Source organism: Rhipicephalus microplus, chromosome 5 (genome assembly GCF_043290135.1).
Source record: "Rhipicephalus microplus isolate Deutch F79 chromosome 5, USDA_Rmic, whole genome shotgun sequence".
Classification (NCBI taxonomy): Eukaryota; Metazoa; Arthropoda; class Arachnida; order Ixodida; family Ixodidae; genus Rhipicephalus; species Rhipicephalus microplus.
In genome coordinates this window covers 143,177,042-143,420,127 of record NC_134704.1, presented here as the reverse complement: position 1 = coordinate 143,420,127, position 243,086 = coordinate 143,177,042, and the positions used below count along the sequence as shown (strand labels likewise).

Here is a 243,086-nt window from a genome sequence, read left to right as displayed (position 1 = left end):
ATCTCCCTCATTACCGCAGATGTCCATCAATCTCTGCAAATCTTCCTTGTTGTCGGCCATTAGTACTATATCATCTGCGTACATTAATGCTGGTAGTACCCGATCAATGAGTTTTCCTTGTTTGACTAAAGAGAGGTTGAACCCAAGTCCGCTTCCCTCTAATTTGGCCTCTAATTCTTGTAGGTACATCATGAATAACAAGGGTGACAGTGGACACCCCTGCCTAAGTCCCCGCTTCACCTCTGTGGGCTTGGATACCTGTTTTTTTTTTCCATTTTATAACTACCTTGTTACTTTTATAGATTTTTTTTTTAAAAGATTAGTGACTCCATCTTCCACACCAAGTGTGTCTAGTATTCCCCACAAGTTATCTTGAACCACGCTTTCGTACGCTTCCTTGATATTCAAAAATCCTAGCCACAGGGGCCTGAGTTCCTTTTGTGCTAGTTCGATGCACTGCGTCAGTGAGAACAGATTGTCTTCCAATCTCCTGTGTTTCCGAAACCCATTCTGCAGTTCCCGCGGTGGCGCTCACCGCGCGTTTTTCAAAGCACTGGGATTTAGGCACAGTGAGGGCAAAACATACTTTAGGCGGGTAGAATTAACTAGAAGGAGGTTATCTGATTGGTGGCTAAAGTCAAGGCATAAGTGAAAATTAAACCCTTCACTGCAAAGTACGAATCCTCGACCTCACTATTTAAGGAAAACAAAATAAATCTAGTTTTTGGCTCATTAAGTATTACGGCTGAGTGGCGCTAGCCACCACCCAATCTAAAGGGTACAACCATATTCATCCATCCATCTATCGCCACCGCGCATCCTTTTTGATCAATGAAAATATTAGAAGTTAGGGAGCTCAGTGGCTGGCAGAATTACATAAAAAAGATAGAAATGCAGTTGCGAAATTTTGGAACCATCTAAACTCCCTAAGAAATGAGACAAGCCTAGAACAGAGGTATATAACTACAGCTCAAGTTGATAGGCTAGAAGGGGACGAAGCTATTGAATATATTAGAACAAGGGTGACAGAAAAATTTCAACAAAGAAGTGCTTTATGCACCACAATAGACAAGGACGAATCAAGTGGTGCAATGGCTCCATTTTCACAACAAGAGTGGGAAAGGGCTGAGAAAAGGGTTCCTAGTAGTACATCAACAGGCCCAGATGGCATTCCAATTAGGCTGATAAAGACATTAGGTCCGAAGTCTAAGCAGGCTTTGAGAGAGGCAGCGAGCAAAATAATAATCGGTGGTGAAGTTCCCGATGGATGGAAACTTGGCAGGATGAGCATTATCTATAAAGAAAAGGGGGACAAAGCTGACATAAACAACTACCGTCCTATAACAGTGACATCAGTGGTCTACAGGCTGGCGATGCAGATTATAAAGGAAAGACTGCAGGCATGGATAGAGGATGAGGGGGTGCTAGGGGAACTGCGGAATGGGTTTCGGAAACACAAGAGGTTGGAAGACAATCTGTTCTCACTGAAGCAGTGCATCGAAATAGCACAAAAAGGAACACAGGCACTTGTGGCTAGCATTTTGGATATCAAGGTAGCGTACGTTAGCGTACGTTCAAGAGGAATTGTGGAGAATACTGAACACACTAGGCGTGGAAGATGTAATCACTAATCTTTTAGAGGATATCTATAAAGGTAACAAGGTAGTTAAAAAATGGGAAAAATAGGTATCCAAGCCTGCAGAGGTAAAACAGGGGCTTAGGCAGGGGTGTACCCTCTCACCGTTATTCTTCATGATGTACCTACAAGGATTAGAGGCCAACTTAGAGGGAATAGGAATCTGCTTCAACCTCTCATTCGTCAAATAAGGAAAACTCATAGAACAGGCGCTATCAGCATTGATGTACGCAGATGATATAGTGCTAATGTCCGACAACAAGGAAGATTTGCAGAGATCGGTGGACATCTGCGGTAATGAGGGAGGTATTAGATTTGAGAATCAGTAAGCAAAAATCAGCGGTCATGATTTTTAATGACAACGAAGGTAGTGAGCTTAGAATACAGGAGGTCACGCTAGAGATAACAGATAAATACAAATATCTGGGCGTATGGATAAGCAATGGGACCGAGTACCTAAGGGAACACGAAATATACGTGACGACTAAAAGTAACAGGATTGCAGCGGTAATGAAAAACATGGCACTGTGGAATTACAATAGGTATGATGTTGTGAGAGGAATATTGAAAGGGGTCATGGTTTCTGGTCTGACGTTCGGCAATGCGGTCTAATGCATGAGATCAGAAGTTGAAGCAAGATTTGAAATTAAGCAACGTGGAATAGGTAGGCTTGCCTTAGGAGCTCACGGGAATACACCAAATCATGGAGTACAAGGTGATGTGGGATGGAAGTCACTTGAGGGCAAGGAAGCTAGCAGCAAGATAAAATTTGAGAAGCGATTGAGAGAAATGGGGGGGGGGGGGGAGCGTTAGGATAGGAAAGTATTCAGCTACTTGTACATGAAGAATGTCGATACAAAATGGAGGAATCGAACCAGAAAATTGACTGGTAAATACTTAGAAAACAGCAGGGGGCCAATCCAAACAGAATTATCGGTTAAGAAGAAGGTGAAGGAAGCTGAGACCGATATGTGGAGAATTGGCATGATTAAGAAGTTCGTACTAGAGATCTATCGAACTTTTAAGCAGGAAATTGACAAGGAAACGATCTATAATACTCGGGGTAGTTCTCTACTGTTTGAGGCCAGGACGGGAGAATTGAGAAAGAAGACATATAGGGCCAAATACGAAGGAGTAGACACGGTATGCAGTGCGTGTAGAGAGGAAGAAGAAGCTGCCGAACACTTGATAATGTTTTGTAAAGGGCTGCACCCTTCACCTGTTCAGGATGATGGCGCAGAGTTTTTCAAAGCACTGGGGTTTAGGGACAGGGAGGGCAAAATAGACTTTAAGCAAGTAGAATTAACTAGAAGGAGGTTATCTGATTGGTGGCTAAATTCAAGACACAAGTGAAAATTGAACCCTTCACTGCAAAGTATGAATCCTCAACCTCACTATTTAAAGGGAAAAAATAAATCTAGTTTTTAATTCATTAGGTATTGCGGCTTGGTGGTACTAGCCACCGCCCGATTTAAAGAATACGGCCATATTCATGCATCCATCAATCCGCCCACTTGAATAACAAGGGTGTCCTTTGTCACCCTTGTTATTCATGACGTGCCTACAAGGATTAGAGGCCAAATTAGAGGGAAGTGGACTTGGCTTCATCCTCTCTTTCGTCAAGCAAGGAAAACTCATTGAACAAGCACTACCAGCATTGATGCACGCAGATGATATATTCTTAATGGCCGACAACAAGGAAGATTTACAGAGATTGATGAGCATCTGCAAAAATGAGGGAGGTTTTAGATTTCAGAATCAGTAAGGAAAAATCAGCAGTTATGATATTTAATGATAACGAAGGTATAGTGAGCTTATAATACAGGAGGTCACGCTAGAGATGACAGATAAATAGAAATATTTGGGCGTGAGATAAGCAATGGGACCTAGTACCTAAGAGAAGACGAAATATACGTGACGACTAAAGGTAACAGAATTAGCGGTGATGAAAAACAGGGCACTGTGGAATTACAATAGGCATGTTGTTGTGAGAGGAATATGGAAAGAGGTCGTGGTTCCTGGTCTGACGTTCGGCAATGCGGTCTTGTGCATGAGATCAGAAGTTCAAGCAAGATTAGAAATTAAGCAACGTGGAATAGGTAGGCTTGCCTTAGGAGCTCACGGGACTACACCAAATCAGGGAGTACAAGGTGATGTGGGATGGACATCGTTTGAGGGCAGGGAAGCTAGCAGCAAGATAAAATTTGAGAAGCGATTGAGAGAAATGGGGGAGGAGCGTTGGGCTAGGAAGGTATTCAGCTACTTGTACGTGAAGAATGTCGATACAAAATGAAGGAATCGAACCAGGAAATTGACTGTTAAATACTTGGAAAACAGCAGGGGGCCAAACCAAAAAGAATTATCGGTTAAGAAGAAGGTGAAGGAAGCTGGGACCAATATGTGGAGAATCAACATGATTAAGAAGTCGGCACTAGAAATCTATCGAACTTTTAAGCAGGAAATTGACAAAGAAAGTATCAGAAGAAAATAGTCAGGGTAGTTCTCTGCTGTTTGAGGCCAGGACAGGAGTACTGCGAACCAAGACATATCGGGCCAAATACGAAGGGGTAGACACAGTATGCAGTGCGTGTGGAGAGGAAGAAGAAACTGCCGAACACTAGATATTGTTCTGTGAAGGGCTTCACCCTATAGTTCAGAATGATGGCGCAGAGTTTTTCAAAGCACTGGGGTTTAGGGACAGGGAGGGCAAAATAGACTTTAAGCGGCTAGAATTAACTAGAACAATGTTATCTGATTAGTGGCTAAAGTCAGGGCACTAGTGAAAATTCAACCCTTCACTGCAAAGTACCAGTCCTCAACCTCACTATTTAAAGGGAAAAATATAGTTTTTGGTTCGCTAAGTACTACGGCTTGGTGGCATTAGCCACCGCCCGATCTAGAGGGTACAGCCACATCAATCCATCCATCCAGGGGACAAAGCAGCCGGCGTCACAGGTGCAAGTAACCCCCAGGTGCAGGATGCTCGAACTGAAAAGTCACAGCATGTGATAATCACCGGGGACTCTGCACAGAAGCAATCAAAGAGAGGGTAAGAGGTGACAGAGGGTTGCAGTATGGGACGTTGCCAGGACGCAAGCTGGAAGCAGTCATGAGACAAGCGAGCGCAAAACTTCAGCTGATAGACGAAACCTCGTGTAAATTCCAGGCGGTTTAAAGGATGTCTTAAATGAAGGTACAGAAGGACTAGCAACCAAACTGGCGAAAGGGGTCGATGACATGCGCGTCACTTCTTCTCAGGTACAAGTAGTGATATGCACGATTCCGGAGGTACCGGTGCGTTACGGCAACCAGCAAAGAGCGGTTGTACACGCAAACCAAGAGATATGACGAATTAGTCGAGAGAAAGGCTTTGAGGTGGTGGAAATAAACAGAGAGGTGCATAGGTGGGGTGGTTTTCAACGAGACAGAATTGACTTCGACGGGCGGCTAGGTCATGAGGTGGGTTGGCAACTTTCAGAACGCACAGTAGCTTTTTTTTTTTTTTGGGGGGGGGGGGGTACGCGGGCTCTTTGGTAGAGTGTATCAGAAGTGTTGAGTGGCCTGACTGTGCCTCGCTGCCTGATGCCTTCCGTGTTGAACGTAGCGGCAGTGCTGCAGTCGAATAGTACTGAAAGAGCTGTGCGCAGGAACTGCTAAGCGCTCCGGCTTCTCCGGTGCGCTTTTTTGATGCAGATTTAAATCGTACCTGCCCATCCTTCATGTCTAGCAAATGATGTCATAACCCTTCAACTATTACACGCCAATGTACTGAATTTGAACTCCATAAAGTCCTTGTGAGTGATCGAAAATTGTTTAGAAAGGACGTCTCATATTCTGATTTTTTTCTCAACTCTTTCTTTGTTGAGCAGGATTGGAAGTTAGCTGCGCTCAGAAAGCTGTGGGATGAAAAAAAAATATACCGTGGGGTGATTCCACGAGAGATGGACACGGGTCCAAAAGTTGATAGTTTATATTTCATTGAGTATATTATATTTCGTGCACCTCTCACCATGCAGGTAGCCCGAAAGTCAACTTCGTTTTATGATTAACGGCTTAACTTACGAGAAAAAACATCAAACTTCACCAACATGGAGGCACCAATTTCGTCACCTGTCATTTTCGAAAATTGCAGATGCTATAAAAAGACAAATATTTTTGTTTCAAGGAAGATATTTTTTACCTCAAATGCATGTCTAATGAAGAATGAATTCATACGGTTTCAAGCTTGTAGACCTTAAGAAAATAACTTTTAAAAATGTCTAATTTTGCGCCAGTTTAATATAAGTTATGTATTCCCGATTTTTTTTTCTCCGAAAGTAATGCAAGCAGCGTTTTCAAACGACACGTTTTAAGGATATAGTGTGTTCTTTAGGTACATAAATTATTGCTGCCGTAAGACAAATGTAAATATTTATATATTGCCTCAAAGTTCTCATATTGGCAAAAGTGTACTCCACTGAAATTTGAATAATAGAAAAACCCTATCTTCAATTTTTCTTAAAATCTCGTAAATAGACAACCGAAGGCCATCATACAGTAATACAGAAAACATGTTGCATTATTTTGTTTTTAGCGACAATATTCGTGGTACAAATCAGAGCTTTTCGAGAATATGCTGATAAGTTGAGAATCTAGAAATCCGAACGGAAAAGCGGCAATGAGCTTCAAACGCGAGTAAACGTGACCGCATTTGGTGAAGAAAGGCTGTTTTAGCACTGTGACAAATACGTACCCATGAAGGCGCATTTATGCTTCTGATAACACAGCTCAAATGGAGGAAATCTTCGACACTGTAACTCAGTTGCAAAACATGTGTCTATATTTGCAGATAAACTCAAACATGAAAATGTTCCAACGCAAGTGTTGGGCCTCGCTAGAAAAAAGCATGTGCGCTTGAAATACCCTCATTGGTATTTTGGTGGTGACTGCGTGAAACCAGAGATGCGCTCAAAATGGCTGCATCTTTTGCAGATCACATTTAGCGGTACGTGACGCTAACAAAACACGACCACGATCAGTGCCCTCAGATGTGCTTAGCCAAACATGCCAAGAACGTATGCCTGGAACACGTGGCAACGATTTCCACTGGCTCTTCTTTAACAGACGCATTGTTTCTAGCTCCTCTGCATTTGCACACAGCAGCTTGACATTCTTGAGCTTCGCGCTCATTTGCGCCACCATTTGGGATGCTGACATAATCACAGCTGAGCTTGCCGCTCTGAGGTTGTAGAGCGTAGCCTGATGCTTTAGTAGGCCACCAACGCCGTCACAAGAGTTCTTGCCATGTCCGGTGGCCTGAAAAATCCACTTTGTTGATATATGATCTTTCTGACATAACTCGAACAACTGGTACTTCTTTTTTAAGTGACTGCATGCACCATCAGAAACATAAGTAACATGCGTGTCAGGCTTAAGTTGTTCCTTCATACAGTTGTGGATTATTTGTAGAGCAAAACAGGCATGTGCAGCATCGTGGCATGTGTCATCACTGATGACGGCAAAACTTTGAATTGATTGCTTCTTGTGACGACACACTTGAATATAGACACCTGGGTTTCGTGCCAGTGATACGACTGTACCTCATTCGGTGAAATGGCTGTCCAATTTTCGGCAAAATCAAAGTGAAAATGCAAGATTATTTTCTTGGTTCTCTTTCGCCTGGCGTATTGCTGATTCTTGAATGTATCTTATGTAATCATGGGTAATCCACTTCACGAACCATAGACTTAGCTCTCGCAGAAAAGCACTTGCCTGGGCTTTGTTTTTTTACTAGATCGCCATTTTCCCATACTGCATAGGCTACCTCAATATCTTCAGGGATTCCTAAACTTGTGGCTGTCAGAGCGTCCTCCTTAGCACAATAGTCACAATGGCCTAAAAAACAATCACTTGTAGGGGAGCTGTAAAGACATAGTTCTTTCAAGAAGTCCGCCGTGGTCACCATCGGTGACGTCTTGTAGGGCAGAAACACACTCCGTGGCATTAGCACAGTATATACAAAGGCACATTTCTTGGTGTGGTGCAATAAGAACCCACTTTGGCCTCAGTGAATAAAACTTTGAGAGCCCAATAGACGTGTTCGGATTAGCTTCTCTAAAGAGACGGTAAGCCTCTCGCACCGAACGGGTCATAAACCTTTTCGAAACAAGCTCCTTTTTTCCGTCAATGATAACAGATACTACATCATTTTTGTTGTGACTCTGCCGAGAGCAACTATACTCCTCTTTTGAGTAGAAAGCCATAGCTGCCTGGACGTCCATTGGGTTCAGCCGTGTCCTTTTTACCGCATCTCGTGCTAACCATATCCCGTAGTTTGCGCGGCAGCATCGGGATCTGTATATCATGTAAGCTGACAAGTTTGGTATAAGCGCTTGGAGTTTTCGGCGCTCTATATCGCTCGGCAACAGTGTCAACAAACGCATGCGCTCTTGATACGAAGAACACGCTTCATAGGCTTGCTTGAAGTTCTTGAACCACTGGGTACACACACTGCATTTTAGATCGTATGGTTGAAAGCGGTGGTTACACACGTTACGGTGGCATTTCACGGTTACTGTAGAATTGCTGCTAAGTTGTCTTGGCTCTGCATGAACTTTGCTATTTTGCGCATGCAGCTTCTCCAGTCGCATATGTGACAATGATTCAGGCGTGTTTACGCAACGCTCTTGACTTCTGCCTTTTTCTTCTTCCGGCAAAAACTCATCAGCTGTTTTAGCTGAGAAGCCATTAGACGAAGACAGCATATCACTGAGGCGTCTGAAGCAGTTCTGGCAGGCGTAGTCATTGTTATGTGCAAGTTCTGGAGGGCAAACAGGCCGATGTCTTCGACCTTGCGGAAGCTTCTTTGATTAGGTATTTTCTTTTTATGCAACATGAGGTAATCTGAACAAAAAACTCTATCCCGGCTGAAGTGGTCAGCCATCGCCACGCTCTTTGAGGCTCAAATTACTGGCAATGCAACTATACGTGAAACCAGCAGCACTAAAGTGATCTATCTGCCGTCTGTTCCTATGTCTCTCACCTTTAATGAGAGCAGACGTAAAACAGCGTGCGCAAGTATTCGGAGTGCGAATGCAAAACTGAAGTATAGTACGTTAAAATGAATTTCACAATGTTTTTGTCGATAAGATTACGGGAGGCGTAATCTTTGTCCCTACTTTGAACCCTATGATTTAAAGCATTGCCTCCGAGATGCGGCGCACAGCAATTCATATAGAGCAGACGACGGATGACAACCTGCCCTAAAGCGTGTTCTTCAGTCTAATGCGGCAGTCTTTCTGCCCCAAATGATAAAAATATGTTATGAATCGTTTATGAACTCATTCAACATTCAATTCTCTTAGCCAACGTGTTGCAAACACATTGCCGTCACAGCAGCTCCATCTGTGTGTCAGTAATGGAGAGGCACCACATATTATAAGTCTCAGTGCTCTACGTATAAGAGTGAATTCAGATACTGTAGAATATCATGTTCGAAATAGTTACTCCTATCTGCTAAAACAGCCTTTCTTCACCAAATGCGGTCATGTTTACTCGTGTTTGAAGTTCATTGCCACTTTTCCGTTCCGATTTCTAGATTTCTCAACTTATCAGCGCATTCTCGAAAAAGCTCTTATTTGTACCACGAATATTGTCGCTAAAAACAAAATAATGCAACATGTTTTTCTATATTACTGTATGACGGCCTTCGGTTGTCTATTTACGAGATTTTAGGAAAAATCGAAGATGGGTTTTTTTTTATTATTCAAATTTCAGTGGAGTACACTTTTGCCAATATGAGAACTTTGAGGCAATATATAAATATTTACATTTGCCCTACGGCAGCAATAATTTATGTACCTAAGGAACACATGCACTATATCAATAAAACGTGTCAGGTTTGAAAACGCTGCTTGCATTACTTTCGGAGAAAAAAAAAATGGGGAATACGTAACCTATTTTAAACTGTCGCAAAATTAGACATTTTTAAAAGCTATTTCTTTTTCTTAAAGTCTGCAAACTTGAAACCGTATGAATTCATTCTTAATTAGACATACATTTCAGGTAAAAAATATCTTCCTTGAAACAAAAATATTTGTCTTTTTATAGCATCTGCAATTTTCGAAAATGATAGCTAGGTGACGAAATTGGTGCCTCCGTGTTGGTGAAGTTTGATTTTTTTTTCTCGTAAGTTATGCCGTTAATCATAAAACGAAGTTGACTTTCGGGCTACCTGGTGAGAGGTGCACGAAGTATAAAATACTCAATGAAATCTAAAATATCAACTTTTGGACCGTGTCGATCTCTCGTGGAATCACCCCGTGTCAGACGCACGCAGACCAGGAGGCCGTAAGTAGAGGGGCGAGGAAGGAAATCTGAAGCCCCTACACCACGAAAAGTTTTCGTAATTTAACTTTTCAGGGTATACTAAAATATCTACACGCATTCACAGCGACCACCAATTGCCAAAATTATTCGTTCTGCGTCAATAACCCGCCCCTCCCAATTAAAAAAAAATTCCTGGGTAGCCCTGCGCCGAACGTTTATATATATATATATATATATATATATATATATATATATATATATATATATATATATATATATATATATATATATATATATATATATATATATATATATATATATATATATATATATATATATATAGTATACATAGCCCATCTGTTACTCTGCTTAAATTCACTGTAACCTGTTCTCATTTTGTATCGACAGCTTAAATTGTACTGCTTTCTTAATATTATATTGGCGTAATGCCGTTGTGAGCGAGAAAATTTATGCAATGTTTAGTATTATAGGTGTAGTTCTTTTATTAAGTGTCATAAGTGTAGGCCGGCGTGGTGCATTTTGTTTTGAGAAATATAACTTGTATATGTACACAATAAACACACACTCTTGCTCGGCTCCCTGGCTCGGTATCCTGGAGCGCTTGCATAAAATAAGCAAAGTGAGCGCGAAAGCACGCGGTTAAAACAAGAAATCCTGTCAGAAAGCATTAATTATTATCTTCGGCAAAACTGGGATGATAAAACTAAGCCGTAACAGATATAAATGTGGTGACAACATTACTTATAATAGTGTTTCTCATGAAACAATCGAGGTCGTGCGGGCTTATATGATAAATTAAGAGTGCTGTGGATGTAGAAATGGCCAACAAAACGAGCGTATGATTTATTCGCGGTTTTGATACTTCCCTTTTTGTAGCTCGCCAGTAGCCACTTATGTTGTAGTGCCACTCAAAGCACTGCTTGAGTGAAAAGCTAGGCGGACCCGTGCAAATTCTGATTGTACTACATGTTTTCTTTATTTTTGTCGGCAGGCTCTTGAAACAGTGAATGTCCCGACGCAATATCTGCGTGTCTGCATATTTACTCTTGCACTATTGCGCTTATCAGGTGTGCATACACCGATAAAGGCTCTAAAACGCATTAAACGTGCTAAAAACAAGCAAAAGCACGCTTTCGCGGGCTACTCGCGCGCGCTCCCAACTGAGATCTTCAGTACCATGCGACTCCAGCACCGCGTATTGTCACCCACCGGAGAATCAGCCGAGATTCGGCGCGGCCGCCTCGTTCACTCCACTGCCCCCTTCAAGTACACTGTACCTTCTGGGTGCAGGATAGCTAGTAATAAGGAAAACAACCACGGAGACTCTTTGACAGGCAGTATGGACAGATACGATTCCAAAGTGGCACCAATATCTAAGATAGGTAGAGTCCGGGGCAGAAATAGGCGTAGCCATGAAGGCCGAGCCTATTCAGACATATTATGAAGTCTTGGTTGTCTTGATTGCGACAGCGTTTAATTGAGGAAAGACCTCACAAAACGAACGGGCAGAGCTAGTACACAGACGATGACGATGATGATGACCCAGAGTGGCAATGAGGACAAAGATACAAGCGGATGATAATGATTGTGAACATGCAGGGATGAGGACGATGTAAGTAACAAATGCCCATACTAATTCCCCCACTTTGAAGTGGACACCCTGGCCGCCGTAAGTCAAAGTGACGGGGAACGTCGCGTGAAAGGTTTCATGCGACAAACGTGGACAATCTCTGTGCTGCGGTAGCGGCGGTCTGTTGGGGCGACGAGTGATGTCTCACGATAATTAAGCGAAGTCTATTCTAAAACAATGTATGACCCGATGAAGCGTGGTTGGAATCTGTCACAGAGACCAGGAGTGCGAATAGGTGTCAAAAGCAGCACCTCGTCACCAGGTTGGAAAGACACAACGCGGTGGGATGCGTCATAGATGATCTTCCGCTCGTGCTGTCTCGTTGCAGTATTGGTGCGAGCCTGATGACGAGACTGGGCCAGGCGGGAAATGTATTCTTCGCTAGAAGACTGACATGAATTCCCATGGCTGCTAAAGAAGAAGTCGTCGAGAAAGGTAGTCGGGGTGCGTCCGTACACGAGGTAAAACGGTGAGTAGCAAGTTGTTCGCTGAATGGCGGTGTTGTAAGCGAATGTCAGGAATGGTAAAAGAGTATGCCAGTTTTTGTGGTCGGGTTGGACGTAAACGGCTATCATGTCTGCAAGTGTTCGGTAAAATCTTTCTGTGAGACCATTCGTCTGAGGGTGGTAGCTTGAAGCTGTCTTGTGAGTAGTTCCAGAAGCGCGCAGTACTTTATTTACCATTTGTGACAGGAACATTTTGCCGCGATCACTAATCAGTACACGAGGAGCCCCATGACGCAGGATTATGGCGTGAAGAATAAAGTCTGAAACTTCCACAGCTGAGCCTGTAATAACAGAGGAAGTCTCAGTGTAGCGTGTCAGGTGGTCCACGGCGGTCACTATCCATCACTTGCCAGCAGATGTGACGGGGAGAGGCCCGTGAAGGTCAACACCTACAACCTCGAAAGGCATTGAAGGGCACGGAAGTGGCTGTAGAGGTCCAGCAGGTGCAGACGTGGGGAGTTTACGACGCTGGCATGGGTAGCAGGAACCGACGTACCGCGCTACACTAGAAGAAAGGCCAGGCCAGTAATAACGACATCGAATGCGGTCAAGAGTTTTTTTTAAAACCAAGATGACCAGCAGTCAAGTCGTCGTGGAAGGCTTCGAGCACCTGAAGTCGAAGAGAGCGTGGCAGTACAGGAACCCAGCGCTGACCGTCAGGGTGGTAGACGTGGCGGTAGAGAACCCCATTGTCCAGCTTAAAGTGCAGGAGTTGACGACGGAGTCGCGCGTTTGGTGGATGAGAAACTTCCGAAAGGTGGTCCATCATGCGTCTGCAGTATGAATCGGACCGCTGGTGGGAGATAAATGTTGCCTGGTCGTCCGAAAAGGGTTGCGTTATTGATGCGAGCGTATGAACTTTGGTAGATGTGGCGGTTGAGTTCTCACCAACGCTGATATGGGTAGTTGGAAGCGGGCAACGAGATAAAGCATCGGCGTCTTGATGTTTTCTGCCTGACTTGTAGGTTATGTCAAAGTCGTACTCCTGCAAGCGTAGTATCTACCGACCCAAGCGTCCGGACAAGCTCTTCAGTGTAGATAGCCAGCATAAGGCATGGTGGTCCGTAACGATTGTGAAGCGACGGCCGTGGAGATAGGGACGGAACTTCTGGACCGACCGAACCACAGCCAAACACTCTTGCTCAGCTATAGTGTAGTTCTTTTCAGCAGGGGTGAGTACGTGACTGGCATATGCAACAACTTTCTCCGGGGAAGACTTGTCACGTTGTAGAAGAACGGCTCCTATACCAAGGCCGCTAGCGTCGGTATGAAGGATAGTCGGTGCGGCTTCGTCAAAGTGGCAGAGCAGAGGTTAAGACGTGAGTGCCCGCTTCAACAGCTCGAATGCCGTTTGACATTCTTGAGATCACAGAAAGGGGACGTTCGAAGTGAGTAGTTGGTGTAATGGAGCAGCAATAGAAGCGAAGTTCTGTATAAACCGGCGAAAATAGGAGGCGAGGCCAAGAAAACTGCGAAGCTTCTTTGGTTTTTCGGGACGCGGAAAGTGAATGACTGCAGAAATCTCGTCAGGGTCGGGCCGGATGCCGTCTTTGCTAACGACATGTCCTAAGACCTTGATCGATTTGCTAGCGAAAGAGCATTTCTTAGTGTTTATTTGAAGCCCGGTGCTGGCAAGGCACGTCAGAACTTGATCCAGTCGTTCTAGGTGCTCAGGAAACGTTGACGAAAAGATAATAATGTCGTCCAGGTAGCAAAGGAAACTTTTCCATTTCGGGCCGCGCAGCACGGTATCTATCATGCGCTCAAAAGTCGCGAGTGCGTTGCAGAGCCCGAAAGGCATCACGTTGAATTCATATAGCCCGTAGGGGGTTGCAAACGCCGTTTTCTCCTTATCGTCTACATGCATGGGGATCTGCCAGTACCCAGAACGCAAGTCAATGCTTGAAAAAAATTCCGCGCCATGTAGGGAATCAAGGGCGTCGTCAATGCGTGGCATAGGGTACACGTCCTTGCGTGTGATCTTATTGAGCGCCTGGTAGTCCACGAAAAAATGCACAGAGCCATCCTTTTTGCGGACCAAAACAATAGGAGACGACCAAGGGCTAGATGAAGGACGGATGACTTCCCGCTTAAGCATGTCCGCAACGTTTTCTTCTGTAATTTTTCTTTCAGCTAGAGACACGCGGTAGGGTCGGCGGTGTACGATAGATGTTCCAACAGTTTGAATTCGATGTGCTGTAGTATTAGTGCGGCCCAGCTTAGACGAGCAAATATCGAAAGAATTTGCATGTTTGTGTAACAATGCGAGCAGCTGCTGCCTCTGTGAATATGTCAATTCGCTGCTGATAGCGGTGGTAAAGGCGGAGGAAGAAACAGGCTCACCGAGGCAAGGTTCTTTGGATGCGATGGCCTGAAGTGGCGTGACAAATACAGGCTCGAAGTCGGCAACACGGGCCACAGTAGTGCCCTGTGGCAGTAAGATCTTCTCCGGTGTAGAGTTGACAGTGGTGACAAGTGCAGAGCCATTGCAAAAACGAACGACACCGGACGGAAGAACTATACCTTTACGAACGCAAAGTGGTGACGGTGAGACCAATACATCACCGTGATAGTTGTCATTGGACGTAATGCTGACAGTTTGCTCTTGTACTCTTGTAGTGGCGGCAGTTCGATGTCTTTCGCAGCAACCAGACGAAGTGGCTTCTGATTGTCGTCGTCAAGCATGTAGTCGGTGTCAGTGAGGTGAACGACGCGCTGTCCACAACAAATCGCCGCGGAAGCAGATGATAGAAAATCCCACCCTAAAATTAGTTGGTGAGAGCAGCGAGACAGGACAGCAAACTGGACATGATGGCGGATGCCGTCGATGAAAACACGCACAGTACAAAACGCGGAAGGGCGAATGATGTTCCCCTGGGCAGCAACTAACGTGAGGCCATCGTAAGGCGTCATTACTTTCCTTAAATGTTCATACAAATCAGCTCGTATCACGGACAATATCGCAGCTCTGTCCACCAAAGCATCGACTCGTACTCCTTCCACTTCCACAGAAAGCGTGTTACACGGGCCTGATGGAGGAATTTTAGTTCTAATTGCGAATGCAGTTTTTCCTCCACAAACTGCATCACTTAGTTTCCCGAATGAATATCAGATGAGAATGAGGTGGGCCGAAGTGGAGAAGTGGAACGGCGGTAGGGCGAAGGCGAGCGGCGTCTCGTGTTTCGGCTGTTTCGTGGTGCAGTCGATGCCGGAGGAGATGGAGACCGGTGCGGGGGAGACGAATAACGCCGACCTTGATAAGACGCCCCAGTGTACGAATCCCGTTCGCGCACGTCGTTCCGACGCTCATCTTGCTGGTGCTTTCGGCAGAAACGAGATATGTGGCCGCGATAGCCACAGTATAGTAGCATACAGGGCGAGACGAGTGCCACGGTGGGGAATAGGAGGCATTCGGGACACCTGGAGATAGCGCGGTCAGGTGGGCCGAAGGGTCAGGGAGCACGGAATGGTAGTTTACCGGGGGAGCGGCAGCAACTGATGCGTAGGATGGACGCAGCAATGTCGCGTGGGCGTCGCTGGGAGGCACGGCAGCAACTTCAGGGTACGTGGGTATGGGGTGAAAAGCAGGTGGCTGTACGGGCGCAAAGCCGGTCAGCGATGTAAGTTCCTCCCTGACGATGTCACGCAAGGACACTGCTGAAGACTGTGTAGGACGCGGTGTAGGAGGTGTGAAGCCCATAGACCGCAATTCTTCAGGTATAATGTCCCGGATGAGGTCACGCAGGTGGCCATGAGACGTAGAGTGGTGGTCGTCAATGTGCGGTTGGAGGCAAACAGAGTCAAGCGTATCAAGGCGCTGGCATGTCGTCACGACATCAGCGGTGGTAGCTGGGTTTTGCACAGCAAGTGCATTAAAGGCAACAGGCCCAATGCCTTTCAATATGTGGCGCACTTTGTCCGATTCCGGCATGGATTTATTGACACGCCGGCACAGTGTGAGGACATCCTCGATGTATGAAGTGTACGATTCACCGGGATGTTGTCGGCGAATATCAAGTGTCCTCTTCGCGACGGCGGATCGAATGTCCGGGGTCTCAAAAACGTGTCGCAGCTGCTGCTGGAAGGTAGCCCAGTCGAATAAGTCATTGACGTGGTTAAAATACCATGTCTTTGCGACTACAGTCAGATAAAAAGGGACGTAACGCAGTTTGGCGGACTCGTCCCACCGATTAGCGACACTTACGCGGTTATAGTCGTCGTGCCAGTCTTCTACGTCTTCTCCGCGAAGACCAGCGAAGAGCGGGGGTCCCCGCTGATGTCCGTGTGTGTAAATAGGAGGGGCAGCTTGCGTCGGTGCGTGGTTGATGACATCAGCGCCGGTAGGCTCGGTCTGGGACATGCTGTCTGACAGTGGGCGCAATCGGCGGCCTGAACGAAGCTCCTGTGGATAGAGCGGGCTGCGGGAGGTAAGAGGACCGAAAATCCACTTCCACCACGTATGAAGTCTTGGTAGTCTTGGTTGCGACAGCGTTTAATTGAGGAAAGACCTCGCAAAACGAACGGGCAGAGCCAGTACACAGACGATGACGATGATGATGACCCAGAGTGGCAATGAGGACAAAGAGACAAGCAGATGATGGTGATTGTGAACATGCAGGGATGAGGACGATGTAAGTAACAAATGCCCACAATATATGCAGGGAGGCAGGAACAGGCTGAAGTGGGAAGAGATAGAAGAACAGCTAAAAGAGGAGAGGCCGATGGTATACTGTTTTGTAGAAACACATCTTACGGACATGGAACGACCTCCTAACAATCCGGACCACGTGTGGGCATATTGTAATAGAACAGAAGGCAGCATAAAGGGGGGGGGGGGGGTATTGGGACATTCATTCATAAAAGTACAGACTGGCAAAGGCTCAAGCAAAAGTGCAAGGAACATTTATGGCTAAAAGGGAAAGTGATTTTGATTGATTTGTGGGGTTTAACGTCCCAAAACCACCATTTGATTATGAGAGACGCCGTAGTCTCCGGAAATTTTGACCACCTGGGGTTCTTTAACGTGCACCCAAATCTGAGGACACGGGCCTACAACATTTCCGCCTCCATCGGAAATGCAGCCGCCGCAGCCGGGAATCGAACCCGCGACCTGCGGGTCAGCAGGCGAGTGCCTTAGCCACTAGACCACCGCGGTGGGGCAAAAGGGAAAGTGGCAGGACAAATGACACTCCTTGGTTTGGTGTACTTGAGGATGGGAGCAAAGGTTAGAGAAGAAAACCAGGCAATGGTGGAGTGTATAGCAAAGGACATTGAGAAATCAGGAGGAGAGTGTGACATAATTATACTAGGAGATATGAATGCGCACATAGAAGATATAGATGGGTTTACCGACTCAACAGGCAAAATGATCCAGGATATGTGTGAAAGGCATGATCATTAGCAACAGTACTGAGAAGTGTGAAGGGCAAAAATTGGTCCCGTATCTGCATTTAATCTGCGAATGTCGTCGAAAGACGAAAGTCTTGCATGTGGAGAGAGTGAACAAAACATTTATTTGATAGTCCACTCAAGAAAAACGGTGAATGGTATTCTGGAGGCGCTGTGTTAAAGTGCCTCGAGCGTGCAGCGGAGGCGAACGAGCACATCAAGCACGTCACACGTGAGACATGAGTGCCATCGGGCAGTCTTTTTTTTTTCAAAAACAACGCGCGTGGCCCTGAGACGGGTGTGTTCTCCCGCCTCAGAGGTGATAAGGTGTAGAACGCAAGGCGACGGGTAGGTGCCACCACCGTCTCGTTTTAGCAAAGCGTTGGAAACACTCGCCTTTCCATGCAAGCGTTGTATGCTCAGCCAGCGTGATAAATGCTACGGTTCTTAAAATTACTTATGCATGCCTTTTCTAGTAAAAGGCGCATATAAAGAATGAATATATATATATATATATATATATATATATATATATATAGCATCGAATGCGTTATTCGAAGGTCGTAGGTTCGATTCCGGCTCACGGCTGGTTATTTTTTCAGCCACTTTTCATTCTTCCTATTTATATTCCATTGGTTCTAATAACTTCCCGTGTACATTCCTTGGCATTACTGTCTGTTATATCTCATTAATATTGTGTTAAAACACGGAAAAACGAGCCCTTAGGTATACACTTCTTTCCCATATATATATATATATATATATATATATATATATATATATATATATATATATATATATATATATATATATATACGTGTTATGGTGCCCCAGACACTCGCAATAATTGCTTTTTAATCGACCATTGCATAAGTATAAACGCTGAACCTTGAGCAACATAGGTGGGCGCTGTGTATGGGGTCGGCCGTTTCAAATACCCGATGCTGTTAAGAATGGACAAACAGACAAACGTACAGACAGACAGACCAAAATTTTTGCGTCGAAGGTATCCAAGTTAGGCTATCGTCTTTAATATTATGGGAGGTGGGAAGGCTGCAGTCGACGGTAGATTACGCACTGATGTTACATATGATGTATGATAAGCTCAGGGGAATGCACATAGATGAATGTGGCTCCAGAAGTCTGGGTAGTGATCACAAACGTATCAACCTAAGTTTTGGAAGAGCAGTGAGGAGGAGACAAGATGAGCAACTACAGGAAAATTTTTATTCAGAAAGGCAAATATAAATAGCTACAAAACAAATTGAGAAAGTAATTACTGATGATAGTAAAACAGTGTGGACATACACGAATCTAATGAGACTGTTTGAGCGCGAGCTTGCTAAGGCACGTGACAAGTCACCCCTAAAAAGAAGACACAAACCCAAGAGTAGGTGGGATGAGCAAGTTAAGAGAGCCATAGCAAAACGTCAGGAAGCCTCTAGGGAACACAGACACGCTAAGCGGTGGGGTGAACCGGCAGATGATGTTGAAAAAAAATGAGACATCTTTCTAAGCTGCAGAAGGGAAGCATTCCTTCTGATCAATGAAAATATTAGAATAAAGTGGGCTCAGTGGCTGGCAAAAGTACGTAAAAAGGATAGAAAGGCAGCTGCGAAATTTTTCAACCAGAGCAGAGGTTTATAACTACATATCAAGGTGCTAGGCTAGAATGGGACGAAGCTATTGAATATATAAGAACAAGGGTGACAGAAAAATTTCAACAAATAGGTGCCTTATGCACCACAATAGACAAGGATAGATGAAGTGGTGCAATGGCTCCATTTTCACAACGAGAGTGGGAAAGGGTTGAGAAGAGCGTTCCTAGTAGTACATCAACAGGCCCAGATGGCATTCCAATATTGCTGATAAAAACATTGGGTCCGAAGTCTAAGCAGACTTTGAGAGAGGCAGTGAGCAAAATAATATTGGATGGTGAGGTACCCGATGGATGGAAACTTAGCAGGATGAGCATGATCTATGAATGAAAGGGGGGACAAAGCTGACATAAACAACTACCGTCCTATAACAGTGATATCAGGGGTCTACAGGCTGGCGATGCAGATTATAAAGGAAAGACTGCAGGCATGGATAGAGGATGAGGGTGTGCTGGGGGGACTGCAGAATGGGTTTCGGAAACACACGAGGTTGGAGGACAATCTGTTCTCACTGACGCAGTGCATTGAAATAGCAGAAAAAAAACACAGGCCCCTGTGCCCCTGTGGCTAGCATATTTGGATATCAAGGGAACGTACGATAGCGTGATTCAAGAGGACTTGTTGGGAATACTGGACACACTAGGCGTGGAAGATGGAGTCACTAGTCTTTTAGAGGAATATCTATAAAGGTAACGAGGCATTTATAAAGTGCGAAAAACAGGTATTCAAGCTCACATAGGTAAAACGGGGGCTTAGGCATGGGTGTCCTCTGTCACCCTTGTTATTCATGATGTACATACAAGGATTAGAGGCCAAATTAGAGAAAAGTAGACTTGGCTTCATCCTCTATTTCGTCAAGCAAGGAAAACTCATTGAACAGGCACTACCAGCATTGATGTACGCAGATGATATATTCCTAATGGCCGACAACAAGGAAGCCTTACAGAGATTGATGGACATCTGGAAAAATGAGGGAGGTTTTAGATTTCAGAATCAGTAAGGAAAAATCAGCAGTTATGATATTTATTAATAAATAAGGTAGTGAGCTTTGAATACAGGAGGTCACGCTAGAGATAACAGATAAATAGAAACATCTGGGCGTATAAATAAGCAATTGGACCGAGTACCTAAGGGAACACGAAATATACGTGACGACTAAACGTAACAGGATTGCAGCGGTAATAAAAAACACGGCACTGTGGAATTACAATCGGTATGATGTTGTGAGAGGAATATGGAAAGGGGTCGTGGTTCCTAATGTGACGTTCGGCAATGCGGTCTTTTGCATGAGATCAGAAGTTCAAGCAAGATTAGAAATTAAGCACGTGGAATACGTAGGCTTGCCTTATAGGAGCTCACGGGAATACACCAAATCAGGGAGTACAAGGTGATTTGGGATGGACATCATTTGAGGGCAGGGAAGCTAGCAGCAAGATAAAACTTGAGAAGCGATTGAGAGAAATCGGGGAGGAGCGTTGGGCTGGGGCGGTATTCAGCTACTTGTACATGAAGAATGTCGATACAAAATGGAGGAAGCGAAGCAGGAAATTGACTGGTAAATACTTAGAAAACAGCATGTGGCCAAACCAAAAAAAACTATCGGTTAAGAAGAAAGGAAAGGAAACGGAGACTGACATGTGGAGAATTGGCATGATTAAGAAGTTCGCACTAGAGATCTATCGAACTTTTAAGCAGGAAATTTCCAAGGAAAGGATCTATAAAGGATCTACTGTTTGAGGCCAGGACGGCAGTATTGCGAACCTAGCCATATCGGGCCAAATACGAAGGGGTAGACACGGTATGCAGTAGAGCCCTTCTTCGAACAGCGGCTACGATTGAGGACAATGTCGCCTTCGTTGACGCAGTGCAATACGCAGCTTCCAATCACTTTGTTTAAGCAGCTACGTCGTTACGGGGAGAGCTGCTGACATCACTTACGCTCAAAAATTCGGATGCCGACAAAGCCGAACATGTGGCAGTGGCAATCGCCATGGCCACAACGAACCGTTCTACTATATACACGGACTCGCGAGCCGCCACTAGAGCATTTATGAAAGGCTCAGTGTGCAAAGAAGCTGCGTGCGTTCTCTCTGCTGCATCTTGTACAGGTAAAAAGCATATAATTTGGTTTCCTGGTCATGTGGGCAGTGGTGCTCACGAAACCATCCCAAACGCCAACGAACTTGCACACTCCCAGGCGCGAGGTCTCACACACCGCGCCGGAAGTGGGCACTCGGAGGCTGAGGGAGGGCAGTGGCAAAGGGACCCTCTTCTCACTTTCGACGAGGTCTGTAAGCACTATCAGCTAGGGCGTAGGAAGTTTCCGCTTCCACACCCACATCTAAACAGACCACAGTGTAGTGCAGCATACGCACTAACGCGTATGCGCCTTCCAAAGAGAACGAAAAACCCCGTGCTCTGATTGCACGAGAACCTGGGCCGCCTTTGCCAGACTTGTCGTACGGCCATTTTTCGTTGCGACATCGTTGCGACTTTTTTGGTTCAATAAACGTAATTACATTTGGTGGAGGCTGCTGAGATCCCCAAGCAGACCTGGAGCTCCGCTCTCGCAAGTTGCCCGAGAGACCACCACGAAACATGACTGACGCAGTCGCCAACGAGGCCATCCCATCCCAGCCAGCACCACCGGCTGTCCCGTCTACCTGCCCCGGCGCTACTCGCCAACGGGACCCACCAATCTTCAGCGGCAGTGGTGAGCGAGACGTAGAGGACTGGCTCTCCTTGTACGAACGCGTAAGCGCCAGCAACAAGTGGGACAACGACTCTAAGCTCGCCTACGTTATCTTTTACTTGGCAGACGTAGCTAAGCTTTGGTTTACCAACCGCGAAACCGCCATCGCCAACTGGTCCTCCTTTAAGACACTTGTGACTGAAGCGTTTGGCCGACCAGAGGTCCGCAAGCTCCGCGCTGACCAGCGCCTGCGCCACCGAGCCCAGCAGCCTGGCTAGACGTTTACTAGTTACATAGAGGACGTGCTCGACCTCTGCAGGCGTGTGAATCCATCTATGCCCGAAGAATAGAAAATTCGGTAGATTCTCAAGGGCATCGAGGATGGCGCATTCCAGATGTTGCTAGCGAAAAGCCCGACCACGGTGGCAATCCTCGTAAGCCTCTGCCAGAGCTTTGACGAATTGCGCCGTCAGCGTTCCATCGCCCGACAGAGTGTCCCACCGCCGGACTCGATCTCGGCCGTCGCACTCACAAATGTCAACGTTCGCCAAGAAAGTCTGTCCAACCAGATCAAAGACTTCATCAGGGAGGAAGTCGCCCGACAGCTCTCCCTGCTGCTGCATAGCGACGCGCCCACCGCAAACCTGCCTTCGGCACTGCAGCAGGCCATACGCACTGAAATTTGCGATATCCTCCCTACAGTGCAGGCCCCTTACCCATGCACTTCAGTAGCACCTAATCTCTCAGCTGTCGGCTACGCACCACCTGCACCACCTTCACCTCTCAGCTACGCAGCTGTGGTAGCGCGGCCCCCACCGCATCCAGTCGCCTTATCGGCTCCACCTCCTCCGGCCTCGCCTCCAGTTTACAGGCCCTCACCTCGCTTTTTCCGTCGATCTAATGAGTGACGCACCCGAGACAATCGTCCTATCTGCTTCGCCTGTGGCATCGCTGGCCACATTGCACGCTTCTGCCGCCGTCGCCCCACACCTGTAAACGTATACTTCGGAACTCCTACCTACGCGCCGCAGCAAGCCACCGCGTCTGCATATGAACAGAGGCACTCAGACTCGGATCACCGCCCATCGACTACTCGTTTCCCATCCCCTCGTCGCCGATCACCATCGCCTATGCGTCGTCGACCACCTTCTGAGGAGGGAAACTAATCAGTGCAGTTCCGGAGGCAAGAACTGCAACTTGTGCGCAATTCCCAAGGCCTCCGTTTTCGGCGCAAAATGTTGTTGATGTCGATGTTGAGGGAGTCGCCACATTGGCGTTAATTGATACCGGGGCCGCCGTTTCTGTGATGAACGCCAAATTTTGTCGGAAACTGAAGAAAGTGGCCAGATCTCTCTGTGGCATGGTGCTGTCCACGGCTAGCGCGCAACGCATTCATATCTCTCGGCTGTGTGTACGGCGCGCGTCGTCATCCAAGACGTTTTGTACATCATACATTTTTTTGTTCTGTCATCTTGCTCTCATGACCTTATCCTCGGTTGGAATTTCTTATCACGTCATGAAGCTATCATCGATTGTTCTCGTGCCGAAGTGTCTCTTGTGCCAACATATGAATTTCCACCACCCGACCGGTCTCCTCGGCTCTGCAAACTCATCGCTGACGACGACATCACCTTGCCTCCGGAAGCTTCGGTCCCTATAAGTCTTTCATGTGTGGCGCAACCTGACGCCACGGTGGTGTTTACGCCATCTCCGGTTTTTACTGAACGCAAGGGCATCGTTCTCCCATTTGCCGTTCTTACAATTGCGTCTGGTTTAACCGTAATGCTGATCACCAACCACTGCAACTACCCCATTGGCTTACTTCGTGGTGAAACGTTGGGATGTGTGCAACCTGTCGACCATATCGATGATACTATTCTTCCCGACGAAATGCCATGTCACATTGCCGCAATAACTCATGCGTCTGAGCCATCAAGTTTGTCAGCCTTCGAAATGCTATTGACGCAGACCTTCCCCTCTCGCATCGCCGCCAACTTGTTGCTCTGCTTAACAAGTTTCGCTCTTCTTTCGACTTTCAAGAACCTGCTTTGGGCCGCACCACGACTATCGCTCATACTATTGACACCGGCTCACATTCGCCTCTGCGACAGCGTCCTTACCGCGTTTCCGCCGAAGAGCGCCGCGTCATTACGGAGCAAGTAGACGACATGCTTAAACGTGGAGTCATACAGCCTTCTCAAAGCGCTTGGTCATCACCTGTGGTTCTGGTAAAGAAAAAAGATGGCACCGTTCGATTTTGCGTGGACTATCGCCGCTTAAACAAGATTACGAAGAAAGATGTCTACCCGCTACCACGAATAGACCATGCTCTTGACTGTTTACAAGGCGCCGAGTATTTTACATCCTTGGATCTGCGTTCTGGGTATTGGCAGGGGCCAATGGCTGAATGTGATCGCCCTAAAACAGCCTTTGTAACGCCAGATAGCCTATATGAGTTCAAAGTGATGCCATTTGGGCTCTGCAACGCACCTGCCACATTTGAGCGCATGATCGATACCATCTTGCGTGCCCATAAGTGGAAAACTTGCTTGTGTTACCTGGACGACATCGTAGTCTTTTCATCTGATTTCCCGACACATCTTGTTCGCCTCCACGAGATTTTGACGTGTCTAACTTCTGCAGGCCTACAACTTAACTCCAAGAAGTGCCACTTCGCAGCATGAAAACTAACCATCTTGGGACATGTCATCACAAGAGACGGTGTTCTTCCAGATCCCGATAAGCTTCGAGCTGTCGCTGACTTCCCGTTGCCCACATCACTGAAAGCCCTACGATGTTTCGTCGGTTTCTGCTCCTACTTTCGTCTCTTCGTGTGCAACTTCGCGTCCATCATCGCACCTCTCACGAGTCTGCTTTCCAACAGCAAAAGTATATCTGCATGGTCACCTGCATGTGACGACGCATTTCGCCAGCTGCGCCGCCTGCAGACCTCACCACCTATTTTTCGTCACTACGACCCCGCTGCTGCCACAGAAATTCACACCGATGCAAGTGGCATCGGTCTTGGTGCAGTTTTGGCACAACAGAAAGGCACCCAAGCCGAATTCGTAGTCGCCTATGCAAGTCGCGCTCTCAAGAAGGCTGAATTGAATTACTCCGGGACAGAGAAGGAGTGTTTGGCCATAATCTGGGCCTTGACGAAGTTTCGCCCGTACCTTTACGGCCGTCCTTTCGACGTGGTCACAGACCACCACGCTCTATGTTGGCTGTCCACATTGAAAGACCCGTCCGGACGCCTGGGACGTTGAAAACTTTGATTGCAAGAATACGACATCCGTGTAGTATATCGTTCCGGTCACAAGCATGCGGATGCCGATGAACTTTCGCGGTCGCCATTAACCCCAGATGTGGCTTCTCTTCTACTCAGTGATACTCAGTGGCTTCTACTCAGTGGCTTCTACTCAGTGATAGGGGTCGAGTGTTCCTGTCGGAGGTCATCCAAGCTATTCTCGCTGAATGCAACATCGTGCACCAGAAATCTACCGCATACCATCCACAGACGAATGGTCTCACTGAACGGTTCAACCGCACACTTGGCGACATGCTGAGGATGTACACCTCCTCCGGCCACACTAACTGGGACGCTGTCTTACCTTTTGTTACCTTCGCTTACAACACCGCGACGCAAGCGACTACCGGTTTTTCCCCGTTCTTTCTGTTGTACGACCGCGAACCATCCCACCCACTCGACACCATACTCCCGTACCGCCCTGATGCATCGGAGTGCTCCCCGCTTTCGGAAGTCGCCAGATACGCTGAAGATCGCCGTCAGTTGGCTTGGTCTATGACAAGTGAAGCTCAAGGTCTACGAAAAACCCGACATGACGACGCTCATCACATAGCGCCTACGTTTCGTACTGGCTCCCTCGTGTGGCTTTGGGTGCCCCCGCACGTTCCTGGCCTGTCTTCTGAACTTCTGGCCCGGTACCATGGTCCATACCGTGTCATTGACTCAACCTCGCCGGTGAATTACATCATCGAGCCCCTAACACAATCGCCAGATTTGCGCCGTCGAGGACGCGAGACCGTACACGTCGACCGTCTCAAGCCCTACTACGACCCCCTCATTGTGCCTACTCCCTGAGTCGCCAGGATGGCAACTCTTCACTCCGGGGGTATTGTAGTGGAGCATACGCACTAACGCGTATGCGCCTTCCAAAGAGAACGAAAAACCCCGTGCTCTGATTGAACGAGAACCTGGGCCGCCTTTTCGTACGGCCATTTTTCGTTGCGACATCGTTGCGACTTCTCCGGTTCAATAAACGTCATCACAACAGGCAATCACCCTGCGAATGTTACAAACACGTATCCATGTACGTTTATTTGGTCAAAATTCGTAGACGGTATAGACCCACGCTGCCCGCGTTGTGGTCATCCAAGGTGCACCCTCCAGAACATGCTGTGGCAGTGTCACGACTTGCACGGGGGCTCAGGGTCTCTCTCCACTGAGGAAGACTGGCTCCAGCTTATCACCAGCTCCGCAAAGGACCAGCAGCTAAGGGCTATCCAGAAAGCCCGCGAAGTCGCCGAAAGCTTTAAACTCCCGGTGCCATCGTGGGCGGGGCCCCCACACGGTACAGGTGTTCTGTGGTACCCCCTGACGGGGGCATTCTCGTCTTCTCAGGACCAAATAAAGTTGTTTGACTGGTAGTGGTTAGAAGATGAGAAAAGGCACCTAATTTCTGCAACCCGGTCGGGAGCACGGCCCAGTGCCTGCGGGGAAGGGAAAAGGGAGAAAAGTGGAAAGAAGAGGAAAGATTAATTGAGCAGTGGAACGGTCGTCATCAACAGAAGCAGCAGTCCAGAAGCAAGGGTAGAGTGACAAGGGCCCCATCCTCAGCGGTATGCCACGATTCCCGTCTCGTCCAGGAACTCCACCAGGCTCCGGAGTGCTGGTGAATTGGGACGAGATGGGAACAGTAGGTGCTCTAGGGTATGGCAGGAAGGCCATGTCTCCGGTAGGCTGCGGTGACCCTCGAGCGTTCCTGGGCCAAGGCAGGGCAGGCACAGAGGAAGTGCTCGAGGCTCTCGGGGTCGCCGCATCGGCTGCAGGCTGGGGAGGCGCTGCATCCCTTGACGTAACGGCGGGCCGCAGTCCACACGCATCCGGTCCACAGCCGCAGCAGGTTGGCTCGTTCTCTTCTGGTTAGGCGTGCCTCAGGAAGACGCCTGGGTCCCCGCCCATTGGCCACCCTCTGGTCTGGGTGGACTGAGGCGAGGAGCTTTTTGATACGGGCCTGCGAGTAGTCTCTCACCGCTACGGCTTGGGTGATGGGGGTTCCCAGCTGATGTGCTGCCTTGGCCAGCGTGTCCGCCTCCTCGTTGCCAGCTATGCCCACGTGAGAGGTGTTACGGGTGGCTCTTGACCGCCGCCGTCAGCAGGTTGTGCTCGTAACTTGCATCAGGACCGACAAGAAAAGTACCGGCGAGACGGCGCAGAACAGCAAATCAAAAGAGTTTAATACTACATAGTTAGACCAAAGTGGACATTCAAGTTTACAAACAAAGGTAAGAAGCCGAGGAGCAGAGTTCCGGCAGAGTCTCAATCCAGACTGCTTCACCCAGTCTCTCCCTGCGCGTTTTTAAAGGGTTCCAGACGCTTGTGTGACGTCAGGCGCCTCCAGACATGACCAAATATGGAACACCTTGTATTCGCACCACCTACCACGCCACTGGTCACGCCACTGATCACGCGACTGATCGCGCCACGGATCACACCACCGGCGTTCCCACACTCAAGAGCCAGGTGCGAATGAGCCACGAGCTCACCGCGTTCTCGCGCGCAGCACATGACGACCTTCGCGGCAGCAGCGTCTCAGGTTCCTCGGCGTCTGGGCATACACTTCTGCGCCTCTACCCCCGATACGTTTACAGGCCCGGGAGCGTTCGCACGCTGTCCGTGGTCTTGCATTTGGGCCCAAAGGGGTTCGCGTAAAATGAAGCGTAACAGACTGCCCCCTCGCGGATGGAAATCCCGAATGGCAGGGGACAGCATCCACTGTCAACAGGGATCAGTCGTCGAAGCTCGTAGCCTTCTTAACCTGGAGCACGGTACGTGATACCTGGCTCTAGGCCCTGTTCCGTTTCGTAAGGTAGTTCCGCCAGATTTCCCTGATGTTGTCGAGGTTCGCCGGAGGCTGGAGGCGAACCATACAATGGAATCCAGCAAATGGCGACAGTCAAAAGTGGCCAAAGACAATGGTATGAGCTCCTTTCCGGGGCGACCCCGCAGGGGCTCGTCGGTGGGGCTGGTCGCCAGGCAGCTCCGGGTGGTGAGATCATCACACGCCACCGCTTCAGGTCTTTCATCAGCAAGAAGGGAAACAACAGGTTCTTCCGGCGTTCCTGCCAAGAGTTTGGAACCGACGTGGTGTCCGAAGAGATGCCAGATGACAACGAAGTCCTCTCTCTGGGAGAGCAAGATCCTCGCCATGGTAGAGCCGGTCGACTGAACAAACAATCCACGGGAAAACACAGGATAACAAAGCCACTGAAGAAGCAAGCGCGAGACACGTATCCACTGAGCCCCGCCAGGCTTACCTTAAACACAAAAGTCTCAATCTTATTACTCGTACAAAGTACTAAACACACCCCTAATTTCGTTGCCCACCTAACGACGCACAGGTCTTCCAAAACTATGGAAGAAATAATAACACAAAAACCTATGTCAGGAAGAAAAACAATCGAGGCCAATTCATGACCTAGGGGTTTCGGCTTAAGCCATCGGCATTGCCATTGAGACTCCCCTTTTTGTACCGTATTTCGTATGAATACTGCTGCAAAACGAGGCTCCAGCGCCGGAGGCGACTATTTTTGGAAGAAGTGGACTGCAGCCATCTGAGAGGACAGTGGTCTGTCTCTATTATGAACCTCCAGCCTGCAAGGTAGCACGACAACTTTTGCACTGCCCATACGAGACACGCACATTCTTTCTCGGTTGCGCTATACGCTTGTTCTCGCACAGTCAGCTTACGACTGGCATAAAGAACTGGGTGTTCACCGTCCTCTCCTCGTTGGCACAACACTACTCCCATGCCTCGCTCACTAGCATCACACTGAACTATGAACTCTTTCGAATAATCAGGTGATTTCAGCACAGGTTGACCTGTTAAGGCGTCTTTTAATGCTTTGAAAGCCTCCTCTTTACGGTCATCCCAGATGACAGTTTGTGGCTCAGTTTTCCGGAGTGCGTCAGTTAAAGCACTAGCTAATTCCGAATATCTCGGGATGTAACGTTGATAGTAACCTGCAACCCCCAGAAATGAGCGGATATCTGTCTTTGAGCGTGGTTGCGGGAAATCGCGTATGGCAGCCACCTTGAGCTCAGAAGGTCGGAGGCGTCCTTGTCCGATTATATGACCTAGGTAGATCACCTCAGCTTGAGCGAGTTGGCATTTAGGTGCCTTCATAGTCAGTCCCGCTTCACGCAAACGCGTTAGAACCACTCGCAGATGTTGCATGTGTTCCGACCAAGAGGACGAATATATCGCCACATCGTCTAAGTAGGGTAAAGCGAATTCCCCTAGTCCTCGTAACACCTTGTCCATAAGGCTTGAAAAACAGTATGGTGCATTTTTCAAACCGAAGCTTAATACCTTAGGGCGGAACGTTCCCAACGGCGATATGAACGCTGCATATATGCTAGCCCTTTCGGTGAGAGGAACCTGCCAGTAGCCTCGAACGAGATCCAGCGTGGAAATATATCGAGCTCCACTAACCCTCTCAATGCGCTCTTCAATGTTTGGTATCGGGTAAATCTGATCTTTGGTGATCGAGTTTAGCTTGCGATAATCCACGCAAGGGCGTGGATCTTTTCCCGGCACCTCAACTAAGATTAAGGGCGAAGAGTAATCGCTCTCACAAGGCTCGATCACGCCTAATTCCAACATCTTCTTCACCTTGGAATCCATAATCTCTCGTTGGCACGGTGACACTCGGTAAGCTTTGCTACGCACGGGTTCTGAGGATGTCAGCTCGATGTCATGAGTAACAACCGAGGTTCTTCCAGGCCTATCTACAAATAAGTCCTGAAATTCTGTCAGAAGATCCTGGAGCTCGATCTTTTGCTCCGGCTCTAACTGCGCTTTCGATATTAATTCTTTGATTAGTGGTTCACCATCCTCACCGTTTATGACTGATGCAAGCCCTGGAAGTTCAACTGGAATCTCCTCGGGGATGTTCACCATCATGCATACCACTGCCTCCCGTTCTCGGTATGGCTTGAGCAGATTGCAATGATACACTTGCTGTATCTTTCGCTTTCAGGGCAGGAGTATCACGTAGTTTGTGTCAGAAAGCTTTTCAACTACGTTGGCGGGACCTTCCCACTGCACTTCTAACTTGTTTTTCTGCGACGGTCGCAGTATCATTACTTTGTCCCCGACATCGAATCGACTGGTTCTGGCTGTGCGGTCATAGTACACCTTTGACCTATGTTGCGCTTTAGCCATGGCTTGCTCTGATAGCCGTTGAGCGCTTCTTAAACGCTCCAGTAGCTTCAAAACGTACTCGACCACTACTGGGTCTTCGGCTCGGCCTTCCCACGATTCTCGAAGCAAGCGAAGAGGAGATCGCAACGAGCGGCCGTACACGAGCTCGGCTGGTGAAAACCCCGTTGCTTCATGCGGGGCAGTCCTTAACGCGAACATGGTAGCCGGCAAACATAGCTCCCAGTCCGTCTTCCTTTCGTAGCATAACGCCCTCAACACTCGCTTCAGAACGGAGTGGAGCTTCTCCACGGAGTTAGACTGAGGGTGGTAGACTGAACTCAAGGAGGTTATACTAAATCTTCTGGAGTGGCGGTCCCGCATACCCGCCCATGTCTCGAAGTGAAGCCGCGGCGGCCATATTGCTCAGGGCAGAAGGAGGCGGCGCCTGTTTTGAAGCGCCGTGATGCTTGCCGTGCGTTTCGTTATTGCTACAAAAGCACCTGTTTGATATTTTTAGTAGGCGAACGAACGTAGAAAGGGCTTTAATGCACACCTGCTTTAATTTTTCTTGGACATTTGGCGTTTCAAGCGTGTAAAAAAAAAAAGAACACGCCAGACCTGCAAGGAACGCGCAGAACAGTCACAGCGAAAGCTGGGAGAGTGGTCTTTCAAAGCCTTCTCTAAAAACTCTTTGGGATGCTACAAGAGCATTGCTGGGTACCCACAGTGCCATAAATAATCATAAATTTTCTGTAGTAGGCCAGCATTCACTATGCTATCCTTCGTCATTCATTGGAGAATCGTACGCGGTATTCGCTACACACTTGTTTGAAGTTTAGTGCATCTTTTTATGCAGTGGCTGATGACGATGAAGAAATATGCGTGAAGTGGTTATGCACCACAGTTAATAGGTGATCAAGAACAAGTTTTTTAGGATGGGAGCGTTGGACGACCAAGTCGTCACGAAATTCGCATTGTGTGATGCCTCGCTGTTTCTTGATGGTCTAAAACGCTTTATTACTCATATTAATGCGACTCGTTTCCAGACATCAAGCCTGCCTAAAACCAGTTTAGAAACAATTTTCAGCGCTGGCGCGGCTCAGTGGTAGAATGCTGGGTTGGCACGCAGAGGAAACAATTTTCAGCGCTGGCGCGGCTCAGTGGTAGAATGCTGGGTTGGCACGCAGCGGACCCGGATTGGACTCTCATTGTGTCATTGATATTTTTAACTTACCGAGTTTTTTTTTTGTTCGATACTAATTACGAGTGGCGGTGGCGGTGGACCCGGCCCTACGCACGACCCCTGTTCTGATCTCGTAACACCTTTCACTATAAAAAGAAAAAAAAACGTACTCAGGGATATCACACACACACACACACACACACACACACACACACACATATATATATATATATATATATATATATATATATATATATATATATATATATATATATATATATATATATATATATATATATATATATATATATATATAGCCTACAAACATTACTACAAAAACATAGAGCCTGCAAAAAATTATTCTTACTGTCATTGTGCCCCCGGATGCCAAAAGAAAATTTATGGATGCAGTCGCATAGTCGCTAAAATATGGAATGGGCGAAGCATGCCTACTTAAACATTGAAAGCTGAGCCCAGTGTCCACCTCACACGATTCGTGCAGCCAAATGCTACCCAAGAGCCCAACATCGTCGTCTCAAAATGTGATCACAGACGTGTTCAGAAGCGTCTTTTTCAATTAGAGGCACGATACGCAACATTACTAGCACTAAATCAACACGAAAGCCACGCACGCTAAAATGCGCCCATCCGTTTTCTGCCCTGATCAATATGGCGGTGTCGGCTTCAGCTGCGGAGCCTCTCCGCCACTCCAGAAGTTTTAATATAACCTCCTTGACTGAACTATGAATTAGTTTTACTCCGCACCTTTCCAAAAACGTAGTGGTAAGAGCACTAGTAAACACAGAGCCTTGATCCGACTGTATTTCGGCGGGAAAGCCAACTCGTGCGAATATGGAAAGGAGCGCGTTAACTATTTCCACAGAGCTAAGTTCTTTAAGTGGAACCGCTTCGGGGAACTTAGTCGCTGGGCATATCGCGGTCAGCACGTGGCGGTACCCCGACGATGTCGCCGGCAGTGGGCCTACTGTGTCCACTACGAGCCGCCGAAACGGCTCTGTGATGATAGGCACCAGCTTCATCGGCGCCCTCGACTTGTCACCCGGCTTACCTACACGCTGACACGTGTCGCATGTCCTTACAAATCGCTCTGCGTCGCGGAAACAGCCTGGCCAATAATACTCCTGCAACAACCGTCCCTTCGTTTTCTTGACGCCTAAATGACCTGCCCAAGAACTTCCATGCGACAAGCGCAGTAAATCCTCTCGATAAGCTTGAGGCACGACCAGCTGATCAAACATTACACCCCTTTTGTCAACATACTTTCTGTACAGTATGCCATCCTTCTCATAATAACTTATGTTTTTCGGGGCTATCTTTTCATGTACCCTGCTCTGGATGTTTCGCAAGCTCGGGTCTTTATCTTGTTGATTCCTCAAGGCCATGCTGTCTACCATTAACAGTCGCTGTAAGCTTTCCGACGTAGGCGCTACAAGTAAATCTCTGGAATGCTCTTCCAATATTTCTGATGGTGCCCGTGCCGTAGCTTCATCCTCCACGGATGGGACCCCCTGCTGTTGTAACGCTGGCGTAAGTTCGACCTCTGCTGGGGAGTCCTGCGTCAGGCCGATTTCAGCTAAAGGGGACTCGGCAATTGCCTTCGCAGCGAGTTCCCGTGCTTTCGAACGCGTTAGCGCTATCACATTTGCCTCCCCAAACAGCTGCCCTCTCTCGCGCAGCATCTTGTCAGATCTATTCGAAAACAGGTAAGGGTATTGCGGAGGGAGTGCCGGCGACACGGCAGCTTCCGTCTCGAGCGTGCCGAAAGGGCCTTTGATAGTTACCTTTGCGACGGGAAGGCATGCACTACACGACTCTACAGCCTGCTTGATCCAAGCACACTCACCCGTGAACATTTGTGGTTCAACGTACGAGCTGTGAACTACGTCCATCGTAGCCGCAGAATCGCGCAGTACGCGGCATGGCTTCCCGTTCACTTCAAGGTCGCGCATGTAAGGTTCGAGAAGCTCGATATTCTCGTCCCTACCACTGATGGATAGAAACACAACTTTTGGTTTCTTACAGTGCGCCGCAATGTGACCGGGTTTATGGCAGTTATAGCAAAGGAACGGTTTCCTCGCTTCTAGCTTCCTTTGCTGTTCTAACGCAGGTTCGGTGTACCGTTCCGGCTCCGACGTATTTACGGTTCGGGCATTCCCAATTTCAGGCTCTTCCTTCGTTTTCACCGGCCCTCTCTTTGGCTTGAACCCAAAATCGGGACCCCCTTTTCGACCACTGTCACAGGGACGGCGCCAGGATGTTTTTACTGGGGGGGCAACCACGAAAAGTGAGTTCCTCCGGGGGGGCAAGCTAGCTCTGCTCCTACTAGGTTTTCAATATATGCTTCCGGGCACTTGGGTGGGCATAGGGGGGGGGGGGGCAGGCGAGAATTTTGGGGGGGCTCCAGCCCACCCTTGCCCCCCCCCCTGGCGCCGCCCCTGCACTGTCACTGCCTTCGCGAGCCCGACGTGTGACGAATTCCTCTGCTAGCTCTGCGGCTCTGGCTACAGAGCTAACATCTGGCCTGTCTTGCACCCAATGCCTAATGTTCTCTGGTAACCGGTTGTAGAATTGCTCTAGTAAAAAACACTCAATAACCTTTGCGTGGTCACCGAAGGCCTTCTCCTCCTTTAGCCATTCCACCATGTTTGACTTCAGTTTATAGGCAAATTCAGTGTATGACTCACTCCTTCCTTTCTCCAATTCACGGAATTTCCGCCGGAATGCCTCCGCGGACAGCCTGTACTTCCTAAGCAAACTGGATTTTACTTTATCGTAATCGTCGACCTCCTCAGTGGATAAACGAGCGATTACTTCTGCTGCCTCGCCAGGTAAGAGTGTGAGCAAGCGCTGTGGCCACGACTCACGAGAGAACCCCTGCTTCTCACACGTCCGCTGAAAGTTCACCAAGAACATCCCAATGTCCTCTCCGAGTTTATAAGGGCGAATTAGTTCTGTCATTTTGAGCGATATGTGCACCCCTGCACTGTTTGCCTCGCTTCTCTGCCCTGCCGTTCGCACGCGCTCTATTTCAACCTCGAGTCGCTTTAACTCGAGCGCGTGATCGCGTTCCTCGCGCTCTCTCGAACGTTGAAACTCGAGTCGTTTCAATTCGAGCTCCCTTTCCTCACGCTCTTCCTCTTGCTGTTCTCTACGCTCCTCTGCCTGTCTCTTTGCGGCTTCCCTTTCTCGAATTATCTCAAGGCATTCCGTCAGCTCATCTTCCTCAGCCTCCAGAGCACTAATAGCCTCGATCAATTCTGGTTTCCGGAGTGCGTCAGAAACATCCAAACGCAACTCCTTTGCAAGCTGTAATAACTCCGCTTTACGCAGCAACTTCAAATTCATGGCTGTGTTCAGTGCGACCTTTCCTACTGTACACAACTATCTTGCCGCAGCCCACTTTGGCGACAACAATAGTTCGAATTACCAGTTACGCTTCCCCACTGAAAAAGCCTGGCAAAACTCAGCAGACAAAGCCCCGCACTCACCACTCAACAGCCAAGAATTCCGCGTAGACCCTCGCAAACACTGCATCTGGTTGCGGCCTGGCAGACGAGACGGCTCGTGGATCCGTGTCGCAGCTCAGCCCTCGAGTCGTCGAAATGACTGCAGCATCCCACCGCTGCCACCAGTTGTTAAGGGTGTCTCTTGACCGCCGCCGTCAGCAGGTTGTGCTCGTAACTTGCATCAGGACCGACAAGAAGGGAAGTACCGGCGAGACGGCGCAGAACAGCAAATCAAAAGAGTTTAATACTACATAGTTAGACCAAAGTGGACATTCAAGTTTACAAACAAAGGTAAGAAGCCGAGGAGCAGAGTTCCGGCAGAGTCTCAATCCCGACTGCTTCACCCAGTCTCTCCCTGCGCGTTTTTAAAGGGTTCCAGACGCTTGTGTGATGTCAGGCGCCTCCAGACATGACCAAATATGAAACACCTTGTGTTCGCACCACCTACCGCGCCACTGGTCACGCCACCGATCACGCGACTGATCGCGCCACGGATCACACCACCGGCGTTCCCACACTCAAGAGCCAGGTGCGAATGAGCCATGAGCTCACCGCGTTCTCGCGCACAGCACATGACGACCTTCGCGGCAGCAGCGTCTCAGGTTCCTCGGCGTCTGGGCATACACTTCTGCGCCTCTACCCCCGATACGTTTACAGGCCCGGGAGCGTTCGCACGCTGTCCGTGGTCTTGCATTTGGGCCCAAAGGGGTTCGCGTAAAATGAAGCGTAACAGAGGGCAGCCAGTGGAAGGAGATGGACGTCCCGGCTGCTGCTAGGGCCCGGTACTTGGTTGCCAGGAGACTCCCCGTGAGCCCGGCACGGCGATGGTTGGCCAGTGTCTGCAGGGCTGCCTTGCTGTCACACAGGACTGCGACCGGTTGAGCGGGAACGTCCTCGGCCAGCAGGTCCGCCACCAGGTGTAGCCCTGCCAGCTCCGCAGCCGTCGAGCTCGCCAGGAAGGCAGTTGGCACTGCCTGCTGATGGCCCGGGGTGGGATGACGCAGGCGGCCGCCGCTGAACCGTCTGGCATGACGTATCCGTCGGTAAAGACCTGAAGCCGCCCTGCCAGTTGCTGCTGGAGCTTGGAGACGGCGGCCTGTTGCAGTGCTGCAGCAGGTGTTCGGCACTTGGTTACCCCGTCCAGGTGCAGGTGGACCTCAGGCGGCTGGTGGTGGGGTGGTGGAGGGGCCACCGGGACTGGCGGGTCCGGGACCATCTGGTGGTAGAGTGCACAGAGATCACCCCTCCGTGACCTCGGCTGGCTGCGAAGTCGCTCCAGGAGGGTTCTGCCGTCGGCAGCACGGTGTAGGCGGTCTATGTGCCCCAGAGCACGCTGGAGCATGTGCAGAGACAGGGGCCACTCTCCAGCCTCGGCCAGGGTCGCTGCCACGGGGGATTACCTGGGGAGCCCCAGGATGGCCCTCACTGCTCTCCTGTGATGTCCCTCCAGGTCCAGTCTCCTGGCAGGCGTCAGGTTCACCAGTGGAAAGGCGTATAGCAGGACTGAGGACGCTGAAGCCTGGTTGAGTCGAAGCGCCAGCTTGGTTGAGCAGCCGTGTCCACGCTGCTGCAGCTTGCTGATGGCTCCCTGGACTCGCCGTACTTGTGTGCAGGCGACCTTGGCAGCTGGGACCCAGGTGAGACGGTGGTCGATGGTGAGCCCCAGGTATTTCACTGTCAGCTTCCAAGGCAGGTTGCGGTTGCCCACTCTCAGCTGCTTCACGTAGCGTCGTGCTGCCGCCAGCGGGTGGATCAGCAGGGCCTCGGTCTTGGTTGCGGAGACGTTGAGTCCGATGCCACTCAGGTAGGCGGACACCACATCCAGGGCCGCCTGCAGTGACGTCCTGATTGCTGGAATGGACCGCCTCGGTCCCCGGGCCCAGAGTGCCACGTCGTCGGCGTAGACAGAGCAGCGGGCCGCGAACCTGGTGCCTGTCGGAAGAGAAGCGGGGAGCCCTGCCATCGCCAGGTTGAACAGGAAGGGGCTCAGCACGGAGCCCTGTGGTACACCTGCGGTGATGTCTCTGGGTTTGCTGGTCTCCTTGCCAACTCGAACCCGGAAGGTCCTGCCGGTCAGGAAGGCAGTCACGAAGCTGCGGAGGTACCCGTGAACGCCAAGTCGGTCCAGAGACGTCTCGACGACCTCGTGTGGGAGACTGTCAAAGGCACTCTCCACGTCCAGCAGGAGCAGCATGGCCACGTCACCACAGCTCTTGGCATCCTCAAGGGTGGCAACGACGTCGGAAATGGAATCAGCTGTGCACCGGTGGCGCCTGAAGCCAGTCAGTTGTTCCGGGAAGAACTCGAGTTGGCCAGCAATCCACTCAAGTCGCTCCAAGGCCACCTTCTCCAGCACCTTGCAGGGTGCCGAGGTGAGGGAGACTGGCCTGTACGAGGAGAGGGCCATGGCTTTCTTCCGGGGCTTCAGGATCGGGGCGACGACCGCAGTGCGCCATTACTCCGGTAGGACCCCACTGCTCCAGACGTCGTTGTAGTACTCGAGCAGGTGCTGGCGGCCAGCTCCGTCCAGGTTACGGAGCATCTGGAAGGTGACACCATCAGCTCCCGGGGCACTTCGTCTTTTCGATCCTGCAAGGGCAGCCTCCAACTCGTGTTTCCTGATGGGTTCGCATCACAGCTCTTGTACTTCTGCAGCTGTCCACCCAGGATGGTGGCAAGTGTCAGGATACTGCAGCGCAGCAAGGGGAGGTGCAGCAGGCAGCTGGGCAATATCCCTCGCAGAAAACTGGTCGGCCAGCTGTTCTGCCAGATCCGCTGCCTGGATGGAAAAGTGGACGGCCAGGGACATCACTTGGTTGAACGGCCGTGGCACCATCAGCAGGCACTTCAGCAGGCGCCAGGCCTTGGTGCCATCGGTCGATGGAGGCGCAGACGCCCACCCAGTCCTGCTTCCTGCGCGCTCGGGCGTGGCGTCTGCAGGCAGCGTCGACCTTCCGGAACACTGTCCAGAGCTCTGGTTGTCCCTTCTTCAGAGCCTGGCGTTCTGCCCGCCTCCGTGCTGCTCTCAAGGCTAGGTGCCGGATGTCTGGAACAGGCTGCCCTTGCTGCGCCTTAACAGCGACGGTTGCAGCCCGGGCACTGTCAGCCACCAGCTGCATGAGGTCCTTGTCACCGGTGGCCTGCCTGAGCAGCTGCCGGTATACCCGCCAGTCTACCACACGGTACTCTCGATCCCTGGGGGCCTTGCCTTGGTAAGGGGTGAGAAGGATGGGCAGGTGGTCCGAACCCCAGGTGTCCGGGAACGGTGTCCAGGCGTACCGGCAACCCTCCGTAGCCACGCTGAGGTCTATGGCTGTGGTGGTACTGTTGGCTCCGCGACGCAGGAAGGTGACGGCCCCTGTGCTCAGGATCACCAGGCCCAGCTGTAAGAGGACATCTCGCACCTCTCGCCCTCGTACATCGGTCCTGTGGCCGCCCCAAGCTGGATGGTGAGCGTTAACGTCTCCACACAGCAGGAAGTCCTTCCCCAGTTGGTGTGCAAGCTGCCGAAGACACCCGGGGTCCCATGGTTCCTTGGGTCTGATGTAGACGCATGCCACCGCGGTGTCAACACCGTCGAGGCGGACCCGGACGGCGCAGCACTCGAAGGGCCCTCCGGCCAGGTCGGCCACGAATACCTCCGCCTGCAGCAGGTCCCGCTTGACGTAGATGGCACAGCGAGAAGGTCCTTGTGGGTGGTTGTCGTCCAGGCAAGGGGCAGCACTGCAGTCGGTCAGGGTGCAGCTGGTCCGGCTGCTGTAGCCGACGTAGCCTGGAAGTCGGAGCTGCTCTGCCTGGGCGTAGACCTCCTGGAGTGCAAGGACGTCATAGTCGTTGTGGAGCAGGTGTTGTGCGAGGTCGTCTCTCCGTGGTCCCAGCCAGTGGGCGTTCCACTGGAGGACGCTCGGGCGTCGGGGCTGACTGACTGACTAACACGGTATGCAGTGCACGTGGAGAGGAGGCGGAAACTGTCGAACACTTGATAATGTTCTTTAAAGGGCTTCACCCTATAGTTCAGGAAGATATTGCAGAGTTTTTCAAAGCACTGGGGTTTAGGGACAGGGAGGGCAACTAGACTTTAAGCGGGTAAAATTAACTAGAAGAAGGTTATCTGATTAGTGGCTAAAGTCAAGGCACTAGTGAAAATAAACCCTTCACTGCATAGTACCAGTCCTCAACTTCACCATTTAAAGGAAAAAAAAAAGATATATCGAGTTGTTGGTTCACTAAGTATAACGGCTAGGTGGCATTAGCCGCCGCCCGACCAAAAGAGTACAGCCACATTCATCTATCCATTTATCCGATGTGCCCCCACCTTCTGTGCCCCCACTGTTTTGCCTTGTTGCGCCAGTCACCACATGCGTTTTCGATACATCGTTTCGTTTCGTGGTACACCTCACCGTTCCCGAGCCAAGTACGACTGTGCTGCGTGCTCCATCGCGTAACGAAACCGAGGGCGTCGGCGCTGTAGATCCGAACATCTTGGCACGGCGTAAAAACGCAGGTAAGGATGCATGTGCGAAGCACGTTTCTCTCAGGTTCGCTCTCTGGACTTTCGGCAAAGTTGTGCAGCGTATAGCAAAAAATTCTCCAGCGTGAACGGATGCAAAATGCTGGCCCACGTCGATCGGTGTCAAGCGTGCGCTGTCCAACCCGGATTTTTCTCAAATAGCCCGAAATTCCGCTTTCGTGACGACGGAGATCTGGCCGCACACTTAATCTCCGTACAGCGAACGTGCTTTCAGAAAGTTTCTCTTGGATATAGCGAAAGTTTGTAAACGGGTGCTGGAAGCTAAGCGAACTGCTTGTCAACTCTGCGCGCTTTAGCTTCTCATTTTTGACAGGAAAGTAGCGATCAGCTGCCGAACAGAGAAAGTTTGAACGTCTTCTAAACTAAATTATGATCGTCTTAAAACGTGCATTGCTTCACTCTTAAGGTTTAAATCTCGACAGACTCGTACGGACCAGCCGGGCTGTCGCCCTTGTCTAATCACAGAGGACAAATGATACGCTTTTATTTTATTGACTGCGATTTTAAGGTACCCAGGCATACCTTTTTTTTTTTTTTCGCGCTTGCCATGCGCGCTGCGGTGCGCTTTCTGACGTATTGCAAACAAAGCCGGTAACCTTGCGCAGGTGCTCACCTTAGACAGCTTGTGTTCTGCATTCTAAATACAGATGGGCAGATGTCTGCATAGTACTGGAAACCTGCTTCACAGCAAGTCGTGTATGTGTGTGTAGATTAGTATGAAAAAGTGCATGCAGTAGTCACTGTATGAAGGCAGGGAAGAACACATACCAATTGTGCTGTTCATTCGCCCTTGTCCTATCTCTCTCTGGCAGTTCTATGTTTTGAATCACAATCTCATTCACTATCATACTCTCCGTGAAAAGAGAACCAAGTCTTGTTGTAAAGATTTCTCTGTACGAATGCAGTGTATGCCTACTCGGCGAGCACAATGCACATATGTCTAGAAACCACTGCAGTAATACCAGTAAAAAACAAAATGTGCTGTACTTTGGTAGCATACATAGTGTACTTAGAGTGCTCTTTCTCAGTTGTAATACAACCAACATTGCCATATGCACTGTCTGCATCCTGATCAGACAGCAAGCTGTGCCTTGTTCTGGTGTAGTACTGAGAGCCTTGTTAAAACATCAGAGAACGACGAGACAATTGTTAGGCGTCAAAACATATCTAAGGCTGTCTTAGATAAAGGTTACAGGAAGACTGCCTCGCTGAACTCATGGAGGGTGACAAGATTGGCCGCTTCTAAACCGCTTGGCTTCAACCGACGCGATCGAACCAGTGAAGTGCCGTGTAATCCTTGTCTTTTATTTAATTCTGCTGTTCTCATTGATGCACATTAAAAGGCTAGAATTATTTGGGGTGCTGACATCGGACCTGTGTCTAGAACACTCATACATTGTATTTTCAAAAGTGGAGTGATATTACAGGGAATGTATCGCTATAGTGTCATGAATTAACGCAATGTGGATGTGACTGTTCATGGACATTGCTTCTCAAGTCACACAGCATAGAGGCCTGTTACAGCATTAAAGGTATGGCTTTTATCATTCCTTCTTCCTCCTCAACGTCAGTTTGTGAAAGTCCTTTTTGGATACATTATGGCCAAATGCACGTCTGATATAGAAGGTGCAAAAGAGCCAGCCTTACTGCACTCTTGATTCTGTAGTAATATGAAAGTTGTGTACCGTGCTGACTCGTCAAGTTTGGTTGTTGGAATCTGAATAAAACGAATGCTGCCATCACTGTTGTTATCTTTGCACTTGATTTTCATGCACGCGGCGTGCCCTGGTCCCAGCATGTTTGCCCAGGTGCTGACGCGATGCCTACAGACGTGTGCCTCGCTCCGAGCTGTGGAGAAAACGGCCCTCATGGAACTGCGCAAGAAGACGGGCTACACCTTCTCCAACTGCAAGAAAGCACTTGAGGCCACTGAAAATGACATCAAAAAGGTGATCAAAAGAGAGTTTTATTTCTAAGAAAATAAGAATAGAATATGTTGCGCCCCTGTCGTTTGCTTGGTCGTGCTAGTGAGGTAAAATGAAATTATGGTTAAGAAATTACTCATGATTAGGAGGAGCTGTGTAGTAGAAGAAGAATGTAAAAAAAAAAAAATCACACACACACAAAAGAAACTTGAAAAACACACTCTGTAGTTTTTGGTTGACACTTTGCGGTTTTTTTTTTTTAAGGGAGCAAAAAAAAAAACATTTTTGTTTAAGTAAGGCAAACAACTTGAGCTAGGTCACTGTTCGGTAGCAGTTCCTGTGCTATGCCTTGGAGTTAATGTCTACCTTGCATGAGAAGTATTATCATTAAGTAAAATGGTGTGTGTTGTCATGCATTTGGTGTGCATCTGTCAAAAAAAAGAAAGGTAGCTATGTTATCACATTCAAATCGCATGTCAGTCTTCACCACAGTGATTTAAATTCGTCATGACAAAAAAAAAAAAGGCATACAGGCTCAATATATTGACCATGTAAGCCACACAAGGCTCACAGACTATGCTCCAAGATCCCTGTATGATCCTGAAAGTGAAGTGTGTTCAAGAATGCAAACACTGTGCTGTTTTTGTTACCACATCTAAAGTGTCCAGCATGCTAACATAGGTGGCATAGAGTTTTATACAATAATACCTAGAGGGGAATCTGGTGCTAGTGTCTCTGCGGGCTCCTTTGGTGGTGCTTGTATTTGGTGGTACCCTCATTGGAATTAAGGGAAGTACAGGCTTCATATGGATTACGTTCTTGAGATTCGCGACGCTTTGGCTGTGTTCCAATTCTAAAACAGCATCATAGACAGTCTACGGAAAAAGCTTAGAAAAACAGCATCAAACCCATGTTGTCTGAGAAACGGAACACCTCTGGATGGCTTGTACGCGATGACACGCCACCTTGTGTCAAGAAGAGGAAGTTGAGATAAGCAAACGTAACTGTTATTTTTTTAGCTTATTTCGTGGTAAAATCTAAGAAAAATTGAATGTTACTCACATTAAGTGTCTGTAGAAGTGTCTGTCTGTGTGCAAACGACTATTCCAGCCAGATCCAAGAGATTCGCTGAGTCACCATCTTGTTTGGACTGCAAGGTAGCCTGCATCGTATTTGTCTACAGTGCCATATTCTCGAAGCTGTCTATTTTGCCGGCTATGTGAGAATTAGAGTGGGACTTACAATGGCCGTTGTCTATTTAGCCGTCTACAGTGAGTATTAGAACACACCCTTGTTTACTGTGTGCAACACATAAACAAAATTATATAAAGTTATATCTAATGAAACTTGCTTAATTTTTTGTACCCAACCATTATTGCAAAAGCTTTTTGTGACTATGAGGTAGGAGGGAAACTGAAGACAAATTTAATTACCGGGACATGCATTGCTCAGCCATTGCTTTCCAGATTTGGCATCAAAATATTGTGAATTATTCTTTACAACAGTTGAAAACAAACATGGTTGTTCCTCTCTTGAAAGTATGTCTTATCTATTTATAGTGTAGCGAAGCCTCCGAACTATGAAATGGGTCGAACACTTCAGTACCTTCTAGTGGGGCCACCCAACAAGGACGCCGCTCGCGCTGAGAGCCCGTGCTTGACTCCGGGGTAATTGTAGCGAAGCCTCCGAACTATGAAATGGGTCGAACACTTCAGTACCTTCTAGTGGGACCATGCAGCAAGACGCCGCCCAGCAAACGCTTCCTCTTGCGCCGACGCCATGTTCCGGTGTCCCCCGCATCCGCGACCCACCTGTCTTCACCGGCGCGGATGGCACCGACGTCGAGGACTGGCTCGCCATGTACGAACGCGTCAGCGTCCCCAACCATTGGGACGAGGCAGGTAAACTCGGCAACCTGGTTTTCTACCTCGCGGGTGTGGCCGGCATGTGGTATAACAACCACGCGTCTGATTTCGCAACCTGGTCCGATTTTAAGACCGCTATCACCAACGTTTTTGGCCGCCCTGCCGTTCGTAAGCTGCAAGCCGAGCAGCGCTTACGCGAACGCGCTCAGCAGGCCGGTGAATCATTCACCAGTTACATTGAAGACGTCCTAGACCTATGCAAGAAATCCAACGACAGCATGTCCGAATCAGACAAGATCCGGAACGTCATGAAGGGCATTGCCGATGATGCCTTCACGATGCTGCTTGCCAAAAACCCAGGCACAGTAGCTGAGGTCATCACGCTGTGCCAGAGCTACGAGGAGCTCCGCCGGCAGCGTTCGATGACCCGTCGCTCCACACCACGAGATGCAGGGCTTGCAGGCTTGGAGGCGAGCTGTGACCAGGTGGCACTGCTGGCAGACCTCAAGTCCTTCATACGGGAGGAAATCGCACGGCAGTTCTCTCTCCTGCCCTTTGCCCACCCACCGGCTGCTCAACAATCGGCAACTACCATTTTCCCCCCCATCCGCCGAGCGATTGAGCAGGAAATAGCGGAGGTCATGCCTGCGTACCACCCACAACAGCTTCCGGCTCCTGTACCCCCAAGTTACGCCCAAGTGGTCGCCAGGCCGCCTCCAGTCGTTCAAGCGCCCGCCCCACTGACTTACGCCGAAGCTGCCGCACGACCTCCATCCTTTGCAGCGGGTATGCCGGCTACGTATGTTGACGTGACCTCTCAGACTCAGCTCCAGCACCCCCTGCAGCCTTTCCAGCCACCGTTCCGTCCATCGGCTCTTGCGTCATGGACAAGACCTACCCCGGCGAACCGATGGCGCACATCCGACAACCGGCCCATTTGCTTTGCCTGCGGTTACGCCGGCCACGTAGCACGTTATTGCACTCGCGTACAGACGCCCCATATCTCGTCGCCTGTTGCTGGCCAGATCAGGCGTACCTATCACGAGGAAACGCCGTCTATGCCACAGCCAACTCGCCTAGCTTCATCTTCTCGTAGGTCACCGTCTCCACGACGTCGTTCCCCGTCCCCCATGCGGCCAAGTTCAGCTGCTCACGAGCGGGAAAACTAGTCGTCGCAGTCCCCGAGGCAAGGACTGCGATGCTATCGCATTGTGAAAGCCCTCAGAGCCGCCCATCTAATGTCATTGACGTGCTTGTGGACGGTGTTCACGCATCTGCTCTTATTGACACAGGAGCTGCAGTATCCGTTATAGACGAAAAATTTTGCCGCTTGCTTCGTAAAGTGACGACGCCAATTTCTGGATTGTCCCTTCGTACCGCCGGTTTGCATCGTATCCATCCTACAGCAGGGTGCACAGCTCGCGTTGTCGTTCAGGACGTTCTGTATGTCGCCCAATTCATCATCATTCCCGCATGCTCTCATGACGTCATCCTGGGGTGGGATTTTCTCTCCCGCAACGACGCCATCATCCATTGTGCCGCCGCCGAAATTGAACTCTCCCCCTTCTCGCATTTGACGCTGGAAGACAGTTCTTCGAAAGTGAGCAAGATTCTCGTGAAAGACGATACCATAGTGCCTCCAAGCTCCACGATGGGTGTATCTGTCTACTGCGCTGGACTCTCCGACACAATTGCACTCGTTTCGCCATCCGACCGTGCTTGCCGAAGGAAAGGGTTGCTAGTACCTTTCGCGACCGTGCAAATCACCCAGGGCAACGCCTCTATTTTCGTGACCAACCCATCTCCGTACACTGTTACCTTGGTTCGAGGGGAATGTCTCGGCAGAGCGGAACCAGTGGATAACGCACAAGTCCTGGACGTACCTGATGACTCGCGTTGTCCCAATTTGCGTACCATCAGTGCTGTTTCCACTTCTGATTCATCATCTCCTGATGTATTTGGCCCTTACATTGATGACAACCTCACGTCGGTACAGCGTTCCCAGCTTCTGAACCTGTTGCGAGAATATCGTTCTTCTTTCGATGTCGGGCGAAGTTCTCTCGGTCGTGCGTCCGCTGTTACGCATCGTATCGACACTGGTGCCCATCCACCATTACGGCAACGTCCCTACCGCGTGTCGCCTGCTGAACGTCGGGAAATTAACGAGCAGGTTGATGATATGCTCAGACGCGACGTTATTCGGCCCTCGGACAGTCCATGGGCGTCTCCTGTTGTTCTTGTTGCGAAGAAAGATGGTTCTGCGCGGTTCTGTGTGGACTACAGACGGCTCAATAAAATCACTCGCAAGGATGTTTACCCACTGCCGCGCATCGATGACGCAATTGACAGCCTTCACGGAGCCGAATTTTTTTCTTCTCTCGATCTGCGCTCGGGGTACTGGCAAGTACCCATGGCTGATGACGCTCGACCGAAGACTGCGTTCATCACACCCGACGGCTTGTACGAATTCAACGTCATGCCGTTTGGTCTATGTAATGCACCTGCGACCTTTGAGCGCATGATGGACACCGTGCTGCGCAACTTGAAATGGCACACGTGCTTGTGTTACCTCGATGACGTTGTTGTGTTCGCTCCAGATTTCTCTACGCAACTCCAACGTCTGAAAGAAGTTTTTGCACGTGTCAGCAATGCCGGCTTGCAACTAAATCTGAAGAAGTGCCGCTTTGCAGCACGGCAACTCACCATCCTTGGGTACGTCGTGTCCAAGGATGGCATCCTTCCTGACCCAGCCAAGCTTCGGGCCGTGGCCGAATTCCCCAAACCTGCGTCCGTCAAAGAACTGCGTAGTTTCGTGGGCCTGTGCTCATACTTCCGACGCTTCATAAGAAACTTTGCCACGATCATATCACCGCTGACTAAGCTCCTTGGAAGTAACGGGTCCCTCAATTCGTGGTCGTCTGAGTGCGACGACGCGTTCGCGAAGCTCCGCCATGTGTTGACGTCTCCTCCCATTCTACGCCACTACGACCCTACGGCACCGACGGAGGTGCACACAGACGCCAGCGGTGTAGGCCTCGGCGCTGTCCTGGCGCAGCGCAAACCCGGATTCCCTGAATATGTCGTAGCATATGCAAGCCGTACGCTCACGAGAGCTGAGACAAACTACACCGTCACGGAGAAAGAGTGCCTGGCGATCGTCTGGGCTCTTACAAAGTTTCGACCGTATTTGTATGGTCGCCCATTCGATGTCGTCACCGACCATCATGCACTATGCTGGCTTTCATCATTGAAGGATCCCTCAGGCGTCTCGCCCGTTGGGCTCTTCGTTTACAAGACTACGACATCCGCGTGCTGTACCGCAACGGACGCCAGCATGCTGACGCCGACGCCCTCTCGCGCTCCCCTCTGCCTGAAGGTGATGTGCTCTGCTCAGTATCCTCGGCTGCTGTTTCTGCCGTTGACGTTGACATAATCGCTACCGAACAGCGAAAGGATAATTGGATCGGCCCACTGATCGACTTGCTCTCTGATCCATCCGCAACGCCATCCACGCGTGCATTGCGTCGTCAAGCTCGCCATTTCGCCATTCGTGACGGCCTTCTACACCGACGCAATTACGACGCCGACGGCCGGCAGTGGTTACTCGTGATACCCCGCAGTCTGCGGTCAGAGATATGTGAATCCTTCCATTCTGATCCGCAATGCGCGCACTCTGGGGTATTCAAAACCTACCATCGCATTCGACAACGCTACTTCTGGCGCGGGATGTACCGCTATGTGCAGCAGTTCGTTCGCTCTTGCCTCACTTGCCAACGCCGTAAACCGTCAGCTCACATGTCGCACGCCAGTCTACAACCGTTACCTTGCCCTGACCGTCCCTTTGGGCGCGTAGGTATCGATTTGTATGGACCACTTCCTCTGACGTCGGCTGGTAACCGCTGGGCCATCGTTGCCGTTGACCATTTAACGCGATACGCCGAAACCGCCGCTCTCCCTGCGGCTGCTGCGCGCGATGTTGCGTCCTTCCTGCTGCATCGATTTATACTGCGCCACGGACCACCCCAAGAGCTTCTCAGCGATCGAGGCCGTGTCTTCTTGTCGGAAGTCATCGAAGCCATTCTGACGGAGTGCCATTCTGTCCACCGCAAAACTACTGCTTACCACCCACAGACGAATGGCCTCACCGAACGCTTTAACCGCACCCTCGGCGACATGCTTTCTATGTACGTCGCTGCCAACCACACTAATTGGGATAATATACTGCCCTTCGTCACCTACGCCTACAACACCGCCCCTCAGAGCACGACTGGTTTTTCACCTTTCTACTTGCTGTACGGAAGGCACCCGTCGCACACCATGGACACGATACTCCCGTACACGCCGGATCCATCTGAGTGTACACCTATTTCCGAGACAGCCAGGCTTGCTGAAGAGTGTCGCGAGCTTGCCAAGACTTTTACGACGCAAGAGCAAGAGCGGCAGAAGAGTATCCGTGATGGCTCCACCACTTCTGAGCCCACGTTCCTTCCTGGTGCGCTTGTATGGCTCTCGATCCCGACCTCTGCCGCTGGCCTCTCTTCCAAACTACGTCCCAAATACGAAGGCCCCTACCGTGTCATCGAGCGCACCTCACCCGTCAACTATCTGATCGAACCCGTTGAACAATCTTCGGACATGCGCCGCCGTGGGCGAGACATCGTCAACGTGGAGCGCCTGAAGGCTTATTATGACCCGCTTATAATTACAAGCTGTTAGGTCGCCAGGCGGCTCCCTCTTCGACCCCGGGGTAATTGTAGCGAAGCCTCCGAACTATGAAATGGGTCGAACACTTCAGTACCTTCTAGTGGGGCCACCCAACAAGGACGCCGCTTGCGCTGAGAGCCCGTGCTTGGCCGTTCCGTTACTGTCGCCATTGTGCTTGCTCGCTGTGGGCCGGCTAATAAACGCCTTAACAATAGAAATAACAGTACAGTAATAAGTGAGAAACACGCTAACGTTTCGTCTGCCGTGATGCAAGGTGCAGCTCACCGAGTGGTCTGCCCCCGACTCATCTCTCGTTTCGTTGTAAAGTCATCGTTTGCAGTCGACTTGAACGAGTTTTGACAGGAAGCAATTATGGAAAAACGTCAGCTCGATGCAATATCTTGCAATAGCATGGGACGCTGCATCTATATGCAGCGGTGAGTGGACAACCCTTTGACTAAACTGCGAAATACAACTTGTAAAGCTCCAACGTCGCAGCAAATAAAAAAATCTAGTGGTCTTCAGCCTATTTGAATAATAAAGGCGCTGCTTCAGTGCTTTCCACTTCATCCCACGCTGTGCAAAAAACGAAACTGAAACTGTAGAAAAAGGTTTGGGTGCAGTTCGGGAGTTAACGCAATCTAATCTGAAGCCTGTACTTCCCGTAATTTCCTATGGGGGTACATGATCATAGCACCAGATTGCCCTCTGGGTATTATTGTATGAAACTCTATGGTAGGTGGTATAGCTGAGACAGCATCATAGAGAGCTCGCAGTTGATTTTATGAAAAGAGCCCTATCATATTGCTCACACTACTTTATGCTCCTGTACATATATTGCTCGATGAAATAAAGCTGACCATTTTTTTTGTTTTAGTCCTTTGAAATGCTTCATTTAAAGACTGATAATTTCTTTTCCTCCAGGGAACAAAGTTGTAAAATTAATGTGCTAAAGTGTTGATACATGATTACATCCTCTGTTCTGCCACCATAGCAGATTTTCTATTTTTGTGCATTGCTGCGCGTTTCCTTTTGTGTTTGTGAGCTTTGTAGCAGATGTAGGTGTCTTGGTAAGTCTCTTTAAACCAAGCATTAAGTCACTATAACTCTATTTGTTTTGATACAGTAGGAATGCACGGAGCCAATACGTGATGATCTTGAAGTTTTCCAGCTTATAAGAAAGCTTATCTTGAGAAAAATTGTCTAAAGGTCAAGCTCGAACCCTTACAGGTTCGAGCTTGTAAACCTTTTTTCATGTGTGTACATTGTGACTGTAGCACCTGCTGTTTTTTTACCATCATAATTTCATCACTTATCTGAACAGCAGAGGGCTGTTTTGAGGCATGTGCTATTCTCACCAGGTGTGTTATTCTCAAAGTGTGAAACATGCCGATAGTAAAAGCATGCGTTTCCACAGTTAGCAGTACGCCTAAAACAAGCATTGCTTTTCCCAGACTGCTGATAACAAGGTTAAAAACCAAGCAAGGGTCACTGGAGGCAGCTTGTTTATGTTAAAAAGAAAAAAAGAAAGTATGGATGAGCTCAGGGTTTGTAGTCTTCGGTAGTTCACCATAACCGTTTATTTGCAGCCCCAATGTTCCTCTCTGTAATGCTAACTCTCGTGCGTAGAATCATTCAACCTAGATTGTATTGAGATGGTGTTTACATGTGCTTGTGCAAAAAGCTCCCAGATAGAGTGCAGAGCTCTTTAAAGAAACCTTGAATCAACCCATAATACTAATGGTTGGAGAAATATTACTATGTGTCAGTTTTACTGTGAAAATCTTGTTGCTCACAATTAAGAACTTGGAGGATTTGCACTTTTGTTACTGCCTCAATTTTTTTCACCTTTGTGGTAGTGTTATATTTATCATGGGTTTTTATATAATATTTTATTCTGTTTTCATTTCTTATCATCTGGCACAGCTTTAGTGTCAGGTCACGAAGCAGGCATTTCTACTGAAAAATACGCAGTCACATGACTCTTTTCATGAAAGCCAAAGCACAAAAGGAGTTGTATATTTTTTATTTCTTTCAGTTCTGTTTATATTTTGCGGTATTTAGTAAGGTCATCATGGTTTTGGCTTCAGATGGTCCTTTAATACTGTCAATGTCAGAGACAGTAAGGGTGTCTTGACACTGCACAATACTATGTGCAAGAGGAACCTCAAATGTCTGCTTTTGACCCGACTTGCATGCCATGCTGGCACATGTCGATTGCACTGTGCACTTACTACCCTCACAAGCTCTAAGACTGCGCAGAATTAAGTACCATCTCTTTACATAATGTCTGTTAAAAAAAAAAAACGGAAATTGTGAAGCACATGCTTCGTGTTTCAACTGCTGTTCCTTAACTGTGTGTTGCAGTGCTCCACGGGAAGTTATTTGAACTTTCTTTTTCTTTAATATTTTGTCTTGGGCAAGTGTGATGATGCACTAACCTTGCGCAAAGGCTATGCTATCCTTGAGCAAGTTTATGCAGAAATTGAATGAGTCACCCTAGAATAACGTGGTATACACAAAAACCTGATAGCTAGTAGGTTTTCATGTGTTGCTCACGTACAAGTTGCACTTCATATATCTCAAGAATCGTAGCATTATTGATCGACTAACTTAAGTGAGTAGCAGTTGTAACTTCACAGACTAACAAAACACAAAACTAGGGTGGATAATGCTGAACCTGCATTAGGAGAAGTAGTGATTGTTTGAACAAGATAGGCAGCTGAAGTGAAATATAGATAAATGATGGAAAGACAAAAAGCCCTACCTTTTGAAGTAGTGATACCTTGACATGTGAGCTTTTGTTATTTAACAATTGCTGAGCAAATGGAAAATTAGTGACTGAGTAGGCATCAGTACAATCTTTCATTGAGATGCTCTGATCATGCATCACGTAAATGACCCACATTGATACCATATTGCTTGTTGCTCATCATCATCAGAAGGTTCTAAATCACCTGAAAGAAATTAAGAGATGTTTACAAATGTCTGTGTCATGTGGGAAATTATATTGCGAGGAACATCCTTGTTTTTGTTTGTATAGTTGAGAGAAAAGAAGGTGTGCTCACACACGAATATAATATTCTTCACTGTAAGTCCTTATGCTTCATGCTTAACTCTTTCATTACCACGCCTATTCAAATCGATCTCCGGTGATGGACGCTTTCAATCGTCAATTTTGGCATGTTGAATATGTTTCTAGTGCACCCAGCACTTTATAGTAGTTGGTTTAGCCACTCAGCCTTAAGAATCAATTTGAATTGGCCCATTTTGGCAACATAGTGATTTCTGACTGACCTTTGTGCGAACCAATGTGTGTGTGTGTTGTGCGGGAGATGTATTTGGCTGCTAACTTGACAGAAGTGCGTGTCCGTTATGGTTATGCATAACATCAAGGTTCTCTAATCATTACAGCTTTTTAAAGTCAAATATCAAATTGAGTGTCAGTTTTGCAGTGTGACAGTGTTGAACAGTAATAATTGCCAGAAATTTATGCCAGTTATTCGATAGAGAGCTGTTGCTAGGAGTCGGGTAAAATTTATTTCACAAAAAATATTCTTGAAGGTCCACTGCATGTCTCAAGTGTAAAGGGGGCCTTCTCAGTCAGTTTTCAGCAGCTTTGGTTTTGCTTGTATTGTTATATCGGACACAAGGGTGCCGCAGCTAGTGCCACTAGTCGGTTCTATGTCATCGTCACACACGCATGAGTGCATATCTGCACTGAAAAAAACATGCACCGCTCAAAACTGTCTTGCAATCACACCTGAATTCAGTGAAGACGAGCTTAGAATTCGATGATGACAGCACCTCAGCTTCAAGTTTGATGGCGACGATGTTTTGTGTCAGCCTGAGACATTGAGGTTTGTTTTATTTACGGCTTCAAGTTGTCTCCTCCGCCGCAAGTGTGTAGCTGCTGACCTTTGTGCACAATCTTATGGCTACTGTGTTTACATATGAGGCCCACACCTAGAGAGGGTGCGATGTGCTGGCGCCGGCTGCAGAGGTTTTCATCTCGACAAGAAGGCCACCAGAGAACACCTTGGCCCGTAATGCGAAGCAGCACGAAATGTTTTAGAACTGCTTGTGATGTTGTTTTTTGTTTAATACGATGTGAAAAATGCAAAGAAATTTGATTGGATGCATATATTGGAGGAGGAGGAGGAGGAATAAATGAGGAAGGACAGGCAGCAATTGGAATGCCAACTTATGCCAAGGGAGGTGGCTCATGGAGAGAGGGGACGTTAGACGAAATAGAGAAATTTAGTGGACGTCTGGTGTATAGAGGGATTATTCACTTCACGGCATCCATCCCATAATGGAACATCTTTAGGCTCCTATCGCAAAAAGAAAACAAATTTACTGAGAAAAGTGTACGAGTTCACTTGTGTCGCACTAAAAACCATGCATTGTTTCACCGCATGACACAAGCAATGAAGCAGCACTTCGATTCCGATTTTCTTTGTCTATGTGAATAGAAGCATTTTCTACATAAGTTATTTTTTATACTGTTCCTGGGTGATTTGTCTTCAAAAGGTGTATTTTGAATTCTCTTTACTTTCAATATTTTTGCATCTAAAGTGTCTTTTATTGCACGGTTTACCAGCTGGCTTTATTATGTTGGTTTTTATTGGCGCAAGGGCCATGTTTGGCAAAAAAGCACCAATTTTTTACCAGCTGGCGACCAGAAATCATGCACTTTTCACGTTTTTATTAGTTTCAAAATATTTTTTTGCTCTACAACATATATTTTTTTGGAAACGGCATTATATTGTGCAAAATTTGGTATGCTGCACTGCGTTCTAGAGTACTTTTCAAACTGGCAAAAACTGCATTCCTGAGACATATGAACAATAGCCATTTTCGCATGGTAACGAAAGAATTAAGTTATACAGACTGCTATGTGGTATGAAGGGGTAGGCACATGTAGCAAATACCTTTTTCCTATTGCACATAGGCTCGTTTCATCAGCATTCATAATTGTCTTTCGTTGTGATTTTGCGGTGTTACTTCGGGTTTGTGTATCAGACACAACCACAACAGTATTGGTCAATGAACTGCAGAGTTGGACTGTCATGCTTGGCAGGGAACTATTTGCAATCGCATTTCCCTCCATTGATGCTTACCAGCCCTGCTCCATTATGGTGCACCTTCCTTTTTTGCAAAAACTATTCTCCTTTTAAATTCTGCAGACCATGTTTCACTTAGTAATGGCAAAAGATTGCCCACACATATTCTCAGAATCTTGTTCTTGAAACAATGCGTAATAAAGCTACTGCTAAAGAGAGGCGCATGTGTTTGTGCCATTACATTCTTTGTGGTCATAGTGCATATGGTGAAATCGACTGTGAAGCTCTGGGGTGTGACGCAGGCAGAGAAGTGGCTGACCGACGAGGCCAAGAAGCACGGATGGGCTAAGTCAGAGCAGATGCAAGGCCGCCAGACCAAGCAGGGACTCATTGCCATAAATGTGGACGGGCCCTTTGCAGCCTTGGCCGAGGTAATTAGTTCCATCCGCTCTGCGCTTGACCATCGCTTCAACGTAACCATTCTAGTAGCCTGTTAAACCAAAAAGTTCACATTTTTATGTCGAAGTGTTCGCAAGAAAGGCCACAGAAAACGATGAAGAGAAATTTGGAAAGCACTTTGCATACTCTGGCTACACCATTGTGTATTTTGATCTCAGCTGTGGCAGCAGCGCCTTGATGGAAGAAAAATGCTAGTGACATGTGTACTGTGCCATGTCAGTGAATACTAAAGAACCCAACTGGTCTGAATCCAGAGCTTTCTGCAAGATGCTGTTCAGGTTCACATGATGCTAAATTGGCCAAACTGGCCAATGTTAGTAGAATAACCTGCCGAGAGAGTATGCATACTCACTAGAAGGCACTGCTGCCTGTCGTCAAGCCTAGCACTGCAAAGAGAAATGTGGTTGTTGCCTTCTCTTTGCTGAGTGCAGTGCATTTGGTTAATTCGCATAGAAACCTCCGCACGTCCTGTCTCCCTACAAAGCTGTGATATTAGCTGTTTCTGAGGAAGCATGACAGCCTGTGCAATGACTCATGTTATGTGGTGATTTCAGTGAGAGTCCTATCTCTGAGCTGTTAACTTGTCTTTTGTTTTTATTTTCTGCTGAACGAGCGTTTCGTGTATATTGCATTCCCCACCATAAACCAGTGGTTGCCAGTTCAGCACTTTGTCTGTCATGCTCTCTTCGTTCTTTCTCAAGTGCCGTTTGTTCCTGTCCTAACAATGTAACGACCAGCTCAGTTTGGCACACCCCCGTCGTTTATTTTAGCATTTAGGTGTCACACCTAGCATCATAGTGATTGAGTGGTTTATATGTTTAGTGCAGTTTCTTGTGCTGAAAGAGGGTGTGAAAGTGCCGCCATTTTTTGTCCCTCTCACAGCAACACTTGCGTGACCTCTGTTTGTGCAGGTGAACTGCGAGACGGACTTTGTGGCTCGGACTCCAGAATTCCAGAAGTTTGTGGAACAGCTGGTGCGGTCGTGTACCAGCCATGCCAAGAAGTTGCCTTCTCTGGAGACTGCTATCATGAAAGTGAGTGGCTTGGATAACTTCAGTGTATCGCTACTTCTAAACAGAAAGGCGGTATACCAATCAATTGTAGCAAATTCAACACGTAGGGCATATGGCGATGTGTCACTGTATATAAAATTTAGAATAAAAGGGGATGGCATGCCAGTATTTGAGCAATTATTAATGCAGACACGCAAGTTCAAACCGCGACTTATTAATGCAAACAAATATGCAATTAGTTTTTAGCTGTAACTTCCAGATTTTAAAATATTGACTGTTCCATAAACTTACATTCTGCCCACAGTTTAGACAGCTTTCTCATAAAAGATTGCTGCAAGTAAGATATGGCAGTGTTCTGTAAAGAACAGAGGGTGCAAGGAAACTATAATTTTATTTTTAGCTTCATTGGTTCAAGAGTTATGGGCTTAACAAGTAGACTCATCATAAATCTGAAACTGCAGCTTAAATATGTGGGGCCTCGATTTGGCGAGCGAACCGTCACGCCACGCTCTTGGAGTGAACGGACACAGCAGACGCGGTCGGTACAAACCAAAGAACAGTACACATTTATTTATCTAATTTCGGAACCACGATATTGTCCGCCGAATCGATACATCAATCGTTATCAACACGCTACCATACAAACAACATAACACAATAACACGACAAACACATCATAACATGACAAAACACAATAACACACCCGAGGCGGCATTGCCAACGCATGACTTACCACGAGGGCCCCCTACGCGCGGACCGCAGTACCACGCGCCGAGGACCCACGCTAGAGACAATCGTTCGCGGCAACCGCCATGCGTCGAAGAGACTCGCTCAACTCTCGCCCACCACCAATGCTTGCTTTCCGCCAGGGGTCACCGCCGGCGCTACCACTGTAACAGCCATGATGATAGTGGTGCTCAACGCAAACACAATGCCGTCTATCGGCTGGTGGTTGTAACCAGAAACGCAGCTTTTGGGCGAGACACGTGCGCCACGCGGCACAAACGCTTTTACAGGTGGTGTCAGCACCCCCTCAAATATATCACTAAGGAAATCACTGTTTTTAATGAAATGATCATAATGTTTTGGTCTTGTTGCACTCATCAATGTATAAGCTTTCAAATGCTGCAGGAGTTATCAAAATCCAACCTCTAGATCAAAAGACACCGTGGGCAATGGCCTCGGCCTTGACGAAAAATGTTGTTTTGAGGAAACGAGAAAAGAAGTTTAGAGGCAGGGTGAGCATGTATATTCAACAGGTAAGGGTTTAAATCAGTGCAGTAATGATGCTAGAAGCCACCAGGAGTGTAGTCATCATTCTTTGAGCGCTTTCTTTTCATTGCATGCCAGATGTTTCCATAGTTCAGATCGACATACAGCGTTCTGACGGGGCTTGCGCAGTCATCTGTAACATGCGCGGCAGCCTTCTACGAAACAGAAATTATTCCCACTTTCAAGTAATCTTTATATCTCTTTGCATCTCCGTGAAACATTCAGGGTGAAAGTAAAAATGCAATTCAACGCAGTTTGTTCGTTTGCTGTGCCGCGCGAATCGCGCACACGCTAATATCGAACAGGCCGCACCCTGCTGTCCCCCCCTCTCCTCTCCTTAGCTCTCGGCGACCTCCGTACAAGTTTCAGTTCCCCGCACTGATCACACATCAGCACAAGTTTCGTGGCGATGCCATATATGCGATCTTTATCGGAAATGCTACCAGGCCCGCCACACACACCACACTTCATACACTGAAGCAGCTTATGAAGGTGAACGGCGTTCCAGTAGTCGCGGTTGCTTCCAAGTCTCAAAAAACAGACCGCTCACGTCGTGAGGCTGACGTCAACAAAACATCCCCTTGAATTTCACTCGCACGACACGCAAGGGCCACTTTTTCAGCGTCAAAAACCAGGGGAGTGCCAATGCGCAGATCTTGCGTGTGATCATTGGCCCCGGCTATCGCGCACGTGATTGCAAGAGCCGCGTTCGTGATAGCGTTGGCACAGCCAGCCTTTTCCATGTTCTCGGCGGCGGAGGGTTTTGCTGATAAGACGCTGCATGCTCTCGGACGCCGTTTTCACTTATTTCCGAACACATGAGCAGTATGGAACTTTCGATGACTGTCTGCCATCGCACCGGTCGCACAGCCGTCGCGTAGGCCTCGTCACAAAATGGCAGATTTCACACCTCTATCTTGCAGACGAATCCCTTGACATCCAATAGGGAACCAGAAACTGCCCCACGTGATAGAAATGCACCAATGATGTGCGAGTATTTCGGTTTTTTTTTTTGTGTGTGATAGCAGCGTTGTTGCTAGATGAAAAGCGTTCTTCCACCTGGAACAGACAAAAGAATGCAGTTATCAAATGAAACTAAAATGACCGGGCTACTAAGCGTGGTTCTCAGGTGTCACGGCGTCGAAAATGACTGTTTTTGAGGTGGTTTGCGAGGGAAAATGGTCACGAAACTGACTTTGAGACCGAATTACTCGACAAATACGCATTACATGGCGATAGCATTTTAGAAACACCTTCTTCAGGACCTATAGATTATTTTAAAAAATACTTCAAAATATCGATTTTTCTGAAATCTTTAGGCCTTCAAGACCCATGTCTTCTTTTAACAGTAACTGACTGGATTCCCAGAGAAGGCAAAAAGGTTAGGGGGAAACAGAAAGTTAGGTGGGCAGATGAGATTAGGAAGTCTGCGGGTATAAAGTGGCAGGAGCAAGCACAGGATCCAGTTGACTGGCGAAATATGGAAGAGGCCGTTGTGCTGCAGTGGACGTAGTCAGGCTGATGATGACGATGACTACGAGCCATCCATTACTGTAATCAGTTTCCTGCTGACATTGCAGGTATTACTAATCAGAACGAATTTCTAAACCGTCTGAAGTGTCCCTAACTAAAGGGGTACTGACACAAAATTTTGCAGCCGAGATAGCCAGCGGGATCGATTCCCATGAACACGCGTATATCATCTGCAAAATATTAACAGCAAATATAGCTTGGAAGGTATTTTAAATTAATTTTGAAGTTTGCGTGAGTGATCGACTTCATCACGCTATTGACACCCTTCAAAGGGACCCTTGGGGACCCCCCACTTCCTCACGTAACCTTGCTGCGGCAAGTTATGATGACGTCATAGCCGCCACTTTTTTTTTGGCTGCGGGTTGCTCCAGCTGACCATTACTCGGCAGCTGCTTGCGAGTCCGTGGCCACAGCACAAGGGTTTAAAGTTTTGAGCTTTATGACATTTAAGTCCCGTTTTCTGTTCGAAAAAATTCTTGATACTGAACCTCGTGGAAGTGCATCGCAAGTGAATCACGCTGTGTTATCCATAGTTCTGTCCCCCCATGTAATGCCTTCGGGCCTTTAGTGTAGTTGAATAAATAAATTAAATTTGTTTGCCAAAAAACAATATAATAAGCACCCGCGACGACGCCAGTGCTCTATGCGGTGTTGAGCAGCTTGCGAGAAACAATTGCAGACACAATATCGTTGCAATTTGGTGGTTTCTACTGCTTCTCACAGATGGCGCTACGATTAGCAGGTCCTTGCAAAATTGTCTTATGGCAGGCAAATGAGTTCTGCGGATATTCGCAAGGTGGCTGAAGGGTTAAGAAAGGGAAACTAGACAACCACACGTTTGTGGCTAGAAGCCACAAGGAAAAGGAAATCCATTTTGATTTCTCGTAAAAAAAAGCCTCTTAGTCGTCGAAAAATTCATCTTGATCTGGGTATCACACCTGCCAACGCCTTTCCGGGAGCAGTCAGATATATGGATTTCGGAACACAGTTTTTCAACTTATATGATTGAAAAACTAGGGAAATCTGCAATGTGTACATGTGGTTTTGTTACAAGGCATGTTGCGTGTCACCAGGTGAGGCTGGGCACCAAGGAGCTGGAGAAGCTGCGGATCAAAGATGGCCACACGGTCGAGGAAGCTCGGGCACTGGCCGTAGGCAAGCTGGGCGAGCAGCTGGCCGTTCGACGAGCCCTGTGTCTTCGAGGCGAGGCGGGAACCACGCTACTCGCAGGCTACTGCCACCCACAGAACAACAACGTTGGCGAATCAAAGAAGTACCCATGCTTTGGTGAGCCACGCAGTAAAATCCTGTCAAACGGACTGGGAAAATAGATTTGGTTTGACAGGAGTTCTGTCGACTGAAAAAGGTGTACAGTTGTCAGTAAACTTAGCGCAAACACGGGAGCAAATGCCGCACTGTGGTTTCAGCTATGCCAGCTTATACCTACACGAAGCACCGCACATGCACAGTTCATTCACAGTATGGTTATTTCACTACCGAGCGTCGCGACTCCGGTGTGCACTTTTGACAAAGGCACTCACCATTGGTGTGATGTGCTGGATAGTAATATTGAGTTGAAACTTGTTAAGGTTAGCTTGATGACCAGCTGTTAAAATGGGGCTGGGGCAACTTTCTTTGGTAAATCAGTTTTTTGGAATCTTGGAAAATGCAAAAAGGGCTATAAAGTTAGAAATTGAGAACCACCTTTTTGTAGCACAAAGCTTCAAGGGGAAAGAAAAGATTAGTCGACACGTGCTTCGTCCCGGTCAGGGTTTAAGCACTGGACCTGGTGTTAATGGAGTGGCTGTCTTTTCTCTTTACCAGCTGAGCTAACTTGGACTCTAACAATCTACATTGCAAAAGCAAACCAAACAACAATTTGGAGCATGTGGACACTTAATATGGTGATAGTGAAAGTCTACGGGACTGTTTGATTGTTGTTGATGATGTTTTGATGCATACTTCTGCGGTACTTGCAGGTCGGTACGGTGCCCTTGTGGCGTACCGGGACCTCGGTGACAGTCCGCTAAGCGAAGAGGAGATAGAGGAACTGGGGCGCAAGCTGTGCCAGCAGGTAGTAGCACTGAACCCAAAGTCTATTGGCTTGCTGGACGACTACCTGTTGTTCGAGAGGGAGGAGGAGAAGAGGATGAAGGAAAAGGAAGCCAAGCAGGAGGAGGACGACAAGAAAGAGTTGGAAGGGAAGCCAGAAGCCAGCCAGGCAGCCGAAGACGACGCGGCAGCACCCGAGGAGAAACAGGAAGAACAGGTGAGTTGACGAAAGACCTTCTGCTTGCCGATTTTGCTTTGGCTTTTCTAGAGTATGCAAGGCAACACCATTGACTCAAGGGCAAAATCACCACTGCTTCGTGTAGAGTTTTAAACACTTTTTCAGTTAAAAGTGAGCATTTTCAAACACTGTCTACAAGTAGTTTGAAAGTGCACCTAAGTTCACAGCCTGTTTGCGCAGACATACTTGAAGTACTACACTACAAAAAAACCCAGGATAAATCACTTTGCCTGTCAAAATCTTAGGTCATTTTGTGCATCAGCAAACACTGCTGACCCTGCAGTGATGAAAAGTGCTCAAAGGACTAGTTAGTTTTTGGTGATTAAATGAAAAAAAACAACATAAGAAAGCTAAAGTTTTGCCTGAGTGGAATGCAATAGTGCCTCAACCATAGCACGAGTGTAGGAACGTCTGTGGGTGTGACACTGGCCAATGTAAACACTCCTAGGGCACCTACTGCAAGTACTGTTGCGAAGTAACCCCAGCGCTACAAGTTTTTATAGTACAGTCGAACCCTTTTATAAGAGACACTGATGTAAGAGACAAATTGGTAAAAGAGACACCAGCATGCCTAGAGTAAAATACTCATTGATAAGCAAATGCATATTAGGTACCCTGCCTATAAGAGACATCTCATACAGTCGAGCCCACATATAACGGCCCCACTTAAAACAAACTTTCGCTTACAACGAACGATATCCGTGTAACCGTCAAAATATACATTGGTTCAATGGCACAAAATCGCACTTACAACGAACGTCTCCGAGCGCCGCTGATCGGTTACAACGAACGGAGTCAGCTGCCTGCCGACTTCCCGGGAAACCGATTTCGACCACCGATCAGGCATCAACGAAGTGCCCATACATTCTTATTGTTAAACGCCGACCCTGCCTCCGCGACCCTCTAGTTGCCGCTCTCCCCAACCCATGGAAGAGAGAAAGCTGTTTCCTTCCTCCATGCCCCGACTGCTTTTTGTTAGGCACCCCTCCGTCCTTTGTCCCCCCCGCTACTCAGAACACGCACCCCGCATCGCCAGACGAGGCCCGTGTTTTCACATTGCCCCCCATCTTTCGAAGACCGGTCGGCCATCTACCCTGTTTTTGATCGCTGGCACTGTCGGCGTTGCCGGCCTGGAGTGACCAGACGATTTACCAACTACGTCGGCCACCGACTGTATTCGATATTCGGCGTCTAGTGCACGCGCGTACGCTACTTCACCAACTCTGATAATTTGCAATTCGTTTCGTGCTTAGGACTTGTTCTCGCTCACTTCGCCTTCAACTCAGCATGCCTTCCGCGCACGTGCAGAAGCGCGAAATTGGCTGTTAATTTGCGTGGAACGAATCGCGAAATATCTAAGTTCGGGAGGCCATGCCAATCCAACGGCGCAACAAAACAATTTTTCACCACGGCCGCCGATTCTTTGAACACCGCCGCGCGCAGGCACTCTTTTCAAGTTTTTTTTTACGTGCGAGTTTCGCGGACCTTTCAAGCAAGCTACCCAACGTGCCTCCTTCCCGTGCGTGTTGGTTTTCAAGGTCACCCTCCCGCCGCATCCTCCCCCCTCTTTATCGCAACTCCTTGCCCTTCTCTCGCAAGTCTGCTTTTCTTTCTTGACCACAACCCCTTCGCCTGTCTCCACCACTCCGCGACGCCCGCCACGCTGGCTCGAATTAGTTTCGTTTGCTGACTGGAAACGGGCTCAGAGCTGTTCTACGCATTTTGGCATCTGTGTCGCGTGTGCGCAACTTGCTTGCTCTTGGTGTGCGTGTGTGGTCACGGTGGCCGACAGGAAAACTAGCACGCTTTTTTCTGCCGCTCAACAAAACGTCGAAAGTGTGACCGCTTGGCTTGAGCATAATCCGCGCGTTAGGTGCCGCGTTGCGGAGCGCTTGCTCATAGCTATTGACCACCTGGCAGCCAACTTGCCGCTTTGGGCGTCCCGGTATTCAGCTGAGTGTGGAGATGGTGAATATTTCGTGGGCGGCGGTGACGGCTACATGCGCGCGAAACTGTTTTCGCAAGGCCGACTTCGTCGACGTCGGGTCCGATGCCGAGCCAGAAGCTTCCGAACTGCGGCGGCGATTTGTGGCAGCGCGTCAGCGACTCCGACCTGAGAGAGCGAGTGGGACATCCGTTGTGGTGGTTTAATTACGGCCGACGATGAGGCCGACACTGCGAAACCGTGCACGGATTGGGGCATTTTGAATGAAGTACGTGGCGAGAGCAATGCGGAGGAACCGGATAGCGAGAACGACGAAACTTTGGAGCCAGTGCCTCATGCAGCTTGTGCCATGGGCCTCGGCGAACGAGCACCCTGCCGTTTTAATTGAACTCGAGACCACCCTTATTGCTTCTTCTCTTCGAAACACGTGCATCATGGGCTTTTTGGGGAAAGAAAAGTTTGCGTTTTCACTCACAACTTCTTTAAAAGCTGTGCTTAATTTACTACGAACGTCGGGATACAGCGAACGGATGCCGCGTCACGCTCAAGTTCGTTATAAGTGGGCTCGACTGTATAAGGGACAAGAATTGCTGCCCCAAGCATGCCTCTTACAAAGGGGTTTAACTGTATTGCAAGGTGGCTTACTCCACAGCATGCATTTGTAAGGCAATGCATGCACCTGCTAGTCATTTTTCAGCTTGTTATACGTACCTATGTATATATTGAAAGATGACCTGCATAGAGCGCACAAGTGAGAACAAAGTATACTTTGTATACATAGTAGTAAGCACAGTGTTAGCAGTTCAATTCATCTCCAGTGATGTGTGTGATCATAAATTGCTTGATTTCACTGACACTATTGATTCTGTAACTGCATATTAGTGTTTTTACTCTATTTATTGATTCTAAGTCTAGCGGGACCGCACACACGATCCTCGTGAGAACATTCCATTTTCGAGCTCCAAAGGATGCAGTTGCACTATTTGTGCAAATAACAGAGTTCGCTTCGGTTCAAATTTAAATCATTGGCAATTTCGTAATATGCAACCACCCCCCTTCTATAAAGGTGGTTTCACTGCAGTGGGCCCCGTCACGGTGGTCTAGTGGCTAAGGTACTCGGCTGCTGACCCGCAGGTCACGGGATCAAATCCCGGCTGCGGGGGCTGCATTTCCGATGGAGGCGGAAATGTTGTAGGCCCGTTCTGAGATTTGGGTGCACGTTCAAGAACCCCAGGTAGTTGAAATTTCCGGAGCCCTCCTCTACGGCACCTCTCATAATCATATGGTGGTTTTGGGATGTTAAACCCCACATATCAACCAATCAATCACTGCAATAGAGGGGTGCTGTGTTGTGAATACAGAAGGAAACTCTGCATTGCCACAAAGTCCAACTTCAAGGTTAATGTATGATCCTCACAATGATTCATCATTTTCTAAGTTTGAAAGCTTGTGATACCAGTTTAGATATCTAAGTATAATCAATTTTATTGCTTGCATTCAACCAAAGTTGCTTCTACTTCATTTGAATAAAATAAAAGAACATATTTTCACATGCCTTACTTCAGTTTTAAGCAACTGCCACAATGGTTAGCTTGACCATGATCCAACTAACTTTCATGAGCATATTTGTCATGACAAATGTGCTCTTTTTTTTTTACAATGTGTGATATGTCTTACTTGAATTCGATATGAAATGATTAGACGAAATCACTGTTCACTTGAAACGTAAAATTTACTGTACAAACCTAGTGCAGAGGGACGTAAAATATTTCCGAGCACCTTTCTTCAAGGTTTGTTATCGCCATGTTACACTATGTTCAGCGCAAACTATGTCTGCGTTGTTAGAGAAGCTTCAAGGCTAATCGTTTTGTTAAGATTATGCCCACTTCGTGAATCTTTCAGATTATTTTAGAAACAACGTCACTGCTAGCGATAACACTAGAATGTTCGATGGCAAGTGTATAAATGCTGACACGCTTCGCTACTTGTCAGTTGATCGACGGCCGACGTTCCGTTCGCCGCTATCAGTCCAAAACTGCTACTGCAGTCCGGCTTTCCGTTTACTGGGCACAGGTTCACCCAAATAAACAAATTATTATTCGACTCGCATTGTGCTCTATTTGTCCACGTCACGACCCCGTGACAATATTGATCATCATGTAATGATGGCGTCCCATGACAGGATGATGACGTGATCATGGCATCATAAGTTGCCAAAATTTGTAAAGCAATGACTGCATCACTTGACATTGTCAATTGGCCCCAAAAGTGGGCTGATTTGAAGGCAGCGCAAAATCACGAGTGCAGGCAGCTTTTAAGGAAGGGTTGTGGAGGTTGAATACATCGACTGGGGCGAAGGCGGCTTTTGCCTACGAGTCATTGAGTAATAAGCGTAAGGAACCATAGACTTTTTTTGACAACTGCAGTGTTCAAAGTTTGGTGCACAATTACACAGTACAGTGCTCATAGATTGAAATGCAACATCAAGTCTTTTAGTACAATTACTTGCATGTGCGATTTATCGTAATAACCCACATCATATTGCGATGAATCTATACTCTAATGGTGGCTCTGATCTAGTCATTCGAGTCAAAATTGTGCCGACATAAAGCGAACCGAATATGGTGGAAAAAAAAGTACCGTACTTGCTCACATATTAGGCACATTTTTTTTCTAGAAAATCCGGCGCTAAGTTTGGGATTACGCGGGGTGAAATTTCCAAAAAACTTATTTCCGGCTCCGGCATAGACAGCTGATAGCATAAATTATCAGCTGTCTACCTTGCCTGTTTCGTTTTATCATGACTGGAATTCAGTGCACTAAACGGTAGCGAATATACATTTCATGGCCTCGCTCCCCATATCCGAAAACGTTGCAATAGAATCTCGAACCGCCATTCGGATGTTACAAGCGCCATCCATGCCCTCTTTTTTTCAACTAAAGCCACCGCGAAGACTTATGTTGATTTCGTACAAAAAGGGAACTCTAATTGCCCACAAGCGCTACCGAAAAGCAGCAAATGCCGATTATGCTTAATCTAGGGTTCAGCATGTTGTTGCAGGAAGTTTGTACAAGACTACGTGAAAATTGGGTGTCGAAGTGATTCTACTCAAGCACTGGTGTTAGAGCAGCACACGTGATGCGATGTTTAGGTTCGCGGCCGAAAAATCATCAGTGACAAAAGTCCACCAAGCCCGTGCAAGCTCGCGTAGTGGCAGCAAAGGCGAAAGCTAGCATCAGAAAGGAGAAAAACTGAAATTTGCGGACACGGTAGCAAACACGATAGCGACAACGCTTTGCCCGATAGGAAACTCAAAGTGCACTTGATGAGGACGCGATCAAACGTTCTAAGCGGGGCGCGCGCGGCCGTAGCCATGCCGGCACCTATGCAAAGGTTATTCCGACTGCCCTTTCTCACTCCGCGAGCCCGTGCAGCGCTGCCGCAGTCTTTTTTTTTTTTTTTCCCTCGCTTCAGTTTAGTAAGGAGGCATCGGTTTGCAACCACGCAAATACAGCACAGAGGTACTGATTATGGCCAAGTTCGAGGTGCGCCTGCTATCTGCTGATATAAATGAAACCTGATTTGTCGCTACCAATTAATGGGTGCACCAATTAAGAGAGTGCACCCATTATGCAAGAAAATACGGTGTGTGCCCTACTTAGCCCTAAATCATCCCATTTCAATACATGGCTACTGTACATATAGACCAAGCAAGATTTAGTGTTTTTTGCTTGTTTGTTTGTTTTTAATTTTGTGGCTTGCGGATCACTCGGGCTTTGATTCACTCTGGGTCATCCATAGTGTTCTAGCAGCTGGAGATGACGTTCAACGTGTCCGATTTCACGCAGCCACCTGTGGAAGAAGAGGACGAAAGCCGGCTACTCTTCCAGGACTACGTGTGCGACCCCAACGTCAAGGTTGGCCGATTGGTCGCCGATAGCCGCATCGATATCATGGACTTCGAACGCTTTGTCTGTGGCGAAAGCACCGAGAAGAACGAGTGACCCAGGCCATCCAGCACCGGCACACAGTGACCATCTCAGTCTCTCCACGAGCTCGCCTCTGAGCTCACCTCTGAGCACAAGCTCGCCTCTGTGCAGGCCCTCACTCAGCGGCTGCGTCGAATGACGTCCAGAGTCTAGAGCTTTTAGTAGACATTAATTAGTGCCTTCTCCCTTCTACAATGCTTATGACATCGACAGCAACAGCAAGGCTGGTATGCGGGGTAGTATGTCAGCGGTTACCACCAGGGCGCTTCTCAAAGTGTGCTCAGATTGGGTCGCTACAGATCGCCTCCCGCTGCTGCAACAAGACGCAGAATTCGCGGCAGCTTTGGGAACACGGGTACTTTTGTGTACCACAAGCCCTGCAGCGGTACTTCAAGTAGCGAGGTTTCTTAAGGACATCGACTGGAGCCACCTGGTGACCGATGACTGAACTGATGGAACGGGAGCCACGTTGTTCTGCAACTGTGGAGCAGCAGCGTTTTGTTGCGAATTCAATTGGGTTACTTACTCTTTGGAAGCAGTGTTTTGGAAACATCGTACGAAGTTAATGCAGTGCTGCGGAATATAATTGCGGTACCGTCTTATGGTTAGTGAAAAAATTTGAAGTGTGAGCAATTGCAGCATTAACATTGGTGTATTGCATTTGTGAATGGCAGTGCAACGTATTGTGCAAGTTTCTTGCTCTGTTCTGACGACTTTAAAATTTTGAGAGTTACTTCGCCAGCCAGCTCCCCAATGCATTCTGGGCTGTGCTTTCCGCAATCACAGCGTGTTGGCAGCAGTCAGTGAGTAGTAGCTAGCGTAGAACTTTCGCTGACCACACCACAATACTATGTTGCTCGAGTTTGTATAATTCATCTCTTTTATAAATCGCTCGCATGAGTACTTTGCGCACATCTGTTGTAGCACATTCAGCATATTTTTTTTTTGCATGTAAAGCTTTGCTATGCACGTTTTCGACGCCTGTGACCATTGCAGTAGTGTTTCTGGCTTTAATCTATCATGCCTTGACACTAGCATCTGTGTTTTTCGGTTATTTTTGTTGTATCTACGATTGCTTCGATGTAGGGTTTTTCTAACGTGTAAATTAAATGCTCTCTTATTTGAGCATAAGCAATGCACATTACGTGTAAAATGGTATATACGTTCACATTGCGGGCCCATAATATGTGCATGCTGTATTATGTCGAGTAATAAATGATATTGCAGTCTGTTATTTGTGTCTGGACAGCATGTGTGAAGAAAAATTCTTGCATCTCCGCAAAGTGAATCGTGGTGTGAGCGAAGTACTGGGAATTAAATCACCTGCCCACACTCGCATGTACATGAGGGAAAACGCGTGTGTACAGCATATACAATGTTATTATTGGTCATAACTCAGACATTCTGTCGAGTTCCCTTTGCTTTTGCCTTCATTACTATTGCTTTGGGGTTCATAGAATGTAGAGTCAATGGTTCTTCGATGGGATATATCGTGAAGTTGGCTAAGACAAGGTCTGTGCATGCTTTCCTGGTGCACGTCAAACACTCTACCTTTGATTCTGTACTGCTCGTTGCCGTGCATTAAATGCCTGATGCTCATGAATGGGAGCTGCGCAGCGATTAATCTCTCTACGGGTTTCAACGTGGGCAGGTGCTCTGGTTGGAGCAGGCAGCAGTTGCCGTACATTATACTCGTTGCAGGGACCTTGCCAGCTACCAAGGAACCTTTGCACTTCGAGTAAACCATGTACTCGCTGTAATCACCACCAGTAAACTCTTGCTGCCGCACTGGAATGGCATTGGCTCGCAACTTCGTTTCGTATGTTCGTGATTTTGGTCAACGTGTTATTAAACTACTGGAAATCGCACACTTTGCAGCTATGTCCGAAGATCCAGTCGAGAAAATCGCACTTCAACAACGCATCAGTGCCTGCCATCTCCGTTAGGCAACGCTTCTGGAATTTAGCCGCCGCTTTCCAAGCTTTCGCCTGTGGGGTAGCAGCTGTTGTTGCTTCTATTTTCATCCATCTATGGCAGAAAGTGACTGTGTGGTCTGGAGCGCACTTATTCTTCATCGTCATCTACTACAGTGCAAACAAAGTTCACATAATGCCTTACAAATGTGTAGCAGGTGGCTCGTTTATCAGCAGAATGACGCATGGTGTAGTGGGTGCTTCCCTACTTCATGGAAGTTGCGGTGAGGGTATAGCGGGTACCTTGCATGTGCTGTGCTGTGACGGGCACACAGACAGACAAGGGGCAAGCGCAGATATTAAGGTGCTCCGCCCAGAAAATCTAGTGTATTGGCACACAGACAACGGGCAAGCCCAGATACTAAAGTGCTCCGCCCAGAAAATCTAGTGTATTGGCATCTCTTCCACGCTTTTCTCATGAGCCACATCAATTACGTAGCTGTAGCTCACCCCTGGACTAAAAGAGATGAAAACAAGCTTAATCTGATCATTTTCTTAGAAAGAGCATCAAACAGGTACTTGGGCTCCCCATGCAAACCAACACACAGAAACTTATGGCGCTAGGCCTTCATAACACTTTCAGTGAGATTGTTGAGGCCCAGAAGCTAGCCCAGATCGCTCGACTCTCCTCGACTGAGGCGGGATGTCAGCTCCTAGTGTATCTCAAAGTAAGCTCTCCAATCATCAACCAAAGAGAGTGCACGCTGCCGTCAGAGCTTCACGAGCGCCTCATCGTTTCCCCGCTCCCACGTAACATGCATCTGCAATACAACCCCGGCCGATGTAAGACTAGATAGAGCAGCCACCCTCGTCAAAACGGCTGCAGCAATGCCCGATTCATTAGCTTTCGTGGACGCCACTTAATACATTAATTTCAAGCACTTCGTAGCAGTCGTTACGTCGCTACAAGCTGAACACCTCACTTCTCTAACAATCCCCAACACGGATGCAGACCGTGCGGAACAGGTAGCTATAGCATTAGCTTTGGCAACCACGGATTGCACAACAGTCTATAGAGACTTCAAAGCCGCAGCTAAAGCCTTTCGCGCCGGCTCGGTTTGTAAAGAGGCAGCCCGCGTGCAACGTGGACCAATACTAAACACTTGGTCTGGTTCCCCGGCCACATGGGGCAAGATGCTCACCCCCTCATTCCAAACGCCAACGAGCTGGCTCACTCCCAGGCGCGAGACCTTACTCGGCGCGCCAGGAGAGAGGGCGGCCCAAGGCCCAAGAGCGAGCCATGGCAGCGGGACCCGCTCCTAACGTACAACGAAATTTGTCAGCACTACCGCCTTGAGCGCAGAAAGTTTCCTCTACCTCATCCTCATCTAACGAGACCACAAACTCTCACTTTACGTCTGTTACAAACAGGTGCTTACCCTTCACCTATCTCTTATTCCCGTTTTATTAGTGAAATACAGCCGGGCTGCCTTCGATGTGGGCTCCCGAGATGCAATTTGCAACATATGCTGTGGCAATGCCCCATGCTGCGCGTGGCTGCAGGGTCTCCAGCCACGGAGGAAAAGTAGACCGCTCTCCTCACAAGTTCGAAAGAGGAAGATCAACTTCAGTCTGTTCAGAGAGCCCACGACCTGGCCGTCGAGTTCCACCTCCCAATCCCGTCGTGGACGCGGCCCGCGGACGAGCCCCCTTAGGGGGACTTGTCTTCTCAGGACAAAATAATGTTCACTTCAGTCAGTCATTGGTGCTTCTGTTCAGAGCTTGTTTCAACAGAGGCGACACGTGCGCACATTGACATCTTGAAAGCAGAGAGTAGACTGAAGTGTAAATGCAAGTAAAAAGAGCTCTCATCTAGTGCGGCAAAAGAGACATGTAACACTCCCCAACATTGGTTTTTTTAAATAAATGTATATGAAGTAATTGCCTCATCACCAAGGAAGTGAAATTAGGGTTGATGTACAAAATATTTGGCCCTGTGAACAGGAAAACTGGTTTGCCGGAAAACCGGTACCATTTTCCCGTAAATTGCAAAATCTGTGTGTGTCTGTGGTGTTCATAGCGACGACTGCTCAACTTTTGGGGGGAAAAAGTAATGGATGGGCGGCGACTATGTAAGCAAGTGTGGGTGTTGAAATTTTCACTTTACCAGGAACCTTTAGCCACGCTATTAATAGTACACTCTAATCAGACAAGTGTATCCTGCCAAATTGCATACAACTGCTCAGTGGAGACACTAGTGCAAATGTTACAATGTACTGTACATGCCCTGGTCTACGTATTTAATAGGAACTATAGAATCGCTGGTGCATGGGAGTTGCGTCGGGAGCTCACATGATCTCCAGATGATGCATAATCCTTGTGTAATCCTCGATTGCTAAAAAGGGTTGAAATGCAGGCGCTTGCAGGTCAGTACAGCCCAGTGGGTGAGCACTCGCGAGTGATCACTCTTGGGAATATGGTCTCTTGTGTCTGTGCCCGCATGCCCCCCCCCCCCCCCCTACCTTTTTCTTTTCTATTCCCATACCGGTGTCCTTCAATGACTATGCTCATAATCTCGCCGCACTTGGACACCACTGTCGTAGTTCACTCCTGTGATTTTGGAAAAGTGCACTGGTAGAAAGTCTGGTATTGGTGAGCCCTTGGACCACATTTTCATAGTAAACGGTGGTTGCCTTCTGGTAAATTATAAAGACATCGCGAGGCCAAAGGGCTTACGTGGTAGGCAGCTGCTTCTGCTGTGACAGGGATGATACTCATGTTCGCATGTGGTTCAATGGGCATTAAGCACAGTTGGACACTATTACAAAGTTGCCACATCTTGCTGGCATACAAGTTATTGTCATATGTAATATCCATTACATGTAAATATTGGTGACAAACATGCTTTGTTTGTTGACTTGTGCAAATATTTGAATGACTAGTACAGTATTTGAATTCGATTCGAATTAAGGTAAGCGAAAATGTCGAATAAGTCGAAATGACCAAATAGGTATTAGTTCACATGTAACTGTAAAGATGGTTTCACTGCAACAAAGTGGTCTTTGTTGCGGTGAAATCTTTCACCTCCAGCGTGCTCCCTTGCTAGGGTGTGACTGTGATTCCTAACGAAAGTTCATTCTCGAAGCAATGCAGCCCTAACAATGCTATTGCATTACAGGGGCCAAGGCGCAGCATATGACCTTGATGTCCATCAGCACATTAATATGGCCATGTAGAATAAATCGGGGCAGGTGTACAATTAGTGAAGCAATTGAGAGAAGTGGTGGAGGAGAGTTGGGCTAGGAAGGTGTTCAGTTAATTGTACATGAGGAATGTCGATACAAAATGGAGGAAGTGAACCAGAAATCTGACGAATAATCACCAAGTGATTACTAATTGATCACTAATTGTGCAGGATAATTTGACAATATTTGGAGGGTGGGATCTCACTTGCTAAAGGATTAAAATTGAGATTACGGTGGAAAAGTCTATAAGAATAAGGAATGCACACTCTTGGTTTCAATTAGATGCTTTATTGAATTCACTTTTTTTTTTTTTCATTTGCTCTCGTTTGGTGGAATAAAAACAGTGAGAATGGTAGGAGCGGAGAAGAGGCTGCACATTTCAACTTTCCCGAAGGAGAGAGGGAGAGCTTGCTCGAAACAATACACTAGCAAAGTATGCTCGTACACAACACAGAATTTTTGTGTAGTAAAACAATTCAAGAAAGCTTCACTCACTAGTGCATTGTAGTATGTGCTGCTATTTATTTCCTTGGGTCGCATGGCTGAAGTTTTTGAACAGCTTTCTGGATGCATTCATAAGTCTGTGAGGCATAAAACTCCCACCATTTATTGTAATTACTACATGCGAAATACAACCAATGTGCAGATGGTGCACTAAAATAAAGGGATGGAAGAGAGAAGTATTGCGTATGTTTCTAAATTGTTTCGTTTAATCTGTATTTCAGTAATGCTGTACTGCTAAATAACTGCACTACAGTGTAGATTAACTAAGAAAAGGGTTTCTTTGAACCACCCTGTTGTGGCCAAACTTCTGCTAAGCTGAACAGCTGGGGCCCCCATCACTCATGCGTAATAAGCACAGTCATGCTCTGCAGTCACTTCCACTTCATCGGAGTCTACATCTGCAAACAGCAGAGCTCATATAAGAGGGCGCTACTAAGTTTAGCATCGCAGACTGACAGCTTGTTGGGTAGACCACGGCTTCAGTATTGCATGCGCTTTTACACCATTGTACAGTACTCACAGATTGAAATGGCACAAATTAGAGCTGAATAAAGCACATACTTTCGCTTCCACAGTCTTCAGTTCAGGTCGTATCGGAGCATTTTCGACTTGGAACGAGTATGTTAGTGCCAACATTATCTTTAAAAACGAGATTTATCACAATGTGACATGTTTATCTCGAACCGCCACATACCAGTCGTTACAAAAAAAATAAATGCCAGACCTGTGGGAACACGCAGCGCAGTCACAGCGAAAGCTGGAAGAGTGGCCTTTCAGAGCCTTTTCTGAACAGCACACTTCCTTGGCACCCACTACGCCACAAATAATTAATTTTTGTGTAGTAGGCCAGCATTCACTATGCAATCCTTCGTCATTTTCCGGAGAAGCGTGGTATGTGCGGCACGCTTGCTAGGATGTTTGCCCAATTTTTTTGCCTGAAGTGAATATGCACCACAGTTAATAGGGGATCAAGAACAAGCTTTTGTAATGGGTTGGAGCAGTGGACAACCCACTTGTTATGCAATTTGCATGGCGCGATGCCTGGTTGTCCCTTTCATGTTATAAAATGCTTTATTACTCATAAATACGCGATTCTTTTCCCGACATCAAGCATGCCTAAGGCAAGTTTGGAAACGAGTTCCAAGCGCTGGCGTAGCTCAGTAGTAGAATAGTGGGCTGGCACGCAGCGGACCCGGGTTTAAATCCGATTGTGTCCTTGGTGATTTAGAGGCAAAGTTCCTCTTAGCCTCACCTTGTCCTGTGTCAGGCATACCCGACAGAAGAATAAAACGAGAAAGAAAGGCAGGCAGTATCTCCCGAACAGTATGATAGATGGCGCTGTCTCATAGAAGTAGATAGTTCAGTTTATAGTTCAGTAGGAGTTCAGTTCAGGCTGTCACGGTGGATGGACGTGTTTTTTGAGCGCTCCGGATCAACTGCGCAGATAAGTGCTTTTGCATGTTTTGAGCTTGTCTTTATAATTATAAGGCAGCGGTTGAAATCTACGTAGCACTTATTTTATGGTACGGCTTTTTCGGGGGCCAGTCACCAGGTTTTTATTAGTCAGTGTGGGTGTGTGTGTTTGAATTTTTTGTTTTTTTTTTCTTTTGCCACCCCGTGGGGGAGGTGCGCGTACATTGAACACGCAAATTTTTGTAGTGGAGCTTAGACTTTCTTTTTTTTCGTAGTGCAGGGCTAGGAGTTTAGTAATTATCGAGTATAGGGACAATTGGTGTCAGAAAGACATGGTTAAAAAGACTGTAAAGTGTTCAGGATGTGGAGTGGGTTTTAAGGTGAACCCAAGCGTAGAAGGGGATGGAGAAGAGGCTGACGCGAAGTGTAGGCAATGTGAGGTCGAGGCGAAAAAATGGAGAAAATGATGGTTGCCCAGAGTGAACTGCTGATGAGAATCGCCGAACTTGAGACTGTGTTGGCGACAGAGCAAGAGAAAACGAGGGCAATGGGAGAAAGACTGAAGTCCGCCGAGGAAGCACTAGCGAAGCTGAACAAAGAAGCAGCCTACGGAGAGAACAATAGAGAACCGGCAACCAGAACGGTGGAGAAGGAAGAGCAGGCAAGTTTGGAAAAAACAGGTTCAGCCGGTTCAATTGTCGCAAGGCCCAGCTTCAGCGAGGTAGTGGTGGGGCTGGGAGGGGACAAAGCAGCTGGCGTCACAGGTGCGAGTAGCCCCCAGGTGTAGGACGCTCCAGCTGAAAAGTCACAGCATGTGATAATCGCCGGGGACTCGAATTTAAATCGATGCACAGAAGCCATCAAAGAGAGGGTAAGAGGTGACAAGAGGGTTGCAGTAGGGGCGTTCCCAGGACGCAAGCTTGAATCAGTCATGAGGCAAGTGAGCGCAAAACTCAAAACAACAGCTGGTAGACGAAACCTCGTGATAATTTCAGGCGGTTTAGACGATGTCTTAAATGAAGATACAGCAGGACTAGCAACCACACTGGCGAAAGGCGTCGATGACATGCGCGCCACTTCTCCTAAGGTACAGGTAGTGATATGCACGATACCGGAGGTATTGGTGCGTGATAGCAACCTGCAAAGAGCAGTTGTCAACGCAAACCAAGAGATATGGCGGATGAGTCGAGAGAAAGGCTTTGAGGTGGTGGAAATAAACAGAGAGGTGCATAGGTGGGGTGGTTTTCAACGAGACAGAATTCCCTTCGATGGGCGGCTAGGTCATGAGGTGGGTTGGCGACTTACAGGACGCGCAGTAGCTTTTTTGGGGGGAAAGCGAGCCCTTCGGGGTGCAGAATAGCTAGTAACGAGGAAAACAACCAGGGAGACTTTTCGACAGGTGGTAGCGACAGATACGATTCCAAAGTGGCACCAATATCTAAGATAGGTAGAGTCTGGGGCATAAATAGACGTAGCCACGAGCGCCGAGCCAATTCAGACATAGGGTATATTAACATGCAGGGTGGTAGGAGCAGGCTGAAGTGGGAAGAGATAGAAGAACAGCTAAGAGAAGAGAGGCCGATGGTGTACGGTTTTGTAGAAACACATCTCAGGGACATGGAACAACCTCCGAACAATCCGGACTACGCGTGGGAATATTGTAATAGAACAGAAGGCAGCAGAAAGGGGGATAGTATTGGGGCATTCATTCATAAAAGTACAGACTAACAAAGGGTCAAGCAGGAGTGCAAGGAACATTTATGGCTAAAAGGGAAAGTGGCAGGTCAAATCACACTCCTTGGTTTCGTGTACTTGTGGACGGGAGCAAAGGCCAGAGAGGAAAACCAGGCAATGGTAGAGTGTATATCAAAGGACATTCAGAAGTTAGGAAGAGAGTGCGAGATAATTATACTAGGAGACATGAATGCGCACATAGAAGATATAGATGGGTATACCGACCCGACAGGCAAAATGATCATGGATATGTGTGAAAGGCTTGATTTGATCATTTGCAACAGTACCGAGAAGTGTGAAGGGCAAATAACAAGGGAGGTAGGAAGGCTGCAGTCGACGATACATTATGCACTGATGTCACATAGGATGTATGATAAGCTCAGGGGAATGCACATAGATGAAGGTGGCTCCAGAAGTCTGGGTAGTGATCACAAACGTATCAAGCTAAGTTTTGAAAGAGAAGTGAAAGTGGGAAGGAGACAAGATGAGCAGCTACAGGAAAATTTTTATCCAGAAAGGCAAATTGGAATAGCCACTAAACAAATTGAGAAAGTAATCATGGAGAATAATGAGACAGTGGGGACATACACGAATCTAATTAGACTCTTTGAGCTAGAGCTTGCTAAGACGCGTGACAGGTCACCCTGGAAAAGAAGACACAAACCCCAAAGTTGGTGGGATGAGGAAATTATGAGAGCCATAGCAAAACGTCAGGAAGCCTCTAGGGAACACATGCTAAGTAGCGGGGTGAACCGACAGATGTTGAAAGAAAATGGGAAACCTTTCTAAGCTGTAGAAGGGATGCATCCCTTCTGATCCATGAAAAGATTAGAAAAAAGGGAGCTCAGTGGCTGGCAGAAGTACATAAAAAAGATAGAAAGGCAGCTGCGAAATTTTGGAACCATCTAAACTCCCTAAGAAACGAGACGAGCCTAGAACAGAGGTATGTAACTACAGCTCAAGTTGATAGGCTAGAAGGGGACGAAGCTATTGAATATATTAGAACAAGGGTGACAGAAAAATTTCAACAAAGAAGTGCTTTATGCACCACAATAGACAAGGACGAATCAAGTGGTGCAATGGCTCCATTTTCACAACAAGAGTGGGAAAGGGCTGAGAAAAGGGTTCCTAGTAGTACATCAACAGGCCCAGATGGCATTCCAATTAGGCTGATAAAGACATTAGGTCCGAAGTCTAAGCAGGCTTTGAGAGAGGCAGCGAGCAAAATAATAATCGGTGGTGAAGTTCCCGATGGATGGAAACTTGGCAGGATGAGCATTATCTATAAAGAAAAGGGGGACAAAGCTGACATAAACAACTACCGTCCTATAACAGTGACATCAGTGGTCTACAGGCTGGCGATGCAGATCATAAAGGAAAGACTGCAGGCATGGATAGAGGATGAGGGGGTGCTAGGGGAACTGCGGAATGGGTTTCGGAAACACAAGAGGTTGGAAGACAATCTGTTCTCACTGAAGCAGTGCATCGAAATAGCACAAAAAGGAACACAGGCACTTGTGGCTAGCATTTTGGATATCAAGGTAGCGTACGTTAGCGTACGTTCAAGAGGAATTGTGGAGAATACTGAACACACTAGGCGTGGAAGATGTAATCACTAATCTTTTAGAGGATATCTATAAAGGTAACAAGGTAGTTAAAAAATGGGAAAAATAGGTATCCAAGCCTGCAGAGGTAAAACAGGGGCTTAGGCAGGGGTGTACCCTCTCACCGTTATTCTTCATGATGTACCTACAAGGATTAGAGGCCAACTTAGAGGGAATAGGAATCTGCTTCAACCTCTCATTCGTCAAATAAGGAAAACTCATTGAACAGGCGCTATCAGCATTGATGTACGCAGATGATATAGTGCTAATGTCCGACAACAAGGAAGATTTGCAGAGATTGATGGACATCTGCAATAATGAGGGAGATAGGTTAGATTTTAGATTCAGTAAGGAAAAATCAGCAGTCATGATTTTCAATGACAACGAAGGTAGTGAGTTTAGAATACAGGACGTCACACTAGAGATGACAGATAAATACAAATATCTGGGCGTACAGATAAGCAATGGGACCGAATACCTAAGGGAACACGAAATGTATGTAAGGACTAAAGGTAACTGGAATGCAGTGGTGATGAAAAATAGGGCACTGTGGAATTACAATAGGTATGATGCTGTGAGAGGAATTTAGAAAGGGGTCATGGTTCCTGGTCTGACATTCGACAATGCGGTCTTGTGCATGAGATAAGAAGTCCAAGCAAGATTAGAAATTAAACAACGTGGAAAAGGTAGGCTTGCATTAGGAGCTCATGGGAATACACCGAATCAAGGAGTAAAAGGTGATATTGGATGGGCATCATTCGAGGGCAAGGAAGCTAGCAGCAAGATAAAATTTGAGAAGCAATAGAGAGAAATAGGAGAGGAGCGTTGGGATAGGAAGGTGTTCAGCTATTTGTACATGAGGAATGTCGATACAAAATGAAGGAATCGAACCAGAAAATTGACGAGTTAATAATTAGAAAACAACAGGGGGCCAAACCAAAAAGAACTATCGGTTAAGAAGAAGGTGAAGGAAACGGAGACTGACAAGTGGAGAATTGGCATGATTAAGAGGTTGGCACTAGAGATCTATCGAACTTTTAAAAAGGCAGACTGGTCTTTGGAACCAAAAAGCGACAAAAAAATTGACATATTTGGTTTTTGCAAAAATTTTTCTCTCTCTCTACAAAAAAAAATTACCACTTACTGGTGTGTGAAAATTTGCAATGTCATTCTAGCTGTCCAGATTCTTGGTGCTGTTAGCATGCAGAACCTGCAAAAAAAAAAATGGGTAACTAACTTTCAGGCTTCTTTATAATTTGCCAGCATCTGTGTTAGAACCTCTGCTATGAATTTATGAGCACCTTTATGAGGATTGCAAAACATGCGCACCTTGATTGTTGCTTTTTGAAGAAGCTGTGTGTTTCCAGTTTTTTTCATTTTTCCCAAAAAGTAAATTTACGACTGTTCAACTTTGAGACATATCTCTGCAGCTAGGGCAGGTAGAACAATAATTCTTTTTGCAATAGAAACCTGCATGTGTGTGCGATACAAGTATGGGAGAAGAATTTAGAGCACAAGCCTTTTTAAATAATTAATCATTAAAATTATAACACAATTCCAACTGCTTTTGACAATGAATAGTTCATTTTGCTATAAATTAACCAGAAAAGGCCTAATAACAAAAGCTCTTGCATACTTTCAATCTATATATATTCATTAGCCTATGTTGGTATATCTTGAATATCACTTTTAATTAAGCACTTCTTTTTCTATGGCAGCCTTAAACAATAGGAAGTCAACTTGAGTTATCTTAAGAACAAGACGAGTTACAAGAAAACTAATTAAATATTTAAAACTGGCAAAAAAACTGCATAATCCTGTGCAGTTTTATTAAGGTCACTGAAGAAATAAACAAAAAGATGTCTAAGACCAGTCTGCCCCCTTAAGCAGGTAATTGCCAAGAAAAGGATCTACGATAATACTCAGGGTAGTTCTCTACTGTTTGAGGTGAGGACGGGAGTATTGCGAACCAAGACATATCGGGCCAAATACAAAGGGGTTGACACGGTACGCAGTGAGTGTGGAGAGGAGGAGGAAACTGCCAAACACTTGATAACGTTCTGTAAAGGGCTTCACTTTATAGTTCAGGATGATGGCACAGATTTTTTCAAAGCACTGGGGTTTAGGGAAAGGGAGGGCAAAATAGACTTGAGATTATCTGATTGGTGGCTACAATCAAGGCACGAGTGAAAATTAAATCCTTCGCAGCAATGTACCAGTCCTTGACTTCATTATTTAAAGGAGGGGAAAAAAAAAGATAAATGTAGTTATTGGTTCACTAAGTATTATGGCTAGCTGGTGTTAGCCGCCACCCAATTTAAAGGGTACAGACATATCAATTCATCCATCCATCCGATTGGCTGCTGCGCTGGCGGTGCCTGTGTGCACAGAGAATGAGCGTCTCTCTCAGTCTCCTGGATCGTCGCCGTGCGTATGTGGCGGATCGTTGGTGGAGAATAGACGAAGCAGAGCGTGCGGCGACTTGTGCTCGTTGTTTCGTTGGTTGGGCATGATCAAAGCGGAGTGGAGGGCTGCGGCGGCTCGTGCTCATCGCCAGACAGACAGAAATACAGACAGACGGATGGACGGACAGACGCATGCACAGACAGACGACTGGACAAACGAACGCATAGACAGGCAGATGGATACACGGACAAACAGATGCATGCACGGATGAATGGATTCTTTGCCCCACTCATCATCATTTACTCCATAGATATGCTGTGATTTTTTTATTTAGCGAGGTTTTTTTTTCTTATTTCTTGCGATACTAGTTACGGACACCGGCGGCAGCAGCAGTGGGCAACTACGGCGCCACACTCAACCAGTGTTCTGATCTCATCACAGCTTCTGCTGCAATAAGCAATCTGAGGTAGCATTTGAATTTGTGAGCACTGTACACCCAAAAATTGCTCAATCTTCAAATAAACACCATAATTCCTGTAGGCTCAAAAGATCTACACTCTTCGCAAGCAGAATGACACTGTGGGCAATGTTGCTGCTACGTCTATTGCGGTCATGCACGTTCACATCCCACGCTCCCACTGATTCAGCCATCAAGAAACAACATTCGAGCTTTGGTTGTATCAACTACAACGTTTTAAGCTCCTGCAAAAATATGGCAATTAATAGGGTTGTATAATTTCTTACTCGGACATGTACACTGTTATGATGATACTTAAAGCATGAGTACTACATGTACAGAAGTACGTTTGAGCGATTATTGCATTATGCTAAAACCAGGCAGGTAACGCTATTTATCAGTGGATGCATTTTCGATAGGTTATCAACGGCTTATAAGGAATGCGTTTCATCACGTAGAGTTTGCACTCACAGAAGTGTGTACAGCTGACTTTCAGCTAGAGCTTGACTAGAAGCTTGATGCAGCACTTTTTGACACCACCTGGACAAAAGCTACCACTCATTAATGTACTATACTGCACTGTACTGCACGATTACTACTTCACAAAACACAGAGAAACTAGTGATGGTTTAGGTGCATCACAAGACTAGCTTGCATGCAAAAACGAGCTGACTGAGCGTGACTGTCAAGCACACAAGGTGTCTTATGGATCCCAGCTCAAAAAATGAAGAACAAGAAAGTGATCTTTGCTTAGCCAGAACAACGGCCCCTTATGCAATAATCATAAATCTAATTTCAATTTCGCGTTTTCGAAGTTTTTCACATGGTTTAACTAGTGAACGTTGAAAATCTCTAGCACGGTACATATTTCGTGTACACTCGAACCTCGAAAAAACGAACCTAGATATAAGGACATATGTTATAATGAAGTAAATTAATTGTCTTCCAATAGATATAATATTCCAAACATATCTAATAACAAATTTTTGTGTGTAATAACAAACTTATTTTTGTGTAAAATGCAACTTTGTTAAAATGAGGCATGCATGTACTTCCAATTCTTTTTTCTCAGTACTTGCAATAAATACTGTGAATCATTTCTAATTAGGGACTTTCTAAAGGCTTCAAATAAACTTTGGTTAAAAAACTTCAGGAAGCGTCTCCGAAAATATTTGGTTTAATTACCTTGAAAAGTCAAATGAATGAGACCAATACACCCTGAAATGATTTATTAACTAACAAATGCACAGATGCACCACTGCACATAAACCAATCAATGCGCTGAAATAATCAGTGCATCAATGCACCGAAACTAAGCCCACTTCCTACTGTATGGAAAGAGCTAACGTTTACGACCGACGAATGAAATCACGTGCTCACTAAGCTTGAGCTGCCACTAGAAACATGGGCCACCTTTTGTTTCCATTGGGCAACAAAAAAACAAACACCATTCGGACGGCGTACTTTTATTCGTGGAGAAAAATAACATATGCATTAGACTTTTGATCATAGATAACAACATTCTCGCACTTTGGTATCGACAGCGATTGATGTGCTCACCTTTAATGAGTTGGAACACACAACACATGCACACAGCAAACCCGTGAAAAATGCCCACTGGTCTGCTCTTGATCACGCCGAAGACAACAAGCACGAGGCCTTCCAAAAAACAAAATGAATACGATGACTGCGATGCAAACAGTGGTCCAACTCGTGCAATGGCAGATGAAATCATCTCACTTAGACACTATCAGGTCATTAATTTACATAAATGCCACTACTAGCACTTTGCACACGTATGTTTTGAATACATTTGCGGAAGCGGTGGATGCCGTTGTGTAATTTAAATCATAGCGTTTCCCATAAATAGACTACATGGAACACTAGCACTAGTGCCAAGCCAGCGTGGGAATGATGGGCAGTACACGTGTTTGTATGAGCTTCGTTCTTTGAGCTCCCTTTGGCTCCGTGTGGCCTGAACCCACTTTGCCGAAAGAAGAAGTTCAGCAAAGATTAAGCAGCTAACCTTCACCACTTCGACCTTTTTAGTCTCACCAGTTCCAATCTGCTCACGAAGTCCACAACATTCCGTTCTTTCATTTGGAACAAAACCAAAACACAACAACAAACAAAGCCTCAAGTGAACGCAAAACCCGCAAGCACGAAGACCAGGCAAATCCGCGTGGTACTACCCATTATTCCCATGGGGACCGAACGATCCCAGAGTTCCTTTTAGTTAATTCGATTAAACTCAATAATTTAAATGGCAGGGTGTCTTATTTCCCAATAGTATCTTGGCGGTTTGCAAACTCAATATGTGACTATGACGAAAACTGTCACGCCCTAAAACCGAGCACTACATAGACAATCTTTCTTCGTACCACTTTGGTATTCTGTGAATTTCGTGTCATTTATTGCACAAAATTAGCCCGGAAGAAGCCTCTTTAATTATCTAGACGTTTGTAGCGAGCTTGAGCATGCTGCAGTGAACTCAGTATAGTTTCCACAAGCATGACAATACACAAAAGTACAGCAGTAGTTGTACTGTGTGCAGGAGTTAAGTGCAGTACCACGCATTTCTTTCTAAATACTTGACAGCAAGAAAAAATGCATGCTGGCGAATTTCTGTGCATATCGACCTCTATCTGCACACTATGCGATCATTGCAGACAACTTGCTCCTCCTTTTGGTACTTTTAACATCCTGTCTGAGTATTCGCACATGATCGACAAGGCAGTGAACAGATCCCAACACGTCTACAGTCGTTAGGATGCCGTGGCAAATGCTAACCGCAACATATCATGCACTTGTCAAATTATGTGGTTCATTCGTCCACACATAAGCAAAGCCTCCTAGTCAAGCTAATCGTCCCATAAGTCGTGGCAAAATATAGACAACCAGATTTAGGAGGTGTAAGCGCGATATGTTATAAACTTACGCATCCATCTTGTTGTGGAATGCATGGTGACAGCATCTTTGATTGGTCATTTCCATGAGCATTGTTCCGGGCCTACACTGCCACGTAAAATAACATCAAAGCTCTGCTACTACAAAACTAAGCTACATTCGACAGTGATAGCTACATTTTAACGTTTATTCTGGAACCACCTTCTCTCTTGTAAAAAGCATGGTTGCTTATTTTCATCCGGTCTTTGAAGTTAGGTGACTAATCAAAGGCACTGGAAACAGGCCACAAGGTGAGGAAATTGCAAGCTCACTCCTTGGGGTCAAGCCTCGCATAAAATAGGTGAACCACAATGAAACAATGAGGTCAGCAGTGTCGGTTTAATCCGAAGGATGATAGCAGGCTGTGCACTTAAGCAGTGTTTGGACAGCACGCAAAAACCACAACGGTACCTTTTAGATGAAACAAGCTAGCTACAGCAGAAACTTCCGTGGCTGAGACAAGGCAGTGGGAAGTATGAAAAGGGCTAAGCAGAGTACCTTGATGCAACTAAGTTGCTACGTGTCACAGTGTAAATTTAATTTCGCACTGCAGAAAGGTTTGCGCATATAGTGGTGCCAGTGGGTCTAAACAGGTACTTCTCAACAAAATTGCACGATTAGATGGGCTGAACAACATCCACTGGCAAAAAGATAAAGTGCGAGTATACTGTGCCAACTGTCTGTCAACTATTTTGACACAAAGGCTTGAAGCTTTAGACTTTTGTTAATGATAACCTAGATCAGCCAACTAGGATGTAGGATTGAAAGTCCGTAAATCATGTGAAAAGTGAGAAAGGCTATGCTAAAACTGATGCTGAAGTGTATGCTGTGCGTATGCAGTTTCCCCTCACAACCATTGTCTCAACTCCACATTGATCCCAGGTATTTCAATTGTAAGTTGCAATTGTGAATTGCAATGACTACCATTAAAAAGATCTACATTAAATCACTAAATACAACAGTGTGTAGGCAGTTTCAAAGCCGGAAAAAAAAAAAGAAAAATTCTGGCCACATTTATCCACACTATATCAATTATGGACCACTTTTGTAGCATTCACAATAAGGAAACCAAACACACAAGTATTTGCACATACACTCTTCATACTAAGGGGAGCCCTGTTCACTCCTTAGATGGGAATAACTCATTTTCTTAAACTCCCTCACTCTCAGCTCTCAAGTCGAAAACGAATGTTCACTGCAAAGTCTGAGAGCTCTTGGAATTGCATTCGAAAAGCATCACCCTCTCTTTCATTCTTAAAGTGTGCTTAATGGCACATCATGCTAGAACGAACAGCAGACTGAATGCGAGAACCTGCACTGTACACCTTTAAGGGTGTAACTATGCAAGAGGATGCTCGTACACTAAAAAAAAAAAAAAAAAAACGAGGGATACACCAGTCATTCCTACAGGTCTAAAAGCCTGCCTTCCAACTATTCTGCTATTTCTTATGCTGTGGTTGAATGCATTGCACTGAATAAGAAAGCTCAAGAGAAACGCTAAAAACCCTAGTGTTTTCAGACTGTACATACAAGCTTATGGCACTGCGACCCCCAAGAGCTGTCAAAATTGGCACCACGTATTAACACCCTTGAAAGCTGCACACTCTTTGTGGTTTCATTTTTCAAATCAACGACAATTAACGTCAATTTTGGTTGCTTTTCATTTGCCACTGCACATCAGGCAGTTTCCTGTCAGAAGCACTCTAACAGCCCAATTGCAATTTCAATGCGATTGCACGTAAAATTCACAATTGATGGTTATTGCTGTCTAGGAATATTGCTTCTTAAAAGTTGTACATATTTTAAGGGCACACTGCACAGCTAGAAGGCATTTTTTCATTACACTCAAACCTCAATATAACAAATGTGGATATAACGAAATATCAGTTGTAACAAAGTAAATAAAAAATAGTCTTCCAATAGAAAGAGAGTTAGGAATACACCTTTATAGCGCATTTTCGGTTATTAATAACTTATTTTCATGTAAGATGCAATTTTGTTATAATGAGGTTTGAGTGTATATCAGTAGAGATGACGAGGCCAAGTCCTGCTTACCTCATCTAAATAATGGTGAGCCGAGTGCAACAGGTGAGCATTTATTGTCTGCCGACTCCGCCCTACAATCACAATCGCAGACTGAATCCAAGACAGGTGAGCTTGACATTTTTGCTAACTGTCGCACATTTAACATGACATACTCGTTACGCAGTGCAAGCCAGTGCCAAGCCTAAAAATGGACAACATAGGAAAACCACCGCTTACTCTCCGTGAGTGGGATTGCCTATGAAAAGATTCTGCTGCCGTTTCGCTCAGGCGCCACGTCAAGTAAGCTAGTACACATTTAACGCATTCACCCTTGACAACCACCAAAAGAAAATGCCATCGTAAAAACATTCACGGACAACACATTTACGAACACAGTAAACAGTAAATGAATTTGTGAACAGTCAGAATGTGCCTAACAACACTTCTTAGTTCAAAATGCCCAGCTTGGAGGTTTCTCGCTTTTTTTTTAAATTCTAGCAAATGCCATCATTTTCCCAGGATGCATACCATAAATCTCAGTTTATAATACTAACCAAAATGTAATACAGGCAAAATTCTTGGGTTAAAAATGTAGGAAGAAAACCCTTTCATAATAAGACTTCAAGGAATCTGGTATTCAACGATGCAAGACTGGAAAACACACCATAAAAGATGTGTGGTCCCAAGGAGCAGACCCGGGTTGTGGACTTGTGTGCACTCTTTAAGGGAATGTTCATTGCCCCCGCATAAGGGTCACGTGACTGACCCCATTCGTGACCTTTACGTGAGCCTTGAACAATCCCGAGTGGCGAGGAACAACGCTGTAACATAACGCATACAAGATCATACCTTTGAAGTGCCCAACTCAAATGTTACATAAAGAGCTACGTGGTGTTCTCCAGGGAACACGCTGCAAGAAGTCTTGGCCATATTATATACACACCCTGTCAGTCCATAACTGTAGAATCACAAATTGCACCTGCCAAAACTGTCAGCCCTATCACCACAAAGTGAAATTCTAGCGAAGCATCACTCTGTTTTCACGCTTCACTGTTCACTTGCAGACCTTTAATCAGACGAACACCATGTTTTACACGACGTCACACCAATTGCCCATCACTCAGTGATTCGGGAGACTGCCATGACTGCAAGACAAACAATCGTCGAAAGATTTTCTTTCACCCAGGAAGGCAGGTACCGTCACCAATGTCACAGCTTGTCACTAGCCGCCCCGTGCCAACATGGTCATGTGAGACAGGAAGCACTTGAACAGTAAATATTATCAGACATCAATCTCAAAGTTTATATCGGCATTCTGAGCACACAGGACAGCCCACTTAGTCTTTTCGTCTGCTTTTATCACAGAAGAGCAGGCGAAACAACAGAGACACAAACTAATGATGTCACCGGTAATCGCATTGCTCCTTCGTCTTGGATGCTCGCGGTGTCACTTCACTTGGCATACTGGACGTAGAAGGCCAGCTTGATGCGTTCCAGCAGCTGGCAAAACTGGATGGCACGACCTGGCTGAAGTTCGAAGAACTCTTGGACCAAGGGAAGAGTCAGCAGAAGAAGAGCCTGTCCATCAATCTCCTGTGCAGACAAAAGCAAGAACAAAGTTCATGATTAAACGGAGTTATAAAATAATGCTGTTACACACACAAGTAAGTTGGTGAACATAACAGCCATACGTGTTTTTCCCTCATTTCCGGCTTGCAAAGAGGAAAAAACAGCAGCAAAGGGGCATGCCATGGTTCTACTATAAAAAAGAACACTTTGTCACAAAGGGCAACTTTTCTGGGTCCCTGGAGTGAGTTTTACACTAATTAAAAAGGACACAACCAGCACATTGCTCGAGCAATATGGCATACATCCTACTACCACCTGCTATGTGCTGAAATTTCTCTTTCTTGGTTCAATTATTTTCCATTCAACAGCCAGACATCATTCATCCCTTTGTTGCCACTACAAGTATCACTGAACTTTCTGTCACTATGCCTTTATAATCACTGCCATGCTCCCACACTGACTCATTGACACAGTGCCACTGAGCTGTATACATGCCATAGTGTCCGCGGTGTTTTTAGAACAGCCGGTTACAAGGGGTCCCTGAAGCATCTGTTGTGACGAGGTTTTCCAGGACTTTTATATTGGATCCATGAAACTTGTGCACGCATGGCATTCGAATCAGTACATTGACTTGTAAATTTTCCTCCTTATTATTACATTTTCTGCGAAAAGGGGAGGAGAAAGTCCTGCATGTTGACGACGAGACTCACCTGTTCCTGCAGGGCACGAACGAGGTACGCGCAATTGGTGCCAGAGACAAAACGAGCCACATCTCCAACACTCCACTCGATCGGGTTGGAGTCCAGGAGGAGTTGGGGAATGTGGTGCCTCGGTTGCTGCGACTGCTGTGTGCTTGATACCGACTGCAACGACCGAGAAGACGCCTCTTGCACTGACAGTATAACCAAGATGAAGGACTCTCTTTCTTCTTTTTTTATTTTATTTGGTGATTAATCAGACAACTCCAAATGGAACACGAGCTGGAGTGATCCACTCGATGCCTATGTCTAAAGGCAGTGGTTTAATTTGCTGTCTATAAACATGAACATCAATAAAATTTTACATCAAAAGCACGATACACAAAATTTCAAGTTGAAGAATCTCCCGCATAAAAATATTACTTGATGCACAACGAGAAACATTTTTTATGCATGCAGGTGCGCTGAACCTATACGAGTTGTAGGAAATGTAGAGCAGTGATTTGCCTGCCCTTCGACAATGCTGTCGTTCAGAGAAAAGCGCTTGCCGGTGTTTCATAAACATGAAGTCTGTTCAACGTTTACAGTAGGAGAGTAAAACTTCATTTGTATTCACAAATGCAAGCATGGTGATATTGGTATCATGAAAGAGTAGTGTAATAATCTGAAAAAAAAAAAATCTTCTTCTTAGTGCCCAATTAAAAATGCTAATGCTGACATGAGAAAAGCTCGTGCTGCATGAATACTGGCTCTTAACGGAAAGACGACCTAACCACCATCTACTCACCTCTGTAGTGCCTTCGGAGGAGAGGGAGTCCGGAGTGTCGGATCGGGAAGCCTGCTGCTGCTGCTGCTGCTGCTGCTCCTGCTGCTGCTCTTGCTTCTTGTTGGAAACCAGACGCGCCCGCAGTGGCTTCTGCCACCGCAGGTCCAAGTTGAGGGTCTTGAAGTCGGGCAGGCGCGCACCTCGCGTACGCACTCCAGGTCGATCTTCTGGCGGACGTGCAGGCGGTGGCTCAACAGGAGGAGGCCTAATGGAAGAAAGCGTCGTTAGAGCATGAGGTACTCAGAAACAGCAGTGCACTCAAACCACATTATAACAAGTTTCATCTTTCAAGAAAAAAAAAAAACCACCAGGCCTGCACAGAATGCGCAGCACTGTCACAGCGAAAGCTGGAAGAGCGGCCTTTCAGAGCCTTCTTTTAACACTCTGCTGCACTCCCCTACTGCCTCTGACAAAAAAATGGCTGCCTACCCAGAGTGCGTAGCGTCGGCACCGTCCATGCTAGCTCCCTATATTATCGAAGGGACAGTGCTGTGCCATGATAGCAGCTTCCCCATCCTAATTTTCTGAGAATAGTGGCAGTTTGGGCTAGTTGGTATGACATGACGATGGTTATAGTGCGAGAACAGAACAGCGACGTCCTTCGTGTTCTTCTTGTCTCTTTGTCATTGTTCTGTTCTCGCGCTATAACTATCGTCATCTCATTTTCTGGTTGCGTGCTGGGTTTTGGGCTAATGCTAGTGGTGGCTCACATGCCCCCATTGACAAACCCATGCAGTGACGCTGCCAACATCTGCAGTAATACAAAACAAAACAAAAACAAAAGCAAAGTAAGTGGTAGCTGCATCAAATTTTTTTCTTCTAGCATCGTTTGTACGCCCTGTCCATGGTATGCATGTAAGAGGACATTGATCAAGCAAACAACCGTGGCAGCATAGCACATGTGGTGTCGTGCGGCTATTCCCGAGGGCGAGTGAAATTTAAAAAAAAAAGAGCGGGTGAAATATAAAAGAAAAACACCCGTGAAACAAGATATATGTGCACATTCGAGAACCCCAAGCGGTCACAATTTTGATACACACACTACAGTGTACCTCAAATGATCTTGTTTGGCACATGAAACACTAGCAATTGTCGATGTTAAACAGACACCTTCATTTTAGGCCGACACCGGCAAGCGGAAAAACTGAAACTGTGTGTTAGGCGAACTAAACAAAGAGTAATAATCGAAGGCATTTGATACTTCTCTAGCAAGGCATAAATTCTGATGTTACTTAGCCATGGCATCCAGTGAGAAAAACGCATACCACATCCCGTGACTCCAGAGAGCTAAGCTTCAAGCAGTCCGCTGCTTTGTTCGTAACAAGAACCCTGTTTTTTTGCACTGAGGCATCTCAGCATCGAGTATTCAGCGCAGGAGTATCTTTTATAACAGCTCAAAAGCATAGGTGAACGTGACCCCCACAAGTCTTGTGGACACGATAGCTTTTCTTTACACGCAACTGTTTACAAAAAAAAAAAAAAAAGACTACCTGCCTATCGTATCATTCACTTCACATGGTGGCATCAGATGGAGTTTGGTGGTGGTGGTCAGACGGATGAACACATGGAAACTTTGTTAGACCTGAAGTGTACAACTCGAAGCTCAGCGTGCCAAATAAACAAAAAAGTTTCCATATGTCGTATGTTGCATAATATGCTCATTTCATTTCTGGCAAAACCCCCTTTAAACTCGACTGTTTGGCCCTGGTTTTCACTAATGGCTCTCTTCACTACTGAATAACTATAGCAGACACGCGCCATTCGATTTAGAAACGAGTCTGACAGCACTAGACAGGAGAGCGAGAACAGAATTTTGCTCGCCTGACCGCTTAGATGCAACGCCGCCTCTTCTTTCTACGTCCTCATTTTCCTCTATACGTCCTCCCTTCTTTTATATATTGTTACACTTGAATGCGTAGCAGTATTGCCAGCGCCCTTTGGTTTTGTTACGGAGATGCGCACACGCACCGCCTCTACCAGCCGCCACTTTCGTCTGCGGGAGCAGCTGAGAAGTGCGCGCTGTCACCGCCAGAGTGGTTGTGCGAACTCCAGCGCTGGTTCCCTATCGGCCCGTGTCATGTTGAATGCACTATTCCGTATTACTACTAAAGTCAAGCGACACAGTACTTGCTCACAAATACCTGAAAATTGAGATCAGGAAACACAAGGAGACAGTTAATTCCCTCACTTTGTCGAATACCAAATACATGAGTGTTCAGGGTTTTCAAATCAAATATTGTTTGTTCGATACCGTATTTACTCGATTCTACCGCGTCCTCGATTGTAACGCGCACCCGATTTCCACAGCGAAAAAAAACAAAACGCAAGACATCGGTTGCAACGCGCACCCATTTTTCTGGCTGGCCCGCACGATCACACCACTTGAGAAAACGACTTCTTTCGGGAGCGTCTTCCATTTAAATATGACGTACGGGCGAAGCCTCTGCCCATCTGACGTGTAACAGAGCATTGCCGTCACTGTAGTTTTACCATGGACCGATGTCAGCACGCGAACTTGCTTCGCCTCCTTCTTCTCGGCGGTTGTGGTGCCAGGCATGTCGAAGTAAAGAGGCGTCTGATCGGCATTCCCGATTTGCCCAAGCAGGTAGCCGTTGTTGCGCCGCAAGTTTAGGACGAACCTCTGAAAACTGTGAAGCTTTTCATCGTACTACTCCGCAAAACTTTTCGCATATGCATGTTCCCCTTCGGAGGGAAAAGCCTTTCCTCTTCATAAAGTTAGTTAGCCAGCACCTGCTCGCTTTAAACTGGCTCCGCATTAGACCTTTTTCTAAGACTAATTGCATAGCCCGCACTTGGAACAGTTCTGTCGTCACGGGCCGCTGTGCCGCCTGCTGCTCAAGCACATACTCGCCGAGCAGCTCTTTAATTTGCGGAAACCGACCCTGCTGTGGTCCACTGAAGCCTTTGCGTGAAGCTTTGCTGTCGACAATCTTCTGCTTTTGTTTCCGCCGGTCCTGCACGCACGTTTCGGGAACTCCGAACAACCGCGATGCGGCCCGATTTCCGTCCGTTTCTGCACACGCGAAGACTTTTTTTTTTAAAGCGGCATCGTGGTGCACTCGAGTTTTTGGAGTCGGCCCTTCTACGCCGTCGATGCTGATGCACTACTAGATGACGAACTCCTCAGCACACGTACGAAGTGCCGCACATGGGAAATACATAGGCAGAAATGGCCGACGCGCCATGCCAATGCACGTAGGGGGCGGCCATTTGGGATTTGCCGATGGCAATAGATTGACCGTAATTTTTTTGTTCGTACTCGATTCTAACGCGCATGCGATTTATGAACTCGCTTAACCGGAAAAAAGGTGCGCGTTAGATTCGAGTAATTACGGTAATTCTTTGTTTCTTATTCTTTTACTGCAATGTTTTTTCCATTTCAATTTCACTTTGGCCTCTTTTTAAAAAAAAATGAGACTAGTAAACATGCTTTAAAGATAGGCTGTCAACTTGTTAGCCAATTAGCAAAAAAAAAAAAAAGAAGTGAACGAAGGGTCTTAAATTTTTTTTTATAGGTGTGAAACTTCCCTACCTCTAATTACACATACAATTAATGTCTTCAGTTTAGAAGATATTGCGCCTTCCTCAGTAAGGTCAACTCTGCAGCTCAGGCCTGCACATTTGCAGTTACTATACACAAATATACAAGAAAGCCTTAAACAAAAGCACAGCCATAGTGCCAAGAAAGGGGAAATACACAACAACCCGTTTGTAGCACGAAGCCACAAGAAAATCCGTGTGGATTTCCGTATGGATTTCTCAGAAAGGAAAGACTCTTAGTTGCTGAAAAATTCATATTGATCAGAGATTCAAACCTGGGACAAATGCTTTTCTGGGGCGGTAGCTTTCCCAGTTGAGCTAACCAGGAAGCTAGCAATAGGAAGTACAAGGGCAAATTCATTGAGAACTCGAACCAAATGGACAAAACTAATGTAAATAAGTTCTGTGGAATTCCGCAAGCTAGTGGAAGGGTGAAGAAAGGAAAAATAGACAACCACCTATTGTAACACGAAACCACAAGAAAATCCGTACATATTCCTAAAGAAAAGAGCGTCTTAGTTACCAAAAAAACCGTCAGATTAGGACACATTTTTCGACAGCTAGGACGCTTTCTTTTTTGAGAAATCCGTAAAGATTTCCTTGCAGCCTCATGCTACGAATAGGTGGTTGTTCTTTTTCCTTTTTTAACCCTTCCACCACCTTGCAAAATTCCACAGAACTTATTTGCATTAGTTGTGTCCATTTGGTTCGAGTTGTTGATGAATTCGCCCTTGCACTTCCAATTGCTAGCTTCCTGGTTAGCTCAACTGGTAAAGTTACCACCCTGGAGAAGCATTGGTTCCAGGTGTGAATCTTGGATCAATATGAATTTTGCAGCAAATAAGTCTTTTCTTTCTGATAAATCCGTACCAATTTCCTAGCGGCTTCATGCTCCAAATAGGTGGCTGTTCTTTCTCCTTTTTTATCCCTTCCACCACCTTGCAAAATTCCACACAACTCATTTGCTTTAGCCATAGCACTAGTTCAGCGGTAGACCACTACAGCTGCCATCCGATAAACGTTAGTGTAATTTTTCGAGCTCTTGTTTCCCCTTTTTTTTATAATCCTTACATTTCAATTACAATCAACCCCTCAAGAATTGCCATAAAAGTGGGACACAATATACTGAAATATCATGCAGCTACTTGAACTGGTGCACTGTAACGTAACTGTGAAGCACACAGATGTTGCTTTACACAAAGGCACAAACATGTTCAAGTGTGTCATCATTATTGTCAGCAAATGGAGTGTGTTCACCATGTCACACGTTCCCCAAGACAAACTTAAAGTCCACAGCAATGTCAAACCCACTCTTTGAACTAAATTCAAAGCTGTGAGCAGCACTGTTGTAGTAACTATTCTTAAAAAAGTCACAGCTTTGCCGCAAAGGCAAAACAATGGACGCAATAGCAACAAATTGGAAAATCGCACACAGAATGGCCAGCAGATCAAAACGTGCCCTGCGTTTCTTCTCACAAATAATGCACACACAAGTAAACATGAGCACAAATAAGCGTCTTAGTTGTTGCTGTGCTGTGTCTGAAAAACACACTCTTTTTGCAAACAGAGACTGTGCAACGACTACAGTGACCTTTGTGAGCCCGTTAACTACAACAGAATCATTCCAGTGAAAGCCAAAGGCCAGCCAAGACGTATGACCCTCCCCACCGCAAGATAGGGACGCACGAGTGAGCATCCGACCACTTCTCTCACTGCGTCACCACTGTGTCGTGACGATGTGGCGACGCGCGCTCATTGCTGCATCTCGCTGGTAATGCTGAAAACACGATAGACCCCCCAGAGATGCCTATCACCAGCGGTAAGCGGTAGATATAAACAACTTGCCATCTGAACGGTGAAGGACTTACTTCTCCGTGGCTCAGTGGTTAATGCCCCGCACTCACGTTTCAGAGGTCCCACGTTCGATTCCACGCACTGAAGTCTTCTTTCGGATTTCTTTTTTTTTTTTTGTTGCGTTTTCATACAAGATACGCATGGATATACAGTGAGTGACGGCGACGCCCACGTCGACGCCGATGCTGGCGGCAAAATCTAGACGAGAGTCTCTATATAATTGCTATCGCAATAGACAGCTCTTGCTAGAGACATCTCCGCACTGGCATTACTAATGCGAGCTGCCATTTCTGTATCACCGGTGCCAGGCTAAACAGACGGCAAAGGCACAATGACTACCGCAAAAACCTAAGTGTAGTCCTAGGCGTATTTCAGGAATAGCAAACCAGGGAAAAATGTTGTCACCCAAATATAGTACGACCAAAATAGAAACCGAAAAAATATACAGTCGAATCTCATTAATTTAAACACGCTTAATTCAAACCTATGGTCAATTCGAACTCGCGCTGTGGTACCGTCAAAGCTATGTGTATTCCGATGGGCGAAAACGCCCTGTAATTCGAACGCGCAAGCACTTGCGATCGTTAATTCGAACATACCGATCTTCGAAAATGCTTTCAGCAACATGCCCCATCTCGCGGCAGTGCCTCCAACATCTGAACGCTACGCGCAAAGAAAAGAAGAAAAGGAAAGAAAGGCTGCAGAACAATGTTGAGTCTCTCTCAAATGCCGATCTGCGACACGCCTGTGCCACGCATCTCCCTTTTCTGTCTCTGCCACGTAGCGACCCTTCTTCTTTCAATGCCACGCACGAAAAGAGAGACAAAAAAAAAACTGTCGCAAAGTGTCAGCTCTTTCTCTAAAGCCGATCTGCAACGCGCCAGTGCCATGCTTGCCCCTTTTCCGTCCCTGCCACGGAGAGACCCATGTTTTTTCAATGCCACGTGCGAAGAGAGAGGGAAAAAAAAGAAAAAGCTGCGGGGAAGTGTTGGTTCTCTCTCAAATGCTAATGTGCTTCTCTTCACGTGGAGACGCTCCTCCTTTATCATCATGTGCTGGCCACGCTCTCGCTGCGGCGCAGAGACGCTGTCGTTGCCGTCGTTTTGAAGACGCTGTCGTTGCCGTCGTTTTCAGAGAGTGTTGGCGCTGGACATTGCTGGGCGCAACTTCTCTTGCCAGGAGAATGCTGAAGTCGAAGTAGAAATGCTTTGCAAACTGCGTGCAATATTGATTGAATCGCTGCAAGGCAAACGTGCGCAGACGCGCATCACCGATTACTTCAATTAATGACGGATGTCGTGTGATTTGTCAATAAATATAAGTCTTGTGAAACTTTCCCCCTTGTGTGTTAGCTCAATGCACATGCGCTACTGCATGGTGAGCCTTCCATTCATTTAGCTTTTATAAAGTCGAACTACTTTTAATTCAAATGAAATTACAGGCGCCTTCGAGTTCGAATTATCAAGATTCGACTGTATATATCACAGCACATACACAAAGTGAATAATGATGATGAGTGGGCGAAGCAGTGGGATTGTTTGGTGTTACCGTAAATCGCCCGTGATGTTGACCACTCATGCATGTAAATGCTTGACAAAGCGGTGTACAGTTATAAACAATGTTTATTGGTCATACCTGGTATGTTGTGTTGAGTTGTGAATTTCGTTTTGCCTTCATTATTACTGCTTCATGGTAGTGGATTTTTTGTTGGTTGTTTCCAGTCATACGAACTGCATCGTAGAGCATATAGAAACGTCATCTGTATACTGCACTAGCCACACATTGTCCACGATCATCATCGTCATCACGTATAGTGGGTACCTTGCATGTCCTGTGCCGTGATGGCAGAAAAATTTGCAGCGTGCCCCAATCACCGCATCGCGCCTCTCGAGCAGCTCATGCCTAGCTTAAGGTGCCAACACAGAACGAAGTCTTGCGCCTGGCGCGCCGGACGCTGGCAGTAGCCGTCACTCTGCTTTAGTCCTGTAGTATAGAGTGGCGAGATACTTCACATTGCTCTGCCTCTTGCTACAAATGTGTTGTCTGGAATTCGCTTGTTCTTCATCATCATCCATGTCATCGTCATAGAGGGATGACGGTGGACATCACTCGACCCGAAGGAGCTTTGCCACTAAAACATTTATTCACACACTTACTCAGCATCGTCCGGCGCACTTTATTCAAAAACTCCGAAGTCACACTTAATCGACGTAGCGCGTTTTAAAACATAGGACAGGGGAAGGGACAGAAGGGAGCGCTTACTTCTAACAAAATTTTATTTCAAAAAGCGTACATATATGCTCATGAAATTCGAAAACAGCAGACAAACAGATGAAAAACCTTCTATTGCCATGCGCTAAAAACTTATGATCTCGAAAACGACAATTCTTTTTCACAATAACCGATAGAAGGATTGCTGACGCAGTTCAGCCCTAAACTACTAATCCTTTCTGCTTCAATAATCTCCCTTTTCACTTTATTTCTGTTTTTTCCTATGATTACCGTACCACGAAAAAGTGGTTTGCAGCCACACGTGCTGCTATGTAGTGCCAAAAAACCATCTGGACCATTTTTTACGTTGCAAGCCTGTTCGCGGAGCCGGTCATTAATACACCTGCCAGTTTGTCCAATGTAGTGTTTACCGCATGAAAGAGGTATCTGATATATTACAAACTGCGCGCATGTGACAAACAGTGTTAAGTGTTTTTTAGAGCATCCCGGTTTTGCATGTGAAACAACTTTCATACACAAGTATGAGAGCTTTTTCGGGGCAGAAAACACCACCTTTACATTGGCCCGCTGTCCAACCTTTTTCAAGTTGTGGGAAATTCCATGCAGATAAGGCACTACGTACGGCCAGATTCTGACGTTTTACTGGCTCAACATGAGGGAGAGCTTGTTGCAAGGACCGAAGCTTCTTGCCTTGGAAATTCGTTGCCTCACAAATCGATTCTTAGTTGTGTAGAGGAGGGCATTGACAAGCTTGGTATCATAGCATTTCGGAATAGTGCTGGTATATCGTCTAGTAACTTTTTAGAACTTTTATCCTTTTATTTGCAATCTACTTTTATTCAATGGAATGGGAAGCCCCACCTTCAAAAGGAGGGCATTTGTATTGGATCATGTATTGCTCCAATCTTAAGTAATTTGTTTTTAGCCAAGCTCGACAGAACCGTTTCCGATGACCTTAGTGACAACCGAATCTTGCGCATCTCTAGATTTGTTGACGACTTCCTTATTCTTGTTGACTGTGACCCCATTTTTTGTGCCCTAGATATCCTCAACCTCATCAAGGAGCGGTTTAGTCCCCTTGTTTTAACCCATGAGTTACCTGTTAATAACACTCTCAGATATTTAGATATCGCTCTCATGTTTCACTTAGACCACATTTGTTGGATGTACAAACCGAGGAGTAACAAACCCTTGCTTCCGTACCATTCCGCTCATACTAAGCTAGTAAAACGAGGCATTGTAAATATTTGCTTTAGTAACGCCTTGCAGAAGTCTTGTCCACATCTGATGGCAGCTAGTTTCAAGGAACAAGCAGAACGACTTCTGGACGCTGGCTACCCCTCTCACGTACAGGTTTCCATCGCGAGAATTCTGGTCAAGAAGCTTCAGTCCTTGCAACAAGCTCTCCCTCATGTTGAGCCAGTAAGAAGTCAGAAGCTGGCCGTAGTGCCTTATCTGCATGAAATTTCCCACAACTTGAAAAAGGTTGGACAGCGGGCCAATGTAAAGGTGGTGTTTTCTGCCCCGAAAAAGCTCTCGTACTTGTGTATGAAAGTTGTTTCACATTCAAAACCGGGGTGCTCTAAAAAGCACTTAACACTGTGTGTCACATGCGCGCAGTTTGTAATCTATCAGATACCTGTTTCATGCGGTAAACACTACATAGGACAAACTGGCAGGTGTATTAATGACCGGCTCCGCGAACACGCTTGCAACATAAAAAATGGTCGAGATGGTTCTTTGGCACTACATTGCAGCACGTGTGGCTGCAAACCACTTTTTCATGGTACGGTAATCATAGGAAAAAACAGAAATAAAGTGACAAGAGAGATTATTGAAGCAGAAAGGATTAGTAGATTAGGGCTGAACTGCGTCAGCAATCCTTCTCTCGGTCTTTGTGAAAAAGAATTGTCATTTTTGAGATCATAAGTTTTTAGCGCATGGCAATAGAGGGTTTTCATCTGTTTGTCTGCTGTTTTCAAATTTCATGAGCATATATATGTACGCTCCTTGAAATAAAACTTTGTTGGAAGTAAGCGCTCCCTCATGTCCCTTCCCCTGTCCTATGTTTTAAAACACGTTACATCGATTAAGTATGTCTTACACCTTTATACTCTAGTCCGAAGTCACAAATATCTTCCCACAGCACCTCCTCTTCAGTGCCATCAAGGCATTTGAAATGGAGCATTTCTTGAAGGCACGACGAGCGAGCACCGCAGGAATGCAGACCCAAGCTTCAGCGATCCATGTGCACAGCAATGCCAAGGAGGCTTCTTGCTGCCATCTGGCAGGAGTGCTGTGGGACCAGCTTCATCTACTCCCTCCCGACCTCCTCCGCTACATATACACGTGCTTTACCTAATCCTGAAACGGTTTATTTAGGCACACAGAAAGCGGCTGCAACCTGGATGAAAACCTGGGGCAACGCGAAGCTCGGCACGCGGAAGTCGTGCAGCATACACATTGCCGAGCATGCAATAAAAGCAATGGAGCCGCAACAATGCTCCATTGCTTCCACACAAAGTCTGTCAGTAACAGATTAACATGGAAAAATGCTCCACTTTTTCAGCCGCCAGAAACTTCTCAGACCGCTGCACACTACGAGGGTTTCCTTCCGTTTGCTTGAACCACAAATTCTTTGCTCGTCTACACCAAACAGCGACCCCACAGAGCAGTTGCCGATAGTTTTGGCAATTTGAAGCCTCTTGCTTTTGAAGGCAGCCAAATACTACTTTTGCGGCCATCACATAACACACAATCATAGCCGTCGTAAAGTACGACCGACACTAGTGTTACTACAGACGTTACCTAATACAGAGGCCTGATAGTGCAATGCGGAAACCGAAACTGCGAATTCTCGGCTGAAGATTCTTACGATCTGCATATAGACCGCAGCCGAAACTTCAAATCATAAAAACTATAAAAAACCTCAAACTATACGCAGGTTCTTACAGTATTTTTCCTGACTTTTTTCAAAACCAGAGTCGTGAATTGAAACCAACAGTAATCGTGGACCACAACTTGTTTTTGCATTGAGGGTAGCACACATGGAGCTGATCAACCATGACCTGTCAATGGTAAGAGTGGTACATGTTCCAGGGACAAGTACAGAGTTCAAGCCTGAGAGCTGAGACAGTTCAGGAGAAAAGAAATAAAAGGGTAAGCCACTGTGGACATCAACGAAACGGAGGCTGAGGTCAAGGAAGCAGGCAACATCAGATCACTCTCGCAGAGGCCACAAAAGAACTTCAAATCGCTGATCATCTAACACCAAAGGCTTGGCATAGCTGTGTTTACCCTACGAGAAAGTAGATCCCGAAGGTTGTCAATCTGAGCCTCCTCACACACACACAAAAAAAAAACATACGAACTCTACTTATGAAATTCTGTGCCTTCTCAGTTTTTTAAGCCTGATGACACCAATACCAGAGATTGTGTAATATGAGGAAAAAGCAACGCACTGCCTGTTGGCAGACTTGGGTGGTCGGCCTGGCGGTCTGCCGGGTGATCTGCCGGCTGGTCTGCCAGGCGGTCTGCCTGGTGGTCTACCAGGTGGTCTGCCAGGTGGTCTGCCAGGTGGTCTGCCAGGTGGTCTGCCAGGTGGTCTGCCAGGCGGCCGATGTCCGATCCGAGTGGCTGGCTGTGGGGCTTGACGATTTGACAGTCGCTCAGACTTCTTCACGGCAGTAGCAGCAACAGCAGAGGTGGCGTTTGTGGCAGGAGGGGAAGTAGTGCTGACTTCCTGGGAAACTGTACTTTGTTCAGGTGCCTGCAGGTGAATTGAACCACTGATTTAAACATAAAATGCAACAAAATTTCACCATGTTGGCTGGTTACAGATCGTCTAAGATATATTCAATCCTGATATGTCACATTCAGATCTATGTTGAACACATTCAGCAAATTTCTTAAGTCTCATACAAAAGTACAGCAATGTATTAAATGTGTTGAACTCCAGTTTAACACATGCGTAAGACATGTGTTGGGCCTTCAGGCGCTTTCGAGCTGCCAACAACCGCTCTTCACTTGAACACCGTCAACATATCGTAACTGTTTTGTTGGAAATGAAGGTCTGAATGACTGACTGATTCATTGATTGAAATACAGATTCTGTACATCACACCCTGCATTAGACTTCACTCCTGCCCTGTCATCCATTCACTCAATGACATAACTGGTACTGTGGACTACAGGGGAATTTACTGATACCGCAGTCGGAAACAAAGCGGAAACAAAGGTCTCACAGCAGAGATTGCTCAGAAATACACCCTCATGTCAATACAATGCTCTGCACAACACATTGTTCGAGTTAGTTACGCTACTCACACAGGTAAAACATTATGCAAAAAATAGGAGGTTTGAAGGTACATACGCTACTCACGGTATTTTAATCACAACACAAAATGGCCCCAGTCGATGCAACTCTGACTGAAGAATGTGAAAGTTCATAGTAGAGCTGTGGGAACACCCAAACTTTGGGTGCGAAGCGAATTCAAATATGGAAGTTTGAGTGAGTGTGGATTGAATAAAATATTTTTTAAACATTTCTCAGACATTTTCTAAATTTTACTTTTCAAAGTATCTAAGCGTACTTTTATGAGACGGCAACACGAAAGCGCCTGTTTTGGCTAAGTTGGTGAAAAGCTGAAGTAGTGTTTCATGGCAGTCTCATCAAGAACTAGGCAATGCAGAAAATGAATTGCCTTTAAGTACAAAATTTGGTGCAACCAAAGTGTCGGCAACAACATGTAAAAGGCAATGATGCTATTTCCTCAGTCTCTCCCACTCTTTCAACTTACGGGGAAGTCCAACCGACAAGGCACGCAACGGCGTGCTTCCTTCGAGTACAGGGTTCCAAATCTGCCTCATAGGCGTCAATATATAAAAACATCTGCAATGAACACTTTGCAATATAGTGAGTGCCCCCTTGCATACACTTCAAAAACACCTGTAAGTTGGCTTTCCCGCAGCAAAATTTTCAACCGGAAGCCTTGTTCCCGGACTACTTTTCCGGCTCTGAAGACGTTCACTTCTCCACATTCAAGTGAAGGTGCAGAAGCACCACAAAGACTTTTCAAAGCACTTTGCAAGAATGTCACGCCTTATTGTATGTTCCCTGTGTGCAACAAGACAAGGAGAAAACGAAATAAAGGAAAAGCAGGGGTATATGGTGAATGGAAAAAGTAGTTTGCAGACTAGCCTGTCGTTGAGGCAACCTGGTTGAAAACAAACTTGCTCGCGCATGTGCAGTAACTATTTTGCAGACTGTCCATTCCAGATACTAAAAAATCTTTGGCATCCAATTTTTCAGACTTTCTGCCCAAATTTCAGGTTCAGAATAGCATCGATTCAGCTCCCCCCTCTGCCGCCTCAATCATCTCCATGTTGTAGTTAGCGTTTTCAGGAGTCATTACATTTGCGACCGTTACAGAGCCTGAAAGGCAGTTTTGCTGCGATAAGAGAGTGTAATGGGGTGAAGCATATTAATGATTTGAAGGGGCTTCTGCTAATTGAGCACTGATTGTATTTGTCATCGGGAAGTTCGAATACTTCGACTAGTACAACTCCAGTGCGAATTTAATGGAATAGCATTTTGAATGTTGAAATATTCACACCCCTAGTTCATAGCTTGAACACTAATAACTAAAGTACCAGCTGTTAACGCTGCCAAACCAGAGCATCACCGCCATACACTCATGCACGTGTCTTGTCAAATTCTCTGCCTCATATACCACAACTAAACCACCTAAACAGCTGAACTAAGGTTTCACATTAAGTAATACAGGAATTATCAATCAACCTTATAAGTGACCACACATTTCAACCACAGAGAGAGTTTGTGCAGTTTTCATGTATGCATGAGCTGCGAAAGGAAAGCTTAGATGCACGGTGTACAGACGCAACACTCAGCTTCATTGGTGCAAAACTGCTTTGACCAAAAGTGGAACAGCGCAAGTCATGGAATTCCGTGACAGTACGAAAAATAATTTCTCAAGTGAAGTATGACAGTACAAAAAATAATTTCTCAAGAGAGGTAATGACCTGGTTGATGGGTGCCTCGTCAACACAATATCAATTGCAAATGCAGCCAAAGGGGAAACAGGTACAGGGGTGCAACAGTGTACATGGCCGTCCACTTTTAGTACGAACACCGCGCCGCGTGGCTGCGCTCTGCGGGGCAACAGTGCACCAGGCCGCGCGTCGAAAGTTATCGACACAGGCACACAAGAGCATGAAGGCGGGGCTTTGTTTAGATGAAAAGCGCGGGAGCGCACCATGCCTGTTTGCCGTGAAGCAAACTCAAAGCACCTAAGAAACCACGAATGTTGCAGGAACGCGGGCTTACCTCAGCACAACGTGTTGTGTAGTTACGGTATTTGAGACGTGGGTGATTCCTGTGTTTTCAGTGCCAGAATACTGGTTTAATGTATACATTGTTGCAAACTCTAGAGTATTGGCCTTGTTTGGTTTGTGGTGCTTTAGTCCGTGAAAGAATTTCGCCAGAGCGGTGCTCTGAGAAGTTTCTACTACCAAAAATAGTTACCGTGGCCTGAAATGACGTGCGCAAGCGTGTTTCTGCTTTTCTGCCGCATTTAAACACGGCACATGCTGCCGCTATCAAGCTTGTAGTTTCTGACTAATTTTAGCTGAGATTTCGATGACTAAGGCTCCGCAGCAGGGCATGCTAACGGCTCTACACTCTCTGCAGGTATCGAGATTCATAAATCTAAAACATTTGTTTTTGCATGCTTTTTCTGAAGCATTGAAATGCTCTACAGTTCAGCGTGTGTAAAGAAGTTTGCAGGCAGTAGGATACCAAGTTGTGTGCTGCGTTTCCCAAAGTTAGCAACTATCAGTAGCTGGTAGGTTCCCCTCCAGCTCCAATAACCGCATTCATTCTATTGGGGAGGCTGCTGTATATGAACGGACAAAGGTTGGTGTTGGCCTTGATTTGCTCCCACTACTCTTGGACAATGGCCCAAAGCGCGTCGACTGAGACAGCACGGAGTTGGTGGGCCAGCGAAGCTACATGTTCCCTCACACATTTTCAATGATGTTTAAGTCAGGTAACTGTGGAGGCCTTTCAAGAACTGCCACGGTGCGACTCTCTAAATACGGAGCAACGTTTTTTTATTTATGTGTGTGGAGCTATCATGCTGCAGAATGAAATCGTTCTCTGGGAATGGTCTCCCAACGAGATATGGGAGCAGCACGCCGTCTAAAGTCCACACTAGGCGTCTGCTGTGAAAAGATTTTCAATTCTGACAAGGGGTCCCAGCCTTTAAGCGGTAACGGCATGATGTTAGGCCAGCCAGTCAAAATACTCTCAGTAAAACAATGTCTTGTGACTTCCGTATAAAGCTTGATCATACAGACCGAGCAGATAGCTTGAGAATCCTGTGCAACCCTGTATCCTTATCACCAGGAGATAAGATTGTGTGATACCCATTCTACAGGAACTGCAATAAACCCGCTCAGGGTGATTTTGGATGGCGAGAGTGACGGCCCAGTGAAACTTTCTGGCCAAGCTTTTTTTTTGCGCATGTACAGACGGACAAGGCAAAAAAAAAAGTGATCCAGACACTGCAGATGCTAGCGCCGCTTCATCAATTTCCCTTTTTGTGTTACATTGTGTGACTTGGGTTTTGGTAGACAGCCAGCTACTTCAGCAGGGGCCCCCAAAAATATTGTAGGATATGGGTCAAAAATATGCTGAGGTTAAACTTATGGCAAAGTCTCGTAAGACAGTCACCAAAAAAGACCCCATATATGCATGCGCTTTCTGTGCCATGTACGCCTTGTCGGCTGAGTGTATGGAAGAATGAAATTAAATCAGAAGTATAGGGTACTTAAGTACAAAGGAGGAGGTGAAGAATGTCAACGCACAGACATAGTACTTGGAATTTTATCACAAATTGAGAACTTATTATTTGTCGCATTCCTTGTTTTTGGCTAAGGGGTAGTAAAGAGAAGACTCTGGAAGATGTGAACCTCAAAAAAAAAGAAGAAGAAGCTGTTTTCCAACGGTCAGGCATTTAAGTAGTGACCACAGCATCTTTATGCGAGCAGGTATATTGCTATACATCATGTGTTTAAGCAGAAGGACACGTACAAGGTTGTGAAAAAGAGTGGGGCCCCTGTTTCCCAATAAAAGGTTAGACGGGTGGAGAATACGAAGCTATTCGTATAACAAGACAGCAGAAAGAAGAGGTTCAATGCAGGTCTGCAGAGAGTAGGGCGATTGCGCCCGAATGCTACTATAAACGCCCCCATGTAACGTGATATCCATACTTTCCAAAAAAAGAAAAATGACCTCAAGACCAACATCACGGGATGGCTATGCAGTTGGTGTTGCTATATTTCTTGGACAGGAAATGAAACAGTGCCAGCACACACATAATTTTAAGTCACAGCAAATATTTCGCAGTAGTAGAAACTTCCCAGACCACCGCTCAGCTGTGAAATTTTTCACAGATTGAAACGCCACAAACCAAACAAGACCAATGCTCTAGAGTTTACAACAATGTATAAATTAAACTGGTATTCTGGTATTGAAACAAGAGGGGTCACCCACGTCAAAAATACCGCGACTATTCAACACCTTGCGCTGAGCTAAGCCCGCTTTTCTGCAATGTTCATGGTTTCTCAGGTGCTTTAAGTTTGCTTCACGGCAAAACAGGCACGGCATGCTCCCGCGCTTTAATCGAAATGAAGCCCCGCCTCCTCGCTCTTGTGTGCCTGTGTCGATAAGCTTCGACATGCGGCTGCACCGCTAGCCCTGGCGCAGTGTTTGTGCTAAGAGTGGACGACTCTGTACATGGGCTCGGGAGCAGATTTAGGAGCAGGGAAAACTGCCTTTTCTAGCAAATTTTCACAATCCTGAAAAACGTTTCGGAGCAGACTTGGAGCGGCCAGAAAGGCTTCTTCGAGCAAGTCGTAGCAGTTAGAATGTTCAGAGCAGATGTCATGCCATTTCACAGCACATGTGAAGCAACATTTGACTAACGCTGCATTTTTTTTTTTTTTTCAAACTGAAGCTAAGTTGTGCAAAGGCCTTATTATTGTGAGAGCAATATAGAACCTCTAAATGGGTTTTGGCTGTCACTGTTGTCATCATGTTCAGTATAAAGTCCGAATTGGTAACATTCACCCGCCTTCGCCCGTGCGCATGTACCTGTGGGTAAACGCATGCAGGTGGGGGCGACGGACATGGCTGAAGAAGAAATATAAAGAGCCGGCCTGTCCCTGTTTCTCGAACAGCGCATGCAATAACATCACCCCGCTCAGGAGGCTTGCCATCGAAGCCGAGAGGAAAAGCTCCGCCCGTCTTGAATGAGCATGAACAGGTGGGTCACTTGGGTAGCAACTGTGAACTCTGCTTCTAAAAGCACAAGCACGCATGCTAGCTCGGCAGGTGGCTGCATTAACGGTAGACTCCCTTCAAGATGAAATCCAAGGAACCATGATCATTTGTTCGTCTTATCAAGAGTTGATCTTGACAAAAGTGCTGCCAAAAACCAAATGCTAACATGCCAAGTACACCCAAATATGTTGCTACAAAATAATGAAGTGTACTTATAATGGGAGAAAAGAATCAAGAAAAAGCATTTATTTGGCTCAGCTAGATAAAAACTATGCATTCAAGTAGAGTATTTAGACTAATGAAACGAGTACTTGATATCGCATGTTCATAATAAATATGCTCATAAATAAATTGCTACCACAAAACTGTAGCACGACCCTATTTTAACGATTAGGAAAAGATAAAAAGGGAGAGACAGGCACAATTATCTTTCAAAAAATGGAAAATTTATTCTTCTGGCTGTTTAGCTTCTGAGGGGCCGTTCTAATGGCTTTGCTATCACTTTATAATATGCTTCCATAGTATACCACTACCTTGACAAAGCCAATATACGCTAAGCTGCTCATAAAAGTTTGCAAGGTTTTTTTTTTTTTTTTTTCAAGGTTCAGATATTTTCTCATTTTCAGCCTGCAGTAACTTTTCCTGAACGACATGCAGCTGAAGATCTCCGTTTATGCTACTCACAATCGCAAGCCTCAGGCACACGAAAAAGACATGACGCAGCTACATTTAGGGCGCAAAATGGCCTTCCTTCGTCATGCACCTTCGTAATGAAAATGGCGCATCACAATTTACTGCATTTATATTAATAGTTTTTATATTAATATTAATATTTGTATTAATATCAATAGTATTTATATTAACATTAATTAAATGTTAATTTATATTTATATTATATCCTGATTTATATTAATAGCATAGTCAATGGTATTACCTCTCACATTAAGTTATTCGCAGATGATTGCGTAGTGTTTAGAGTGATTAAATCGCACAAGGATGCTGAAATTGTGCAGCATGATTTGTACCGAATATCAACGTGGTGCCAAAAATGAAAAATGAGTCTAATTGTCCGTAAATGTTGCTGTGTATCATTCACCAACCGGATTAGTAAACTAGACACAACATACGAAATAAATAATTCAATAATCAGCAATGAATCCTATTATAAGTACCTGGGCGTCTATTTTTTCGATAATTTCAAGTGGAATAAACACATTGACATAACTGTGACCAAGGCAGGCCGGATGCTATACTTCATACGCAGAAATTTTAGGCAAGCTTCACAGACCGTGAAACAAACCCTTTATCTCATGTATGTAAGACCTATTTTAGAGTATGCTTGCGTAATCTGGGATCCCCATCAGCAATACTTGATTGACGCATTGGTAAAAGTTCAAAACCAAGCAGCCAGATTTTTAGCAACAACTATAATTCCTTTGCAAGCATCACAGAAATGAAACGAGCATTGAAATGGGAGACACTGATGGTAAGGAGGCAGAAACTCACGCTAAAATTTCTTCATTGTATATATTATAATGGAAATGCCCTTAGCCCTCTTAATTATCTGCTCACACCAACGTACGTCTCTAATCGTCAAGACAATTCACGAAAAATATTAGAATACCGTTACAAAACCCACTCTTTCGGTAGTTCTTTTTTCGTAAAAACAATACAGGAATGGAACCGTCTACCGGATGATCTCGTCAATGAAACTGATAATGAATCCTTTTTTCTTCATTGTAACAACTCCTACAATATCACTGCCACTAAGAATGGTTTGCTGTCTCGAAGCGACGTTGTTTCACTGTGACGTTGTTTTCACTCACCAATATTTGAGTGTTTTTTTTCTCTTAAAATATTTTGAGTGCTGTTTTATTTGTTGAATCTATTGTTTTGTTTGAAAACTGTGTAGTCAAATTATTATGTGTACCTCCCCTACGTAATGCCTCACAGCGATGTAGGTGAAATGTAAATAAAATAAAAATTTCGCTGGGAACAGATACGACGCATACAGGCCCTATGCAAAATAATACAAACTGACCACACGTGCTCAGGCACCAATGTGTGACGGTGATGACAATGCATTCGACTCCTCTGATGGGAGTGCTAGAGCCACATAAGTTGTTTTGGTTTAATGCTATTATAATGCACAAAAAAACCTTTGTTCCTGTTATCACTTTCATTAGGCTTTTTTCGCCCCCCCCCCCCTTTCTTTTGCATGTTTCTATTAAGCCAAGCTTTTTTGCATTGTTCTATTCTCCACTGTACTCCAGTTTGGGAACTGAAGAACACGAGAAAAATACAAAAGAATAAACACTTTTTGTTGCTGATAAAGCCTGCCCTTTCTCCACCTACAGACTATGGGTGAGGGAGATATCAGCTTTATGCGCTGCCCTTTTCCACTTATCTCGATTTCTCCCTCTATGTTGCAATTCGCTTGATGAATGACAATACACGCGAGTGCTCGGAGCCTTGATGAGATGAGAAATGCTGTATACCTGTCTTTACTACGCTGTTCCAGGAGTAAGACACCACCCTAGTTTTGAGCACTGTTACCATCATCCTTCGTTTCTCTTCTGAATGCTGCCATGAAGTTATAAAAGGAATCAGTTTCACCTTAAGCATTCAGCAATGAATAGGACAGCAATAAATTATAATGTTATACAAAATAATGCTGACAGCTAACTTTTTTTATCTGCTATCGCATGACTCTACCAAACGTCGGTGTAAGAGAATACGGCCGCTTCAGAGAGAGATGCCCTTTCCGTACAGTCTCTTCGCGGCGAAAATGCAGCAGGTCGAAGGGTTTGCAAACTACAGTAAAAGCTGCCTATAGCAAACCTCCATACAATGAATTCCTCGACATTACAAAGTTTTTCTATTCCCCGTCATTACTACATCTAAGCACATGTGCATGCAACTTCTTATGTAATGGAGTTGCAGCTGGAGACACCCTTGATATAACGATTTTTCGCTGCCATCAACCTAGGTATTTTGCCCCGAACATTGTCATTTCGGCTCAACGCATTCAACTTCTGTAGTTGCCCCACCAACGACGAAGCATGAAATGGCAGTCGCACGCACATGGTCCTTAAAGCACCTACTAATGTGAGGCGAGAGCGAGGTCGTGTCGTTGGTGCACAAGGGTGAGCTCAAAGCAAATGCCCACGAGCCAGTGTTGCGGCCATTCATGCCACCATGAGCACATGCACAAATCTGAACTGCACTTCATTAACGTGACACCACAACAAGAAAAAAAAATGTTCTCAAGAGTTATCAGAGTTCATGCCACATATGGAGAGCACCACATTTACGATGCCATACGCGCATGCATAGTTTCACTGCACGCACATGGAGTGGCCCCCAACGATATTCAGATTTGCTTTCTTTCTTTTGTTACAAAGATGATTGTGTCATCACTGTCGAGGAGATGTCAGATTAGGTGCCAGTAAATACTGTCCGAGACCGCGGTGACAACGATGGCTCTTCGGAGGTCGACTCATCATGCAGTTTGCTGTCTTGTGCCCAGCCATGAGTTTGCTAGACCGTGGACTTCAGGGTTGTCTCCGGAAACGCGACGGGCGCGTTGACAGATCCATTCTCGGAGGCCACGGCTACACGATGACACAACAGTGTTGGACTGATGTCCTACGAATGTTCAATAAAGGCAAAAAAATTTTAGATAAGCTTCACCGCACGAGCGATGCAATGAATGCGTTAGAAACAAATGGTAATGTTATATGTACTAAGTGAGGCTGGCAGCTAACTCTTTTGGATCCGTTATCATGTAACTCTACAAAACGCTGGTGGAAAAGAATATGGCTGCTCCAGAGAGAAATACTCCTTCCGCACAGTCCCTTCAGGTTAACAGCACAGTATGTAGAAGGGTATACAAGCTGTGCGCTAATGCTTGCTGGAACAGCGCGTGCACCAGCAATCAAGACCATGGCTTTGTAGTCAAGCTTCACAGTTGGCACTTGAGCGACCTCTCCTCCCGGCATCGTTTCCCACTGGTAAGACAGGTGGCGCATTTCTTTTCTGTTTGAGCATTCGACGACAGGTCTTACACACAGAAGATGTTACCGGGTACATACTCCGAGCAACCGATATGGGCCGGCTCGTTTGATCTCTGCTTTATGCAGCAGCGCTCCTAGCCCCCGCACACGCGCTGTTACTCCCGGGTAGAAGTTACGATGCGAGGGCTGATGTCATCAATTTATACTTTATATAGAACATGATAGCAAAAACTCATTGAGAGTGTCCATATAAATTGCTATAATACAATTTACTAGCGGTGAATAAGTACATTGAGTGAACTCTGCCTTCAGTTCCCCTTTTGTTTAATTCATGCTTTTTTTTTATTTACGAGCTGTAACTGCACAAAACAAAAACCTGTTAAGGATGATTTCGAGGGGTACCGTAATTACTCGAATCTAACGCGCACCTTTTTTCCGGTTAAGCGAGTTCATAAATCGAATGCGCGTTAGAATCGAGTACAAAAAAAAAAATTACGGTCAATCTATTGCCATCGGCAAATCCCAAATGGCCGCCCCCTACGTGCATTGGCATGGCGCGTCGGCCATTTCTGCCTATGTATTTCCCATGTGCGGCACTTCGTACGTGTGCTGAGGAGTTCGTCATCTAGTAGTGCATTAGCATCGACGGCGTGAAAGGGCCGACTCCAAAAACTCGAGTGCACCACGATGCCGCTTTTAAAAGAAAAGTCATCGCGTGTGCAAAAACGGACGGAAATCGGGCCGCATAGCGGTCGTTCGGAGTTCCCGAAACGTGCGTGCGGGACCGGCGGAAACAAAAGCAGAAGATTGTCGACAGCAAAGCTTCACGCAAAGGCTTCAGTGGACCACAGCAGGGTCGGCTTCCGCAAGTTAAAGAGCTGCTCGGCGAGTATGTGCTTGAGCAGCAGGCGGCACAGCGGCCCGTGACGACAGAACTGCTCCAAGTGCAGGCTACGCAATTAGTCTTAGAAAAAGGTCTAATGCGGAGCCAGTTAAAGCGAGCAGGTGCTGGCTAATTAACTTTATGAAGAGGAAAGGCTTTTCCCTCCGAAGGGGAACATGCATATACGAAAAGTTTTTCGGAGGAGTACGATGAAAAGCTTCACAGTTTTCAGAGGTTCGTCCTAAACTTGCGGCGCAACAACGGCTACCTGCTTGGGCAAATCGGGAATGCCGATCAGACGCCTCTTCACTTCGACATGCCTGGCACCACAACCGTCGAGAAGAAGGGGGCGAAGCAAGTTCGCATGCTGACATCGGTCCACGGTAAAACTACAGTGACGGCAATGCTCTGTTACACGTCAGATGGGCACAAGCTTCGCCCGTACCTCATATTTAAATGGAAGACGCTCCCGAAAGGAGTCGTTTTTTTCGAGTGGTGTGATCGTGTGGGCCAGCGAGAAAAATGGGTGCGCGTTGCAATCGATGTCTTACGTTTTTTTTTTTTCGCGGTGGCAATCGGGTGCGTGTTACAATCGAGGGCGCGGTAGAATCGAGTAAATATGGTATTTGTCAATTTCGTTATACCCAGTTTTAACTGTATATACACCCTGATGCCCGTTGAGTTAGCATGCACGCCACCAATAGTGACCGAATCCTTACGATTAAAGTTCACACTTGCTGCTCGAGCGATCACTGCCTTGACAAAACCTAATGTAGAGCCATTTCAATGAAACCAAGAACATGATGTTTTAGCCTCACTCTGTGGCATGGGGCTTGGTGGTTGTCTTATGTTGCAAATGAATTTGAGCGCTGCTGTGCCTTACAGCGGTAATAAGTTTATTGCGACAAGGGTGGTTTTGTGCAGGTAAACTAGTGTGGATACAATGTGCAGCTGTTCCACTGCTGCATATACACAACCATGCATCGTGTCAATAAGGCACAGGGACAACTGCTGTAGCTGATCGGGCGTAACAGAACAAGGAACAATCAACATGCACAAGTTCGTTCCAGCTGTACATCCCAGCCTTGGCTCCTATAAAAATAGTTTATCCCACCTTTGACAACAAGGTGCACACAGTTGTAGTGTGCCTTTCATGAGTAACAGGGCCTCATCGGGTGCTCTGCATCAAAGCTTCCTTATTGTGCATCCTTTCACAAATACTTGCTTGAGTGACAGAAGATGCAGCACATAAACAAATATTTTTTTTCTCAAACAATCAAGCCAAAAGATTTAACAGTGTGGCCTTCGCACAACAATGTGAGGTAGCGAGACGTTAGGGTCCAGAAGGTTAGGTCAAAGTAGGTTTGGTTATGTAAGGCACCAAGAAAGAAATTGTACAGTACTTGGCGATCGAAACTTAACATCCAATTTTTTAGTAATTTGACTCATGCGAGCGATTTCTAAAGACAACCACGTCACATCGCAATAAATATTGTCTCTAAATATAGTGTTGGCTTTAAACTAGACGTTCGAGTCAAAATCACGCCAATATGACTACAATAAAGATGGGTAAAACGCAGGTGCCTGCTTTACTTAGACCTAACTTGTCCTGTTTCAATCTGCGAGTACTGCACACGGCATTAAAGCAGTGTCAAATGAGCTCAGAAAGAATGTTCCCATAGTAAGCTATCACTCAGACGACATATTGCTAAAGTCAACCCACCGTGACATCAAGCCGGCTCTTCTTTGGCTCGGAGGGCTCGCCCGTGGACCCGCTGGACGAGGCATTGGCTCCAGATGCAGGACTCTCGGACCGTGCCTGCTTCGCCTTGCGCATGGCCATCTGCCGCTTGTGTCGCTTGCGCACGAAGTGGTAGGCTGCGCACACAGCAAGCATGACGTGGTGTAGCCTTCAACTTGAGCGAAATCTTCTGTCTCAGCTGTGGTTAGTGGTGACCACAGCTAAACAAGTACTGATATGACATCCAAGACTATTCATATTCCTACATGTAGGCTGCCGCAATGCATATTGTCAATGCGCGTGTGCGCCCAACAAAAATGATGGTCAATTACTGCTCGAGCTCGGAGCCAGACTGGCCAGCGCTGCACCCGCTCTTGCAAATATATTTTGTAAATATATTTGCAATATATTGACTTGTTACTGACGTGCGCCCCCCCATTTCTAAAACTATATCAAGATACCGGATTTCTCACGTAACATACTTGGTGGAGGTGCTGGGTACCTCGTGACAGTACAAATTATCTCATGGTCCGGCTGCACACCAGAAGCATCGACAAGGTGGCCCAACACTGTGATCTGTCGGCGGCCGAAGTGACACTTCGAGGAGTTCAACTAGAGGACCGCATTGCAGAAAACGTTGAGAACGGCCAACAGACGCCCAAGGTGGGTCTCAAATGTGGGTGAAAATACGAGCACGTTGGCTAGGTACACAGGCATGTTGACCATTTGAACCCACGTAGCAGAGAGTCCATCATACATTCGATCGTGGCTGGAGCGTTTCATAGACCAAAGGGCATAACCTTGAATTGGTACATTATACCGGCATAACTTTCATCCAGATGGCCCATCTCTGCTGCTTGCTATACCCAAACACCTCCGCTTGGCTGTACTTCACAAACTTCATGACGTTTGTACTGCCGGTCACCTCGGCGTGTCCCGCACATACGACCGGATTCGCGCCACTTTTATTGCCAGGTCTCGCACGCTCCGTCAGAAGATACATTGCGGCGTGTGAGGAATTTCGGCGCCGCGAAACACTGTTGACGCTTTCGGCTGGGCGACTTCAACCACTCGACATTCCTTCTGAACCTTTCTTTCGCCTCGGCTTGGACTTACCCGGCCCTTTTCACCTGTCTTCTTGTGCTGGCAATAGCTGGATAGCTGTGGCCACTGACTACGCCACACAGTGCGCTGTAGCGGCGCGAAAAGAGAGACGTGAGATGACGTCGAAGGCGGCCACCTGTGATGGCACTACAGCGCCATCACACGCACCCTTCCAACAAGTTGCACCACAGACGTCGATTTTTTTCTACGCGATGGGATCTTGCAACATGGTGCTCCACGCCAGCTGCTCATGGACCAAGGCCGCACATTTATATCGAGCGTCGTAGCGGACAATTCTACGCTCATGTGCAACGTGCCACAAGCTCACTACGTCGTACCATCCGCAAACAAGTGGCCTCATGGAACGTCTGAACCGAACCCTAACTGACATGCTTCCAAAGTGGCCCCCAACGATATTTCAAAGTGGCCCCCAACGGTCTTAGGAAACGAGTATGTTTCCTTAGACCACTCTGACTGGGACCTCGCTTTACCATATGTGACATTTGCATACAATTCTTTGCGCCATGACAAAGCTGGTTACTCCCCATTTTTCCTGTTGTTTGTCCGTGCACCCACATTGCCCCTCGATATAGTCATTCCATTGCCAGCAGCTACAACCACAGAATATGCCTTGGATGCCATCAGCCAGGTCGCCCACGCAGGCGAAGTCGCTCGTGCTCACCTTCTGACCTCCCAAGAAAACCAACAGCATCCGTACGATCAAGGACACCACGATGTGCACTTTTCGCCCGGTTCGTTGGTTCTGCTGTGGTCCCCGACCAGGCACGTTGACCTATCTGACAAACTGCTCTCTCAATACACAGGGCCATACAGAGTGCTTCGTGCAGTGACTCCCGTCCCTTGTGAAATCACTCCTGCTGCCTCGTCATCTTCATGCACCCCTTAGGCCAGCGACATCGTACACGTCACACATCTGAAGCAGTACCACTTGCCCAATGATGTTGACGTCTAGATGCGCCGAGACAACGCCTTTGCCGACGAAAGTTCTGCTACATGTAGGCTGCCGCAATGCATATTGCCAATGCGCATGTGCGTCTGACGAAGAGGATGAAGGTCACTTGCTGCTCGAGCTCGGAGCCAGGCTGGCCAGAGCTGCAACCGCTCTTGCAAATATATTTTGTAAATATATTTGCAATATATTGACTCCTTACTCACGTAACAATATTTTTACAATTAAATCAAGATACCGGATTTCTCTGACAGCAAAGCATGAAGTTGGCAATGGTCTACCTTTCTTTTTTTTCATGAAGAAGTCGAGTGCCTATGCTTGATGCTTTACAGTAGGCTAGCGCTGTGCATTTTTTCATTTTGAGCAAAGTTGAAACAAACAGTAATTAGGAATAAATAATTTTAAAGCAAGTTAAACAGTGGCAGGATTTTAATGCTAGCAATGTAAAGTTATATATAGTAAAATACTTAGTTTTAAGTTTGCCATAAGTTGCTTATATTAACCCATATAACAGATTTCTAAACTTTAAGAAATACTTAATTAGGTTGCAGGTATTACGCATACCGAGACCGAACTATGGCTTTGCAGCACCATGCATTTTCACTGCATACGTAGCTTTATAGCGTGGTGACCTTAAGCTGCAGTAAAACTGCAGCTTAAGGCTTAAGACTTTAAGCCTTTGCAGGCTGGTTACATGGATTAAATTACGTCAATTAATTTGTTTGAAATGCTTTGAAATTGTGGACATGGCAAATTTATGTTAAAGCGAATTTGACACCGCAATGTTCAGTATGATGCCACACAGGTAGAGTGAAAACCCTTTGATTCATGTTAGCTGATGCTGTACATGTACGGCACAAAAACCATCGAAAAGTTAATGGGAACAAAATACTGACCAATAGGAGGCTCTTAGAATAAAAGTGCACAAATAATACAGTGGTACTTCGATAATACATCCCCCGGTTTCATGAAAACCTGCATTTTATGCCTAATTGGTTTGGTCCCAACAACTCTCACAGAAACAATGTATTAAAAACCTTAGTTATACGACGCAGTTTTACGCCGACCTCGCATTTTATGACTACTTTTAGATTTTGTCTGAAAAAAAAACACATTTACTTTAATCAAACGTCGACCAAATAGTCACAAGTGCAAAATGTGAACTTGCATTCTCCTAGGTTGACGATTAGAAAAGTAGAGTGAGACAGGATGTCTTGTTAGAGAGGAAAATTTATTCTCCTGCAAATTCATGAGCTTACACATACGTCTCGATCGCGCGCATATGCTTTCGAGGTCGTCACCTAGTCAAACTTTATCCACACAGAGTAGCTTCAGCCGGCTGAAAAGCAGATATTTTCACGTTTTTTATACGTCAGAACTTTTCCTGGTCGACATACAGCTGATTTCCTGCCTTAGTCGCACTTGCAGTCAGAGAATGATGCACGCATAGGGACTCGACGAAGCTGTTTTCACCATTCAAAATTACTTTTGCTTAATGTAAACATTCATAATAACAGCGGGACATCATTAGATGCCCTTCACAAGCCAACAAAGTACAATGTGCACAGCTCAGTCGCGCACGGAGACATTCTGTGCAAACTCGTGGTTTGTCGCCATTATATGATAATGATGACACTGTCTGACTATTCTGACAGGAGGCTGTTGCCTATGCGGTTTCGGTTTCGTTTGCACAAGCACGCAATTTTTGGACTGAGTTTATTGGTGGAAAGATGCGCGCTGGATTTGACTTTTTTTTTTTAATGAGATTCGCTCCAAGCTCCTCCAACCATGTAATGCTGCCATTAGCTGCCAATGGAAAGAATAGTAGAATCCACCGTCTTTGTGGAGGCACAAGGTCGTGCTGTGGGCTTATTCGGGCAGTCTGTACACTTTTTGTGGCCAAGGCTGAGCGTCGCTGCCTAAAATCTTAGTTTTTCGATTAGACGATGCTCGGATTATACAACGGTAATGTGTGGTCCCCTAAAAGTCGTATAATTCGGGGTTCCAGTGCTCACTGTATTTGGTCTTGGTGAGTCCCGAGCAATTATTGGGACAGGAGTTTTCGCCAAAGCTCGTGGGTCCGAACAGGTTTGGGCAGCACTCGAGCTTCTCGCAGATGCTGCGGCAGAAGGCGCCCACCTCCCCGCTGCTGCGCACCGTCTCCACTGTGGCTCGATATGTCTTCCCTTTGTACCTGCATGGGAAACTCCAGTCAGACGCTCCTCACTGTGGCACAGAACTATCGCATGGAGCTTGGCTGGCAGCAGGGTGTGGCATGCCGCACTGATTTGCCTGTTTCGATTTTTGCGTCATTTATGGCCCCTTTGCAAGAAAACTTCAAAGTGCATAAAATGCTGCAAAACACCATCGCAATTTATTATCATAACCTGAAGGAAGAGTCAAGGTGCGTGCTGCATTACTTCTCTTGATCGAATCACTAATTTTTGCTAGAGGAAATGTTTACACATTATCGAAAAGGCACGCAGGGCACAAACAACAGATACAAAGCATGCAGTACAATGCACTCTCTACCTGCACCGTTATCCCTGACCCTATTTTATCTTTCATGCAAATAATTTTAGCGAAAGCACACACAGTGCAGGGAAGTTCATGAAAGAGAATAAGCATCATTCACTTACTAGTTGCCAAAGCCACAAAAAAGGCCATACTGATTTCTCAGACAAAAGCATCCTAAGTGAAAAAAAAAAAAAACCTGTCCGGCTTTGAGATTCAAATGCAGGGCCGATGCCTTTGCGAAGTGATCGCTCTCGATAAGACACACGTCTTTGCAAGCCCAAAACAAGACTTCCACAAAGAATAGATAGACCTCACACATAGAAAACACGTGACCCACAAACATGAGCACTATGCATTTCTTTCTGTTGATTTCTGGTGTCACACCGTGCATTGCTTGCCACGATTAAGCCTAATCAGGATTTGGTTTATTAATGGTGATGGGTTGCTTTCTGCAGCTTGCAACAAAGGAGCCAATCACGATAAAGAAACCCAAGCTGAATCAGGCCCAATCACAATCTAAAGTGACCACAAGTCTCACCAGTATAAGTCTCTTCCTTGTGCGAGTGTTGCTTTGTGTTTGCTAAAAATGTCCAATACCAGTGTGACACGAGCATTTGGAAGGCCGCTGAAACATTGGTCTATCAACTCAATTGTCAAGTAGGAGCTTTTGAGTTAATGAAGCACTCCACACCTCCTTTGAAACTTCAATGGCTACTGAGCGAATGAAGCGGAAACAGCACGAACCTACCAATGCTGACAAGCGGTGAAAACATGGCCAGTTTTTCTGCTCAACAACTGAAAAACCGAACATGCATTTGCAATTACGTGTAAACAATATAATGAGACGTTTAAGGGGGGACGCGGCCTTTGAAAACCGAAAAATCGAGAAAAAGTCGATTTTTGGCAAACCATATATTCGGGCAGTATGTGTCATAAACTACCTTTTTTGTAAATATCAACGTCTAATTCGTCGCGAAACCATTTGAAATAAAGTTTAGAACATGCCACGGCGGCCCTGGAGCGGCGCGCGAGCGCTCAAAATACCCCAACTTGGCGTGATCGCAGTTTCTCGACCGCTCGACGGAGCGCCGCCATTTTGGTGTTGTTTTGTTTGTGAATTCTTGCTCTTTCTTTCCCCACCACCTGCGTCGCCGGCGGCAGCGCAGGAGAGGAGCAAGCCGCTCATGATTGGAGGGCTCGCGAGAGCTTTCAAGTTTCCCGCGGCTGAGGCGCGCAGCTGGGATCGGGCAAAGCGCGCGCTCCCCAAGGATGCGGGGGAGCCCGCGACTGCCATTGGCTGCTGCGCGCAATGACGTAGCGCTCTTGCGCATAATGCGGCCGATGCGGCCGCTCGTCTGCTGCTTCTCCGTCCGGCGTCTTTGTGTTCCGCTCGCTTCCGTGTATCGTTGCAGCCGTTCGCATACTCTCCACGTTTCAACTGTCTTCGAAACGATTTTCAACCGTCTTTACGAGACTATTTTCAACCGTCTATACGAGACCGTTGTTGTGTTCGCTCAAGATGCGCCCAACGAAAAAGAAGACGCTACAATCGTTCGGTGCAGGGAAGCGAACTATGAAGCTTGTCCGCGCGGCGAGGCTCTCCGCTCGCACGTGCGCCGACGGTGATCGCACCGACGGTACCTGTGGGGCAGCTTCTGCTTCATCTACGCAAGAGAGTGGTCGCATCGACGCGCCTAGCAACGGGACTCCTGCTCCGCCGGTGCAAGAATTTGTCGTTACAAGTGCGCCTGGTGTCTCGTGCTCATCGACAGTGGATTCCGCATCTCCTCTTTCATCGGCCTCGAGTGCGATCGCGTCGTCAACTGTGCATTTGCGAACAAGTTTCCTGACGTGCGAGGAGAAAGAGGCGGCGGATCAACAACGCGCTGCTGTGCAAAGAGAACTTGGCGCTATGCCAGCGACGGAGCGGAAATTTCAGGCAATGGAGCGCGATCATGAAGCTGCCACCGCTACAAGTGAAGGCGAAAAATTTTTCCTTGTGCAAATGGATGCCCTAGACGACCTGCTATCTTGGACCCCGTGCCACCGGTGCACCGCGATTGGGATGAAGGTACGAGGAGGCACCCAACTTGGACTTGCTGCAAAGCTTGAGCTAGTATGCTTGCATTGTGGAGTAGAATCAAGCTCATGGAGTTCATCTCGTCAGGATGACACAAAGGCCTTTGATGTGAATGTAAGAGCCATTATGGCAACAAAACAAATAGGCAAGGGACAAACAGCTCTCAACGACTTTTGGGCAGCGATGAACGTGTCCCATCGTGGCCTCCATCACAAGACCTTTCAGAAGCACCTGAAGAAATTCAGGGAACCGCAGACACAATGCATAGAAAATTTCTATGCAGAATCTGCTTCTGCTGTAAAAGCCACTTAAAAGAAATGGATGAATATTTCACCAGGGATATAACAGTTTGTTATGATGGAACATGGCACAAGCGTGGGCACACATCCCATATTGGAGTCGGGGCAATTATCGAATACCATACGGGCCTTATCTTGGACGCCGTTGTTCTGTCTAATCAGTGCCTAGGTTGCCAAGCAGGGCCAAAGCCTGGAGACGCAGACTATGCATGCTGGCTGGAGAATCATGTGTGCCAGAAAAACACCGACTCTAAATCAGGGAGAATGGAGGTTGAGGCAGCTATCATCCTCTTTTCACGCTCACTGTCGAAGCACAACCTCCGTTACACAACGCTCGTGTCTGATGGAGATAGTGCCACCTTCTCTGCCCTTGTACAAGAAAATGTTTATGGACTGGTCCCCATTTCAAAAGAGGAATGCCTGAACCACGTTCAGAAGAGGATGGGGACTGCACTTCGCAACCTTGTGCAGAAAAGTGACAAGGCTTTGGGAGGGAAGGGCAGGCTGACAAAGGCCCTCATCGACAAGTTGACAGATTATTATGGCTGGGCCCTACGGAACAATTCCGATGATGTGGCCGCAATGCGGCGGGCAGTGATGGCATCGTACCACCATGTGACGTCGACGGATGAGGAGCCGCACCACGACTTGTGCCCAAAGGGTGCAGACTCCTGGTGTCGTCACAATGCCAGCAAGATTACCGGTGTTCCACCTCCGAAGCATTCGTACAAGCTGCCACGCTATGTTGCAGATGCACTTCTACCCATTTATGAGAGGCTCTCACAGGCTTCTCTTCTGCAACGCTGCCTGGGAGCAAAGACGCAGAATGCATCAGAGTCCTTTCACTCTGTGCTGTGGTCCCTCATGCCCAAAGAGCAGCATGCATCACTGATTGCTGTGGAGACAGCACTGCATGATGCAGTGCTAAGATACAATGCTGGCTGCTACAGGGCCACCCAAGAGCTAGCTTCATCAGTGGGGCTAACACCTGGCCACCTGGCCATTCAACGGGCAGCCGAGAAAGATTCTCTGCGCTTGAAAAAGGCTAAGAAGCGATCCCTAGAGAAGATGGAAAGGCGGAAAAGAAAGAGAGTGCCAAAGGACACCTCCAGTTACGCTGCAGGTTCGTTTTAGAACTGCCTATGTGCTCAAAACTTTCAAACGTCGTTTTCTCAAAATGACTTTTTTGGCTAGTGAGGCTGCTTATTCCAGCCATATCTCTGGAACCACTCATTGGATTTCCGTAAGTATTTTTTTATTATGTACATGAATAAATTTCTGAGGGGGTGACAAGCCCATTTTTTCAATATATTGTGTGTGTTATTTATTATATTTAATCAAAATTTGATTGATAATATCCTAATCATGAACACAAAGTTTGATGGTCTGCTAAAACTTTTCAGCAAGGAAATTCAAAAAAAAGGCTCCGTTACCCCCTGGAGTATCAATCTGGGAATCATCATAGTTAATTTCACAGTTCCAGCACCTTTTGAAAGTTCTCCAGGCCTGGAATAAGAGAACCATGTGCACTACCCTGATATTCTGCTGTAACTTGAAAAACAGTGAACGTAACTTGATGAAATTTTGTAGTTCTTCTAATGCTTTTGCTATAAGTCTATCCTGAAAATTTCATTAAGATATCTCAATAAACAAAAAAGTTGGTATCCTATGGTAGCCTCCCCCCTTAAACAAAATTAACAGATGTGGGTGTGCTTTGAAGTGTATTTATATCAACTCAAACCTCATTATAACGAAGCTGCATCTTACAATAAGTTTGTTATACTATTTAAAAATTCATAATAAAGGTACATTCCTAACACTATATCTATTGCAGGAATATTCTCCATTCACTTTCTTATAATCGATATTTCATTATATCATGGTTAGGGTGTATTTCAATTACGATAAAGTTGTCTGGAACTGCAAATCTTTATTTATGTTTTTAATTAAAACGTAAATGAAGATTTGCAGCATCACACAACATTTGCAAAAAACACCCTAACCACTCAACGGCCATTGAAAGCTGCTGTGTAGCAGTGCGACAACTCTAACGGGTCGATGCAGGTGCAGCGTGTGGTTGGCTGTCGACTCTACGGCATAAGTGCCTATGTGGCACAGGTACATGTTTAGTAATTGCCAACTAGCCCCAATTATTATGTTGAGTAGTCTTCTCTCAGCAGCTCATTGAACGTGCTCCACCTTTGGCTTCAGTAGTTGTCCTGAGCGATCTACTCACTTGGCCTTGAGTATCTGCTGGTGCATGCCTGGTGTAGGACTTCCCCGCAGCTGGAGGATGGCAAGCACCCGGCTGGGCTTGTAGGCGACACCGATGAGCTGTGCCAGGACCTCACGCAGCACCAGTGCTACGGGACCCGGCCCCGTCTGACGCGGGAGTTCAGCCAGGCGCCCCTTGGACAGCAGAGGGCCCGAGAAGCACCGGTGGTTCAGGTGCAGCGCAGGGCACCAGCCTACGATGACAGTTCGGTCATTGTAAACTCAACGAGCTGGAACCACTAGCTGCCACGTATTTAAGAGAGCTAACAGACAGTAATGCCAAGGAAAGGATAGTGTATGTTTCTAGAATTGTAAAGTAAATGTGAAGAAAGAAAAGTGGATGTTCAGTAAGACTTGCAGTTAGCCCAGTCAGTGTCCGTCCATCTCACCAGAAATAAAACAAATGAAAGCAAGAGCTCCTCGATATGTGGACGTTCCTGCCAAGTGGGTAGAGAATAGCCTACTTACCTGCTGTGATGAGTGAAGAAAACGACAACGACGGAAGTGCGGGGAAAGGCGCGCGTAATGTGCGCGTGAGTGTCAGCGAATCAGCTGATGACCTGTGGTGGCCCATAGAGGTGGCGTGCCACGAATGGGCCACGTGTGACCATTACGTGGCAGCAAGCTTTGTGGCTGGGGACGAGCCGAAGCAGCGGCAGACGGGAGACAGTGGGCCGTGAGCTCATGAGCTGCAGTGTGCACCCGAGGGTACCTGGCGGTGCCCTGGCCAAGAAGAAGGAACGTGGGAAAAGGAGAGCTCGAGGGTTGAGGCCACGAAGGCAGATGAAGCGGTGCGCCGCTCGAGAGGACGAGTTCCTGGCAGCGTTCCTGAGCCGGACGTGGGACGCGTACGTGTCGGCCGAGTCGAGCTCCGGTGTGTCCGTTCGAGGTCGAGTCCGTCGGCCTGTACAAGGTCCAAGGACGGGGCCTGCAGAACGGCTCCCGCCTGGGTGCAGTGGCCGGGAGCAGGTTCGTGGGCGAGGCCTACCGTGTGTGGTCCTCGTGAGCCGTGGCCTGATCCTGGACCTCAGGAGTTGCGACCCTGACTGCTGGGTTGGCCGCGACGTCCGACTCAACGGCGCTGCACACGGTAGCGTATCCGAGCGCCGTCAGCCGTTCCACCCATGCCATCAAATAAATTGTTCATGTTAATCCTTTCTCGTCCGCTATGAGCAAACATAGTGACGAACATCCTTAACCATCACAATTTCTGGCGTCCGCGACAGGACCGCTCGGCGATCCTCGATTCAGCCAGAACTCCCCTGGCACCTGGATCCTTGGCCACCCTGAACCTCGCCCGACTCCGTGGTCCTCCGAACACACTCCCGCGTCTCGCCCGTCCCTTGCCGATGTGCGACGCTCTGGTGACACCGGCGCTTTATGGCGTGGGTGCGGCTACGGAGCAGTCAGCCCGCATCGGAGACGCGATGCTCCATGCGGGGAATGGCCAGCCCGTCCAGCGAACAGCTTGCGTCGAGACGCGATGCTCGGCGCAACCGTGACCATTAGCCAGGCCACGTTCATCGCTGTGCTGAACGGCTGACCATGGAGACGCCTCGCCGAGATCTGCGATGCCCTCGGCAAGGAAGAGAACAGCAGGCCAGGCCGCGCCCCGAGATGCAGTACTCGTGCCGGCAATGCCACCCCAGCTGGTGGTTGGACGGCAGCAGCGTGGACGGCCGCGTTCCCTGGCCGGAACCTCGATTGCCTGCGTCCGACGCTTCGGCCCGCTGTCTCCCGTCTGCCGCTGCTTCGGCTCGTCCCCAGCCACAAAGCTTACTGCCACGTAATGGTCACACGAGGCCCAATCATGGCACGCCACCTCTATGGGTCACCACAGGTCATCAGCTGATTCGCTGACACTCACGCGCACATTACACGCGCCTTTTCCCGCACTTCCGTCGTTGTCGTTTTCTTCACTCATCACACCTGCCCTCTACACGTTCCTCTCTCAATCATCTCCTCAGCTTCTGACATCAAGGGCAACTTTGACATACAAAAATACCAGTTTAACACTTTCATGACCGCGCCTATCCCCATCGATAGTATGTTGTCGATATTTACAACTTCAACAATTGCCGGCACCATCTGACATGTAGAAGAAGTATTTCATCAGTTTTGTTTTTGTGTTTTCCTTTTTTCAACCACGCGGGGATTTTAAAGCGCCTTGAGCATGTGTGGTTTTATTGATGGCATCGACGTTGCGTGTGTCCATTTCACGAAAACGGCAATTTCGAAGAATTCCCGTGCATCTGGGCTAGAATCTTGAAACGATGACAACAGCACAGGCTCGGAAGACGATATCAACACTTCTAATCTCAGCATGAGTTCAACCGCCCCAGAACATCAGTGGTCGTCCGCTAGTAAGTTCACCCTTGTGCTCGGACGGCGTTATGGCCGGCGTACGTCTGTTTAAGTTGATCAGGTGTGTTGTGAAGGTTGGGGTCCACATCCTTCGAGCCGGACACTTGCCGGCGGCAGCGTAGAGTGTGCAGTTTCGTGCGCTGAGGCAACCCGAAGTGAACCTTGAAACTGTGCTCTGTGGTGCTGCGCGGCACTTCGAGAGCTGTGACTTGGTTTTTTACTGCTCATGTTATTAGACAGAACAGGAAACACAAGTTTTCTGTAAAACATGCGCAGCAAACCTGCCTTCTCCTGCATCGCAAGACTGCTTCGCCCAGTGGCGTGAAAGACACCACATGTATTGTTATTCTATGTACACAAAAATTTTTTATTCACAGCATTTATATTTACAGGATAATTGTGGGTGTCCTTGTGCTTAAAATGTATATTTTGATTTTCTTTTATACTTATCCTGTTCAGAGCAGCATTGATGGTTTTATGAAATTTCTTTGTTTATGTTACAAATTTTCTCGTTTGATTTTTTTTTTTGTACTACAGTTGACGTTTGATTTCCTGGACCCTCAACGTATCGCAAAAACGTCCGGAAAATCGGGCAGTTCAGGGGTTCTAAAAAGAGCCATTTATAATTAAAAAAAAAAACGAAAGAAAGGGGGGAAAAAGCCGATGTGGCCAGCACTACTGCATTTGTAAACACTTAGGCAGGGGGGAGGGACACAAAAGTACCTTATTTTTGTTTGCACGGCATTCCACTCACCATGATGATGTCTGCCTTAATTTTAGCTAACGTCATGCTGTCGCTGTACACCGATAGTGAAGCTCGTGACAGTGTCAGTGCTCGCGTCAACTTTAAAAAAAATTGCTATGTAGGCGCTGCCTTTTCTATCTCGGTGTCAGAGTCATTGGAACTAACTTTAATGATTTCATCATTCAACTCTGGACACAGCTCGAGGTATTCGTCAGCGTCGGCAAAGCTGTCAAAGGTTATCCCTGCTGTAATTGAAATGCCGGCAGCGTGCAGATCCTTGAAGGTGTGAAGAAGAAGATGTGCCTGCAGCGAGCAGCATCGCCAACGCCCGGCTCTCTCAGCTCGTGCTTCTACTCGCTGCTGTGCTTATCTCTGCTGGAAGGTTCTTCACGCTGTCTTGCCGTTGTTATCGACTAATAAGCCTCGTCACATTTGGTGGAGGGTCTGTTTATCCCCGTCGCTACACCCTGGAGCTGCGAAGCAGCACGCTACCGCCCGTCATGACTGACAACGCCAACCCATCGGCATCGTCGCCCCAGTTCAACTGCCCTGGCCATCCTAGGCTACGGGACCCGAAGGTCTTCAGCGGTGCGAATGGGACCGACGTGGAAGACTGGCTTGAGCACTACGAGCTGGTGAGCGCCAATATTAAGTGGGATGAAGCCGACAAGCTCGGCCACGTCATATTTTATCTCACCGGCATCGCAGAATTGTGGTTTAACAACCACAAACACAACATCTCCACATGAAGTGTCTTCAAGACGTCATGTGCTGAAGTGTTTGGTAGGCTGGCTGTCGCAAGCAGCGGGCAGAACAGCGCTTGCGCGTCTGCTCTCAGCAGACTGGCGAAAATTTCACCAGCTATATTGAGGATGTCGTCGACCTTTGTCGATGCACGAATGACACCATGCCCGAGTTGGACAAGGTCAAACACATCCTGAAAGGCATCGATGATGGCACATTTCAAATGCTCTTGGCTAGAAATCCGAGCACAGTTTCTGAAGCCGTCAGCTTGTGTCAGAGCTACGACGAGTTGAAGCAACGCTCTCTGACTCGACAACCTCAGCGTGGTGGTGAGTCACTGTCCAGTTTCGACACCATGCCTGACAATTCATCATTGCTTCAGCAAGTCCGAGCCTTCGTCCGTGAGGATGTCGCCCGCCAACTTCCTCTAGTGCCTTTTACTCACGAGACCACCACTTGTCTACCCGCCCCGCTTCGCACTGCTATATCAGAAGAAGTTGCACAAGCTGTTCCCGTTGCGCACTACGAGCCGCCTTTATCTAGCCGTGTCCACTGCCCGCGTGTCGCACAGCCAGTAGGTGCCCCTGTCGTCTATCCACCAGCGATTCAGCCTGTGGCCGTGCCCCTAACATACGCAGCGCAGGCTGTAGCTCCTCCTGTCGCCTGTTTGCAAGAGATGCAGCCCGTAGCCGCCCCGCTCACATATGCAGACGCTGTGCATAGGCTCCCGCAACCGGCCTACAGCACGCGCTCACAGCCCGTACACCCAGCTGCTTATACTACACTTTGGGCGGCACCACCAGTCGCCAATCCATAGAGGACGCCCGATAACTGACCAATTTGCTACGCCTGCTTCACTCCCGGACACGTTGCCCGCTACTGCTGCCGTCGACCTCAGACGTTCGGCAACTATGCCCGGTCGTCGCAACCCGGCAGCCAACCCTCCGACCAATACAGGCCGGTCTCGTCACCTCGCTATGCCCCTACTGACTACCTTGACTACCAGCCGCAGCGCGCACCGTCTCCTCGTCGGCGATCGCCCTCCCCCATGCGTCGCAGGCCCGGACCCTCCGAACAGGAAAACTAAGCACCGCAGTTCAAGAGGCAAGAACTGCGCCGTTTTCGAACTGTCTAAGCCCTCGCCCCTCTCCTGCTAACGTGGTCGCAGTAATTGTTGAAGGTTGTTGTACTTTCGCCCTTGTGGACACCAGCGCAGCTGTTACTGTTATTGCCGCTAATCTTTGACATTTATTGCGCAAAGTCACGAGGCCGCTTTCAGGACTGTCGCTTCACACCGCAAGCGCACAGCAAGTAACGCCTCTCGCAGCCTGCACTACAAGAGTCTCCATCGAAGGCATTCTTTACATCGTGGAGTTTATTGTTCCTCCTGTCTGTTCGCATGACGTCATCCTCGGGTGGGACTTCCTATCCCGCCATAATGCCGACATCGACTGCGCTCGTGCCGAAGTGGTGTTTTCACCCTTGTGTGATGTACCATTACTTGACGCTCTTCATCAGCCGCCGAAGTTGCTCGTTCATGAGGATACCGATATTCCACCTGAAAATTTCGCCCTTGTTCCCGTTTCATGCAATGCCTACACTGACGCTACATGCCTTTCTATGCCTTCCGATATCTTCAAGAGTCGTCGAGCTCCGCCGCTGCCTTTCGCAACAATTGACCCTGCCGCCGGACGAAGCAATATGTTCGTAAGCAATCTGTTTTTCACACCTGTCACTTTGCTTGCGGGGGAATGTCTCGGCCGCGTGCAGGATCTCGACCCTTCGGCATTGGTTGATGTCCCGGATGACTACTGCGACCACCCAAAAGCACTGTCGGAACTCGAGGAGTTGTCCAATGATACGTTTTCCAGCGCCATCGTCGACACTCTCACTCCCACCGAACATGCCGACCTGCTGGATCTTCTGCAAGAGTTCAGGAGTTCTTTCGACGTGTCGCAGTCTCAACTGGGCCGCACGTCACAAGTCAAACATTATGTTGACACTGGCCTACACCAGCCACTGCGTCAAAGACCATACCGTGTCTCCGCTGAAGAGCGCCGCGTCGTCAACAATCAAGTCGAAGATATGCTTCGTAGAGACGTAATTCGACCATCTCACAGTCCCTGGGCGTCTCCCGTCGTCCTGGTGCATAAGAAAGACGGATCTATCCGATTTAGCGTGGACTATCGTCGTTTGAATGAGATAACCCACAAGGACGTCTGTCCTTTGCCGCGCATTGATGACGCCCTTGACACCCTTCGCGGAGCGGAATTTTTCTCGTCGCTAGATTTGCGGTCTGGCTACTGGCAAGTCCCAATAGCTGAAGCCGATTGCCAAAAAACGGCATTTATTACACCAGACGGACTATACGAGTTTAACGTCATGCCCTTTGGGCATTGTAACGCGCCTGCCACGTTTGAACGTCTTATGGATAATACGCTACGTGGCCTCAAGTGGAATATGTGCCTCTGTTACCTCCATGATGTCGTGGTTTTCTCCCATGATTTTCCTACGCACCTCCTTCGCCTCAGGCATGTTTTGACTTGTCTAACCAACTCTGGCCTGCAGCTTAACCTGAAAAAATGCCGCTTCACTGCACGCGAGCTCGTCATACTAGGCCACATCGTGTCCAAGCACGGCGTATTACCTGACACAGCAAAACTTCGAGCAGTCGCAGAATTTCCCAAGCCGACGACCATGAAAGAACTTCGCAGTTTTGTAGGCCTATGCTCGTATTTCCGGGGCTTTGTTCGCAATTTTGCATATATCATGTCACCAATAACCCAGCTTCTTCGCGGTGACGTGAACCTCTCCTCCTGGTCCCCTGCGTGTGACATTGCCTTCACCCTCGGCGCCGTCTGCTCACCTCCTTACCTATTCTTCGCCACTTCGACCCGACGGCTCCTACCGAAGTGCACACCAACGCCAGCGGCGTCGGGCTAGGCGCTGTCCTCGCTCAACGAAAGCCCGGCTATTCAGAATACGTTGTAGCCCACGCTAGCCACACACTGACAAAAGCCGAAACTAATTACAGCATGACAGAAAAAGAGTGTTTGGCTCTGGTGTGGGCGCTTGGAAAATTCCGGCCATACTTATATGGCCGCCCGTTCGATCTAGTAACGGATCACCACATGCTTTGCTGGCTCACCACTTTGAAAGACCCTTCTGGCCGTCTTACGCGATGGGCACTCCGCATCCAGGAGTACGACATTCGTGTCGTATACCGCTGCGGACGCAAACACTCTGACGCTGATGCCTTGTCCCACTCACCTTTACCACCAGATCCGACGTGCGAAAACACTCGCCCCGAGACCTTGTCATCGCTAAATCTCGACTCGATTGCCACCGAACAACGTCGTGACCCGTGGATCGCATCTCTTATCGAATATCTATCTGGCACGCCCAACCTTCCAGTATCTCGATCCCTCCGACGTCAAGCTTTCCATTTCGCCATCCGCGATCAACTTCTTCATCGATGCAACTACGCTCCCGATGGCCGCCAGTGGCTACTGGTCATTCCACGCACTTTACTATCACAAGCATGTGCCTCTCTTCACGACGATCCGCCATGTGGCCCCGCCGGGGTGTTCAAAACATATGAACACCTTCGCCATCGCTATTACTGGAGCGGCACGTACAATTTTGTACGCAAATTCGTGCGGTGCTGTCCTGACTACCAGCGACGCAAATCAACAGCGCCACGTGCGGCTGGCGCATTGCAGCCACTTCCATGCCCTGCCAAGCCATTTGATCGCGTCGGCGTTTACCTCTACGGCCCCCTTCCATTGACATCAGATGGTTGATTGACATGTGGTGTTTAACGTCCCAAACCCACCATATGATTATGAGAGACGCCGTAGTGGAGGGCTCCGGAAATTTCGACCACCTGGGGTTCTTTAACGTGCATCCAAATCTGAGCACACGGGCCTACAACATTTCCGCCTCCATCGGAAATGCAGCCGCTGCAGCCGAGATTTGAACCCGCGACCTGCGGGTCAGCAGCCGAGTACCTTAGCCACTAGACCACCGCGGCAAGGCGACATCAGAAGGTAATCGTTGGATTATAGTGGCAGTTGACCGCCTGACACGCTACGTCGAAACAGCGGCTTTGCTGAGCGCTACAGCTCAGGATGTCGCCTCTTTCATTTTACGTCACTTTATCCTTCGACATGGTGCACCTCGAGAGCTCCTTAGTGACAGAGGCCGCGCTTTCCTCTCCGAGGTTGTCTAAACTCTGCTTTCAGAATGCCACGTCATTCATCAGAAAATGACAGCATACCACCCGCAGACTAACGGCTAACGAAACGGTTTAACCACATGCTGGGGACGCTATGTGAGCATCTACAGTGCCTCGTAACCAACGAGACGCTATGTGGGCGTCTGCAGTGCCTCGCAACCAACGAGACGCTATGTGGGCGTCTACTGTGTCCCGCGCCTGCTCACGCATCTTGGGCAGAGCAGCTCATGCCTCGGGTGGACGAGCACGAGCCGGGAAGACTGACGGAGGAGTTGTTCAGAAAGGGACACGTAGGCGGAACGCTTTTAGCAGACCCTTGTTTGTGGCATAGCTACTTTTCTGGGCACAAGTTCGCCCTCAATAAATCATTGTGTGCGTTCCCCCTCTTGTATTACGTGACAATATGCTCTCAATGTACGTGGCATCTGATCATAGCAACTGGAACCGTGTTCTCTCATACGTCACATTCGCATATAACACCGCAGTACAAACCACCACGGGATTCTCATCTTTCTTCTTTATGGACGCGAGCCTTCCCATACAATCGACACCCTACTACCCTACCGTCCTGATGCTTCCGAGTGCCCACCTGTCTCCGAAGCTGCTCGAAAAGCTGAAGAGTGCCGCCAGCTCGCCCATGCGTACATCTCGAAAGAGCAACAACGCCAGAAAGAACACCGTAGCACCGCCTTCCGAGTGCCCACCTGTCTCCGATGCTGCTCGACAAGCCGAAGAGTGCCGCCAGCTCACCCGTGCGTTCATCTCGAAAGAGCAGCAACGCCAGAAAGAAGACCGTAGCACCGCCCTTTCAGATCCCAGCTATGCCCCAGGGTCTCTTGTGTGGCTTGCCATTCCACACCAAACAACGAGACTCTCCTCGAAAATTGTCCCCCGGTACGAGCGGCCTTACACCGTTTTGCAGAAAACCTCTCTGGTTAATTTCCTAATTTAGCCAGTTTCCCTATCGGACGACATGCGCCGGCGCGCACGTGACATCGTCCATGTTTCCCGACTGAAACCGTACCATGAGCCTCTGCCTGAAACTTAAGTCGCCAGGATGGCTCCTTTTTCAGCGGGGGCGATTGTGAAGAAGAAGATGTGCCTGCAGCGAGCAGCATCGCCAACACCCGGCTTTCTTGGCTCGTGCTTCAGCTCGCTGCTGTGCTGATCTCTGCTGGACGGTTCTTCACGCTGTCTTGCCGTTGTCGTTATCGACTAATAAACCTCGTCACAAAGGCAATGTCCACGGCTGGAAGTTCATCGCACATGCTGTCCAGTCCAGGCGAGAAGGTCGTCTCGGCGTCCAGAAGGAACCTCGCGTGGCGAAAACAGTTTCGTAGGGTCTGTTGCGTAACCGCCTTCCACGAGTCGGCAAACATGCCGACAGCAGACCATAGATCAACAGCTTAGCTTTTCCCGCTTTCGGAGGACTAAGAGGAGCACAGGCTACACAGCACCATGAGACTTTGGCATGGCTGCAGCCACAGGTTTGACTAAGCTACGGCTTCCAATGGATTGGTGTGCGCTGGATAGCGGCATTTGCGGTTTTGAGGGTACGGCAGCCACGGCGCGGTAGGTTCGAGGGTACAAAAATAATCAAAATGGCGGCGTTGATAGTGATTTCAAGTCTGCGGTTAGCGGTAAAAAGTCCAGAAAATCGGATAGCAAAAGCTATAAACGTCCGGAATATTGGACTTTTTAATGCACTGACTCTATGAGGAACTTGACGAGGCCACAGATGAGTTCAAGCACGTCCGGAATTTTCAGGCGTCCGAGAAATCGGACGTCGACTGTATTGTTAATAAATATGTGGTTTCAAACTGACTTTGTTTGAAGGATAACTCCTTGCTGTACAATTCAATACCATAAATATCAAGACCAGAAACGTTGGGTGGGATAAAAAATAATGTTTCCTGGACTATCCAAAAACGGCCATATGTCTCGCGGTCACGAAAGTGTTAAAGCAGAAAATGCAAGCAACATCTGCACTGTCTACTGACACTACTACTACTACTCTAACGGGCATAAAGCGGTTGAAAAGACTGCAACAAAAAGGAAGATTTTAAAACTACACTCACTCCTCGACATAATGAAGCCAAACTTAACAAAATGTTGGTTAAAATGTAGTAAATGAAAAATAGCCTTGCAATAGATACAGTGTTAGGAATAGACCTTTATAATGAATTTTTATATATAACTAACATATTTTTGTGTAAGATGCACCTTCGTTATAACAAGGTTTGAGCGTACTTTCCCATCTTTCAAAGCACTTCATAGCTGTTGCAATACCATACATTGAAGTTGAGCCTCAACCCTTGCGAAGTTACATACAGTTAAACCTGAATATAACGAAACTGATACATTCCCAAAAAAATTCGTTATAAAGAGGATTTTGTTATATGCAGGTACGGCAGGAAAATTCAAAAAATAAATGCGCAAATTAAACAAAAGGAGGGCTGAAGGCAGAGCTAACCCAAGACACTTAATTTACAGTAAAATCTGCGTTATTATTGCGATAATAATTGTATGGACACTCTTGGCGGGTTTTTGCTGTCGCTGCCATATTCCTTAACAAGTCCAAATTGATAACATGCCCCCGTGCATCGTAACTTTCAAGAGCGGGTAAAACTGCGTGGGCGCTGCTGAAAAAGAGATCAACACAGTCGCTCCATCCCGATCGCCTGATAAGTGCATAAGATAACATCTCCCGCGTGTTATAACTACCATCGAATGCTCAAGCAGAAAGTAAACCACCCGTCTTGAACGAGCATGAAACAACGCGTGGGGGGGGGGGGGGGGGGGGGGGCAAATCTTGAGTAGAAAAAATGCAATCTGGACGAATATCCGTACTGTTTTAACGCGAAAAGACTGTGTGAAAAGAGCACTTCTCCCTTGAGCAGCCGTATTTGCTCACACCAGCGTTTTGTAAGAGTTCCACAATATCGGATCCGAAAAAGTTGGCTGCCAGCCTTTTTATAACATTACAATTTTTAGCTATCGCTTTCATTGCATTGCATTCAATTCACCGTAATGTTGCCGGAACTAATCCGCTGATCGTCAAAGCTACCAGCCTGAGAACTCGCAGTGCGGCGCGAAACGGAAGTGCTTGACGAGCCAACCTCCGAAATACGCCGTCACTGTGGTCTCCGAGAGTTTCCATCAGCGCCTCATCTAACAACCCCGTGGTGGTGAAAACACGCGCCTAATCTGACATCCCCACGGTGGTGAGAACACGGTTATCTGAAATAAAGAAAAGGCCCAGTTTCGCCGCAAGGCTGCAGCAATGAATGTGATAACAACAACTTGGAATGTAATGCTGAGAATGGCAAGCAGATCGAAACGTGCAGTGCGCTACTCACGCAAAAATGATGCACGAAAACAACATGCACAGGACGAGAACGAACTAACGATGTTTACCATTCGACACTTCACGGGCTGGTTAAAAAAAATAAGGCACGAAACATAAGCACAAGTACAGGTATGAGTGCGAACTAACAAGTGTCCCAGTTGTTGCTTTGCTGCATTTGAAAAGCGTACTCTTTTGGCAAACGACGCCTGCCCAGCAAGCGAAGAAATCTTTGTGCACCCGGCAACTAAATGCAATCATCCCGGTCAAAGTCGAAAGTGCGCGATTTTTCCCACCGAAGGAGAAGTGCACTCGCGCAAACGCATCTAACCCCCACCTCCACCCCACCCCCACTAGCGGGGCAAAGTACGCGTGAGAGATAAACGCACGTCGCTGCATAGTGACAAGCTGCAGGGCGCTGAGTGCGGGCGGCTTTTTTTCTTCTTTCTTGATTTTTCGTGTGTGTGTGAGTGCGTGTGTGTTTGTGTGTATGGTGAATGAGGGCGGCAGCGGCACAAAAAAAATTAAGCGGAGATTGTCCATATAACTATCACAACAAAAAAAAACAAAGCTAAACGTCGTGGGAGCACACTATGCACGTGTGGTGAAACAATGCACGTGCGCAAGGCGCCAAAAACGAAAAGCGAACGACACGAACACAGACACCGCAGAAAACTATTTGGTAAAGCGCCCTTTAGAGGTAAAGCGGCCTCGGATATGTGATGCTACCTAAAAGCGTGACACTGCCAACGCGCAGTCATCTTTTTTTTGGTTCGGAGATGGGGGAGGGGGGGCACACTGGCGCACGCGCCCGGGAGAACGGTGGCATTGCCGGCTCGTACGGTGCAGGCCTGCCTGCCCACACCCACGCATTGTGGGTGGTGATAGTGAGAGCATGCGCTCGCTCTAACGTGGTGCCCTGTGCGTGCCGCCGCCGCTTTGCGCTTTGTCGACGGCGGGACCACCGCGGAAGATGCCCGCGCGTACAAAAATGCCGAAATGCAGAGCGAAATTCCTAGATTGTCCGTGGGAAAAACTCGTTATATCAAGGTTGTCTCCCACTGTTACTTTATGCGTGTGCATTCTATGGAGCAATGGCGGGGAATAGAAAAACTTTGTTATATTGAAGAATGCATTATATGGAGGTTCGTTATAAGCAGGTTTAACTGTAGCTGCATAGAATTGTAAGCCTGTGACAGTGGTAAAAGCAAAAATTCAGGAATACTGGGAGGAGAAATTACGCAAGCAAAAGGAGCGCCACATCAAAGGTTGATGCTACTAAGCGAAAGCGACAGAGCCACACGTTTGTGGGTGCTTGAAGGAAGACGGCTTGTAAGGCTAGGATACAGTCCTCTTCAATTCGAGAACTTGCAACATCTTCCGCAGTTAATCTGCCACAGAAAACACGGAGCAATCCTCGGAACCATATTGGTGCACAAGATCTCACCTGACTTGGCCTCCACAGAACCCGACTTCTTGCTGCAGTGAAAGAAAAAAAACAATAAAGGCGTATTACCACTGATCAAACAACTATTCACACACACCAAAAAAATCTATGAGCCATTTCATCCAGTAAAGTTAGGTGACAAGTAGAGTTGTAGCACATCACATGGGGCCAACAAGCGCACACACTATGTGTTAATACAAAAGCGTCACAAGAAGCTAGAAAAAAATTCACCGTCCATCTCACTGAGCATCGGCATTACCTCCCGATAGAAAGACAGCTCACGAGCTGCCGATGTTATCAGATGAGATCAGTGATTACCTCGAGTGACATCATGACGTCACACTGTCAGACTGCACAACCTTTGAGATTTCCCTGCATCTTCAATGTGGCTGCACAGATGTGAGTGCAGACCCACATTTATCTCTCCCCGTACCCTAGCCTTATACTGTCGAATCTCAATAATTCAAACTCGAAGGGGCCCGAAAATTTGTTTGAATTAAAAGAAATTCAAATAATTGAGAGCTAAATAAACAGAGGGCTCTCCATGCAGTGGCACATGTGCATTGAGCCAACACATGAGGGGGAAGTTTCAGAAGACTTACATTTAATCACAAATCACAGGACATCCATTTTTAATCGAAGTAATCTGCACGCGTTTGTCTTGCAGAGAGTCAATTTCGCACGCAGCTAGCAAAGAATTTCTACTTTGGCTTCAGCAGCTTCAGCATTCTCCTGGCAAGAGAAGTTGTGCACGGAAATTTCTAGCATTGACACTTTCTAAAGACGACGACAACGACTGCGTAGCGGAGCCTCTCCGCTACGCAGTGGCAGCATGGCCAGCACGTGACGAGAAAGGAGGAGCGTCTCCACGCGGAGAGAAGCAGATCGGCAATTGAGAGAAAACCAACACTCCACAGCAGCTTTTTTTTTTTTTTTCTCTTCGTGCGCATCGTTGAAAGAAGAAGGATTACGTGGCAGGGACGGGAAAGAGAAAAGCGTGGTACCGGTGCATGAGAGACCCCCCCTCAAGGCGCAGAGCCATGCTCCCGCAAGGGGCAAGGGCTGCAGAAGATAGCGCCTTTTTCATTTCTTTCAAGCACACATTTTTCAATGCAGCCACAGCTTCCTTTTTTTATCCTCTCTTCCTTCCCGCGTGGCGTCGGAAGGAGAGGGGTCTTTACGTGGCAGGGACGGAAAAGGGAGAAGCGTGAAACGGGTGCGTCGCAGATCAGCATTTGGGAGAGAGCAAACATTCCACTGTAGCCTTTTCTTTCCTTTTCATTCCCTCCGCGCGCAGCGTTGAGGTGTCGCAGGTGCCGCCGCGAGATTGGGCAGGGTGCTGAGAGCATTTTCTGAGCATGGTATGTTCGAATTAACCGTAGCAAGTGTTTGCGCATTCGAATTATCGGGCGTTTTCGCCCATTGGAATACACATAGCTTTGACGGGACCTCATCGTAAGTTCAAATTAACCGTAAGTTTGAATTAAGCCTGTTTGAATTAATGAGATTTGGCTGTATAAAACGCTTCTTGTAAACGTGTAAGCGTGAAGCACGACATTACCAACTATTTAGGTTGATAAAATGTAATCTAAACTTCCACAAAAATACTTTTGAGTAGCAAAGAGTTTTAACTAAATTAAGGCATGCCAATATATGTGAAATCGTGCAAATAATAAAATGATATAATAATTCTGAATAGCCTATTCAATAAGTAACCACTATTTAGTAAACCAAAGTTCTATTCAGCACATATTTCTGTAAGTCAACGGCTGCAATTAAACAGGACAATCATGAGACTAATTTCATGCAAGGAGTCAAGGCACATGCATAACAGCACATTACGTAGTGAGTCAAGCTACTTTACTCGTGGAGACCATATGATACTGACTACACAACAATAATTCACACTCTCCAAAGAGTTTAGTGAGTGTGAAGAATCTGCTTATTCGTTACCGTTGCTTCTTTCCTGCATTCAATGTTAAAATTGTGAATACTTGAATATGATCATTTGGTAATAGCTGTAGAAACAATGGTTTTGCATTAAAAAGATATTCAACATTCGATTCAACTAGCTACTGGTACTGTCTGATTGATAGTCGATTAGGTCTCAAAACTTCCTATTCATGCAACCCTAATAAATAGATACCAAAGATGATGAACTAAAGTTACGATGTTTTAGTTACAAGGTTTTACAGGCATAATGCATGTTCTTTTTTTTTTTTTTCATTCATGTGCCCAGGCTATATATGCTACCAACACATACTGCTGAACTACTGGAAGCCTGGTTGAGGCCAGTAGAACCCTGTCTTACCAATTCCCTTCACTTTCTGAAGGGGTAAATACTATGCAAGTCCCACTTTTACGTTCTTCAGTGCCACATTTTTCACGGCTGTAGCATAATTTTCCGCCAGTCCTGGCACAGTTCGGATACGACCCAGTGTAATATGAACCCCCCTGTGAAGTCCCAGCCGCACGACCATTCTAGCATATGTTGCCAAGTGTGCTGTGAGCAGGTCAAGCAGCCCCGTTTGTTTTTTCATGCAGCTTCACCTGGCTTTACCATAAGACTAGCCGCAAGAGTTGCACAATTCGTGACACACATCACATACTTTCAGTTCTTGCAGGTGAAAGCATAGCCGTTGAGTATTATATATTGATGGCGTCTATGATGCAGTGGACTATGAATTTGTTCTTGGCACTCGCGATTCGCAAAAGCAAGTCCTTTGAGATTGGCATGTGTTTATCCCATCGCATTGGCATCGTTTCATCATCATTATTGTTTGCAAAAATAGTACATGATCTTTTTACGGCATCTATGTATTTTTTGAGGTCATCATGGTGGTCGTGCACATGTGCTGTGTCAGCTTAGTTCTTTCAAGTCTTCAACAATTGGTGCTGACATAACCACATACACCAGTGAAATTCATGTGCATGGCACCATTCTCACCTCTGCACTTCTGCCTGTTAATGAAGTTGTGGCTGAATGTACCAACACGTGCACCAGTGATAAAGTTTAGAAAGACGATGGAGCAAAAATTGTTGTCTTGGAAAACCACTTTCGTGAACTTTGATCTATGCAAGAAATTCGGTCATCTACTACAAGCCATGGCAGTTTGACCCTATGCCAAAAGTGTTACATCATTGCTGGCACATCCAGTGACAGTCTTTTGAAGGGGTCCGAAAAAGTGACCATATGCTGTGTTGGCAGCAGTGGCGCTGCATTTATTAAAAAAATATAGCACTACAGGTGCTCAAAAAAATATTTGTGCTAATTGGACATGAGTAAATGTACCAGGCGTCTTACTATTTTTTTTCACGTGTAGACACTGAAAGAGAATTCTAAGCAGTTCATTTTTTTCCTCGTTTTTCAGTTATTGCTTTACTAGATCTTATATTTATTTATATGACCCCCACAAATATAAAAAGTTTTTAATGCAAACGATTAATTGATCGGTAGATTTATTTATTGAACAGGCTTCATGTAATGCCTGGGACATTTACTCCACAGCACCTGTTTGTGTCAGTGGCCGCTGCAGATGATGATGGAGCCACTGCCCCACCACTTCCACGCCTTAATGGTGACGGTGCAGGAGGATGGTGGGGAGGGGCCCAGTCGCGGGGCTTGCGAAGGGGCCATCCGTTTGAACCGCACCATCCGACGGGAAACAGCTGCTGCGAGCGCAGTGGAAGCACCACGCTGGAGCCACCCTCGCTGCCATCCTCTAGGTGGACCCACACCAGTGGAGGGCAGACGCGTTCCACTGTTCCAACACACAGCTGCACATGACGGAGAACAAACAGGGAGATAAAATATCATGTTAAAGACACACACATAAAAGAGACTCTACCCTGAATTCAAAGGGACATTAGAGAAAAGCACCTAATAAGCTTACACTGATATGCTTTCGAAATATTAACTAGAATACAGCATTTTCTTTTTTGCAGTGACAAAAGTGAAAAGGTAAGCTAAATTTTCTTCACTTGAACTTTGTACCGTTCTGTAAGCATTACATCGTGGATTTACAATTCAAGTTCAAGGTTGAATATAACCCAGTTTGGTCAAGGAATAAAATTGGCTGCCGAGACGGCTGAGGTTTTCAAAAATTGCGAAGTTCGATGATTAGGTACTTTACAGTACAAAGTAGTCTGTATTTATAAATAAAATGTTCACAATGCAGCACTGATGGCAACTGCTGCTGAGTGTAAGGAAAACGTTTTGCAAATAAAGAGAGTTAGTACATATGGCTGTTCCAGCTAAAGCATTGGCTTATTTGTGCATTAAGTTTTACACATAGAGGTCTATAAGAAAGTCTATTCAGTACCATGCACCACTAAGCGACAGCACATTTCATTGAGATCTGCTTAAAAGTACATTACCAGTCCAAATAAACGATCATGTAAGAGATACGACACACAAGCACTGAATGACAATTTATTCAATGACAAGAGGACTCCTTTCGTAAATGCCAAACTGAACCATGGGAAAGACTGGATAATGACAAAAAAAGCGATATGGAAAAAAAAAAGGGGGGGGGGGCTAATAGTAAGCCAACAAAGCACAGTACACACATTTAGTAGCACACATCAATAAGTCTGTGTGGTCTGGCTTGAAGGGGTGACAAATCTAGACTAAAACACAGATGATACATTGCGCAACATTTTCAACGACGACGAAACAGTGCTGTTCTTTAAGGCTCTGCTTGACAAGACAATCCCGTTTAAGGGGGACCCGTGCATTGCCGGAAAACAGAGCAAAGAGCGGGTGACAATTCTTCTGGCCGCTGACATAAACGGGACAGAGCAGCTGCCACTGCTGGCGATAGGGAAGGCTATGATGTGAGCGCCCGCATGCGCACTATAGCGTAGCGGCCTATCTAATCGGCAGCGCCACCTGCGGCGCCTTTACTCAGATAAACTCCAAGCCCAAGCGAGGGCCGGGGGACACGTTTTATCAATCTCGCTCCCGCCTCCGGCGCGGTCGGCACGTTTTCATGTTCGAATAAAGCGCATTCTTCTCGTTCACAACGCCTCTCAGCCTTCATGCCTAGCCCGCCCAGCCCTCACAACTGGCGCAGTCGACTCCGAACCATGCCTGGAACGTCGCCTTTTGCCCGCCTCGTGAAGTGATCCGCCGGACTAGCCGCGCGGCGCTCCGTCCTGTGTTTACCGTCCGCCGCCCGATACGCCTTTCGGCCGCTTCGTCCGAGTCATTTCGTGCCTTTGCCTTTTGTTTCGCCGACCGTCGTGCTGACGCCCACCCGCCCGATGAAGTAGCTCGCCTGCAGAGCCGAACCAACTTGACCTGCCCGCCTTTTTCGTCTCTCGTGAGTCTTGTGCTCCTTCTGCTAATTTCTTGTGAACGCCATGCCGCTTGTGAACTGGAACGAGGCTACGCCTGAGGACCTCGCCGGCTTTACAGCAGACTTCCTCCGTGAAGAGTTGGTTCGCCGAAACCTGGACGCTACGGGGCCGAAGGAAGAAGTGATCAATCGTCTCCTCGCCGATATAGCCCAAAACCGCTCAATGACGCCTTTGTCGCCTTCCCCAGATTCCTCAGCGTCCAGCCAGCGCCCGAACACTACGCCGCTTCCTTCGAGCTTCGATGCAGCCCAAAGTACCGAGTTGCTGACGGGTTTACTTCAACAGCTCCTTCAAGTGTCACAACGCGCTGCAGCGCCAGTTCAGGTCACGACCCTTCCAGACCTGTCCGCATCGCTTCCTACATTTAATGGAGACGGCAGCATTTCAGCGTCCCACTGGATTGAAGAGTTGGAACGAACTCGAAACCTAGCTTCGTGGGAGCCTTCAACCGTACTCGCCGTCGCTCTGGGAAAGCTCCGTGGAGCAGCCGCGGATTGGAAAGCAGTCATTGGCCGTCAGTGTCCCACCTGGGACGCCTTCAGGCAAGCTTTCTTGGATCAATTCAGCGCCAAGCAAACCTTACTACAGTGGCAACAAGCTGTTACTTGTCGCGTGCAAGCGCACGGAGAGAACCTGGTCCACTATTCTTTGGCGAAGTTGAAGCTCATTTCGGGATGCCCAGTCACTCTTACCGACACTCAGCGCATAGAGTACGCCCTTCAGGGCATTTCCGACGAGAACCTGGCCACTACTATAGCAGCACAACGGCCAGAAACCGTCGCCGCCTATATGGACATCGTAACGCAGCTTGACCAAACATTGAGCCACTTGTCTCGTCGACTCCCACGCCCAGGGTATTCAAGCACCAAACTAGTAATGCCAAGCCCACAGGTGCCCCACCACAGTGAAGAGGGCACGAATGTTCAGGCGGTACCAGACAAAACAAGACAGCCGCAGCGAATCGCAGCCCTACCACCAGACCAACAAGAGGCTCGGTACCTGACCATCTCTACGAGGCACGGCGCTCCTGCCTACCGTTCTGGCCAGAACTTGGCCGAAGCCGTGTGTTTTCAATGCCGCCAAAAAGGACATCTAGCTTCAAAGTGCCCATCCAGAGCTACTGCCACACAGTCTACAACGCATCCTTCGCCAGCTCTTCACAGCACACTTTCCGAGACCCTTGATGGATCGCTGGTCCAATGCGCCCTTGTAAACGCCACAATTGCTGGAAGCGGCCAAGGGGACGCATTTCCAGACAGTGGTTCCAAGGTGACACTTGTTTCTCGTCACCTTGTCAGATCTTTGCCCCTCCTGCCCTGGACCAGACCCCCTCTAGTTGTCGTTGGAGGAACGACAGTGGCTCCTGCTGGTGCTATCTGCTTGAAGATCTCTGTGGGACCCATCACCGGTTTGGTGGAAGCCGCCGTCCTCGATAACAATGCCATGCCACTTATATTGGGGGAAGACTGGTTTGCTGCCAGTCACGCACAGTTGGTGTTCCAGCCACCCATGCCAACTGAAATTCGTCATCCCACCACAGGAACAAGTGTGCGGTGCTATGAGCGACTGTTGCCCAGGATGTCGAACGCTGTTATGATCCAGGGGTCATCTTTCAATTACCATGTATCTGGACACCACAGCTCAGCAGGCCTCCAGCGAATGCCACTCCCAGGCCCAGATGAACCCCCGTGGTTAGCACTATCTTGTCAATATGAGGTTTCAAACACCAACGGCCCGTCTTCTGAATGCAGGCGAGGTGCTTCTTCAACAATAGAGGTTTGCATTGACCCATCCTTGCCTGCCGCTCAGGTTGGTAGCCATTTGCCAGCACATCAACAACGGGAAATCACGAGCATTCTTTCGAAGCACGCTGAAGTATTCGCTCGTGAAGAGGATGACTTAGGTCTGTACGAGGGTGTTGAACACTCAATCGACCTTCTTCCCGATGCTGTGCCATACAGTCGATCCCCTTACCGTTACTCTGCTGCAGACCGTCGTTTTCTTGAGGCTCAAATAAGCACACTCCTTCGGCAAGGCATCATTCTACCAGCCTTAGGACCTTGGGCATTCCCCGCAGTGGTTGTCAGCCGAGGTAGCAAGAAGCGCCTTTGTGTTAACTATGTGCCCCTAAACAAGATGACTGTGAACGTCGTGCAACCACTTCCACATGCGGATGACATCATGGATGACATTGCTGGGTCACAGTACTTCGCCTGCCTTGACCTAAAGTTTGCTTACTGGCAAGTTCGCGTTCGTAAGGAAGACCAGGCAAAAACTGCTTTTGTGACCCACTATGGCACCTTTATGTGGACCCGCATGCCATTTGGGCTGAAGAACGCACCTGCCACTTTCCAGCGAGCCATGCAGTCAATTTTTGCTAACCTGCAGCCCCATTGCCCAAAGTGCGGTGTGCGGGTGTACTTGGATGATGTTCTGGTTTTTGCGCCAACTTTTGACGAGTTTGCAAGGTTACTCGACGAAGTACTTGGTGCACTCCTTGCCAGTGGATTCAAAGTTTCACTTGACAAGTGTAAGTTTGCTTTGAAGTCTATCAGGTTTCTCGGATTCATTTTGAGCAGGGACGGCAAGCAGCCTGACCCTGCCAAAGTCGAAGCCATCATGAAAATCCCACAGCCTGCAAACAGCAAAGCAGTTTTGTCATGGCTCCAGACAGCAAACTTCTATCGCCGATTTGTGAAGAATTTCTCTCGGATAGCAGCACCGTTGCAGAGTCTCATACGGTCTGAGGAGTTTGCCTGGACCAGCGACTGCAATGAAGCCTTTCAGCGAATTCGCACAGCATTAACAGAGGCACCTGTACTGGGCCATTTTGATCCAGACGCCCAAACCACAGTCACAACAGATGCCTCAGGAACCGCAATTGGTGCTGTGCTCTCTCAGAAACAGTGTGGAAAAGAAACTGTGATCGAATATGCGAGTCGTGCACTCACGGCCGCAGAGAAGAAGTTGCATAGCAACGTTTGGGAGTGTATTGGTGTCCACTGGGCGGTTACGATCAAGTTCCGACACTACTTGCTCGGCAAGAAATTTTGCCTGTTGACTGACAACTGGACCGTTGCATGCTTAACAGCCAACATCAGGCCTTCACGTCGTTTTACGACCATGTTGATGGATCTTACAGAGTTCGACTTCACTGTGCAGCACCATCCAGGCCGTCAAAACGTGGTTGCTGACATGCTGTCACGATTATCTGCAGCAGTCCTCCATCAGACACAGTCTCTCGCAGCTATGCAAGCAGAAGACAAAGAGTGCCAGGACCTTCGTCGCTCTCTGTCATCTTCAGAATCGTGGGACCATGACCTTGCCATAATTGATGACATCCTGTACCATAGTGACGCGACTTCAGGTTCTCAAGCTATTGTAGTGCCAGCAAAGATGCGCCAGGCTGTCCTGGAGGTTGTTCATGACGGTGGAGGCCACATGGATGTAACCCGGACACTGACCAAAGTGAGAGAACGTTACTGGTGGCCAAACCTTACGTCTTCAGTGACCCACTACGTCACAGCATGCCAGATCTGCCAAAGCAACAACCGCCCAATATCTAAAAGTGTTGGCAAAATGGGTCTCATGCCAGTGTCGGATGTTCCTTTTGCCTTAATTGCCATTGATCACATCACAATGCCGGCTGCTTCAGGAAAGAAGTACATTTTGAATGTCATTGACTTTGCCACGCGTTTCATTGTCCCAGCGGCTGTAACTTCAACATCAGCTAAGGAAGTTATAGCACATTTACAGTCGGTGTTCTTCCGCTTTGGTTGTCCTGATGACTGCATGTCTGACCATGGAGCAGCCTTTGAATCTCACCAGTTTAAGCACTTCATGCACATGCACGGTGCTGAGATTCATTATTCAGTGGCATACCGCGCAGCCAGCAATGGTCTTGTAGAGAGAAGCAATGGGACTTTAGTCTCCGTTCTTCGTAAGCTGTGTCCAACGGACCAGACCTCCTGGGCAAGCAAACTCGAAGAAGCTGCTTTTGCCATCAACACAAGCTATAGCGCCAGCAGCTGTTTCTCTCCATTTGAACTACTGTATGGATACGTCCCCAAGCTCCCATATCAACGCCACCGTCCCGCCACAGCCAGGACCCTACAAGACCGTCTCCTAATGCTGTCTCAGAACCGGGCCGTAGCAGCAAGTAATACCGAGGAAGCACAAGGGAAACGGAAGACAGCATATGATCAGTCCCATCGAGACCACTCCTTCCAAGTCGGCCAGTTCGTCTGGGTGCGCCGCCAAGAGCCTGTAGCAGATGGAACTGGAAAGTTGGCACCCAAATTCAAGGGAATATACCAAATCACCAACCAGAAAACACCCGTTACGTTTGTCGTTAGCCGCGTAACTGGTCAAGGTCCTCGTGATCGACTCCAAGACAGGATAGTGCACGTCTCTCAACTCAAGCACTACGTGCCACCTTATGTCGAGCCTTACATTGTGAAAACCCAAGAGTGGCCTTTGTGTGACTTATCTGGCTCTCCCAGTGTTGGCAATGAGTTATCTCAACCACCAGTTTCCCTTGGCCCTGCAGTTTTGCCTCCAGCGGTACCCTCCTCGCGACCTCACCGCCAAAAGCGCCCACCCGAGCGCTTGAAGGACTATTCTCTCTCGCAGTGAAGCCACCAAGTAGTGCTCCTTTCCTAGACCAATGGGACTTGGTCAGACAAGGAGGGGCCGGATGTGAGCGCCCGCATGCGCACTATAGCGTAGCGGCCTATCTAATCGGCAGCGCCACCTGCGGCGCCTTTACTCAGATAAACTCCAAGCCCAAGCGAGGGCCGGGGGACACGTTTTATCAATCTCGCTCCCGCCTCCGGCGCGGTCGGCACGTTTTCATGTTCGAATAAAGCGCATTCTTCTCGTTCACAACGCCTCTCAGCCTTCATGCCTAGCCCGCCCAGCCCTCACAATGAAGCCAAGATGTTTTAAGAATATTAAGCAGCTGCCTGCCGACTACCGGTTTAATAGAAAGGCTTGGATGACTGCCGAACTATTTCAAGCCTGGCTGCGTCAGCTTGAACGCCGCTTTGCGGTCAAGGCTCCGAAGGTGTTGTTCATGCTGGACAACTGTAGTGTGCACATGAAGGTGTTCGGTTTCGAGAAACATTGAGCTGCTATTCCTGCCCCCGAACACAACGGCTTCCCTGCAGCCGATGTACCAGGAATTTTTACAGTTTGTGAAAACCTTGACGAGTCAGCACCTCTTTTTAAATATTGCCGAGTCACACGCACCTTCACACTGAAGAGTGGAGCGTGCTCTGGAGTGAAAAAATGAAAGGACAGGGTCACGGTTCTTTTCAGGGTTGATGCCACAGGTGAAGAGAAGCTGCCGTTACCCATAATTGGCAAAGCTCTTAAGCCTAGGTGCTTTGGAAATGCACGACTGCTGCATAGCGTTATCTGTCGTGTGAATATGGCAGCATGGATGACTGCTACTCTTTTCGAAGAGTACGTTCACGCTATAGATAACAAGATAGCCAACAAAAACAGAAAAGTACTGTTCATTGTCGACAACTGCCCAGGCCACGGCAAAATAGAGAATTTGGAGGCTGTGACAGCCGAGCTTTTTCCTGAAAATAAGACGTCTGTGCAGAAGCTGATCGACCAAGGTGTTTTTCTGTGCTGGATCTAGGCAGTTTTTCTCTGCTGAATACTGAAACGGCAGTGCACCAAAACCAAGCTGGTTAAAGTCTCTTGTATGTTATTTTTTTTTTTTCCTTTTATACCTTCACGAGAAAAAAGATTAGAAACTGCCGCTGAAGAGCCAGTAAGTAGTAGCGATTTTTCTGAACAGCGCTAAATTTTCCCAGCCATTAGCGCAACTTTGCTTATCTCAAACTTTTCCCTGGTTTTATAATGAGGTATTACTGTACCATATTTATTCGCATAATCGGCGCACTCGCATAATAGGCACACGCCTAGTTTAGTCACGAAAAATTTAATTTTTTAAATTCCACGCACAATAGGCACACACCGAACTTGGCCGTGATCAGAAACAATCCTACCCCCCAGCGGTACAGTTAGAGTGCAGTCTCCGTACCCTGAAGAAAAAAAAAAGGCAGATCCAGAAGCAAATAAAAAAATTCGAAGTGCAACGACCTAACCAACGTGTTTGTCGAAATAAAACTTGAAGAAAAAAAACGTCCATGAGCGAAAAAAAAAGAAACGGCTGTTTTATCAATTACCAATACCCCCCCCCCCCCCCTCAAAACGCTGCGCTCCTTAGAGGTCACGTGTACAACACCGGGGGCTCGATCGCCATCACCACCATCAGAGAAAAAAAAAAAGAAGAAGAAAGAAACGCCACTTTGCAAGCGGTGTGTGTATGCTGTGGTCGTGTATTCAACTTTGGTTCCGCCATGGGGAAGTATGCAAGCTACACGGCTGGATTTAAACTGAAGGCAGTGTAGTACGTGCGGGAGCTCAACAATTGGGCTGCAAGCAGGCATTTCGCTGTTGGAGAAACGAGTATTCGGTAACCAGTATTCAGTAAGAAAAGAACTTACGGCAATGAAGAAGACATGACAGGCTTTCCGCGGTGCCAAAACCGGCAGGTATCCGAACGTCAAAGAGCAACTGGTCCGGCATATACGGGAGCTACGACAAGACGGCTGTGCCGTGTCATTGGATATTGTGCAGACTGAGGCGCGCAGAATAGCCCGAGCACAGTGCATCGAAGCAAAAGAGGTTCAAAGCCAGCTCCGGATGGACAATTCATTTCATGCGGGGCCATGGCCTCGCACTGCGAAGGTGGACCACCTTGTGCCAGCGCTTACCTGCAGCATATGAGGACAAAGTGGTGGACTTCCACCATTTCGTTATAAAGCTCCGACAGCAGAAAGACTTCATTTTGTCCCAGATTGGCAACGCTGATCAGACCCCTCTTTTGCTTTGATAAGCCTCAAAACACGACAGTGGAGGAGAAAGGTGCACGAAGCGTCATCGTCAGAACGCCTTGCGCTGATAAACAACGGTGCACCGTAATGCTGGCAGTGACAACGGATGGGCACAAGCTACCGCCTTATGTTATTTTTAAACGTAAAACGCTCCCAAAGGCAAATTTTCCTCAAGACATCTACGTCAGAGTCTAAGAAAAAGGCTGGATGAGCGCAGAACTCATGGTGGATCAGGTGAAAAAAGTCTGAGGTTGGCAGCCGGGTGGTATGTTGTTCTTGTTCATGCTTGCCCTGAACAGTTTTTGTGGGCACCTAGTAGACCACGTACGAGATGAGCTAAAGGATCTGCACACAGATCTGGCAGTGATCCGGGGCGGCCTCACATCGATACTCCAGCCTTTGGTTGTGTCCTTGAATAAGCCTTTCAAGGGCAATGTTCGAAGGCTGTACACCATCTGGTTGGCTGGAGGACACCAGCTGACTACAGGTGGTAAGGCTAAGAGGCCGCCTGTGTAAATGCTGTGCGCTTGGATCACGGAAGCGTGGCAGGCAATCTCCGACGAAATCATCGGGAAAAGCTTCAAGAAGACGGCTATTTCGAACGCACTGGATGCGAGTGAGGATGACATGTTATGGGGTGCGGATGGTTTGGACAGCAAAAACGAGTCCCCGCTCAGCGAGGATGAATGTGTGCTTTCCAACTCGGACTCCGAATAGGGAAAAGAAGGAACACCTACGATTTTTGTGTAAATAAATTTTACGTGTGTGTGTGCAGTTGACGGCTCTCGCTTGTTCATTAAAAGGTACGTAGGTATGTTTGTTTTATGCTGAATTAATTGGTAAACAATAAGGTCACCTTTTACTTGACAGATGTGCAGATTTAAAGTGCAAGAACCGAGTCAGAAATTTTCGAAAATTTCACCTCGCGTAATTGGCACACCCTTAACTTCGAGCCGGATTTTCTGAAAAAAAAAAGTGCGCCTAATATGCAAGTAAACACGGTAACCAGAAAATGCAAGCGTGAGCACACCTCATTGGGATTCTTGCCATTAACCACCTCCAGCTTCTGGTTTGGCTCAAATCCTAGGCTGTCTTCTTCCTGTGCAGTAAAAAGAAAGTGACTCAGGCACAGGAATATAAAAAACCAATACTAGGATGACAATATCCAACAACACTTTCTTCAGAACAACAACCTGCAATGACCTTACAGTGCTAGGGTTGAGGAGAATCGCTACCTGATAAGGCACATCTCAGCTACCTCGGATCTCGTTTTTCTAGAGCCTAACTACAGAATCCCCTCAAAAAATGCACCATAATAAATGTTAAAGAGAAGTGCTTGGTGCAGTAATGAGTGTAAATGTGGTGCAGATTTCACATCATTGAGACCAGTGGCTTTCGAAGCAACTTGAAGCCCATAACCAGGTTGCATCACATTTCGAAATTGCATTAATTAGCACCACGACACAGGCAAGCTCCCAGACAACCCTTGTGCTCCAGAATAAGGCCTACCTTGTTCAACTGGAATTGAGACTTTGGTTTAGGCATACACCAATTATGTTTACGCACGATCTTTCGCTGCATTTCAAGCTGCGTTTCACAACATTCTGGTGACAGAAATAGAATTAAGTCGAGTTAATTTCCTGTGTAGTACATCACGTGAGCAAGCAAATTCTGTGAAGCATAGAAAAAAAAATAAACGCTCAATCAACACCAACCCTCGACATCGGTGTCATCCCAACGGGCAAGAGCCAACTGGTCCATCAGGATTCGGGAGCCTTGGTGCATTCCTTAGCACTCAAGGACACATCGGCGACATCACATTTGGAACGCCAGTGGGCACACTACCTACATCTAGTTCACTGTATTAAGGCACCCCCACAAGAGTGATATAGGGCACCGCACACTGAGCCCTGCCCTGCGATGCACACGAGACGGAACACAGTATAACCCAGCGCACAGATGGTGCAACGAGCAGAGGATGTGGCAAACATGCCGAATTTTCACAGCCCTGTAAGACAAAATATTAATTAGAACTAATAAACAATACATTAGACTCTCGCTCTCATTAAACAAAACCTGAATGGACCAAGAAAATATGCTTCATTTAACACCAGTTTTGTTTACTTAGAGATGAACAAAGGTACGGAGTACAAGGACGAAACCAATCTCGTCAGAATCACTTGCTCCATTCAAGCAGCAGTTCAGTTAGGAGATGTTCGCTTACTGAAAGTACTGTATTGCCAAGGAAAGTACAGGGGATGTTATTAGTAGTAAATGTCATGTAAATGTGAGGAATGAAAAGTGAACGAAAAGAGAGCTTACCATGGGCAGGGACCGAACCCGCGACCGTCAAGTGACACATCCAATATATCTCGCCTCGTCCACTTGTGAATGGAAGGATGCAGCTCAAGCATGCAGTTCAAGCTTTCACGAGACTATCATAACTTTACTCCATCACCGGATAAGGGAATTTTTGCTTTAAACTACTGCGCTGCTGAAGCGAATGTGTCCTCAATCCAATATCATTATCAAGGGAATCATGACATTCATTCATGACACAAACCTCAATATAACCAATCTGGATATAACAAAATATCGGTTATGACGAAGTAAGTAAAAGATAATCTTGCATTAAAAACAGTGTTAGGAATAACCTTTATAGCGAATTTTTGGATATAACAAACTTATTTCCTTGTAAGATGCAACTTTGAGTGTACTAATGATATTTAGAACCTGGTAACAATGTACCACCTCGAATACTGGAGCAAGCAATGTATGCAACCGAAAGTTAAAAACACTTTATAGGCTATAATAACTAGTGAGTAACAAGCTTTGCTTACATATTTGTTGTGTATTTTGTCACTTAAAACTTACGGTATTGCTACTTTGTAAAAGTTGCTCAGTACGTATTTATTTCAAATAAAAAATTTTACAATTCAAGCCCTGTCTCGAAAATGGTTGTCTCGCTATTCACAGATTATTATAATAGCATTGTATTCATACAGTCGAAACTCGATATATCGAACGGCGCGGCGATCGCAAAATAGTTCGATATATCCAGAATTCAATATAAAAAAAAATCCCGAAAAAAATGCGTCAACAGCTTGCTGAAAACAGCCAACGAACCGTTCAAGCGTGGTGCAGTAAATACTCACTTGAAGATTCAAACATAGTATTTATTGTGTTGGTTTGAAGTATTAAAAAAGAGTATCCTGCTTTTTGTTGGCCATGGCATGTTTGACGACTGCGTCCTCAATATAGTACAGGCGATCCATAAGTGATAGGCCGGTGCCTTCAATCGCGCCGCAGTTGCGGCGCACAAGGGCCAAGGCAGCTACGACCTCAGCTGATGTCGGGAGCGGGGCACCATCAGCGCTTGCGGGATCCACCTCGGCAGAGTCTTCATTTGGCTGCTCAGCAGTAGCTTCGGCGACAATCTCCACATCCGTGAGCTCCGCCGTTGTACCAGTGATGTCATCACCTCCAACGAAGTCTTCGATGCACATGCTTTGCGGCTCGGCACCTACAAAGCTCTCCAGCTTGCTGCACGTTTCGGCGAGCTCACTTTCTTCATGCACATGCCAACCCAGCTTCCTCGGATTCTTCCACTGATTCCTCGTCAGTGCGACCACAGCCTGCATGCCGAAGCAGTTGGCTATCGTCGACTGCTTGATGTTTTCCCACGATGCTTTGAGCATTTGGATGGCTCCCAAGAGATTGATCTTCAGATCTTGGCCCATCCGGAGTTTTACGAGCAGAATGTCGATCAGCCGACGCTTGTAGTTAGACTTAAGGGGGGACGCGGCTTTGGCATCGCGAAATTTGGCCAAAAAATCGATTTTCTGAAAATCTCATTTTCCCATTCTGTGACCCCTTTTTTATCTAATTTCGAAGTTTCGTCCCTGAAAACAGCGTAGAAATGACGTAAAAAATTTTTATCGAAGCTAGGGTGGCGATGAATTTCACGGAAATTGCGAAAAAACGGCGTTTTTTTCTAACTGCGATATCTTCGCAACCATGCAACCTAGCGCCGCCATCTTTATCTCTATGGATAGCGCGATTCTTCCGTTTCAAATTTGCCGCCTCGGCCGACTGAACCAGGCAAGAGCAAGCCCACAGCAAGCCAAAGTGTAAAGGTATCACAACAGTTTCCGATTGGCGACGCGCGTCACGTGACTGTACGGCGGCTCCGCATTGGTCGCCCGTGCGGTCGCTTGTAGCAATCGGCGCAAAGTTCGTCTGCTCTACGCACTGACAGCGCTGACGGGCCGCTTACTGCATTTGTTTTCAACTCGTCACGGCGTGGTTTCGTGCGGTCGCTTGTAGCAATCGGCGCAAAGGTCGTCTGCTCTACGCGCTGACAGCGCTGACTGGCCGCTTACTGCATTTGTTTTCAACTCGTCGCGGCGTGGTTTCGAGATCGCATCGCGCTGCGATAAGACCGGCGCTCGTGAAAGGAGAAAAACGTTGTTATCCAGCTCGGCGCATTGCACTTTTGAGATCGGTTCCCGCATGCGATCATGGACCGGCGATCGTTCAAGAAGAAACGCAAGACTGCGCAGCGATTTGGTGCTCGTAAGCCGAAGCCGCCAATCGTGAAAAAGAAATTCAGTCCGGCAACTTCTGCGAGCAGCGACGACGGCGTGCGGCACGACGAGGACTCGCAGCCGAGCACAAGCACGGACAGAGCATCGTCCGGGAGCACCGACGAAACTGTTCATATGCCTGTGGAGCAGTGCTTTGTGCTGTCTGAGGAAACATCCGTTTGCCGTTCCGCGCAGGCTGCAGACATCCTGGATGCCCAGCCTAGCACTTCGCACGAGGATGTATTCATCGCGGATGCCCAGCCTAGCACTTCGCGCGAAGATGTAGACATCGCGGATGCTCAGCCAAGTACTTCGCGCGAGGATGCGAGGCCGTCTACCAGCACCACCAGTAGCACGATTCGGGCCCGATTAGAGCCTCGTTTCGTGTCAGCGGAGGCATCTCGCGAACGCGCCGCGGCTGTTCAGGAGTCCCTAAGAGCAGTGTCTGCGACGGAGCGCAAGATGTCACTGATGGACCAAGGGGACGAGAGCGACATCTAAACGGAAGACGAAGATGATTTTCCTCGTGCAACGCGCGGCCCTGAATGGCCTGTTTGGCAGTGCTCTGTGCCCGCAGTGCAAAGAGCCGGGACTCAAGATGAAGCACGGAACTAAGCACGGGTTAGCGATAAAGATAGTGCTCACCTGCACTGCTTGCAACGCGGACGCGAAAAATGCGTGGTCGTCGCCGCGAATAGAAAACAGTAAGTCATTTGAAGTAAATATTAGGGCTATGCAAGCTATAAAAACTATTGGAAAGGGATCAGCTGCACTCAGTGATTTTTGGTCTGTGATGAATGTATCACATACGGGAATTCACCACAAGACTTCTCAAAGGCATCTCAAGGGGGAATTTCGGCCAGCTGGCGCAGCAGCCGCGGCACATGTGTTTTGCGACGCTGTTGCAGCCGTTCGCAATGTGTACAGCCAAATGGAGGGAACACCCACTAAGAATGTCACGGTGGTGTACGACGGGACGTGGATGACACCGCACTGCAAAGGACACTAAGGACTACCACCCTGGTGCCTATTAGGCATGTAAACCGTGAATCATGACTTTGAACATCGTTTTCTCAATACTGTTTTTCTGGCATGTTGCTCAGCTCGTGGAGCAGATATCTTCGCAACTACTTGACAGATTTTTCATTCTGTTTTTTTTGTAATGCTCCTTGAACTGTGCTTCAGGGGGCTGCGTTCTTATTTTTAAAATTTAGCCTTTTAAAAATTTTTGGTAGGGTTTCTTGTTTGTAGTGCAATTGTGCTCATTGAAGTATCAGTGGAGAAAACATGAATTACAAATTTTAGTGTTGCGAAAAAATTATTTTGAAAACGCAGCCCCCTACAGCATACATTCACCTCTGCACACAGTGTTTACCAACTTTCTATGTCATTTTTTAAACTCTCCAGCCGCTCCACGAGGTCCAGTAATGAAATTATTTGTTTCTCAGAAAGTTTTCATGATATCATCTTGAAATTTTTATGGAAGCATTATGAGGTCATTCTTAGTCTCTGTGCCAATTTTCATCAAGATCTAACCAGAAACAAGAAAGTTCGTTTCGAAAGGCACGTCCCCCCTTAAATGTGCGGATATTACCCTGGTCCAATGATTAGAGCTTCGAAGTAGTGTTAGGCGGCAGGAATACCACTTCGATGTTGCTCAGCTGGGCGTCGGTGTGGTGTGCCGTGCAATTATCGACAATAAGGCATACCTTCCGTCCTTGACGCGCCAGGTCCGAATCCCACGCCTTCAGCCACTTGAGGAAAATATCCCTCATCATCCACGCCTTCTTGTTCCAGGCATAAGTCACCAGAATATTGGGGAAGTTCCGCATGCACCTCGGGGTTTTAAACTTGCCAATTACGAGTGGCCGCAGCTTCGTGCTTCCATCCATATTGGCAGCCAATAGGACCGTCAAGCGGGCCTTGCCTTGCTTGCTTCCGTGGCATTTGTCCCTGCGAGTGTCCAGCGTTTGCCGCGGAAGCATTTGCCAGAATAGGCCCGTCTCGTCAGTATTAAAGATCTGCTTCGGCTCATACTTGGCGAGAACTTTGGGCCACTCGTGATCAAGCCACTTCTAAATTTCTTCGTCATTGGCGTCTTCATTTTCTCCCAACACAGTCTTCCCAAAAATGTTGAAGAGAGCCTTGAAACGTTGCAGCCAATTGCTACTAACACTGAAATTCTCGGCGCCGAGAATGAATGCAAAGTTCTTTGCCTTCTGCTGCAACATCGGTCCTGATACAGGAATACTTCGGGCCCTTGCATCGATGAACCACTTCTGGAGCGATTTCTCAACATCTTCAAAAGCAACTTTGCGTACACGCTGCGCACCCGAGTGCTGGCTCTTCTCGGCCTTGGCCTTTATGTCGCTCTTGTTTTTGAGCAGGGTACTCAATGTGCTCCTTGGTATGCGTAACTCATCAGTGACGCTCGACTTCTTCCCGCCATTCTCGACTCGCTGTATTGCTTACAGTTTTGCAGCAAAAGTCAGGGTCTTCCGTTTCTTCGCGTTTGCAGCCATCACTACACACACCACAGTGCGCGACAGGGCTAACTTTGAACACACGAACCGTTAAGAGCACAACGACCGATGCCTGCCGATGCTACCAGGGAGGAGCTTGCAACAAGTGCGCAGTCTGCCGTTGACAGCATAGAGACTGCAACGACTGCAAGCTGCAAGGCTGCGGCGCAAATACGCCGCTACATTAAAGTGGCGCTCCCGGCGCTATTGATGTGTGCAGCATTCGTAAACGCCCGTTGCTCTACCGCTACTTTCGAGAATTGCGGGAAAGCTCGCCGCCTGTCAATAGAGCGCAGGCGGTTTGGGGTGGCTGAGTTCGATATATCCATTATATGTCAAACTTTGTTTGAAATAAAAAATCAATAATGCATACGAATTCCCTGGTGATATAGGAACCGTTCGATATAGGCAATAATTCGATATATCCGTGTTCGATATATTGAGGTTTGACTATTGAGGTTTGACTGTATTTGTATCCGATTTGGTTCCAAATTTCCCTACTCATACAACGCTACTATTTTGGGACAAAAAGGGGTAGCACAATAGCTGAAGACGGGGGGTAATTGACAACTAGGAAGACACTTGATATTGGGTGGCAACTTAGCCCTGTGCAGCCTGTGTGTCATTGCATTTCCAAACACCCGGAAGACTTCGCATGTTGAAAAAGCAAACATGCATTCGAAAAAAAAAAAGCACTCACGAGATGGAAGCATGACTTTGGCGCCGCTTTAGCACCACACAACGTGAGGTGCTCGTCCCAGCTGAATGTCTCGAACGGGTAGCCTGCAATGTAGAGAAGAAAAATAAAGCATGCAGGGCATTCAAGTGTACAGAACATGAAAAAATCAGCAAAGGTATTACAGTAGAGTTTCACTGAACAATACCTTTGAAACAAAGAAATATGTTGCATTTAGGAGCTTTGTTCACTAAAAGAGACGTACAGGGGTGCAGCATACAAATACAGTCGCCGACCAATAAATCGGACACCAATAATTCGGACATGCTCGGTAATTCGGACAGTCGCCCGGCACCGCCGATGGTCCAATAGAAGTAATGTGTAAAGACGACTAATATTTTGGACAGCTGCCAGATCTACATTCGATAATTCCGACCCTGCCCGACTGTCGCGCACGCCGAATTGGCAGCCATTATCTCCTCCGGCACTCATACCATAAAAGTATGGCCTCAGAGATCAAAACGAAAGCTAATTGATAATCTATGAGGCTTTATTTCGATCACAACTTTATGCCTCAGAGATTTGTACTTGAAACTGCCAATCTTGGAGGCACGGCTCAACTGTGGGGGATCGTATCAACATTGCGATTATCCCACATTCCGGTTCCTGTATACCCTCGCCACCCTCGCTGGGCGGCTATCGCCGCCATTCTGTCACATGTGTGTGCGGTACAGCGTTTTAATGAATTCTGCGCGCGTTCACATTTATTTTGAGACTTGCTTTATTTTACGTTGAGCTGTCTTACAAGATCTGAAGTTAAATGGCACAAACGGTGCCATCACCGCCAGTGCCGAAGGCCGCACCGACGAAACGGGGCAGACATACAACGCTAACCATGGCAAAGGAAGCAGCCATCATTCAGCAAGTGCTCAGTGGTCGTCCGCAAGTCGAAGTTGCTCAAGAGTTCAACATTTCGAAGCAAACCATATCGGACTACATGAAGAATAAGGACAAGATTTTAGACGCGACGGAGACATCATCCGGAAGTGAACAAAAGAGGGTGCGCCAAGGTGTTCATCCGCAGTTGCAAGAAGCGTTGAGCATTTGGCTTAACGCTACCGTCGCTTAACGGGTTCCCGTTTCTGGCCACCTTTTGAAGCAAAAGGCCGAGACATTGGCACTTCGCCTTGGCATTGATGGATTTAAGTTCAGCGATGGCTGGCTCTGGAACTTCAAAAAGTGGTACGACCTCGCTTTCAAAAAAATGTGCGGTGAGAGCGGTGCCGTAAATAGCACACTGGTAGTGAACTACCGCGGTGGAAAGTTGGTGGAGCTGCTTCGGCGCTACTTGGCTGACGACACATTCAACCTCGATTAAACCGGGCTTTTCTATAAGCTACTACTGGAGAAGACACTCAACCGTTCTGGAGAACCTTGCCACGGAGGTAAACTCGGCAAGCAACGAGTCACTGTCATTGTCGGCTGCAACACTTCTGGCATGGAAAAGCTCCCGCTGCTGGTAACTGGGAAATCGAAAAACCCTCGATGTTTTAAAAGGGAAAAAAAATTTGCCTGTCTGGTACTAAGCCAATACGAAGGTGTGGGTCACGCAAAAGCTGTTCGAAGAGTATGTCGGAAAATTGGACCGAAAGTTTGAATTGCTAAAGCGCAAGGTCCTTTTGTTCGTAGATAACTGTACTGCCCATGTGCCGATCAGCTGTCTGAAAGCCATCGAGCTAGAATACCTGCTGCCGAATACGACCAGTATTCTGCAACCTATGGACCAAGGTATCATCAAGAATATGAAGGTGCTGTATCGTTCACGCAGGCTGCAGGGTGTGTTGCTCTGCTTAAAGAGCCATATAATATACAACGTTGATTTGATGTCACCCATGAGCATGCTTGCTGATGCCTGGAAGGCAGTGTCGGCAGGCACGATCAGCAACTGTTTCCGGCATGCAGGATTTACGTTGCGTAGTGAGCCCGACACCGCCGACACTGCAGCCGAAGAACCCGACAATGCAATGCAACTGAAGAGCCGGACCTGCCGCCCAGCGCATCGAGCTCAGGTGCGGACGTTATCGACGAACTGCGAGGCTGCGGTGTGCCGATTCCTGACACTGTTACGTCTGAAGGCTTTGCAAACGTCGACAGTGCAGTGTCGTCGTGTGCCGAATTGAATGACGACGACATAATTGAGCAGGTTCTGCAACCGTCAAACAGCGGTTCTGACTCTGACTATGATGACGCGCCGTGTGCTCCGGAGCCGTCGCATGCAGACCTGTCTCGAGCCCTCGCTGTTCTTTCGTCGTCGTACAGCGATCGTATCACACTGGCGGAGATACAGGCGGACTTGCTTGCATGTAAGCGGAAGTGGGTGCAGCAACGCATTAACGACTTTTTTCGGCCACCGGTAGACTGAAGTGTCAATAAAAGTGTCTTTTTTTTTCTGACGGATTCGTTTTTTCCGACTTTCGATAATTTGGACTTATTTGCATTCCCCGTGGAGTCCCAATTATCGGTCGTCAACTGTACCACGAAAACCAAATAAGTTAGAGGCAGCTCAATGTAGGAACAAATTCTGTTTAGTGAAATTCTATCATAGTTGTCAGCAGCACTTTACTGTAAGCGAGCGCATGATAGTACACCTGTTGCCGATGTAGTCATTCTAATACTTTGCCTAGCGACACTTTTTGAGTGTGGTCAGAAAGCAAAGACGATCCAAATATATTGTAGCACCAAACATGGCAGGCAGCTTACAATCATGTTCCACGGACAACATAAGTTGCTCGCTCTCCTCTCGGCAAATTACATCAATGAGCAACATGACTGAAATCCCACTAAAACCAGATCGTTTTGTTGTGCAGTTTTATTTCCCATTGTCTCATAATTACTTCTGTTCAATTGTAAAATTACAAATAAAACTTCACCTAAACTCTTCTTGGTTTATTATTTGTTGGCTTCATAGGGCTGTGCCCAACAAAAGCAGACCTGTCAAGTGATTTTTCAGTCCTCTAGTCCTAGAAATAGTGCATGCCTTGCACTTTTGCGTATGTCACAATGAATTCAGTGCATTTGGCCACAATATGAACTTCGTAACCTTCTCCAAATACCACCTTTTGGCATGAAGCAATGTCGAAGCAAATGGTAATAAATTCCAAAGCAAATTCAAATGCAGCAGGATTTGAACAGAAGTAAACTGCAAGTTATAGACAGACAAGCTAAGTTCTAAAATTTGACCTTTTTAGCCTGTATAAGCACCTACGACACACTTTCAAGCTTTGAAAAATATCAATAGGCATGCAAGTAATAGGGCACACTTAACCTTTAAATGTGGCTCAGAGGTAGTGTGTAGTATGCAATGCCGTGAAACCCCTGTGTGGTTTCAAAGCACTGCAGTACTAAGCTGCAGAGAAATCACCACTGCAGGCAGGTTACAAGTGTTAAACTGTCTTTTTTTTTTTTCGAGTACTTCGAAATTTCAGAAATTTTAAATCCAAGTTGAAGGCGATTCAAATACTATAACATTTAGCCAAATAGAAGCATTTTAACAATCACACTGACCTACTTGCAATAAATCCGCTTTATGAAATCTCTTTTTTGTCCACTGGCGGCACTTAATTGACTAAAAAGCAAGAGATGCTTAGTTCTATCACCACTCACCAGGAGGCACCAAGAGAATCAGCCCATTTTTTTGGGCCCAGCCGACCGGCAGGAGAGTCTGCGATCGAGCATGGCACCACCTGACCAGAGGAGGTGCTTTCGCCGGATGCCGCAGGTCGTCCACCTAAAAAAATATTCAATGAATCTTATCTTAGAATACGTATGTCATTTTAAGCATAAAACTGCAAGTGTAACTTAAATTATTTCACAACATTAGCAAGAAATTATTTCGTTACGACGTCCACAGTGCCATTAAACGGCCACTGCAGCAGAAATAATATTTCCAAACGTGCTTCTTTTTCTCTTTTATTGTAACCGACCCGCTTCACATTTAATGGTAAATTCTGCGTATTGCACCAAAATGTCAAACATTCCCTATTATTCCCGATGTTCCCGAACACAAGGCAGACTTTACATGTGCAATAACCGTCAAGCTTTGAGGACAATGTGGCACTAAAACACAAATAGATTATGATTTTGTTCACTGTAATACAGAAGTATGCGGTCTTTCAGTACAGGGCTGCATGCCCTTGTGTCAATGCTGCTTTTTTTTCTCTTGGTAAAAGGTGAAAATCAGTGAAAATCAAACTACAGTAAAACCCTGTTAATTCGAACTTCACAGGACCGGAGCAAATGTCCGAATCAACCAAGGGTACGAATTATGGTGAGTACGAGCAAAACACTAGAAAAATGTCTCCTACACCATCAAACTTCTATTTTCAAGTTCCTGCAGGTGGCTTAGTCTACACACACTGTTCGACAATTTGCATATGTTTTCTAAAACGGTCATTGTGTGGCATGGACGCTCGTCTGCATCACTTGGGCTGATTCCCCTTCGCCATTCAAGACTTAGGCAACGATGCCGTTGGTCACTGTGCCGGCCAAGAAAAGATCGCTGTCAATTGCGACGTAATTGCCGAAAGGCACATTAGCTGGCATGGTGATTACATAGCAGCAGTCTTGCTCTTCATCGCATTCCTCGTCGACCTCCACACCCAGGGTCAGCAGCGTCTTGCACAAAGCCACTATGCCTAAAGCAGCTGGCGACTACTTCAGACAGCGCATTTTTCCGCATGTATGTGAGCCTGTGGATTGCACTTCGCAGACTTACTTCGTACTGCTTGCCTGTCTCCATGCAGAGCAACATCCGCTCGAGTATCTGTCGTCATTAACAACTTTTCACAAACTGTATCATTGCCTGGTCCATTGGCTGCAGGGAAGCCGTTGTGTTCAGAGGCAGGAATAGGTGTTCAATGTTCTCATGACTGGACACCTTCGTCTGCGCACTACAATCGCCCAACACAAAGAACACCTTCCGACCGCAAAGTGGCGGTCGAGCTGACGCAGTCGGGCTTGAAAAAGTTTGACAGTCATCCAAGCCTTTCTATTAAATATTAAACTGGTAGTCAACAAGCCGATGCCTAATATTCTTAAAACATCTTGGCTTCGCAGCTTTCCCTATCACCAGTAGCGGCAGCCGCTCTGTGCCAGTCATGTCAGCAGCCAGAAGAATTGTCTCACGCTCTTTACTCGGTTTTTGCCGACACACAGACTCGCCTTGAATGCAATTGTCTTGTCAGGCAGAGCCTTAAAGAACAGTGCTGTCTCATCAGCGCTGAAAATTTTGCATGGCTCAAACATAGAAAGGTGCACGTATAGTCCAGTCTGCCAGTCCGGCACAACACTTCCATCAACGGCACATCTTTCAACACACATGTTGCAGAACCTGTGTTGCTTCTTGAAACGGTTGAACCACCCTTCCAACGCATTGAAAGAGTCAACATTCATGGTCAGTGCGAACTTCTCTGCTTGTGCGTAGAAAAGGGGGCCGGCCGCTCAAAGACAAATGCGCATCGCACGAAACGGCAATCCAGCATAACAGCGCAGCCCAAGCTAAAAGCGCTGTTATCCTGGATTGCCATTTCGTGGGATGCGCATTTAGCTTGGGCTGCGCTGCTGCTCAAAGCCTTTTTCTCTTTTCTCCAAACATGTTCCCGTCATACGCTTGCATATTCTGCTCTTCGTTCTTCACGTAAATTCTCAGCATGCTTTTCTTTATATTTGAGTTCTCCATGACTTTTTTCGAGATGCTCCTGCTTGCAATGACTTCAATACTTTCCCCTTCGCAGCTAAATCCTTAGCTTCGTACTTCGCCCTTTTCGCTGCAGGGGTTGGGGCAGCTGGGGCCGCAGAAGACGCAGGGGAAGCCATACCAGTGTCGCTTGCGCGCTGGTGACATGCATTTGCATGAAGTAGACAACGAACTTGGTGATAAAAAACGGTGAAAGCACAGTGACGAAAACAAAATAGAAAATGCAAACTTTTCAAAACAAGCAAACAATGAGGCTGCAGATGGCACTGATCATGCACAAAGATGGAAAAGGAAAATGGACAAGAAAAAGATCGCACAAAAAAAATGGAGAGGTAGATTCGTCGGTTGCCTGTTGCTTTGTTGCTGATGACAGTCGTGATGCACAACCTTTCATTTTCGTTGTAAACCAGCGCCATATGGATTTTTTTCTTTTGGGGTGCCTCCGAGCTGCAAAGTTAATTCCTACCCATAAAGGAAGTTTCAAATCTCAAAGGTCACAATTTGATCTTCAAGTTCTTTAGGTGCACTATTGATCTGGCTGGCAGAATTCGCTGCTGCTTCCCCGTACGACCACGGTCAAAAGTATACATTAACCAGAGTGCAGACTAATCTGTACGAATTAATTGGAGTTTTCAGTCACGAGACAATGCACATCTTGGATGGGACCCGACGCCGCGGCCACATTAACCGAAATTTCGAATTAACGGGGGGCAAATTAATGAGATTTTATACCTGCTTGTTCGATACAAGTTTTATGCATAAGTGAAAATTTTTCTAAATCAAATGCACCATCATTAATCTTTGCGTGACAGTTGCAAATACTATCCAGTGATTAAGTAAAAGGAGGGGGGGAGGGAGGGGCTCTCTTATGCATGCCATCGTAACCCTAGCCGCTCCTGGAACACCAAGGCGTGACAAACCAATGCATGCACTCGCACTCAAGAGATGCACAGCTCAACCAAACTGACCTGAACAAGGAACCACTGTCCTGAAGCCAAAGTGGCCGTGACCGTGGCAGGGCAGGCCTCCGTGCGGCTTATGGGGTTCAGCAGCTCCACCTTGTGGCCGACCTCGAAGCTGTGCTGAGACAGCGGCACCGGTGGCTGCAAACACAAAGAAGAGAAACGAAGGAAAGGTTTAGAAGTTATCCTGCTGATAAAGCTTTGTCATAAGACCACCGTGTTATAACAGGAAACGCAGAGTTCAAGCACATCACCAGCAAAATAAAGAGCAGTGATTGTGATCACTGCGCTAAATTTAGCAAGGACTGAAAAACGCCAAGACGAAAGAGAACCTTGCTTTTTTTAACTTGCTATGTATTTATACTTCCCTGTAAATGCAAAGCAACCAGGAGTCATTTGGGAGAGAAGAGGGAAAGAACAAAGTGAAAAAGAGATGCCACCTTCACAAGAAACATGCACCCACAACACCATGATGGTTGCCCTGCAAAACTGGGAATCAAACCAAAGACCTCCTTCGTTGGAGGTGAATGCCCAAACAACTGGTCCAACACTGCAATTGCTTTGTCTAGCTTGGTCACATAGTTCTACTCAAAGTACCCATGTCTCAACAGTCCCGGCATGTATGTTAGCATTGCTTTATTAATCACAGTCAGCTGTGTGTGTGGAAAATGCTTGCTTAGTACCCCGCATCCCCAAGGAATCATTCACACACCTCATAAACTTGATGTAACACACTTCATTTTGGATAACTTAGAGTGAAATTGTAGTGACTGGCTTTTGAATGTATCTAGCCGATCGGTGCCTACGTCCTCACCTGTAATATGTTGGCCAAGATCTTTCCGTTGTACTTCTCGGCCTCCACCATGGAATCGCGCAATATGCGCTTCCACTGATCCAGCGAGTGCAGGTTTTCAATGCCTACGTAGGGGATAAAAAAAAATAGAATACTTGAATTCTGGTACTTGTGTTATTAACAGTTCGTTTCGTGTTCCGGAGCCCTCAGGGTATGCCACTGCTCTATCAAAAAAGAAAAGATGAAAGCTGACTTTTCTTATTTTAGCCTAATAATTGATATTTCCCAACCAGTGATCCAATATGTGGCTTCAAGGCTTCCTCAATTTAGTTAATAGATGCAAATGGCTGAGTAAATGGCCAAGATAAACCTGTCATTCAGTAGCAACCAATATTTAAAGCAGGAAAGTGACTCGAATGTTAAAGTAGTCATAATAGGGCAAGCTGTACAGTGAATAGTAGGTACATGCAATCTGACAAGTGCAAACGTCATAGAAACAGCGGCACACTCACACTGCGGTGGTCGATAGTTCTGGTCGCCATGTGAAGGCATGTCGAGCGCTTTGACCCGATGCGAGAGGTAGAAGAGCCACAGGTCCCACTGGGGGTCATTGCAGCCGTCGTAACGCAGGAGCAGGCGACCGCCCACGTTCTTCAGGACCTGTTGCACAGCAGCCAGGCAAGACGAAATTGAAAGCGGATAATTCTCATTATCACTATCTTAAGCTTCAATATGCCCTACAACATAAAAATCTCTCGTAAAACCAATGTGTTCCTCAGAATTTCAGAGAAAATTTTATTCCTGGGCTTCTCTTACCTACCTCTTTTTTTTTTCCCTACATTCAGAAAAGCACAACTGCTTTAAAGTTTGAGCAAAGAAATATATATTGCAATGAACAAAGATGACACCCATTCGTAGTAGTAGCAGTAGTAGTAGAAAACTTTATTATGTACATAATCCAGACAGGCTAGAACTCCAGTGCCCCGAAAAATATACAGGGTGAAGAGCGAAGTCTGTCCGGCAGGTTGGTGCCCCTATTCTAGTGCCACATTGGCGCGAGCCATTCGTTCAGCTCTGTGGATCTGTCGCAGCTGATCCTCCAGGCCTGGGCTAGACAGCAGCGCCTCCCATTCCTCCCATGTGCCATTGGTGTCGTGTTCTTCGTCGTGCTCTGCACACTCCCCCATAATGTGAAAGAGTGTTGGGGTGGCTCCACGCCACGGGCACATATCTCTGTACGCCATGGGATAGATTGCCATAGCACTCGCAATAAAAGAGGGATGGACGCGAAAAGCTCCATTAACAATCATTACAGATTCGCAAAAAGCTTGCAGAAATTATCTAAAGGTCAAAATTGGAGCACAGGCGCTCCGTATATTGGTTGGGACAGGATGGGAACCCACAGTAAAATACATACAGGCTGTGATTTGGGCACCGGGGAACGAAGACGTGACAGGGAACCTGCATGCGGACGAGGCGACTCGAGGCTTCTCAAATCACCGAGCCACTCAAGACAATGCAATAGATGACCCTACACCCCTGGTCCCCTGTTTCACAACAATTCTAAAGGTTTACAGGGAAAATAGGCAGCTCTATTCACGTCCTCATAGCAAGTTCAGCACTGTGGAGGCAACAGTGCTAAGAAGAATACAGACTAACACTTACCCATTCCTGAACTACCAATTTTTCCCATGCTATCTGAACCTATAGGGTGCAGCCATAAATTTTCAGACCATCCCTTCTTTCTGATTATTCATGTGCTTGTGTGCACGCATAGTGTATACCAGGTGCCCCAGCTAATCAAGATTGTGATTATTTAAAAAAACGTGCACTGTAAAACGGCACCTTCTGCAAGTTAGTGGCAGTCGTGTGTACACACAAGCTGCATTTCTTTTTATTAAGCAATAATGAATAAACTTTAGTTAGCCAACTTTTTCTTATTTTTGTCCTAATAGCTAAAATAATTGCTTTAGATTGTCAGCCACCTCAAGTAACCCCAGAATCAAGCATTTATACTTGAATTAAATCTGCCCGATCATATTTTTCTATAAAGAAACAAAAGCTTGAGAAGCACATTATTAATGAATAGAGACACACTTGTGCACCCCTACGCAAGCACTTTCAAGGATTGCTTGATCAATGCACAGCTGCAATTGTTCATTATACAAGGCTTCACGCGATTTGATAGACGCGTGTCAAAAGACGCTTCTGATTCATCCATCACAGAGCATAAAGCCCCAGTAAAATTCCACGATGAACGAACACAGCCGTGTACCAACTAAAGAATGCTGGGAAGCACTTGAGCAGAGGTGCAAAAGTGTGCGTCCATTTCATATTTGGCGTGTCCCGAAAGCTTTCCTTTCTATTTTTTTCTCGTTTTTTTTTCTCTCGGAAGAAACAACTAGTCAGATTTCAGTACAAAGTAAGAGCTTGATTTTGGGGTTATTTGAGATGGCTTGTATATCACAGTCAGTATCTTGCCAATCTGGAAAATAATAAAAAGTTCGATAATTAAAATTAATGAATTAGTGATTAGTAATGAAGAAATACAGGTAGTATGCATACATGACTACCATTAATATACAGCAGGTAAAACTATTCCTGGAGTGCACTGTTTTTTTTTTTTAAGTCTTTATCCAAGTTAGCTGGATCATTCATTATACATACCAAATGTAAAAATCTAAAAAACAAGGGGGGGGGGGGGGAGGGGCTTTTAAACCACCACACTCTCTGGCTATGCCACAAGTTGGAACACTTTCAGCTCTGGAGTTCCTTCAGGTAATCTTAATAGAAAAAAATTCTGGAAGAAAAAGAACATTGGCATGAGAAAAAGGGCGTGAGGCGTGTGCTGGGCGCTGGAATACAGCGTCGCTGCGCGAGACCCCTGATATGTGCATACACGCCATGTCGGCGTGCGAGATTGGACACAAAGGCTCGTGGCATGCGACCCAAGCCGTGACAAAAAATCTTCTAGGATGAACTGGCACTGCACGTTGGCTCTTTGAGCTGCGAATATCAGGAAGGTAAGCGTCACTACAGCGACGGAAACACTAGAGCCGCCTGGTTCTGAAGGTTGTCAGAGAAGAGGCCTGGGAAGTGGCTGTCAACCTCGGAGGTCCCGAGTGAGGCTGCCCAGACTTGCCGCAACCGATCACAGCAGTTCCTAGCAGACTTGCATCTCTTCCAGTTCGCACCAGGATGGTAACAGCCCATACCAGTCAGCAGAGTTGATCCGCCATCAAGGAAGTTCTTGACGAGCTAACCCTATAGCCTAGCGAGGCTGAAGACGACGTCGAATGAGGTCAAATGACTCGTTCGGCGGAGCAGGACGACGAATGTAGGAACTTGGGGCAGATGTCAAAGACAAAGTTGACTAACTGTCGACACGGCAAGGGCATTGAGTCGACATGGCAACGTGACATGAACTGTAAGAACGTTTCGGTACAGAAACACCATCTTGGATGAATGTTGGCTAGAATTAGAGTTGGCTCTAACACATATTGTAGTTAGTTCTGTTTCAGTCTGTAGAGAGTGTTGTATATATGTAGTGTTATTGGGTTAATTTCGAGTGCTTAACACAACTTCTGTGTACAGTTTATTCTCGTTAATTCGAACTCGATGGGACCTCTGATTTTGTTTAGATTATCAAGGAGTTTGAATTATCAAAAGTTCTCAAATATACGACTATGGGCAAAGTGACATATTGATTTCATCACATTTAAAAAATTTTAAGTGTTTTTAAACCCTAACTGACCCCAATGAACAAGTGGCAGAAGTGTAAGGTCCACAAGTTTATTGGCCGTTTACTGCTGACCAGACCTTATAAAGAAATTGCTAATTGCCAACTGCTTCTTTGCTATAGGTATGTGCCTTCAGCACAAAGCTCTCTCTACCATTTGAGAAGCATCAGGGTTTACCGTACGTGTGCTTCATTTAAAACATTTGTTTACTAGCAAAGCCTTTTTCCTTGAAGACCTGAGGCACTTATTTGTCATTTTTAGACTGTTGGGATTATATAAGCTCGCAAATTTTTTAATAGAGGGAAAGCAGTAGATATTTTCCAGTACGGTACCACAAAAAGTATGAATTAACCACATGATGAGTTTGAATTAAGAGGCTTTTAAATACATTGAAGTAACATTGGGCTAACCTAAAAATTGAATTTTATTTGAATTAAACAAATGTATGAATTATCAGAGCTTGAATTATCGCGAGTCTACTGCATTTGTATGCATGTAGGATGTAGTGGCCAGATACTGCACCAGTGGCCAATCCTTCTCCAGTGAGGGAGTGCGTCACCGGCAGTGTTCGCCGGTAGTGCCACACCCCAGACCTCCTAAGCAGTTCCATCACCACATGGATTTTTTTTTTAAATTCGGTTGGAAACTGCGCGGCACCAGGATTCGAACCACAGGCCTCTTGCATGCGAGGCTGATGCTCTAACCACTACGCCATCGCCATCGACATGGGCCGGGTACGTAGTGCGCAGACAGGATAACTGCTGGTCGTTAAGGCAGTGGTGGAAGTGGCTTTTGGCATTTCGGAGCAGCTTTCGGAGCAGAAAAATGAAAGTTTGGAGCAAAAATTAGTGCGCTTGGAGCACAAAAATGTCCTGTTTGTAGCAAGCTAACTACTGTTTGGAGCAGTCTTACCGCAGCAGGTAGGTACCGATATGTGCATGGAACACGACAAATAAGTTTTATTTTAAAAATAATTGCATTTATTATTGATCATATATTGCACTTAACAAATTTTCCAACTAAAGTATGAACACATTTACTGAACACACAACATTTGTAGAATGCCTGCTATTTTTGCACTATCAGGTATCATTTTACAGTTATTACAATGCAATACTATCACAGAAAAGCTCTCACGTGAGTCTCTAAACAGAGTACTTCAGCTCTAAAAAAGAAGTAAACATCACAGTGACATTCACATGCAAACCTCATAACTGAGACTAGTCCTATAGGCGCGCACAGCTTTTCTTTTTCTTTGAATCTTCAAGCTTGATAAGACTGCTAGCAAGTTTTGCCTGACCCTCCTTGAGCAATGCTTGTCCACTTTCAATATCATCAAACTTCTTAGCCTTCATCCCTTTTGCAATAAGCAGTTCTGCATTGGCTAGCATCTTCTTAGCAGAATTGATATCCATCTGTATACTTCGCTGCTCATCCACTTTGCTTCCTACGGAGTCTTGGTGAAGCTTGGCTTTCTTGGCTGAGGGTTCACATTCTGCAGACACATGTTCCTGGTACTTTTTAAATGAGCCCTTTACCGCTTTGATCATATCCGGCTTTAGAGGAACGGCTGAGGCATCTTGGCCATACCGGCTACAAAATGATTTAGTAGCACGCAATCCATTTACACTTGCAATTGAAAGGTTACTTCGCTCATGGAGAAGACGGCGATTTTCACTAAATACCCTTTCAACGTCAGCATTGCCATGCGCAAGCGACAGCATAGCTTTAACAAATTTCACTGTTCGGGGGTACTTGGGACCCCCGTCTTTTGACAAGAGGCTGAATATGTGTTGCCAAGCATCGTCGAGACGCTTGTGTGGATTAGAGGAAAACTCTTCTGTGGAGAGGAGCGTTAGTTCGTCCATCAGAGCAGACACTTTCTGCGGTGGTACCACTTCTGGCACTTGTTGTGCCAAATTCCTGAGTGCCACAATGGCGCTCTACTCCTTGACAGCACTTGGATGAATGCTCTTGAGATCTTTAAGCAGCTGATTGCCAAAGGGCAGCCTTGAAAGCAGATACTTCGCAACGTGAATGTAAAAGCTAGGTGCACCTATTCTAAACATCTTCTTCTCTTCAGGCGTGAAAGAATTAATGGAATTTTCAGTGTCTCCACCAATTTCAACTACCTGTTTCCAATTCGCAGAGCACTCTACATTAAGGAATTGAAGTTCCACTCCTGTGAAGTCCCTGTATGCACCGATCAGTAGCAAACGTCCCAGAATTCTTTTCACAAGCTTCACCATTTCTTCATACAATATATGGAGGAGTGGCTTCCGTCGTTGAAATAACGTCAATAACTCAACAAATACATCTGCGACATTTCGAAGAAAGATTGCCTTGGGAAGTAGATCCTTTTTCATTAGATTTTCCTTCAGACGCCTATAAATATTGCCACCCGCTCGACTTTTTTGTTGGGCACCCAGAACTGTTTCCTTGACAGCTTCATGTTGCTGGATAAATCGATCCAAAGCTGAACTCAGCGTCAGCCATCGCGAGCTCACATGCCGCAGAAGGACATTTTCAGGCAAGCCTAGGAATCTGTGTTGCCTTCAGCGTAGCACTTTGTACGGCTGAATTTTTGAAAAAGTGATATATGTCAAGCAACGTTGTTCCTACAGTATCACCAAATGCTTCGAGACCTTTTGCAAATGCATTATGCACCTTGTGCAAACTACATTCACCAATGTCCAGCAAAGCTGGATTCACATCTTCTTTCAAACGTTTTTTCAAACTTCGCATGACGTTGGGCCCGTCACTGTAAAAGCAGAGCATGTTCCTTGCAGGCAAATCTTGCAGGGCTTCTTTGACATGTGCCAGCAAGATTTTTGTTGTTGCAGAGCCCAAGTGATAAGAGCGCAAATGCTCAACAACAACACGCTTTGTGTATCAGAAAAATATCTGGCCATCACGTCCAGCTGCTGGCGGCGTTGCTCTGGGAGCGGTGTTTCGTCGATCTGAATTGTATAATATGTGTGTGGCCTGTTCAGTTCATCTGTGACTGCCTTCGTAAATATGGACCTAGGCCATCTGAAATTATGTATGATAGCTTCTTCCTACCACACTGGAACTCCTTGGCTATTTTAGAGTCTAAGTCTTTTAGAGTCTAAGTCTTTAGAGTCTAAGTCTTTGGCTATTTTAGAGTATAAAGGCGCCTCTCCGCAAACGGAAAGTCGGGCATGTTGCGCCTGATTACGTCCCACTACCCTCAGACGCTCGCGCTCAGTCCTGCCTGGTACAAGTGCGCGCGACTGCTTACATATTAGGAGGCGCAATTCCGACCGACATCAAACCCCGCTGCGTTCTCGTTTGGCTTCTCCGTGCACACCGCTCCGCCGCAACCGATGTACTTTAAAGGTCAATTGCCCACTCGGATATTCGACTGATTTCAAGCTCTGGTGTTCCCTGCTTGGTGATGCGCTGCCACACTATAGCACAAAGAATAATTGAAATAGGTATCGCAAGGCGCGGTAATATCATTATACAATGCTATGATTATATAAAAATCTACGGCGACAGGCGCGCTGTTAATTTTCACAACCGCGTTTCATATGCTACCGACCAATTTTAAAAAATCCAAAATTCGATATATTATGAGTTCAGTCAGTACAGATAAGCGCGATATGGCCCATATCAAGGTTACACGATATTAACTTCATGCGCACATCAATACATAACACGTGGCTGCTGATGCCTCACGGTCACTTCGTACGAACTACTGCCGCTACTGCGCTGAACCGTGCTGCGTGGAGGCAGTTACAAATCGCAAACAAACAATGTAAAATAATGAGCTGTGATCCCGCAATACAAGTCTTCACGAATAACTTGCTAATAAATGCACCTATTGGCACTCGTGCATTTTATATTTTTGTTCACGTCAGTTCAGAGCTAATAATGTGCGATATAAAAATAGGACTTATGTCGAACAAAGAAAAGACGAGCCCCTCAATAATTCCGGTACTTTTAGGGGCTACTGGTGTCACAGCAGGGAACATCCAAAGCAAATGCGCCCAAAAACAGCACGAAATGTGCGTCAAAAACGCGACAATAAACAGTAGGTTTAACAGCACAATAATATCAAGGGTTTTACAAAGAATAACAATCGGAGGCTCGAACACTTCAACTTTAACTTTTCAAGCATTATATCCACATCAGCCAACACAAAACAGGCGTCAACGACACATGTCACAGGCTTACCTACCGTTGTCAGAAAGGAAGAGGAGTTGGCTCTCGAAAGCGCCTCGTCCCAGAGTACATGTCACTCATCAACCCTTCATCATCCAATTACGTTCAACCCGGTAAGGGTCCCGCCCCTGGGAAGAGGACGGGTCTTATACTGTTTCGGTTGAACGGCCCTACCCGGACAAGGGTGCCGCCTCCGCACGACGCCCAGAGCACCGTGCGGACGCGACGTATCTCGCGGCCCCACGCCGCGAGATGGACGGTGCCTTTCATGACAAGGGGGCCACTCTTCAGTGCCGCTGACGAGGTCAGGGCCCACGGAGCTGTGGCCTCTCCATCGTGACCGGAGGTCGAAGACCCCCATGGTCCCCGCTCAAAGCGAGCGGTTGTGCCACGCCCCCGCGGCGCGCCGAAGACGATCGGCGCGCGCGAGGAACACGTGGCAAGCGTGTGCCCGCTGGCTGCCTGCCAGCGAGTGGTTTGAATTGCGCGCGCGTCGCAGCGGTCACGCGCGCAGCAGACCAGAAAACGCACGCCGGCGGCGGGGCTAGCGAAGGAAACGGTGTTTTTCACTGGGAGATTCAGAGCGACCGCCGAAATCCCGGAGCGAGCACTCGGATCGCACGAAGCCACCTCTGCCAGTGAAACACGAGAATGCTCCGTGAGAGGTGCCCCGGAAGTTGATTATGCATACGTCACGCAAACCGGTTCCGGAAACAGTTTATTTTTCCGCTCTCTTCGTTTCCTTGGCAACTTTGGCCGCCACTGCAGGGCGCGCATTTCGACCACGCAGTTAAAGCTTTGTAGAACACTTTAACGCAGTCGCGAACAGCAGTTGTGTAGCAAGTATGGACGAGCACGCGGAATTGACACCGGCTGTGCGTCGGCTGTTGCTGGGCGTTTTCAGAAACAGCGGCAACGATCTGAACGGTAAGTGCGACGTACTTGACGCTGATAATAAACTCTGCACGGAATGCTAACTTTGATAGCTCCGCATGAAGACTGGTCAGATAATTGTAAAGCATGCGGGTACACGTGGTAACGGCCGCAATCGGCGCTCGCAAAAATACGGCATGTTGTGAGCAGGCTTTTTTTTTTAATCAGAGCAGTTGCTTACCCAACACCTTACAGTCCTACTATTTAGAATATCACAAGCGCCGGAATTTTCGCAGCGCTCACCAAGCTGCTGTATTACCTTTAATAAAAATGCATGGCGATCTCTGTATTCGCGCATGAATACATGCATGAAAAATTTACTAGAGAAGTAACGTTTTCTTGGTGATTCTTGACCTCTACTCTTTTGGTGTTAACCCGCAAATGTCTTTTCTTTTTCTCTATTTGAAGGTGCTACACAGTGTGACGCCACCGACGCTTTGTCACATACACAGGGCGCATTTTTAGGAAATGGTAAATTGGTCTACATGTGTCTCTGTAGAACTAGTTTTGTATACAGTCGTCTATATATGTAGAGGACAATGCCTTGACGAGCAACGTGTAAGGACTACTTGAAGAAAATTGTGTACCTGCTTAAAATTAACACATATTAACATACTACAATGCTTTTCAATTATCAAACACAGATTCTGCAGCGTCTACTGGTGCGTCACCAAGTCGGGCTTGTCAGCCAGGGACTCCTGCACGTGGTAAGCATGCATACACAAACATGCTAGTGGCATTAGGATGAAGATAGGTCCAGCAGATTGCAAACCCTCTCAAAAAAACCACGAATTACGCAAAACCATTTAATGGCTTCTTGCTCACGCTTCTCAATATTGGGTGCTTAAATAATAAAATTGAATTCAACGAATAGTCAGCTGCACGAAGAGGCCCCATATTTATTATGCAGTGTTTTCAAATTTACTCTCTAAGAAAATTATGCTGTGAATAAGTTATGTATAGTAATATTATGAATTTGCATGATTGTCTGTTCTGATATGCAAAGCGATCCCCACAGCACCCAATATTTGCTGTGCCAAAACAGTGTGACAGTACTAATGCTTTACAGTAAGTGTTCTATGGCTCAGAGAGCATATAGCTTCGTGCCCTGTATCAAAAAAGTCTATTAATGCCAGTTTATATGTATTTTATGTGTGTATAATGCATATTTCAGCTGCAGGGTGTGAGTGGACGAGTGGCGAGACGAAGCTGCTGCTGGACCTCTACGCCTCATATTTCCCTCAAGTTGGCCCTCTGAAAAAATTTCGCAACAAAAAGGCCATGTTTGAAAAAATTGCAACAGACATTAATAATAAACTGGGTGTAATGAGAACTGGTGAGCAGTGCTGCTCTCGGTACAAAACCGTACTGAAAAGAAAAAATGTGGCAGCTGGGAAAAATAATACGTCTGGCTGTTCCCCACAAGAAGTCCCCTACGAGGCCGAGCTTGAAAAAATCAAGTGGCTGGACGACAGCTTGGAACCAGAAGTGGTACGCGACGCAAGTGGAGTGGTATCAAAAAAGACATGTCCACAGTCATCCACCGAGTCTGTTCCACTTGCTGGTTCAAGCTCGTCAACGTCACACTCTCCATCCAGCTCCGTTGGGCAGGACGACACTCCTGATTCAAAAAGAAAACGCCCGAATTCAGCACGCGAGCTCCACCTGCAAACCTTCTTTGAAAAAATGAAGGAGTTAGATGAACGGCGAGCAGAGCGAAAGGCTGAAAGAGACAGCAAGAGGGAAGAGCGACGACTTGCTAAAACACAGCGACGAGAAGAAATGCACAAAGAAAAGATGAATCTTCTCCGTGAAATTTTCAACTTGAAGAAAAATGAATAAAATGTGAAAAGCATGTTTATTGTAAGCATTGTACACATGTGCACGTTGGCAGGCGCATTGATAACAGATTGACAATGTTTGTTGTTGAGGTGAAATAAGGGTTCCAGGGCCCTTTTACAAGACAAAGTTGCAATGATCATTATAATTTCACGCCGTTTTGATGGTAAGAAAAGCTGAACAAAGACTAAGAAATGCAGAACGTTTGTCCATGCAAATTTTCATCAGGCAAATGAAATGTTAATGCACAAGCAATAACCAAATTGCATGACAAAGAAGCCATTTCTCACAGCAGCAGTCACCATGCCTAAAGGACCCCTGACAAATTTTTGTTTTGACTTGAATGCTTTAATTAAGAGCATTGTGTCCGGTAGTCCCCAAACTTTGATCATAAATATTGCAATGTACTGTGTAATTAATGCAAGAATGGCTCCTTGTGACTAATTTTGGCATCACTGTAAAACTACTACTGGAATCACAAAAAATTACACAGCGAACAATCTCAGGAGTCATAAGACTATGTAGACTCGGGCTTTTGTGACGTTCAGAGCGCACTTTTTGAATTTGGGCACCATGCGTGGGAAACAATGAGTCGGGATGGGTGTTCATTACGAATATTCCTCGAAGCGACAGGTTTAACTGACAAGCATAGTGCCCCAACTGCAAGACAAACAACACAAACATTTCAAGCTCGTAATTTTGGTGACATTGTTCCATTAACACAAATGCTCCTCAGTGTAGCCTGCACTAGCTTGGACTTATGCCAATGTCACTACATGTTTCTCAGAATGTTTGTGGTGGCTGACGAGAGCTGGAGCCCAGCTATGTTTGGCCGGTTGACTTTGTCACTTTCTCGTGTCTCACCAGCACGAAGAGTGCAGTTACTATCAATATCACCAGCTATCTTCAGCTGCAGTAGCCATACCGACCAACACGCTGCGGCGTTAGCACTAGTCAGCAATAAGCATGCTGATGGCTTCGCATAGGAAACAATTACACTGATCCAGTCAGATTCCTGCAAACATCTTGGGTTGACTCACGCTATGTGGAAGCTGCTACGTGTCACAAAGCTAAGAAACAAAAAAATCAGGCTGCGCCCTAGCAAGATGAGTCACTACAACACAGTGCGGCATGCATTTTAGCTGGTTAGTACAGTGTTTCCTGTAGAAAACAGTGCTAAAGGATGGGACAAAGCAGGGACACAACCATGGCAGAGACACAACCATGGCACTGACTAACAGCCAAATGTGTCTTATTCTTCCAGTCTAGGTATATACACTCCACCACTAATCTGAAGGGTGAGAAAAAGCAAAAAAAAGACACACACAAATGTTGGCTGACTCAGGAGGAAAGAAATGCTCAATAAGACAGGAGAGGTAACTCCTTCAGAGAGAGGGAAATATAAGGGAAACTGATGCATGTTTCGCCGCCGTTGTAAATGATACGCTTCAGAAATGAGGGGCATGCATTTATCATGATTCTATTTTTTTTTGTTTCCTTGAGATTGTGGTAAAGTATATATACGCGGATTAGAAGAATAAAACGAATTTGCTTGTTAGTCAGCGCCGTAGTTTGTGTCCTTGCTTCGTCCCGTCTTTTAGTGTTATTTTCTGCTAGAAATCTCTACAACACGAAACAAAATTTACAACACCTTAACGTTTCTTGTTTTGTGTACACGTAGGCAGTCCTAACTTTAAATCAAATGCGCATCGCTTGCATTAAGCGCTCACGCTTCTCCTCGCCTTGGCGACGCAGTGCATCTTCAGTTGATGCAAGCGGGCCATTGTTGGGGGGAACATCATCCGGTTGTGCCTCCCATTCCCACGGTGCATGTTCATCATCGATGTACGGCGGCACATCCACATCACCACAATTAATGCACATATTGTGCAAAACACAACAAGCTATAATGAACTTGTTCATTTTGTCTACAAACAGAAAGTCCAGGTGCAGCAGCTGGCGGAACCTGGCCTTGAGGTCTCCAAAGGCATTCTCAATCTTCACTCTCGTTGCCGAAAAGTGATAATTGAAGGCGCGCTGCCTCGCGTCAAGGTGACCATAATTCCTGAATGGGGTTATGAGGTAATCTCGAAGCGGGTAGGCAGCGTCCCCGAGAACGTGGTACTTCCCGGAACAGCACACATGCGGCAACTTTGAAGAAAGCCTCGATGTCCTGAAGATTCTCGAATCGTGAATCTTGCTGGGGTGTCCAGTAGTCACATCGAGAAACTTCTTTTTGTGATCACACAGAGCTTGCAGTGTCAGTGACGGATAACTGTGCCTGTTCACATAGGTTGAACGCACTTTTTTTGCAGGGCAGCGGATGCTTATGTAGGATCCGTCAATGCAACCGATCGTGTTGGGCACTCCTGACACCTGTGACAGTGAGAGAAAAAGAACACACCTGTGCCTTTTTCATGACTTTTAAACAAGGCTCTCTCCCATATGAGGTACTGAAATGTCAGTAAACTTTGTGTTCTATGGGTCCCTTTCGCGTTTACACTCAGAAGTAAATAATCTTAACACTTGATGCAGTAGTTTTGTTGGTCTTAGCGGAGTTAACTTTAGGTGACACAAGTCTTTTACATGCCAGAACTATGGAATCATTGTACGGAACACCACAGCAAAAGGCATTAGAAATTTTAAGTGCCAGGGGTCCCTTTCAGGGTGTCTACCAATTTCATATTTCTAAATTCCTTGAATTTCCCAGGTTTTCCATCATGATTCAAAGCAAATTCCATGACTGCCACGTTTGCATGGAAAACACTGTACACTGCAAACAAACCCGAGTAGAAAAAAAAAACCGGGCGCTCTATAAAGGTAAACATAATTACCAGACGCACTCAAAATGTTCTCAGGGCATGCGACAATTGTGAAAAAACATGTAAATCTGGCCAAAATAAAACCCCTGAGCTAGGCAGTGAGCAAGTCAGCTGTTTGATGTTCCGAAGAACCAGGAAGAAAACACACAAGTTAAGAGTAACCGCAGATGAAGTTTGAAGGTGTCTGCGATCGTTTGACATCGCAGTCAAAGCTGCTGAGAAACTTAGAAGTGGTGCCATTTGGTGGCATTCGTGTAAAATGAAAACACAGGAGCCTGGCCGGTTCTGCCACTGGAGTAAAATCTATTTTACTATAATGGCTGTAGCCCACGCCGGTTAGGATGTGGATTGGATTTAATTAGATCGACCTGAACTACTGTATTTACTGACTCACCTATTTATATGTAGATTAGATTAGAACTGATTCGACCTAGATTGATGTATTTACTATTGATTTGCGCCGCCGCCTAATTTGCACACCTCTAAAGTATACTTTTCAACAAAAAAAGTAAATAACTACTACTCGCATATTCTATGTATCTTGCCTTGACAACGAGTAACGACAACGTTGCAAGAACATAGCCATACTGCAAAATGTTTTTTTTTTTTTACGACAAGCACATGCATTTATCTGGGCTGTCATACTTGAAGTGAAATGAAAGCTGGGGTCAACGTTTAAAGTGCTGACATTTGAATATGTGGTGGTGAGAATGAATTTGTCAAGGTGGAACAGTTTCCTTGATTCTATAGATGAATCATGAATGTCCGCATGTTACCTTGATTTACGTACTCTGCTGTAGACGTGACACTGAAAAATAATTGCAGATTTATTTACACAATCTCACAAAACTGAAATGAAAAATTTAGCTGAAGTTACCCAAGTTCTACCCTTGAAACACGAGCTACCAGCATAAGTGTGTAGCTGAAGACGTTTGGTGTTGCACCACCAATAATAATAATAATAATAATAATAATAATAATAATAATAATATTATTATTATTATTATTATTATTATTATTATTATTAAAAGACATGAGTAGCCCAGCAAGCTTCAGCTGATAGCAGTTCTAGCCTAGAAAAACCAGACGGCCTTCAAGCCGGGCCGAAATCGTGGCATAGACAAAACATGCATAAATCTACAGACGTGAGTCAGATATGCCGTGTGATATGTAGAAGCAACAGGCACCAAAAGAGTGGATATACCAACATGGATGTTAAAGAATGCTTTAGCCAATGTGAAGGACAAGTTGCCGAGCAGAAATTTCCTTAGTCTAGTTTATGCCATAGGCTGACATAATTGTGACCAGTACATCGGTGAAACTGGTAAAAGTTAAACAACACAAATATGATACCACAAAACGAGGCGTGGCCTCGACTGCCCTCCCTGAACACACGGAATCACAGACCACCAAATAGACTTGTAAAACTCTCGAATCCAGATACAGACAACTGTACATACGCTGCACAGGAGTGATGGGAGGCTTCTGACAATGTACTCTCTCTGCTTACGTCACGTATTTAGGCGTACTGAAGTACACTGTGCCTTTTTCATGACTTTTAAACAAGGCTCTCTCCCATATGAGGTACTGAAATGTCAGTAAACTTTGTGTTCTATGGGTCCCTTTCGCGTTTACACTCAGAAGCAAGAGTTATGCACTGTCCTTTTTTTTTTTCACACACCTTCCAGCAGCCCACTGTAGTTGCAGCTGAGAGACTTTTTAAGCTTTGATGAATGGCGATGCTTATTTTTGTGACGGTCCCACAGAACTGCTGTCAGTTTTCATGACCTGGCCTGGTTTTTTTGAAATTCCCTGACTTTTCCACGTTGGGAGACACCCTGCTTTTATGTGCACTGTAAATGAACAATACATGTTTCACTAGCATTTCTCATTTGATAGTGAGACTGCTTGACAATAACCCCATCTTTCAAGCGCAACTTAGTACCACATCCCCTGTGCCCCAACGGCAGCTTAACCTGCTACAATCAATGTATTATGTGACTATTCTCTAAAGTAAGCTTCAATTAGACAACTCATTTGTTGTGTTTGCCATGGAACAGTGAAATACCTAAAATTCTTACTTGTTCGAAGTCCGCTGACAGCTGATCAAGATCTCCTGGAAATGATATTACCTCTTCGGCTATATCAAGGAAATATTCGAGCGTGCGCTCCACGACTCTAAATGCTGTCGCAGTTGCCATGCCAAAGCGTCCAGCAACGTCCCTCAGGCACGCCTTGTTTGCAGCAAACCTGACACAGCAAACACACATTATGGAAGAAAGTGATCAAGTAAAGCCTGCTTTGTGAAATAAAGGCATGAAATATTTGCATCAAAATTAGCAGCCGTAAGAAAAGTAGAAGCTCTTAACACTGTTCTCTCTGGCTGTGCAGTTGCAAGCGGTCATATTTCATTGGTTTCCATTGCATCACACTTAGCAACTTTCAAGGACAAAAAGCACAAGCGGCGTAGCCACGGGAAGGCTACTAGGGAGATTTAACGCCGCCGAAATTGTTAAATTTCACATGTGTATATTCTCTACACACGCGCACATAAACACACGAACAAAAATTTATAATGGTTGGACTCCCCGTCAAAATTCTGCGCACGCAACGAAAAAACGTACTTCTACGCCGAAGCACTTGAAAGCATTAAGATTATACACACTGGTAGGCATGACTTTTAAAACAGCGTGCAGACTTACCACAGAAAGACCAGAATGTGCTCTTCCGCGGTTTTCGAGGGGGACCCACCACGATCACTGCATGGGTAGTGACGCGAGCCTTCAAAACCACGGATCAACGTTTCCGCGACACGCCTCGACACCCTGAAGTCTTGACGGAACTGCAGAGAAGGAAATGATAAAAAGATGAAATTAGGTTCATGTAGTATTATGAAAAGAGGGAGCTCCGCGCTTACCTGCTCGTCTGTGTACAGCCGCGCAACGTTCTCGATGAACCCCAAAATTTTGGGACGTTCGCGGTGGGACTCCGAAAAAGTTTCCCGAAAGAAGGCTTCGCATAGCGCTTGTCTTTCCTCGAAGTCTTCGTCGTCTGAGCTGGACGAGCTGCTGCTTGAAGTGCTTTCGTCGCTAGACAGAAGTTCCGCCAAGGCAGCGAACGCAGCCATTTTGCAAAACTCAGCAACGTACAACGACGGAAGTGACGTATGCTGCTCGTCGTGTTTCCGCCCGAATCTGCGACTTGTCGGCGGAGCAGTGCGAGCAATCCGCCTCGGAGCGAGCTGCTCTGAAACTACCAGTGAAAAGCGCGGATCCACTCTGAATCTACCAGTGAAATGCGGTTTCGTCGCCACGGAGCAAAAAAACCTGCTCCGAATCTACCAGTGAAAAACAGCATTAAGCTCGGAGGGGGAAAGGATGCATGCGTTCTCTTCCTCGAAGAGAGGCGGGAGAGGAGGGGAGAGCGCCCGCGGAGGGGCGCGCTCTTTGAACGAAAACGCGTTCCCCCGGAGAAAAGAGGAGGAAGGCGCCGCCGAGCATAATGTAATGGAAAGGCTTACCTTTCCTCGTAAAAGCCATTTCGTTGCCTGCCGGAACGGCCAATGCGCCCAGCACGTGTGACTGGTGCGACGTTCTCTGGCCACTAGCCAACGCTTCGCACACGACTAGCAGTGGCTGAAGATAGGCTTGGCTTGGCTGCTTTTCCGGCCCTGTTTCGGTTTCGGAACCATTGGCCGTGGAGGCGAGCGTCACAAAACGTTGGCCTCGGCGCAGGCATGGCGCAATATACGCGAAAAACAGCCATTTGGCGCAGCATGTAGCAGCATTTCTGTCTTGGCGCAGTTTGGCGCAATTGGCGCAGCACTTCCATCACTGTTAAGGGTAACTAACTGGATTCCCAGAGAAGGCAAGCGGGTTATGGCGAGACAGAAAGTTAGGTGGGCTGATGAGATTAAGAAATTTGTGGGTTAAAATGGCAGAAGCAAGCACAGGACCGAGTTGACTGGCGGAACATGGGAGAGGCCTTTGTCCTGCAGTAGACGTAGTCAGGCTGCTGATGATGATGATGATGATGATGATGACTGCATTTGTTTTGTCCGTTCAGGGTACAAAGTGTATTCGTCTTGCCACGCCATGGGCGTGGCAAAACTGTTCCCAACTCTCTGTCAATCCAATCCTTTGCAAGTTCTCCCGGGATAATCGCGACAAATGTAGCATTTAGAGTGCTGAGACAAATCACTTACAAATCATTTCAATCTATTCTTTGGAAACCAGTGTAAAGAAGTAAAGGCTTGCATTAGACAGAGTGTCAAACACTCACGGAGGCCGCCCAGCCATTCAGTGGGTTCTCTTCTTCAAGCACAAGCAGTTTCATGTTTGGCTGGATCTGGTCGATGGGGGCTGAGCCTTTCTGCAAGTGCAATGCACAGAAAAAAATACAAATGACAAGAGAGCCGTTTCACTTCACAGAGTACACACTGCACAGTCCAAGGAAGATTAGGCTAACGGTGTTTTAATACAGCTGACAAAGGTCCGATCTCCCAACGAAGGTTACGAAATCACTGCGTTGAAATAAATCATGTGCTATGTCAAATGCAGTTTTAGTAACAAATAAAAAGAAAAATACATTTCAGCAAAAATTTAATACGTAATATACAAACAGTAACTGAAAGACGATTAGCCATGTCAGACAGAACCAATTCAGGAAGGTGCCTGTTTCACACCATTCGCTCTTCTTTGAAACGAGCAGAAAGAAGTGCAGTGGCCAACGAATTAAAGACTATCTCCTATTTATTCGCTGTGTACATATCAAATCTTCTCACGCATAAGCTACGCAGAAAATACAGAAAACTTAGAGATTTGCCACTGAGCTGGCAGATGCACGGGCATAAGAGTTTCCCTTCTGTCCAGTCTTGCATGTCACCCGAGGGTTTATGATGCGCAGATGATTATACGCAAACTGTCTTGTAAGGTGGCTTCATGGCAGTGCCTTAATTAATACAATGCAAGAAAGGTGACAGCCACAACTGAAAGAAGCACTAGGTGATAGCAGGAAACTGACACTGGTGTCTGAAATCAAGTGATAATAAAGTTTGCAATCTTCCGGCATAATTGTTGGGGTCATTTCCACGAAGGTGTTATGCCAGTTTGCATGGCTGAAGTGTACAGAAAATAAGTGGTAAGCTTTTTAAAAATGTTTAAGTTGTTGAACACAAGGATGGGTAACGTACAATAAAAAGTATGGTAACTCATAGCACCACAAGCCCAGCTATGGCCTGAAAATCAGTTATGTGAACGTAAGTCATAACGTAGCGACTTCTTTCCAATTCTATGCCTTCTCAATCATCCACCATTTGATATTGGTCAACCGTGGATAAAACGCAGGAGTGCCTCTGAGGGATGCAATTACAATGTAATGCCTTTTTCAATGCTATGCAATTCCCGCTTGCTCATTGGTCAGACTGACGATTTGCCCATAAGTCTAGCCAATGAACAAATGCAAGAAGCAAAGGAAGCGAAAGTGGTGAAACGTATCGGAAATTTACTCGCTTCACCACTTGAGCGGCCGGCAAGATGCGCCGTGATGTCAATAAAAAAAGAAATCAGTCCTGAAGACTTCACACTTGAGAATCCAAGCGAAAATGCCAGAGCGGCCGCAAAACCATGTCTGCGCCCAACGTAAATGTTCACATTCGTTCTGTTCCTCGTATACATGCCATCGCCGCAGTTGCCGTCTGAGAATTCATTCCTGAGCATTAAAATCTGTACCAAGTTCTAGTCATGCATGCAAAGCACCAAAAAGAAACAGTTTACACCTTTAAAAACATTGTTTTAGGAGACACGCCAAAAGAAACGACACATGCGGACACACCGGTAGCGGCGGCGATAGATTCAGCCAGCAGGGCAAAATGACACACGTAAGGGCACGCCGGCTTGCTGCTGCTGCACCTTCTACTTCTGGTGTTCGCGGCGATCGCAATTCAAACTAGGCTCTCGATTAATGAGTCCTTTTCAAGGCCGTGAGCTTTGTCGTGCTGTGCGGTAGTTCGAGATTACACAGGCGCAAGCCATCACCGTAACCTTGGCCGCCATTTTGAATGTACAGCTGGTTGTTTACGTTTACATCACATTGTTTGAGGGCTAGTGCAGCTGGTATAGCCAAAGACGTAGCAGAAAGGTGATCTGCTATCGCGTGGCGACAAAACTGGTCTCTGACCAATTTTTTTGAGTCGGCTTTACGGCAAAGTTTTCGGGCCACTTTTCCGGCGACGAAGCGAGGGAAATTTCGCTCAGTTTTGCCGCATTCTCTTTCTTCGAGGCTAATTGTGAATTGACCTTCCTCCCACAGACAAGCCGTGTCGCGCCGTTCACAAGCAGCAGTCAATCGAGCGTTCATATCGTCCATGGTAGCTGGGGAAACCGTTTTTATAACACCAAATCAAGGTGTATTTTATATAATGTAGTCCAACTGAAGACCTTAAAATTTGAATTTTATCATCGCAAAATTGACATCAACTGTAATCGTATCATCAAGATTCTACTCTACAACTAAATATTCAATTGAATAATGCCATTAAGCATGAGATAACGAACCATCTCAAGAACATAGGATGGCACAGTGACAGCACTCTTCAGTTCGTCGGCCAGCAACTTCTCCCAGTCCAAATGCTTCTCCACAATGGCTGCAAAAAATAAAGACATGACCACAAAAACAGTTAGACCTAACAAACCATTGCAGGCTAGATAACTAACCAGATCTGTCAAACTAATAAAGTGATTCAATATACACATTTGATATGGTCTGTATAGTTATTAGCAAGAAACTCGGCCTTCAAAAATATTCAAATGCTTTGAATATTCCAGCTCATGTTACAATATTCAAATTTGGCCCAACAATAATTCAGTATTTCTGAAGTTCAGAAGCATTCGAAACAGACGAGCAGACATATTTTGCAGGTACACAACGAACGGTACATAACACTATGTACGGTTGGTATGGTATGGTAGCGCTATGTGTGGTTGGTTGTGTTCCTTTTTTTTTCTTATTTGATGCACTGTTTCCCTATTATATCTTAAACCAACTTGCTGATAAGTTGATAAATGTGATTATTGTGTTACTTATTTCTTATTTACAGAGGACCCGATTTTTAGTGACCACAACCATGTAACATGATGGGAAATCAATCCGGAGAAACAGGAGAAGCCCCATCTACAACACACATTTCATGCACTTACAAAAAAAAACTGACTGGAAGATAGTGGTTGTTTGCCTTATCCTCCAATTTCGTCCTTCGCCTCAACCAGGGTTTCCTGGACCCTGGTGCTGCAACCATTCAGCCACCCTGGGAATGATGTGTAGTACAGAAATTTGCCTGGTCTTCATGCTTGTTGTGGGCTTCGAACGCACGTGTGGCTTTGTTTATTGCTGTTTTTCAGTTTTGTTTCGAATAAAAGAACCGACCATTGTGAACTTGATGACCCGATTTGAATTGGTTAGCCCAAAAAGGTCAAAGTGGTGAAGTGCAACTGCTGAACATTTGCTGACTGTCATCTCGTGACAAGGCAGCTCGAAGCCACGCGAAGCCAAACGAAGCAAAAGTAAGAAGAATAGACAAATCCGTGTGCTACCCATCATTCCCATGCAGGCTAAAGCACCATGTGTTGCAGCTCCCATAGACACTATCACCAGAGTTCCCTCTAGTGTATATATAAGAAACTCTATGGCCTCAACAACTTTTTTTATTTTTCAACGATTGATTCGCTCTGAAACTGCAAATGTGCTGTGCAACACAACTGCAACAAGGAGCTGCTGTCTTTATTTTTCGTGAAATTTATGATGATTTTCTGTTGCTCCGTACATTTACATGTACTTTACCTGCATGCTTTGTTGACGATCCACCGTAAGGATTCTTTCATTCAAAAACTAAAGTGCAGGTTTATACAAGGCAAAGAAGCCTGCGTTATGTAGCTTGTGGTTGAAAATTTAACTCAAAATGCAATGAAACAGTGACATGGACGAAGATAAATCTTGGCTAAGATAGTTGCTAGAGTGAGTTGGTTCATGCTTGGGAAAGATTCAAGCAGCACAATGACGACAGAACCCCCACAGAGATGGACAGTGTGTCTTTCCATGTGTTCCGTCTTTTTTGCACTGTTTAAAACCTTCTAAAGAAAATCTTAGCCACAAACGATTGTGTCCATTAGCTCCCAAAACATGCCTGCAAAGTATCGTTACATATCAAAGCATAGCTCTACAAGCACTACGTGGCAAATGAATACATAAGTTCTTGCAGTAAGGATAAAAACTGGACCTTCTTCATACCAAATAAAGAAGACTGCAGACAAAAAATTGTGCCCTCTCTTGACTAAGGCCCTGTGCAAGTGCAAATTTAGCCACTCAAGGTGGTACGATTACATTGTGAAAACCAGAGTGAAACACACGACACGCAGACATAAAGGGAACGACCCTTTGCTGTTCTCTCAACTCAATATTCCAATATTTCCATATTTGAATACTCAAACAAATAATGCAGTATTTGAATTCACTTTGAATCAAACTTAAATTACTGAAACTTTCACAGTATTCAAGACAAACGAATAGGTGCATATTAATCTGTAACATTCTCTAATGGTGGTTTCACTGCAGCAGAGGGGCACTAAGCCATGAAAGCACCTATTCAAATGTTTATTAATTCACACGTAACTTCCTGCAAAGGTGGTTTCACTGCTGTGAAGTAGTGTCAAACCATGAAGACACGTGACCAGGAAAAATCCGTGCTGCCATGAAACCTCACTTTCAGGTTAAATGAAGATATCACCCTCCCATCGATTCAGTTCTCAATTTTAAAAGCTTGTTTACAGGCTTATATGCTCTAAGTATCACAAATTTTTTAACGCAATATAATTTACAGGCTGTAACTTAGATTCTACTGAAAGTCAAATGCTGCTACTTTTCAAAGTTGTTTCCACTTTCTTTGATGCAAAAAAGTGGTATTTGCACAGGCCTTGTCTAAATTTTAAAAAATATTGTGCAGGTTAGTTTGGTCATGACAAATATGCAATTTTTCTTTATAATCGGTGACATGTATACACTATTCGAATTCGATTAAAAATTATTCAACCAAAAGCACTATTTGTTTCAAATTTGCATCAAACCTAAAGATCACTATTTGCACAAGTCTAATGATTTTTCATGATAAATCTATGCAATGTGGCTCATCTAAACCTTAATAAATCCAGTAGGAAGTGTTAACCATCAGCTGAGATAAAAAAGAGAAAGACCTCACCGGCTGCCTTATACGTTTCCCTCATTTGAACCAAGGACGAAAGCTATCATATTCAAAGTCGATGCCTCTAAAGTCAGAGGCATCACAAACTTTGTGAACAAGGGAGGCATCACAAACTTTGTGATTCCTCCCTTGTTTTTAACTGCCTCCAAGATTGGTCTACATTTGAACAAACAATGATGTCAAGCGATGACACCAGCATGCAACGTCACAAAATTTGGTGATATGTGGCACCATGATGGCCTCATATAGTGATGTCAGCATGTGGTAGTGTTTTTGTGCATCCCTTGTGTTGACGTTGCCAATGCAGGACACCAGGACACCAGTATTTTTCCGTTTCATGAAGCATACAAAGCTTTTAATTTTCAAAAAAAAAAAAAAAAGCTATTCCCTACCCTGAGGTGGCTTGAGAGGTTTGTGGTTTCGGGCGCACCAGCCGAGCGGATGCACCTCGTTGGTGCCCACGTCACACCAGAAGTCGGCCGACCGGTCCGCCCCATAGCCCAAGTAGCGCAGGGACAGCAGCGGGCCACACGTGGTCACCACCGAGGCCAGCCAGTAGACACCGCCGCCGTTACCACCATTGCCATTTCCACCATCGGCAGTGCTAAGTGGCACCTCCAGCTTCATACCTGGCCGCAGGCCACTCTCCAGGCTGTGCTCGACCTGACACCAGCATGAAGACCAACAAACAATCATGCCACGGAAGACATAGGGGTCGTTAATTGTACTATTTGATCGTATCATGGCAATTGCAATATAGATGTAAAATGTTGGCAGGGACCCAACCTTTAGACAATAAGCCCGATGCTCTACCAATTGGACACCAAAGTTTTTTAGCATTCAAATTTCAGATATTCTTGTGCATTGACATCTACGTGGCAGATTTGGAACTCCGGACTCAAAGGGAAGGCACCCTTGTTCACCATATCAGTTGGGCCTCCACAGATGTTGAAGAGGGGAGAGGTAAAGATATATTTTTTTTTATTCACAATACCTTACAGGCTCCTTACCAGAGCATTGTGTAAGGGGGGCGATACATGGTAAAATAAGACATGCGATAAATGTAGAAAAAAATGAAATCAAAACGATACAATCTGGAAAGTACACTGTAATGTAAACGACTGCCAGATAAGCAATAGTAACACCCCAGTAGAAAAACTAAACAAAGGAAGAGCATGCACGAAACACGAACTTAATTAACATAACAGTCGGTGGTTGAAAAATGAAAAAAATTTCGGCAGCGTTCACAATACTACAATGTGACATAATACAATGTTAAACAATTTAAAACATAAGATAACATATCTAGAGAGAATAAATGAGAAACAATTATGTAAGCATGAAATCTTAGAGTCGGCGGTAGTGAAAGGCTTTGTGATTTGTGATCAAAGTGATATCGCCAGGGAGATCGTTCCAAAGCTGGATGGCGTGTGGCAGCGCAGAACAATTAAATGCCCTTGTATTGCCGAAGATGCGGTTGAAACTGCCCTGATTATGAAGCCACCTAGACATGCGCAGTGGGGTTTTCAAAGGTAGTGAATGTAGCCTGTTGTTTTGAACATATCCATGAAGCAGGCATAAAAGAGAAACATACCGGCTAACCTGAAGAGGGTGCAGCGAAAGCTCGAGTTTTATTTTAGTAATACTGGATTTTCATTCGTAACTTCTGGTAATAAAACGAGTGGCATGGTTTTGAACAAGCTTTAAGTTAGTAATTAAGTAGTCTTGATAAGGGGACCAAATGGATGACGCGAATTGTAACTGTGGGTGAATGGGGGTAAGGTACACTAACTTGCGAATGTTAGGTGGCGATTTACGGAGGTTACGACGAGTGTACTCAAGCGTTTGTGATGCTTTAGCACAGAGCAGTAATGTGGGGGCACCATGAAAGATTGTGAGTCAAGTTTATTCCTAGATACACTGAACAAGAGATATGACAGAGTTGTTAGTGACATAGGAAAAATCTGAGTTCGGTTGTTTGTGGGTGAAAAAAATCAGTTTACATTTTCCAGAGTTCAATACCATGAGCCATTTTCGACACCACATATTTAAAGGTTAATGTCATTTTACAGGATGTGGTGATCATCAGAAGATGTTATTTTTCTATAAATGATACAGTCATCAGCGAATAATCTAATACTTGAGGAAATATTATTGGGCAGGTCATTAATGTAAATAAGGAAGAGTAAAGGGCCTAGAAAGCTACCTTGAGGGACTCCGGAAGTTACATCAGCTAAGGGAGACACACAGTTATTAATTACGGTGAATTGTTGGTGAGATGATAAGAAATTTCTAATCCAAGATAAGCTAGCAGAGTCCAGTCCAAGGGAATTTAATTTGGAAAACAATCGACAGTGAGCGACCAGGTCAAAAGCTTTGGAAAAGTCAAGAAAAATGCTATCGGTTTGTAGATTGTTGTCCATGTTAAAGTACAAGTCAGTAGTAAGTTCAAACAATTGCGTATAACATGACATATTTTTACGAAATCCATGTTGATTTATGAAAAAGAAATTATTTGTCTCCAGGTGGCAATAGATGTGCGATGCAATTGTGTGCTCTAGCATTTTACAGGAAATGCAAGTTGGGGAAATGGGGCGGTAGTTGTCTGGTTGATTTTTCTTTCTAACTTTGAATCACAAAATAACCCTGGCCACCTTCCAGTCTTTCGGTAGTTGTCTAATCGACAATGATTGATTAAATATTCTGCAAAGTATTTCACGTGAAAGCGGTAGGGTATTTTTCCATATCTTAGCGTTTAAGTTATTTACACCCGCAGATGTTGATAGAATAAGGTTATTTATGAGGCACGCAACTCCATCCTCAGTGACCGTTATTAGTGTCATATAAGGGTGATTTAAATCTGGAACATAAGGCACGTTTAAGTTATCTTCTTTAGTAAATACAGACAAGAAAAATTTGTTAAACTCGTGTGAGCATTGCTCATCCATTAGTGGTGTACTGTCATCATTAAAAAAACAGATTTGTCATGGTCCAAGTTTACGGTTCATTTCCTGAAGATATGGTTTGCGAGAAATTTCATGGGTTTGAGTGCAAGAGGAAGGGTAGGTCATGTGAATAGTACTTGTTTTTCGCGGAACTTATAGCTGAGGAATATTCTTTCAGGCATGCCTTATACCTTTCCCAGGAAGACGCGCTGGATGAATGTTTGGCTGCTGCGTAGAAGCGCTTCTTTTTATTTCGCTGTTTGCGCAGTGATGAACCGAACCAGGGATTTTTGTTATCGTGAGCAATAGAGATAAGAGGCACATACCTATCCACGAAATCTGATTTTTGTTCTTAAATGCAAGTCTATTTTGAACCACAGACTGCAGAGAGAAATATTGTATAAGAGACTGATGGAAGAAGACCGCTAATTCATTGTTCATGCCCCTGTAGTCCGCTTTATTGTAGTTACAAATGAACTTGGTAGCCATAGAACCTATATTTGGTACCGGTTTGTGGATGGCGAGTTGTAGGAGATTGTGGTCACTAAAACCATCCCAGTATTTGATTGTGCCTATCCTATCAGGGGCGGTGGTTAGCACCAAATCTAGAGTATTAGTACCACGCGTGGGTTTATCTACCACTTGTGGAAAGTTGAAATCCAACGAAAGGTTAACGAAATCAGTTGAAATTTGGCAGGGCGATGATAAAGTGGGCCAGTCGATATTGGGTGAGTTAAAGTCACCGAAAAGGTACACGTGATCGGTAGGACATCTCTTAATTGCGGCCGAGATGCTCTTTCGCAAATCATCTTGAAATAGTGGACTAGCGTCGGGTGTGCGATAGCAAACTCCTATTAGTATGTTCTTGGTGTGAGCCCTACATGCTGCCATTTCCAGATCAGAGAACGTATCAATTACGAATGATGCGATGTCGTTCTTAAAGGCCAGCAGTACCCTCATCCTCTCCTTTGTGTGCGGTCATGCCTGTAAATGGTGTAGTCCTTATCAAACAGCAATTCCTTGTCCCCTTTTACGAAAGACTGCGACGCCAACACGGCCCTGAAGGCGCCACTGCTCCGATCTCCGCCGACACGGTCACCAGCTGTTTGGTAGCGTAGGTTTCTCAGCTCACGACTGCTTCTGCGCAGAGCTGATAGACGAGCGGACGAGACGTCGGTGAGTTAAACAAGGTTTATGTACAGCATATATACAGAGGCGTTACAAATTCGGCACTGGGGCCGACAGCTTAGAGACCCGAAGAGCCGAGCTCTCTTCTCTGACACACATGTCTACTGCTCGCGACGCGCCGCAGGGCTTCTTTTATATGCGCCGGGTGGATTCTTTGAGTAACCAAATGTCCAACCAGAAGCGCCGCTGGTCGTGAGGTCAGAATCCTCCAATGGGGTCGCCGCTGGGCCGCGTCATTCTCATCGAATCTGGAGCCGCTGCACTGCAGGTGGCTGCACACAAGGACGAGTGACGTCGCCACGCATTGCGTCAGACTCGCCAGACAGGAAGGCGCCGATTGCTTGCTCGACGGGCTCGCTTGCTGAGGTGACTCACTGTGCGTGCGCGGCAGAGAGGCACCGCCGCGTGATGACGCCGTTGAGTTGTTCGCATCAGGCGGGCTCGCGGGCTGGCCTTGACACAGATTGCGTTTTTCAGAGGCATGGACGTTCGCTGTGGACTCGCAGGCATAACAGCACCCCCGCCGCCAGACAATGTGCCGGAAAGACGAGCTGCTTCCACGTGGCTCGGATGTCAGGTGTGCTCGTTCTCCAGGTCCCTCCAGGTTTGCCTCCAGGGCCATGGGGAGAATGCAGCTCCAGATTCTGTTCCGAGAACACATCCAATTCTTGAGGACGGATCCCAGCTCCACTGGCTTGTCACCACAACTTGTCGACCAGCTTCGCTCGTCTCTTCTGACGATTTTTGGTTTCAGCACTTGTAGATGGTTCTGCAACTTGTCAAGAACCGTTCGACAACAGACAACACACGACACAAGCAAGTGCCCTCGGTCACCCGACAGAACACCAGACAAAGTATAGTACAACATATACCTAGCTACGTGTATATCGGAATTTCGTTCCCTCTACATCAAGAGGCACATGTGGGACACAAGACTCTTAAAATGAGAGCTCAATTTTTCTTTTTTCCATGTACAACAACGTAACGAATTAGAATAGAACATAAAGTTGGCTCCTTGAGCTCATTCTGGACGAGAGCGCTCAGCTAAGGCCGTGATGAGGACAAAATTTTGCTCCGAATCGCCAGCGAGAAACGAAAAGGTGAAGAAGGTACTAACTTAACGCACGACTCAACGCGTCCGCATTAGCATTTAGCTTTCCTTTTTTGTAGCGAACGTCAAAGTTGTGCTGTTGGAGTATCATGCTCCACCTCAGTAACCGGACACTTTTAGGCGACATGTTATTTAACCAGGTTAGAGGACAGTGGTCCGTTTCGACCACAAACCTCGAACCGGAGACATAACAAGCTAGCTTTTGAACAGCCCACACGAGGCAAGCGCATTCCTTTTCAGAGGTACTGTATGCCTCTTCCCTGCCGCTGAGTTTTCGACTTAAGTACAAAACTGGCCATTCGTTACCAGCCCTGTCTTCCTGGCACAATACAGCTCCCATGCAGCGATCACTCGCGTCGCATTGAATCACAAATCTTTTAGAGAAATCGGGTGCCATGAGAACAGGCTTTTTGCTTAGGGCCTGTTTTAGCTGGCGAAACGCATTCTCCTTTTCTGAGTCCCATACTACTTTAACCGGCTCGGATTTTCGAAGTGCGTCAGTTAGAGGGCTGGCCATGCTAGAGTAATTTTGCACGTAATGCTGATAGTATCCAGCCAGGCTCAAGAATACCCTTATCTCAGATTTTGTGGTTGGTCGTGGATAGTTCACGACGGCGGCTACCTTAATTTCTGAAGATCTAGGCCGGCCACGCCCAACAACGTGCCCCAGGTAAGACACCTCGCCGCACCCTAGGTGACATTTGATAGGTTTCACGGTAAGACCAGCCTCTTTCAACCTGTTCAGCACGACGCGTAAATGCTCGACATGTTCTTCCCAGCTGTTTGAGAAGATGGCGACATCGTCAAGATACGGCAGAGCGAAATCAGAGAGGCCTTTAAGAACGCGGTCCATTAAGCCTGAAAAACAAAAGGGCGCATTTTTCAATCCAAACCTCAGCTTAAGTGGACGATACGTTCCGAATGGAGAAACAAATGCGGCATAGCGGCTAGCACGCTCCGTAAGGGGGACTTGCCAATACCCTCGCACGAGGTCTAACGTGGAAATATAGCTAGACTGTGACACAGTTTCCACCCTTTCCTCCAGGTTTGGTATCGGGTAAGTTTGGTCTCGAGTTATGGCGTTAAGACGCCGATAATCGATGCATGGCCTCGGATCTTTTCCTGGCGCTTGAACCAATATTAGAGGGGATGTATAGTCACTCTCGCCTGGTACTATAACTCTCAACTCCAGTATTTTATCGATCTCCTCTTTTATGATCTGCTTTTGCACAGGAGAACAACGATACGGCTTGCTACGGATTGCCTCCTCACAAGTTAGCTCGATATTGTGTTTGATCACGGTCGTGTTTCCGGGATGGTTCGAAAACACATCTTGAAACTCGGAAACAATCCTTCTCAGGTCCTCCTTCTGGACTTCACTTAACCTAGGCTCTAGGTTCAACTGCTCCAAGATTACCTACGATCTCCTTTTGATTACATCACTAGAACTCAAAATTTCTTCTCCCTCTTCCTCTGAAGCATTCAACAGCAGATTTACGACTGCTTGACGTTGAACGTATGGTTTCATCAAGTTACTGTGGTAAATTTTGTTTGGCCGCCTTCCTAATTTCACTTCATAATTGGTATCAGAAAGCTTCGATATTACTTTGGCGGGCCCTTCCCAATGAACCTCAAGCTTGTTCTTTTTGGACGGCCGCAGCAGCATTACCTGACTACCAACTTCAAAAGCACGCTTCTTCGCCGATTTGTCGTAGTACTCCTTCGACAACACTTGTGCAGCCTTCAGGTGGCTTTCCACTAGATCTTTCGTTCTTCCAAGCCGCTGAAGGAGGTCTAGAACATACGCAACTACATTAGGGTCCTCATCGAAACCCTCCCAGGACTCGCGGAGCATCCGCAATAGTGTTCTCAAACTCCTGCCATAGACAAGCTCTGCAGGGCTAAAACCAGTGCTCTCATGAGGAGCTGATCTCAAAGCGAACATAGCGGGAGGAATACACGCTTCCCAGTCGCATTTGTGCTCGTAGCAAAGAGCTCTCAGTATCCGTTTCAGAATGGAATGCATACGCTCTACCGCATTAGATTGCAGGTGATGGATCGAGCTGTGCACTACTTTTATTCCACATTTATCCATAAAGGTAGAGGTATGGCAGCTGGTGAAGACACTACCATTGTCGCATTGGATTTCTGAAGGAAATCCGACGCATGCAAATATGGACAGCAGTGCATCCACGACATGAGGGGAATTGAGCTCCTTAAGTGGTATCGCTTCCGGAAATTTTGTGGCTACACAGAGAGCCGTCAGGATGTACCGAAAACCTTGCCTTGACTCTAGCAATGGCCCGACGATATCAATCACTAGGCGCCGAAAAGGTTCGGTGATAATTGGCACAAGCTTCATGGGTGCCTTCCACTTGTCCGTGGATTTCCCCGCTCTCTGACAAGTGTCGCATGAGCGTACAAAGTCTTCGATGTCCTTCCAGCATTTCGGCCAATAAAACTCAAGGGAAACTCTAGCCTTGGTCTTCTTTATGCCGAGATGCCCTGCTCATGTGTTGTCATGCGCCAGTTTCAATAGTTGGCGAAAATACTTCTCTGGCACCAAGAGCTGCTCATACTTGCGACCTTGCGCATTTGTGTAGCTCCGATACAAAAGCCCTGCTTTCTCAAAAAAAGAAACATTGTTTTTCTTTTTCCCCAAGTTTACGCTTTCCATTAGCGCTTTTATCGAGAGGTCCTCACGCTGCTCTCGAATGAGCGTTTCTCGAACAACCCTTGACAGCTCACTCCAACTTTCCGCTACAGGCGAGAGCGTTGCACCCCTCTCGCTCTGACTCAATGGCGCCATGTCATCTCCCCCTGCTACGGAAACCACGCCGGTCTCTTCGGCGACGGGCCGCTCGAGTGACTGGTCACATGACTCGTACGGTAAATTTCCTCTCTGAGGTACCGTCGACTCGCCGCCAAGGTCACTTGAAAGTTCACAGCATTGAACAAGATCAAGCTCCTGGGAAAGCTTCCGAACTTGCGATCGCGTGAGGGCCATGTACGCTAAGTTGGGGAAGAACGATTTACCCTGCTCTTTGAGAAGCTGCTCTGAGTTGTTAAAGAAAAGATGAGGAAAACGATCGGGAAGCACGGCAGACACCAGCCACTTTGGTGCGAAGCTTACCGAACGGGCCTTCAATGACAACCGTAGCGATTGGTAAGCAAGCACTCTGCTCCTCGGCGACTTGCCTAATCCACGCGCATTCTCCTGTAAAGTCATCCGGAGACACCAATGAAGGATGGACAACGTCCATGGTTGCCGCTGAGTCTCTAAGTGCTCGACACGTTATCCCATTCACCCTAATTTCTTGGAGATACGGCTCTAACAACCGCATGTTCTTTTCCGATTCTCGGAGTGTTGACTTTTGCTTACAGTTTATCGCGATGTGCCCTTCCTTTTTGCAGTTGTAGCAGATTAGCGGCTTCCGTGATTCAAACGCCCGTGTGGTATCAGTGTGTTGTTTAGGAACCTCACTCAATTTCTCCGCTTCCGTTTGCCCTTCCCCTACAGTGTCCTTCGTAAGAGACGGGTTTTTCTTGAAATTACGGTGTGGAGCGGGTTTCCGTTGATCAGGTTTTTTTGAAAAGCCCTCTTTTCTTTCATCCTTTTCAACGCGCACTGCCCTGCTATGCAACTTTCGGCGAGTATAATACTCCTCAGCTAACTCTGCTGCCTTGTTTAGCTGTACTTCACCAAGTCTGTCCTGCAGCCACAGCTTGACATCCTCCTCGATGCAGCGGTAGAATTGCTCCAATGCAATGCATTCTACCACTTTATCGCGGTCGTCATAAACACCTTCGCCCTTGAGCCATTCAATTAAATCGGCTTTAAGACGAAACACGAAGTCAACGTGTGACTCATTCCCCTTTTTAGCATACCGCAACCTTTGCCTGAAAGCCTCGAGTGACAACTTATAACGTCGCAAGAGCACTTCCTTAACCTCGTCACAGCTCTCAAATGCTTCCCTCGACAAGCAAGTTATCGCGTCGGACACTTCGCCGGGAAGAAAGCTAACAGGTTTCGCGCCCAAAGAGACCGCTCTAAAGCATTTCGCTCACACACGTGTTCAAACTTGACGAGATACTTTGCCATGTCCTCGCCTACTACGAACGGTGGCAGTTGGTCGCAAATTCTCTGACCGCTGACCTGAAATGTCGCAGAAGCTACGCTAGGCACCTGCGAACACTGTGGGATTGCCAATTCTATTCGTTTCAACTCGAGGCGCTCCTGTCTCTCGGCCTCCTCGCGCTCGCGAGGTTCGCGCCTTTCAGCTTCTTCACGTTCGCGAATTTCTCGCCTTTCAGCTTCTTCACGTTCGCGAGCTTCTCGCCTTTCATCTTCTTCACGTTCGCGAGCTTCTCGCCTTTCGGCCTCCTCGCGGCGTGCTTTGATATCCACCCAGGCCTCATCGACTTCCTCAGCCGACATTCCTTCATACTTCATGATCTCAAGGATCGCTTGCTTTCGTTTCGCACGGCACAAAGTAATGCAGAGTTCCTCAGAAATTTCTATGAGCTCCTTAACTTTAAGGTTCTCCATCGTTCACACTAGCCTCTTGCTGTTTGCGCCTGTTAAGAATCAACTTGCCGTACCCACTATAAGCCTACTAGGAAGAATCGCAAGCAATTTTTAACATTCCCGTGTTTACCCCCTCCGCATTAACTTTGGTTTCAAAGCACTTCGACTTTGCTTGAAACGATCAAAGCTCACTCTAATGCTTCACACAGCCCTTCTCTAAACTACTATAACCTGAGCTAGAGTAGTCTGGTGAACTGAGGGGAAAACATCAGGCACTCACCGCATCGATGTCGCTGACGCCGGCCGGTCCCGCTGCTGCCAACCACTGTTACGAAAGACGGCGACCCCAACACGGTCCCGAAGGCGCCACTGCTCCAATCTCCGCCGACACGGTCACCAGCTTTTGGTAGCGTAGGTTTCTCAGCTCGCGACTGCTTCTGCGCAGAGCTGATAGACGAGCGGACGAGACGTCGGTGAGTTAAACAAGGTTTATGTACAGCATATATACAGAGGCGTTACAAATTCGGCACTGGGGCCGACAGCTTAGAGACCCGAAGAGCCGAGCTCTCTTCTCTGACACACATGTCTACTGCTCGCGACGCGCCGGAGGGCTTCTTTTACATGCACCGGGTGGATTCTTTGAGTAACTAAATGTCCAACCAGAAGCACCGCTGGTCATGACGTCAGAATCCTCCAATGGGGTTGCCGCTGGGCCGTGTCATTCTCATCGAATCTGGAGCCGCTGCACTGCAGGTGACTGCACCCAAGGACGAGTGACGTCGCCACGCATTGCGCCAGACTCGCCAGACAGGAAGGCGCCGATTGCTTGCTCGACGGGCTCGCTTGCTGAGGTGACTCACTGTGCGTGCGCGGCAGAGAGGCACCGCCGCGTGATGACGCCGTTGAGTTGTTCGCGTCAGGCGGGCTCGCGTGCTGGCCTTGACACAGATTGCCTTTTTCAGAGGCATGGACGTTCGCTGTGGACTCGCAGGCATAACACCCCGATATTAGGGCATGACCAAGTCTCTGTAAGTGCTACGACCATTGGACAGCCGTCATCAAAAAAGGATGAAACTAGGTCGCATTTGGGCAGAAGACTTCTGATGTTGGTGAATAAAACTGATAGCAGAAAAGTGGAGGTGGGTTTCGAAAGTCCACTATGACCGCACTTATACGTCTTTCTCTCTAGCTATCGTGAAGAGCAATAATCTACAAGGTTTAGCTTTTCCCTTGGCAAATTCCAGCAATTTCCTTTTTGCTTGGCGTGTTGAGGGTGAAAAGTCTTCGCTTATTCCGAATTTTGAACCTTTTAATTTGCGGGCAGAAGCCAGAATGCTTTGCTTGTTCATGAAGACGGTCATCTTTGCTATTATAGGCCGACACTGGTATGGAGCAAAGCGACCTAATCTATGTACCCTATCAAAGTGTGAACCAGTCATTGTGATGTCAAGATTTTGGGAACAGAAAGTTATGATCTTTAGTTCAGCCTCCGTCCAATCTTCCTTCTCATCATGTTCAATGTCAAAAAAAAGTATATTGGAACGTCGCATTATTTAAGATTATGCATATTTATTTAGGCCTAACAACGGTACACAGCGGGAATGTAATGCCACATGCCAAGGCTTAAACACCAAGGCACTTGAAAAGACTGAAGTGTCAAAATGTGGAAGGCAAATAAATAAATAGAGAAAGCTTAATGACTGGGTGAGGATTTGTGTTTTAAAAACTTAAACTCGTGAGACAAGCAAGCAGATTTATGGCATTTAAGTTGCCTGTTCTGTGTCACTCAATTTCACAAGCTTGCCTTTAGAAACGTGTGCAAGAGACAGGTGTGGGGAGTAATAGTAATCATTTGTAGCATTTTACATGCCAAAGCCACCATGCGTACGATTGTATGAGGCACACTGTAGCGGAAGGCTCATAAAAATTTAACCGCCCAGTGTTCTTCGACGTGCACCTGAATCTAAGCACATGGGTCTCTAGCACTTTTGCCTCCAATAGAAATGAGACCGCCACATAAAAGGATCGAATTTAAGCCTTTCAGGACAGCAGATGAGCACCATAACCGACGTCTGACTTGGCAAATGAATGCGGAGACCCTTGAAGACAACCGTGAACGGCTACATGTGAGGTGCAAGCACCCCCACACAAGGCAGCAAAGGTTTAAAATAAAAAGAAAGATTGATGCAGTTCAGGTAATGTAACGACAAAGAAATAGATCAACAGCTGCAAGGAGTTACTGACAAAAGCTGACACAGATTATAAGAGATAATGTGGTTAGCCAGTGAAGAAGTCAAGAAAAATATTACAAGTGAATAATAAAACAGGTACATGGATGATTTCTGACACAAAACAGGGAATAACACAGAATAACACAAGACACGCTGCAACTGTCTAAAGTACAGCAAAAACTATTACACCGAATTCGTCATTTCTGCCACGCAATAGCTCATTTTGCATTGGCAGTGAAAAGTGCCTTATCGTGTATAGCACTCTAAAAAAAAATGCAACAACTCTCAGTTGAAGTCGGGCAGCAGGCTATACGTAAACTTCTGCGTGCAAGGTGCCTTCGGAGTGATGCTTTATGGCAATGTAAGGAAGGTGGCAGCGACAGCAACAGCTGAAACTAGCCGACTGTTACGACAGAGTGACATGGACGAACAAAATCAAAGGAAGATTAAGTGGTTGCAGTCCTTGTGGATAATAAGTGGGGTCATTTCCATCAAGGTGCAAAATTAATTTGCGAAGCTGAAATGTGAAGGTAATAAGCAGGAATATTCTTACATTCTCCCTCGGGTTGTACAGATAAATGTGCAGGTTATGTGCAAAGGTGGACTACAAGACATGAAAAAATATGGTACTGCAGACCTTACCACAAGTTTACTCAAAATTCAAGGCTTCACTACTGCGGCATGTCGCCTAAGCGAGCAATCCTGATTGACGGCCCTGTCCATTTCCTTACGTCCTCTGCTTACACTGTGCCCAAATTCATTGCGACATTACTCCAGTAATTACAATCAGGCATCCGGAGCAGCAATTGCGGCAGGCATACTCACGTGGGCGAACGCTGTAGCTGGTACGGCTTCACTCTGCGTGCTCTCCAAGTAGTCGTCCCAGTGGAACTCGGCCTCTCCATCATCCTCTGCACACATCAATGCCCAGCACTCAAACATGAATAATTGAAAACACGAATGTTATGTGGCACAGCTAAGTCATAATCCTGAGCTCAACAGCTGCCACTGCAAAGAAAGGGCTAAGAAACCTCATCAATAAACTTTGTTTAGTTGACGAGCCACAAAAAAATGAAAAAACCCTGTTGTGCCAACGGAACGTCTCGAATGCGAACGATCCCATTCACATCACAGAAGGCCCTCAATGAAATGTGTTAACCAGTTCTATGGCTTGATTGAAAGAAACACTCCTTTCTGCAGTATAATTTTGAAAGCGATGCTAGCGACAACTGTTATACAAGCTTCCTTGCTTGAGAGACAATTTGATCTGCATCATTTAAATGGCGTCAAGCATTGCCAATGGCGGCCTGTCCAGACCCAGAGATTCTTAGCACCTTGCATATGAACCGGTAATATAAGTACCATGGGAGGTCTGCAGTGCTAGTACCTACATGTGCCATTTAAATTATCATCGTCATCATCAGCCTGACTACGCCCACTGCAGAACAAAAGCCTCTCCCATGTTCTGCCAGTAAGCACAGGACCGAGTTGACTGGCAGGAGATGGGAGAGGCCATCATCCTGCAGTGGATGTAGTCAGGCTGATGATGATTTAACTGCAAACCTTCTATGGTACTTAAGTTACTGGTTAACATATGCATGCTATATATGCCATTACCAGCCTCACCCTTTGTACCCCCTCTTAATCTCAAACAGAATATTGACTACACTGTCAAATCCACATAGCCCTTCATTTTGTTGCTGAACATTATGCTTAAAAACTTTTGTCTATTCCTTTACTCATGGTCTTGGATTTGCCAGAATAACAGTCTTAGAGCTTCAGGTTTCCACTAATATTCTCTAGAGTTGAAGGGACCCCAAAACAGTTATCACAATTTTTTGACAAGTTCACTAAGCCACTAGCACAGGTGCAACGAATCAAGTTATGTGCTTTGCCTAGACGTGCATAATTTATTAGAATTTTATCAACCCTCAGCTATGCCAACACATCCAGGTTTCCTCAAATTATAGTGCCAATCATGCACTCTAATAACATAACATAAATAACAAAAAACATAAATTGAAAAAAATAAGATCATTTTATAAACATAAATAGCAACATAAATTGAAAAAAAAAAATTATCATTTCAGGTATGTTCCAGCCATATTCACTTGCTGAAATGAACAGCTCTACTATCATAAACCAATGAGTGAGCGAAGAACAGGAAAAGTGATAAGACATTTATACCAATGCTCCCTGTGAGGCTTTGCCTCTTGTGAGGACTGCCCTCCCTCTTGGGCAAAATCGGCACCTTGCCGCTCATGGCCGCTGGTGCCGCTTTTCCTCCTGCGGATGGCAAGACGGCATGCAACGTGTTACGGGGGCCGTAAAAATAATGGGCAAATGAATGTGTTTTGGTATGCCATTGCACCACACTAGTAATTTGCCACAGGCCCAGCTGGCAAAGCATACATCACAATGCATATAAGCAAGGCTCGTACTGCATAGGTAAACTGACCACTGGTCACTAAAAGTAGGAGATTGAATTCCAAGGAAAGACAAACGCATGAGAGTAAGACAGAAAATTAGGTTGGAAGAATAGATTAAAGAAGTTTGCAGGTGTAACGTGGCAGCAGAAAGCACAAGACCGGGTTGATTGGTGGAACATGGGAGAGGCCCTTATGCTGATAAGGGCATAGTCGGGGAAGATGGGACAAGTCCACGGACACCATGAATGCTCATTTGGAATATCAAAGGGACATTAAAGTGAGCATTGAACAAGTTTAGACAGGCTACTGTTTAGAACTACATTGTCATTAACATGTTCATCACAGGCTAATATATGGGAAATAGAAGCGCCAAAATTATAGTACGTGAATGTCACTGTGATGTCACGAATCTCGGTCTTTTCACGTATTTTGGTCACAGCGCTTAAATGAAATTTCCTGGAACCCCCTGTTAAAATACTCGGGTCCTTCAGACCATTTTAACACTTTCAAATGCACGCATTTCTACAGTGTACAGTTCTGAATGCACTACAGTGACAGCACCCCAGTTGCGTCGAGTGCAGCTGCACGAACAACTATTTCAATGCTGCAATGTCTATCCAACTGCCGATACCACTAGAATGGACTTTAAAAAGATCATAATAACTATCTTAACATACAACACATACCACTAATAAGAAAGAAGATTGGGAACATAGGCACTGAATATGGTTCTAACTTAACTCACTGTTATGTCAAAATATGATGGCTAACCTGGCTGGACACTTTGTTGCTGTTGACAGTCAAGTCCACAATGCTTCTCTTGCTTTTACAAGACGTTCAAAATTTGTCAGAACTTAGTAGTTTGAACTAGTGGTGTTTATTTCTTGTACTGCTTGTTTAAAAAAAGCTTCCCAAATTGCGATCAAGAATCCATTTCCACATACTTTTAGGAAAGCATACACAGCAGCACGGCTTATTAACAATATATTTCCAATATGCCCAAGGGTGGAGAAGATGGCCACGCGTGCACCACTCTCCGAAACCTCGTCGTCATCCACAATGCTGCTTTTTTCTTCAATATGGTCATATATTATAAGCATTTTCATAAGATATATTGCTTTCATGTTGCACAACATAGACAAATGAGCAAATGACACCAATAAAGTTTATGCAAACACACTCAGAACACTGAGTAATTCAGGTGATTCAAGATAACAGGCAAAAAATACCTTTCTTTTATCTCACTGCTGCCAACAATACTATTTAATTACTACAGTTTGTATAACCCCTTTCCCATTCACAGAACATATGTTAAAATGCACTAGGTTATCTGAATTTTTATTTGTGCAACGGTGGTGGTGCATATGCTACTATACGGTTGGCACTGCAGCGGAGGCAAGCTCTAAATTGATTCTCACCAGCAGCAGCTCAACGTACAGGGCTGACCACTGTTACACGGAACACATGAGCATATTGACCAAGATTTTCAATACTCCTTGTGACTCACAAATAGAAATGGCCCTGTGCTCGCCTGCTCCCTCTAACAGCAGCCAACACTGCATGTTGAAATCAGATAAACTGCAGTAAAATTGTTGGCCGAGCAAATTGCCACATTGTGAAACAAAAAAATCTAACGGACCAAGCAATAAAAAACTGTGGGACATGATGCTCTGCCTTGCAAATTAAGCTTACTTTGGAAGAAGGGCGACTGCACAACAGAAAAAAAGAAACGGTGTGTATGAATGCTGAAAACAATTAGGAAAGAAAACAAAATTGGCACTGCAAATGTTGTCAAAAGACGATAGTTTTGTGTCTGAAGAGAGTGAACAAAACGTTTATGTGATGTTCTATGCGAGAAAATTAGTGAATTGTATTTTAGAGAGCCTCGATCCGTGCAGCGAAGATGAACGAGTGCATCGAGGCACGTTAGACACGAGTGCTATCTTCGAAAACGAAGGAAGGCGTGCGCCCCCGTCTTGGAGGCAATAAGATGTAGAACACAAAGCGACGGGCAGGTGCCACCACTGTGTGGTCTTAGCAAAGCGTTCGAAACACTTGCCTTTTTGAGCATCGCGTTGCATTGTCAGGACAGTGTGATTAACACTACGGTCCTTAGAATTACTTACGTGTGCCTTCTCTAATATAAAGACACACAAACAAAATATTGACGTGTAGTTATGGTGCCTCGGATATGCGCAATAATTGCTTTTTAATTCACAATTGCACAGATATGATTGCTGAAACTTGACCAATATTGTTGGGTGCTGCGAATGGGGTTGGCCGTTTGGGGTATCGTTTGGTGCCGTATGGGGTATCGTTACGACGGACAAACAGACAGAGACAGACAGACCAAAATTTTTCCGTCTATCGTCTATAAAAAGAACTGTGGTTGAAGCCCTTTGATTAAAACACAATTAGAATGAGCCTGTCCCCTCTGGTAAACCTTCAGGTGCCATCCATAAGTGACGTGTTACTTACTGAACATGACGTAACACATGCCTTCATGCATTCTGTTAAACCCGTTTATTTATTAACGGTCCCGACCTGGGAGTCGCCCGCTGCGCGCGCCTTGCAGGACCACAATAAAGTTTCGCAACCAACCTCCAACTCGTTTATTTGCTGTGATGCCATTACGCCAACCGCTATAAGCCACAAACATGATAAAGACACGACAGTGAGAATAATGCACAGGTTTGCTGTTAATAGCATTGGTGTCACCAGGGAAGTTAGACTTTGTAGTTTACCTAACACATTATTGATTCTTCATTCAAGTTTGCTTGTGAGAGTTATTCCCACCACTTTAATTTTTTTTTTCTGCAAAGTTCTAGTGAAAGAATGGTAATGCATGCTGGTCAGCATTACTAGCCTGAGGTCCAACAGCCATTCTAAACGTTTCACTGAGCTGGTCACATACAAAAAAACAATAAAAAATATACAACTATTACCCCCCCCCCTTTTTTTTTGCTTTCCACCTTTATCAATTATGCAACTGTTTCTGTCAGGAATCAGCCCAAAACCAGAGATATTTCGATCCGACTTCCACTCTTTGCTGAGGGTGCAGATGCATAATGGTAACATACCACATAGCTGCCATTAATATACATATAATGGTAAATCTTAAATATTGACATATGGGCGTCACACAGGCACCATCGAATGCTATCCCTCCCCAACCAGAATCAATTTTTTTTTTCTTTCTGCATCTCGGGCAAATCAGTTAATCAAGATAAAGAAATACAATACCAATCAGCCTTGATTGCAAAAAAAAAAAGTGCCCCATCTGGCCCCGATATTTCACCTCACTAATAAATTTATATCTATAGGTTCCAGTCCCAACATACCTGATTGTAGCTATTATCTCATTGGCTGATGTATGGGATATCACTAGTGAAAGTAAATGCTTTGACTTACTTTCAGGAAGATACTAGGATTGTATACACCAACACCTTTGGAAAAGTTAATTTATTAGCTTACATACTTATTACCATCATTTTTTGAACATGGCGGATGTTTTACATGATTTATCATAATTTACTTCACCATGACTTCATGTTAAGTTAGCAGATCAAACTTCACTGATGTGCATTTCATTTATGCTGAGAAGTTCCAAACACTTGTGACTTCTGAAACATACAATGTGCATACATGTCAAACACAGTACACATCATGTGACTTCAGTAAATCTTCATTTGGCGCGTTTCGATAGATACACAAATAATCTCCAATTCATAAATTATTAGAGCAAACAAGGCACTGTTGTGGTTGAAAAAGGGCAATATTCTCGCTAGACATTTGCAGATATTTGTTGTGTATGATGCCTTTTGCCACAGATGACGCACATTAACAGTCACTAAAGGAAATGAATAGTTATTAGTACTTAGCTTATCAAAATAGCAGTGCCACTTATCTCTCTCTCTTTTTTTTCTCTGGTACCATATATTGCATAGATATTGTCTATATTGATATATATTGTATATTGTAAGAGGCGGTACGCTTATCAGCAATCAATTCCGCGCAGTTCGTGCTAGAACAATGTTTCAAAAAAAAAAGACAGCTGACGTTATTCAGATCTGTTTTCGCAGTACTGACCGATTAAAAGGGCTAGCTGTTTAGAACAAAGCACCAACAAAACACGGCGCTGATACGACGCACATTTCGGCTAATAATGATAGTAATCATAAAGACGAGTGAATTAGCCTGACCAAACAAATACGACGACCGCAACCCATTGTTGGAAAAAGCGCGCCCCAGAATAACGGATACCACAGGGAAAAAAATTCCGCAAGGATTTTTCAGGACAGCACGTGCGACGCGATTAAGCGAGGTCTATTGCGGGCTCAAATTTAAGAACGCTAAACAGTGAACACTTCGACACACTACGCCGACGCGATAAATGCGTCAGAAAGCAGCTGGACGGGAACTCGAACGCAGAATGCGTAATCGCGATGCAAGCGCACGGCGTATTCAAAGCGCATATCGTACGTCAGTCCACGGCCGTTTTTCCATCATTTCATCAACGATGCGCGTACAATTTTACCTTTCACCCTTCACAAGTGGGAAATTCGCAGTTGCCGGGACGTGACGACGACGAGGGGCCGAGGAGAGATGATGTTGGGGAAAACACAAACAAACAAAAAGTTGGAAGTGCATCGATCACGCTAAATGTGGAAATAAATAACCACCCGAAAAATTCCGATTAAATGCTTCGGTTTTGAAACGATCGACTCGAATACAAGGCCTGCGAAGAAGGCCGAGGCATTACGTCAATTTTTAAACTTCGAAATTCCTCCGCACTCGGCCGCTGAATATGGAACATTAGAACGCGGAACGAAGTAGCAGCTGACGATACCGTGATCGGCGATAAAGAAAGAAGAAGCGTGCAATAAAGTATCTGCTCCGCTCGGACAGCATGCCGCCAAATACGACACAAGGATCGTCGCTAACGTATAACGAGAAGGCCGTGAAGAGATAAAAATAACTGTTCACCTGGAGATTTATGCGGGCTTCAAATTCGCTGAAATCGCAGTCGCGCAGGCAGTTCCAGCAGTCGACCGTCACGCACTGATCCAGAAACAGCGAGTGGCACAGCGGCACAGCAGCGCCAGCACTGCATTTTTTTTTTTTTCTTTTTTTGGTACTCGACTCAAGCTTCAAATCAAAACCGAAACTATTTGGAACCGAACGACAAAACAACTTCTGGAACACACGCGAGACCGGTAAATTCGAACGCTACGACTTGTTTTATTGTGATGAGGCTCGCGTACGCCATTCATTTCATGTTCATTTGCTCTTTTTCCTGCGTCCTGTTGTTCAAGTGAGTGGCTATGACCATGCTACTATGGCCTCAGCTTACCGTGCGTCATTGATAAAGCTACAGTTATCATCGTCATGGACCGACAAGCGCTCATTCATCGTCTTCCTCTTCATCTACTTTTGTCATCTGCAGTACTTCAGTTAAAGTGCCCTTCTAGTACACCGGACTTCAGCTTCACTCCCAAAACAGGTTCGCCGATTGGTCCAGCGTGAAGGGCATTAACATAACGAATTCACACAGAAAGGGGAGAGAGTGTGAGAATTAAATTATCCGCGAGAAAATTTACTGCAGCAAAAGGGAAAGTTCGGATAGCTCGTTTTCGGTCATATGGTTTGCTACCTGCCAAAATGGCGATCGACGCATGTGTTAAATCACCGTTGATTGTGTTACTTGACTGCGAGCTGACGTACTTGGAGAAGACGTAATGATATGCTACAAGTGTACTCGTTACATGCGGATGAGGACCTCACAGAGCAGAAATGGAGCTCGGCTCTCAAGAGCTCGGAACATTACCATCAACTAACTGGGCTGTCCAGAGGGCCTGCGATGCGGTGGTTTTGGTCTAACTATCCCCACGTCACGTGGGAGCGGCCCGTGGTGTCGCACTGATGCCTAGTTCACACTGAAACATCCGCTTTCTACAGCGACCGAAATTCCCCTGCCGCCAAAACACAGCGTCGTTCGCACTGGACGCACCCCTCGCCGCCGAATATGCCATCTACTACGGGGCGAACGCGGGATGGATGCGCTGTCACCCGGTTGTTGTCGCGGCTCGCAAACGCTACTACGCTATCCAGTGGTGTATACTTCGACGATTCTCGTACGCAAGAAGCAAGATAAGACAGTACTGCTTACTTTGCTGCCAAGTGGGTGTCTTGTAATGCACGCATTTCCGACGGAGGCGGAAATGTTGTAGGCCCGTGTACTCAGATTTGGGTGCACGTTAAAGAACCCCAGGTGGTCAAAATTTCCGGAGCCCTCCACTACGGCGTCTCTCATAATCAAATAGTGGTTTTGGGACGTTAAACCCCACAAATCAATCAATCAATCTTGTAATGCACGAAGAGCAGAAAAACCACCGACGCCAGCAGCGTTGGTGGGTTCGTTTTGCTTTGCAAGACCGCAACAAGCTCGGTCACGCCAATAGCAAGCTCGGTCACCTCTTCCACGAAATACGGACGCGAAGTAGGCACAGAGTAGGTTAAACTCCCGTTGGTTTCAACATTCCGTTACGTGCACTGCAGCATAACAGTGAGTAGGGCTTTGCCGCCATTTTTCAAAATTTCTTGACTAGCGCTCTTATTTGTCCGCGGTGACCGTTTCGGCGGCAGACGCCGCAAAAATTGGTCCGAGAGCGATCGGCGCGGAGAGGGCCCTTTCGGCGGATCTCGCCGCCGCCGAACCGGATTCGGAGCACTTTCGGCGGCCGGAATGCTCAGTGTGAACGCGGCCTAAGGAGTGGCGCTTATCCGGATCTTTAAATAAAGTTCTTCGTAACGTGCCGAGTTGAATTTTGTCACGTGAATGGGTTGCGCGCGTATGTTTTGTGATCCTATAGCTTTCTCCCCCTACTTTTCCCCCCTTGTTTCGCTTGAAGGAAGTTGTCAGTCAGCGCTCGCACAAGTTGTCGAGTCTTTGTTTTTGTTTTGTTTCCCTGGGATGTTGGCTCATACCCACTCAGGGGGATTGGCCAAGAAAGTGTAGTGCAGTTTTTCTGTGATCATTTTAACTATGTGTAATGAATTGGTATTATAATAAGACTAATGTAAAAATAAAAGCAACATAAAAAGAGCAAACGAAAAAAAAATCAAGTTGAGCAATTTTGAGATTTGAGGTGTTATGATTACTACTCAGCTGTTTACTTCACTCTGCCCTGGGGAGTAATAAATATTTTTTTTTTTATTGAAGATCACAAAGGTATACGCTTGGTTGCCTGAATATAATCGCAAACGGCATTGAAAGCATCCCTGTGGCAATGTCCCAAAACTGAGGCACCAAAGCTTAGCGCCGTTTCCGCCGTCAATCTAAGGCCTATTTTCCGAAATGGCATAACTAGTAACCTTTTTCTAAGTATATCGTAGCGGCGACAATACAAAAACTAATGATCTAGTGATTCCATTTCTCCGCAGAATGCGCAAAGGGGTGATGTTGTCTGACCAGCTCTGTGTAGATACAGGTTTAGGGGTGGGGGGGGGGGGGGACACGACATCGAAATTTAGTAATTAAGACTTCGAGCTTTCTGGACTGACTCCAGTGGGGTTGCCATGGAAACATGAGGTGGTTATAGTCTGTCCATGTAGTTACTTTTTCTATCGTATCAGTGGAGATTGCTGATTTTCGATATCTTATTGCCGTGATATATTCCACATCTGGCAGTATGGACAAAACTGGCCCTTCAAGTGCGGCTCGTGCTAAGGAATCGGCCAATTCATTTAATCTTAATCCACAGTGTCCCGGAACCCATAGTAATCTCAGGAGTCTCAACTGCGGGGGTACTAATGTTTTGAATGTGCTTAGAATTCGAGAGTTCTCTGAAGCTGTCAGAGCTGCACAAACTGAAAGAGAATCCGTCATTATGACTGCGTTGTTTTGATTTGATGCAAGTTTTCGAAGAGCTAAAATAATCGCCAAGAGCTCCGCTTCAAAAACTGGAGTAAAATCAGGCAGTCTCACTGAAAAGGACAAGTCAAGCGAATCAGAGGCAATGCCTACACCTGCCTTTTGATTATTTACGGAAGCATCTGTGGCTATTATATTTTTAGTTTCTGCATGCTCCAAGTAATCTAATAATATGTTATTTAAAAATTTGCTAGATTGTAATTTGGCGTTTTGGGGGAATATATCATCATACTCAATAATAACATGACAATTCGAGTCATTAGTCTAAATTACATTTCTAATGTTCACATTTATACTTTGTAGATTTTTTTGTACAAACATTATCTGAGGTGTGTGAAACCGTGGCCAATGAGCAAGAAAGAAGGCGTCTGGGTTTGCGATAAAAGCATATTGAGATCTTCTTGCCGATAAGCTATAAAATTTTAAAAATGCTTGTACGGTCAAAATTCGAAATCGACAAAGTAGTGTAGGCAGGCGCGCTTCCTGGTACAGTACGTTGATAGCCACAAATCTAGGGAGTCCCAGACACATTCGCAGTGCTTCTCGCTCCAAGACAACTAGAGGTTTCGTTTTATAAGCAGGGCCACCCGAGAATAATATGCAGCCGAATTCCATGATAGGGCGCATATAAATCTTGTACAACTTTATCAAGGTGTGCCTCCGTAACCCATATTTCCGGTTACTTAGCTTGTGTAGTAAGCCTGAAGCCCGCTGTGCTTTGGTAGTTTTATACTCTATGTGTGGACTCCAGTTAAGTTTGTCATTATAAATGATTCCCAAATATTTTATAGAGTCTACGTGCTGGATGGGTTCCTGTTTATATAGAATTGAAATTGAAATTGGTTCTGCAAGCGGAAACGCCATGAGCGCGCTTTTGTTGACATTTAACGATAACGAAATCGACTGCAACCAAATTTCTAACATGTTAATATATCTTTGTAATTTAAGTTGTAATGAGTAAATACCACAGTCAGCAGCAAAAAGTGCGATGTCATCAGCATAAATGTAGACAGTAACTTCTTGATCTGTTGGAATTGTGCTCATTAAAGCATTAAATAATATTGGAGATAAGACTGCTCCTTGGGGAACTCCGCGCGTTTGTTTAAATCTAGATGAGGAACATCCATCCTTGACGCAGTAGAATTCTCTTGATATTAAGAATTCTGCCACCCACTCAATAAAATATTGTGGGAAGTTCAATCTCTCTAGCGTATTTAGCAATATGAAGTGCTCCACACTGTCATACGCCTTGGCTATGTCAAGCGTTACTAAAGCAGCGTTACTATTGCCTTCTTTTACGCGCGAGCTGTATTCGGCTTTCTAAATCAGCATGGGCACACCAAATAGTGAAATCACTACGAAAGCCGATTTGGTTCGGTTTTATTACTAAATTGTCTGCCATCCAAATACTTACTTGGCTATGTAGAACCCTTTCTACTAGTTTGACCATGTTAGATGTTAGAGAGATTGGTCTGATATTATTGACTGTTAATCCTCCACCCGGATTTTTTAGTATAGGAATCACCTTTGCTATCCTCCAATCCTGCGGCACCCATGAGTTTTTTAAGGAGTAGTTAATAACATTGGCGACGTCTCGAGGCGATAAATTGAACAGAATTTTAATCATGTGTACTGTGATTCCATCTGGGCCAGGAGATGCACAGGGTAAATGTTTAATCACGTTGGATACTTCAGTCTGTGTCACTTCTTCAAAGTCAGACTTTGTCGTAGACTTGTGCTAGTTGTTTGGCACTACTGAAGTGAATCTGCTTTCCAGACCTTTACCGATTGCCTCTAAGGTAGTGGTCATTTCTTGTGCCGACAGATTATCACAAGCTACATTAACTGGTGATGGCAAGATTTTCCGAGCTCTCATATATAGGAACAGTGCTTTCATATGTGTAGGCTTCGACAGGTATTCATAATGTCTTCTGTCATATTCTTGTTTAGCTTGAGCTGGCATTCTTTTAAAGCCCGCCGCAATGAATTTATAATCGGCCCAGTTTTGCGGGGATTGATTATGTCAGAGCTGCTTCCAAGCTGCCTGACGTCGTCGGTGCTCTCTTGTACATTTATCATTCCACCTACGGCTATATACTCTTTTTTTGGATTCAACAGTAAATTCGGCTCTTTTGTAGGATCTTTTAATGACTGCGTTTATTTTCAATGCTTTTTTATCATCGCTCTCTTCCGAGTGAAAAGCCAAAGCTGACTTCAGGTCATTCCTAAATTTAGTGTAATTTACAAATACTCTTACATTTGAACAAGATGGAATTATCGGACAAGAAATTTCAAAACTTATCGGTAAGTGGTCACTGTTGGTGTCACAGTCCAGCGCTTTCCAAGAAGAAGTAGTAATGGCTGAACTGACAAAACTTAAATCTAAGGCCGACCTGGAGTGATTACGAATAAATGTGGGGGTTCTGACGTTGAGGCACGTCAGGTCATTAGCCATTGTCCCCTCCCACAAGCGTTTCCCACTCAGATCAGTTCTAAAACCCCAACTCGTGTGGTGGGAATTAAATTCTCCAACTAAAACTTTGTCTTTGCACCACGATTTTGTAGCTAGATCCAAACTTTGTGTGTCTTGAACTCCATCCAGAAAATACATATTAACTAAAGTGAAAGGAGTGCAGTTGGGCAGTGTAATGTCTACTGCCAAAATTTCGCATTCTGGCGACATATGTTTGTATGAGCATTTGACTTTCATACTAATTTTATTATTAATAAAGAGAGCTAGACCCCCACCTCTCGATGGACGGTCTAGTCGAAAAGATTGGAAGTTATTTAAATGGAACAAATTATGTACAGATAGCCATGTCTCTTGTAATGCTATAATATCAGGAGCGAATTTAGAAGTCAAGTATACCAAATCCGTAGATGCAGAATGGATTGATCGGCAATTCCAATGGAGAATCTTAAGCGACCCTATGGTTTCAAAACAGCTGCTTCCGCTATAGCTTTCTCTAGAATGCTTTCTTTCAAGAAATCCCTCTTTGAAAGGCTCTCCTTTTCTTTCAGATATTTTTTGTTCTTTGTTTGTTTCGGTGAGTTAGTTTTCCTTGACACAGGGGATCTAGATCTCTTCAGGGACCTAGGGTCCAAATCCATGTCATCGGAATCTATTGTATATGCAGCTTTGTCCTCGCTTACACTTTGTATATCTTCTGCAGAGGGTGCTGTAGACGGAGAATACGATGGTGCGGTTTCAAATTCCTCATTTTGGCTGTGGGCGCCTATTGCAGAGGCTCCTGCGGGCGGATAATACGATGGCGCAGTTTCAGATTCACCGTCAGCTATTGGTCGTGAACTCTCAACATGTTGGGATACTAGGCCTGACTCTCCCGTTGTACCAAATATGCGAGTCATCTGGTTAGCCAAAAATTTGAGATAGAGAATCGCAAAGGTTAGAAGTCAGTCGTTCCATGGCTTTTTCTAGAGCCTCTTCTATGGCCTCCGCTGTATTCAGGGAAATCGACCCATTTATTTCCGAGAGATGTCGTGCTGCAACACTGGCATACCCCTGAGTTCTAGTCAGTATTTCCGCTAGGGCTTCTCGTCGAGAACAGCGCCTACGCACTATAATTTCAAGAATTTGCATTTCTCGAGCCTTTGCTGAACAATCAGGATTATCTGCACAGTGTTGTTCGTTGCAGAGACAACATTTCTCTTCTTTAGCTTTGCAGTAATTTGTTTCGTGGTTGTCACCACACACTCGGCATCTGAGTTCTGACCTGCATCCTTTAATAGTGTGACCGTATCGCCAGCACTTCGTACACTGGAGTGGTCGCGGTGATAGCGGTTCCACTCTGTATATTAGTGGCCATGCCTTGATTTCGCTTGGGAGATTCGCTCCAGCAAAGGTTACAATTACTGACTCAGTCGGCGTCTTTTGCTTCTCTACTAGTCGTGCACACCTATAAACGGAAATATAGTACCAGTCACGGCAAACATAAACATCTCTAATACCTCAGAGGGGGTCAAGTTAACATTGACACCGCGAACAATACCTTTCACACATGCCAGATGCGGGGGAATAAAGGCGCTCACCGGACTGGTCGCGAAACGCGAGCACTTCAATAGGTCTTGGACACAGAGCTGATCAGATGAAAAACATAGAATACCACCTCTGCCGAACTGGCGGACCTCTGTGATGCTGTGAAAGTGAGACGTCGCAGCTCTAAGCTCCGCCTGGATCACTTTCGGATTTTTCATCCGAATGAAGCCGTCTTTGCTAGGGACGAGGGCCACAGGAACTGCAGGAATGCCGTTGTGTAGAAACTGATCCACTGGTGTTTCCTGTGGCGGAAGTGAAGCAGACCAGAGGCAAGCCCCTGGTCCAGGTGAAGAAAACTGCATCTAAGTGATCTTTCTAGCGCTAAAAGCGCTTACTTAGGTGTAGAAGCACTATAGCAACACCTAATAAAGACAAAGAAACCTCAGCCACTACACAAACTTAGGCCAAAACAATAGAGCAAGCACGACCAGCTACTTGCGTGTTCGAGCCACCCTCTTCTTTCTGTGTGCTTCGTCTTTTCACGGTACCGATATGAAAAAATATATATATTTATATTGCGAGGTGATAGTCCAACCCAAATCCCCACGAAGGCGACCGTTGCAACCACTCGGCTACCCAGGCACACTAATAACCTTGAAGAGTACAAGCAAATGGGAGGGAGAAGGGACGGTGAAAAAAACTGTATGCATCGGAATAATAGAAAGAAAGAAGAAGACACGGACAGAAAGACACACTAACACGTGGTTCGGGCCACCCGACGGCGGATGAGTGAATGCCGAGCGCGCCAAACGCTCGTCGGCTGCACGGTTCGGGCCCGCGTCGGTTGCCGAGTGAGCACGGAGGAAGTTCGAGTGAACGCCGAGCGTGCCAAACAAACACTCGTCGGGGTGACCAGTTGGCAGCACATCGGACCGGCCTTGGTTGCCGAATGAGCATAGTAAAATAATGTGTATTTATATATGGTGGCATAATATATATTGCGTGATTTAAACTAGCATTCTCAGTCTATAGTGAAGCCGATCTAAAAAGGCCTCGAGCTGGGAGTTGAAGAAGTTGACGTTCGGGCGAGAGCCGTACTGTGGTTTACGACTGAATTAGTGTTATTTCCATGTAACAATATGAAAAGCAGTGGGTTCTCTTAACCCTTTATGGGACACAATGAGAAAAAACACGATCAATTCATTTTGTCTGTATAAAACTGATGGTTACTACATCACTATGTGACATATAAAATTTTAGTTTCGTCAGTGCAAAGGGGGACTCAAAAAAAGTGGGACGCATATGTCCCACTGGTTGTTCAGACAACCAGAGAATGTGGGACAATATGGTCCCAGTAACCACATTCGACAGGGCTGCTGGCAATAAAAAAAAATGTGGGTACTAAATTTATTCAAAATTGCACTCTCGCAAACAGCAACGTCTGGCTGTACGAAAACCTCCACTTTCCGTTATGAAAAGGCAGGAAACATGTAGCACACAACGGCACGTTGCAGACTTTGCATACAAGTGCCGTCCTAATTTCATTCGCCTTGGTAGAACACCACCTGCACCGTTTACGTCCGGTTGTCTTCACAGGGTGGTGGTCACCTTTGTGAAATCTGATTTCTCCAGGAACGCCCACCATCTTCTGTCCAGACTGACGTCCACGCTTCTTGTGCTGAAAAGCGGGAATGGCCGTCTTTTTCCTGAAGCTCTGACCGCTGATAAGCTCCCTTCCAAGGGCAAGACGAAACCACAAGTATTCGTTTGGTGTGAAGTGGCAATGCTGAATGAAAGCGTTGACTACAGCTGCATCTAAGAGGTAATAGAAGAGTCTGTACCAACCCTTTTTCGACCTACGGTCGCACATATATGCGTTACGCTTTTGGTCGAATCGGTCGACACCCCCCATGAACTTATTGTAGTCAGAGACTACTTTGGGACATGTCACGCCCACCTTGGCTCCATTAGAAAGCGTCCGGTTCACTTCAACTACCTCAGATGGATCATGGAAGTTTGACAGCATCGTCACATTTCGGTTGTCACGCCACTGGTACGCCGTCAATTGGCCCTTTGATCGCCAAACATAGTCCCCTCTCTTCAATTTCTGGTCCACTTTGATTTCATGAGGTAAATCCTTCCTATTTGTTCTAACCGTGCCTGCTGCCATAATTTGTTTTTCTGAAAGCTCTTCCATGAGCTTGGTCGTAGTGAAGAAGTTATCAAAGTAGAGCGTACTGTCTTCGTCAACATTGTTGCAAAGAGAAAGAACGACATGTTCTCCAAGTGTACGACCAGCCTCTCTTTCTGCAGACTTCCCTTCATATATTTGAAACTCGCAGAGGTAGCCAGTCACAGAGTCCGCTCTACACCATACCTTGTACCCGCGTTTGATTGGTTTCATGGGGGCATACTGTTTCAAAGCCGATCGTCCTTTGAAACGCACCATACTTTCGTCAATTGCCTGGTAGCCAGAAGGCTTGTACTCTTGAAGAAACTTTTTGTTCAAGGTGTCCACAAGAGGTCGTATTTTGGCCAGTCTATCAAAACCCTCTTCACCTTTACTTTTTATCTTCTCATTGTCGTAAAAGTGCAGTGAGTTCATAATGGCCTGAAACCTCTTGAATGTCATCACACTGGATATCTCCTTCACATTGAAAAAGCTGTCGCTACTCCACTAGAGGTACAGATGGTGCGCAGGATTTACGCTCATCAAAATAAGAATGCCCAAATAGGCTTTCAGTTCACCTTTTGTTAGATCGTGCCACCCTCTTCGAGCCTCCTGCCTGCAGCATAGCGGTTTGTTTCAAGCACGATCATTTCAAGTACATCATAATCGAAGTACAGGCTGAATGACTCGGATGGTGTACAAGATGAGGACAACTTGCTTGAATACTGCGGTTCCAGGCTACTCACAGAGCGAATGTCGAGAACCGGAAGAGCTGTAGACCACAAAGCGGTTCCTTCCGAGGCAACATCTCGGCTGTCAGAGTTATCCGATTGGACTGGCTCAGGACTTCTCGGGCGTCTTTTCTTTTTTTGGGCTTCTTCCTGACGTACAATGATCGCCTCCTTTTTCCTGTGCTTGTGGATGGCTGATCAAGCGCGTTGTCATCTGAGTCACTTTCTTCGACCGGAGCCAGAGCGGGCACAACTTCATTCTCACTGTCTGCAAGTTCACTCTCGATGTTGCTTTCTCGAGGATCATCTGGAAGCCTGAACAGAAGCTCAACCGCTTCTTCAACTGATAGCGACCTCCCTGGAATGAAAAGAGAATGCAATAGCGCGCTAAAATTCCGACGTAAGCGAGAAAAAATTAGGCCTAGGAAATTTCGCCAGCTCTGAGTTGCGTCACTCATGTTGCACAACTTTCCGGGTAGCCAGTACGACAATAAAATCAGAAAACATAACACAGTGATTCTGTATAGAAACCCACACGAGAAATAAAACTTTCACACTTGTCATTGTGTATTTAGTGCACGTCGACTCAAAATACCCGCGAAACTGAGCGCGGTAAACGAATTCGGAACGCTTCGAATGAGACGTTATATTGTGCTGCCCCCTAGAGCTTCGTAGAAAATAATGTTTAAAAACGTTAGGTTAGACCCTCACTAGATGGCGACAGCAGTCTCAACTAAACAGCGGCGGTGGTTTTGGTGTGGCGCGGCTTTTAAACTGCAGTCAAAAAGTGGGTTGTAAATGTCCCACTGTCCCATAAAGGTATAACATTCAAAAACATTACCTTGGAGACCATGAGAGACAATATATCTGAGGTCTTAAGCTCGAGTACTTTAATTGGAAGAGAGTACGTGTGTGTGTGTGTGTGTGTGTGTGTGTGTGTGTGTGTGTGTGTGTGTGTGTGTGTGTGTGTGTGTGTGTGTGTGTGTGTGTGTGTGTGCGCGTGCATGTGTGTGTGTGCGTGTGCCTGCGTGCGTGCGTGCGTGTGTGTGTGTGTGTGTGTGTGTGTGTGCGTGCGTGTGTGTGTGTGTGTGTGTGTGTGTGTGTGTGTGTGTTGCCAATAATAAATTATTGCCGACCTCTCTGCCTTCTAATATGTCATCCCGCTCACTTTTTTTTTTTGCACCGCAATTTTTTTTCTTTCCTAAGTCATGAACCACCTTTCCCCCGAAAACGTTTAGGTAAGTGAGTGGTTATTAAGCGTCATAAATGGCCACGATTTCTTTTCACTGAAATTTGTGCTTAAGTTATTCACATATGCGTATTTGCCTGGAGAGGCTGCAGGGCCCTCCAAGCAGTGTTGCAAGCACAATAAAATAGCTATAATAAATTAATTACGCATCTAATACCACAAGTGCTTACTATTTAAAACAAAACTGGTGGTTGTAAACCTCATAGCAACATAACAACGTTTTCACTTGGCCTCAGGCCATTTTGTGCAAACTTGCAACTTGATACATGGCTGCGCTAAAAAACACGAACAGATGAGACGTACTCAGGTCGTGTGTGCGACTCTGTTAATCAAGTTACAATAAAATAACAGCGGTATCAAAACATAAAGTTGCAATCATTGCTACTTCACTTAAAAAACTGAATTGTTTGTTCGCCGCATTGAGGCATCAGAAATTGCATTGAATGACAAATCTATATCACTGGGAAAGCCACCATCAGGATAATTGTATGGATGTGTAAAATTGCGTGGTAAATGTATAGTAAGTGTTGCTGTTTCAATTACTAGTAAATATTGAGCACGAACCGAACCTGCTTACGGCAAGTAATCTTTTCCCCCACTTTTCTTTCCTCACATTTATTTTACGATTTGGTCTAATAACCTCCCCTATACTTTCCTTGGCATTACTGTCTGTTAGATTTCATTAACATTGTGTCGAAACACGGAAAAAACGAGCCTTTAAGTATACACTTATTTCCCTTATTTATTAACTAGGATCTCGGACAGGCAGACTCGGTGGCTTTGGTTGTATACACATACACATTTGTGCGCGACCACTGCGTGCACAATCAGCGCGTCAGGGAGGCGGTTAAAATTGTGATGGCGATCGCGGAAATTCGGTTATTGCATTGAAACAAACTGTGAAAATGGATGCGAAAAAATATTAGTTCACTTTGAAATATAGCCGATCGGTTAGAGTTGGGGGTCAGTACTTTTAAAAAAAGGTCAATTGATTCCCTATAACGGTCTCCATTTTCACGGACTCCACTGTACATTAGCGTACAACAAAAGAAAAATACAAGGTGAAAAATGTTTCAAAACGTACGCGAAAAAAAAAAGTAACTGGCATTACGGCGGCATGCACCACGCGAAGTCTCTATACCTCACATAATATTTTCCTCGGCTGTTTCCACAAATTCCAATGAAAGAGGCTCAACATCAGCACTAAAACACAGGGGGTGGGGGGGGGGGGGCGCCACTACTCTGGTGGCGTGGGTCGCAGCAATATATTAATATTATATCCCTTGTAAACTTGCCTAGCTCTGCACGAATCATTTTCGATTGGAGCTGCTGCGCTTCGCTCATCCACTCTTAAAATTGCGGCTCAAGAGACTTTGGGCTTCCACTTGTTCTTGGGCTACGCATTTTGTAGTGTTTGTAGTGAAAGCGAGATAATGGGCCTTCGTAGATCGTGGCAGGCAGCTGGTGTACGCGATGGCTGGTATACATGTCGCACATCTTGATTTTCTGGTCTTGTATCGAGTGAACAAGTGAGGCCTTCCTGATCCGATGAGCTCGTTAAAGTACGACAACAAAACCACAATGCTTCCATTTCAACATCGTACTCAGCAACAGATGACGAGCCCCCAACAAACCACGCTGCAGCACGCGAACTGCTGTAGGTACCCAGGAAGGTACCCGGGCACGGCGGGAGAGGACTACAACGGCGGAAGTGACATCATATGAACACTATGTATATAAGGGAGGCTTGCCCCCCCCCCCCCACACACACACTATTGCGAACGCATTGGTACGCCACTGGGGGCGAGTGTTGTCGGGTTCGTCCAATCGGCATCGGCCGTCCGTAGCAGATGGCGTCACTTACGGCCAATGCCAGACCCATGGCCGTGTTACCGGAAGGGAGGAACAGGAGGGAAAGGAAAGGCAGGAATGTTAACCAGTCTTGAGTGACCGGTATGCTACCCTACACTGGGGATAGGGATGAGGGAGTTTGAAAGATGGAAATAAAATGAAAAAAGGGAGAGCTCGCACACGCGTCGGGTTCACCAATGCTGATGACTTGGAACCTGTTGACGCACACTAATTGGCTAAAGTACGAAAAGACGTGGTTTTAGTCCACTGGAGTTGCACTGAATGATGGATGCTTCCTTGACTTCTTAGAAATGATGGTGGTCGTTAGCCATATTTCTTCTCGAGCGATTCAAGTACTGGGCTTAAGGCGTCCCGTACTTGGAGAGCGCTTCGAGCAGACGTTGTTTTTCAACCGGGGGACTGTCTGTACTCCTTGTGGCATTAATCCTCTGTTTAATCAAGCACGCACTTGGAGATGGAAATGCAAGCTCGCATCATCTTGCACCACGGCGACGCCATCGCCCTTGGGTTGGTGGACGTGGAACATGACCCTCTTCCGCTCTGGCGTCGCTCAGAGGATGACTCACAGAGCCTAGGCCTCTGGATAAACGGCGCCCTTATGTGTGAAAAGCCGAATACCGGTACGGTGCGCAGTTCGATCGTACACAGGTCTGACTTGATGCAGTCACTGTTATGCCTCGGTCGCAATGACAGTAAATTTATCATCTCTGCATAATTTGTTATAACGCGCGGCAGGTTCACAATTGATAGAAAATGATTACTGGAACATATGTGCTCCAAATGACTTTAGTTTTTCACTATTTGCGGCTCTTTCCTTCTGTGCTACCGTACTGGGTTTTAGCCACAGGAATGTATACTGGCGCCGTATGCAACTTCCTACGTGAGACAAAAGGAATTGAACGGTAAATTTTCCTAATGTTGCAGTTTTTCTTTCAAAATTATTATTATTATTATTATTATTATTATTATTATTATTATTATTATTATTATTATTATTATCATTATTATTATTATTCGTTGTTCCCTAGAGTATGCCAATGAGTTATTTTGTAAACTCTGTATTTCAAATCTATTTAGAATATAATACAATTTCCTTTTAGGTAGGCCTAGCGTAGTTCCGCTTCATTGCCGATCCCAGGGGTGGGTTGCGCCGATCCACGCCGATCGTTACACTGCTAAGCAGCCAATTCAAGAAATAGCTCATCATTTAGGCCTACCGATAACCCTGGGTAGGTAATAACGATATCTGGGGTTTTGCGTGGCAAAACCACGATGTAAGATGCACGCCGCAGTGAAGGGCTCCGGTGATGATGACCATCCGGTGTTCTTTATTAATGTGCAGTGACATCGCACAGATGCACTGGCCTCTAGCGTATGTCGCCTTCATCGAAATGTGACCGCTGCCGCCGGGATCAGCTGGGCGACCTTGCTTCGATCGTGGCCAGCAGCTGTGTATCCTGCCCTATCGGAAAAATTGCCATGGTGGATACTGGAAAACATGGTGGGCGTAGTGGAAATAATAGTGGACATGGTGGAAATATTAGTCGGCATGGTGGAAATTATGATGGCTATGGTGGGACGTAGTGGAAAATATGGTGGTTATGCCGGGACATACTGGGTGGTATGGTGTACAGATGATGGGTAAAGTGGAAATGATGGTGGAAAGCAGAGGCTAGATAGTGGGCAATAATGGGACACTCTGCCCACCATTGCGATAATGCTGGGAAGCCATAAGCATATGGTGGGTGGGCTTAAAATGGCGGGCCATTTATATAGTGTACCAAGCTGGGATCTGTACACTACATGTTCTACCACCATGATTTCCACCAAAGGTTAGGCCTACTGACCGAGCCCGTACAATTGTGTTATCCGTGCTTCCGGGTTTCAGAATACGCGATTACGACGATTAAGTATGGCAATACAGCGCAGCCATATGGCATCAATTAACCTAAATGAAGCATTTTTCATTGTGTATGGTGTCCGCTCAAGAAGCAACAAACATCAATGCGACGCGATTAAAGCACTTTCAGAGAACGTAATTAAGTGTCTTCTCACCGACAGCCACCGGTCGCACTCGCTGGCACTTCTCTAGCTTTTGTACGAGAACTCAGACGTGGCAATTCGTGTGCTTGGTGAACCATTATGATAGCGTAATGTTTCCGGCACACTGCATTCGTTTTGGCCAAGCCGTTATGTAGTTGTTGCTTTAGCGAAAGAGCTACAGCATTGCGCTGGCGCGACCGCCCTCTACATTGCGCGAAAAGCATCCCAATACTCAATCAAATAAATTAGGCGGGCGTATCTATGGAATGAGCCTAGAAGCGTCATAAAGCGTGAGCAGATGTCGCCCTTTAGAACGAGTGCGAAACGGATATTAAACTTGGCAGACCCCGCCGGTAAACTGTTGCTGCTCCCCAGTCCACTTGGTTTTTTTTTTTCTTGAAGTTGTGAATTGTAAAAAAAATAGCACTAGTGCCATTAACATAGTGGCAATCGTTACAGGCCGCCGTTGCTTGTGTTTAATAAATGTGCAATTTTTAGTAGCAGGTATAGATCTTGTTTATGTTGTGTACACGACAAACATAACTTAAGCTGAACCTTAAGTTTGTATGCTAACTAAGTATTTAACACGCACTCAACGTCATGTTGGTGTGGCGCAGCGGTTAGCGTCTTCGACTTAGAATTCGTAGGTTGCACGTTCGATCCTCCGTGGCGCCTTGTTTTTTTTTTTTTTACGGGACGGGTGTTGTTTATGTCGTTTTTATAGAATTGTTTTTTATTTTTTGTGGCAGTTCGTCACGGTGATTCTGACGTCATTTCGCGCTCCAGTGTTGCCGGCGCTGCAGCACCCACCATACCCACCATGCGCCATGGTGGGCGTTTCCCACCATTCACCCACTACATTAATCCACTATAATGGTGGGTGGTGGTTTCCACCATGCCCACCATTCGTTTTTTTCCGATAGGGTGACCACGCTATATACACGACCGCGGTGAGCATACCTGAGTGCACCTGAGTGCACCTGAGTGCCTATCATTCCTGGAGCATCATCATCATTTCACGCTGGCGTGTGCTCAGCCAACGGCGCTGATGCGGTTCGGCTTATTCCCTTGGCTGCAGGTATGATTTTGCTTTCCAACGTGTGCGTTAAAGTCCTGAGAGATGTAGCTGCGTTGTATTATACAGGAAGACGCGCTCGTTTGTTAAAATAGTACGGCCGATCTCACGCACAGTCGAGCGGGTTTTGAAGGTTTTAATTGTCGCTCGAGCATCGACCAAAAACTACAGCAGCGTATGCTTTTTCGTGGAGAGGGTGACACCAAGCAAAAGGCTCACCCACTCTTCTTGCTGTGCGATTACTCCTGCCTTAGCAAGCTGTTTAAATGAAGCAGCGTCGAGCACCAGCTTTCACACACCATTCGCTGCAATTTTGTAATCACCTGTGGAGATGGCTCGAGAGACCGAAGAATACACTTGATCGCAAGGAATAAAAAGTTGAAAAAAAAATAGAAGAGTTTATCGTATGGGCGATAGCTGTGGCATATATATAGAACATTCAACAATCTTGATTTTAACTGTTCCGAAGCGCGCCGATAGGCCCCAGGGACGTTAGGAAGGTCGACGCTGACGCGATAACTTTCATATTGCGCGCGACTGTACTTTGGGAATCGGCGTTCTGCGAAGCATGGGGAGGGAACGTGACCATATTGTAATTAGCGAAACGTTACTAGAGTGTACTAGCAAGGTTACGTTACGAAATTACGCTAAAGATATGTACAAAGGTTGTACACATGACCATGTGTTGAACAGTCGCATATGTTTTACATAAGCGTGCGCTTGTTTTTTACTCTTGCGTAACGATGCAAACAGAAACATGAGCGTTATCAAACATCAGAAGCCGTAAGCTGATATGTAGTGGTTCTGCTCGCGAGGGTGGTAACCCACGGACGCGACTGTCGTATCTATATCATAGTATACGTGTAATGCTAATAATATATATATTAGAATGCTTGGGTTCGATTCCTGCTTAGCACTGAGTACTGATAAGCTATACAGCTCGGGGAGCAGCGCGCCACCTGTTTCCGGCCTTTCTTCCGCAACGTCGTTTTGACGATAGTTGTAGCGCGAGAACAAAACGACGACACAGAGACAAGAAAGACACGAAGGACTAGCAACTATAGCCCAAGCTGCCACACTTCTCAGTCGTTTTGACATCACCAAACTTTCACAACTGCCGACACAAACGATGAAGACGGAATGTGTTACGCAGCAACGAATGCTGTCCCCAAAGATCTGCTTTTGGACGCTCGTCTCGGAGGCAGTGTTTGAACTCAAATCACGTTATCACTTGAATTAGGTTTAACGCGGTCACCCACCTGATGCACCTCGATGGTCGGTTCGCATTCATCAGTACGCATTCCCTGCATCGTTCTTCAAACATCTCAGCACGCGTTCATACGCAAGTTCACACTCGTCAAGTTTGCATGTTTAAGAGCCCTAGTGACATTTCGTCCACTTTCGTTTTCTTTACGCTGGGAATGTGCTGGCCGCGGGTCCGGTGGGGCAGCATGGTCAAGAGTGGCATGAATTCATGGCATGCCACATTTCCAGTAACTGAATGCACTCCGCAGACGTGGAGAGGTTCTCTAGTTGGACACCGTGACACTGCTACATAAGCTAACTTCAGTGCATAGAACTCAACTACAATTGACGTTAACACGAAGTGATAGCTCCATTATAGAAGTACATATGTAATGCTAATAAAATTGAATAGTCAGCATTGCAACTACTGTTTACATTTCACCAGCATTACGCCAAAGTAGTGTCTGTTTCTAAAGCAGTATCAAGACCTAGCGTGCCTCTGTGGTAGACTATTTGATTGCCACGCAGAATGCATGGGTTTGATTCTTGCTGGGGCCTTGACATTTATTCTTTGCATTCGTCAGCCTCAAGGCTGCCGATGTAAGCTTTTTTCTTAACACGCTTGTGTTAAAATTACCAATGTCTGTTCTCGCCGTTCCTGGGTGGTCATAATTCTGCCAATCAGCTGTGGCACATACCTGCTTACCTGTGGCACATGCCCGTCCCTGGTAGGCGAGTATGTGCCACGTACATGTGTGTGGCGGAAAGGGTTTGACTATACCTACGCGACGTGACTGTCACATCCTTCATGTCATCAACAGTGAGTCATATTCGTCAAACCATCTTACCCTTCCATACTAATTTTGGTTCACCGCAATATCACGACAAAATCCAGGCGTAGGTGGACATATATAGATGCTAAATGTGCCTGCAGAACGCAAAGAAATACGTACACCTTTAAAGGGGCCCTGAAACGCTTTTTTGAGTAACCATGGAATTAATTCACTGGAAAAGCGTATTGCCTCACAAATTTAACGCCGCAAAAAACTTTTAAGAATCTGTCCAGTACGAACGGAGGTACAAAGATTTGTCACACGCTGCAATCGCATTCTCTCTTCTCTCGTCCGGACGAAAGCGCTGGAAGCTAAGCAGGGAAGGATGAGAAGGGCAAACAAAAAACATCACTCGCACCTCGTGACCTTGAGCACTTTTTTTTTTCTTCGAATACGCGGCTTCTCAGTGCGATCACGGGCGCGCGCGTGGACAAGTGACGGTTTTTTGCGGTGACCTCTGTAACAACACGACCACGCCATGCTTAAATCAGCCAATGGCTGATAGATGGACTTACTGGACCTATTTTCCGTAATTTGTCGAGAGAAGAGAAAGCCATTTTTAGCTGACTTCGATAACTAATAGTGTATTCCAGGCCACGTGCTGCGCTATATTATTTGGCTCGCGTGTTGTCGGGCACCTCTACTACCGATAGGCAGCGTTTTCTGACCATGCTCAAGAAGTGTTGCAGGGCCCCTTTAATGAGGGGGTGCAAGTCTGTTCCACACAGTGAGAACGCAGTGACAAACCTCCACCCCCCCCCACCCCCCCCCACCCCCCCCCCCTGTAGGGTAACCCTGCACCACGGCCGGTCTCGAGGCGCACCTCTGCCTGCGCATGCCAACAGAGCGTACGATAAACAGGTTATTTCGTAAAACCACTGGTTTCACGCTTTCTCGGGTGTGGTATGAACGTTTTTGGGATAAGGGATTTTAAGTAAAAAAAAGAGAAAAGTGAGCGCCGTAACTGTCTCTCAGGGGGAGGACACCTCAACAGTAGCACACGAGGGATGGGGGTAGATAAGGGATTAAAAGGATAGGATGGATTCCGTGCCGACCGGTTGTGCCCTTGCGATCTCCGACGACAGTGCAGCTCTGGCCGACTGGGTTGGTCCTACGCCACCATCTGTCGCCGACAAGAGCTCTCGCCAGTGGTGCCTCGTCCTCGGACTCAAGCAACCGTCTCCATCTTTCCTATCTTCTCCTCACTTCCGTCGTTCTCTGTCCCTGCGCCTCGCTTTCTCCTTCCTCTCTCTCTATCTTATTACATTCTAATTCTAGCCTTTTAATTCCTTCTCTACCCCCCACGTTTATCGCGGTCCGCATTCGCGATGAACGACTTGCTTTTTCAACTGCGTTGCAAAATAAAATTCAAGCCTCCCGCCACTTCCCTGACGCACGTGGCGCTTCGAGCGGTCAGCCCTTTGACTACGCGTGACGTTAGGGGGTATCGCTTGCTTACCGGGCGCGCGAATCGAAGGGATCCCCAACCCAAGGTCAGGAGCGCTTAGGCAAGGCGGCAAATGGCGCTCCCCCTCGCCACCTCTCTTTTCAAGCACATCGCCGGCGGGAGTTCGCTGGGGTTGGTACGGCCGCTACGGAAGGACCAGCAGCGCCTGTAGTTCTCGCGTCTGGCGTCAGTACTCGGAGTTCAGTAGCGCTGTTGCAGAAGCGCGTCAGCTGTTGTTAGCAGCTCCACGGAAATCCGGGGCGTAAAGGGGCCTGCGTATCGCTTCGCACACGGTGCCGCCATATACTGCTCTTTATTCGGAAAGCCCGTCGACCGGTGGCTAAGAAGCACCTTTCTCTTTTATTTCAAAAGTGCAAGCGAGTCGAGTCATGACGAACATGAAGAAACTTGTGCTCAAGTGTCTATTCATGGTCATCCGCTACGTGAAAGTGCTCAACGAGTTTTTTCTCACGTCGCTGTTCGCTTTCATCCATGGAAAGCCGAAGCTGCTGCCTCCCATCACGGACGTAACACTGCTGAAACCGGCCACCGTACTCGCCGAAGAGATCAGGAACGGCAAGGTGAGATCACGCATCCCCCGCTTTCGTTTTCACCCAGCCGTGACGTTCGAGATCCTTTGTTCTTGCGCGTATGTGCGCATATCACTGACTTCAACGTCGTGAGAGCTACGCTTGCGTGGAAGTTTATTATCTGTTGTATTCGCGAAACGGCCTGCCGTATTGAAAATACGCAGAAGTACTGTCCTCTTCTCGCTACGCTTGTTCACAATGGAATGGCAACGCGGTTACGCCGTAGCGATGGCTTCGCCGCCAGGCAAGCCGCACGGTGGCTGCCGGCGTTGAACCAGCTGCGCCAACATTCGCAAAGAATGAGACCTCGTGATTCTCGGGTATCAGCTGCTGCCAGCCGCTCGCGGTCGTCACGACAGCAGCTGAGATAAAGGTCGCGCGTTGCGTGCGCAACTCTTTTTTTTTTTTTCACTGCCACAATAGCTCGATAGTCCACGCTTCGACCGGGGCGCCCCTCGTATGCTCTCCGTACTCCTAAGTAAACATGCACACTCGTGGCGTACGGTTCGCGCTTGCATCTCCGGCTGCAGTTTATGTAGGTTCGCAACATTGTAAACTGAACGATTAAGCGGGAATGTGGCCCGCTTACGACTCATGGGGGCTTGATCGGCGGTGTATTTCATTATCCCTTCGGTTTTGTTTTTGTGTTTTTTTCTCTCGATCTTACGCAGTGGGCTCACGTTCATTGCGAAAGCGCGACGAGCGCGTGCGAGGAAAATATCCGGCGGGCGTCATCTTTCGTGCAACCTTTCTGGTCACGCGCCAGCGGTGATGTCACTTTTTGACACGCGATAAATAAATTCTATTCGACCCAGCAAGCTGGGCTGGCGGCCGCGGGAGCAACGTGATCACGATCGAAAGTTAGGGGAATGTGGAGGGTCAGCAAGAAAATAAAATAGACTATATATAGATCCTCTATACGCTTACAAGTTTAAACAAGTCGCGTTACACCGATTAAAGCCCATTATTATGGCGCTTTCGCTCCCAGCACGCGCGTGTGGCTCGTTCTGGAAGCAGAGAAAAAAAACAGGTTTGCGCATTCTGGAGCGCAGTCGAGAAGCGTTCAAGGCGAAAACGCGCGCGCAGCGAGGAATTATGATGTGTAAGTGATAACACGTGCGCGTATTTTTATTTTGCCGGCTTGATCGTATCACGCGCCAGCTGGCACAGGTGCTTCTTTTTGTAAGTGTTCGCCAGATATCTGATGCACTTGGATCGATCCTCGTAATCGAGATGTATATAAGCGGCGTGTATCCTTTTGGCATCCGTTGGAGAGACTCTCTTTAGTTTTTGTGAAAGCCTAACTGTGTCAGGGTTAGACTGTATTATGCAATGGGCGCGACACGACGTAGACACCAATGGAGGCTCTAGGGCTTACTTTCTTTCCGCGCTGGCCTGAGTGCATGGAAATTAAGATGCCTTTTTTCTTTGACTGCTGTTAAACACGAGATATCGGTGCTACATAACTGGTTTCTTAGAGTTCCACATTTGATTGCTACCTGAACATTTCAGAAATGACCTTCTGCCAGCTCTCACCATTGCTTGTCGCCATGAACGCCTCTTTACACAGTAATGAGCAGCATGTGTTATCAATCAGCCGCACACAATATATACGTTTTAGACTCTGAATAAAGCATTTCGTGAAGTATAATAGAATATATCTAGTGATATACCAGTTTTCAGTGAATTCGTGTGCTTTTGCTGGTGGATCGTGATAAGTTGTGCAGTATGTAGCATATCTAGTCGGAGAAGATCAAGACATTTTATGTAACCGTCTGAACTACGAAGCTTCTTCTGGCCGGGTTTTTGGCCCTGCTGCGGTGGTCTAGTGGCTAAGGTACTTGGCTGCTGACCCGCAGGTCACGGGATCACATCCCTACTGCGGCGCCTGCATTTCCGATGGAGGCAAAAGGCGATGGAGCCCAGGTGGTCAAAATTTATGGAGCCCTCCACTACGGCATCTCTCATCTGGTGGTTTTGAGACGTTAAACTACACATATCGTAATAATGGCCCTGTTTTTGTACACAGCAGTATCACAACGTTATATGTGTCGCAGAGCGTAAGTTTAGTAACTTCAAGGAGACGTTGATGCTAGCATCATAATTGCGTAAATTACAGTGGACCTAGTGCTGTATTCATGCAGCTGTGCTAAAATGAACAATCTGAGTGACGACTTGACGCGAATAGATGAGAATATTTACTGGCCTTTACACTGTGAAAGAACTTTTATGTTTCACTATGATAAGTTTATTATTAGCAGACAAAATTAAGGTTTAAGTTTCATGTTCAACTTTCGCACCGAAATCTGTGCTCTTGACCTGAAAATTTTCAAAATGTATCTCGCATTTTCGCAGCGGTGCCTCGATGAAATACTATTCTGAAACTTCATATGCTAGGTTCACGGCACTCGCGAATGACAATGTATTTTCTTTTTGTCGATTAAAAGGGTGCGTAAAACCCGGTATACAACATTCAAAATGTATGACATCATGGTGCTTGGTGTGTAAATCTCAAGGTGATGTCTCCACTTGCATTCTATTTTTGTGCATTTTCTCGCTTACCAAGTGTCGTGTTGAAGTAAAAATAATGTTTTCAGGATGAGAGTATACATTACTAATATTCGAAAAGTAATTCTTTTTTTCTCTTTAGTGCCCCTTTAAGGCACGCCTGTTGCAAGTCATTTTCGGTGTGTTTCTATTTTGTCACAGTTCAGAGATAGCAGGCTGGCCGTGTTGTCATTTGTTGTGTCAGTAATGTATTGCCTTCCACGCTGTGTCAGGTTGACAGGTGGAAAAGAAAAAGAAAAAAAATAACTAGAAAACACCTGTGTCTGGGAATGCTTGGCATGATTTATACAGCTGAATTTTTTTATTTCTTGTACCGTGTCTATGAGGTGTCTTCTGTGCCATTGGAATGGTTGTATATTTGCCAGTGCGTCAGCTGCGAATTTATTTTGGTAGGCTTGTAGGCAATAAAGCCAACAACATAATTTTCTTTCTAGTTTGTTTATCTGTCATAGTGAGGAAGAGGGCTCTTGTTATCTTAAATTTCTTTATTGAGAATGAAACTATTTCTGTGGCAATTTTTACTGTTTTCGGACATTGAAGGCCACTATTTGGTGTAAGCATGAAGTGATAGGTTGGACGAAAGCTACTCGACAGTTGAGGAATGATCTCTTAGATTGCGGAAGTTGTGGTGCAGTTAACTTGCAATGACAAATTGGTTTTAATAAACATCATGTGAGCGTTTGCTAAAGTAATTGTCTTGTAACGTAACTATTCTGTGACTTCTCGGGTTTACATTCATTAATTATCTCCTTCAGGAAGAGACATGGCTGTGGCATGTTCTTAGTTTACATGAAATAACCTTCCACATATCCTTGTTAGAGCCTTGCTATAGAGCTTTGAAAAATCTTTAAAAAAACATTTTCGGAAATTGTGAGATGCTGAACAGGAGGTAGGTACAATGAAACTTTTGGTAGGGTACCCTGAGTGTGGCGCTGGAATAGTCTGTTGATTATTCAAAATTTCCATTGTAGAAAGAGGTTGCAAAAAATGTATTGTTAAACTCTGCAATTCTTAGTACTTCATGGGCTTGTTTTTTGGAACACAGTTGAAACTACTTTAGTCATTGGTACGAAAGGGGCTACAAAAATGCGTGAAAAATTTTTGTGTGGTAGCACACTGTCTACATCACCCTGCAACAATCTGCTTGAAAGCGGAGAATGCATATATCTTTTACAGTGAAAGTTGTTATAAGGTGACAGCAAGAATGCCATAGTTGCCAGCCACTGTCGCCGGTGTCCGTAACTGATATTGCAGTCAGTATTGCACGAAAGAAGAAAAAAATATCCAACATAGAATGCGGGTTTGAACCTAGGTCGTCTTTGTGGCAGCTCAGTATTTTACCACTGAGCCATGCCGGTGCTTGAAACTACCGCGTTAACATAGGCAGTATAACGTGGTACAAGAGTAAAATAACAACCAGGTATCACAAAATGTGAATTGTGTAACAAGTCGTTGCACAATATGAACTACAATACGAGTGGGTTGTCGGATGCTTCCAATTCATTACAAAGGGCTGGGCCATAACTTTTCATCGTCATCAGTCAATGAATAAATTATTGGAGTAGGGGGTACCTCGCTAGCTTACATGTATTGGTAGCCCCAAGGAAGTTTGCAACGGGTTTTAGAAGTGGTGCGGTTCCACTGCGATTGTGCTGCGCCTTCCATGCATGCCGGGCGTTTTTATGAATATTGTTTATTTTGCGCTTCTTTTAAGTGCAACGGTGTTTTGCAACCACATTTTTCTAAACTATTGTGCCTCATGTGTAGATTTTTATTGTCATTTGTTCTATGATGCCCCCCTTATTCACATGCATCTTGTGAGACACTTGGGCTTAAATAAATGTTTAAAAAAATTATTTTTTAATAATAATGTTTAATTTAAAAATTAAACATTTAGAACAGTGAACTTCTGGAGTATTTCTGAGAGGAAAAAATTGTTTTGTCACGTGAGAGCTTTCAGGATGGTCGTCGAAATAGCCGGGGCCTTTGGCGCGGAGTGACCCAATAAGAAATTAATTATTGCTAGGCATGGTGGTCGGTAGGATTTTTTCTTAGGGCTGCAAAGCAGTGTTACATCGCGGCTGGAGGAGGGGAAAAGCACTGGTATAGCTTGGGTGAGGGCAAGTGCTAGTGAGGTTCGAGGGAGGGCACATGCCCCTTTTGCACCCCCCTGCTGCCGCCCATGTTGTAGGACAGAATTTTCATCTCTTAAGAACTTTCATGTGGAAACATCACGTGAAAGTTACGTATTTCATTTATTAGTCATCCATTTATGAATTTACGTACAGCAGATCAATGTGTATGCCCTTCTCCGTCAATTCTTCACCACTTATCCAGTGCTGAAATACCGTGCACGACTTGTTGGCGCTAGCTTTCAAAAGCATCTGTCTATTCTGGCTAGTGCATGCGTACCGAGCTCGGGGCTGTGCTCGTGTAATGTTATCTGGACTGCAGTGTGATTAGGTTCTGCTTTCACTGCAGCTGAGCACAATGTGACAGCCACAACTGCTATCTTAGTTCGTGTCGGCTGCAAATAACTTTGTTGATAACCTCTCTCTACCATGTTCTTCTTTTTTTACAGTGTTAAAGAGGGGGTGAAAAGAAAAGCGACTAGCTGCTTGACTAAGTTCCCACCTGCCACTTACATCAGGCAGAGGTAGTGGTGGCGAAAGAACACACAATGACTACAAAATCTCTTTTGTTATCTCTGTCTGCGCCACTAGCTTGTATCTTTTAAGCCGTCTAAACTTTTTATGTTATGAATGATGTATGCAGGTTCTCAGAACAAGAAATTTTTGTACTGCCCAAAGAAAAGTTGGATTGGCTTCCATAAGTATAGCCCTAAACCTGGTTCAAAAGAAAAGTCTTTTATCTTTACCCTTTTTCAAAATTTTAGCCATTGGCTTTCAGAAATTCTGACCAAAAATATTCGTATGCTTGCACAATTTTAAATGAAACATCAAAAATACAAACAGAGGCATGCAAAGCTACACAAATCATCACACTCATTTCTTAAAATGCCTTTATTCCTTTACATATCGTCATTTGCATGACCAATGTCTAAATGCTACCGATTGTGTTCAAGTGGGGAAAAAGAATATTTTCTGCATAACACTTGTTTCAATAGGTTTTTTCTTTCATGTCTTTCAGATTCCTTGCTGGAATTCATTGTCCTAGTTATAAGATTAATAGCTGGCTAATACCTAGCACATTCTTCTCTTGTTTATAATTTTTTTGAAAATAAAGATTGTAAAGGCATTCAGAACAACTTAGCAGTTAACATAAGTGTAATTGAGCAAGTTCAGGCTTTAGAAAAAAACGACAATAGAATGAGTATTTACTGTGAAGGTATAGAGAACACAAAAACAAAAGAACACCCTCAAGAAGGCATTTTTATTATGAAACTTGTTTGTAAATACAAAAGTAGGCCATTTATTAGATGTAGTGTGACTCGTGAAAGATCTGAAGAAACTTGGAAAACATGTCATTGCATGGTGTGATGTGATAGTTTAATCTAGTATATAAGCATTCAAAGATTACGAAAAAATTTCTGTGCTTCTTTGCAACTAAATAACGTAAATGTACTGGCAAGGCATTCCTAGATTCAATATGTCAATACGATTACATTTATAGATGTCACTCATAGCTTGAAAAGAAGACATTTCGAATTTCAGGTTAGCAAGTGTAGGTCCTTGCATTGACCTTTGCTTTGTTGTTTTTATTGTTGTTTTTTGTGCTTATATGACCTTTGTTTTGTTGTTGATGTTGTTGTTTGTGCTTAAATGACTCGGTCTATAATCGGTCAGGCAGACCAGAATCGTGGATCTTACGTGTCACACATGGAAAGAAGAGTGGTCATTTTCGAGACTGCAGGATATGAGCCCCCATTGTTACATTCTCGAGTGGCCTCGCCATACGGATGCCAACACAATGGGAAAATTGCCATGATTGAGGGTTGTAGGAATGGCTTGGAAAGACTTGCAGCTTTTTTTTTTTTTTCTCGTCACGCAGATTCTTTTTCCTGTTCTTGCAGGCATCTGAATGTAAATGCGAGCTCAGTCGCGCCTCGTAGGCATGAGCTGCTTCCTGTTGCATTGTGATTCATACCTGTGAGCGAGTGATAAGAAGACGAATAAGGATAAAACTATGAAGATAGAGGAGACAATGAACTTCTGAGAGGTCGAGGAAGCAATATTAAAAAAAAAGAAATCGTATGTTGGTTTGAAAGAAATGTCAGCCCCTGAGTCATCAGATATGCAAGTGTTGTGAGGGAAGTTTTCTGTGTTCTTATACACGTCTTGTGTGCACATATGTATGTGTGTGTTTTTTTTTTGCATTTTCTTTGAGCTTTTGTGCCTTTTTGAAGAAAAAGAATGCTTGAATCGGCTTCACTGAACATTGTTAGCAGCAGTTCACAAGTTAGCTTGGATTGTTCACAAATTAGTTAGGATTGACATATGTCTATATGCGCATAGATTGGGTGCAGATGTAGATTAATTCATTGACTGCCATGCCCTTTCTTCAACATAAGTATCGGAGTACCTCTACTTGTCAATGCATTGATGACAGCAAAAAATAAAGAAAATAAAAAATGCTGCCTCTTTATTTTCAATTAGAGATTACCATGTCCACACATTTCTTTCTGTGAGGGAGGCTACTGAATGTGCCATTGAAACAAAACCACTTGCCAGACAAGGGATCGTTGACAAACTGTTGCATTTAGAAAAAATTCGCCCATACAGACATTCACCCATCATAAAAACATTGTGTAAGGCTGCTGCTTAACATGCTAAACTGCCAGTCCGACAAAAGTGAAACGACCGAATACACAGCGGGAATGCTCAATTGACTCTTCCTCGGCGAGTAATGCTGGCTTGCTGCATAATTCCATCTAGTTTCGCAATTCTGCTCTGCGTGGTTTCACAATTTCAGAACGCTATCTCTCGTCTCTTCTGGCACTCGTTGGGGCCGGTCTCAAAAGTGGGGCAAGCACCAGTCACTCCGTGTATATCGCGCGTCATTGCATCACCACACCCCAAATTATAGAAACCGGGAAGACTGTGTATGCACTGAAAGTAAATGAGCTTCCTGTCTGGGGCTGTCATGCAAAGTTTCATCAGAGAAGTAGATGAGGAAGTGTCGTGTAACTAACCGCATTGCTTGGGTGGCATTTTCGTAAGAGCAGCTCACAAGCCGGTCTTCGTTTGGCCCCACATCTGTCCCATTCAAAGTTGAACCTCGTACAAAAGATCCGTGTGTTCTGTTCGGCCTTAAAGCTAGCTTTTAAAAAGGTCTTGGTTTAAGTTGCATTTAATCTGCTAACCAGTGTGGTTTCGTTCTGACAGGGCCAGATACGATAAGACAGCCACGCAATGTGTTTTACTGTAAGGCAAAAGATAAGAAAACTGCTGGTAGTTGAAATTACTTGTTGAGCATTCCACTTTTGGTGTCTTTATAGCATGAAAGTGTCTTGGTTATCCTGAAGCAGCATAATTTGCAGTTTTAATTTAGTCATTCATGTCATGCCTGGCTTGCATAATAATGTCACGACTCATTCATCGCGTTGCATTTGATGTCGTGCTTGCAAATAAGATTTCGACCTTAGAGCAGCGCTGGAAAATGTCAAGACTTAAATTTTTATTCTTGCTTTATCACAGCATACTTGATATGAATGTGCGTGCACATCTTCAGCCATTCTTGTCGCTTACGTCAAGAAATCGACATGTGCGCAATCTATTTTCCTGCAAACGGCACTAATCTTTCCAAGTACTTTTTTTTTCCACGAACCATTTCTGATTGGAATTCTCTGCCTGAAAATATCATTTCCTTTAGAATCTGCAAGTATATTTGAAATTGTGCTACTTACTCATCTATAAATGCAGTAAACTACTGAGTGTTGTCTCTTTGCTTTCACTTCTGTGTTTTGTCATTTTTGACTATGTTTTTTATGAAGTGTCACTTCGTAAATTGCAAATATTGGATATACACACAGACTTATTTCAGGGAAAGCTTCTTGTTTTTTTTTTTTTTTACAATTGCCAGCAGTTGCATGTTGCACTTGATTATGGGAGTATTACTTTCTTAGCAAAGGGACGGGGATGTTTTCTTGTTTTTTTTTTTAATGTGAAGCATTTCTTAGCGAACTTCCGCGACTTTGAGTCTGTCTGTCTGTCTGTCTATCTATCTATCTATCTATCTATCTATCTATCTATCTATCTATCTATCTATCTATCTATCTATCTATCTATATATCTATCTATCTAATCTATCTAATCTATTCATGTAAATGTAAGGCGATAAGCGGTAGCAGCGTCAGGACGGAAGCAGCAAGAGCTGGCCGGATATACAAGCGTTGTCGCAGCAGCAACCAGGCAGTCCCAGCTTGCGCCAACGTGTCGATGTCGCTGCGGTAGTGGGCATTTCCCCCGTCGGAAAAAGAGCCATCCTGGCGACTCACGGAGAACTGAGTACGAGCGGATTGTAATATGGTTTCAACCGCTGTACGAGAACGGTTTCACTACCGCGAAAGCACTGGTCTGTGGATGCTGTCACGGGTTCGATGATGTCGTTAACAGGTGAAGTCTGCGAGACAACGTGATAGGGCCCCTGATATTTTGAAACGAATTTCGAAGAAAGGCCTGTAGGAACAGCTGGAACCCAAAGCCACACAAGGGTGCCCGGAACAAAGTTAGGGTACGGGTGGTTATCCTCACGCCGAGATTTTTGTCTCCATTTGTTGATGGTTGTGAACGACTGGGCGAGCTTATGGCATTCCTCAGCACGGCGGGCAGCTTCAGAGATGGGCACATCTTCGAGGAATCGGGGTGGTAGGGCAGAAGCAGAAAGAGCTCAGAAAGGGCGTCGTCGCAGCAGCAACCAGGCAGTCCCAGCTCGCGCCAACGTGTCGATGTCTCTGCGGTAGTGGGCATTCCTCTTCAATATGTCCGCCCGCCCGCGACTTTTAGCTCTCCTGGCCGTTTCGATAATGGTATCGATACCAAACTTGGTATGGCATAAAATGACTGCATGAAGAACATATTTGACTAGTCATAATATGAAAATCATGACATGTATGTCATAATCTACATTTCATGGTCTTGTAGCTCTTGCGGTGGTTTCGTTCACATGGCATGTTTAAAACTGGTATAGTATGACGTGATTGCATGGAGAACACAAGCGACAGGCCCTAACATAAAAATGATGGCATGCGTGTCATGTAACAACATGACTACATGCACGCTCATGGTGCACTCGCGGGCGTTTCGTTAGCATCACATATACTAAAATTAGCATTACGGTACGTGAATGCATGACAAAGGTGTGTGACTGGTGCAAACATGATAATCATAAGATGTGCATCATGCAACAAAATGACTACATGCCACGCTCATGATGTGCTGGCAGCCGTTTTGCTAGCTTCGCTTATTCCAAATTTGGTATTACGGGACGTTCATACCTTCATCATCCATTTGGATGATGAAGGTATGATACTGGTGCAAACATGACTATGAGATGACTACATGCCTACATGCTACGCTCATGATGCGCTTGCGGCCATTTTGCTAGCTTCGCATGTACCAAACTCGGTATTGCGCGACAGCAGGGATGACAAATGTATGTGACTGGTGCAAAAATGATAATCATGAGATGCATGTCATGTGAGAACATGACTACATGCAACAGTCAAGACGCCAATACATTTTTATGTGACGCGGTGCACGTGCTCGCCTGCGTTCATTTCGTCACGTCACGTCGGCGTTGCCACGCAAGGCGCCGGTCCTGCCATATACTCGCAGACGCGTGCCGTGCTGTGTTGCTTTGATGCATGCACGTTTCAGCATATCCGGCGTCCCCCCGTCTAGAAAAGAGGGAGATGCAGTGTTGTCTGGTTAATGCATCGGCGCGAAGTGCAGCATGTCGCATGTCGAGCCGGTTGCCGTCAGGCCGCGCCGACGGACGCTGGTCGCGCCTGGCTTCACACTATAAGTGCTCGTGTTTTGCTAACGTAGCGTCGCTGCTCCCAGCTTTTGCGTGCGCATCAACGCTACATTGGAGTATATTGAGCCTTTCATGATGCGCTCGTGGCCGTTTTACTAGCTCCACATATACCAAATTTGGTGTTACGTGACGTCCATGGATGATGAAATATATGACCGGTTGAAACATGATAATCCTGACATGCATGTCATGTAAGAACATGAAAACATACCACGCTCATAGCGTGCTCGCGGCCGTTTCGCTAGCTCCACATATACTAAGTTTTGTATCACGTGATGTGAATAGATGACAAAGGTAAACGACACATCCAAACATGATAATCATGACACGAAAGTCATGTAAGACATCATTTACCTCCACCTCGTGATATGGTGCTGATTTTAAAGTGACCTATCAACCTTCCTCATTCGTGCTTCCCATATAATTGATTTCCTCTGTACGTGGGATTTGCCAATATATTTGTTTTAATCTTGTATATGCGTCACTCTCCTGTGAGCTTGTGTGTCCTACGGTTCCATCTGTGCTTGTAAACTTGCAACTGTATAATTTCTCACCATCATGGTCCTTTGTGACTGCAGTATACTGTAAATAAATAAATAAAAATGTGGACATTTAGGAGGCCGTGTACTCTAGTAAAACGTTAGCAAATAACTTCTCTGGCCTTTATTGCGGTAAAGAGAAAATCTCAGAATTTATGCTTCCTACTTGTTCAGCATGCTTTAACGGAGCCTTGTTATGCAGGAAGCATGTTGTTACAGTTTTAGGTCTTGTAATACTTGAGCTCATATTCCGTCTAGTTCATCTTCTTGTCTCTTTCATGCAGCTCAAGAGTGTCGACCTAGTTGAGCGATACATTCGACGCATGCGAGACGTGCAGCCTGTGATCAATGCTGTGGTGGAGGACCGGTACGAGGAAGCCATAGCCGAAGCTGAAGCTGCCGACCAGCTCGTGGCATCCGGTACAGTCACACCTGAGCAATTGGCCAAGGACAAACCCTTCCTCGGCGTGCCACTGACAACCAAAAACTGCTATGCTGTCAAAGGTCAGTCATGCGATGACTTCACTTTATGATTATGCGCTAATTCACTCCAATGTAAGAAAACTTTCACAAGCAGTGATGTTTGCTTCTTGGGTATTGTCGTCTGTTTCTTCTTGCCTTCAGTGACAGTAGGCATAGGCCCATTCTCTCTACGTGCCACCTGTAGGCATCAAATGAAACTGAAACAGCGGCTGGCATTAACAATGGAATATTGCATTCTGTCCAGTCGTCATCATGGACATATGCAGTGCTTCTAAATCAGAGTGCTATTCGCCTGTCAATTGTGACGACTGGATGGCGTGCACAATATCGTTTCCAATGCTTGCCACAGTTTAGATTTCATTTGGCGCTGATTTCATTATGCCCTGTTACATTGACCTGTTCTACACTGACTCGCTAACAAGTCAGCTTCATTTCTTTTTCTGATCAGCACGCCGACGAAAACTGCCACTTAATGTCCACTGTATTCTTTCAATCACAGGCATGCTTCAGGACGCTGGCCTGGTGTTACGAAAGGGCTTCCGTGCACCGCAAGATGCTGACTGCATGGCTCTACTGCGCAAGGCCGGTGCCATCCCGCTGGCGGTCACCAACATCTCCGAGCTGTGCATGTGGTGGGAGTCGTACAACAAACTGCACGGGCGCACCAACAACCCTTACGACAGCCGCCGCATCTGTGGTGGATCCAGTGGTCAGTTTGCACTCACTCACACAGTTGCATGTTTGCTTTGTTACGGTAGCGTCAACTCTCATTTAGCATTGGCACATATGGGCAGGTGGAAATATCCTTCTGCCGTATTTTCTCGTGTATAAACCAGCCCTGTTTATAAGCAATTAAGTGCAATCTCAGATATTGTAGACTCTTGATAAAATGAAATATATCTAATAAAAAACAGCATATATGGAACAACTGACTCTAAGAGGATTGGTTTCACGCTTGAGTTCAGCACCCACATTCAACACTCATTAAACTGAACTAATCTTAAAGAAAACTGAGCTTTCTGGTCCCTTCAGAATCCGTTTAACAAGAGCATGCAGTGTGTTACAATTGCAAATTGAATTGCAAATTGGGAAACTAATCAAATTTATAATGTACTTGTTGCAAAAGGGAGAGTTGGGCTCATTGGCTTGTGTTCATATTGAAATTGCGCAGAGACTGATCACAAAGGAAGACTGAACAACGCGAGCGCTGGGTGTTCCTTTCTGATTCATCTCTGTCCTGTTCCCATATGAATGTATTTTTTGTTGTTTTCATTCCTTTTACCTGTGGCCTGTTCATAGTGCATATTTTGCAAGTGCGATGCTATATTTCTCACGACCATTTCTCACCACACGACATATCACCACACAGGGGGTGAGGGAAGTCTCATTGCCAGTGCTGGCTCCGTATTCGGTGTTGGGACTGACATCGGCGGAAGCATACGGATGCCGGCATTCTTCAATGGCATCTTTGGCCACAAGCCAACAAGAGGTAATTAAAACACATTTCTCAGCATTGAGGTTTCCTTGCTCACAGTTGCACGTCGGGTTGCTCGGTGCCATTACAACCTTGCCACCTGTCTCGAATTGGGTAGACAATTCAAAATTTTTCATTTAATGTCCCAAGTCCTGACTTTGCAGTGTTAGGACACCCTAAATTTCCTGAACTTTTCTTCGCTTCGACGCGTGACCATACAGTGCGCGTATTCGAAGCACCGGACACTGGAACTGCTATTGTGTCAAAAGCAGTGCTACTGTGACGTCCTGCAACAACAAAACACTACAAAACATGGCCCAGTGCCACGATCTCGGCTCCTTTATGTCACAGAGTTTAACAGTCTAATAATTAGAACTGGCACATGTGTGCACTTTCATGTACTCTTGCCGTTGTGTGCAAGCATTATAGAGTACGGTACCCACAAGCCACTCATTTCAGAGCGCTATCTTTAGTATTATAGGAGTATATGATAGTCGTGAACATGTAGCATAGAGTTATGCTGGGAGACCAATCTTTAACTGCAGCATAAGAAATGTAGTTCTTTTCATTTCTTTACTAGAGCTCTTTGGAAAGACGTTAGCAGCCAGGTTCAGCAATGTGTAAGATGGCGTGATCAGAAAAAGTTCACTTCTATGAAGATCTTCGATAGTCATGGAAAAATTAAACGTGAGCAGGCAATTATGACATGGAACAGCTTCCGCAAGAAATTACTCGAGGGCACAACCTCCTGTTGGTAGTTATCTGGTTGCAAAAGGTTGTTTAGGTTCCTTACTAAGTCTGTGAGGCAGGATTGTGCCAACATTATAAGCCTACCGATAAAAATAAAAACGAAATAAAATATTTAAGTTACCTCAGACTTCTTCGTATTTAAGTTGTCCACCACTGTACCGGTTTAGGTACTTTGGGTTGAATAACGGTGGCTGTATGCTTGCTGTACGCAGGTCTGGTGTCAAACAAGGGGCAGTATCCACCGGCACGTGACGAATCTCTGGATGCCTGCCTTGCGGCAGGTCCCATGTGCCGCTATGCCCGAGACCTCGAACCCATGCTGGCCGTCATGGCGGGTACCCGTGCGTCCATGGTGCCATTCAACTCTGAGGTGAGAGAGCAGTTAAAATAAAATGTCGGGAACAATTTAATGTTAGTCCCAGCGGTGCAGAAGATCTTAGGGTCTCCGTAAGCTTTTCATCATTTACACTTTATCAGTGCACTGTAGCTGGGAGTAGCAATAGCAAAGCTAGCGGTGACATCCTGCGAGATTTTTCACAATTTGTACAGTGTGTTGGGATATGTTGTCACGTGGTCATGCCGTAGACGAAGACAGCAGTCTGCTTTTTTGAGGTAAAACTCTTTATTTGGCCGACCTTGTGGCTGCAAAGCGGAAATTCAAACTAGAGCAAGCAATGCATGCTGTACAGCTATTCGGCCAACAGCGCTTGGTTGTCAAAAAGACTTACAAGCGGCCAAGCGCATCGCCTTTTAAACATGTATTATCGAAGGTTCCAGCATTATCGCTAGTGACGGCGTAAGTTCCAGAACTAACTATAATGTTCTCGTCATGCACCTAATATGTATTGAGAATTCTAAGATTATCTGGCACACTTTGCGCAAGGGAACAGTTATATTGCAATGGGGCGGTAGCTTGAAAGTAGAAAGAAAGGAGCACGTGTGGCAATATTTTGTACCTATTGAGTGCTCTCATTGAAGGAAAGTGGAAATGCACTAACAACTGTATGTCGCTAAGGTGCTTTAGCCAGTAGTAAAGTAGAATCAGAAAGTCGCTGCAGCATTATTCGACAGGGTTATCTGGTTTTTATCTTTTTGCATCACAAGATGCTTCCGTGAGTGTTGCTGCTGTTGCGCAGCTCATGAGCATGATGTTCGAGAAATGTTGATATGTTGGTGGGTAATGCAATAATGAAGCCAGCATTGTTTGACGACACATGTAGTGTAGATTTCGAGCCACTGCACTTTTCGTACAGTAGTTTTTGCAGCCTTGACTAAAACAAGTGGATAATTAAGCAATGAAAGTATGGGCAATAGTGATTGTACTGTTGTAATTGATATATATATATATATATATAATGGAGTAAATTAAAGTGGACGATATGAGAACTTGTTGCTGTCGGAGGCCAAACCTGCAACCTGTTGACTACATACCCAATGCATTTACCTATTGAGCTGTGGTGCCAGTTATCCTCTCGTTTTTTGTCTGCTTTACTTTCTTTGCATATATATCGTAATCATATAATACACTTAAAACAGTACAATTGTTGTTCCCTATATTCTCCTCGGCTTCATTATCCACTTTGAATCCTTCATTCATAGTAAGAGTTTCATTCCCGCAGATTTGATACCTTCAGGTAGTATGCAAGAGATAATTGGTCAGCTGTCTGCTTAAGATCATGTGCTATGTGGTGCCAGCTGGCAAAAAGTGGAGTGAGCGAAATGCAAGTACAGTTGTTGCACTTGAAAAGTGGCGGTAGAAATGAACACAAAAGCTGCTCCCTTCAACTAGGCGTTTGCCCAACTCTTTTTCGTGGTGTTAAGGACGTTGAACCAAGTGACCTGATGCCATCGTCGTTTTCCGCAGGTGGACTGGTCCAAGATGACCGTGTACCACATGGTTGACGACCTTGGCGGCACCCTCTGCACACCTGTCCACCCCGAGATGAAAGACGCCGTGCGCAAGGTGGGTTGTTGGGACGCTTCTTTCGAACGCCAGCTTTGTCTTGCAGCACATTACTTATCTTGCGACGTTTAGATTCGGTTGTACAGTGAATCGCTGTGGATTCGAAGTGGCGAGGTACAGGGCCAAGTATGTGAAGTGGCACATTACTTTGTGCACATGCGTGAAAAAGGTGCCACAGATGAGCTGAAGTATGAAACAATTAGCAAAAGGGTTGTCAGGTGAGAGGAAAAGCATGCATGTACCTTTGGTATTTAAAAAAAGAAAAGGTCTTTACACAAAGGTGGCACTACCAAATAAGTTGCAGCCATTCCACCACTCGCATTACATGACCAGCCAAGCTGCTTTACACAACACAGAGCAGGCACAGAATTTTCAACTATAGGCAATCACACTCCCTGCAAGTAAAATCTAAATATCTGCCAAAAAACTCTATATTGAATTTAACGTATCTCTTAAAGCTTTCCATTTGAGTAAAATACATCTTTTTGCCTTGACATGAGTCGTCTTGTCTGGCCAATCACGTGCACTAGGCGTCTCATGCACATTCTTCAATTGGGGTTTGCGGGCCGTATGTTCCCTACAGTATTTTAAACGAACAGCTGGTGAGTGGCAAGCTTTGCCCAATGGGTGTGGCTTATAGGTTTTTGTTGATGGACAGGAAAAATACCGAACCCTAGCCATATATGGCGTCACTGTTGGAGCAACGTTGCTCCCTATCTAGGCAAAGAAGGAAACACACGTGTCTGCTTTGTCTCCTGTGGCACACATAAATGTGGTTGGGGCTATAGTACGAGTTTTAATTAATTACTTAACTTGTGCCGTGACAAGCTAGCATATAAAATTGCCAGATTTGAGCTCCTACTACCTTATACACTCAAACGTGATTACGACAAAGTTGTATCTTACACTAAAATAAGTGTTATATGAGAAATTTTGTTATAAAGGTATATTCTTCACACAATTTTTATTACAATACTATTCTTCATTTACTTTGTTATAACTGATATTTAGTTATATTCGGGTTCATTATATGGGGGTTGAGTTTACATACATTTCGGCCGTGCAAACTTTTTTACACAAATGTAGACCACTGCTTGTCCTTTGTTTTGTGCAGGTGGCCCGCTATTTTCATGAAACGTACGGCAGCCCGGTGGTCGAGCTTGCCCTCGAAGAGTTCCGTTACTCGGCCCAAATCTTCACCGCAAGACTGGCGGCTGCAGCCGTGCCTCCCTTTTCCGCAGAACTGACGCTGCTAAAGGTATGCTGAGCCAAAACATGCACCCAACTTTCGGCTCCCAGGCAGTTCTTGGCAAATGTGAGAGATATCTATACGTATATGGTCAAATGTCAATCGTACATCCTCGGGCCATGCAACAACCCCCATTTTATTTATTTATTTACAGCTTGCTTACCTGGCTATACAAACATTGTGTAGGGGTGTGACAAAAACATAACTAGAAATAAAAGAATGCGTTACACACATGTATATACACATATACAAAGATCACTCTAACATTATCAAAATAAACATGAGTATGGTTCAACAAATACATTTTCAAGGCTCTTGACACATTTGCTATGAATCGGTTCTGTCCTGGCAAAACCCCCATAGGAATAGTCTACTAAAGACCTTGATTATACAATTCACTATTACACTGCCTCCATCTCATGCTACGCCTCTTTTATGGTATTGTTCTAGAAAAAAAGCCATATTTCACACCCAGCTCGCACCAAAATTTTGCAAGCTTAAATGTAGTTGTAAGTTTTATGTATATGTGCTGATGCCAAATTTATATCATTAAACCTTCATTAACTAAGTAGACGATTACAGAAACAGAGAAGCACAATTTGCATTCATAAAATAGAAAGTTTATTCTCCTGGCAGTTTCTTATCTTCTGTGATTCAGTTTTGTTGCTCTAAATTACTCTGAATATGCTTCAATCATGTGCCAATTCAAGGTTCGTAACTTGACAAGGCCAGTCGTACCGGAGTTTATTACAAAGTTTTCAAGCTTGTCTTTCAGGTCGGGATATTTTCCTGTTCACGTCAGTAAATATGATTTTTAATCGTCTACATGCAAGTTACGGAAAGCAGCAATGCTTTGACTTGCCGGTGCAACATGAAAGCAGCACATTACCATTTGGACTTCATTAGAAGTAGACACGATTCAATGATTCTGCTGTCTTGCATGAAATTACCCTACACGAACATGTGACAGTGTGCTCCATCGACATTTTTTGTGGCGATGACACTGCATCTGACCACTGTAACGAAAGGCTGTTGCCATCACCATGAATGTTGTTTCACCTTCATGCTTAATGTGTTGGCTATAATTGTACTTTTTTTTATTGGAAAGGAGGTGTGCAACATAGATTCCTTTTTTTTTCTTTTTTTACAGGTGTGCATAAAGAACTGTTCACACTCCCTCCATCTAAATGCTAGGTTGTCGTCTTTTTATTCTGCATTTTCTCTTGTACTGCCTGAACTGCTTTTCTTCTAACGACATGCTTTTGGGTCACTTCTTTGAGCAAGATTCATCTCGACCAAACAGGCTTTCGTCATACGCTTATAATGAAGGTTGTAGGAACTTCCTGTACAGCAGAATTGTGTATGTCTGTGCCAACTGTAGAGTTCCAACATTGGTTCGCAATTTTTGCTGCTGTTGCCATACACAGGCAAGCCGGGGAATGACTTCACCTTCAAAAAGCACTGTGCGCAACTGAGTAGTTTTCCGTTGCGTGTTGGCGTCTTTCTTTTTTTTTTTTTTTTGGTGTGTTCTGCACAGGGAATGTTATGCACACTGCTAATCTCCCTGCCTTTCTTATACTTTCTCTCTCTTATGTGCGCATTGTTACGCTCGTTGCAGGGGAAAGTGCGCGTATGGCGGGAACTTGTGCGCTGGATGCTGGGCCGTTCGCCGCATACTCTACCCGCCCTGGCTCTCTGCCTCCTGGAATGGCTCTCGCCGAAGCGCGGCCACCCGGCACTCTCACGCGTCCTGTCCAAGGCCGACAACTTGCGAGCCCGCCTCAACGTGCTCCTCGGTACTGGCAACGCCATATTCGTTTATCCGTCACATCCAGAGCCGGCGCCTTTCCACTACCAGCCACTGCTCAAACCGTTCAACTATGCCTACACGGCCATCTTCAACGTCCTCGGTTACCCGGTGTGCCAGTGTCCCGTTGGGATCTCCCCGACCACGGGCACGCCCCTCGGCGTGCAAGTCGTGGCCGGCTTCTACAAGGACCACCTGTGCTTGGATGGGGCACGGGAAGTCGAGAAGGCATTTGGCGGCTGGCATCAACCTCCGACAAAGTAGGAGAAGATGCGCAAACGGCCTTTTGAAACGAACCGTGCCACTTCAACTTTTCTCGAAGAGGCAGACATTGCTACCCAGTGCTGCTCGCTCGTTCACCAATTTCCTTAGCCAAAGATGCAGCTCGGAGACTGAAACACAGACGAAAAATGTTGTATATGTACACGTGTTTTTTCTTGATGTTTTTCTCGTGCTTCTGAGCTCCGAAACTTGCTTGGAGAAGTGTGGTGAAGCTGCATTCTCTGTGGCAGACGCGAGACTCTTTGCGACGGTTGCCTGGGCGCACATTGTGGTCGAGACACTTCGCATTAGCACTTTTGCTAGTGTTCGAAGCGCGCAGAAGTCATCTGGAGCACTTGTTTCACGGTGCATCTTCCCTCGAAGTGGGACACGCCTCTGCATCGCGTCAGCAGAAACTTCCGAATTGTGAACTCTTCCACAGGAATCACATGTCGGACCTGAATGTAATTTCTCCTTTCGTGCCTCCACACACCATTTGATCATGTTCTGCAACTTTACGTCCTAGTGAATTAATTTTGGTTTGTCAGGCGTACGAGCTCGGTGTTGCTCATTGATGTCCATAGGTAATTTTTGCTTGTTTTTATGCAAACATTGTCGCACGCGTGATGTGTGTTGTAGTGAATGAAGCCAGCCGTCCACGAAGCTTCGTGCAGTTGGCTGTAGCCTTGGTCAGCCGTTGGTTATGTTTACCGCCACGTTCTGATGTGTCCTGTGTTGTGTGTTTGAAGCCGCGAAATGCGAGCTGAAATTCTTGTATTATTCTCGCAACTTCTCCAAACCGGTGGTACGTTTCTGCATTGTGATCTGCTCGTTCAAAAGGACGTGCATTTGTCGCTCGGGTCTATCCAGGATAGTAGCAGTTAGCAGCACCTTTGTAGTTTTCATTGGTAGGACTGTCCTGTGGAATATAAAATTCCGATGCCATATTTGCAGATGTTAACTTTTTTTTTTTTGCCTTTTCACATATAAGAAGGCAATTTCAGCATTACATGTACAGCATGTGCATTGCACTATCTTTACCACAGAGCTTTTCTTAACCAAATGTAGCTGTCCAGAAAGACTGCATCACCATTTGCTTGTTCTTGGGCTTGTTTTGTTTTTGTTCGTCTACTTTTTTTTCATTTAATCTCTCTAGCCTAGGGCCAATCTGTGAAACTGCCAACTGCTAGAAGTTTTATATTTAGAGGGACATTCTTGCAGGCTAGTTCTTTCGCACTTTTGAGTGAGATTACTTTGTGCAAAAAAAATGGGGAGGGGGAAACTGGCCATATTGCTCATTCCTTCCACCTGACCTAATTTCTTTTGG

At 46.2% G+C, this 243,086-nt stretch overlaps 5 protein-coding genes, 1 long non-coding RNA gene and 1 pseudogene across 8 annotated transcripts; 4 read left to right on the top strand and 3 right to left on the bottom strand.

Moving 5' to 3' along the window:
* Nucleotides 1-39,299: 39,299 nt before the first annotated feature.
* mEFTs (elongation factor Ts, mitochondrial) lies at nucleotides 39,300-66,825 on the top strand. Its single transcript, XM_037425032.2, has 7 exons — nucleotides 39,300-39,502; nucleotides 41,325-41,478; nucleotides 53,392-53,520; nucleotides 54,460-54,582; nucleotides 58,440-58,653; nucleotides 59,346-59,635; nucleotides 65,451-66,825. The coding sequence occupies exons 2-7, from the start codon at nucleotides 41,326-41,328 to the stop codon at nucleotides 65,604-65,606; spliced, it is 1,065 nt and encodes a 354-aa protein (XP_037280929.2). The 5' UTR covers nucleotides 39,300-39,502; nucleotide 41,325; the 3' UTR covers nucleotides 65,607-66,825.
* On the bottom strand, nucleotides 55,105-77,774 carry LOC142817948 (uncharacterized). The gene is made up of 2 exons (XR_012895433.1): nucleotides 77,149-77,774; nucleotides 55,105-56,892 (listed from the first exon to the last, which is right to left on the bottom strand). It is a non-coding gene; the product is annotated as an uncharacterized LOC142817948 (long non-coding RNA).
* Nucleotides 77,775-80,317: 2,543 nt separating this feature from the next.
* LOC119174210 (scm-like with four MBT domains protein 2) lies at nucleotides 80,318-202,599 on the bottom strand. 2 transcript variants are annotated; one of them, XM_037425033.2, is made up of 21 exons: nucleotides 202,469-202,599; nucleotides 197,241-197,339; nucleotides 195,879-195,964; nucleotides 183,443-183,713; nucleotides 180,355-180,443; nucleotides 178,082-178,171; nucleotides 160,791-160,938; nucleotides 160,300-160,403; nucleotides 159,492-159,626; nucleotides 156,432-156,555; nucleotides 152,793-152,875; nucleotides 146,015-146,083; nucleotides 136,221-136,486; nucleotides 132,710-132,741; nucleotides 119,789-120,020; nucleotides 114,672-114,850; nucleotides 110,565-110,719; nucleotides 98,040-98,347; nucleotides 86,893-87,136; nucleotides 86,118-86,270; nucleotides 80,318-85,431 (listed from the first exon to the last, which is right to left on the bottom strand). In XM_037425033.2, exons 2-21 carry the CDS (start codon nucleotides 197,314-197,316, stop codon nucleotides 85,291-85,293), a joined length of 2,985 nt encoding a protein of 994 aa, XP_037280930.2. In that variant the 5' UTR covers nucleotides 197,317-197,339; nucleotides 202,469-202,599; the 3' UTR covers nucleotides 80,318-85,290. The 2 variants fall into 2 exon arrangements, with proteins under 2 accessions (XP_037280930.2, XP_075752115.1); XM_075896000.1 differs by lacking the exon at nucleotides 202,469-202,599 and adding an exon at nucleotides 202,020-202,394.
* Nucleotides 116,747-119,406, top strand: LOC142817178 (uncharacterized; annotated as a pseudogene).
* On the bottom strand, nucleotides 147,760-148,724 carry LOC142817947 (uncharacterized). The gene has a single exon (XM_075896001.1). It carries the CDS (start codon nucleotides 148,722-148,724, stop codon nucleotides 148,182-148,184), a length of 543 nt encoding a protein of 180 aa, XP_075752116.1. The 3' UTR covers nucleotides 147,760-148,181.
* Nucleotides 168,771-170,994, top strand: LOC119186006 (uncharacterized). The gene is made up of 4 exons (XM_037434804.2): nucleotides 168,771-169,133; nucleotides 169,548-169,610; nucleotides 169,784-169,846; nucleotides 170,314-170,994. Exons 1-4 carry the CDS (start codon nucleotides 169,052-169,054, stop codon nucleotides 170,979-170,981), a joined length of 876 nt encoding a protein of 291 aa, XP_037290701.1. The 5' UTR covers nucleotides 168,771-169,051; the 3' UTR covers nucleotides 170,982-170,994.
* Nucleotides 202,600-216,810: 14,211 nt separating the features above from the next.
* Nucleotides 216,811-241,939, top strand: LOC119174211 (fatty-acid amide hydrolase 2-A). Of its 2 annotated transcripts, none has more exons than XM_075895998.1 (8): nucleotides 216,811-216,935; nucleotides 234,057-234,276; nucleotides 234,755-234,964; nucleotides 235,625-235,744; nucleotides 236,692-236,849; nucleotides 238,344-238,442; nucleotides 239,557-239,700; nucleotides 241,310-241,939. In XM_075895998.1, the coding sequence occupies exons 1-8, from the start codon at nucleotides 216,933-216,935 to the stop codon at nucleotides 241,760-241,762; spliced, it is 1,407 nt and encodes a 468-aa protein (XP_075752113.1). In that variant the 5' UTR covers nucleotides 216,811-216,932; the 3' UTR covers nucleotides 241,763-241,939. The 2 variants fall into 2 exon arrangements, with proteins under 2 accessions (XP_075752113.1, XP_037280931.2); XM_037425034.2 differs by lacking the exon at nucleotides 216,811-216,935 and adding an exon at nucleotides 222,233-222,658.
* Nucleotides 241,940-243,086: the final 1,147 nt, after the last annotated feature.

Bases quoted from the DNA above. Each gene is read 5' to 3' on its own strand.
- mEFTs (XM_037425032.2), top strand. From the start codon at position 41,326: ATGTTTGCCCAGGTGCTGACGCGATGCCTACAGACGTGTGCCTCGCTC. The intron at 54,583-58,439 runs GTGAGTGGCTTG...GCGTGTCACCAG, and splicing joins TGGAGACTGCTATCATGAAA to GTGAGGCTGGGCACCAAGGA. The intron at 58,654-59,345 runs GTGAGCCACGCA...CGGTACTTGCAG, and splicing joins AAAGAAGTACCCATGCTTTG to GTCGGTACGGTGCCCTTGTG.
- LOC142817947 (XM_075896001.1), bottom strand. From the start codon at position 148,724: ATGGGCCAAGATCTGAAGATCAATCTCTTGGGAGCCATCCAAATGCTC.
- LOC119186006 (XM_037434804.2), top strand. From the start codon at position 169,052: ATGGACGAGCACGCGGAATTGACACCGGCTGTGCGTCGGCTGTTGCTG. The intron at 169,134-169,547 runs GTAAGTGCGACG...CTCTATTTGAAG, and splicing joins CAGCGGCAACGATCTGAACG to GTGCTACACAGTGTGACGCC. The intron at 169,611-169,783 runs GTAAATTGGTCT...TATCAAACACAG, and splicing joins GGGCGCATTTTTAGGAAATG to ATTCTGCAGCGTCTACTGGT.
- LOC119174210 (XM_037425033.2), bottom strand. From the start codon at position 197,316: ATGAGCGGCAAGGTGCCGATTTTGCCCAAGAGGGAGGGCAGTCCTCAC. The intron at 183,714-195,878 runs GTGAGTATGCCT...TGCTGGTGTCAG, and splicing joins CAGCTACAGCGTTCGCCCAC to GTCGAGCACAGCCTGGAGAG. The intron at 85,432-86,117 runs GTGAGTCTCGTC...TTGTCTGCACAG, and splicing joins TTCGTGCCCTGCAGGAACAG to GAGATTGATGGACAGGCTCT.
- LOC119174211 (XM_037425034.2), top strand. From the start codon at position 222,467: ATGACGAACATGAAGAAACTTGTGCTCAAGTGTCTATTCATGGTCATC. The intron at 222,659-234,056 runs GTGAGATCACGC...TCTTTCATGCAG, and splicing joins AAGAGATCAGGAACGGCAAG to CTCAAGAGTGTCGACCTAGT. The intron at 234,277-234,754 runs GTCAGTCATGCG...TTTCAATCACAG, and splicing joins AAACTGCTATGCTGTCAAAG to GCATGCTTCAGGACGCTGGC.